Source organism: Barbus barbus, assembly GCF_936440315.1.
Source record: "Barbus barbus genome assembly, chromosome: 32".
Taxonomy (NCBI): Eukaryota; Metazoa; Chordata; class Actinopteri; order Cypriniformes; family Cyprinidae; genus Barbus; species Barbus barbus.
Genome location: NC_136760.1, coordinates 13887425 through 14175782, shown reverse-complemented (window position 1 = coordinate 14175782; position 288358 = coordinate 13887425). Strand labels below are relative to the sequence as shown.

Genomic DNA, 288358 nt, shown 5'->3' with positions numbered 1-288358 from the left:
TATGATGAATTGCTCGCGAGCTGAAATCCAAATCAGGCGTCTTAGCAAGGGCATTAGCGCAGGTGAATGGGAACGGCCTTTGTTAATGCAGTGCACTGTAGCCTCGTTGTCGCAGTGGATAATTATGCTAGTGGCAGACCACTCTTTGCCCCACAGAAGGGCTGCGACGACTAAAGGATATAGCTCAAATAATGCTGAGGACATTAGAGGCTGAGGTAGATTTAGCAGCTGGGGAGGGCAATGTAGATGCGAACCAGCGGCCTTGATAAAAACCTCTGAAACCGACGGAGGGTGCGGCGTCGGTAAATAATTGGATGTCGACTGGGGAAGAAATCAGGTTATTGTAAAAGAAGGATAAGCCGTTGCACTGTTTGAGAAAGGATATCCATAAGCTGAGCTCGTTGCAGCATGAGTCAGTTAGAGCTATTTGATCCTCAAGTGCGTGGGCGGATGATGCGACAAAAAGGAGATGGGAGATGAAGGGATGATGCGCATCGCAAAATTTAAATGCCCGAGAATGGATAGCAGTTCGCGTTTAGAACAGCTTGGGTTGGCTAAGAGAGCGGATGCTACTAGAATCGTCCTGTCGATTTTCTCTTTCGGTAGAGAAGCCTGGAATTTGTGTGAATCCAAATTGATACCTAAAAATTCGATTGAAGTGCTAGGGCCCGCAGTTTTATCTTGGGCGAGGGGGATCCCGAGCTCTGAAAAAACCATTTGGGTTGTCAGAAGATGCGCGACTGGGATGGATTCGGGGGGTGAGATGATTAGAAAATCGTCTAAGAGATGTACTAGATAAGGTACGTCGTAATTGTTGGTGAGGATCCAACAGATAGCTTCTGACAACATGTCGAAAATGTTGGGGCTGCTTCTGCAGCCGAAAGTGAGGCGGACGGAAAAGTAAAATTTTTCCTGCCATCGGATGCCGAATAAATGCCAAAAGTCTGAGTGGATGGGCATTACTTTAAAGGCAGAGGTGATGTCGACTTTGGCCAGCCAAGCGCCACGACCCGCAATTTTGATCAGGGTAATGGCTTAGTCAATGTCGTGGTAGTGGAGGGAAAATTCTTAGAGCGGAATGAGGCTGTTAATGCTCGGGAACGGGGAATTATGTGGTGATGATAAATCAATTATGAGGCGTTTTTTACCTGAAAATTTTCTGGTAGCTATGCCGATGGGGCTAACTCGGAAAATGTTGAAGGGGGGAGCGGAAAAGGGGCCGATCATGAAGTTTGCGTCTATTTCTTTTTTGATTAGGATATCGACGGTTTCGGGTTCGGTGAGAGCGGACTGGAGATTGGGGCAGATGAGGCTTTGGGTGGGGAGATTTCCGACGCCGGGGTGGAAACCGTGTGAGAGACCTGATATGACATAATCAAAGAAATATGGGTCGGGGTGATGGAGCAGTTCTGTGGATAAATGAGAAACATTTACAGGAGTCAATAAATATTTTTTTGTATTTTTATTTGCAGCTTTTTTCACTGGACAAATCAAGCGGGCGTGAGCACCACCACAAAAATCACAAACGTGCATAAACCGGCAGCGCTGTCTTGAGCATCTACCCGTATTAAAACTGATGCAGACCTGGCTGTCGGAGGAAAATGGGCGGTGGCGAAGTAGAGGAGATGGGTTGGCTGGGACGTTTGGAAAGCTTGGCACATAGCTGGTAGATTTGGGCTGGGATGGTTCTGGGCAGGGGGGAATGGATGGGTTGATGAAGGGGCATAAGGTGGTGGAGTGGGAAATGGATCGGCAGACAGCGCATGTGATGTTACGGCAGCCTAAAAATATTCTGTTGTGAAGTTCGGTGTCCAGGGCTCCCCAGTAAGGGGCTTGGTTCCACTGGGCCACGCGAATGGCGCATTTGGCTGCAAAGAGTTTGTGGTATGTATAGAAATGGGAGCCTCCGTATGATAAATGCGAGTTCGGCGACTATTGCGAGATAGTCGCCGAGCTCGCGTCTTCTGTGGGGAAATTCAGTGCAAATAACTTCTGTGTAGCGGTTGAAAGCGATCGTGAATTCTGTGAATGATAATATGCGTGACGGGTTGTTGGCTGTGTTCTTTAAGGTGACCGAAAATTCGCCGCGGTCAATTTGGCGATCGGCGGATGGAGGTGAAATTGGTACCTGACAATATCTGTGTCCTGATGGAGTTGGCTACGGGGGCTGGTTCCAGTGCGAGCGCGTTTGGCGGGATGGGTAGGGGTGTGGCTGAAGAAAGTGAGAATGAGCCTCGGGCGGAGGAAAGGGGAAAGGTGGCCGGCGGGGCAGCTAGCGGAGGCATGCTCGCGCTTGGGTAATCTCGGTGAGCAGAGGAAAGGGAGGGGAAGAGAGGGGGGATGGCGGGCGCCGGGCTTGCGCCGATTGCGGAGGCATGCTCACGCTGTACGTGCGTGGTGGGGCTGTTAGCCATGGGTAGGGGAGGGGGTTGGGAGTGGGGTAGGGCCGGGGCTTTGGGTGGCTCATCGCCGCTAGCCGGAGGCGGCCCCGTGTTGCAGCCGTGGGCTGGAACGTGATGTCCTGCGGAGCGCTGGTGCAGAGGACAGCAGCTGGTGATGCAGGAGGATCCGTCGTTTCATAGGATTCCTCATTTGCAAACAGTTCCATCTCTGACATGATTTCTTCGATTGAGTGTGCCAATGCTGGAAGACAAGAGATAATGACGGTAAGACTGCTTGGTTATTTATAGGGATTCTCTCTCGTGCTGATTGGATAGGTGGTGTAATTGCTGATGATGAATTGGCCGTGTTAATTATCTGCGCGTGCTCCTCCCGAAATTTGTTAATAAAACATCACTTATAGTTCGCTAGGTTGTAAATTAATATATTGTGTACACGGATTCAGGCATTGGTAAGCACAGTGGCTCACTATACACTGGTGACTATTTCCGTCCTCGTTGTAGAACATCACTACTGACATTTATGCACAACAGTAAAACTGATATATTTTTTTATGTTATTTACAGCACATTATGATAAACACTTTGTTACATGTACGTGCAAGATTTCAGTTATAAATAAATTGGAAATGTTTGATAGATTGGACATTACCTGTCTAGTGATGTATGTTTTTGCTGAAATATTATATAGGTTTGTGTTTTAAAAGCTATCACGTGTCATTTTGTAGCGAATTATCTTAAGTTTTGAGCTTCAGAACTTCCTATAAGGGATTTTCAGTGCTCTGTAAAAATTGTGATTGAGAAAGCCCTTAACCACTGACTACTGATCACACTCACCTGTTTGTGACTTTATAGTTAGTAAAACTGAAGACATTGATTAAGCCCAAAGTATACTTCATTTTATACGCGTACGCAAGGGACAGCACGTGCCGCGAATTTCGTCATCAGAACTGTAGGCACACCACCCGATTTTTATAACTGTGTGTAGTGAATGTGACATACATAATTCACCTTTGTTATTAAGCGTAGTTCTACATACTGTTGATTATAAACTCAGCACTTTGTTCTTAGTGTGTTATTCATTACTACAGGGATCGCGGTCCCTTTAAATGGCGTGGTGACGTGGACGCGGTTGAGCGTCATGTTCTTTCTTCTGTGTGGTACCTAAAAATAAATGACACACGCATTCGTGTGCTCAAAGTGAGAAGTTGCCCCTTGCGATTTATTGCAATTCCCACACTGGTGACCCCGACATTAGTCTGCTGGACGTACCCAGAGACACGACACGACCATGACCGCGAACGCTGTCACCCTTAAACTCCCCGAATTCTGGGAATCGTCGGCATCGGCATGGTTCGCCCAGACTGAAGCGCAGTTCGCGTTGCGTGAGATCACCGCGGATACAACAAAATTCTACTATGTTGTGTCAGCTCTCGGAAATTCAACGGCATCCAGAGTGGTGAGCCTTTTAACAAATCCTCCAGCAACTAACAAGTATACAGTGCTCAAGGCCCACCTGTTAAAAACGTTTGAACTGTCGGACGCTGAGAGAGCCAGCAGGCTTTTTTCACTTCATGGACTGGGTGACAGCAAACCGTCCGAGCTCATGGACCGTATGCTGGATCTTCTGGGTGAGCACAGACCAGATTTTCTATTCATCCAGCTTTTCCTGCGTCAGCTGCCTTCTCAAGTGCGAGCTGCATTGGCCAACACCACAATCACTGACTGTCGGAGCCTGGCTGAAGAGGCTGATAAATTTTTCCTGGCGAGTCAGGAACATTGTGCGGCCGCGTTTTTTCCCGCGCACGTCGCTATGGCGACGCGGGACGACTCCACACTCGTTGCTGCAACCACTTCTCGTCGGCAGCAGCCTTCTGGCCCCCAACAGCCTTCGGGTTTGTGTTTCTACCATGCAAAGTTTGGAACCAAGGCTACCAAATGCCGTTCACCATGCAGTTTCGGCGGTTCGGGAAATGTCAGGGCCGGCGCTCAGCAGTGGCCATGAGCGTCGGCCGCATAGGCAGGCTGCTTTTCATCCGCGACAGCATCTCCGGACGCCGTTTTCTGTGCGACACGGGGGCACAAAGGAGCGTCCTGCCTGCATCCCGTTTGGACATGGCGACCGACAGCCACGGCCCCCCTATGGAAGCTGCCAATGGTAGCCCCATCCGCACATATGGAACGAGGTATGTCGAATTGTGTTTCGGAGGACAGCAGTTCGGCTGGGATTTTGTTACAGCAAAGGTCGCCGTCCCCCTCCTCGGCGCTGATTTTTTATGCGCACATGGACTGTTGGTGGATGTAAAGAACCGCCGTCTGGTTGACGCCGTCACGTTTTGTTCTTATATGTGCAGCCTCAGCGAGTCCGACCCCATACGACTGTCTAGCATGCTCTCAACGTCCGATGATTTCCACCGTCTGCTTGCCATGTTCCCAGCCCTCACTCAGCCCACTTTTTCGACATCTACCGTGAAGCATGGTGTGGAGCACCATCTCGCCACTACTGGTCCTCCTGTTTTCGCTCGAGCTCGGCGCCTCGACCCAACCAAGCTTACCGTGGCAAAGGCTGAGTTTGCCAACATGGAACGCCTGGGCATAGTACGCCGATCCGACAGCCCGTGGGCATCACCCCTCCACATCGTCCCCAAACCTGGCGGCGGCTGGCGCCCGTGTGGTGACTACCGGCGGCTTAATGAGGCAACGGCACCTGACAGATACCCTGTCCCAAACATACAGGACTTTTCAGCACACCTGGCTGGCAAGGTGATTTTTTCCAAGGTGGATCTCGTCCGGGGATATCATCAGGTGCCGGTACACCCACTGGACATTCCTAAAACGGCAGTAATTACGCCGTTTGGTCTATTTGAGTTTCTGCGTATGCCGTTCGGCCTGAAAAACGCTGCCCAATCTTTTCAGCGCCTTATGGACTCTGTCTTGCGGGAGCTGCCTTTCCTTTTTGTGTACTTGGATGACATCCTGGTAGCGAGCATGTCCAAGTCTCAGCACCTGGTGCACCTTCGGACACTTTTTGAGCGGCTTAGCCAACACGGATTAATTGTCAACCCCGCCAAGTGCCAGTTCGGTCTCTCCACTATTGACTTCTTAGGACACAGAGTCACTAAGGATGGGGCAGTCCCTCTCCCATCAAAGGTGGAGGCAGTCACACAGTTCCCACGCCCGCTCACTGTCAAATCCCTGCAGGAATTCCTCGGCATGGTGAATTTTTACCACCGCTTCATCCCTCGTGCCGCTCAGCTCATGCTGCCCTTGCACGAGGCTTTGAAAGGTAAACCCAAGCACGCTGTGGACTGGACTGAGAGCAGAGTCGAGGCTTTTGCTGCCACTAAGGCAGCCCTAGCGAATGCCACCATGCTGGCGCATCCTTCTCCTGCAGCCCCTATCGGCATCACCTCGGACGCCTCGGACTACGCTGTCGGTGCTGTCTACGAGCAGTGGGTAGGCGGGGCCTGGCAGCCGCTGGCTTTCTTTAGCCGTCAGCTGCGCCCCTGTGAGCGGAAGTACAGCACTTTCGACCGGGAGCTGCTGGCTCTCTACCTCGCCATCAGACACTTTCGTTCCCTGCTGGAAGGCCGACACTTCACTGCTTTTGTGGACCACAAGCCGCTGACTTTTGCCATGGCCAAAGTGGCTGAGCCGTGGTCCGCCCGCCAACAGCGGCATCTGTCCTACATTTCCGAGTTCACCACGGACTTGCAGCACGTTGCCGGTAAGAACAACCGCGTGGCGGACTGCCTATCATGGGCTGTGGCAGGGGCAGTCCATCTGGGTTTGGATTACAACCGCATGGCGGCGACTCAGACCACAGACCCGGATGTTCAACTCCTGAGGACCTCGACTACAGGGCTGCAGATCGAGAACGTGGTTTTTGGCGACGCCGGCGCCACGCTCCTGTGTGACGTCTCCACAGGTAGTCCTCGGCCGGTTGTTCCCTCGGGATGGAGACGACAAGTTTTTGATGCCATCCATGGTCTCTCCCACCCAGGTTCGAAAGTGTCACAGAGACTGGTTGCGGCGAAGTTTGTTTGGCACGGCCTCAAGAAGGACGTTAGGGACTGGGCTAACACCTGTGTTGAGTGCCAACGGGCCAAAGTCCACCGCCACACTAAAGCTCCCTTAGAGTTGTTCCCTGTGCCTGAGAGGCGTTTTGACCATGTAAACGTGGACCTGGTTGGTCCTCTGCCTTCCTCTCACGGTTTCACATATCTGTTAACCATGGTTGACAGGACTACCCGCTGGCCTGAGGTTGTGCCGCTGACGTCAGTGGCATCCGTCGAAATGACACGGGCATTTATTGGCACCTGGGTTGCCCGTTTCGGCACCCCTTCGGACATATCCTCTGACTGAGGCGCGCAGTTTACGTCTGAGCTATGGAATGCCGTCGCACGAAGCCTCGGAGTGAAACTCCATCGCACAACCGCATATCAACGGACTCTGTGAACGTTTTCATAGGTCGATGAAGGCTGCCCTGCGTGCCAGCCTCAAAGACGGTAACTGGGTCGACAAGCTCCCATGGGTGATGCTGGGCATCAGGACTGCACCAAAGGAGGATCTTCAGTCCTCATCCTCGGAGCTGGTTTATGGGCAGCCGCTGCGGGTCCCAGGGGATTTTGTCCCTGGCATTACGGTTCCCTGGTCTGCTTCTCTCCAGCGCTCTGCTCTACTGGACAATGCGAGGCTTTTCGCACCTGTCCCTACTTCCCGTCATGGCCTCCCTCAGTCACACATCCCCGCTGGGCTTCAGGCGGCTGGTTATGTTTTCATTCACCACGACGCCCACACCCGCCCTACGAGGGCCCATTTCGGGTTTTGGAGACAGGGGACAAACATTTTGTGGTGGACAGGGGCGGCAAACCGGAGCGATTCACCATTGACCGCCTTAAACCGGCTCACTTGGACGTGGCTAGGCCCATTGACCTGGCTCAGCCCCCACCACGCGGACGACCTCCTGCTCTGCGCCCCCCCCCCCTTGCCCCCCTTACTCCCAAGCCATCTCCACTCCATGCCCCACACACGTGTAATGACGGGACTCCGCCTGCAGTGGGGTCTCCTCGACCTCCGGAACAGCGCAGCCGTTGTGGCCGACTGATACGACCACCTCCCCGTTGACTGTTTTTTTTTCTTTCTTTTTTTCTCTTCTGATATGGTGAATTCTGGGGGGACGTGTGTAGTGAATGTGACATACATAATTCACCTTTGTTATTAAGCGTAGTTCTACATACTGTTGATTATAAACTCAGCACTTTGTTCTTAGTGTGTTATTCATTACTACAGGGATCGCGGTCCCTTTAAATGGCGTGGTGACGTGGACGCGGTTGAGCGTCATGTTCTTTCTTCTGTGTGGTACCTAAAAATAAATGACACACGCATTCGTGTGCTCAAAGTGAGAAGTTGCCCCTTGCGATTTATTGCAATTTCCACATGTGCTTACTTTGTACGCACAGGTGGCAAATGCGCATTGAAGTTATTTTTCAGTAATCAGTTTTTTCCACAAGGTGGCAACACTGTCCCGGCCCGTTGTTTCACAGTAGAAAACAAACCTAATGAGACGGAACAACAAAATAGCGGAGACTGCAACAACAACAGACAGCCGCATTGACAAGCGCTTGTGAGCGAGAGGGTATGAGACAGCTCAGCTTTAGTTTAAAAGAGTTCAAAAATATTTGTTATCGGTCATAACTTAGGGAAAAATAGAGCTGACACAAGACATGGATGAAGCTTTCTAGAGGGCATGTGTCGACCGCCCGCGTTCGCGCACAACTGGAGTATATGTTGAAAGACTACGTGTTTGAGTGTAAAATAGTGTATGCGTACAAAATGGAAGTATACTTTGGGATTTAGTTTGTTCATGTGCACTGCACTAGGTTGGAGCAAAACTCTGCATGTAAGTGGACCTCGAGAGACAATGTCGAGATCTCCTGCAATATGTTCTGAACATGACAATTCAGAGAGGCAGGATGACTTCTAGATTGATGACTTACAACACTGGTTTCCAGTCCTGGGCATGGAGGAGGACCAACTTTCTGCAGAATTTCTGGTGACCCTTGATCAGCTGCTCAGGTCTGCTTAATTGGGGTTGGAGCTAAACTCTTAAAAGAGAAAGACGACAACCAATAGTATGATATTAAAAAGTTATAAAGTTCAAATATTTGATTCATAAATAGGCACAACATCTGAAAATGCACAAAGATGAGAAGAAAGCCATGTGTTTTATGAGAACTTTCAACCCACTGAAAAATAAGAAGCAATATTAAGTCACAGATGCATTTTTATTTATTCTTGTTATTCTTATTATTATTCTTGAAATAAGTTACAATTACCTTGTTGTTTATCAATGAAAAAGTGCTTGCCCCCTAAAGCTAATAACCGGTTGGGCCACCCTTAGCAGCAGCAACTGCAATCAAGCGTTTGCGATAACTTGCAATGAGTCTGTTACAGCGCTGTGGAGGAGTTTTGGCCCACTCATCTTGGCAGAATTGTTGTAATTCAGCCACATTGCAGGGTTTTCGAGCATGAACCGCCTTTTTAAGGTCATGCCACAGTATCTCAATAGGATTCAGGTCAGGACTTTGACTAGGCCACTCCAAAGTCTTCATTTTGTTTTTCTTCAGCCATTCAGAGGTGGATTTGCTGGTGTGTTTTGGATCATTGTCCTGCTGCAGAACCCAAGTTCGCTTCAGCTTGAGGTCACGAACAGATGGACGGGCATTGTCCTTCAGGGTTTTTTGGTAGACAGCTGAATTCATGGTTCCATTTATCACAGCAAGTCTTCCAGGTCCTGAAGCAGCAAAACAGCCCCAGACCATCACACTACCACCACCATATTTGACAGTAGGTATGATGGTCTTTTGGTGTTGCTGAGCTCACCGGTGCGTTCCTTCTTTTTAAGAATGTTCCAAACAGTTGTTTTGGCCACGCCTAATGTTTTTGCTATCTCTCTGATGGGTTTGTTTTGTTTTTTCAGCCTAATGATGGCTTGCTTCACTGATAGTGACAGCTCTTTGGATCTCATCTTGACAGTTGACAGCAACAGATTCCAAATGCAAATAGCACACTTGAAATTAACTCTGGACCTTTTATCTGCTCATTGTAATTGGGATAATGAGGGAATAACACACACCTGGCCATGGAACAGCTGAGAAGCCAATTGTCTGTACCTGACTGTATGTTTTAAATTATGTTTTCACACCACTGTATACCTTACATTTCACACACACACACACACACACACACACACACACATAGGCTTATATATATATATATATATATATATATATATTCATAAATATTTTTAAAGACAATAATTCAATGATTAATCAAATCATTTTTTTAATAAATTTAAAAATAATTTATTTAAAAATATATAGTTTTTAAATATGCACAAAATATTTTAGGAAAGATAATTCTGTATATTTAGTTTTGAATAAATGCTATTAAAGAAAATGAAATGTCCTCATTTAGTAAATGTGTGTATGTGAGTCTGTATTACTGCTCCACACCTCCATTAAAGTCAAACAGACAGTACACAGGAAGAATTGTGGACACAAACACACACTAATCTCTCTCTTTCTCTTTGTCACCTCTGTCTATGTTACTAACCAAATGTAGAGATAAAAAAGATGTATTTTCTGTCATGAGCACATGTAGTCCCCCAGATGTCATCTACCCATCCACAATGATTCATATATATTTTCAGATTAACAAACAGCTGTCTTTAAATCAATGCTGCTTAGCAGTTAGTGGTAGCATCTAAATTAACTGGCTTTGTTATTGATTAAATTAATGGTTTCTAGGGCTGAATCGATATTAGGTCATCAAATCAGTCCAGTCAGTTGTTTTGCATTTTTAAAGTAGTTTTGCAGGTATGATATTTACAGCACATTTAAAAGAGCTACTAACAGAATATGAAAACATATTATAAAATTAATAGTTTTGTGTAGAAAATCTGATTGCATTAGTCATGTTCAAAGCCGTTGCAATAAACAGCCCCAGTTGGAGGCTAATGAGCTATATTTTTTGGCAGAAGAATCATTCATTATGAATAAATGTAATTATCTATTGAACATTTGTGTCTTTTATCATATCGCTGTTGCCACCGTTTATAAAAGCAATAAGCCACTCGATGCCACTTCACAATCATGTGTTACATATGAATAAAAAAATTACTACATTTGCCTTAATTGCCTTTGCAACTGGTAATATTTTTGAACAGGGGAAAAAGAAGAAAAATAATTTCTTCTTCACACACCTCAAAACTAACACATAGTGTTCCAATCCACCAAGAAGCACTGATGAACAGACTTAAATAACAGGCCTGCTGTCAAAATGTCAGCACTCTAACACTCATTCACATCATACTGACATGTCAGCTCCAACCTACAGCGTGACTAATAAGAAAAGTAATAATGATTTGCTAATCATATCAGACACCAGAAGAACATTGCTTGAGTAAGGCCGATAGGAAGGCAAATGATGTGATTTGAACGTCACCGTCTTGCAAGCACATTTATTTGACAATATTCAACAGTGACGCAAAAAAAATAGCCAACATATTTGTTACTTTACCTACATCACAAAGCAATGCCTGATCTAAATGCACTGCAGTTGTGCAGTTTGTCCCCCACTCAATAAGCTCATTGCATTTTAATGGTCACAGAGATTATTTTTCTCAGCTGTTTCAATGGCTGTCTTATTGTGTTCTGCTGTTATTAATAATAAAACTGTCATACTTGACAAATATTGTTTTTATCACTGGCTACATGACTTCATTAGACATGTTTGATGCAATTTCCCACATTTTCCTGTCAATAGCATTTACATTTACATTTTACATTTAGTCATTTAGCAGATGTTTTTATCCAAAGCGACTTACGAATGAGGACAATGGAAGCAATCAAAATCAACAAAAGAGCAATGATATGTAAGTGCTATAACAAGTCTCAGTTAGTTTAACTCAGTATACGCACCCCAGTAGTTAGATTTGTGACTTGGACACCTCATCTCTCCAAGATACCTTGAAGGATCTATCTTATAGGTAAGACTCAAACCACTGGAGTGCGGTTCCTGAGATGCCCTTTACCAATAGGGTTGACAGGAGGATCTGGTGGTTAACCGTGTCAAAAGCAGCAGACAGATCTAGCTAAATAAGTATTGAAGATTTGGAATCCGCTCTTGCCAGTCTTAGGGCTTCAACAACTGAGAGCAAGGCAGTCTCAGTTGAATGATCACTTCTGAAACCAGACTGGTTGCTGCAACCAGAGGTTGTTCTGTGTGAGAAAGGCAGAGACTTGGTTGAGCATTTATGTTATTAAAAGCAGCGTTCACTGCAGCAACATGGGGGACTAAGGTAAAATCTTATGAAAAGATTTAAATTGTGCACTGTAAGAAAAAAAAAAACATAGAAAAATGGAAAAGGTACTAGTAATTTGCTCCAAAGACATATTTCCATTTTCAAAACACAGGTGAAACGCCTGTATTAATGCATTGTTTTTACAGAAATTTCTTAGAGTGCAAGAACAAGTCTATGCTCAAAAATAAAAAAAATTAAGTTTCAACTTATTGTCACAGAATGGCCCGTCTCCAGCGTCATCGCAATCACTTTCACCTGCACCTTGTAATTCATCACACGCACCTGCACCTCATCACGTCATCAAGGAACACATAAAAGCACACACACCTCAGCCACTAGTGTGGTCCGATCTCGTTGATGCAACGTGGACCTCCCGATCGTCTTCCAGACCTGTTGAGTATAACCGCTGAAATTCCGTACCTCTTTGTGCTTACCTCCTGTGCTCCTCTCCGTTGTCCTCCCGTCTCTAGATCGTCCAACACTGTGGCTGATTCCTCCAGTCCTCCTGTGCATCTCGTTGTCTCTGCTCCTCGCTCCTGCGAACAAACGAAGCCACAGTCAGCCTCACACCTAAGATCTCACCGAACTCTCAAGACCTGCACTACCAGACCAGCTCCACTAATCTTCTGCACAATTCCTGTCAATAAAGTCACTGTGTTAACACTTACTTCTGTGTCCGGCAGCATATGTAACAGAAGATCAGACCAAAACAGAAGAGATGGAAGAGTTAGCACTCTTCAGGGACCCCTCAACTACGCACAGGCTTTCGTGCCGCTCGCCATCGCCAGCTCCTTAGATGGTGACACGCTCAAGACGCTGTTCCGGCTTGGGATCAGGTGCCATCAACCTCTGGAGCTCCCAGACACCACCGATCTCGTTTGGCAGGAGGCTGTAATGCAGTGTCTGGAGAGTCTCTGATCCCAGGTCGGAACCCAGTCCACGGCGATGAAGCTTCCGCCGCCCGAGACGTCGAAAGAGATGCTGCCACCCGCGATGACCTATAGGTGCCCACGAGCCCGGAAATGGGTTTCCAACAGCGCTGACCTGGGGGCGAAAATATTAGATCCATCTGTAACATCAGTCAGGTCAGCGCTGAATTTTTCCCCGTCGTCCAAACCCTTCGCCTGAGAGTATGTCCAGCTCTCCTTCGTCTCCGCTGGTTCTGTCCAGCTCAACGTCTCCCGAGTGCCCTAGAGAATTCACGCTTCCCGAACCCCGAGAATCCAGTTCTCAAGCCGCGGCCAGGAGTGCCGATCCCGAATCCAGTTCACAGACCACGGCCAGGAGTGCCGATCCCGAATACAGTTCCCAGACCACGGCCAGGAGTGCCGATCCCGAATCCAGTTCTCAAGTCTCGGCCTGGAGTGCCGATCCCGAATCCAGTTCCCAGACCACGGCCGGGAGTGCCGATCCTGAACCTCGAGAATCCAGTTCTCAAACCACGGCCAGGAGTGCCGATCCCGAGAACCCAGTTCCCAGACCACGGCCAGGAGTGCCGATCCCGAATTCCGAGAATCCAGCTCTCCAGAGCCCCTGCTGGTCCCGTCCAACTCTTCGGCGTCTCCGCTGGTTCCGCCCAGCTCTCCTTCGTCTCCACTGGCTCCATCCAGCTCTGCGCCTCCCGAGCGCCCTCAAGGGTCCGCGCTGCAAGAGTGCCCTCCTGCATTTCCGCTGGTCCCGTCCAGCTCTCCTTCGTCTCCGCTGGTTCTGTCCAGCTCCGCGCCTCCCGTGCGCCCTCAAATGTCCGCGCTGCAAGAGCGCCCCCAAGAGTCCGCTCCTCCAGAGCTCCTAGAGGGGAACATCCCAAAAAAGATTTTGGGGGGGGGCCATATAGTCTCTGCCTGTGTGGCCGGGCCAAGGGCCAAGGCCACTGAGCTCCCTGATTCACCTTGGGCTCCCAAAAACATAATACCGCCATGGCCATCCAAGTTTCCTGATCCGCCATGGCCTCTCGTATCTCCTGATCCGCCATGGCTCCCCAAGTCCCCAGTCTCGCCATGGCCTCCCGAGTCTCCAGTCCCGCCATGGTTTCCCGAGTCTCCAGTCCCGCCATGGCCTCCCGTGTCGCTTGATCCGCCATGGCCTCCCGAGTCTCCAGTCCCGCCATGGCCTCCCGAGTCTCCAGTCCCGCCATGGCCTCCTGTGTCTCCTGATCCGCCATGGCCTCCCGAAGTCTCTGGTTCCGCCCTGGATGCCTCCCCAGTGTCCTACTCCTCCACCGACATCCAGGGTGCCCCCCCCCTCCCCGGTATTTGGTTACGGTGTGGGACGCGCCTTCTGGGAGGGGGAGGTAGTCACAGAATGGCCCATCTCCAGCGTCACCGTAATCATTTTCACCTGCACCTTGTAATTGATCACACGCACCTGCACCTCATCACCGTCATCAAGGAACACATAAAAGCACACACCTCAGCCACTAGTGTGGTCCGATTTCGTTGATGCAACGTGGACCTCCCGATCGTCTTCCAGACCTGTTGAGTATAACCTAAATTCCGTACCTGTTTGTGCTTACCTCTTGTGCTCCTCTCCGTTGTCCTCCCGTCTCTAGATCGTCCAACACTGTCTGATTCCTCTAGTCCTCCCGTGCATCTCGTTGTCTCTGCTCCTCGCTCCTGCGAACAAACGAAGCCACAGTCAGCCTCACACCTAAGATCTCGCCGAACTCTCAAGACCTGCACTCACCTCCTATCACCAGCTCCACTAATCTTCTGCACGATTCCTGTCAATAAAGTCACTGTGTTAACACTTACCTCTGTGTCTGGCAGCATATGTAACAATTAACATTAATTTTTATGATGGTAATTTATAAATCTAAAGATATACAACTGTTTATTGTTAATTATCTTATTCATAACTAAATTAGTGTTCAAATATACATGACATTAAAATATGCATAAATTAACATTAACAAAAAAATTAATGCTGTAAATATTTATTTTTAGTTCATGATACTTAATGTAAATTTAACTTTATTACTCATTAAAAAAAGATAAATCGAAAATGAGTTTTGCTGAAAGATTTTTTTTTTTATTAAAACACTTGAATTCTATAAATAGAAAAACCTTCACAAAATAATTTATCTGCACTAGATTTTGAGAAGCTTTATGATAGTAAACTCTCTATTTGCAGTTTATTGCAAGATATTGACAATTTGATTTTAAATGTTAGTGTCAGAAATGTGATTTACCTGAACTACAAACAATTTCACGGGCAAAATGACAGGCTGGCATCTTGTCTCATATCAATTTCTGTTGCAGAAATTGATCTAAAATGTAATTTTGTGAAGAAAATTACAGTCTGTATTGCCAGTGCTACAAGACAGTGTTGTAACTTTGGTCATAGTGCAGTAACTGACAAAGTGTTTCTAAAATAACACAAACATCTGCAACATATTCTTGTCTGTAATATGAATATTGTATTGTTAGTTATGTACTATGTTGCTTAGAGTGTTGTTAAAGTGTTGTTAAAGAATTTTAACAACTAAAGTGCATCTAATGTGAAAAAATAAAATAAACTTTATTTTAAACTTAAAAATTTTTCACCATATTTGGGTGTGTTTTTAAAAAAATTATCATTTCAGTTTTGAACAGAATGAAATGTTGTATTTTAAATCTTAGCTCTCAGTAGCAAACATAAAAAGGAAACTGTCTAGAATTACACAGAGTTTGACAATGCAAATCTCATTCCTAATATGCAAAGTATGTTATTGATTTAGTGAAGCATTATAATTAAGGTCTACATGAATAACAGTCAGACTGAGGGACAATTAATCAAGATGAACACAATGATAAACCAATGGAGTATTCATAGAAACCATATAACAAGATTTTTTTTCCATATCTCCATATCAGTAAAGGGATAGTGAATGAAAATTATGAAAATTCTGGCATCGTTCAAGTTGCTCCAAACCTGTATGAGTTTCTTTTTTTTCTGACATTTTGAAGAATGCTGGTAACCAAACCTACTATATGGAAGTCAATGGCTGCAGTCAACTTTTTGGTTTCCAACATTCTTCAAAATATCTCTTTTAATGTGGCACAAGTATTCAAACTACACAAGATTTATGACCTCAAACTAACCTTCAAAAAAAATTTTTTTATTATTTTGATGCAGTTTTCAGATGCAAGTTGTACATTTCCAAAACTCTTACTACTCAAATGTTACAACTGATCATCCAAAATACACTTTTTAAAAATATTTTAGCATGTTTTCAGTTATGTTAGTATAGGCTACAATACACAAATTCAAAAAGTATCCATTTCACTACACAAAATAAGTGTTCATTCAACATTTCAGTCATAGTAACTGCCTTTCATAATATTATTACTATTCAAACATTTTATTTATTTTCTCGTTCATTGTTTAATGCAAACTGCTCTTATGTTTCTTTATTCACTTTGGGTATTTTTACATGCAAAGTGTACATTTTCAAAACATTTAGTATAAAATCTAAACTGATCAAATCAATTAGTTCAATTTTTTCATTCAATTTGTTCAAATCAAAAACCTGATCTCATGCTTTCAGTTGTAAATATTTCCTTTCCATATATATAATATTTAAATTAGTGCTGTCAAACGATTAATCGCGATTAATCACATCCAAAATAAAAGTTTTTGTTTACACAATATATGTATGTGTACCGTGTTTATTTATTATGTATATATAAATACAAACACATGCATGTATATATTAAATACATTTATATATAATATAAAATATAATTATATAAATTTATAAAAAATATTAACATGTAAATGTTTTCAAAATATATACTCTATGTGTGTATTTATATATACATAATAAATAAACACAGTACATACTGTATACATATATTGTGTAAACAAAAACTTTTATTTTGGATGCGATAACAGCACTAATTTAAAAACACAAGATCATTTTAATATGCAATATGTACCATTATAATTCAGTAGCAAATACTGCAAGATGTGTGTTTCAAATCACGTTTGTTGCTAAATTAAAGTTCTTACAGCACACAAGCTACAGTTGTCATAAAAAAATGACAAAATTCCTAAAGTTTGTAACCGTATCTGTCCAGTGCCAATGCAATTCTTGTAGCTACAACTGTAACTAAAGTATGAAAATGTACATTCTTGTGAAAACAAGACATTTTGAATGGGAGTGAATGATGTATGATGCATTATGAATGATAAAATAGAGAGTTCATACTTGCTATGACATAAACAGCATAACTGACTATACCGAGGTTGAACATGCATGCAAAATTGTCCCTCAAAAATAAGGCAAATGTGTTATGCATCTTTATGTATCACAGTGTCAAAAACCTAATTAAATTTCAAGCAGTGTAGGAGTATCATTCAGTTTGAACCAGGACTCTAAATAGAAGCACAATACTGCGGTCAAGAGGGTCATGTGAAATTAAATGGAATCAGTTGTTTCTGCTGTGATTTCCTGTTGAGTTATCAGGTTTCATCTCTGCAGACGCAGGTCTCATTCCCCAGACTAGTGACCTCAAATCATAAACCAACAGCACTGTCCATGCACTGACAGTTTCAAGATTATTTGTGGTTTGAGTAGCCATCCTCTCTATTTTTCATTCACCACCTGCTTCTTTCACATTTTATTCTTCAAAGGTTCCATTTGAAAGCGCCACAAATTTGGATTAGATTGGCGAGATGGCACACGGTAATACCTTTAGTGGTGAGTCATTTATTGTGTTTATCATCCTGGCAAGCTGTGCTGCGCTGAGCTACTGCAAATGTTGGGAGTTAGAGGAGACTCACTGACATGAGTAATCTTCCGGCTTGAAACATCTGCGTTCTCTAGAATAACACCAGAGTGCAAACTGAGAGCTGACTGGGGTTGGTTGGAAGGCCAGAGAGACAACATTGTCTGGATCTGTTTTTGATACATTTTTCATTTAATGGAGACAACAGTGTGACATCTTCACCCACGTCTCCTGATAATCACCACAGGGTTCTATTCACAGCACACTCAAATTGTCCAGATGTGCGACCGTCTCAAGAATCAATACAGTGATTGATTGAACTGACAGTCTGTAGGCTCCGAGGCAATTGAGGTAAAAATTGGAAGTTCAAATTGAACATTAGCAGTGGGATTTCTAGGATGTCGTGTTTCATAGTTGTATTTTGGTTCCTTAGAGGCTAAGTTTATGCAACTGGCCCATGGTGTGTTCATTTAACTAATTGTTTTACATAATAGCCTAATAATAATCATCATCATTATTGTATTATTAACTACTATTAGTAGTAGTAGGAGTAACCTAGTAGTAGTATTGTTATTAAACAAATCTAAATCAAAACATTTTACAAATTTTTAAAAAACAATATAAAAATACGTGTTGATTGTATAATTGTTATGCTTTTTAAAATGTATAAATCTTTATTTCTATATATATTTGTAACAAAAACAGATCGTCTTTTATATTAGTAGGACGCGGTTCGGAGGGAAGGCGTTTATTTTGAAAAATAAGCCTTTTGGGGGACTTTTACAAATGTACAGTTTCTGACTTCCTGCTATTTTGCTGTTGTCAGTTTCCCTAGTGTTTATCAACAGATGCCGAAGGTGTTATTCAGACGGATTATTATAATTAGACTTCTATGAGGTAAAATAACATATTCTATAATTATAGGTAAACAAGAGGTTTTATTTTATCATGCAACATGTGTAAACGCAATGGCTAGCTGTACGTATATATACATAAACAATAACAAACCCCCGTGTATTAATTTTCACTTTTTCATGGTTTTGGCGTTTATTTATCAGCAAATGATGTGCTCTAGATCTAGTGTCGTTTGTGTAGCTGATGTATTTATTGATTCATGGAGCTTGCTCTCGTTTCTCAATGATTTCAGCTTCTGATTTCATCTGAAGTCATGAGTGAATTCAGGATTCATCATGATGTTAATGAACTTCTCGGGCTTCTTAATGTCCGAGGAGGAGATGGTGCTGAGGTTTATATTGATTTACTGCAGAAGAACAGGACTGCTTATGTGACCACTACAGTATCTGCACACAGTTCTAAGGTGAATGTGAATTATGTGTTTCATCTTTTGCATGCATTGTGAATGCAGGAGCCTAATTTATCATGTCTTGCAGGTCAAAATGGCAGAACACTCCAAAACTCCTGAAGACTTCTTGAGGAAATATGACGAATTGAAGTCAAAGAATGTACGCAACCTCGATCCACTGGTGTATCTGCTTTCCAAACTCACTGAGGATAAAGAGGTAGGTTTAACGAAACTCATTATTCACATAATTACCCCCCTAAACTCATGCATTTGTCAGTGTCTTAATTTTTTCCTTTTGCTTGTGTTCTTCAGACTTTGAAGTTCCTGCAGCAGAATGCAAAGGAGAGATCAGAAATGTCTGCAAATGCAGCATCCAGCACCACCACGTCGTACAGCGTTCCTGCAACCAGCAGCAAAATGTCCATGCAAGACCTGGAGGAATTGCGGAAAAAGCTGGGAAATGTCACGGCCAGCTCCAATGTGCCTCAGGTAGCATGAGGAAACAAAGTGATATTAATCTCTTTATTTAATAGGGAGAGTGCACATTGATCAACATCGATATGAAATACAAAATTTAAATATTTATAGCAACATAACTAATTTACATCCATAGTCCCTAGGCAGTTAGTACAAACAAAGACAACTAGTGACAGTATACCAATTACAAATACATCATACTCAAAGGGAAAAGCACAAAAGTGATCACAGGTCTGGTTTGCCTTAAGCAACTGTTAAAAATGAATCTTAAAATGTAGGGAACACCCTTGTTGTGAGTGGAATGCTATTACAATATTTACTTCCCTTTATGCACAGCATTGTTTGTCCCAATGTGGTGTGCCAATGTGATGACTAAAAGTGATGCCACTGTTAGTCCTCAGTTTAATTTAGTAATTGAAAGGGATAGGGAAAACCCAAGCAAAACCTAAAAAAAAGCATTTTTTTCTTTTTACATTTTATAAAATTATATTTTTTCAGAATATTACAATCATCAAAATGATTTTTTTTTGTGTGTGTGGACTTCTTCCAATGCTTAGAATAGATCATGCCTTCATGCTAGATAATCAATAAATGAATCAATAAAATGAGTATGTAAATTTTAATGAGTTTTAATGATTATACGATTAAATTGAATAATAAAATTATTATATAAGAATGAATAATAAATTAATAGAAAGGAAAGTAAAACAGCATAACACAAATGTATGGTTGCTTTCTTGAAGCAACACACACATGATGCTACAAAGAATCCTTAGATCCTTCAGTGCCTTTCACAAGACTTCCATGCATTTCGTCTTCAGAAAGATCTTTCTTCCTCCCCGTATTTGCATGAGAACTGTGACTTGCCTAATAATGAAGAACAACCTCTCTAAGTAGGTTTTTCATTTACCTAAGAAGACCTGGCAAAATATATAACAAACCCATCTGATATTGATAATAGTAATCTGAAAAGATATGAAAAACAAGCAAACACATTCTTTGGGGGGAAAAAAATCTAGAATCTGAATGTTTATTTTACCGAAATCCTACTAAAATGTCACTTGCAAAATAATTTGTAACACAGTGTACACTGTTGTTTTTTTGCATTCATTAAAGGGATAGTTCACCCAAAAATGAAAATTCTGTCATTTACTCACCCTCAAGTAATTCCAAACTACAGGAAGTTTGTAACCAGGCTGTTTTGGGGCACCATTGACTTCCAAAGATTTTTTTTTTCCTACTATGGAAGTCAATGGTGCCCCAAAACAGCCTGGTTACAAACTTTTTTCAAAATATCTTCCTTTGTGTTCAGCACAAGGTTTGGAACAGGTTTGGAACTACTTGAGAGTGAGTAAATGATGACAGAAATTAAATTTTTAGGTGAACTATCTCTTTAATAAACATGATTCAGTAAGCCAATTCTGAATTCTGTATATTGCATGAGTTTACGATGATTTCATTTTCCCTTACAGTCTTCTGAGGTCATCCGTAAAATGCTGAGAGACCGACATAACAAGAAGAACCTAACTCAGCCGAACCCTGTATTTCCCAACTGGGTGTATGACCGGCCTGCACTGATTGGGGATTTCATCACTAGCCCCACCCCAGTGGGAGATCCTGTGGTGGCTATTGGTATGTGACATGGCTTTCCAAAATCAGAGCGTTTGATGAGTAGGGAATTGTCACAGAGGTAAAGCAAGTTATTTAATTTGATGAGAGGTGATGAAGAAACACCAATACTTTGTGTCATGTGCATTAAGTAGATTTGCATGGACAAATAATTTATATTAAACACTGTAAAATTACATAAAAAATCAAATTGGTCAGTTTTGATTTGATGGTGACTTTAACGTGTATTTACAGGTACAATGCCGCTGGCTGCACAGGAACAAGCTCTGGTGGAGGACCTGCTGTATGTGCTGATTGGTGTGGATGGGAGAGACATCACAGCTCAGCCTGTGCTCGGTAGACAGAGCCGCTCCTTCATAGTTGATCCTTCTCTTGACATGTCCATCAAAGAGCTGGTCAGCCGGATATTACCAGTCGCATCTTTTTACTCCACTATCACACGGTCAGTGAACAATATGTTTAGTATTAATATTAGTCACGTGTTTACATTATCAAAGTTTGAAATTAAGATTTTAACTCACCAGCCACTTTGGATTCTAAAATCTTTAAGTTTTAGTTCAACCTTTCAGAATTTCAGAGATAATCCAGATTATCAAAATCACATTTTATATATCTGTTTTATTACTTGTTTGCGGATACCGTAAAAATAAAATTAAACAACAACAAACAATTATAATTACGGAAGCATTTTTCCATATGTGACCCTGGAACACAAAACCAGTCTTAAGTCGCTGGGGTATATTTATAGCAATAACCAAAAATACATTGTATGGGTCAAAATTATCCATTTTTCTTTTATGCCAGAAATCATTAGGATATTAAGTAAAGATCATGTTCCATGAAGATAGTTTGTAAATTTCCTACCGTAAGTACATTAAAATTAAATTTTTGATTAGTAATATTCATTGCTAAGAACTTCGTTAGACAACTTTAAAGATGATTTTCTCAATATTTATATTTTTTTGCACCCTCAGATTCCAGATTTTCAAATAGTTGTATTTCTGCCAAATATTGTCCTAACAAACCGTACATCAATGGAAAACTTATTTATTCAGCTTTCAGGTGATGTATGAATCTCAATTTCGGTTTTGTGGACCAGGGTCACATATACGGAAATTAAGTTAAAATGCTTAATGTTTAACAGACTGAAGATGAGTGGAGCTTTTAGCTAGTGTATGTACACGCATACAAATAAGCAATGTGTAGCCTGCCAAATTGGCTAATGATTTGATATGTGTAACCTGCCGCGGTCGATTTTTCACCTGCATCTGGTGGTTCGGCGGTGTTAATTCCTGATTGCAGTATTAAATCAGTTTTGTTAATAATGTCAGAGGGCTTTTATAAAAGGGGTCATACGATGCGATTTCAAGTTTTGCTCTGTATTTGGAGTGTTATAAGCTGTTCGTGCATATATAAGATCCGTAAAATTGCAAAGACTAAAGTCTCAAACCCAAAGAGACTTTTACTTTCACTGTGGTATTGTTGTCGCCACCGTCATTTCGTGGAGACGCTGTGTGTTTTTGAATATGGTAAGGGGTGTAACATTTCCATCACATGCTTGAGGTATTCGGCCAATCACAACGCACTGGATAGCTGGCCAATCAGAGGACACCTCGTATTTCAGAACGATGAGATTTGTAAAAATCTACGCGTTTCAGAAAAGTAGGGCAGAGAGGAGCAACAATAATGTACAGTATGCAAAAAAAAGTGTTTTATGAACTTTAAACCGCGTAAACACATTGCATTATACCAAATACATAAAATAACGTTATTTTTATCATCATCATATGACTCCTTCAAATAATTTTATGAAAAGCATTGATATTTCATGTTCAAATTTGGCATGGCTTGCTCACGTCATCTGAGACTCATATAAACTACTTGCAATTAATTTGCATATTCCATGTCCAGCTTCACAGAAGAAAAGTCCTCGTTTGAGTACGGTCAGGTGAATCATGCCTTGACTGCAGCCATGAGGACTCTGATGAAGGAATATATCATCCTGGTGACACAGCTGGAGCATCTCCACAGACAGGGCACGCTCTCTCTGCAGAAGCTCTGGTTCTACATACAGCCCACCATGCGCACCATGGAAATCCTGGCCTCCATCGGTAAAGCTCTCAACACATGTGGTTTCTGTTAAAAGAATAGCACTTAGTATTTTAGAAGTGTCAACAGGAGTAATAAGTTAATTTTTACAGTTTTTGCAGGAAAACAAATATACAAGTCAAAGTATATTTTTCATGATCATTGATAGCTAGTTTTTAATTCTTTACCTTTATTAGTTACAAATTGGCTTTACAAAGCCTTATCTGAAAGTTTAATTAAGATTTTAAAGTTTCACTGATGGTTACACAGATGTAATATTAAAAGCTTCTAGATAGATATCTAGGCATTGATGGCATGATTTAAGATTTTGTTTAGGGTTTATCATGATTTAGCAGGTTTTGACCATGTTTTGTCACATTGTTAGCTGGTTGCTAATGTCTCCAGCATGTTTTAATGTGACTCTAGCAAATATCATTTATTATTAACACGTTTTTGCACAATGTTAGGATGAATTAGCATGTTACTAAAACTAAAATGTTTTGGAATGTTGCAAAATTGTTAACATGTTTCTGTCATGTTTTAGCATGGTGGCAGCATGTTTTAGGAAGTTTCTAACAGGTTGTAGAATGTTTTAATGTTGTTACTTAGCATACTGTAGTACATTAACATTTTAACGTTGTTGCTAGTTTGATTCAGCATGTTGCTAGTATGATTTATCATGGTGTTAGCATATTTCTAGCATGTTTTAATGCAATGCTGGCATGTTTCTAGCATGTTTTACTGTTGACACAGAGTCAGCGCCAAAGCAAACATTTGTATTTCTAAAAGGGGCCTTGGTAGAAATCCTGTTTCGGGGGGTTCACTTCAACCGCATGTAGTGCCAACACTGTTGACATGCTCATGCTAATGCACTTTCTCCTTGGTCTCTTTCATGTAGCCACTTCTGTTGACAAGGGTGAGTGTATGGGCGGCTCGACCCTCAGCCTGCTTCACGATCGTACCTTCAATTACACCGGAGACAGCCAGGCTCAAGAGCTTTGCCTCTATCTGACCAAAGCAGCCAGCGTCCCCTACTTTGAAATACTTGAGAAGTGGGTCTATAGGGGCATCATTAAAGACCCATACAGGTAGAATGTGACTCCAGACCCATTGAGCCATTCGGTATCCTCTTGTGAATGTTTTTTAAATTAAATTTAAGCCTTTGTTAATAATATATTTTGCTTTTCAGTATGAATTACTCTTAAACATATTATATACATAAGATATTGAGTATTTCCAGAAACAGAGTAATTTGTATTTAATTTATATTTCGTTATATATATATATATATATATATATACACACACATCAGTTATCAGTTAGATTTTTCATATCAGTTAGATTTTTAATATTTTTAACAAAGTTTCTTATGCTTATCAAGGCTGCTCCAGTCTTCAGTGTCACATGATCCTTCAGAAATCATTCTAGTATGCTGATTTATAATCAGTGTTGGAAACAGTTGAGCTGCGCAATATGTTTTGGGACCTGTGATAATTTGTTTAGGATTTTTGGATAAATGAAAAGTTAAAAAGAACTGTGTTTATTCAAAATATAATTTTTTTGTTACAACATACACTACTATTCAAAAGTTTGGGGACAGTACATTTTTTCTTTCTTTTACTTTTTTAAAGAAATTAATACTTTTATTTTATTATTATATTGTTAAATGGATAAAAAGTGATAGTAAAAACTAGTATTAATGGCTGATGAAAATTCTGCACTGCATCACAGAAATGAATTAAATTTTAAAGTATGTTAAAATACGAAACCAATATTAGAAATTGCAACATTGCAATATTTCACTGTTTTTTTTTTTCTGTATTTTTTATCATATAAATACAGCCTTGATGAGCTTAAGAGACGTTAAAAAAAACTATATATATATTATAATTAATTGTGATTAATCAGCTTTAATCGCCTTTTTGGTAACTTCATGCCTTAACTGACGGCATAACTACGACATTGCATGCACGTAGTTTTTTTCTCTGTATGATATGAAATGATATAGGCTACAGCGCGCACCGGCACCTTTGTGCGTGTATTTGAAGAGTGCGCGCTACGAGCACAGTATCTTTTACGCGCTTGTTTGACTCGCGTCTGGCGTGGAGGCGACGTATAGAGCACGTGTCTGAAACTTCTCCCGTTTCATGTGGTCATAAAGACATTCTGCATCTAAATAAACGCAATCCTTTGCAAGAAAAAAGGAGACAGAGGCAGCAGTTGCGAATGGGGTGGCCAACCCTAGCCCCGCCCCTACGTTAATTGCATTAAATATTTTTAACGCGTTAATCTGAAAATAATTAATAGCATGCGTTAACGCGCTAATTTTGACACCACTAATATATATATATATATATATATATATATATATATATATATATATATATATATATATATATATATATATATATATATATATATGGTCACACACACATACATATATATGTGTGTGTGTGCGTGTGTATGTATATGTATGCGTGTATGTGTATATACAGTGAGGTCAATAAGTATTTGATCACCCTGTGATTTTGCAAGTTCTCTTACTTGGAAATCATGGAGGGGTCTACAATTTTCAGCATAGGTGCATTTCCACTGTGAGAGACAGAATCTAAAAATAAAAATCCGGAAATCACATTGTATGATTTTTTAACAATTTATTTGTGAATTACTGTGTCAAATAAGTATTTGATCACTGGAGTCAAAAAAATTTTATATTTGGTACAGAAGCCTTTGTTAACAATTACAGAGGTCAAACGGTTCCTGTAGTTCTTCACCAGGTTTGCACACCCTGCAGGAGGGATTTTGGCCCACTCCTCCATACAGATCTTCTCTAGATCTGTCAGGTTTCGGGGCTGTTGCTGAGCAACACTGAGTTTCAGCTCCCTCCAAAGATTTTCTATTGGATTTAGGTCTGGAGACTGGCTAGGCCACTCCAGAACCTTGATATGCTTCTTATGGAGCCACTCCTTGGTTTTCCTGGCTGTGTGCTTTGGGTCATTGTCATGTTGGAAGACCCAGCCATGACCCATCTTTAATGCTCTGACTGAGGGAAGGAGGTTTTTGCCCAATATGTCACAATACATGGCCCCGTTCATCCTCTCCTTAATACAGTGCAGTCGTCCTGTCCCCTGTGCAGAAAAACACCCCCAGAGCATGATGCTTCCAGCCCCATGCTTCACTGTAGGTATGGTATTATTGGGATGATACTCATCATTCTTCTTCCTCCAAACACGGCGAATGGAGTTAAGATCAAAAAGTTCTACTTTGGTCTCATCTGACCACAGGACTTTCTCCCATGACTCCTCTGGATCATCCAGATGGTCCCTGGCAAACTTCAGACGGGCCTGGACATGGGCTGACTTAAGCAGGGGAACCTTCCGTGCGATGCAAGATTTTAAACCATGACGTCTTAGTGTATTACTGATAGTAGCCTTGGAAACGATGGTCCCAGCTCTCTTCACGGCATTGACCAGCTCCTCCCGTGTAGTTCTGGGCTGATTCTTCACCATTCTTAGCATCATTGATACCCCACGAGGAGAGATCTTCCGTGGGGCCCCAGTCCGAGGGACATTGACAGTCATCATTAGCCTCTTCCATTTTCTGACAATTGCTCCAACAGTTGTTCTTTTTTCACCAAGCTGCTTCGCAATTGCCCCGTAGCCCTTTCCAGCTTTGTGAAGGTCTACAATTTTGCCTCTTGTGTCTTTTGACAGCTCTTTGGTTTTGCCCATGTTGCTACTTAGACTTTGGCTGATTGTGGGGTGCACAGGTATATATATATATATATATATATATATATATATATATATATATATATATATATATATATATATATATATATATATATATATAACATACATTACCGATGACTTAATGTATGATGACAGTAGGAGAATGAATTTGGAAGGGTAGATCTTGCCTACCAATATTCAAGAAAATGTCACCAGATTCATTGGGAAGTGCTTCAGATTGCATCAGGACAATGACCCAAAACACCCTGCCAGTTCAGTCAAGGAATTTATAAGGAGAAATGGAAAGTCTTAGATTGCCCAAGTCAATCTCCAGATTTAAATCCGATTGAACATGAATTTCACCAGCTGAAGAGGAGAGTAAAGGCAGAAACTCCCCAAAACAAGCAACAATTGGAATTGGCTGCATTAAAGGCTGGGAAAAGTATTTCAAAGGATGAGACCGAGAGTCTGTTGATGTCTATGGGTCACAGACTCACTGCTGTGATTGTGCGCAAGGGATCTGCAACTAAATAATAGCTTTTAATCTTTTATATCTGCCTTTTGTTCAACTGTCCCAATACTTATGCTCACATCAATGAGTGGGATGAACTCTAAAAGTGCTGTTCTTTTTATTTGGTAAAACATGTATGTTTTGAAATGGCTAATAATAAAATATGATATTCTGTAGTTTTGTCTCATATTCAGCTTTTAATCATATTTGCAAATGTCTCGACTCCACAGCCAACAGAGCAATTTTGTCTTTACTGTTCCAATACTTTTGGAGGGGACTGTATACACTTTAAGCTTTAATTTAAGGGGATGACCAAAAATATAACATGCTTAGGAATTACAACCATTTTTATACACACTCCACCCCATTTTCAGGGGCTCAAATGTAATTGGAGAAATAAATATAATCTTAAATAAAATGTTCATTTTTATATATTTTGTTGAGAATCCTTTGCAGGCAATGACTGTTTTAATTCTGGAACTCATGGACATCACCAGACACTGGGTTTCCTGCTTTATGCTGCTTTGCCAGGCCTTTACTGCAGCTGACTTCAGTTTTTGTTTGTTTGTGGGTCTTTCTGCCTTTAGTTTTGTTTTCAGCAAGTGAAATGCATGCCCAATCGAGTTGAAATCAGGAGATTGACTTGGCCATTGCAGAATATTCTTTCTTACCTTCAAAAACTCTGGGTTGCTTTTGCTGTATGTTTTGGGTAATTGTCCATTCGTACTATGAAGCGCTGCCCATATAACAAAGTATTGAGATGAACTTTTGTTATTGACCAAATACTTATTTTCCACGATAATTTGCAAATAAATTCTTTAAAAATCAGACGATGTGATTTCCTGGATTCTTTCCCCCCCATTCGGTCTCTCATAGTTGAAGTGTACCTATGATGAAAATTACAGGCCTCTCTCATCTTTTTAAGTGGGAGAACTTGCACAATTGGTGGCTGACTAAATACTTTTTTGCCCAACTGTAGATGTATTTGTGTGTGTGTAAAATTCTTCATCAAGTAATGTTTTTTTTAAATAGTGAATTCATGGTTGAGGAGCATGAGCTGCAAAAAGAGAAGATCCAAGAGGATTATAATGACAAATACTGGGATCAGAGATACACTATCGTCCAGCACAGGATCCCATCATTCCTTCAAAAAATGGCAGATAAGATATTAAACACAGGTGAGATATTTTCATTTATGAAACATTAGCTCAGGTTCAGAATCTAATTATTAGACAACATTTTAGGCATCAATAGAAGGCAGCTGTCAATGGTAAAAATGTTCAAATTCTAATGATTAAAATGCCAGCTGGAAAGAGTGTCTAAATGCTTAATTTTCATAACCAGTCCTAACTTCTCTCTCATTTCAGGCAAGTATTTGAATGTTGTGCGAGAGTGCGGGCGTGATGTAACCTGTCCAGATGCCAAAGAGGTTCTCTACACGCTTAAAGAGAGAGCGTATGTGGAGCAGATCGAAAAAGCATATTACTACGCCAGTAAGGTTCTGCTTGATTTCCTGATGGAGGAAAAGGAGCTTGTTTCACGCCTGAGGTAAAACTTGAAGGTTTGAAATTGTATTTTCTGGCAGTGTTTCCTACAGTCATGTCAAATCAAGTCAAGCGTTTTTAACAATACACACTTTTTAAATGTATTTAGACCCTAGTGAACAGGAAATCAAAAGTCAGCTTTCCCAAAAGATTTTGTTATTAGGAACAAATAAATGTTAAAATAAAGGCCTAATTACCAATAGCGTAGTGCAGAGGTGCCAAATACATAACATAACATGGTACACAACACATAACATGGTAACCATTCTGGACTCAATGAGAATGCGGAATACTTTTTTCTTAACAGCCGTTTGAGCATTCTTCATTTGTAGCACATTTAAACTAAGCATTTGAAAACTCACAATGTTTCAGACACCAATACTTTAATGATTCAGAAAAGATGAATCACTGTCTGGCCAACTGAGATTTCCATCTGGAGATAAAGGTTAGGATCATGACTTCTTGTTAGTACTGCAGCAGGCCATGGGTGTTTATTTGAACTTTTTGCATCATTTTCTCACCCTCATGTCATTCCAAATGCAAGACATTCATTTATGTTCAAAACATAATCAAAATTCCATGTAATCAAAATTTGACAATTTTCAAGGATTGTAAAGACATAGTATACATAGTCCATATGAATCGAATGAGTTAATCCAAATTAACTCATTATAAGGGGCAGTCGTGGCCTAATGGATAGAGAGTTGGACTTGTAACCTGAAGGTCGTGGGTTCGAGTCTCAGGTCTGGCAGGGATTGTAGGTGGGTGAGTGAATAACCAACACTCTCTCCACCCTCAATATCACGATTAAGGTGAGATGGGTTAAACTTGGATGGGTTAAATGCAGAGCACAAATTCCGAGTATGGGTCACCATACTTGGCCACACACCACTTCCCTTTCCCTTTTTCCCTTTCCCCCCTTCCCAAATCTTCTGAAGAGACACGATTACTTTATATGATGAACAGATTTAAAGGCTCACCCAGTCACGTTTGTAATAAATAAAATCATAGTTAAGATATGTTAATTTGAGATTCTAACATGCTTCTAACTTCAAACTTGTTACTGCCTAAAAGGTTTCTATTCATAATATTGATCATCTTGTCTGAAACACGCATTGAGCACTGTTGAAAATGATCCAAAACAGTTAATAAATATGTCTAAATAAATGTGTAAACTAAAAATCTAAATAAATGTGTTAGTGGATTTTGATGAAAGAGGACAACGGGGAATGGACTCTTTCACTTTAGGGAAGCGTATGGATTATAAACTTGTATTTTGGCCAGAAGCAAGTATTTAAAGTTAAAACGCCTTAATAATGGATTTGTTTTAAACAAACATAGATCTTCACTTTACAAGACATTAATTGCATTAATTGACGGTAGTCGTGTGTATTACTGTGATGTTTTATCAGCTGTTTGGACTATTATTCTGACAGCATTCATTCACTGCAGAGGATGAAATGCTAAATTGTTAGTCACTCTGGATAAAAGCATCTGCCAAATTAATAACTATAAATGTAAATTTCTCCAAATCCGTTCCGATGAAGAAACTAAATCATCTATACATTTGATGACCCGAGGTTAAGTAATTTTTTTGCAAATTTTCATTTTTGGGTGAACTATTCCTTTAATTTAGACAATTATTTGCATAAACATTGATCAACATGAATAAACCACACATATTCTGGTGTAGCTGCATCACAGTGTCATCTGTTTCCAAAACCCAAAGTATAACCCTAAAGATTATTTGGTATTTTCAATATGTCAATATCACCTCATTTCTTACATTTTATGGTACAGGTCAATCAAACATTACTTCTTGATGGATAAAGGAGACTTTTTCGTGCATTTTATGGACCTGACGGAGGAAGAACTGAAGAAGCCAGTTGATGATATCATTCCTCCACGGCTGGAGGCTCTGCTGGAGCTGGCCCTGAGAATGAGCACTGCCAACACAGACCCCTTTAAAGATGATTTAAAGGTCAAATGCTCGTGTCTTCTCAACAATTACTTTAACAGTTGCACTTTGTATTATGTAGAGAATTTTTGTGTATTCTGCATAAGTCTAGATTGAGCAATTGCTTTTGTAGTAGAAATCCAAATGAAAAACAAACTGTTGTTCAGTTTCATCTTTTGCCTAAAGACAGGTAATTTTACACCGATACACCAGTTATTCTGCACTTACAGCGTGCCCTAATCAGAAGTGATGTGATAAGATTTCAGCAAAAAGCAATTTGTCTGTCCACTCTGGATGTTATAAGGGGAGATGACATGATAAGAAGCTAGGGCTGCACAATTGCGTGAAATAATAAGATGGATATTATAATAAGAAGTTTCATGAAGCATGTTTTTTTTTTTTGAAAATGAAAATGGAAATTTTGTATGTGAAAATGGCTACAGTCACCCATCTAAATGGTTGTATCATTTGGAAGGTGGCTAAGAGCCTTCTTAAGGAATGGAAAATTCTGTGCAGCTCAAAAACAGGCAACAGGTCATCACTGAAATTGCTTTATTTAACATTATTATCCTTTTCACAGATTGACCTGATGCCCCATGATGTCATCACCCAGCTGTTGCGTGTCCTCGCTATAGACACCAAGCAAGAGAAAGCCATCATTAATGCAGAGCCCACAGAAGTGTCACTTAGCGGCCTGGAGGCTTTCTCTTTCGACTACATCGTCAAGTGGCCACTTTCTCTCATAATCAACCGGTACACAGCTTTTCTGTATGACAGTATAGCTTTTATTTCAAGCAGCTTGTAACTATAGCCCCGTGCTTCTTAAAGAAATGGTTTTGTTGTCATTTAACTGACCTTCATTCGTGTTGTTCCAACCCTGTATTCCATGCACTTAAGGTGCAGTTACATTTAGTGTTGTTTGATGAATTTTCAGCGAGAGATGTCATTTAAATAGGAATCCATCCTTTTGAAAATGTTGCACATTATACACTGCATGATCGAAAATGTTGCACATGACACCACTATTGGAAATGTCACACATTACGCTATTGGAATTGTTGCACATTACGTTATTTGAAATGATGCACATTACACACTACGCAATTGGAAATGTCCCACATTACATTGTTGGAAATGTCGGACATTACGCACTGCGTTACTGGAAATGTTGATCGTTATATGCAATGCTATAGGAAATATCGCACGCTACAAACTTTGTAATTGGAAATGTCACGTAACACTACGATATTGGAAATGTTGCATGTTACACACAGCTCTACTGGACTTTACAGACTTTGTTATTGGAAATATCACACTTTACACACTACACTACTATTGGAAATTTTCCTCGTTACATGCTACGCTATTGGAAATGTTGCACGTTACAGACTTTGTTATTGGAAATGTCGCACTTTACACACTACACTAATGGAAATGTTGCATGTTACAGACTTTATTTTTGTAAATGTTGCACGTTACACACTACATTTTTGGAAATGTCGCACGTTACACACTGCATTATTGGAAATGTCACACATTTCCAAATGTCATTCAAATGTCGTTAAACGCAGAAATGAACTACTCCTTTAACACAAAGTTCTGTTGTACAGAAAAGCCCTGACAAGATACCAGATGCTCTTCAGGCACATGTTCTACTGCAAGCATGTAGAGAGGCTGCTCTGTAATGTGTGGATCAGCAATAAAGCAGCTAAGCAATATTCACTGCACTCTGCTAAATGGTGAGACTAAATATGTATTTTGACCTTGGATTGTGTATCTTCAAGTGAACATCTTTTAAGTAGCTCTTGCATATTGTAGGTTTGCTGCTGCTTTTGCATTAAGACAACGGATGCTCAACTTTGTGCAGAACATTCAGTACTACATGATGTTTGAGGTTAATGAGCCCACATGGCACATCATGGAGAACAACCTTAAATCTGTAAGTCAATGAAATAAAAAATCTGCTTTATTCTTAATAATTAATGCTCATGACTTCAAAACAAGCAGTTAATTTTATATAATATATTTAATCGGATTTAAGTCCGATTTATCTTGTTTCTTTCTGGCTTAACAACTTGTTACAAGCATAACATTTCCACGTACATGTATCCAGTGATTTTACCAGTTAATAAGTGAATTTACCTAATTATATTTACCTAATACTTAATTTGATTGTCTTTTTTTAGGCTTCCAACATTGATGATGTGCTGTGCCATCACACCAGCTTTCTGGATAACTGTCTGAAGGACTGTATGCTCACCAACCCTGAGCTGCTCCGCATCTTCTCCAAGCTCATGTCTGTCTGTGTTATGTTCACCAACTGCATGCAGGTAAAAATACAGACATTGAGAAAAACAATTTTCAATTGCTTTTTTTTAGGGTCGGTATGAATTTTTTTTTAAATGTTTTGAGGTCTCTTATGATCACTTAGGATGCATTTATTTGCTCAAAAATACAGCAAAAACAGTAATATTGTAAACCACGTTCTATTTGAATGTAATTTATTCCTGTGACGGTAAAGCTACATTTTCAGCATTCATTACTCCAGTCTTCAGTGTCACATGATCCTTCAGAAATCATTCTAATATGTTAATGTGCTGCTCAAGAAGTATTTATTATTATCAATGCTGAAAACAGTTGTTATATTTTGTTAATTCTTTGAATACAAAGTTCAAAAGAACAGCATTCATTTGAAATAAAAATATGAATGTCTTTTAATTTCTTTTTTTTTTTTACTTAAGTTTAATGCATCCTAGATATATATATATATATCTATCTCTTTCAAACTTTACTGGCCCCAAACAGTAGTGTAAAGTATATACTGTGTGTGTGTGTGTATATATATATATATATATATATATATATAACATTTTTATATATTTTTTTTATATTTAATTACGTTACCAGTCAAAAGTTTTTGAACAATAAGATTTATGTTTTTTTTAAAGAATTCTCTTCTGAATTCTGAAACAGAATTCTGCTCACTTAGCCTGAAATTATTTGATCCAAAGTACAGCAAAAACAGTACAAATTTGAAATATGTTTATTATTTAAAATAAGTGTTTTCTATTTTAACGTATTTTAAAATGTAATTTATTCCAAATTGTGATTTCAAAGCTGATTTTTTTAGCATCATGACTTCAGTCACATGATCCTTCAGAAATCATTCTAATATTCTGATTTCCTCCTCAAAAAAACATTTATTATTCTTACTATTGTTAAACAGCGGAGTAGATTTTTTTTCAGGTTTCTTTGATAAATAGAATTTTCAGAAAGAAAGAACAGCATTTATCTGAAATAGAAATCTTTTGTAACATTATAAATGTCTTTATCAACACTTTTGATCAATTTAAAGCATGCTACTTGCTAAATAAGTATTTTATATACTTGCTAAATAAAAGTATTTTATAATTTCTATAATTTCTCCCAAAACAAAAATTATATTGACTATAAGCTTTTGAATGGTATAATGTTACAAAAGCTTTTTATTTCATATAAATCCTGATCTTTGGATCTTTCTATTCATCAAAGAATCCTGAAAAAATGCCCCTACAATGGGTTGTGAAAGGTTCATATTTTGGTTTGGGAGTCCCCAACAACAGGTTGGCATGCATGCACTTTCATTTTTTTATAATATACATTTATTTTTACCTTATTTCCTCAACGACTCCCAAACGATTCGCTTAATGATTCATTTTTCCAAACCCCTCCTTTGGTGATTGGTCGATTTGTGGCAAAGAATGAATTTGCATTTTCGTTCAGACCAACAAGTGGGTGGACAATATGCTAATGTTTTATGTTGACTTCAATATGAAAGGATTGGGATTTGTTTTAAAAATGACTCGTTACAATGATTCAGAGTCGACTCTTTCTTTTGAGAGAAAATAACTTTATAAACTTTCAGATTAAAAGGAGATTAAAACAGATTAAAAATGTTTTCATTCACTGTGTTCCACACTGCATGAAAGGTCATTTTCAAAAATCCATAATAGGGGCACTTTAAATATTGATAATAAAACATGTTTCTTGAAATGCAAATCAGCATATTAGAATTATTTCTGAAGGATCATGTGACACTGAAGACAGGAGTAATGATGATGAAAATTTAGCTTTAAATCACAGGAATAAATTACGTTTGACAATATATTCAAATAGAAAGCAGGTATTTTAAATAGTCATGCTCATACTGGAGTGTTTATTTTATTGTTTTGCAGCGGTTCACTCATAGCATGATGATAGACAGTGAGATGAAGCGCCTGACTCTCGAGCACGGCACTATGGAGGGCTCTTCAGCCTCGGCTGAGCGGACAGAAGAGGCAGAGAAAAAAAGACTGGCCTCTAAAGTGAGTCATTGGCATTGAATCAATTATTTTACAATAACAAAACTAAAGAGGCACTTTAAAAACAGGCTGTGTAATCGCTGTCACCATAATACAAAAAACACTAATTATATCTTTATAATTAATAAGAATCACATTATATCTCATCTCTTTGTCTTGATCCCAGTTCCTAGCTGAGCACGTGGATGCCCTAAAGTCTGACTCTGGGTTTGAGGCGACCATCAGCAAGTTTGACAGTAACTTCAGCACATTATTGCTGGAACTTTTGGATAAGCTCAGCATTTACAGCACCAATGACTGTGAACACAGGATGATCAACATCATCTACAGGCGAGTTGTGAAAAGAACCTTTGATTATAATTTCCCTCAGTGCATTTATTAGTGCTTACTGACTTAACCTGGCCTGAGCATTAACAATAGAAATGTGTAGCGCAAACCTTTGAAAATTCGTACATTTGAAAAGCTTATACAACCCTCATTAAAATTCAGTCTGCTCAAAGGTGCTGCGAATAATCAGGTTTCTTTTTATAGGCTGGACTTCAATGGCTTCTACACAGAGAGATTGGAGAGAATGGCCATTGAGAGAAGCCAGAAAACTGCTGCATAGCATCATCCATTATAAAATTCAGTTGTTTTTAAAGTGTTCAGTGTGCTGATTTGTATCTCTCTCTCTCTTTTTTTTTTTAAATATGTAGTAATATTACATCGTGCTGTAACATAAAGCACTTAAAGTCTTGTTTGATCATTTTCTCCTCTCTGTTGGAAATGTATTTAATGGTCTTGTACAAATTTAATGAATTCCACCTAACTAAAAAATCTGATATAATAAAGTAAAAATGTAGCTTTGTTCACTGTTCTGTATTCTTATTCGAAACACAACTGTATTACTTTCACAAACTTATTTTCAATGACAAGAGAAGGAGCGCTAATCCTTGGCCATCTTCAGGAATCGGCTAAAAACACATTTCTTCCATCTTTATTTGACCCTCGAACTCTAGCACTCTCTATTCTAATTCTATTCTTTCAAAAAACAAAAAACTTGTCCTTTTTAGACTTGCACTCATTTACTGCTTTTTTTTCTTTAGAAAAAAAAACTAACACTTTTTTTATATTCCATTTGTTTTCTTTTTATTATACAATGAACAAAAGAAAAAAAGGCCTTTAACACTAGCTTGCTCTATTCTTTTTCTATTCTATCTGTTTTCTTTTATTTATTATATGTGACCCTGGAGCACAAAAGCAGTCTTAAGTCGCTGGGGTATATTTGTAGCAATAGCCAAAAATACATTGTATGGGTCAAAATTATCCATTTTTCTTTTACACCAAAAATCATTAGGACATTAAGTAAAGATCATGTTCCGTGAAGATATTTTGTAAATTTCTTACCGTAAATATATCAAAGCTTCATTTTTGATAAGTAAAATCATTGCTAATAACTTCATTTGGACAACTTTAAAGGCGATTTTCTCAATAATTAGATTTTTTTTCCACCCTCAGATTCCAGATTTTTAAATAGTTGTATATTGGCCAAATATTGTCCTATCCTAACATCAATGGAGATCTTATTTATTCAGCTTTCAGATGATGTATAAATCTCAATTTTGAAAAATTGACACTTAAGACTTTAGAAAAGAAAGTTTTTGTGGTCCAGGGTCACATAAAAAAAAAAAAAAAAAAAAAAAAAACTTGCCACGTGTACTGCGTTAAGTCTCGTCTTTGGTTAAGCTAACTGAGACTTGTTATAGCACTTGCTCTTTTGTTGATTTTGGTTGCTTCCATTGTCCTCATTTGTAAGTTGGTTTGGATAAAAGTGTCTGCTAAATGTAATGTAATGCGCTCATGGTATTTACATGCTTTATCCAATAAATATTCACATCTGTTTTTGCTCCACTAACAAAAACCGTTCCAAATGAAGCCAAAGATGCCCATCAACAGCTGCATGTAGTGGTGTTTAATTCCTCACCCCAGTTAAAAAATTAATCTGTGGCCAGATACATAAATCTAGATTATCAGTGCCCTAAATGGGACTAGACATCACAATTTAGGCTGTCAGCTATATAAAGAAATACAGGTAGAATAGTCAACATGTACAGTGGTGGCCAAAATTATTTATTGGAACACTAGTATTTTCACCAGTTAAAAATGGTTTTAAGCAATTACTTCTGTTTTGCTGTAGTGTGTCAGCAGGAAATATCAGTTTACATTTCCAAACATTCCGATTGCCAACAACCTATTCAATTTATGTTGAACAACCTTTGAACAAATTGGTTAAAATGAGTTACAGATTTGAAGTCTTTCAAGCAAAACAAGCGGAGTGATACAAACAGTGTGAAGTACTCTGGCCTTTCCGACTCTGCTCGGCCAATCAAATTCAAGGACCAGAAGCCTTGTTCAGAAGCCTCACTCGGACTGTAAGCCCAAATCCGATTTTTGTGCAAATCCGATTGAAATCCGATCATATTTACACAGTCTGAATGGCACTACATGAAATCCGATGTGTGCAAATCTGTTTCGAATGACATCGTATGTGGTTTGGAATCCTTTTCTGGAAATCTGTTTCGTTCTGAACGACCGGTAAAATCGGATTTAGCGTAGCTTTTTGGCCTCGTTCAGACTGTCAGCCCAAATCCGATTTTTGTGCAAACCGATTGAAATCCGATCATATTTAGATGAACGGCAACGAACTACATGAAATCCGATTTGTGCAAATCCGTTTCAAGCTACAGTCGTATGTGGTTTGGAATCCTATTCAAATCGCATTTCTGGAAATCCGAATTAGCCTGGACGGTCAGATCGGATTTAGCATAGCATTTTCACATCCTCACATCACGTAAAACGTAAATACGTCAGACGTTTTTGCAGAAAACATGCTGAACATCTCTGCAGAAACAAGCTTGTGTCATTGCGAACTGTAAATCAAGCGGAAAAAGACAATATACTGCTCTTTGAGTGTTGAAACCAGCGGAGATGGCAGCACGGAATAAAGTCTCATATTCCAGCTTCCTGCGTTTCTGATGCTACCTCATAAAACAAAATCCATAATAATAATCCAGCGCGACGGCAACATGTTGTCATGTCGTAAGACAACATCAGGGGCCTGTACCATGATGGTAGATGAACAAATTCACAGTAATAGGATAGGTTTTGAGTTGACAAAACCAAACCACTCTAATCTGGCTTTGTTGGTACCATGAAGGTGATCATCAACTTTCTCTGTCAACTCAGGCTTGATCCCGAGTTAATGGAGCGTGTGCACATGAATGTGTGACATCAGCGGCGAACAGCCAATCACAACACAGAGCAAGTGTGATTCACTTCTCGCGAGAGAGCCAGCGAGATTCAAAACGCTTTTGTTAAAGGTTAAGAGATTAAAGAATATGAGGAATTTAAACACATTTCCACTGAAGTACTTGTCCATAAAAGAGGACAAATAAAGGAAATTATCTTGCTCTATCAGTGCAGTCAGAAGTGAATCTTGTGAAGTTAGTTTATATAGTTGATAAAATATAGTGATAGAGACTCAAACATGTAAGGTCATCCTGTATGAAGACATTTTTAAAGTGTTATCTGTTGATTCTACCACTTACTTACATTACCTATGATCTGTATATATTAATATTCATTTAAAATAGATGCTTTATAATAATTGTTAAACTAAAAATGCTTGTGTGTAATGGAGTAATAATAATATAAATCATATGTAAATTGTAATTATCATTAAAGACAATTAGACAATTTTGCTGTATTTTTTATTTATTTGTTTATTTAAGGTACTTCATAGTGACCTTTAATTTGTAGGAAGAGAAACTGGAGGAGTTAGTTTTTTTGTGTGTCAGACATGTGTCACTTTGCTCACATCTGATTGGTCCAATTTCAGTTTGAGATCTCTATCCCAGAACATAACCTGCCCCAGAGCAGGGGGCTGTTCCATAAACCAAGATTAGAGTATAAGCCAGGCTTATTTCGGTTAGTCAGGCTTATTTTTGGTAGATATACCCCCGGTTTCACAGACAAGGCTTAAACCTAGTCCTAGACTAAAATGTAAATCTGAGCTGTTTCGACTGAAAGAAACTTGCACTGACTGATCTTAAAACATGTCAGTGTCTTTGTTTTATCTTAAGATGCACACCAGTAATGTTTTTTTCTAAGGCATGTTTATAAAAATTACTTAAATGTCCTAATTGAACTATGGCCTAATCCTGGTTTAGGCTAAGCCCTGTCTATGAAACCAGGCCTCGGTTTCCTAAATCAAACTTAAAAAAGTTCAAACTCAGTTACCCCGGCAACTTATGCTGGCAAACTAACCTGGTCCGGAGCAGGCTAACTGTCAGGCTAAGCTGAGCTCCTCTAACACTGACCAATAGGAACGCATCCATATTACCATTGACTCTCTCACATACAGTCAGTTTAATTTATTATCGGTCCAAAAATAAAAGTATACAGAAAATACACCTTAAATAATCAAATAGGCTACAACCAACTGTATTTAATGTATTGTGCCCAAAATGTAGGCGAATGACATTTTAACATGGTTGCTACTTGTGCATGCAGTTGATCAGAAGTTTCTAGCCATGCAGCCTTTCTCTCTGAATTTATGACAGCTGTACCTTTTATGGTTATTAGAACATTAAAACATTACAATCTAAAATGGCTCTTTAAAGCATTAAAGCATAAAAACACAATCAAAAGTTAAAATCACTTAATTAAAAATTTTAATTTATAATAGAAATCAGAGTACATTTTAACTGATAAGAGGAACACACATTTAACTCATTTGAGCTAGTGATTAACAGTTGCTGCTATCATAAAATACACTTATATGTAGTAAAATTCTATGTGTCACATTTAATGTCCAACAACAAATATTTTAGCAGAATGTATATTTTATTCAGAATTCTTGCGCTAGTATTCTATTCTGCTCTGTCTGTGTAGCGCGCATGCGCGCCGCATATGGCAAGCCGTTTTAGCATTAAATACTCTTTGCCATACTAGTCATAATTCAGTTTTGATTAGTCATAATTCCAATTCCAGATATCTATTCTGCAATTTTGACTCGTCGTAATTGCAATCAAGATATCTACAATGTGATTGTGACTAGTCATAATATGCATTGAAGATATCTACAATGTTAATTTGACTAGTCGTAATATACATTAGAGATATCTATATTGCTTTTATGACTAGTCATATTCTTCCATTAACTTCCATTGGAAAATATTTTCAGATATCTACAAATGAGTTTTGACTAGTAGAAATTGTAATTAAAGATATCTATAAATGAATTTTCACTAGGCAGAATTGTAATTAGAGATATCTCTAATTACAATTTTACTAGTGACAATTAAATTAGAGATATCTCTAACTGAGTTGCCACTAGTGCAAATTATAATTCAAGATATCTCTAACTGGGTTTTTACTAGTCATAATCCAATTGGAGATATCTTTCATTCGTCATTTTTAAAGATATCCACAAATACATTTGTAGATATCTGTAAATAATTTACTACTAGTCGAATTACAGTTGTAGATATCTTGAATTGGATTTTTGACTAGGCAAAACTTGATTAGAGATATCTTGAATTGGAATTCTTCCTAGTCAAAACTTATTTAAAGATATCTGCAATTTAATTATGGATATCTCAATCAGATTTTCGACTAGGAGGATCTTTCTTTGGAGATATCCGCATTCAGCTTTGTGACTAGGAAGAATCTGAATGTAGATATCTAGAATTAACATTCTGACTAGTCATAATTATTTAATAGATATCTTAATTGTGTACACAAACCACCCCTTTGCTAAGCCCCGCCTTAACCATGGTCTTCGACGAGCGCGCCAAAATCTCAGAACGGCCTGACCTGGTTTTCAGGTAATTAAATAATTCCTGTAGGTTAACACTGTAATTGTAACTGCATTATTTGCAAATCATTTACAACAATGCGTTCATTGCGTTGTAAATGAACAGCTTGTAAGGTAATATATATTATTACTATATAGTTGTCAGAGATAGCGCCGGAATTTATATTATATTTAGCCCCCTAATAATTTACGTTTATGTTTTTCATTTTGTCGTAATGTTGATTTAATTCATAAATTGCAATGTCAAGTAAGGGATAATGTACAGGCAGCCGGTAGTTATCGCGAAATAAGCCCCGTCAGTGTGATCAGGACCCGACGAAATATCTTCAAATATAATTGCAACTAGTCGAAACGGAATTAGAGATATCTCTAATTACATTTGCGGATATATGACGCGTCTTTTAAAGATATCTATAACATCATTACAGATATCTTAAATTGAGTTTTGACTAGTCAAAATATGTTTACAGATATCTCAAATCCGATTTCTTACTAGTGCAATTATATTTGCAGATATCTCTAATTGTCATTCTGACTAGTCAAATTATAATTATCACTCGTCAAAATACAATTTTTCCTATCTGTAAATATATTTATGGATAGTCTGAACGAAGGTTTAAATGCTAAAACGGCTTGCCATACGCCGCAGCGCTCGTTCTCTCGCATAAGCCTCGCCCACTCCTGACAGCTAAATGGATATATTTGCATGGCTTTCTGACATTTACAGATGTAAAAAATATACCTGTGACGTATCAGTTATGCACTGAGGAAAACACAATGTTTCAAATGCGTTAAACAGCACAAATATTCGCTGTTTGCTATGGTGGATCGATTTGATCCATGATCGACATTAAGGGCTGCTTCAGAATAAGCGTGTACGTCACATTATCCTGACTCACTGAACCTGGATAGCATTAGTCAGACTCAGATTGCATGAACTTGAATTGTCGTTTATGGAACCGCTTTAGTCCCGATTGACTTGTTAGGTTATTTCAAGTCAGGTTTTGGACTTTAATCCCCGCTTTTCTTAGCGTCTTTTATGGAACAGCCCCCTGGTTAGTTTGCCAGCATAAGTTGCCGGGGTAACTGAGTTTGAACTTTTTTAAGTTTGATTTATGAAACCGAATCTACCAAAAATAAGCCTGACTAACCGAAATAAACCTGGCTTATACTCTAATCTTGGTTTATGGAACAGCCCCCAGGTTAGCTGTTCAGTGTAAGTTACTATGGCAATAAACGCATCTAAAAGCCAAGCCACTTTCATGGTACCTAAAACCCAGGATTGGTGCAAACTAAACTGAAACTTACCTGGCTAGCCAGCTAAACCGGCTTCATGGTACAGGCCCCTGGTGCCTGTTTCATAAAACAAGTTTACCAAATAAACCAGGCTTATTTCAGTTATTCTGACTTATTTTGAACCAAATCAACTGACAATAAGTCAGACTAACTTAAACCTGAACTTAAACCTAACCTAATCTTGTTTTATGAAACAGGCTAGTTTCCCAGCATAAGTTGCCACAGTGACTGAGCTTGAGCTATGGTAAATTTGCAACAGTAAAGTTCCAACAGCAACAGGCCATACAATCCTCCCAAAGAGCGCAGACTCCAATTATTAAATCATCATTACAGACGACACCCCTAAATCATTTAAAATATGCCATTATTTGTTCAGCACAGCACTCTTTGTGAGTCACGCGATGCACTGCTAGGTGGCGCTTGTGCCTCAGCTCTTAAACTTTAAAATGTGATCAGTAACTGGTGCATTTGGCTCAGCATGCATGGAATAATCTCAAATAAAATAATAAATGATTAATAAAATGTATCATTTAAAATACTGTTGAGAATCACATCCGTAAATACAAGTGAACTGACCTCATAGGTAGTCCACAATTGTGTCACTGAAGTAAGTCCACACCCTTCACAAACTCCCAAAAGGATGAGGGCACTGCAATGAGCAGAGCACACATTTCCACATACAGAGACACATCGCTATGGAAGTGCACTAAATGAGAACTTGTCTTCTGTCATGTTGCGCGTGGCAGTCGAATCTGCGGCGGGTCTGCCCAAAAAGAAATTAGGCAGTCCAGACCCCATCGCATCTGTGGTGTTTAAAGGTAACAACTCCTCATGTGTTTCCTATTAGCCATTAGACTGCAGAATAACAGCACCGACTATTAGTTTTGTTAATTTGATGGATTTCTAATCATTCTAGACGAAAAGAAGAAAACCAAATCCGTTAGCAGTGAATTGAACCCAGTGTGGAATGAGGTCTGTTGAGTTTTTAATACACTTGAACGCTAATTACAGATGAATGGAATCAAGTTCGCTGTGTGTGTAAACTGCCAATGCACATACTGTTTATTTAATGAGATTCTTGCATATTATTCTTCTGCATAGCGCATTTCTTCAGTGGCTGTGAGAGTTTGTGAAGTTTTCAATAATGTTTTCCCCTTTAGACGCTTGAGTTTGATTTAAAAGGTGTTCCTCTTGATTCTTCCTCCAACATTGAAGTGATTGTGAAAGACCACGAGACTCTTGGCAAGGACAAGTAAGTGTTTTTAAACGCTCATTTGGATGGGTTAAATGCAGAGCACGAATTCCGAGTATGGGTCACCATACTTGGCTGAATGTCACTTCACATTTGAGTCATTCTCATTATTAACCAGTGTAAGACAAACAGTGTGATGTTGAACTTTTGCTTCCACCCTAATCAAATACAAGTTGTGTGACTAGAGAAGTTCAAGGCATATAGGACTTAAGAGTTTTGAACTTCTGTATTTAAGAGGTGCATTCTTGCCAGAAGTCATTTAAATGCAGACAGAATTAAATACAGTTTTGCATCAGTTCATACTCTTGGTTGATTGACTGATTCATTGATTCACATCTGTCTTGATACATTTTAAGGGTAATAGTAAAGCATGTTATTCTTGGTTCAACACTGTAATACCCTGCAGCTCACACACACCCTCACAACCGTGTTCAGACCTGCTCTACAATGCCATGAGGGGTGAGATGGAGGCGTTTGGTTCACAGTTCTGGATGAATAATTGATTATTTACTGGTCTGAAATGCAATTCAATTGAAATACATAGAGGGGTCTTAGAGGGCTTTATCATCATGCCATAAATTTCATGCTTTTCCAGTTATTCCAGTTTTTTTTTCTCTCTATGAGAACAGGAAATCCAATGGGTGAACACAAAGAGGCACATAACTCCTGCTGAAATTTACATTGATGCAATTACATGCAAATTGTCTCGTTGACTTGTCACGTGGCTGTTTTAGGGTCTATCAAAAATGCACTTTTCTGAAGAAAACCACTCCTTCATACTTATTTTAAATACTTTAATCAATTAATGTAGTCATTCCTGATTTAAATATTTACATTATGTGCAATAACATGTCCAAACCCAAAAAATATAGTCCGATGTTACACTTAAAGGAACACTCCACTTTTTTGGAAATAGGCTCATTTTACACCTCCCTTAGAGTTAAACAGTTGAGTTTTACCATTTTTGAATCCATTCAGCCAATCTCTGGGTCTGGCAGTAGCACTTTTAGCTTAGCTTAGCATGCTTCATTGAATCGGATTAGACCATTAGCATCTCGCTCAAAAATGACCAAAGAGTTTCGATAACTTTCCTATTTAAAGCTTGACTCTTCTGTAGTTACCAAGACCGACGGAAAATGAAAAGTTGTGATTTTCTAGGCCGATATGGCTAGGAACTACACTCTCGTTCCAGCGTAATAATCAAGGAAATTTGCTGGCGTACCATGGGTGCAGCAGGTGCAATGATATGATGCAGCGCCTGAAAGTAGTCCCCAGCTATATCATAACTAGTTACCTAGCTGGGGACTACTTTTAGGCGCTGCATCATATCATATCAAAAAGTGGAGTGTTCCTTTAAGGGTAGTTCATAATTCACCCAAAGGATAGTTCACCCAAAAATGAAAATTCTGTATGTTTTACTCACCCTGAAGTTGTTCCAAACCTGTATGAGTTACTTTCTTTTGCTGAACATGAGAAGATATTTTGAAAAATGTTGGAAATCAGACAGTTGCTTGTAGTATTTCCCCCCCATACTACGGAAGTCTGTGTTGGGCTGTGACAACAATTCCTTATCTCTTAAGAACACCATTATACTGATTTATTTTTACTGTTTACCTGTTACTGTGTCGAAAGCGCACTAGTTATGTTGTTGTACAATAGCATGTAAGTAGTTAATATGGGGTAATTAGAGTAAAAACACGCAGATATTGTCTATATGAGTGGGATTTAAAGTGCCTCCTAGTATTAGTGTTTACTGACTCTGAAATGGCCGGTCTAGCATCTTTCCAGATGAAATCACAATATTTTGAGCAGCACATATGTAATAATCCTAATTGTTTTACAAACCTGATAGACAGCATTGTTTTGGTATTATTTATATACTATTATCGTTTTCATATTTGATCATTTTCGATTTTTCATTTGAATTTTATTATGAGTGTTTGGTTTTTATCTTATATTACTATCTAGGTTTAATGTTTTAATTTCAAGTTTAGTTTAGATTTGATTTATTTCCATTTAGTCATTTTAGTAAATTGCAAAGGTTTGTCATCTAATATTTGTATTTTATTTAAATTTTTCTTTATTTTAATAAAATAGTTAGTTCATGATATAGGTTATGACTGTCTAAGAATGTAGTCCCTGGATGTTGAGAAGATGCTGATCCAACAACAGGCTTGGCAAAATGTTGTGGGCATATTTATTTTGGAACAAAAGTAGCATTGTTGCATTTCAAATCAATTCTGTTTGAGAGTCTGGTAAATGAAGAGCATCACGGCACTGATCTAATCCTACGACTGCTTCCCGTAAGGCCAGAATTGTAGCAAACAGCACATTTAGAGTTTAATTCTCAGTGAAATACTTTAGTGTTTGTGCTAAAGTACAGGGAGGCTAAGATGTTTAAAGAACATTTGTCTGTTTGATCAATGCTACCGTGAGGTTAGTAAATATTAATCATGCTTGGAATCACCTCAGGTTAAGGATCTTAGAAGTAACATTCCATAAAGGAAATGGAATGAGTCAAAATGTTGGAGGGTGTGGTTACCTTTGTCTTATATATTTGCTTTGGCATGTTTGTTTGAAACTTGGCTCATCAGGTTTTGAATATTAGGTTGGAGTCTATGCTGGGAATTTTGCGCAATGCAAATGTTGTTTTTATTGTCATAGGATGCTATGATAAGGTTTTTGGGAGGAAAGTTTTATCAGATTTCTCATTCATTAAACGTTGGCTTCATTGTAATTTGAACGTTTCAGAGGAAATGTTAATTTAAGAGCATGCTTTCCCTGAAAAAAACCTTAGCCGTAAGCGTTAAATGGATAGTTCACCCAAAAATGATTTTTTTTTGTCATTTACTCATCCTTCACATGTTCCTGTATGACTGTCTTTCCTTTCTTCTGTTGAAAACAAGATATTTTGAAGAATGCTAGTTGACTTCCATAGTAATTTTTTTTTTTCTCCATGCTATGCAAGTCAATGGCTTCAAGTCAGATTTATACAGGTTTGGAAGAACTTGAAGGTGAGTAAATGATGACAGAATTTTTATTTATTTTTTGGCAAACAATCCCTTTGAATTCTTATTTAAAAGCTCTTACATTAAAATGTCAATAACCACAAGTAGAGCAAATGTATTTGTAATTTTTTTTTAAAGCCAATTACATGAATGTTGCATGGAATTAAATACAGTAGATTGCTACAAGGTACAAGGCAAAATTAATTTAGGTGTAAATTCTTCATTAAACAATTCTTGCGTAAATTAACGCTACAGATAAAAACATTTGCTTTTCATGCACTGGTACAGTTTGAGATTTTGGGCTTTTTGGCTTTACGTAATGTGAAGAAAACGTCCGAACCACTTTATTGCACTTATCTATTTGCGTCAGTAGATTTCCATTACAATGCATATCTTTAAAAGCCGCTTTCTCAAAATGCATTTTCCAGTGAGCCAGAAATCTCCATTTCCGTAGCACGTACACAGACCAAACTTTGATTTTTATCTACATTCTGAAGGTTTTTACAGAGGGATTTGTTTAGTACTTTCCTAACCTTATCCTAACTATTAAAAACAAATCCATTTATGTGAATTTTTGCAAAGAATTAGACTTTTTAAAAAAGTGAATGGTTTTATGAATGTTATACACCGCTGTTTGTTTCATGAACGCAGCTCTGGTCTAATGTTTGTGGACGCACCCTTGTCATTATTGTGAAATATCACAACAACCCTCTAATCAAATGTGTAGAACTAACAGGTCTATGTTTTCAGAAGGTAAATGCTGACTGTCTCGTCATTTGTGGTGTTAGGATTAATAATCCTGGATGCTAACCCACTAAGTACTAAGTGTCCTGTTCACAGTATTAAGCTACATGGCATTATTTACTTTTGGAGGAGATCTCTCTTGTGACCTTACAGAGTTAGATCACACAAAGATCTTTTCTCCCATGGAAACATTCATACATTGTGATGTTTGCCATTGCTTTTTATTAGCATTTAATGGACTGACAGAACAAGCTATTAACTTCACTTCCTCAGTCGGATAGATTTCAGATTTTTTTCTTTAGATATATAATGGATGGCAGTAGTTGAAAAAAATAAAAAAGAGATTGGGGATGTCTTCCAAAAAATGAAGTTGTTTATTAGTTTTTTAATTCATGGATGATTAATAATAAGACCAGGAACATGAATTATGAAAATAAATAGGGTCAGACATGGTGCACTTTTCCCTGACTGTTTTTAAATACAAATGAAAAGTTCACACAGGAGCATTTGAAAGATTATATGAGACAGATGTGATGTTTTACTGAAACATGATACAGTTAGCTTGCTTAATTTTCCACAGGACTTTTTAATTATATGCATTTGTTTTGTTTTAGGTTAATTGGCTCTGCAAATGTCTCTTTAAAAGACCTTGCCAGTAGCCAAGTTAAGTCTCTCCCAGTGAAAAACTTGGCTCTAGTGGATGAAAATGGCAAGAGTATAGGAGTGAGTGTTGTTTTTTTTTATCTTGACACAGAAAATATATTTAATATATATTGTTATATTTGAAACATATTTTGTTATAAGCAGGTACACTTGTAATCTGCACTCGCAGAACTCGTTTACACTAAATGAAAACCTTTGCATGCTCTTTTATTAAATGCTTTTTCCAGTTTGTAAAAATACTTTCAACTACCAAGAAGTAATATTGTTAGCTTTATTTAAAACGGTTGATACAGTTTATTGCGCAGCAGACTTTACAGGCTTAATTGACTGTTTAATTTTAGTTTAGTCATCACATATACCTGAGAAGCATGTTTACATAGTCATCCAAAATAAATATCTGATCACCTAATTTGGTGATGAGCTTTGAATTGATAGCATCAATGTCAATATCTCCACATTGGTCACCTGTCGGTATTTATGTAGTCTGTTTGACATTATTATGAGATAATTAGCGGCATCCTTTTGTAGGCAACCATCAGCATGACGATTGGCTACGAGCCACCTGCCGGTGCTGTGACAAACCCACAGGATCAACAAGATGGTGGAAACACAGGTTAGCTGAGTTTGGTTCAATGTTTGATCTTGCACAGTTTTACACAGATGATATGCTTGATGGTGTGAAAATAAAGTGTAAAAATTAAATTCATGGTTAATACAAGACTCTGTGAAACTATTTTGCTTTAAAGATTTTGGCTTTAATTGCACGTTTGCCATATTGGTTATGTCTGACTAACCCATGATGTTCTGCATTATGAATAATTTTTTCGTTGATCAGCGGGGGGTGAAGAGGGAGATGTCACTGATGGTGGGGGACAGGGTGCAGTCACATCTCCTGGTGAGCCTGGCCAGAAAATTCAGTCTAGGACCAGAAAACGCCATAGTTTGGCTAATAAACCTCAGGACTTTCAGGTATGGGATTGTCCTGCAGTCATTAAAAGCAGTATGGTTTCTATTTTAAATGCTGACTGTTTATGCTTATTAGTAATTTTAAAATGCCATTTCTGTCAAAGATCCGTGTGCGGGTGATTGAGGGACGTCAGTTGCCTGGAAATAACATCAAACCTGTGGTCAAGGTGCATGTGTGTGGAGAGACACACAGGACTAGAATCCGGAAAGGAAATAACCCATACTTTGATGAGGTATACAGTTGAAGATTTCATTTATAAAAAAAAAAAATTAAACTTCACTTTTTGGTGAACTTTGTCACTTAACACTATATGTATCACTCTTTACAGATATTCTTTTTTAACGTCAACATGTTGCCCTCTGAACTGTTTGATGAGGTTGTAAGCTTCCGGGTAAGAAAGAAGCTGTTGCTGGTCACCAAAACTTAAAATCTAATGTAGTGAATGAGTTGCTGATGATGATGCTATTCTTCTTTTTTGCAGGTGTATAACTCTAATTCTTTCAGAGCAGACTGTCTCATGGGTGAATTCAAGGTAATTCAGTGAAACAGTCCAAAGTGTTTATTTTTTGTACAAGACCCACTCTGTAATTCAAAATGAACTTGTGAATGTATTTCGTTTTCTAGCTCGATATTGGTTACATCTATGATGAACCAGGTAATTTTCTGATAATCACAAAATATTCATCACATTTTATCTGAAGTTGAATTGATCACAAAAGTTTTTTTTTCATCCCAGCTCACTGTATTATGAAGAAATGGATTCTCCTGAATGACCCAGATGACTCGAGCTCAGGAGCGAAGGGATATCTCAAAGTTAGCATGTTTGTGCTTGGAGCGGGTGATGAACCGCCGGTACGTCCCCTGAACATAACATCTTTACAATATAGATTGACAAATACGGTATTTGTCTTTTAGATGTTTGTTTTTTTTTTTATTAAAAGGTGCTCAAAGCCATTCTTTTCTTATTTTTAATATGCAATAGCTCACACTTAAAATACTTCTTAAGCAACAAAACACTGCTCTCTCATTCATTTTGAAAAAAAAAAAATCATGCTATACAAACTGTATTAACTGATCCCACTGGTTAATGTCTATTTGGCAGATGGAGAGGAAGGAGCAGGACAATGACAAAGATGATGTGGAGAGTAACTTGCTGCTGCCTGCTGGTGTCAACCTTCGATGGGTTACTCTCAAACTCAAAGTGTTTCGGGCTGAGGACATCCCCCAGAGTATTACAATGCATATGTTTTCCAGAGCAGCACAGCAGACAATCTTTTTTGGGGTCATATGATTTGGTGTCTATTGTAGTATTAAGTCCAGGAAATGGCAACATTAGGGATGCTGAGCTGGCAAATTGGGTCACTTCCTGATCTCTCAAGGTGGCACTGCACTAGCTGACATAAAACCATTCCCTGCCATTAACTGTTGAGTCGCTATGGCTGTTAATGCTCCTGTACTGAGAAATTTGAGAATCAGGAAAATGATTTGTCTCTCTATGTAAATTAAGCTAATGACTGAAAAAATCAGAAGGCAGCTGGTATTCTATGTTCATGACCATTTTGACTAGCAGATGTAGTTGAAAATATTTAAGTTAAAGGAATAGTTCTCCTAAAAGTGAACATTTACTGAAAAGTTACTTGCCCTCCAAGATATATATGAGTTTAGAGAGATATTAATTTTGCATTACACCACTTGCCCACCAATGGATCCTCTGGTGCCACCAGAATGAGAGACCAATCAGCTGATAAAATCAACACCGTAATCCACATGACTCCACTCCATCAATTAACATTGTAAAGTTTGTCAGAAAAAAATGAATCCATTAAGACATTTCAAATCATCACTTCTGGCCAAAATACCAAATCATAATCCATAATATTCTTCCAGTATAAAAAAAAAAAGTCTATCCTCATCAAAATCCACTGACATTTGTTTAGCATTGTTTTACTTTACATATTTCTCCACTGAGTCGTGTGGATTACTTGTGACATTGTTATCAGCTGTTTGGAATCTCATTCTGAAGGCACCCATTCACTGCAGAGGATCCATTGGTGAGCATGTGATGTAATAATAAATGTAACAAATTTCTCCAAATCTGTTGTGATGAAAAAACAAACATCTTGCATGGCTGAATACATTTTTAGCAATTTTTGAATGAACTATTTAAGTAACTTATCTAAGTAAATTTAAATAAAAGTAACATTTAGTAGAAAGGTTGTATTTAGTAAGTTGTTCTAGATTCTTTTCCCAGTCTGTGAAAAAATGAACTTTAAAATGACAGTTGTAGTAACACTGCAATTGTTTTTTTTTTAGTGGACGATTCCATCACCCAGACTTTAAAAGAGGCATTTGGAGGTCAAGAAAACAAGAAAAATCTAGTGGATCCGTTTGTTGAAGCCTGGTTTGCTGGCAAAAAGGTACAGCCCTCCCAGAAATACACACTTATTGCTTCTGACTTTTGTCTTAACTAATTATGTCTTTTAGCTCTGTACACAAATAATTGAGAAAACCGCAAACCCAGAGTGGAACCAACAGCTCAACCTACATGTCAAGGTAATTGGCTGGATTGGGAAAGATTTGTTTCTGCACTTTATAATGTGTCAGTCCTTTGAAGTTTCTCATTGGTGTCACTTGTTTTACAGTTCCCGTCCATGTGTGAAAGAATCAAGCTGACTGTATTTGACTGGTGAGTATCAGAGTCTAGTGGTAAGGTTGGGTGGCCACAGTGGATATGAACTTTTGAAATCTGTTTTGAGAGAATTCCGTGTTATTAGTTTTGAAATGTGAGCTGGGAGTTGAAGTTTGGTCAGTGTTTTGAGCTGGGAGGACGAAGGCAGGCAGTATGAGTCATAGCAGTGCCGTCCCACCCTCTCCCACAATGCATTCTTCCCCATAAACCAGACTACAGCTGCTCAGGGAACAGTGGAAAAACTGAGACGGCACCTAGCTAGACGGATTCTATGACACTGCAACATTTAAGCTGACTCCCTCTCTTTCTCAGGGATCGCCTCAGTGGGAATGATGCCATAGGCACCACATATCTGGATCTGACCAAAATAGCATCCTCTGGTGGTGAAATTGAAGGTATAAAATACAGTATACCCAAATAATTTTCATGTCAAACTTTTTATCTTTTAAATGCAGGGTCATGATCTTTTGAGATTGTGCTATGAATTTCAAAACATTTTTGTTTGTTTTCTTTGTGGTAGAGGATCATCCAGGAGATGAGTTTTCAGCATATAAAGGTTGAATATCTGCACGGATTCCAGATCTGCAATCCCTTGTGTCTAAACACACAATATATGCATTTAAAAAAACACTAGTTAACATGCAGTTCTTTTAAGTTTCACTAAACACATTCTCTCAAACCAACCATCTTTATTGGTCTGTAAGAATTTGGTACCCAAGGGTTTGCAGTTACTTTAAGCTTATTATGAACGCCCGCCTACGCTCTTTGAATCGGCATAAGCACAGAGCACTTATGTTATTTTTGGCATGCTATGCATGTTGCACACCAAGTAATGAAATAATGCAATTCACAATAATCACCTCAATAAATAAAATGGCATGGGATAAATATGCATCTCGCTTGCATTACCGGTCAAAACTTTGGAGGAATAAAACAATTTAATTTTTTTTTAAAGCTGTCTTAGTGACCATAAGAAACTTATTTTAAAAATGTTAAACTTTTTATTTTTTTGACCGGTAGTATATATCTTGTTATTGTGAAAATATTTCATCGTGTTGTGCTGACATCCATCAATATCATTGTTTAACCATGTACTCATGAAATCATAGCATGAGTTTAATAATGGTTTATATAATGAACTTTGTGCACATTTAAAATCACTTCAAATTTATAATACTAATCAAAATACTAATTTAAGGAGCTCTGCATTTGGGATGCTTTAACAAATGCCACTCTAACATCTATCCATCTATTATCATGTCACTAGAAACATTTTTATTGATTGTGTTTTTCACAGGAGAGACTGGGAATTCTGAGATGGGCTTCCTGCCTACTTTTGGCCCTTGCTATATTAACCTGTATGGCAGCCCGAGAGAGATCTCAGGCTTATCTGACCCCTATGAAGACCTTAATTTAGGCAAGGCAAGTGCAAATGATGAATTTGATATATTTCCATTTCAGCAAAAATTATATTTCAAGTAGGCTGAAAGATTTGTATATATTTACAGGTTGAAGGGGCGGCTTACAGAGGGAGAATTCTTGTTGAACTCTCCACTAATCTTGATGGGAAGGCGGACAAGTCTGTGGAAGAAATACCAAGCGATGATCTCTTAGTAGTTCAGGTGAGGCTCTTTGTTGAGTTTCCATACAAAGTAGTTTTTCCACTTGACACCTTTATTTACGCTTTGCTCCTTTCTTTGAATAGAAATACCAGCGCAGAAGGAAGTATTGTCTGTGTGCAGTGTTTCACAGTGCAACTATGATCCAAGAACCAGGGGAGCCCATTCAGTTTGAGGTTAGCATTGGCAACTATGGCAACAAGATGGACCTAACATGCAAACCTCTGGCTTCGACCACGCAATACAGCTGTGCTGTTTTTGATGGTGATGCACATTTTGAAGTATTTAGTGTCTAATAAAGAGATTGAGTAAATGAAAATAGGATCTGTGGTGTTAAGTTTTCTGTTTGGTTCTTCCAGGTAATAATTACTACTACCTGCCCTGGGCCGACACTAAGCCTGTGATTGCCATCACATCCTTTTGGGAGGATATCAGTCACCGGTTAGACTCGCTGAACATCATTCTGTATATATCTAACCGTTTGGTAAGTGAATGTTTCTAGCAGTACACACTCTCTGTTTACATCACACACCAGTGGTTCTCAACTTGTGTGAATATAATTTATTCTTTGTGCATGAAACCTTTTAATACGATTCCTCCTTTTGCAGCAAACAAACCTCAGTGCGTTAAAATCTGCAGTACAGTCCAAAGCTACAGATGCAAGGATAGTAGAAATCTGGCTGAAGCTCATCAATCAGTTAATGGAAGATATCAGCAGGTAATATCTACTTTAGATCCTCTTAGATCAACATTCATCAGGATTTTTGTCATGCATGTTTTAACTAATACAAACTCCTGTGTCTTAGTTTCAGAATTCCTGACCTAGAGGGGAAGCCCAATCTCACAGCCCTGGATATTCAGCAAAAGAAGTTACGGGACGGTGCTTTGGAGAACATCATGAAGGGAGCAAAACACTTGTTTGAGGAAGCCACAGATGTTAATAAGTGCTTGAGCGTCATTGAAGGCTGGCTGGACAAAGTCAAGCAACTCGCTGAGGAGGTATTTTTTTTTTATCTTGTGTAGGATTGGAGCTACAATTAGGAATACACAAAGGTTTTTTTACTGATTGTTACTAGTAAGGCAATTATGAATATACCAAAACTGGATATTTAGTTTTGTATGCTTATTTTTAAATTTAAGTGTGCAGTCTAGTGCTCACTTAGCACAGTTAATCTTTAGAAACGAATAATTTAATAACAGTATAAATTTTTCATACTGTACATTATAATGTTGTGACTTAAAAATTGCTTATTTTAATTTTTATTGTTTTGTGGTGTTTGTTTAGACAAATTAGTATATAATTTTACTAATCAGCTATTTATCAGTTAGCATCCATGAAATTAGTGATAAGTTTATTGGTATCAAACAGAATTGTATTGATGCATTCCCAAACACTACATACTCTGATTCAGTTGTTTCTGTAGAAATGTTGAGTTTCAATGGACTTTATCTATCTAAAAAGTAAAATGTACTGATTATTTCAAATTAGTGCTGTCAAATGATTAATCGCATCCAAAATAAGTTTTTGTTTACATAAAATGTGTGCATATTTATGTATATATAAATACACATACAGCATTGATTTAGAAAATATAGATTTTTTTGTATTCTTTCGATTGTCAGACACTAGTACTAGATTCAAATGAGCTCATTCTTTTTGGTCAGACTAATAGAATTTGACTGTTAAACATCATTTGTATCAACATTAATCTCAGAGCATCTTTTTCAAAGGCTCAGAACAGCATGCCTGATGTGATTATCTGGATGTTGAGAGGAGAGAAGAGGGTAGCATACAGTCGCATCCCAGCCCATGAAGTGCTCTATTCATCTTACAGTGAGCAGGCATGTGGTCAATACTGCGGGAAGACCCAGACTGTCTTTATGAAGGTATTCAAACAGATGACATAAAACATGTTTTAAGTTCGTTTTAACTTTTTTGCTTCATGAAAAGTAACCCGTGGTTCCTGTTTCCAAACAGTATCCCATGGACAACAAAAAAGGTTTGAAAATTCCCGTCCAGTTACGTATGAATATGTGGCTTGGGCTGGCAACAGAAGAGAAGAAGTTCAATCATTATGCAGAGGGAATTTTCAATGTATTTGCAGAACTGGTAAATATAGTTTTTATTTATGCCTTTAGGTCTGGAGAGAAGCAGTCTTGAGTTAGGAGCTAAATTTGAAACCATTGTCTCTCACAGTATGAGAACCAGGCTCAGGTTCTAGGGAAATGGGGCACCACCGGTCTGCTGAATCGTAGCAAGTTTTCTGATGTCACAGGCAAAGTGAAGCTGAAGCAGGAGTATTTTTTGCCCCCGGTTGGCTGGGAGTGGGAAGGTGACTGGGGTGTTGATCCAGAGAAAACGTGAGTTGTTACCCACCCTCAACACAAACATTTGGAAATAGTTGGCACATTTCCAGGCAGGCATCATTATTGCTGTTTATCATAATTAGGTATAGACATTTGAACAAATTGGCAACACTAAATGTTAAACCAAAGGCCAAATATTTAGTGCAATATACATTTTAACCCTATTGCATTAAAACAAATTTTATTCATCTTTCACATTGCAGGATCAATTTTGACCTGGAGAAACATGAGCTTATGAAAGTCGTTATATATATATATATATATATATATATATATATATATATATATATATATATATATATATATATATATATAATTAATTTTTTTTTTTTTTTTTTTTTTTTTACTTAAACATTGTATCTGTGAGTGATTGTGCAAAAATTTCAACGTTTTGAATGTTACCATGTGGAGCTATGTTATTATATTTACCCCCTTTTTATTAATTGTAAAATTTGACATTTAAAATAATTAAATTTACGATCTACAGAAAAACCACTGTGATGCAAGACAAAAATGTTTTTTCAGTATTTATGAGATTTTATTTTAATATATTATACGAAATTTATAAGATTATATAAACTGAGAATTACCAGTATTTCATTGGATTGAAATTTTAATTCTTTTGACTTTGTAACCACATGCTGCTCAAAAACAGTGCAATGTTTTGAAACGTACATAGTTTTTTTCTAACAAAACAAGAAGTATAACTTCTATAATGTTTCAAACAAAATATATTCATTTTACTGGCATAAACTTTCACTTTTTGGATGAAAAAGACCAATGCTTTATCAATAGTTGGCAGCAGAGTGTGGACTTCAGCACTTTCAAACTCTTTTCCTATTCAAAATTAGATTATTTGGTCCTTGAACTTTTGTTTAACACCCCTTTGGGTTGTAGTTCACTAGATGAAGATTATTTGTTATGCCAGCATCTCTTTGTATTATCTTTGTGTGTGCATATTCAAGTTTAGAACAAAATTCAGGCTTAGATTTGTGTGAGATACTGGAAGTTTGAAAAAAAAAAAATAGTTTGATACAAATCTAAATGTAAAAATGCAAACAAACCAAAAATATTTTCAAGTGTAAAGCCACAGTCCACTTCTGAGTCAAAACTGGCCTGAATGTGGAAGGTGTAACAGTTTAGTTTAAATGGTTATATCCCTTAAATTATTTTTAAACATTAGAAAAAAGTAAATGTGTATTTTGATGGTCTTAATCCATGTGCAGTTTTTTTTTTTAAAATGAAAAATTTTTAAATGCTGCTTCCAGGTCAAAACTGACCCAAATGTGATAGGAGGGTTAATTTAATTGAACAGCTATTCATGTGTCTGTTCAGCCCGACAAAAACATTTGCATTTTATGGAGACGTGTTCTAATTTCTTTAAAACTGGTCAACCGGTAAGATTTGCAGTTTTGGTCATGCTTTATAATGGTGGCAAGTTTTGCCTTGACGAACACCACTCATATTTTCTTCAGAAACAGTTAGTCTAGTCAATAAATAATTTATTTCTTGGGTGGATGGGTAGTCTGCTGACAGAGGCTGATGCAGGACACACGGAGTTTGTGGATGAGGTCTATGAGAACGAGACTCGATTACCAGGAGGAGAATGGAATCATGCGGCAGAGCCTTACACTGATGTGGTAAAAGCACCTGCCAGATGTCTAATCAAGCCATTCGTTCATTTATTTGTGTTTTCTATTTAAACAGCCTCTACGGCACTAGTACATCTAGATCTTAGTGAAATCAAGAAAGAATGGTTTATAGTACCTCTCAAAAATAGTGTTATTCTCCATTTATTATCATTTATTTACAGAATGGAGAAAAGGTTCAGGGCCCTACAGAGATTGAATGCCCACCTGGATGGAAGTGGGAGGATAATTGGACTTTTGATGGCAACCGAGCAGTCGATGAAAAGGGTGAGCCTGCCATTGTTATTTTACAAATCTTGCCATGTGTTCTTAACAGTTGAGCTGCTTTTAAAAACATTTTCATAAAAAATATTTAATTTAAAAAGAATTTACAATTTACTCGTATGCCTGTTATTCCAAACATGTATAACTGAATTTCTTCTGTGGAGCAGAAAAGATAAAGTTTAGTTGAATGTTCACTGCTTTTTTTGAATAAAGGAAAATGTACAGTGACCAGAGGCCTTGAAAATGGCGGAAAAACACTATAAAGTCACCAAGTAGACCATATGACGTACCATATGCAATATTTCAAGTCTTCTGAAGTCTTTCATTAGCTTTATTTAAGAAACAGACTGGCACTTAATTTGAGAATTTATTTACAATAAATATTACATATTCACACTAGTGCACAATACACACGTCATGAAAGTATGAAACTTTAGATGACAGGCTATTAGGTCCTTTACTTGCAATCTCTTAGCAATCACAAGATGGGACAAATTGATTGGCCTCTGCTGATTCTACAACCAATTAGCTTGCTTGCTTGCTCAACATTTAAATAGTCTTGTTCAAGTGTTAACTAACCTGAACCTGCATCATAGGTTCATCATAGTTCCTCCGAAACCCTCCACCTCCTCCAGATCCACCTGTCTAGATTTGCTCTTGGATTTATGTATACCTATTCATGTAGAATCAGTATATCTTACATGCTCACACAAGCGTGTCTTCATATGTTTGCACTAGCAAGTCCATACTGTAATGATTAAAACTTTAGTTCATCCAATTGAAATATTTGGGCTGTGTAGAGTTATATGATGCTTGTTTGTAAATTTAGGTTGGGAATATGGCATCACTATTCCACCTGATGATAAGCCTAAATCCTGGGTGGCAACTGAGAAGATGTACCATGTTCATCGTCGCAGAAGAATGATCCGACCTCGCAAAAGGATTCCTGGTGCCAAAATGGCTGCTGATGCAAGTGTATATTGTGCATTTTAAAAGATTTTCAAAGTTAATTAGGGTCATATGTTAGATTGTGCTTTTGTAACGTGTATTTCCTAACTGTTTGACATGAAGAAGAAGGATATAGGAGATGCAGAGGGATGGGAATACTCCTCACTCATTGGCTGGAAGTTCCACAGGCAGCAGCGATCATCTGACACGTTTCGTCGGCGGCGCTGGAGGAGGAAGATGACACCTGCTGATCGGGTTGGAGCCTCGGCTATTTTCAAACTGGAAGGAGCTCTGGTTAGCATCAAAGCTGACTTTTTTTTTTTTTTTTTTTTTTTTTTTTTTTTTAAATACTGTTTTGTTTTTTTTTTTTTTTTTTTTTTTTGTTTAGCCATATAATGAGCTCTTCACGCCTGATTTGCTTGACAGGGAGTTGACATGGATTCTAAAGGTGATGAAAAAGGCACTAAAGCGGAAGCTTCCGTTAAGCAGTTTGGAGCCAACACACCGACTGTATCATGCACATTTGACCGTGAGTTCATTAGGAACAGAGATTTCATAAACACTTTTTCATTTTTTTATTTCAGAGTATCTATTTTATTAACGTTGAGCCTGATTTTTCTTGCAGAATCCAATGCATACCACTTGAGAGTCTATGTTTACCAGGCCAGAAACCTTACTGCTCTGGACAAAGACAGCTTCTCAGGTGTTATAGCAGTTTTGATATTGCTAATATAGTATGTCTTTTAAATATCTGTAAAAGTGACCAAGCTTTTATTATAACTAAAATGTTATTGGTTTGAATTGTAGATCCATATGTCCATGTGTCGTTCTTGCATCACAGCCAAACAACAGAGACAATCCGAAGTACCTTGAACCCGACATGGGATCAGACTCTTATTTTTAAAAATGTGGAAATCGGTGGCAATCCCCAGTCTCTCGCCCAGAATCCACCCATCGTGGTTATGGAAATCTTTGACAGTGATCAAGTGGTTAGTCTGATTTCGGTAACACAAGTTTAGGGACCAATTCTCTCTATTAACTAGTTATTACTAGCATATTGGCTGTTAATTGGTACCTTTAAAAGCACATATTAATGCTTTATTCTGCATGACTATATTTTAGATCCTCTAAACTTAACATCTACCCAACTAACTATTAATAAGCAGCAAATTAGGAGTTTAAGAAGGCAAAAGTTGCAGTTAATAGTTATTAGTGAGAATTGGAAGAACCAATCATTAAAGGCGAGAACCTGACTTTATGCTGCCACTATATTTCACTTATTTGACAATATCAGCTTCACAGGTGGTCTCAGGATCCATATTAAATTTAAAGAAATAGTTTGATCATAAACTTTATACATTTTTGAAGAACTAATAAAAAATTAATAGATATTGACTTGTATACAACAAACAACATAACATTAAACTGATGTTTTTCTCAAGTTTATTGATATATCAGACAAATACTAACTACTGTGTGTATATTCTTGTCCTTTAGTATGCAAGTGTCCCCACAGCCTGAATGATTTGCATTTTGTCAATCCTGGTAGGGTAAAGATGAAATGCTTGGCAGAAGTACATGTGTACCCATGGTAAAGTTGACTTCAGGCATGGATGCATCTCCTAAACTCCTCTGGGAGCCTGTAGCGCACAAAAATGGTCCTGCTGGGGAGATTCTGGTGGCTGCAGAGCTCATTCTGAAGACCAAGGTGTGGTTCTTAATAGAATTTACGTCTATTTAACCAAATTAATGGCTGCTTTGTGATTCAAATAGAATTCTTCTTGATGATTCTTTTGTTGCCTACTCTAGGGAAATGACAATGAACTTCCTCTTATTCCCCCCAAACGAGGAGAGAAACTCTATATGGTTCCTCAAGGGGTACGACCTGTGGTGCAACTAACTGCCATAGAGGTCAGTTCCAACCCTGGGTGTTTTCTCATTGTTTGGACTTGTTTTAAAAGGCTCAAATCATGCAGAATTAAAATGTCCATTAATCATTTAATTAGTCTTTTGAGACAATGTACAATTAAAACTTAATCTCCAGTCCAAAAAGACAATCTATTAAAATAAAACTCTCACACACAATCACCTGTATTCACACTAGGAAGTCATATTTGTCCCAACCCAACAGTAAACCCACAACTTGTGTGTAGAAAAGTAGTGTAGTGTATTTTAAATTTCTGTTGTTTTGTTGGATGCAGGTTCTAGCATGGGGATTGCGTAACATGAAGACGTATCAGCTGGCTCCTGTGACGTCACCCAGTCTGGTGGTGGAGTGTGGAGGAGAGAGAGTTCAGACAGCTGTTATCAAAAACATGAAGAAGTGCCCTAATTTTCCAGGAAATGTCCTCTTATTGAAAGTGGTGAGCATCCATATCTACCTGTAGAAAAAAGGTGCAGTCATGCTTTAAATGCTGCTATTTTGCTGTGAAATGAAATGACATTCATATTTAAATATGGTGCAAACTGTTTTTCTTAGGCCATAGAATATGTCTTCAGCATCTTGTTTTCTGTCTTTAGCTTCTACCCAAAGAAGAGATGTATTCTCCCCCTATAGTCCTGAAAGTCATCGACCACAGACCCTTTGGACGGAAACCTGTGGTGGGTCAGTGCACCATCAATTCCCTGGAAGAGTTTCGATGTGACCCTTATGCCACAGTTGCAGAAGTGGCCATGTCTTCAAATGGTACATTCCCTTTTACAAAGCTGTTTACTGATTTATTAGTTTTTTTCTTAATTGCAAACCAATGTATAAGTAAACATTATATTGGTATTCCCTAAACATTCTGGTTTTAGTTTGTTGTTATAAACATTGGCAATTAATTCAAACAAAAAATTGTTTTGAAGATAACTTCAGCCTTATGTGTGCTATACATTTTGTTTGTAAGCTTCATTTTTTTTGTAATTGCATGCTAGATTATGGCTGATCTTTATTTATTTTATTTGCATACACAGTTGTGATTAATTTTGACATCCCTCTAAGGGCCAGATTTACTAACATCTTGCACCAGCACAAACCATCTTTTGGTGCTAAAATAGTACTGTCAGGATTTACTAAAGACGCACACTGAAGAGTCAGCGCTGAAAAGGCGTGGACACAGCTATTTTTGCATCTGACCTTATTGAATATGCATTTGTACGAGTTTCCCTTTCAGACACGAAATATATGCGAGGAGAGAATTAAAATGAATCCCACAATGCGATTTACTAACATTTGCACTCGTCACATTACTGGTATTTGTGGCATTATTTAACGCCCAAAAAAAGCATGTCTTAAACTATTTTGCACTAGAAATGGCTGCATTTGTTGTTGCTAAGAGGAGGCACTGCAGAGAGCGCGTGGTGGAAGGGAGAGGATTTTTTTCCAGATGTATTAATTTATTTGGAATGCCAGAAGAACACATTATCCAAATCCAAACACATCCTTATGCTAATTTGCATTGCGCTTGGTAGATTGCGTTGGTCATTATGGAAATGAGATTTTGCATCTGTGTTCTTTCATTTGCGCTTTGTCAGTAAATCACCTGCAAAAATTTCCACGACCATCACTCTATTTTGGAATTGTGCTATCGCACTAATTTGCCCTGTTTAGTAAATCGGGCCATAAATATTTAAGCATGTACTGTCACCTTAACTTGATTCTGGAGCACATTGAATTTGCAAAATACAAATTTGAAAGAATATTTATTAGCATTCCCTTTTCCTGCAGTGGCTTTGATGGCAGCTTCTCCTAGAGACCTCCATGTAAACATAGATGATGGCAGACAGCAACTTCTAGAAGCTCAGGTACTGCTACCAAGTCGCTTGATTTTGTAGATTTAGGAACTTAAGTCTCAACTTGCGAGAGAACTCTTTGTAATGGACTCTGCTACACACATCTGTATGAATTTGCTTCTATTTTCAACTTTGTGAATTTCAGTATTTTTATGGCATCTCAGCTGCTGTTGACAAAATGGCCACTGCTAGTCACATTCAAGTATGTATAGAAATAAGGCACTTTAATCAATTGTGTACTCGTGTAAACAGTTAAAAGTATAAAGTGTGTCGTTTCTGAATTGGTGCTAGTGGTACCAAACTATAGCCAGCATGTTTATTTCCAATCCTGTCAGGCTGATCAAAAAACATTTTTCTGTTTGGTGGCACTTAAATTCAGTGGTGGTCAGTAACGAAGTAGCTTTACTTCGTTGCTGTACTTAAGGACATTTTTAAAGAATCTGTACTTTACTGGAGTAGTTTTATTTTGAGTAACTTTTACTTCTACATTCCAAAGCATAAGATCGTACTTTTTACTTCACTACATTTCATAAAACACATCGTTACTCCTTAAAATATATCACGAGCTCCGAGACACAGAAGTATGGGATGATATTAGACTCAAAATGATTAATAGATGCACGCACAATTATCCATGTACTGCATAAATTTTATGCATGTATCTTACTAACTACGAACAAATGTCTTTCAATTTGAGTCTGTGGAATTCAGGATTAAATGATTGTGCAGCGATTTTAACAAATACAGATATGTTTGTGTATAAAAATTTTGTGATCTGCATTAATATATCATAAATTGCTCATGCAAAAAGGAATCCGTGCATTTGTGGATCAGGTGACACACGTGCATGTATTGACATCTTGTTTGCATTAATCTTGTTCGGTTCATTTGGATTTTGAGACTTCATTTTCGCAGTTTGCAGCATTTCACGACGCCCACACACACAACTACCAATGAACAAAGCCCAGTGCAATTCATTAACGTGTACACGTTTTGAAAAATTCGCAAATGTGCATCACTACACTGAAACAAATGCTTTTCAGCCAGTGTCTGCAGAGTTTAGAATTACATCAATGTGCAGCATTTTATACAAATATAGACTTATTTTTTAATACAAATGTTATAGTTTGTATTAAACTATCATAATTTGTGCATGCAGCGATTTAAAATGTGCATTTGTGGATCAGGCGACGCACGTGCATTCATTCACATCTCTTCTGAGTCGATTCTATTTGATTCATTTAACTTTCATTCCGCCCGTTTAGCCTTGCCCAATCCACACACACACAGCTCGCGATCCACACGCAGCTGAGCCTAAGAACATCAGCGACCACTAGATGGCACTAGCCCCAGTAAGTAGCATTTTTAGAGATTTGCTGTTTACACTAAGTGAAAATAGCCATTCTATACATGCTGTAAAAGTAGCAGATATTTGCAATAAGTGTAAATAGTAATTAGACGATATTTATAGGCTACTTATAAACAAATGGCGAATTAACATTGTCAACTTCATCTTTGTAGACGATACTGACTCCGAAAACAGTTTAGTAATAAGTAGGCCTAAATAAAATGTGTTCTAGCTATTTTTCCCTAAACATTCATTGTTAATGTTTATGTAAGTTAATGTAATAGTTTAATTAATTGAATATAAACGTGCAATTACTAATGGCTTAAATGAGCAACTATAATAGCCCTTTAATGATAATAACAATAATAATAATACAAGGAAGGAATAACTGACAACGTGCCGTTGAATTACAGAAAAAAAAAAACACAAAGGTACCATCAGGACGTTCTTGTTTGGCTAAATATGAGCTATTCTGTGTCCTAAGACTAGTTAAATTAGAACAAGTTCAATAAAACATTTTTATTATATTTCTACGGGCAGAGTAGAATAGCCAAACCAAAAAGAAACAAAGAAAACATAATGTAACATTCATAAAAGTGTACACAATGGAATGAGCACAGGTGACTGGGGCTAGTGCCATCTAGTGATGTTCTTAGGCTCAGCTGCGTGTGGATCGCGAGCTGTGTGTGTGTGGATTGGGCAAGGCTAAACGGGCGGAATGAAAGTCTCAAAATTAAATGAATCAAATAGAATCGACTCAGAAGAGATGTGAATGAATGCACGTGCGTCGCCTGATCCACAAATGCACATTTTAATCGCTGCATGCACAAATTATGATAGTTTTTTGTATTAAAAAATAAGTCTCTATTTGTACAAAATGCTGCACATTGATGTAATTCTAAACTCTGCAGACACTGGCTGAAAAGCATTTGTTTCAGTGTAGTGATGCACATTTGCGAATTTTTCAAATCGTGTACACGTTAATGAATTGCACTGGGCTTTGTTCATTGGTAGTTGTGTGTGTGGGCGTCGTGAAATGCTGCAAACTGCGAAAATGAAGTCTCAAAATCCAAATGAACCGAACAAGATTAATGCAAACAAGATGTCAATACATGCACGTGTGTCACCTGATCCACAAATGCACGGATTCCTTTTTGCATGAGCAATTTATGATATATTAATGCAGATCACAAAATGTTTATACACAAACATCTGTATTTGTTAAAATCGTTCCACAATCATTTAATCCTGAATTCCACAGACTCAAATTGAAAGACATTTGTTCGTAGTTAGTAAGATACATGCATAAAATTTATGCAGTACATGGATAATTGTGCGTGCATCTATTAATCATTTTGAGTCTAATATCATCCCATACAGAAGCGGTGTCTGATTCATGAACAAACGGATTCTTTTAAATGAACCTGTTAAATCGGTTCGCAAATCGCAACAAACGATTCATTCACGAATTGGAATGATCCGATTGCAGCTGTTCTCGAGTCGACAACTCACTGATTCAAACGATCCGTTTAGAGCGAGTCTCCAGTGAACTGAACTCACAAGTAAGAACCGGGAGATCTTGTGAGCGAAAAGTAAGTTACTAATGTCGAATTTTAGGATTAATTATTGTAACTGAAAATCATATTTAGGTCAAATCTGCTGTAAAGGGTGATCTATATAAACCCACTGAAATGCTTGAATGCAAACCGATCAATGACAGTGTCTCTGTTTTAGGTCAAAAAATGAAACATTTAAATAAAATAACTGATGCACGTTCATATTCCCCGCTGCTGTAAAGTTAGCAGTTTTATTAAAATATGATGTTTTATATTGTTTAGATCAACTAGCCGAGTAGACAGATATGAATGTTTATTCATAACCATACTGAAAATAAGTAAATATTGTTAGCTGATGCTAACTGTCTAGCTAACAAGCTTGCTGGTGCTAAATTGAGGAAATGTTTAGATATAAGGTCCAAATATTTTTATTCAGCCACCTAGATAGATACATCTGAGGGAAAAAGAAAGGATGTGATGTTCAGAACATGGCAACTAACGTTACAGTAATTATCAAAGTGTGAAGTGATGCCCTCTGGGGGCATTTGGCCAGGGGTGTTTTTACACCAGACAAGGTTTGAGAAGAAAAAAAAATCATTATGAAAATATAATTATATTTTCCTTAAAATGTTCTTCCTAATTTCAGCCTAATTCTCATGTCTCGTATATCTGTGACATTCTGCAAAACAACAAGCTTTAAAACACTTTTTTCTTACTGGTGAAAATTAGATTGTAATGAACCTGAGAGAAAACTGATCTGACAATGTAAGCTTCACAGAGAACATTACTACATCACTCTCATCAACATAGGCCATATCAACAACAAAATATATCTCTTGACTCCATATAGTTGTTATTTTGGGAAAATCCCAGGTATTTTGAGCAACAGGATTATAAAAATATGCGCTAATATAAAATTAAGTAGTCTATATAAAATTGCAAATAAATCTATCTATCAGTACTTTTTTACTTAAGTACATAAATGTAGTACTTTTGTACTTTCACTCGAGTAAAATTGAAAAAGCAGTACTTTTACTTTTACTGGAGTAATATTTTATAGTACGTATCTGTACTTTTACTCAAGTACTTGATTTGTGTACTTCGTCCACCACTGCTTAAATTACACACTTCATCACTTTAGACTGTAGCCCAAATTGAGGCTGATTAAGTAAATCTTCACCTTCTGTAGTTACAAACGGGTTAAATTGGGGTAGTATCCAATCAATCTGTTGTTCTCAAAATAAGTCTCTTTTCACATTATAGTGATTTGTACAGCTGACTTGCTCTATAAGGAATCACACTCCCTTGTGTGTGCACTTAATCTGGAGAAAAGGATCATGTTCATTTTTATCAGTATACAAGGCTTTTTAAAAATGTGTATTAAATGTACATTCAGAAATTGAAATGCTAATAAAAATGTCAGGTTCCTTTTTAACAGATTTAACATGGATTTAGTCTTTTAATGATGATTGTGGTCTGTTATACTGATGAAAATAAAACTGAAAAGTTACAAATATGAGATGTAAGAGCATTTTCAAGCCTAATATTACCAGTTATTAATTAATGTTTTGTGTGTGTGTGTGTGTGTGTGTGCACTTCCTGGTTTCAACAGCGTGAGAAGGTGAGTTCTGTGGTAATATTCTGCACACTTTCGTTGGTTTTAAATCATTTATCATCATATCTGTATTTTAGCTGTCATGAGGATGAAACTATCCATTTTGTCACTACAGGAGAAAGAGACTGTTGATTGGTGGAGCAAGTTTTATGCTTCTGTTGGACAGAGTGAGAAATGCCGCCCATACCTTGACAAAGGTTATGACACATTGGAGGTGTGAATTCTGTCGATAATAACATTGCAGATATACATATTTATTTAATATTAAATAAATACCTTAAATCTAGAAATAACAATTGTAATGTTACTACATAAAGAATTTCTCACCCAAAAAGTAAAAGTCCTTCCAATCCCACATGACTTTGTTTCAGTCCTGCATTGTTATTGCATGGAGAGAAAAACAAACAAAAAACAAGACTGGTTTTGTGGTCCAGGGTGGCATTAAGTCGCTGGGGTATATTTGTAGCAATAGCCAAAAATACATTGTATGGGTCAAAATTATCTATTTTTCTTTTATGCCAAAAATCATTAGGATATTAAGTAAAGATCATGTTCCATGAAGATATTTTGTACATTTCCTACCGTAAATATATTCAAACTTAATTTTTGATTAGTAATATGCGTGGCTAAGAGTTTCATTTGGACCGATTTAAAGGCAATTTTCTCAGTATTTTGATTTTGCCAAATATTGTCTATCCTAACAAACCATACATCAATGGAAAGCTTATTTATTCAGCTTTCAGATGCTGTTTAAATCTCAATTTTTAAAAATTGACCCTTATGACTGGTTTTGTGGTCCAGGGTCACATATGTACTTGAGTAAATTATGACAATTTTATTGTTGGGTGAACTTTCACTTCACTACTTATACTTATTTAACGTATTGATGAATTTTAATCCACAAAGATTTGTTGTATGGTTTAGTATTTGTAGTGAGGTTCTCTTCTGTTGGTTTTCATAGGTATATGACCATGAGCTGGAAAGTGTAAAAGAGTTCATGGGTCTTACTGATTTCTGCAGCACCTTCAAATTGCAGCGTGGTAAAAATGAAAGTGACGATGATGACCCTGCTGTAGTTGGAGAATTCAAGGTAAGATGTCTTATTAATTTGCTTTAAGAATAAATTTAATGCTGATTGAGTCACACCTTATGTATATTCTGTTTGTGGTTGTTAAATGATTTTGTGTTTAATTGATTGTTTTCAGGGCTCCTTTAAGGTGTACCCATTGCCAGATGACCCAGGGGTGCCCCCTCCACCACAACAGTTCAGAGAGCTGCCCGACAGTGTCTCTCAGGAGTGTGTGGTCAGGCTCTATGTGGTTCAAGCCATCGACCTGCAACCCAAAGACAACAATGGCAAAGTACTTTCTTTCATTCAGCATTTGAGAGAACCTCACGACTAATTTTGAGTTTCAGGTTTTCAGTTTGTCGAATTCCTTTTTAGTAAAATGAAAAAGTAAAGCTGCTTTTCTTTTTTCAGTGTGACCCATATGTCAAAATCTCTTTGGGGAAAAAGTCTATTGATGACAGGGACAACTATGTACCATACACGCTTAACCCAGTGTTTGGAAGGTAATGCCATAATTTTTTTTTTTTTTTTGAGAGTTCAGCTTGTATTCAGACAGTCGAAGAAGAATGTGAACTAAGTTTTTTTTGTCTCTCAACAGAATGTTTGAACTGACATGCTTCCTCCCACAAGACAAAGACCTGAAAATTGCCATCTATGACTTTGATTTGCTCAGCCGTGATGAGAAAGTTGGGGAGACGGTGATTGACTTGGAGAACCGTCTTCTTTCTCGTTTTGCTTCCTACTGTGGTTTAGCCCAGACATACTGCATGTGAGACCCATGCTACACTTGAATGCAAACTTAGTATCTTTGAGAACAACAGCAGAGACGTTGATTAATGGTATTATTTATTTAATAGTTCCGGACCAAACCAGTGGCGTGATCAACTCCATCCATCTAAGATTCTTGGACGGCTTGCCCGATGGAAAGGATTTAGTCCACCCAGGAGCGAAGACAATGGAGACACGCTATCCTTTGGTGGCCGATTGTACAGCCTCTCTGACTTTGGTAATTTTCAGAGCTTTTTGTTCTTTTCAACATCATTATGGTGGCTTGACAAACTGTATTGTGGTATATACTCCAAACTGGGTAAAGACCTTCAACCTGTTCTGATTCATGCATCTTCATATGTCTTGTCGAATTGATTGGATGTTGTCCTATAGCACCTGTATATGTCCTATAAAAATACTAAAATCTGTTGTCTAATGGTGAAACTTCTTGACTTTTAAAAACTGTTTGAAACTTTGTCAAGTGATAATTCAAAGTTGTCTAGTATATATGTATACATTTTAGAAGCAAACAAGAAAATTCATGAACACCTGGGTCCTCCAAGTGAACGGATCGCTCTGCACGTCCTCAGAACTCAAGGCCTGGTTCCAGAGCATGTTGAAACCAGGACTCTTTACAGCAGCTTCCAACCGAATCTCCCACAGGTGTGATGCTACTCACAGGCCGGTTCTTCCTGTGATATACTACACAAACCCTATTTTGTTAGTCAAAATACTGCTTTATTATCTGTGTGATTGACTAGTCTTTGTGTTATAGGGAAAACTCCAGATGTGGGTAGACATTTTTCCAAAAAGTCTTGGGCCTCCTGGACCTCCTTTTGAGATATCTCCACGCAAAGCAAAAAAGTGAGAAGAAATTGGTGCTTTCAGTTATGCTTTTATGTTGATAGCAGGCGATAGACTCACGTTCATTCTTTCTATCAGGCATTTTCTGCGCGTCATTGTTTGGAACACGTCTGACGTAGTTTTGGATGAAACCAGCATTACTAACGAAAATATGAGTGACATCTATGTAAAAGGGTATGTAAAAATGTAGTCTCTTAAGGCAAAACCATTAGTCGATTTTTTTTGAGATTGTTACTTCCATACCATGTCTTTTTTCAGACTAGTGGCAAGAAAACAACCTTTTTATATATTTATATATATTTATTTATTTCATTTAGCTAACGCTTTTATCCAAAGCGACTTACAATTGCTATATATGTCAGAGGTCGCACGCCTCTGGAGTAACTAGGGGTTAAGTGTCTTGCTCAGGGACACATTGGTGTCTCACAGTGGATTTGAACCCGGGTCTCTCACACCAAAGGCATGTGTCTTATCCACTGCGCCATCACCACCCCACATATATATAATTTTATTTTTATTTCACACTTTTCATAACACTTAGTACAGGGACCAATTCTCACTATTAACTGGTTGCTTATTAGCATGTATATTATTAACATATTGAATTAGAAAGCACATTTTCCATGACCATATTCTACATTCCTAATCCTACACAATACCTAAACTTAACAACTACCTTACTAACTATTAATAAGCAGCAAAATAGGAGATTGAGGCAAAAATCATAGTTAATGGTTTGTTAATAGGGAGAATTTGACCTTAAAATAAAGTGTGACCCAATTTTTTGGAATCTATTTGCATCTGTAGATTTGAATAACAGTACATATATTTTAAAGGCCATTTACTCTAAATGTTTCTCAGTAGCACTTACATACACCAAACTTTATAGTTTTATTTCCATCTCTATTCTGAAGGTTTTTACAGAGGAGTTTGTTCACATATCATTTGCCGGATTTATATGGCATTTTATTCCTAAAAACCTGAAAACTATTTTTTCTAGCTGTTGACAGAATTTATGTGATAAAAACAGAGATCCAAAATTACCTCTGTAAAAACCTCTTTAGAAAATCTAAAGTCAACAAAATGAAAAGAATTTTGAATCTAGAAAACCTGTGATTAATAGATATCACCACATTTCCCTGATTGATTAGTTACGTTTTTCCACTGTTCACCTGTGGAGTCTTGCCTTAATGTGTAATATTTGTCGTAATTCATGCATTTATGGCTTTGATTAGTTGGATGCCAGGTATGGAAGAAGATAAGCAAAAAACAGACGTCCATTACCGATCTTTGGATGGCGATGGCAATTTCAACTGGAGATTTGTCTTTGGATTTGAATACTTGCCTGCAGAGCAGCTGTGTCTTGTATCTAAAAAGGTAACGCGGTTTGGTTGTGCTTAATTTTATTATGAAGAGCACTTGGAAGTACTAAAATATTCATTCTTTTCTGTTAAAAAGGAACATTTCTGGAGCCTTGACAAATCAGAGTTTAGAATCCCCCCCAAGCTGATTGTTCAAATATGGGATAATGACAAATTCTCTCTGGACGATTACCTAGGTGAGACGTGTGTATGCAGATCTTGGAAATTTTGTAGTTGTGTTCATATTTTTGGGTTTGTGTATTAATCTCACTTACGTTACAGGTGCTATTGAACTTGATCTGCACCACCTCATCAACCCTTCCAAATCACCGGAGAAATGTAGCCTTAGCATGGTCCCGGATGGAACCACACCTCCAAAGTCAGACCAGTTGAAGTCTCTCTTTGACCAGAAGTCAGTTAGAGGATGGTGGCCATGCTACATGGATAAAGATGGGAAGAGGGAACTCGGTGTAAGTACAGCTTTTTTTTAATGTATTTCTTTGTGCAGTATGACATTTCATTGTTCATGATACAATCAGATGGATATAATCAAACCTTCTCTACATTACGTGTCACTTGCAAATGCGTGATATTTTGGTAAAATGGGTTGTTAATGTCATTTCATCTTGACATTTTTTTTCTAAAACCTTGATTAATTGTGGCTTGTTTATATGTTGGTCTCAGGGAAAGGTTGACTTGACTTTGGAGATTGTGAATGAGAAGGAAGCGGATGAGAGGCCTGCTGGAAAAGGCAGAGATGAGCCAAATATGAATCCAAAACTGGAGCTTCCCAAGTAATTGATTTCTTACATTGTGTTTTTCCTGTTCTGTGTGTGAATAGATCATCACAAGATTTGTTTCTCTTTTCAACTTCTCAGGCGACCTGAAACCTCATTCTTTTGGTTCACAAATCCATGCAAGACGTGCAAGTTCATAGTGTGGCGAAGATTTAAGTGGCTGTTCATTGGCCTGGTTGTGCTAATCTTAGTGCTGTTATTCATTGGGATCTTGTTGTATTCATTACCGGTAAGGACACATTTTATCAGTCCTGTTGAGACTTTACACTTGATGTAATGTCTACAATGCTAATTAATTTATTGTTTTTTTTTTTTCAGAACTACATTTCCATGAAAATCGTCAAACCCTTCAATTAACTTCAGGAGGAGTTCAACTTTGTCATTTTATGTAGTTGGCATGATCTAAGTTTCACTCAGTTAAACAATTAACAGGTTAATTTTCTTAATGACATAGACACCATCAATACAGTGTTCATTTTGTTGCGTTTTTTCATGTGGTTTAAGTATTTACCTTTAATCACTTTTTGCACCAATATTAAATTTAACTATGAATTTGCACTTTTTGGTTCAGGTTTCACTGATATTTAGAAAGATTTGTGCACGTGAAGTGTTTTCTATTGTGAAAAAATATATTTTATTGTATTATAACCTCTGATCATTTTAAAGCTGATTGATAAAAAAGATAAATTGTTAAATAAAGATGTTAATGTTTGTATAAATTGTGTCTGTGTGTTAGTAGGAACTTCAGTTATACTTTGTCATTTTCAACATCATAAAATGTTCAGTCATATTCAGTTTATATTTATCCATGATAAACTGCCGCAAACATCAATGGTTTATCAAATGTTTATCAATGGTTGTTTTTTTTTTTAATGAGTTTTTTTTTTTTGTATAACCACATTGTATAACCACATATAACTGTATCAAAGTCAGAAATGAACCCCTTGATGTAGTAGCAAGATCATACAAGCAAGAGTGCTGTTTTCCCTGACATTTCTATTAGAAATGCAATATTAATTTTATAAAACAATTCAATAAACAAGAAGTTAATATTGAAATAAAACTACAGCCTTAATCTCATGTACACACGCGCATATATATATATACATATACAGGTGTTGGTCATAAAATTGGAATATCATGAAAAAGTTGATTTATTTCAGTAATACCATTCAAAAAGTGAAACTTGTATATTAGATTCATTCATTACACACAGACTGATATATTTAAAATGTTTATTTCCTTTGATTTTGATGATTATAACTAACAACTAATGAAAGTCCCAAATTCAGTATCTCAGAAAATTAGAATATCAATTAAGACCAATGCAAAAAAAAAAAGATTTTTTAGAAATGTTGGTCAACTGAAAAGTATGAACATGAAAAGTATGAGATTGTACAGCACTCAATATTTAGTTGGGGCTCCTTTGGCCTGGATTACTGCAGCGATGCGGCGTGGCATGGAGTCGATCAGTCTCTGGCACTGCTCAGGTGTTATGAGAGCCCATGTTGCTCTGATAGTGGCCTTCAGCTCTTCTGAATTGTTGGGTCTGGCTTATTGCATCTTCCTCTTCACAATACCCCATAGGTTTTCTATGGGGTTAAGGTCAGGCGAGTTTGCTGGCCAATCATGGATACCATGGTCCTTAAACCAGGTACTGGTAGCTTTGGCAGTGTGTGCAGGTGCCAAGTCCTGTTGGAAAATAAAATCTGCATCTCCATAAAGTTGGTCAGCAGCAGGAAGCGTGAAATGCTCTAAAACTTCCTGGTAGACGGCTGCGTTGACTTTGGACCTCAGAAAACACAATGGACCAACACCAGCAGATGACATGGCACCCCAAACCATCAATGACTGTGGAAACTTTACACTGGACCTCAAGCAACGTGGTTTATGTGCCTCCCCTCTCTTCCTCCAGACTCTGGGACCTTGATTTCCAAAGGAAATGCAAAATTTACTTTCATCAGAGAACATAACTTTGGACCACTCAGCAGCAGTCCAGTCCTTTTTGTCTTTAGCCCAGGCAAGACGCTTCTGACGCTGTCTCTTGTTCAAGAGTGGCTTGACATAAGGAGTGCGACAGCTGAAACCCATGTCTTGCATACGTCTGTGCGTGGTGGTTCTTGAAGCACTGACTCCAGCTGCAGTCCACTCTTTGTGAATCTCCCCCACATTTTTGAATGGGTTTTGTTTCACAATCCTCTCCAGGGTGCGGTTATCCCTATTGCTTGTACACTTTTTTCTACCACATCTTGTCCTTCCCTTCGCCTCTCTATTAATGTGCTTGGACACAGAGCTCTGTGAACAGCCAGCCTCTTTAGCAATGACCTTTTGTGTCTTGCCCTCCTTGTGCAAGGTGTCAATGGTCGTCTTTTGGACAACTGTCAAGTCAGCAGTCTTCCCCATGATTGTGTAGCCTGCAGAACTAGACTGAGAGACCATTTGAACTACATTACAGAGGACAAATGATTGGTCTGATGTGTAAGATCATCGGAGCGGCGTGCGATCCAAATCACGATTGTACGGGAGATACCAAACGTGAAACAAAGCTCAAGAACGAAATGAAAATTGTAAGAAGCCTGAAATATCCATGGCCTGAGTTGACGAGCATGTTTATCACCAGCAGAGAGCCAGTCTCTGTAATTGCCAGAAAAATTCTGGATGTGATGTCTGAATGTGAGGATGAGATGGACATTAACGAGGTTCTCTGTTTGTGTACATCTGTAACAGATCTATGTGTGTTGCTGGCATCCAAAAATTGTGATTCTATGGCATGTGAAATTGTTGCATCGCTGGCTGATTTTATATTAGAGCATGTTGGTCTGCAGAGATTTTCTTTTCTGGCTAGACCGCCTGTAATGTTGTTACTCCTGTTTGTTCGTAAAGGCAATTTGATCATTTTCTTCACTACTTCAATGTATGAATGTATATTCAACAATATATTGTTGAAATAAAAGGCTGACTCACTTAACTCGTTATTCTGTTCTCTGAGTTCATAAAAATGTCTTTGTTTTAAAACATTTAAATGTAACGATTTAGCAGAAGCTTTTATTTACATTTACATTTATGCATTTAGCAGACGCTTTTATCCACAACGACTTACATTGCATTCAAATTACAGTTTTTTACATTTTATCAGCTCTTTTTGTTAAGATTATCTTTTATCCGAAGTGACTTACAAATGAGGAAAGTATTGAGGGCTAAGCAATGTGACGAGTCCTGGATAGTCTAACGCGACACAGATGGCAAGTTTTTGTTTGTTTGTTTTTTGTTTGTTATCAATTTAATTGATAACAAACAAACAGGTAGACAGAATAGAACGTACGAGCATAGACGGAAAGTAATTAATAAGAAACGATCTTAAATGATTTAAAAAATGGCACCGTCGTGTATATAAAAAAGTAGGATAATATAACGTAAATGTCTTGAATGAAGACGAGGTTTAAAGCAATATTTTATTAAATCAACCATATTCACAGAAATATTGGCTTATGTAAACAAAAAGCAGCAAAAAAACTAGGAAACAAAGTGTATAACGCCATAAGCGTTAGGCTAACAATTACAATTAGGTGGGAAAATAAGATAAGAATGGTGAAACTGGGGTAAACAAATTCAAACTGAGGCCTGTTTGAGTAACACTCGTCCGTCACAGATTTTCACCGTTTAAATGCACCAAAAAAAAACTACCCAAACCCTGTAACTCTATCATAATTATTTAAAAATACATATAAGCTTCATGCCTGACACTTTTGTAACCGATTAAAAACTAGTATTTAAGCTAAACATACAATGAAGGCTCATGCATGAAACTGTAACCACAACCATCGTCAACTTAAATGAACAAAAAGACAGTAATCAACAATACGCGTTCACACAGTTAACTTTATTTAAATGTCTCACTGATATAAAATGACCCTGAGTTGTTAGAAAATAAATGTATAGCCTACTGATATCACTGCAAGAAGATATTTTGATTAAAGGTTAGAGGGTCAAAAAGTATTGTTCATAATAAGATCCATGATCCATAACTTTAATTTCACGATGGTTAAACTTTAACTTCTATACCAAAGATAATGTTAAGATGCTAAGTACAGTTAAAGACTTTTAGTGGCAATTCCATATTAAAATATTTCAAATAAATTGAAAATGCGATGAACACAATATATTCAACACTATATACATCAACAATATTTTTAATGTGTTTCAAAATAAGCTTATACCTTTTAAACCTATGACACAATTTGAATAAAAGAGTCTTAGAGGCAAGGGAAAATTTAATCCAATAGCTGTTTATTAAATAATTAACAGCTAGCAAGGAACACAGAGGTAGTAACATGGAAACAGAAGCAAGGACTCAATAAATTACAATATTATTGCGCAATAGAGTATATGCCACAGAGGTTTGCTATAACACATGGTTCTAGTCAAAAATATATATATATATTGATGCGTCAGGATTAAACACTTACTGATCATTCAGCAATGCTTAAAATAAATTAAATTCAAGTTAGACAGCTTGTCTATTGTCGAGAAAATGGTGTGTAACACAGGTACGTCACTCTGCTCAAAATATAGCCTCGTTTTGCAGCATTTGAAGGGGTTGTCCTCCTGAATAGGCCAGTCACTATCATACTCATAGTCAGACTCGTCGCTGCTTTGAGACAAAAAGTTTGTTTCAGCGTCCTTGCCGTGTTTATTTACCAATATAGGGTAATTTTCCCCGCTGGAAACAGTACTAGATTTTCCACCAAAATTAAATTCTCTCCAAATTTGATTGCAGAAGTATGCCCAGTCTATGGCAGTCAAAAGCAGATAGTCCCATTCGGATGTATATTCTTTGTAAGATTCCAAAACGTAGAGTTTTACAATCTGCAACTCTTTGTCAAACGCAAATATTTCCACACGATTATAAGACACTGGGAAATCTTTTTTCACAAAATCATCATCTTTACTGAGAACCTTTTTTTAGACTCTTCCCATGATTTTTACTTGGGGCTAAAGTCAGCTCCTCTCTCATTTCAACAGAACTTCTTGGCGGTGTTACACACATCATTCTTCTAGATGTTTCAGGACTGTTTGGAACAGCGGCAGCCATTGTAACAAGAGAATGCAGAATGCCTTCTGCAGATAACTATGTGCCACCTAAACCTTATTTAAATACCAAATTGTGAATATAGGACTCCAAAGGTGTGAAACAAACGAGGATGTGACAGCTTCAAAAGTCATAAAACATCAGATGCTTTGACACGTTCAGCGAGATTGTTATCTCTTAAATTACCTCAAGTTTTTTTTCTTGAAGGCAACTTTTAAAAAATTCTATAACCTTTACAAAAGTGTGGAACATCATAGTTCTCAAATGTGTTTGCATTCCATCTAACAAATATGACAGAAGTGGAGAAGCACTGTCCTAACCCTCCACCAAACATACACGCATTGTAGATGATTACGTACACTAGAGATGTTGCTTTGTTTGAGTCAAAGAAGATGGCTATAGTAACTGATAACATTCTTTTAATGTTTAATGTCGTTGTGTTGAAAAAGATTCTGTGGACAAACACCTCAGGGAAAATAATTTGAAATGGAGGTTTTTCAAAATAATAAAAAGTTCAGTCAAATGTTTAATTTTCTTAAATGAAAAATTTGTATTATGCAACGTTAAGAGGTATGTGCTCATCATGCTCTTTTCCCCATGCGAGAATTAGCATGAATTTACGGAGGGGTCTTAAAACAAATGCAGCCAAACAAATTTGTTTTTGTGAATTGTGTCATCTGCTATCTGAACAAAATGACTAAACTAGTGGAGTAATAAAAATATAATTTACAAATCCACATTTAAAATTGTTTACGAAACAGATTTCTGAATTCTCTATGCCTTATAAACATTTCTATTCTTGCTATACTCTCTTTCTTAGTGATTTGGTCTCTTGAATGTACAAAAGGTTATAAATTAAATTTATCTATACTCTTTACAAGAGCGTGGAAACTTTAACATGCTCAAATTTAAAAGAATGTATAGCTTTCATTGCAATAGTTTGATTAGTTTAGGTTGTAATTGTTTTAAGGGTAAAACAGCAAGACTGAATTTTCGTGTTGATGCTTCATGTGATCCCACTTTGTGAAGTTGCACTAAAAGAAATATCTCAAAGAGAAAGACTGTTACTAAATTTCTTAATTTTCATTTATTCCTATTATGATGACAGCTCACAAGGAGGAGTCTTCACCTAAAAACATATACAGTCCAACAAACAACTGTGAACGGCCATCCGAAATCTTGATAATGTCTGTCAAAAATATTGTGATTTTTAGATGAAAAAATCTGTTGGCATGCAAAAATACTCACAAATGTTTTAGCACGGCTATTTACACATAGTATGAGAACTGTATACTGTGTCACTTGCCATAGAATTCATTACCAGTTTATTAGGGTCAAAAGAAAATGATGATAATAGTTGAAACATCCTTAGCTTGAACATCTCTTTCATGTTGAAAATCCCAGATTCTGGTGCTTTTAATCTTTTAGTAAATCATTTAAAATGACATGATATCTACAAATAGTCAGAATGTATAAAACTACTTGGTTGGCATGAAGCTTAATCTGGATCAAAGCAAAGTTTTGTGTTCTAGGTATAAAAATGTACACCAATAAATGAACATTAGAAAACAACATGCAATACTTGTGATTGTCAAACACCTCGGCTAAATAATTTGAAACAGATCTGTCAAATGAGAAATGTTCACTCCGAAGCGTAGATAGACAGCGTGCCTTGCTTTAGTGACACGCAATGTGTTTAACCTTTTAAACATGTTTAAAACTTGTGGTTGTAATTATTTTACTGAGAAGTATCGAAGATACTCTCGCCCCTCCTTCTCAGTTAGGCCCAAACATTAGATGGGTGGATGGTAGTGGTTTGAATAAATTACATGGCTCTTTGTCTTCAGTTTTTAACAATAGCCTATCAGCTTGTACTGACTCTACACAGTGCTGTGTCAGGATGCATGCATACAAATGTTTTAGAAAGACCCAAACTTAAAACCTTTTCAGAAGGATATAAACAGTGTGATGGGTAATGGTCTTTGTGAATGCTTTGATTTTTTTGTCTTAGCCATTAAGATTTAGCCCATAGATCAGGTAGAAACGTGTTTGGAGGTCAAACATGACACCCTTATTCTACCATCACTGGAAGGTAGACAGCCATTAACATAAGAGACATTAACATACAGTCTATAGATCAGACCATGGTGAGGTGTCGACATAAACACTGTTGTACAGACCCAGAAAGTCAGGAAGGAGACAGATGAAGAAAGGATGATTTTAGACTAGAAGATTTTAGACTAGTTAGGACATTCATGTGAAAAGTTTAGATAATGACTAATTTCCCAATAAGTTTGATACTCCTAGTCAGGGTAACACATGGCAATCCAAATATGCAACAACACCCCACAGATAGGAGGGCTAAGCATACAAGTATGGGAACAACTTAATTCACAGACTGCATGGATCTCACTTTAACTCATGCAGGTTCTCTTAGAACTTTGTTTTATTTCTCAAACTATTTTGTTTCTTCATATGTCTGTCACAGAATGGCCCGTCTCCAGCGTCATCGCAATCACTTTCACCTGCACCTTGTAATTGCTCACACGCACCTGCACCTCATCACCATCATCAAGATACACATAAAAGCACACACCTCAGCCACTATGGATGTTGTGTGATCAATGTGGTGTGATCTCGTTGATGCAACGTGGACCTCCCGATCGTCTTCCAGACCTGTTGAGTATAACCTCTGAAATGCCGTACCTGTTTGTGCTTACCTCCTGTGCTCCTCTCCGTTGTCCTCCTGTCTCTAGATCGTCCAACACTGTGGCTGATTCCTCCAGTCCTCCCGTGCATCTCGTTGTCTCTGCTCCTCGCTCCTGTGACCAAACGAAGCCACAGTCAGCCTCACGCCTAAGATCTTTCCGAACTCTCAAGACCTGCACTCACCTCCTATCACCAGCTCCACTAATCTCTTGCACGATTACTGTCAATAAAGTCACTGTGTTAACACTTACCTCTGTGTCCGGCAGCATATGTAACAGAAGATCGCACCAACACCGAATAATGGACTGCATTTACCAATCTCTCGAGGATGAACTGCTCCAGATGTCTCAGGACGGCCGCCCCATTGAAGATTATGTAGAGGATTTCCTCTGGCTCTCTCATTATGTACCGTGGACGGATGGGACATTAAAGACTGTCTTCTGGGGCTGTCTGGATAACTACCTGTTCCTCCGAGCGCCACCTGCCACTACCCCGGGTTCCCTACAGCAATACCTGGATTATGTACTTCGCCTCATGGGTTCATCATTTATTGTAGAGGATGTTCCTGCAGTCCAGCCACCACCCGCGGCGATGAAGATTCCGCCGCCCGCAACATGAGAATCCAGTTCCCAGGCTACGGCCAGGAGTGCTGATCCCAAACCCCAAGAATCCAGTTCTCAAGTCACGGCCAGGAGTGCCGATCTCAAATCCCGAGAATTCAGTTCTCTAGCCACGGCCAGAAGTGCCGATCCCGAACCCCGAGAATCCAGTTCTCAAGCCACGGCCAGGAGCGCCGATCCCGAACCCCAAGAATCCAATTCTCAGCCCACGGCCAGGAGTGCCGATCCCGAACCCCGAGAGTCCAGTTCTCAAACCATGGCCAGGAGTGCCGATCCCGAACCCCGAAAATCCAGTTCTCAGACCCCGGCCAGGAATGCCGATCCCGATCCCCGAGAGTCCGCGCTGTCCAAGCGCCCCTGAGAGTCCGTGCTGTCCAAGCGCCCCCGAGAGTCCGCGTTTCAAGAGCGCCCTCCCGCGTCTCCGCTGGTCCCGTCCAGCTCTCCCTCGTCTCCGCTGGTCCCGTCCAGCTCCGCGCCTCCCGAGCGCCCTCAAGTGTCCGCGCCTCCCGAGCGCCCTCAAGTGTCCGCGCTGCAAGAGCGCCCTCCTGCGTCTCCGCTGGTCCCGTCCAGCTCTCCTTCATCTCTGCTGGTTCAGTACTGCTCCGCGCCTTCCGTGCACCCTCAAATGTCCGCTCCTCCAGAGCGCCCCCAAGAGTCCGCTCCTCCAGAGCGCCCCCAAGTGTCCGCTCCTCCAGAGCCTCCCACAGGGCCCGCTCCTCCTGAGCCTCCCACAGGGCCCGCTCCTCCTGAGCCTCCCACAGGGCCCGCTCCTCCTGAGCCTCCCACAGGGCCCGCTCCTCCTGAGCCTCCAACAGGGCCCGCTCCGCCTGAGCGTCCCACAGGGAACTTCCCCAAGAAATGTTTTTGGGGGGGCTATATAGCCACGGTCCGGGTGGCCAGGCCAAAGGCCAAGGCCACAGACCTCTCCGATACGCCCTGGCCATCCAAGCTCCCTGATCCGCCATGGCCATCCAAGCTCTCTGATCCGCCATGGCCTCCCGAGTCTCCAGTCCCGCCATGGCCTCCCGAGTCTCCAGTCCCGCCATGGCCTCCCGAGTCTCCTGATCCGCCATGGCCTCCCCAGTGTCCTACTCCTCCACCAACATCCAGGGCGCCCCCCTCCCTCCCCGGTATTTGGTTACGGCGCGGGACGCGCCTTCCGGGAGGGGGAGGTAATGTCACAGAATGGCCCGTCTCCAGCGTCATCGCAATCACTTTCACCTGCACCTTGTAATTGATCACACGCACCTGCACCTCATCACGGTCATCAAGATACACTTAAAAGCACACCTCAGCCACTAGTGTTGTGCGATCTCGTTGATGCAACGTGGACCCGATCGTCTTCCAGACCTGTTGAGTATAACCTCTGAAATTCCGTACCTGTTTGTGCTTCCCTCCTGTGCTCCTCTCCGTTGTCCTCCTGTCTCTAGATCGTCCAATACTGTGGCTGATTCCTCCAGTCCTCCCGTGCATCTTGTTGTCTCTGCTCCTCGCTCCTGCGACCAAACGAAGCCACAGTCAGCCTCACGCCTAAGATCTTGCCGAACTCTCAAGACCTGCACTCACCTCCTATCACCAGCTCCACTAATCTCTTGCATGATTCCTGTCAATAAAGTCACTGTGTTAACACTTACCTCTGTGTCCGGCAGCATATGTAACAATGTTTCCACGAATGGAAAATGTACTGTATCTCTTAGGGTCTAAAAAACATGTCCGGGCATATCACTTTTTTTCAGACGCATGGATGGATTAAATAGTTGCTAACTTGGATAAGTTTGCCATTTTAATCTATTGAGCACCCTTTGATAGCAATAGGGAGAAATGTTTGGAAAAGTTTTTCATCACAAAAGAACTCAATGGTTCTCAGCTCATTCATTCTTGTTCTTATTCAAAGGTGTGAAACAACCCGAACGTTTGGCAGAACAACCCATCCGAGATCGTTGTGACACTTCATAACACATGGTAAAACAAAATGGGCGACTCATATCCTGATCACAAAATGGTCACTGCCATAAACAGGAGGTCAGAGGTTTCAGTTTGACACCTGGTGTCATAAACCTCAAGAAACAAACATCAGGAAACAGGAACAGGAGGTCAGAGGTACCAGTTTGACAACTGGTGTCATAAACCTCAAGAAACAGGAACAGGAGGTCAAAGGTGTCAACCTCAGGTCATAAATCAATTTATTTTGACATAAGGTCCCTCATTTTTTCCTATGATATTCAAATTTTATGACCAGCACCTGTGTCTGTGTGTATATATATATATATATATATATATATATATATATACATGTACTGTGCAAAAGTCTTAGGCCACAAGTATTTTCACCAACAAAAAATAGTTTGAAATCAGTTATTTCTATCTTTCTCTGTAATGTGTCAGCAGGAAATATCAGTTTACATTTCCAAACATTATTTTTGCTATTAATTGTAATAATCCAGTGAGTTTTTTTGCTTGCACAAGGAGTCTGACAACAGCCAGTGCTCCACACTGAGATGTGATCTGATCATCATCCAGTCTGTCTGAATGACATGAAGAAACAGAACAAACTGAGACCGACTAAATCCAGAAGAACTGTAGCAACATCTCCAAGATGCTTCAGGAAACCTCCCTGCAAAGCTACACTACTGTGAAAAGTTTTAGGCACTTGGGTAAAAATGCTGTAAAGTGAGCATGCTTTCAGAAATAATGCCATAAATAGATTTTATTTATCAATTAACTTCTATTAACTAAATTAAACCAACATTTGGTGTGAGCACACTATGCATTTAGAACAGCTTTTGTCCCATGTGCACTTGTGCATAGTTTTTCAGGTAGCTTTGCAGGTAGGTCTCTTGAAGCATCTTGGAGACGTTGCTACAGTTCTTCTAGATAAAATAAAAACAACAATGGTGTCAGTTTGTAGTGATTTAGCTTACTTAAAAGCACAAAATATTTCGCAATGACAAAGTACATATCTATATTAAAGTTTATTCTGCTGACAATAATAATAAAAAACTATTTAATTCAATATTTTGTTGTTTTTATAACCATTAGGTGTCACTATGTACATTTAGTCATATCAGGAATGATTATCAATAACAGTTTAGTTTGTCATACAAATATAACATAATTCGAATATATATTGTAAAATCAATATACACGGTCTATTAGTTTATTAAATTGCATTAACTATTTTTTTAAACTGTCTACCACTAGAAGCTAAATCTGGACCTTCGTGGTCATCCTGCAGTGTTTTTTTTCTTTCTCACAATGATTATAACATTTAGCTAAATATAAATAATAAATGATAAAGTGTAGGTAAATAAATTAATGACCGGTAAATTGATGTCTTTTTGTATAAATGTATAAGTTACTAACTAGGTTCTGCCCAAAGCATTCTTTCTCTCCTTTATTAAATTTAATTTAAGAACGTTTTAATTGTTTTTAATACACTTTAAAAATGATTTTTCAAAGTTGTAAATAAAATAAAATTTATTTTTAAAAAGTATATCATTACATATATTACAATAAACTAATTATTATTAATAAATAACACTGACGCTCTATCAAAAAGATGTTTAGTAATAATAAGTGATTATAAATTAATTTATAATGAGGTAAACTTGGCGGATATGGCGTCATTTCTCAAGTGCGTGACGTGATCTTTAAATAGCCACCTGAGGCGTGATTAGAGAAACGGTTGAACACCGTTAGCGCTGCTGAATGATATTCTTATTATTATATCATTACTGAACTGCAGTTTATTTCTTTGTGTTTGATTTTAGAGTAAAAGCGCGACGTTTAAGCTCAGGTAAGTTACTTTTATCTTCTGCTGAGTCAATTGCGACAGGTGTTGTGTCAATATTTACCTGGAAGTTTGTTCTTGGTGGGTTTAATTGTTTTTCATTTAACTTAGTTCGTTCTGTAGTAACATGAGGCTTCAGAATATCAGTTTGTGAAATGCTGTCTTAGTACATTTAGTGTTGAGTTATACACTGTCTAAATGTGTGTGTGTGTGTGTGTGTGTATATATATATGTGTATATAACGTTATGTGTATTTGTATATGTGTATATATGTATATATGTGTATATATGTATGTATATGTAACGTTAGATATCATCAGTGTTTGTGTTTCGCGGCGGTAGGCCGCTGCTGTTTCTCATTGGTTCATTCAGCTGTTTTCTGTGGATGATGCGATGATGAGACATGGCCACATATGGATTATAATGGCTTAACGGTGATTGTGGTGCTGTTTCGTGTGTTGAAGGCTGATATTTTGAAGGTGGAGGGCACCAGACCCGTTTAAGTGAGTCTCGTGGTTTTCTATGTAAAGCGAAGACGCTGCTAAACCTGTTTAAGCGATCATTTACAACATTAATGCTCGGTTGGCTGCACAGTTGCTTTAAGTGTACAGTTGTATTTCTCTTATTAGTATGTAAAATGTATCCACACTGCATAGTGAAAACCGTATGCTTATTGCAATCTCACAGCGACTGGCAGTGAATTTGTGTGAGATATATACACACCCTCCTCTCTACACAAAAGCTAAGCATGCTGACTGCTGTATTGTTTGTTCATGCTAACAACACAGGGGGGCATGAGTAGTTCAGCGTATTTTTCATGGTCTTTGCAGGTATTATTAAAATTATACAGTGGGGTAGGCTTGCCTTTTTTTGTTGTTTCAGTGCAATTACTTGGCTTGTCTGCTAGAATAAGACTCCTTTTGACGTTAGATCAGTATTTATGTAGCACTGTCGTTTGAGGAGCATTGTTTTCCTTTTCATTATCTCGTTTTATTTAGTATTAGAATATAAGAACAGATTTTATTATCTGTCATTTTATATTCTGTTTAGGTTTTGAGACTGCATTCTTTAGTACATTGTTTGTTAAATGTAATTTGATGCATGAGTCCAACATTTACTGTTATCTTGGTGTATGATGATGATGATGATTGGCTCTTCTTGAAACAACAACAATCAGTGTACTCATGTGAAAGTGTCCGGTCAAACCTACTGCATCACACAAAGGACAAGTTTGCTGATTTCTCAACCAGATTTGTGTTGTTACCATGTCAGTAGTATGTAGATGAACAGTGTGAACTCTTTCTCCAAGCTTCCTGTCCTACACCCAGATCTACCCATTATTTGTCCGCTGCATGACCCACAATATCATCCTTTTACAACTCCGGGGATTTTGTTCTGCCCTGTGAAATTACGGTTGTTGAAATTTCCCCACCTCTGTGGCAAAAGGGTATGCCAAGACCCCTTTTCTCTTATTTTGCTCGTGTCATGCAAAAAAGAAAATGCCAGGAATGAATTAATGGCCTCTTGGTTTGCAAGGATGCTCTGAAATCCTCCTGGACTTCCTCTTGGAGCATCATTGCAGTTCTTTCAAAAAAATAAATAAATATTGCTTTGGCTAATCAGTGTCATGTTGACCTCTATATACATCTCTTCTATGCACTTCTAAAAAGTTGAAATGAAGAAAATATTAGAATTGATCATGTATGTTGACCAGATTGCTGCCATCTGGTGTAAAAAGATAAATAGCATGACTTCATATGAAGTCAAAATCATACAAAATAATGTCCGCTGTGCACGAATTACAGATTTTATGCTTAGAAAATATACATTTGAATATTAATGTAGACTTCCAACTACTTCTTTGGTTTGGTGTTAGTGTGTGTGTGTATATGTATATGTGTGTATATATATATATATATATATATATATATATATATATATATATATATATATATATATATATATATATATATATTAGTCAGACTTGCATTCATTTCTCTATAGGTTTTACCCGATACGTATCGGTTCCATTTAGTTCTGAAGATATGAGTTTTCCGACATCACATGATGTCCGTTTTCTTCCCCCAGATTGTATAGGCCTATCTAAAAAAAAAAAAAAAGTCACCAACTTCTAACAGTTTAAGGCCCCGTTTACACTAGTGCGTTTTTCGTTTTAAAACCGCATTTTAGAATGAAAACGATCAACGTTTACACTGGTGTTTCTGCTGCACTTCAGAAACGATCTGTTTACACGACACAACCGAAAACGCATGTCACATGACCATTCATACAGGTACAACCATAGATGCGTATAGGTAGATTCCCTATTATTTAGAAGGCGGACGTGTCTATGTGCTTGGAGCGGTCAAATGAGGAATCTGCCTATACATATCTATGAGTACAACAATGAGCATGATGTTATTGTTTACACGGTCATCAAGGATACGCAGAGCAAATGTGGGCAGCCACGCCATCGTTTTCAAAAGTCTCAGTTTTCGTCCGTTTAGACTGAAAAGCAACCCCGGAGTTTTCAATCTAAAACGGGGTCTGCAGCATTTTCAAAAGTCTCTGTTTTTGACCTCCATTGCTTGCAGTATGTTTGTGTGAAAAGATGTTGCCATGTACACCAGCAGGACAGAATGATCAGAACTTTAGGACTGACCCATATAATCCTGACTCTTTGATTTGGAATGAGCAGTCAGTAAAGACAGAGATGGTACGTAAAACACAGTGCCATTAGTCAGCTTGATTATAGCTAGTGGCCAAATGTCACCACAGATAGTGCTGTCAAACGATTAATCGTGATTAATCGCATCCGAAATAAAAGCTTTTGTTTAATGTGTGTGTGTACTGTGTATATTTATTGTGTATATATAAATACACACATGCATGTATATATTTAAGAAAAATGTTACGATTATATATTAAATATATTTTTGTATGATATAATTGATATGAATATAAATATATACATGTAAATATTTTCAAAATATATGCTGTATGTGTGTCTTTATACATAATAAATATGCGCAGTACACACACGATATGTAAACAAACTTATTTTGGATGCGATTAATCTTTTGACAGCACTAACCCAATGATACACCACCACAAACTCTTCACCCCTCCCCATCATTAAATCGGTAAAAAAAAAAAAACATCCACACACGGAGTACTATGCACTGAAATTTTTATTTCTATGCACTTTCAATGTTCATTGCACTAGTTTTTATATATCTTAATGTGTAGCTTATTCATATCCATTTGTAATTATTTTCATAGTTTTTGCTCATAGTGTACATGCATTTACTGTACAATCCATCTGTATAGTATGTTCATATCACCATAAATACTGATAGTATTTAAAAATTTGTAAATTATGTCCATAGTACTACTGCCTTATCTGTATATTCTGTACATATGTAAGATATATTGTAGGCACTGACTGTATATCCTGTACCTCTGCTTATTGCACTTCTGGTTAGATGCTAACTGCATTTCGTTGTCCTATACCTTACATGTGCAATGACAAAGTTGAATCTAATCTAATCTAATGATTTGACGTTATTTTATGCATGAAATGGCATCACTAAAATTCTATTTGTAACATTTTATTTTTACAAATGAAAAGCTATTTTTAAGGTAATATCTGGAAATTACAGCTATAATTTAAATCTGACTAAATGGGATTATAAACCACACTTTTTTTTTACAGTTTAAAAAAAAAGTCTGTTATGCTGCATGATATTGCAAACTGTTTAGCATTCATTAATTTCGTATAATTAACACACTGGTATGCAGTGTAAATAGTTTTACTGTTACTGCACTTTGATATTCTTCTAGATACATAGGCTACTGAATTGTCTCGTACATTCAGAGCTCATTTTCAAGAAATTCAGTTAATTTTCAAAGATTATCACAATTGGTGATAATTGCCAAACCAAAAAACTTAATTCAGAAGATTCTGCAATTATAAACATTCAGAAATTCAAGTATTAGTAGTATAAATGAGGCAAAAAAATTATCCATTAACTAACCCAAAACAGACACACTGACCCTCGATCAGCAGAACATTATTGTTCACTCCTGCATGTTACTGCAAAGTGTAAACCATGATGCGTCTCAGCTAATCACATGTGATTGGATCAGCAGAGATTTAATACAGGCTGAATACTGGGCATCACGCTGAATTCCTTCTATTTATTTATTTTTGCGCTTTTACAGATGCAATTCATCCCATGTTCAAAGTACAGTGAAGCGCCTTTAAAATGGATTGATGGCAATAGAGATCCTGAGGATAATGAGGGAGGGACAGGGAGCATTTAGTGGCTCACATGTCACGTATACAGGAGCTGTACACAGGAAGTAGAGCAAGCCTTCTTAATTCGCTTGATCCCTCCAGAGCTCCTTGTGCCTGTAGGAGCGTGAGTGTGCAGTAATGTGATTGTTCCATGGGATGACCAGTGACGACACATGGGATATGGAGAGCTGGGGCTGGACGGTGCTGTGTGTATTACACCTGTTTGTTTTTTTCTGTGTTTAAGTGTATTGCAGGAAGCCTTAGCTTTAATGCTAGTGCTGTTCTTGGTATCGATTTAAGGCTGGAACTTTAACAGCCGTAAGCTGACGTTAATTATACATTGTCAGGTTACTGTTTAGCATGTGTTCTGCTCAGCAGCTGCTGTCTGAATGTCCTTTGTCACACTGTCAGACCTCAAGCAAGCAAAATGGCTCCAAAGTTCACAGATGTGAATGCTGGGATTATTCCTAGAGAGATGGCAGTTGTTACGGTCCTTGAACCATTGGCTTGAGTTTGGAAATGGTGGCTGGGCGCAGTTAGTGGAAAATGACCAGACCCGTTTTCATTTTTACTGGATGGCTTAGATTTTTTTTTTTTTTTTTTTTTTTGTGGGTTGAGTGTTTAAGATTGGAGTTTGTTTTCTTTGTTGTGGAGGTTTAATGTGTGCAAAATTCTCCACTTGGTCTTTGCTTAGTTTTTTTTTTTTTCTTTTTTTTTTTTCTGACCCATGGTGGCACATTCTAAGGCAAACATCACTATATTCATGTTATTAATACTAGTGGTTCTACGAGCCCCTAAATGGTGAACTACCAGGTGATCTACTTCTTTTTTTTTTTTTTTTTTTTTTTTTTTTTTTTTTTGGCAGTTTAAAGATTAATGTGTTGGCTGATGAAGTGGTTAACAGACGCTCTCCCTTTTGTCTGTTTCCAAAGCTACACAAAGCGTATAATGCAGGCATTTTTAAACCAGGGTCTGACTTTAAAAATGTTTTCCGTTTATAGCAATTCACTCTTTTCACGTAAAATACTTGGCTGAAGTTTGAAAAATATTGAAATAAAATCACTTTTAAAAATATGATTTTACTGATATACTGATTTGCACGTGAAATTGGGCTTTTAAGAGGAGTGAACGTGCACTGCTGGAAGGGGGCACAATAATGGTTTTATCTCCTATTGTATTTTCATAATCATTTGAGGCTGAAATCGAAGCTGTAATTCAATTAATTGTACAGCCGTAAGTTTTATTTTGATATTTTTACATTAATGATTTTATTATTGGCTTCAACCCACAAACCCCATTTTGGGAAATTACAGAATAATCCAATGATTTGAGAGATTTACCAGATTTGGCCCTTGCCTTAAGACATTGTTCAGTTATTTTATTTCTAGACGTTTGTTAGAGAAAATAAGTGTGTGAAGTTTGTGCATATCTCAGCGACGTTTGGTGGCATTGTCTATAATAATAATAATAAGCTGTAGCTACATTTAACTGCTCCAAAAGCACTAATGTTACTTCCTTGCCACTGAGAAATGTAGCTTTACAATTGCAAAACAATTTTATTGACGTTGCGGTGAAATAAGTTTGCGTGTGCATACAGGGAGCAGAAAAAAAACTTGCTTTCCATTTAATATAAGGTAATTTGTCATTAATATAAGGTAATTTGTCATTTTTATCATGTAGTCAGTCATTTTTGTTTGCTTGGTGTTTGTGGTTTCTGGTGTCTTTTACTGTTATAGGGTGTAAATGGATGTTTGAAATAATTTGCTCAATTGATATGTAACTAATGAAGTTGACAGACCTGCAACTGCATAGCTGTGTTTACATAGTCAGCCAATCAGGATCATTAGTATTAATTGTTGCTTTTTGTCTGTCTCCATCAGTTCCAGCTACTCCTCTTCAGCACAAGACTTTGAGAGGGAGCTCAGGATTGGGCCCGTCTACGAGTCACCCAGGATGTCCAGACGCAGTCTCCGTCTGCACACCAACACAAGTCACTATGGAGACGACAGTCTACTTGACTCGTCTCTTCACCACAGCATCTCCTTCAGCCGTGACCAGTGAGTGCAGTCTGTCCATGAAAATAAGCATGGATTATTTAGCAAAAATTATGTAAGAATTAGGCTGTTAGTGCCATATTATAATGCATTTTCTTTTCAGGAATTTTAGTTTGGCCTTTAATGTTGGTGTTAAGGAACAGACAAAATAAAGTGTAGAAGATGCAAAGAAAAGCTACAATTTAAGTTCCTTTTGTTTTATATGATTCCAGTGGCCAAGTAACTGAAATCTAATGCAGTTGCAGAATTAGCCACACACGGATGCAGCTACTTTGTGTCCACTAGAGGTCCTCTTGCTGGCATTATTAAAGGGGTCCTGTTATGTCTTTTTCACTAAGTCTAGATTTGGTTTTTGGCTACATAAATACAGACATACAACAATGAAGTAAAACACTATAAACCTATACACAATTAACCTACTGACAGATTTTGACTATATAAATATAATATAAATGTTAACCTATACATAAACTAAAAAATACAAACTATGCGAATGCTTCACACAATACTATACAGGTGCATCTCAGAAAATTAGAATATGGTGAATATTTTCGACTGTTTCTCATCTTTCTGTTGAAAATATACCATAGATTCCATATGGGGTTCAGGTCAGGCATGTTGGCTGGCCAATTAAGCATTAAGCACAATAATATCATGGTCGGCAAACCATAAAGCTTGTCAGCAGATGGAAGCATAAAGTGCTCAAATCTCCTGGTAGATGGCTGCATTGACTTTGGACTTGATAAAACACAATGGACCAACACCAGCAGACGTCACGGCACCCCAAATCATCACTGACTGTGGAAACTTCACACTGGACTTCTAGCAGCTTGGCTTCTGTGCCTCTCCAGTCTTCCTCCAGATTTCATACCTTGATTTCCAAATGAAAGCAAAATTTACTTTTATCTAAAAAGAGGGCTTTGGACCACTGAGCAACAGTCCAGTTCTTTTTCTCCGTAGCCCTGGTAAGATGCTTCTGACGATGTTTCTGTTTCAGAAGTGGCTTGGTAGCCCTTTTCCTGAAGACGTCTGAGCGTGGTGACTCTTGATGTGACTCCAGCTTCAATCCACTCCTTGTGGAGCTCTCCCAAGTGTTTGAATCTGCTTTGCTTGACAGTATTCTCAAGCTTGCGGTCATCCCTGTTGCTTGTGCACATTTTCCTACCCAATTTCTTCCTTCCAGTCAACTTTGCATTTAATATTCTTTGATACAGCTTTCCTTGAACAGCCACCCCTTTCAGTAATGACCCTCTGTGACTTGCCCTCTTTGTGGAGGGTGTCAATGATCATTATCTGGACCATTGCCAAGTCAGCAGTGTTCCACATTATTGTGGTTTCAAAGAACAAGAGATACCCAGAATTTATACTGTATGGATGGTCATTTATTGAAACTCAAATGTAAATATTCGGTATAAAATATTTGTGACTTTCATTAGCTGTAAGCTCCAATCATTAAAATTAAAACAAAAAAAACTTTTGAAATTTACATGTAATCAATGTAAAATATATGAAAGTGTCACTTCTTGAAAAAAATTACTTTTTCACCATATTGTATATTTCTGAGATGCACCTGTACATGTGCAAAGAGAAACATCGTAAGTCAAGCAGCCAGCTGAGGAACAGTACAAGATGATTTGTAGTGCATGAGCATGTAAACATGCATATATTAATGAGTATTTTTTGTGGCATTATGTACACACAGCAGTGTGTGAAAGTGTCTAAATGAATGTTCACTCAACGTGAATGTTCTATGCAACATCTCTCTTCCCAGTCTGTCTCAGGTGACCTGTTTGGTTCCTGTTTCAATAAGGCCCCTCCTTACTTTCCAAAATATGAAATCTACTCTGATTGGTTAGCTGGCCCAGTATGTTGTGATTGAAGTTTAATCTGCTCACCTTTAAATATTAACAATGGTGTCAATTTGGTCATTTGTTGTAGTTCTTGGAGTGTTTTTTGTTAAAGAGAATATCTCCCTTTTGGAGTGGACTTGGATCCTTTTACACTCAAAAAGCCACCTTACACAGTTGAAAAAGAATAGGACCACATTCTTCAAAATCTTCGGTGTTCAGCAAAAAGAAACAAACAGTTTTGAAACAACTTGAGGGCGAGTAAATGACAACATTCATTTTCAAGTGAATTATCCCTTTAAACGTAAAGGGATAATTCACTTGAAAATGAATGTTGTCATTTACTCGCCCTCAAGTTGTTTCAAAACTGTTTGTTTCTTTTTGCTGGACACTGAAGATATTTTGAAGAATGTGGCTAACCAGTTTCTGGTTCTCATTGACTTCTATAGTATGGAAAAAAAAAAATACTATGGAAGTCAGTGTGGACCAACAGCTGTTTGATTACCCACATTTTTTTAAAAATCTCTTGAATTTGTGTTCAAGATTGGGAAAAGTTATGTAGTGTATTTCAACTTTGTCACTTTTTAGCTTCAGTGCATTAACAATATTATCTAAATGGAAGGAGGTATCAAGAAAGTAAAGCCATCAATATGTTGGTTCTGTTTTCCGTCCTCTCTCTTCTCTTATTCTGTCTCTTTGTCTTGCAGAATACTGAAGAGCAGAAGAGCTCATCAATCTGTTTCAGGGACACCACAGATTGTTCAAACTCCGAGGTCTGCCTCAACGTCAATCCTGCAGGCTCATAACAGCACACTGAACAGCTGTGCACCCAGCAATGCCTCTCTGCTGTCCTCTTTCTTAGATGAGTCCTCCATACAGCAACACACCCTAGTCGACAGCTTCTGGGGTCAGTGACTTTCATGATCGCTATGATATGATACTCTGAGTTGAAATAAGATTGATTGGACAGCTGAAGCATTGATTTTTATAATTTTATTTATTTTTAATATTAGGTTTGGATGAAGACTGCGAAATTAAGGGTAAGTGTTTTATTTATTTATTTATTTATTTTAGTTTGGATAAAGACTGCAATATTAAGGGTTTTTTTTGTTAGGTTTTTTTGGGTGGCTGTATTTACTTTTTATTGTATTTTTATTTCAGACCAGACAATCATTGCACACCACAGCACAGTGGAGGCTAAAACACAGACCTCTACAGCACAGAATGGCTACATCTGCAAAGACTCCTCCAATGCCTCTCCATCCAAGAACAACAGTTCCCTTCATGATGCTACTGGGCATCAGGCGTCTTTTACAGAGATACCCAGCACAGCCTCCTTTCCAAACACTACGTTGTACTGCAGGGACAAGAATCGCAAATACAAGCCAGGTGAGACAGTTTGATAATGCACTATAAAGCTGCTGTTAATGTCAAACACCTTACATGATGTGGTCAGGTCTTCAGAAATGGCCTTTGAGTCCTTCAGTTCATTGGATGCTGAGTATTATTGAAGGGAAAGTGACTTCATTGTGTCTGCAGGTGTGCTGGGGATGTTGTCTGAGACGTGCCTGCGTAACGGAAAGAGAATTGCTGCATTTGTAGTGTACATATGCACACTACTGATGCAGATGGCTCTGCTCAAAGGTATCAGCCTTGATTAGTCTGTCGTTCACCTCTCCAGGCTGTGGGGTTCCTCACTAAATGGTTTATGGCTGTTTAAAATGTGTATATATAAAATCTATATATAGCCTGGATAATTATGTTTGGATGGACTTGGATTTTAGAACTTAGACCTGTACAGATCTGCACACTGCATGCATGCAAAGCAGCCTGCTGGGTAAAGATGTTCTCCACAACCACCGTCACTCACTCTGTCTCTGTTCAGTCTTTCCTGACCACTCTTATCACTTCAGATATCTTTGATCATCAGATCTTATGATTTAATATCAGCCCATGTCTCTCCAGGCCTGCTGTTATCAGTGTTGCAGTGGTTTGTGCGAGTGTGTAAGGGAATCGCTCGCTCTACAGCCACTGTGCTGAAGGCACTGCAGTCTGTGCAGCAGAAGAGAGCAACCAATGGCTGTGCTAACGGAGGTATCACTTTCTCTCAGACCCTCTGGTGCCTAGATATTATGTCCACTTATTAACCAAACTACTGTTCACACTGTACAAACAGCCAGAAACAGGCAACTGCTTATTCTTAAAGAACTCGTTACGCTCATGTCGTCACACTCAAAGTCATTTCAAGAGAAAGTCATTCATTTTGAAGCTATTTTGTTGTAGGTTTTATAGAAATGTTAGTTCTTAACTAGACTCTTGATTGGTGACCGACACATTTGTTCACAGCAAATAGTTATTAAAGAAATTGTGAATTGGTGGACTGGGGCTCATTTGACACTAGAAAACTACTTAAAATATTTGGCCGCCTCCAAATTTCCAGTTGAATAATCTGGCCCTCAAAACAAATGTAGTTAAGGAGCCCTGATGTAAACAGCCCCCTTCTGGTATGCTTGCAGGCATCATACAAAAGATATCTGGTTTGCCGGCGTTCCGTCGTCTTGAAATTGAAGTTGCAATAACGGATATAACTGTTCGTAAACCAGGTTAGTAAGTGGGTTTTTATCACAGTGGTCTTATATCAAGTATAATTTTAAAATCACCCTAAAGGTGAAGTGCATCTTCTGTGACACTTGCAGAATTGAATGCAACTTCCAAAACCCCACGGAGCCCATTTTATTATTATTTTATGGCACCATATGGGTGTTCACAAGTGACCATTGGTAAAAATGACCATCATTCTTCCTCTGTACTTGGTAAGCAAAATATATACAGCACTATCGATGAATAGGATACAAAGTGGGCCTGAAAATGATTTATGTATAATCAAAGTACATTTCACAACAATTAATTGACAGACATCGCATGCTTTATAACTACTTGCTTTCCACGGCATGTCTATTTTAATGGTAAATAATAGTTTAGTTAATTTTATAGTATATATATATATATATATATATGTGTATGAGAACATTATATTATATATAGGAACTCTCTTTAGCTGCAGATCTGTTTCTGGTTGAGGAACCCGTGACAAACTTTATTTTTTATTTTTTTCCCCCCCCTCGCTTTAGGTTTTGCATTTGAGCACCTGTCTCTTCTTTCTGTCTTTTGTAAATTTAGTCCCTTAGTGGAAGTGTCTCTCAGAAGTGGCAAATCTAACTCATCTTTGGCTATCCCATCACACCTGAACAGTCATTTCAGATGTACCCTTCTCACCCTCTTTTTTTTTTTTTTTTTTTTTTTTTTTTTTTTTTTTTTTTTTAACAGGCTACTTTAGTCTCTTCCATGGTGTTTGACCTCCTACCTATAACTTACAACTTTTTTGCCCTTCCAGATGTTTCTTCGAGGGCATGGTTACGCTGTGAATAAACAAATGCGCCTGTCCACCATGAGCACTGCCTTGGTTACATGCAAATCTCACTTGTGAAGTCTGTCTATGCAGAGCTGGTATTGGAGGAATGAAGAAGACTGGTACAGAACTGCAAAGGATTCTTGGCTTTATCTGATGTTTGTTTGTTCTGTTTTTCATTATAGGTAATGAGAAATACTACAGCAGTATGAGTGTTAAAGAGGTAGCGCTGCAAAAGGAACGACCAAAGATCAGCGGTGTACTGTGTAAGTACACATTTTTCACTTTCGGATATTTTTCCACCAAATCATTAGGTGTTCATATTTAAAGTTGTGTACTGTAAGGAACAAGGCACACAGGGTTGGAATGACGTGGGTCAGTAAATAAATTTTTTTTTTGGTCAGTTACAGTTTTAACTGTGCCAGTTAATCATGCTGTCTTTTTAGATGCCTTTCCTTTAGTTAAACTCTAATGTAGTGCATATTTCCATTTGAGAATGCATTTGTAAACACACAAATCATAATTGTAATCAATACATCAAATTGCCTATGCATTTTGCATGAGCAGTGCTATTTTTATGCCACTGTCGGCCACTTACGTGGTTACAAATAAGATCGCTAATTGATTTATTGGCCAGTGTTAGGGATTTGATTTTCACTGCAGGGAATATATCAGTGTAGATGTGTATATACAAATTAAACGGCCGTCTAAAAAAAACTGACTGACTAGTTTGAGTGCAACCATTAGAAGGAAGCTGCTTAGGTCACTTGGTATTGTAGTTGCATACCCTGATGCATAATAGCAGAATGATTAATAAATGATTGCTCTAGTAGATGTGAAGTGCAGGCTCAGTGTTTGCACACTTCTGCATACAGCATCTGTTTAAAAATGTCTATGTTGGTGGTGGCTATCATGACCTATATTAAAAGCACAACAAATGCTGAAGGAGTAGAACTTTAACACAGTTTAACACATCATTTTCAACCGTACACTGATTCTGACAGGTGATGACTGCAAAAGGAAGCATAATTTTGCAACGGACACTCATTCTTCCCAGGAAGAGAAGCCTGTAGAGACCTTATGGTCGCTCATAGTTTCTACAGGTTATATAATCATCTTTCTTGCCCTCAGTCTTGGTCATTCCAAGAGCTTATGGTTTGGGAATAGTTGACAAGCTAGTTAATGTTGCTGTGAGCTCTTTCCCTGCATTGATGGTTTCCAGGTTGTGGTCAGGGCAGTTTTCTCCCCGGCAGGTGTGGGTTTGTTTCTGTGACGAGCTTTCAGACAACCTTGCATGGCTTTTCTCTTTGTTTAGTTTTCTGTGGCACTGATGCTCTGATTCCATTTGGGAATCTCTTTCCTTTTCACGTGTAGTTATAACTCTAAGCATCTTTTCTTGTCATGCATCCAATTTATTCAGGCATATTCAATACATTCAGGCAACAGTCCTGTTAGAGCTCTTGTTTACAGTTACAATGTGGTCCTGAGATTTCAAAAGAGCACCCACTGCATATTGAAAATTTTGAACAATTACAACATTGTAGTAAACTGAAGAGAGATTCAGTATGCTGCACTAGTGAAATCAGTAATCAAATGTAAGCAAATTAGTGACAATGGCCTAGTTTTTTTGTTTTGTTTTTTTCTTGTTCAGAATGTTGTCAGATTTACTTCCATTGAAGCACAAGTTGTTTTTTAGCATCGTTTTTATAACATCACTTTTTTTCTCACATCATGCCACCCTCTGTCTGATCCTTAGATGGCATGATTCAAGATTTTTATTTGTCACACACACAATTATACAGGGTATAACCAGCAGTGAAATGTAGGTCAGGTCCACTCCAAGGACAGTGCAATTATAAAGAATACAAATATTAAGAAAAGGAAAAGTAGAAAAAATAAGAGGAATAAAATAAAGATGAAAAAAATATAAATATAAATGTGCAGATGAGTATGTTGTTGACTTGGATAATAATAAGAGGAATGTGCAAAAAGTTGCCCAGGGTATTTAAATAGCAGCAATATGAGGTAGAGAAAAATTATGAATATCTATTGATATGGTGATATTTACATGGAGTCAAGAGATGTTATGATACAGAGTTAGAGTTTAGGCTACGGAAGCGCTTACCAGATGGCAGCAATGTGAATAGATGGTTACCAGGGTGATTTGAGTCCTTGATGATTTTGACAGCTCTGTTTTTGCAGCATTTGAGGTAGATGTCCTGCAGAGAGGGGAGAGCAGACCCTGAGATGCGCTCAGCTAAGCGCACAACTCTCTGTAGTGCTTTGCAGTCCTGATTGGAGCTGTTTCCATACCACACTGAGATGCACTGAGTCAATACACTTTCTATGGTCCCTGAATAGAAAGTTTTCAGGATTGCTGGTGAGACCCTGAATTTCCTCAGCTGTCGCAGATGGTACAGTCTTTGCCTGGCTTTCTTAACCTGTGTTTGGATGTGTGTAGTCCAAGTCAGGTTCTCGGAGATGTTTACACCGAGGTACTTGAAGCTGCTCACCCTCTCCACTGGGGTCCCACTGATCATAAGAGGACAGCAGAACGGGCCTGTTTACTTCTAAGACAATTATGTAAACATTCTCTTTTCATGTGAAATGAGAAATACTGCATTGCTGCTCTCATCTCCAAAGGAGTTTTAAACTCCTTCGTCCCTATATTCCAGCCTCTGTTTCAGAACAAGGCATTTTAGCCGTTTATTTGCATAGTGCAACTTTTCTCAAAAGGTCAAGGAAAATTTGATTCATCGATCTGATTCCTCAATTTGATAACATGAGCCCTTTTTAAAGCAAAGGCTGGGCATACAAAATTACAGAAATGTGGAGTTTATTAAATTCATTTATCACCTTTTCACTCAGACCACTTTTACATAAAGTGTTGAATAGTTTTCACTAGTAATTTCATGACCTCTAGACCTTACTGTGTTTTTTTTTTTTTTTTTATCCATTTAAATTTTAGGAGGCCCATTTTGTTTTTAATTTCAGGATGAATGCTACAAGATGAAAAATGTGCAATTTGTCAGCTTTTTGCAAATCTCTTGTATGTGACCCCTCGCTGTACACCCTAACCCTGCTCTTGTGCCCTAAAGAGTATGCGCTAATCAACACTTCAGTGTTTTTTTTTTTTTTTTTTTTTTTTTTTTTTTTTGTCTTTCTCTTTACTCATGCTGTACTCTGTATATTTCCAGGGAAGACAACCTCAGGAAGCTTCTTGTGGCTTGTTGATTTCTTTGCAAAGTGAGTGGTGCTCTCTTTTCCAATTCTTTCTGTACCTATCTGTGTCTAATGCACATCCAGGGTGGTTATATAACAATTAATTCATTGTTAACTTTGAAGTAATTTCAACTGAAATCTTCACCATGATAGAAGCCTTACCCTGTGTTTCTCAACTTTGATTAAATGACTACTAATTAAATATGAGAACTTGCAATCAGACTCATTGTTTTGATTTAATTTCATTGTTTTGCATTTACTCTTACTTACTGCAAATTGACCATTATGTAACTCTGATCTATATCTTCTGGCATGTGCCCGATCTCATTTGGTGCTTTTTGAGAATCACTTACTGTTGCTTTGAACAGAACTGAAAAATATTTAAGTCTTTTAATCGCACTGAATGGTCACATCACTATAAATACTATATAGCTAGATCTAAGATCTGTAGGATCAATTGTATCATTGTTTTGTACCGGCCAGCCCAAAAACTTGCTATTTTGTTTTATGTTGCTATTTGTTAAGGCACAAAGGCATTATTGATATACAGTACAACTTTAAAATGTGTGTAGTTAAATGTGCTGTACAAATAAATTTGACTTAATAAACAGACTGTCCATAAACCTTAATTGGTTTATTTTTTTCATTGGAGCAGTGGCCAAAACACTGCTAGTGTGTTAAAGTATAATGTCACATGCAAAATTTAACCAATCCTCGTCCTCTTTCAGGTGTCTCCCTATGCTCTCTCAAGTCCTATTTCTTGTACCTTTCCTTCTGTTTCTTGGTAAGCTTGCTGTTCATGAGTGATTTATAGATCTAAATGTAAATAAGCTCCTGCATCCTCATGCGTTTCTTCTGTGCTCTTCCTGAAAGCTCTGTGCTACTGGGGGCCGTCCGGACTGTTAGCCATGCTGCCTTCTGCTAATGTGATGGTGTGGAGAGACTCCTCCTACGTCACCCCTCCATCCACCTCCATGGGCGACTCGGAGGAGAAACAAACTGCCTCTGACACACACACTCGGGTTGTATTTACCTTTAGAATTTTACTAGTGTATTGGAACCTGCTGAATTAGCTTTCTTTCTACCAATACCAAAATATTAAGTTGACTGTCTGTTATTATGTCTTCGTCTTCACAGAGGCCCTCAGTTCTGTCGTTGTCATCAGTAGAGGCAGAGAGGTTGATGCGTTTAGAGGACAACTTGTCTCAGCTGTGGGATCGAGTAACGGGGGGTTTGCTCAGGCAGGAGGAGCAGCACACTGAAGTGCTCAGTCTGTATAACACACTGCGCTTGGAGCTCCACACAGAGAGACTCACAGACAGAGAGAGTCTAGGAAAGTGGATTGGAGACCTGCTGGAGGAGCGATTCAGCCTGCTGAAAGGCGAGGTGCAGAAAGAGGCAAAGTACACGCAGCAGGTGATAACATCACATAATGTCGGTCACTAAAGATCTAAGCCATTATAATGGAATATTGTAATGGTCTTGATTTGACTTTATCCCTAGTAGTTAATTAGTAAATGCTTGTCATTTAAGGCGGATATTGTGTATGTTGAGTCACTGACAGAAATTGAGATTAACATTTTAAAATATGGACCAAGGAATATTGGGGGCTCTGGTTGTTTTATTCCCAGTTTAACAGACTTGTTTATTGTCAGTTATATATTATGTAATATCTTGATGAACAATCTTCAATTCTGTCACTGTCTGCAGCATCAGGAAAAGCATGCAGAAGAGAGTCAGTCAGAGAACACTCGACTCGCTGAAGCTGAGGCTCTCCTTCAGACATTGGCACGCAAAACTGAGGTGTGACACTCAGATTATACAAGGAACACACAAGATGCTTTATTATCAGCATGCAGAATTGTTTGTAGCGGAAGGCTCTAAACCACTGATGTGAATTATCTTTGGGCCAGAGTCTGCGCATGACTTTTGATTCAGCAACCTGTGCAAATTCAGCTGTATGACTGACTTGTTTAATTTAGGAGTTGCAGAGAAAACAAGAGCCTGCTTTTAGAAAGATTCCTGAGGCTGAGGCGCCTTCCTCTGATCCTCACAGGTCGTTATCATATTAAATCTTGTTTGAACAGTCAACAGTGTTGTCTCAATCATTAAAGTAATATTCAAGGTACTTCATGTAAACTGGTGTAGTAATGTATGCGTGTTCCTCTTCAGTGAGGAGGCTGAGAGCAGCTCCAGTGAGGATTTGCTGGCAGAGGTGAGGCGGCTAGAGGAGACTTTGGAGCGCATCAGAGATGATGTGCAGGGGCTGATGGGATGCAGAAAAAAGTGTGAGCAGCTGGAGTCCCTTTCAGTCTCCGTAAGTGCTCTGTTGCATTTCAGTTCATCATCTGTAGTTTTTGCAGTGTTTAATTTTCATACCTGGCATTTTAACATCCTTATCTAGCCTTATAAACATTTTGATCATTTGTAACCTGGAAGAAATCAATTTCTAAAAAAAATTAGAGATTGTAATAGTCTTGCCACATTTTCAGTTATAACCATACAAGTAACTTTTTTTTTTTTTGGCATTCAGGTACATTCTAACACCTTGCGTGACTTATTAACCCCTTAATTGTGGCTTAGCACATGATTAATGTAAATTACAAAACAATTTAACTGAACTTTGCTCTAAGCTGTAGCATATGATTAGACTAAATAGTTCTAAATAGTTAATTTCTAAAAAATAAAAAAATAAACATTTCATTCTGCTGCCAGTTATTGATGAACCATAGCTTAAAGTTATCTTTTTCATGAGTTTATGCAAGTAAAATGTTTTGTACGAAGACTTTCTAGAGTAATATTTGTTTTGTTAAAGGAATATGTAGGTTTCACAAATTTGGACTTGCTTTTAAGCAGTTCGGTGTTAAATTTCTTTCTTTTTAATTGGTACTTGTAATTCTCATGTGATTTTTATTTCATGTACTTGTAATCAAAATTTCTTATAAATATTGATAGTTTTTTTTTTCTTGCATCACACTGGTTGTTATAGCTCAAGTATTTGAAATGTCAAAAAATATTTCATTTTATTAACAAAAAGTGTAATTAAAGTGGTAATATGACAAACAAAGAAATGGTAATATTCCAGTCATTGAAATGTTTGCACATTCACTTAGTAATGAGAAGTTCTTAATCCGATACAATATTGTTTTATAAGCTTATGTACCTCCAGGTGAAAAACCAGCTTGAATGTGTAAATGCTCTCCTGTGGCAACAGTCCTGATGCATCCACATATAAATGTTTTAAATGAGATGACTACTAAACAGGACTTGAATATTCCAAAAGCCAGATTTTTTTTTACCATCTGTTTGAAAGTCTCCTCACTTCTGGATCTGCTCTTGCAGGTATCCGAGCAGGTGGAGAAGGAAATCAGGTCTCTGTTTTATGGCAGTGACAAAGCAGAAGAACTGGAGCTTCCTGAATCTCTCCTGCAGTGGCTCTCTGATCACTTTGTGAGCACCACTGAACTGCAGGCTTCACTCAGCGCTCTGGAGAGCAGCATTCTGGGTAACCTGTCCCTTCAGGTAGAGGAAGGCCAGCGACCTTCTAAAGAGACGATCACCCAAACTGTACGACAAGCCACAGGGGAGGCAGGCCTTTCTGAGGAAGTAAGCTATTGAGAACTCCGAGCATTTTAAGAAATGAATAACTCTCTATATTTAGATATGTAATGCTACTTATGTGTTTTTTGTTTTTTCTCTCCACAGCATGTACAGTTGATTGTCAACAATGCGATGAAGCTCTATTCAGAAGACCGCACTGGTCTGGTGGACTATGCATTGGAATCTGGAGGTATAGTAATAATCTTATCTCTGTGGCTCTAGTTTAAGTTATTTTTACAGTTTTTATTTATTTTTAATTTTTTTTGTTTAGCTGTAGGAATGTAAAACACAGAATTAGGGATTGCATGCATTCTAGCAATATGTGTTGACAGTGCTCGGTAGATTACTTTGGAATCAGTAACAGACTACTATTCATAAGTACATGACAACTTGTATTTAGTAGCGTGATCCACTTACACATTTTATGTGATATAATCAGACTACTTTTTGATCATTTTTAAAACACGTTTTATACAGTGTCCGAGAGAGCTCAACACCTGCAAATTAAGAAAACAATTTCAATTTGACAACACACGCACTGCAAATGCTCACAACACAACCACAGTTGGCCAGGCAGGGGCCACTTGGGCTTTTAGGGGACACTTCTAAAATTGAACTGTAAAAAGCAGCGCTATTAAAAATGTGTATGTCCAATGAATGCAAATTTGAATGTGTTTCTTTGTGTCTGTAGGAGGCAGTATCATAAGCACACGTTGTTCAGAGTCCTTTTACACCAAAACTGCACTGCTGAGTCTGTTTAGCCTCCCACTGTGGTACTTCTCCCAGTCACCACGTGTAGTCATACAGGTTTGAGAACTTTCACAATTCTGATTTTCATTCATGTACATTTATTTTTAAAGTCTCCATTGCTTTAATGGTAATTTCTCCCCTTTCTTTTTCTTCATTTGGCCCTCCAGCCAGATGTGCATCCTGGGAACTGCTGGGCATTTAAAGGATCACAAGGTTATCTGGTGATTGGGTTGTCAATGAAGATTGTGCCTACAGCCTTTTCTCTAGATCATGTGCCCAAATCCCTGTCGCCCACCGGCAACATCAGCAGCGCCCCACGAGAGTTCAATGTATATGTGAGTACACATGGAATTTTTTTTTAGAATTTCATAGAGATTGCTCCCTCAAAGAGCAGTTTCTAGAAAATTAAATATTGTAGAGTGGCACAAAAGTCAGTGTTCGGTGCCACATGTTCCTTCAGTAATGATGCTGAAAATTCAGATTTGTCACCACAGGAATTTTTTTTTAACTCCTGATATTTTGAGGTTTTCCAGGTATCTAATATTTAACTTGGGGTCAAAGTTATACTTTTTTTATTTTTTTTTTTATTTATTTTTTTTTTTCCTCTCTGTCCTATTAAAGGGTCTTGATGATGAGCAGCAGGAAGAGGGGCAGTTGCTTGGACAGTTTGTTTATGATGAAGATGGAGATGCTCTTCAGACTTTCTTTGTATCTGTAAGTATCACACAAGCACAGTTTTCCTGTGTATTGTGATTTTTCTATTGTTTAATGCATTTAATCACACTGTAGCTGCATGAAAATCAAGATGTAACTGACTGATAGCTTCTTGTGAATGGTTTTGTTGTTCATGTTATAAATAAAGTCAATACAGGGGGGAAAAAAAGGAGTCAATATGGAAGTTGTAATTGCCATCAACCAGCAGTAGCTAACAGGGTCATGCTAGCCAGTAAATATTTATTTGTAATCATTGATTGATTGCCTAATCTTGTACTTCTGTCTCGGTCTTCCTCAAGGAGGAGGTCCCGAGAGGTTTTCAGATCATTGAGATGAAAGTGCTGTCTAACTGGGGTCATCCTGAATACACCTGTGTGTACCGTTTCCGGGTTCACGGGAAGCTTGTTGAAGAACTTGCAAGCAGTTAAGACTTTATGAACCCCTGACAATATCACTCATGCACTGGAAAAGGAATTGAGCTCTTGAGAATAATGTGCTATGAGTTACACAGTTGGGCCTGAGATGACCTGAGGGCTTTGCATGCTGGTACATGTACTGTTAGGCCTGAGGGCCAGATTCAGCACTTGCACTCTTCTGAAGCATCACACTGTTTCCACTGTCAGTCATCAGGGTTATGCTTATTGTTATGCTTATTTTCCATTGTTATTATTATATACTTTTTATCATTATTATACCCTATTTGGCAGAATTGTCACCAGCAAAAAATGCATTGACAAATTTCTGAACTACAAACAAACCACTGAAGAATGTATTTTAGACTAAATGTATATGTTGTAAAAAGTTCCTCAGTTTTGTGCTTTTTTGTTTTCTTTGTTTTTGCTAGCTAATATGTGCCCTATTTAAGAATGGCTAGATCGCTATTTATTTTTGTGTATTTAAGTTGATATAAGTGACATTGGATTGTGTATTTTTGTAAATGCTTTTCATGATCTTTATGCAGAGGATTTTGTAATTGCCATGTCTTCATAGGTTGGCTTTTCAAATAAAAATCTAATTTTTTTTTTAATTATTTTAAAGAAGGATTGGATGTTTATTATTGTGGATATTATTCTGCAGTGCACAAACTGTTTCCCCAAAATACATTGTTTAAATTGGAGTGTATTACACATGGTGTATGACATTACAGTAAAAATGAAACCATACACCACAATTTAAATTATTTCAACGCGTTAAGAATTTTGATTCATTCGCACACAGTAATGAGGTAATACTGACAGCCCTAATTTATGCGTTGTATGCAAGTATTCTGCTATACTGTTGTAAAGATCTTCTTGATAAACATTACAAGCTCAAAGCCTATATGAGCCATAAGACATGTATGCAAACTTGTTTATATATATATAAATTCTCTGAATGCTCAAACTATTTTTTTTTTAAACAGTTTTCTTCTGACAATACTATCATATCAGACTTTACAGGGTTAAAAAGTGTGACAGTACTTCATTTAAAACTATTTAAACTTTTTATAATTATTATGCCTTTAGTTTTAATTAACTCACATTTAAAATATGAAAAATTTGATATAAGCAAGACTTTAAAGTTTTCATAACTTGTTTAAATGGTGTGTTTTATAGACATAGAACCGCGCCAGTCCATCAGGAGGCAGCAGGGAGTGTTTATTGTGTTTGTGAGTGAGAATTGATGAAAAAACTCAAAAGCCCAAAATGTAAAAAATCTTGTGGACCTGACAACATTCTGGGTGAAATGCTGAAACACAGCACACCTGAGCTTCAGACAGCTGTGCTCAAATTATTCAATCTTGTACTTAGTTCAGGCTGTTTTCCTGACATCTGGAGCCAGGGACTTATTACCCCTATTCACAAGAGTGGAGACAAATTGGACCCTAATAATTTCAGAGGCATTTGTGTGAGCAGTAATTTGGGGAAGTTATTTAGCAGTCTTTTAAACAATAGAATAGTAAACTTCCTTAACGAACACAGTGATTCCTTAACGAATCCTAGCCAGATTGGTTTTCTTCCTAATTATAGAACTACTGACCACATTTACGCCCTACACACCCTAATCAATAAACACGGAAAACAGACTAAACACGGAAAAATATTTGCATGCTTTGTCGATTTAAAAAAAGCATTTGATTCTATTTGGCACGATGGATTATATTACAAACTTTTACAAAGTGGTGTAGGGGGTAAAGTTTATGACATTATTGAATCAATGTATTCAAGCAACAAATGTGCAAAACGAATTGGCAACAAACATACAGAATTCTTCTCCCAGAAGAGAGGAGTACGGCAGAGTCCAACACTGTTCAACATTTACACAAAATTCACAAACATCATAAAGAACTTTACAGCCATGAATGAAGAGGAACAAATAAAGATAATACTAGGAGAGGGACAGACAGCAGCACTGGCTGCGAGATACATGTGGATGTGCCACAGCCTGAGAGACAGCAGGTGAACGTGTGTGTGTAATGTGTGTATTATGTCTGACCTAAGTGTTTCCCTACTGTCCACCACAGTGACCCTCAGCCTGTGTGTGTTTATATGTTAAACACTGTGGTATGAACCAGTTGCACTGTTTATTTAAGTTTATATTGTTATAATATTTTTATTCTGTTATTTTGATATTTTCATTGTTATTATATTTCAAGCTTTGGCAATATTGTATTTTTTACAGTCATGCCAATAAAGCAATATTGAATTGAATAGAGAGTGTGAGTGTTCAGACCGGGATCTGAGATTTTTGGGTGGTGGCTGTTTGTTTTACTGGAACAGCAGCAAATGCTCTGGAATGCGTTCACACAGCTAACTTTACTCAGTCGAGTTTGAGCGAAATTCCACATTTCCTTTCAACTTCTATCGACTATTCTATTTTGAGGACGGGATATCTCGGTCAGAGCAGCTTTTATCGATTAATTCACAGAGAGCTAACGGGGTAGCGTGCTAAGTGAACACAGATGCAGGCCATAAAGTGTGTGGTCGTCGGGGACGGGTGAGTTTATCCTCGTGTTCAGGATTGTAATTGTTTTGGAATAAAGTTGTACACGTCTCAGTCCTCTCTTAGTTTGCTCTGTAGAGTTTAGATAACTTGTTTTATTTTTGAAACTTTGTAGCTCACAGATGTTTTAAAATCGCTTATTTCACACACATCACTCGTTAAATCTGTGTTTTCAACTTTTATTTATTTTGCAGCAGCGAAAATAGCTTATGGCTTTAAACTTTAAAGGTGGATATTTGTATACTGGAACAACGTGCCTTTTTCTGGGGTTTTCCGTGTAAACTAAAGCCTTACTGAGTTTCCTTTACATGTTTCACCATACAAATGCAGTCTAAACATATGAGTAGTGTTGCACTGATCAGTCAGCCAAACCTACTTTTATAATTCACATGAGTAACACCGGCTGTTATGATGTTTATACACTGTTATGTTTGTTTAAGACAAGTATATGCCCTGCTAAGTATAAGAGATGACATCAGTTATATAAGACATGGTCAGGTCTGTTATTGGATGTATTGTATGAATGATTTGAGGTGTTGTTTTTTTCAGGGCTGTGGGAAAAACATGCCTTCTGATCAGCTACACCACCAATGCTTTTCCCGGGGAATACATCCCTACTGTGTAAGCAAACCTTACTCTAACCCAGTTCAGCCGAAGAGCAGACAATTTACTATTGTGAATATTCATTCTAGAACAAGCCTATCTATTTGCCCAATTTAAAACACAGTATCACATTAAACAGTCAGTTGTCAGAATAGCCATTACACTTTAAACGAGGTCAACTTTAAAACACTGCATAATCTTCACTGTTTATTAAATATACATTGATTTTTATTAAAGCTACTGAAGTTTTTCAGAAAAGAGCAGTGTGATTTGTCTCTTGTTTTATCAACATTAATGACACAGACAGTTGCACGTATTTGTATTAGGGTTTAAGACTGAATGCATGGATGTATAAAATATTTTAACTAAGTATTAACAATATTTAAGCAGTGTGGAGTTACAATCTAATGCGATTCTAACCAGATCAAAATAAAAACTACTGGTATCAGCAAATACTCAAAGCTGCTGTATCATTATTGTAATCAGACATGGAAACAGTGGCATTGAGCTATTCCTAATTATTTAATTAAATATTATAAACATTTTTATGTTGTTTTGGACCCCGTGACTTTCATTATATTAACAGGAGCAGTTAAAACATTCTTTTTTGCAGAAGAAAAAAAAAGTCATACAGGTTTGGAACAAGTTTTTTATTAATTTTTTTTATAGCAAACTGGCCCTTTAAAGTCAACATGACATCAAAACTAACCCTACTTTAAAAACCGGTATTCCTGGTCTTGTGCCAGTTTCATCTGTGCATGTTATTCAAAGTAAAAAAAAAACTTATCTTTAATCCTTCATCAGAATAAAATAAATAGCTTCACCTCGAAAACAACTATTTTTTTTCACTTGGTTCATGCATCCCTCTTTCTTTTAAACCCCTTCCTTTCATCTTACGCCATTCTGGTAGTCACTCTCCAACAGCTAAAATGAATTTGTCCCATTGCATAACCTGTTTAACTTACAATAGGTAGCAAGTTGCATTTCACATTCATTTTAATAGTCATGTCTTATCTCTGAACTGTATACTGTCTTTCATTTAGATTTGATAATTATTCTGCTAATGTGATGGTCGATGGAAAGCCGGTGAACCTGGGACTGTGGGATACAGCAGGGCAGGAGGATTACGACAGACTTCGACCGCTCTCCTACCCTCAGACGGTACAATCATAATAATAGGGCTAAAACAGATGTATAGTAATCTTTTATTTATATATATATATATATATATATATACACACACACACACACACACACACACACACATATATATACATACATACATACAGTCAGGTCCATAAATATTGGGACATCGACACAATTCTAACATTTTTGGCTCTATACACCACCACAATGGATTTCAAATGAAACGAACAAGATGTGCTTTAACTGCAGACTGTCAGCTTTAATTTGAGGGTATTTACATCCAAATCAGGTGAACGGTGTAGGAATTACAACAGTTTGCATATGTGCCTCCCACTTGTTAAGGGACCAAAAGTAATGGGACAGAATAATAATCATAAATCAAACTTTCACTTTTTAATACTTGGTTGCAAATCCTTTGCAGTCAATTACAGCCTGAAGTCTGGAACGCATAGACATCACCAGAAGCTGGGTTTCATCCCTGGTGATGCTCTGCCAGGCCTCTACTGCAACCGTCTTCAGTTCCTGCTTGTTCTTGGGGCATTTTCCCTTCAGTTTTGTCTTCAGCAAGTGAAATGCATGCTCTATCGGATTCAGGTCAGGTAATTGACTTGGTCATTGCATAAGTCCACTTCTTTCCCTTCAAAAACTCTTTGGTTGCTTTTGCAGTATGCTTTGGGTCATTGTCCATCTGCACTGTGAAGCGCCGTCCAGTGAGTTCTGAAGCATTTGGCTGAATATGAGCAGATAATATTGCCCGAAACACTTCAGAATTCATCCTGCTGCTTTTGTCAGCAGTCACATCATCAATAAATACAAGAGAACCAGTTCTACTGGCAGCCATACATGCCCACGCCATGACACTACCACCACCATGCTTCACTGATGAGGTGGTATGCTTAGGATCATGAGCAGTTCCTTTCCTTCTCCATACTCTTCTCTTCCCATCACTCTGGTACAAGTTGATCTTGGTCTCATCTGTCCATAGGATGTTGTTCCAGAACTGTGATGGTTTTTTTAGATGTCGTTTGGCAAACTCTAATCTGGCCTTCCTGTTTTTGAGGCTCACCAATGGTTACATCTTGTGGTGAACCCTCTGTATTCACTCTGGTGAAGTCTTCTCTTGATTGTTGACTTTGACACACATACACCTACCTCCTGGAGAGTGTTCTTGATCTGACCAACTGTTGTGAAGGGTGTTTTCTTCACCAGGGAAAGAATTCTTCGGTCATCCACCACAGTTGTTTTCCGTTGTCTTCCGGGTCTTTTGGTGTTGCTGAGCTCACCGGTGCGTTCCTTCTTTTTAAGAATGTTCCAAACAGTTGTTTTGGCCACGCCTAATGTTTTTGCTATCTCTCTGATGGGTTTGTTTTGTTTTTTCAGCCTAATGATGGCTTGCTTCACTGATAGTGACCGCTCTTTTATTTTTGACAGTTGACAGAAACAGATTCCAAATGCAAATAGCACACTTGAAATGAACTCTGGACCTTTTATCTGCTCATTGTAATTGGGATAATGAGGGAATAACACACACCTGGCCATGGAACAGCTGAGAAGCCAATTGTCCCATTACTTTTGGTCCCTTAACAAGTGGGAGGCACATATGCAAACTGTTGTAATTCCTACACCGTTCACCTGATTTGGATGTAAATACCCTCAAATTAAAGCTGACAGTCTGCAGTTAAAGCACATCTTGTTCGTTTCATTTGAAATCCATTATGGTGGTGTATAGAGCCAAAAATGTTAGAATTGTGTCGATGTCCCAATATTTATGGACCTGACTGTATGTATGTATATACAGGTCCTTTTCAAAAAATTAGCATATTGTGATAAAGTTCATTATTTTCTGTAATGTACTGATAAACATTCAGATAGACTTTCATATATTTTAGATTCATTACAACACAACTGAAGTAGTTCAAGCCTTTTATTGTTTTAATATTGATGATTTTGGCATACAGCTCATGAAAACCCAAAATTCCTATCTCAAAAAATTAGCATATTTCATCCGACCAATAAAAGAAAAGTGTTTTTAATACAAAAAAAAGTCAACCTTCAAATAATTATGTTCAGTTATGCACTCAATACTTGGTCGGGAATCCTTTTGCAGAAATGACTGCTTCAATGCGGCGTGGCATGGAGGCAATCAGCCTGTGGCACTGCTGAGGTGTTATGGAGGCCCAGGATGCTTCGATAGCGGCCTTAAGCTCATCCAGAGTGTTGGGTCTTGCGTCTCTCAACTTTCTCTTCACAATATCCCACAGATTCTCTATGGGGTTCAGGTCAGGAGAGTTGGCAGGCCAATTGAGCACAGTAATACCATGGTCAGTAAACCATTTACCAGTGGTTTTGGCACTGTGAGCAGGTGCCAGGTCGTGCTGAAAAATGAAATCTTCATCTCCATAAAGCTTTTCAGCAGATGGAAGCATGAAGTGCTCCAAAATCTCCTGATAGCTAGCTGCATTGACCCTGCCCTTGATAAAACACAGTGGACCAACACCAGCATCACTGACTGTGGGTACTTGACACTGGACTTCAGGCATTTTGGCATTTCCCTCTCCCCAGTCTTCCTCCAGACTCTGGCACCTTGATTTCCGAATGACATGCAAAATTTGCTTTCATCCGAAAAAAGTACTTTGGACCACTGAGCAACAGTCCAGTGCTGCTTCTCTGTTCAAAAGTGGCTTGACCTGGGGAATGCGGCACCTGTAGCCCATTTCCTGCACACGCCTGTACACGGTGGCTCTGGATGTTTCTACTCCAGACTCAGTCCACTGCTTCCGCAGGTCCCCCAAGGTCTGGAATCGGTCCTTCTCCACAATCTTCCTCAGGGTCCGGTCACCTCTTCTCGTTGTGCTGCGTTTTCTGCCACACTTTTTCCTTCCCACAGACTTCCCACTGAGGTGCCTTGATACAGCACTCTGGGAACAGCCTATTCGTTCAGAAATTTCTTTCTGTGTCTTACCCTCTTGCTTGAGGGTGTCAATGATGGCCTTCTGGACAGCAGTCAGGTCGGCAGTCTTACCCATGATTGCGGTTTTGAGTAATGAACCAGGCTGGGAGTTTTTAAAAGCCTCAGGAATCTTTTGCAGGTGTTTAGAGTTAATTAGTTGATTCAGATGATTAGGTTAATAGCTCGTTTAGAGAACCTTTTCATGATATGCTAATTTTTTGAGATAGGAATTTTGGGTTTTCATGAGCTGTATGCCAAAATCATCAATATTAAAACAATAAAAGGCTTGAACTACTTCAGTTGTGTGTAATGAATCTAAAATATATGAAAGTCTAATGTTTATCAGTACATTACAGAAAATAATGAACTTTATCACAATATGCTATTTTTTTGAAAAGGACCTGTATATATATAGAGATGTATATAGAGATATATATATAGAGATATATATATATATAGATATATATATATATATATATAGAGATATATATATATAGAGATATATATATATATATAGAGATATATATATATATAGAGATATATATATATAGAGATATATATATATATATATATATATATATATATATATATATATATATATAGAGATATATATATATATATATATATAGAGATATATATATATATATATATAGAGATATATATATATATATATATATATAGAGATATATATATATATATATATAGAGATATATATATATATATATATATATATATATAGATAGAGATATATATATATATAGAGAGATATATATATATATATATAGAGAGATATATATATATATATATATATATATAGATATAGAGATAGATAGATAGATAGATATATATATATGATTACATATGTATTTGAGTTTCAGTGCCATATGGATAATATTTGAGGGAGTTTTGACACTTCACCTTAATGAGTCATGAGACCAGGGGTGTATTCCAGAAAGCAGGTTATGTGACATACCCAGGTAAGTTTGAGGATAAGCGAGCGGATAACCTCAGCTTTCGGTTCCAAAATCGGAGGTTACTTTTAGGGTATGTAAGTAACCATAGTAACTTGCTCTCTGAGGATAACCTGCTCCAGAGCAGGTTATGTTCCAGGGTTAGTTCACTTCAGTGCTATCAGTGCATGCGTGACATACTGAGCTGCCTTCAGTGGGCCTGACAGATAGCGCACAACATTATATAATATTAGATTATATAATATAGCCTTATATATATATATATATATATATGTGTGTGTGTGTGTGGTGTCAAAATTAGCGCGTTAACGCATGCTATTAATTATTTTCAGATTAACGCGTTAAAAATATTTAATGCAATTAATGTAGGGGCGGGGCTAGGTTTGGCCACCCCATTCGCAACTGCTGCCTCTGTCTCTTTTTTTTCTTGCAAAGGATTGCGTTTATTTAGATGCAGAATGTCTTTATGACCACATGAAACGGGTGAAGTTTCAGACACGTGCTCTATACGTCGCCTCCACGCCAGACGCGAGTCAAACAAGCGCGTAAAAGATACTGTGCTCGTAGCGCGCACTCTTCAAATACACGCACAAAGGTGCCGGTGCGCGCTGTAGCCTATATCATTTCAGATCATACAGAGAAAGAAACTACGTGCATGCAATGTCATAGTTATGCCGTCAGTTAAGGCATGAAGTTACCAAAAAGGCGATTAAAGCTGCCTTAAACTGTGTGCATGCATGCAATATGTTATATATGCGTCACATTTAAGTACATGTCTCTGAAATGGTTTTAAAAACTGTCCTGAGGCACCCCAGTACTGTCTCCCTCATCTAAAATACCCAATTCAACTCATCCGCTCATTAGTTGAGACTTTCAGACCTGAAGTGAGTCAGAAAATGTAAAGAGATTTGTGAGAAAATAAGATGCATGTCAGATCCCCATCACCTTCAGCAGCAGCAGCTTTTAAAGCAATAGCAGGCAAATAAATTAATAACCAGCTGCTGTGATGTCTATTAATCCAAGAACAAAAGAAAAAAGAGCAAATCAATAACTTTTATAGTTTTAAGGGGTTCATCTATATTTAATTTAGAATTTAGTGTTTGGTAAGTATTCATTTTCTGTGTATTTCTGCTGAAGGGCACAGCTAGCTAAATATGTCATTTATTATGAGTTCATGTGAAGATTGTTTTAAGTTCACTTAAATTAGACGTTAAGTCTAATAAATGTTAAAATTGATAGCTCTCAATTATACTGTAATGCTGAATGGCTACAGTCAATGGTTAAATATTCAGGGGGCAAACTTTTTTTATATAGAGACATCAGTAGTATTGATATCAGTGATGCTGGCCTTCAATCATAAAAAAGATACAATTAAAGAAATATTAAAAATATACTGTCTTTATGTTGTTTGTACAGTGTACATTTGAAGATTGTTTATTTAAAAACTTGAATGTTCGGTGGGGTTAAGCGTGATTAATCACAATTAATTTTAGAAAAACGTGTGATTAATTAGTTAATTTTTTTAATCGATTGACAGCACTAATGTATATATATATATATATATATATATATATATATATATATATATATATATATATATATATATATATATATATATATATATATAGCGCTAGTATAAGTAATAAATAAGGTAATATATTATTCTAATATGGTTATTTTATTTATTTTATAACAGTTCTGTATAATATAATCTGTATAAATTATAAAACACTATGACAAGGTAATGTTTCATTTATTATATTATATATACTTATTACATTTTATATTATCATCTCACACATGGATTGACATTTTCTATAATGTATTTCTATAATAAAAATACATATCTGATATGACTTAATATATAATTAGCATCAAACTAAAAATATAAGTCATTCTCAAGGATTGAAGATTAAACGGGGAAGAAAAATGATTACATAACCATCAATTAGGTGACGATATGCACTAAGCATGTAAACGACCATTGAACAAAAGAAGAAGAAAGAAACAGCATGGTGTGCTTTTTCTTAGCGTCCGTTTCCATAGTGACTCGTCGATTCGTCGCTCTGTTGAGAATGTCTTGAGTCTTAACCAGGAACATACTCTGGGTTGAATGAACTTACTCCTGGACGCGTTTTTGGAACCACATACCTCGAGTAAGCAAGGTTTGGGGTTAATCAACCCAAAGTTCAGGGTTTAACTGAAGGTAAGTTAACCGTGTTTTCTGGAATACACCCCAGGAAGGATCTCAAAACTAGTTTGATGACTTATGTTCTGGAAACGTAATAAACACTACGCCTTAACACAGTAAAATGATTAAAAATAGCCCATGTCCTGATTCCTGGTAGGCTAAAGGGATTTCTCATATGTTGCTCAGAGCATTAATGGCAGCTCTGTGTTGTCGTCGTCTCTCTTGCAAAGGCTGTGCGAGTGAATGGCTCAATTGTTTGCCGATGTCGTTCAGGCACAAACCTCACTTTGTTTTTGTTGCTCTGTTTCACTTGGGGAAACAAATGGAGTCAATTTACAGTTCGTTAATTCAACAGCCTAGTCAATGCTGTGCAGATAACAAAATAATTCTGAAAGAAATGAGCTGAACGTTAGCATGAAATGAGGATTTTGTCTGATTTTTATTTTTTTTCTCCCTTTTCTTATAGGATGTGTTCTTGATTTGTTTCTCTCTTGTTAGTCCAGCATCGTTCGAGAACGTCCGTGCGAAGGTAAGCAAGCACTCAAATATTTTGGGGTTTAAGTCAATATAGGCTATATTTATAAATGTTTCTCGCCATGAAAATAGTCAGAGAAGCTGGCATGGCAAATAAACAAAGTAAGTCAATGTATGCGACTTCCGAAATGATCACAGTGAATTGAAAAGAGGAAGAGGCACTAAGAATGGTCTGTATGGCTTGACTGATTGAGCAAATGTGGTTTCAAAGCCTTAAAATGGCATGTTGATGCAGCTGTAATAAAGCAGATGAAAGGTCTTTTTAATCTTCTTTGTCTGCAAAATATCCAGTGACATCCATTTCAAAGGATCAAGTGGCATTTGCCATTAGTCACTGCTGGGTGCGGGAGATTGTGGTGTTGTTTATCCACAGGTAAAACATAGGCTATCTTTGGAAATGGCACAGTAACATGCTATTAGTATTTGAGTATAGAGTAGCCTACGTATACTGTGCACAGTGTGCCAGTTTTCTCCATGCATAGAATGATTTTGCATTCAATAGAAGCTCAATATGTCTGTTTTGATTTCTTTAACAGTGGTATCCAGAGGTCAGATATCATTGTCCCAACACTCCGATAATTCTGGTTGGGACTAAGCTTGACCTGAGAGACGACAAGGACACTATAGAAAAGTTGAAAGAGAAGAAACTCACATCCATCACCTACCCTCAAGGTCTCGCTATGGTCAAAGAAATAGGTCAGCACTTCAATATTAATACACTGGTGTTTAAATGCATTTTATTATTGCCTTTACACATATGTGTGTATGTTCAGGATGGGCTAACAGTATCAATTTTAATCTACCTTCATTTTGATGAACCGCTCAAAATTGATTCTTAAAAGCTGCAGATCCAAAATCAGTTTTTGAGCTAGTACATAACCAGCCAGTGTTCAAAACTATCACCTTACCTAAGCCCGATTCACAAGGGTAATCTTATAATAATGTTTTCTAATTTGAGTAGTACTGGTAGGTTTTCGTTGGAAATTCGAGCATGCCGTCGCATCATTATGTCATGTCTTGTAAACATAAAGAAGTTGTCCCGGCTAGTAGAGATTATATGGCATGCAAGTATGCTGCAAGTGGAGAATTGTTTATAGCCTTTTCTCACAGCAGCTGGAATAATTAAATTTATCATTTTGTTGGTGGATTGTAATCCAAAAAGGATTATGTGTTTATGAAACACATGTAAGTGATTAGATTAGATTTCAGTTTTAAATGTGCATCTGATTACAGATAGCCTACGTGGGATTACACAATTTTGTATTTTAAAGAGAACCAGTTCTAAGGAAGAATAATATTTAAGTATTTAAAATAAAATTTAAGAACAAGGTTTAACAATAATAATAATTTGCACGGTTTGATGTTATGAGCTAACCGATCGTTAGATTTAAGCACCATTGGTAGCGCGATTTAATTGTAATGCCTTTTTCCTTTAGTTGGTCAGAACAAAAGTGGCAGACTTGTTACTTGTTCAGATGACAGTATCCGGTGAAAATTTGGGTCATACTTCCAAGACATAGGCTAGAATCTGTGATTCCTAAGTACAGTATCCACACCAGTGCGGTGACAGTCACACATCGAAACATTAGATTCATCCACGCTGAGGAGCCGTGCCGATGCACAACTCGCGTAAAGAAAATAATTCCACAAAAAACTGCTATTGCAGGTTTCAAACAGAGATAGCAACAAGGAGGCTAAACTTGCGGACTGCAGCTTTAAATTCCTAAATCTTTTTTTTTTTTTTTTTTTGGTCAATGCTGTTTTGTTGAAACGTGACTAAAACATCACTAAACATCATTTGTAGTGTGACTGCTATCCAATACTTGTTACTTTTGATATTAAGTCTCTGCTTTAAATTAATTTTTTTTCAGCATGAAATTCAAACAATAAAAACAGTTTTGGTGCTTTTTAATGTAACATGGCATTTTGCTGTAGCGCCTCAGTTCAAGCCTATTTACTACTAGTTGTAGCACAACATCAACACTTACTGAACGGTTTCATGTCCCAAGTACTCACTCAATCTTTTAATTGTGGAAAGACGTCATAACGGATAAAAAAAATTACCTCAGCAAAGCCATTTAATGTTCAGAGCTTGATAGTTTGAGAGAAGCATTTTGTTAAATAAATGGCCTATATTACATGTTCATTATTTTCTACATTATATTATAGTTTTACCTGTTAATGTCTCTTTGAATTTTTGAAAAGTCGTGAAAACAATTATAGCCATCATTTAAAGATTCAATTTCATCTTAATTTCAACGATGAATTGGTGTAAAAACATCCTTAAAGTTGATCATTTATGTGAAGTTTAAATCTTTGAGTGTTGATTTATTAAATCCATTTGATTAATTTTTAAAGTCCGCGTGAACCGGAAGTTTGCGACCGTTTTTACTTCCATATTGTGGCGTACTTCCGAGAGAAACAGAATATTGAATGAGGAAAATAGAGGGCATGGCTTGTTTTTTCTACTGCGAATTGATAGGATGTAGTAAAGTAGGCGTTTCATTCAGAAATTAACTGACCGTTGGAGGGGCGTGGTTAAGGATGTCTCGCTCATGCGCAAGCCGTCAAACTGATGTCATCAGAGAAGCCTTTCATTTTAGAGGGGAGGAGCATTTTCAGATTTTGTTTAAAGATTGCCAAGAAAAACAATTTTTTTCAGCAGATTAACTTGCACGGATTAATTGTTAACATCAAGACTAGCAATGTGCGATAGTAAAGTCCATTTTGATTTCATGGCGACTTTAATTTCTTATTCATATTTAAACAAGAAGCTGAAAAGTTGGTTTTCAGCCAAATGCAAACTTATTTTCATGCATCAGTTTAAACCATCCATCCATCATTTCATCCAAAAGTGTACTGTAAGGAATATTTAGTGCAAGAAATGCAATGGAAGTGTACCAGCCTTTTTTTAAAGTGTGGATCCACTTTAAGTACTCTTGTATTCACTACAGGAGCTGTGAAGTACCTGGAATGCTCAGCCTTAACACAACGCGGCCTTAAGATGGTGTTCGATGAAGCCATCCGTGCGGTCCTGTGTCCTCCCCCAGTCAAGAAAGGAAAAAGGAGGTGTTTTGTCCTCTGAACTGACTGTACTCACAGCACCAGCTGCAATCTGAGCTCACCTGAGAGCAGAACAATGGAGACTGGAGGATGGGAAATGTGTGTTGTGGAAGAAGAAAGAGTCTGCAGTGTATGCGTACAGATATTTCTCCCTCTTGCATTGTATTTAGAATTGTGCCACTAACTAGCTGTTAAAGGTCCCATGACATGCTGTTTTTTGGATGCTTTTATATAGGCCTAAGTGGTCCCTAGTACTGTATCTGAAGCCTCGTTCCCGAAATTCAGCCTTGGTGCAGAATTTCAGCCACTACGAGCCAGTCCCAAAATGAGCTTTCCTTAGGACGAGCCATTTCTGTGTCTGTAGCTTTAAATGCTAATGAGGAGGAGACAGCCGGGGCAAGGTGGAGGGTGGGTGTGTGTCCTGCAGCTTGCGGCCACGGTACCATGCGCTAATGTTGACAGTGGATGTATCGCAATGGCTCGTAGACACGCAGGATGGAGAAGCACGAGATGAAGAAGTTGCAACTCAGCGGCTACAGCAGGACGTCTCCGAATGGTTAGTTTTAAATATTGTGTCTGGATATGGTCAGTGTTTCCCACACATAGACTTTACCTGGGCGGACCGCAACAATATCCACCGCCCGCTGCCATCAGCTCCCGCGTCTCACACACACGAGCGCGACTTTAGAACAATATTTAGTAACTTTCAGACACTTTATTCCCATAACGGATACATACTAACAAACCTAGCGACTTAAAAACAAAAAAACCTTATCATTCAGTTGGAAGATGTCTCCAGTACTGCCCCGCGAGCGCGAGGTCTGATGCAGTGTCTCCTCTCTCGGCGTCTGTTCTGAGCAGCGAGCGGCAGAGAAGCAACGCTTTCAGTTTGCCTTAAAGCAGCAGACTGACTGTTTGGACTTTTAAATATGAACATAATTTGTCTGTTAATATGCGCAGTTTATTACTCAGAGGCAAAACAGTGCTTAGCTCGTTTGCAAGCCATGATGTCACTCGCTCGCCTCGCACGGTCGTAGCTCATTTTCTCATGGGCGGGCAAAGCAGAGAAAGGGGAGGTAACCTTTCCCCGTATGACGACATAAGGGGAAGATTCCAGATCGGGCCATCTGAGCTTTCATTTTCTCAAAGGCGAAGCAGGATACCCAGGGCTCGGTTTACACCTATCGCCCTTTCTAGTCACTGGGGGACCATAGTCAGGCTATGGGAACTCATATTAATGTTAAAAAACCTCATCTGTAAGAGACCGAGATTGCAGTAATATTGAAGGAACTATTTTACAAGAGGACAGCTGAAGTAAACACTTAATTTTTTTGGTTCCTGTGTTAAGGTTTCCATGCTAATGCTAGAGAGTTTATTTTGTTTAACTGTATAAGAAACAAACCTAGTTAAAATGCATATAACAACTTTGTTTTGTCAGCATATAGCATATCTTCACTACTGTATCTAAATATTCAGAAGGGCAGATCTCTTGTTTATTCTCTCTCTGTATTTTAGTCAGTCTTTTGGAGGTGTCTGACAGTGTTTTATCCATTTTACAGTCCCAGTATTGTATTTGGACTACAGATCTACCAGTGCCTAGTATCAGACCAGGGTTTCATTGCTGAGCATATCGGATGTTTCTGTACTGTACCTCAACCTCAACACTATGGCATGGGGTTCATATTCTAGAAAGATCCCTTTTAAGACTGTGCTATATGTATAAACAGTTTGTTGTAAGGGTACAGACATTAAGTATTACACTTCTAATTGGACTTCAGACATAGTTCAAGATTAAATGGTTGGAATTTGCCACATGGAATTTTTAATTTTGACACATCTGTAATTTTTTAAAACATTTAAAATGCTTTATTCATGCTTTTGTCTTCACTAAAGCTACAATGCATTAACATTTGTCTGAAAATAGAAACCAAATATAAAAACATTTGTCTTTGTCCTTTGTTTTCCATGTACACTTTATGGACAAATGTATTGGGACACCCTTCTAATGAACAGGTTTGACTACTTGAGTAATTTCCATGAGTACAAATCTTAATGTTTAAGCATATAATGATATTCTAGGAAATTGTGCGCTTCTAACCGTATAGCAACAATTTGGACAGGACCCTTTTCTATTCTAACATGACAGTGCCTCTGTGTATAAGACACGGTTCAAAAAGACATGATTGATTCAGTCAGTGTGGAAGAACTTGACTGGTCTGCAGAAAGCCAAGTCCTGATCCCAGCTGAACACCTCTGGTGTTTATTTAAATGCAGACCTTGAGCCAAAAAATCATCACCAAACACCAACTTGTACATATGGGTACAGTCATTTTAGACACTTCCAAACCCATTGCAATAGAAATTGAAATACAATTTTTAAATACATGAATTGTTTCCATCTTTGTTGCCACAGTTTTGGAAGTGCCTTTTTCTTTTCTAAAGAAGGGGGCGTCCCAATACTTTTGTAGTGTATGTACAAGTCATTGGTGTTTGGTGAGGTTAGGACACAGTATAGAGTGCTGCACTGATGTGTTTTAGTAGACCAACCATAATCCAGTGGGGTTTTTCTATTGGCTTTTGGATTATTGCAGAAAATAGGTTGTCCCCAACAACCTCTTGTTAGCAACTGCTGTTACACTTTATTTTAAGGTGTCCTTAGTATACATTTAAGTACTGAGCAATATTAATTAACTACATGCACATACTATATGATTAGGGTTATTGAGCTATAGAAAAAAAGTTATTACTAATGTATTTTATGTTGTGGAATAAAACGTGAAATATCTTGAGCTTGTGTTAACTGCATGCAGACCTCATTTCAGGCATTTAACAGAAGATCCATTTAAAATAAACCCATCGACTTTGGGGCAACAGAACCAGAAGTGCTAAAATGCAAACTCCTTTCTAGGTTTTTGACAACAAAAATGCATCATCCCTGCAGCACTCAATGATGCTACGATACGTGTAAAAAAGTAGTGTTGCTTTTTTTTCAGACTAAAAGGACTTTACTGGTTAATGTTTTAACTGTAAATTGTGAGAGCAGTTTTTTTTTCTCATAATCATTGATCAGGATAAAGACGACACCACCGTGGCAGACAAGACAATTGTGAAATCAGCAGAGGAAGCTGTGCTGGCTGGTTCTTCAGTGTTCACTGTTCCACTTCTCCAGCACAAGTTTGGCTGAGACAGCATCTTGTATCCCCATTCCTGCATTTAAAAATTCAAAATATCCAGCTAGTCACAAGAGCTTTGTTTCCACTGACACTGAAAAATTGATCAGTCCAGGACTAATGAGTGCTTTCTAAAAAACATCAGGAAATAACAACACTGAAAAAATTCCACATGACATTCCCAAATTTTCATTACAACTGGCTGAAGATCAGCAGGGGTCTTTAAAGCTTGCATAATAAAAGTTATACATATAAATAGTTCCTTTTTGTCTCTTTAGAGGACTGAAATGCAAACATCAAGCTTTTTAAAGCACATTCTGCTACTATGACTTTCTATCGGTGGTAAGAATGCTTTCTCCCCACTTTTTTATCTTCAGTACATATTGTTCTTGATTTTTGGATCACAGCTGTGGAAAAACAAGTTACCCAGTGACTTGAATACCGTAGTCTTCTCACGCTGAGCAGGAAAGGATCCATTTATAACTTCTGAGTAAATATATTTATATATATATATATATATATATATATTAATATAAACATGTAAGTGTAAATATTTTCAAAATATATACTGTATGTGTGTGTATTTATATAATAAATAAACTAAGTACACATACATATATTATGGAAACAATAACTTTTATTTTGGATGCGATTAATCGTCTATATCAGTAAACTATCGTGCTATTTGGAGATTTGGATTTATTCATACCCATTGTGTTGTTGTATAGGGACCACAGATCTCACAGGCTGGATTATTTCTGAACTGTCCCATTTAGAAAACTTTCCCATGACAGACTCCAGTAGTTTTTGCACCTGTCTGTCGGTCTTGCTATCAAAGACTTATCTGTTTATTGTGGACTTTAGTTTCTCAGTCACATGGTTCACTGGAGTCAAATGAGCAGTTTCCTTCTCTTTGCGTCTAAATAAACTCTTCATACAAAACTACAAAAAATATAAATAATTTGGAAACGTGGGCTTAAATGGTGAAGGCATGACAATTACACACCGTCTTATTAAATGTGCACAAATCTACATTTTACAAAAATAAACAAAACGTTACACCTTTTATTTATATTTCTCATATTTTTTATAATTAGCAGCTCACTGGCTGGCAATTGTCATGTAAGATCTTTAACAATATATATGAACAATGTAAATGTAATGTAAAAATAGAAAAAATATATATATTTGCTCTGTTGCTTGAATGTTTTTGAACTGATTATCTTGGCAGTAAGATTAAATGTCTCATGCTTGTTGACTTTCATTTCAGATCTGCAGCTGTTACATGGAAAAAAATACAAGTACTACATATACCAGTATTAAATTTATATACCCAATTTTTCCATGCACAATATTCCCAAACCATTCTTCTCTCTTTTTCCCCAAATGAATAAGTTAACCTTAAATCTCTTAATATTACATATATACTTATAATGAACTGCATAGTTTACTAAACACTTAAAATGCATGATTTGGTTTCATTTGTGTACATTTGACAGTATTTATTGTAGTATTAAATTTACTTTACTGAGGAAAAAAGGTGCAATTTTTTCACTTTGCATTAGGTAACAACAGAAAAATGACTGAATGTTTCATTCCATTTTAAAACTCTCAATGTATTAATGTTAGATATGCTGTATATGTACATCTATCAAGCACAAAGAACCCACACAAATCATCATTTGATTTTAACCGAACTTTATTTTGGCTGTCAATTGCTGAGGAACACACTCAACATTGTTCGATTCTAACAAAAAGGGGAAAAATCCTTAGGGATTGCACAAAAAGAACTGAGAAAACCTGAAAACAAAAGTGTAAAAAGTCTGAGCTCAAACTAGGAGTCTTTCAATAGCCATCTGCACAGACTGAATCTGAGGTTTCAGCTGCGATCCCTCTTTGATGGTGACTGATGTGGCAACGACAGGTCTTGACACTCCGCATGCACGTCCGAGAGCTTGTTTAGAGCGCACAAACACATACGGCACGTTCTTATCCTCACACAGCAGCGGCAGGTGCAGGATGATCTCCAGAGGTTCAGCATCAGCCGCCATCACAATGAACTCAGAAATCCCACGGTTAAGCGTTTTGGTGGCTGTGGAAGACATTGAAAATCAGAGCTAGCAAAAGCGACATTTACAGTATGTAGATAATTAATCTGAAAAATTAATTTTGGTAATTGAAGCTGTGCCTTGTCTTTGTTCCCCATTCTCAACCACACAGCTTGAAAGAACAAGTTCTAAACGGGTAATATACCGCTGGGTTTTTAATAAATTTGTCTATGCAGTAGAAATGCTATTTTAATATGTGCTACATGACTAGAGAAAAAGGGCTGTGGCTAAAAAAGGTAAGTAAACTTCAACACCCACAATGCACCTGGCATAAAGACAGAAGATCTGTCATTTTAATAAAGCTGTAAAAATTCTTCAGAATGTTTTACGTCATCCAGTGGACTTTTGCTGATAAAAAACCAACAAGGATATCTTGATGCAGGTAACATGAAGAAACTATTTTCATTTACTTATACAGTCGACATTGTAACAATACAAAGCTGGTTGAAAATCAGAGAACTTACCCTTTAAAAATAAGAAAATGTTACACAATTTTATACAGAGATACAAAATTAAAGACTTATAAATAACCCATAAAAAAACATTACATCAACCAATAATTTTTGCATTTCCACCTTCTGAGGCTAGTGGGTAACACTTCTGTTAATTAAGCAGGAGCTCTTTACTTGGTTTTTTGATAGTTTGTGTAAAGACTAGCATACTAATGTAGTGATATAACAGGTAAGGATTGTTATGCTCTTAATGGGCATATGTTCATCAAGCTGAGGTACTTCACCTTCATTGGCCCCTTTTCTCAACTGTTTGTAGTTGGACGCCTGCTGCACCAGGTCCAGGATGGTTTTGGACAGCGTGGCGTCTGCCAGAGGATAGGCTTTCGGATTCACTTCAGCTTCAGTCTGTGTAAAGAAGGAGGACAGCCAAAAGAGCAAAGCGTTATCAGCAAGACCCTCAACCACATAAAATTAACCAAACGACTCTGATTATCTGTAATGTCTGATAACACGGGTTTTTGATCTACAACTGAAATGCTTTCAAAACAAACCAGAAACCTATTCAAATAAGACCCAATGTATAAATACCTTTATAATTCCGGCTGGTAAAATTAAAATAGCTAACGTTACACGTTGAATGTATGTTAGTGAAGCAACATCCTAAACTAGTAACGTTAAGCAGTCCCACGCGTGATACTCACCATTGTGTTTGTTGTGACTAACTTATAAACACACGGGTCCTCTCGGCAAGAGCTTCACGGAGGACAGTACTATTCAACTAAACAGAAAATGTATAGAGTTTAGAAAATAAACTAAAGAAATCGCTCTAAAGACCAGCGAAGCTTTGGGCTCTTCACTGCTACACGTGTTTGTAGTCGATACACTGCGCATGCGCACATTCAACCCACTTCCGGTATTATTTTTTTCATCTTTATTAAAATAATTAAATTGAATCTTAAAGACATTCTTTATTTGGTGTTAAATATCACGAAGAATATTGAAGAAATTTATAGAATAAAATATTTTATTGAAAAAATTTACTATTTCATTAAGAGTAGTGTAGTACGCTGCGAAACAAAAATTAAAATTACGCTTTGTTTTGTTTTAATAAAATATATTGTCCTAATTCATCACCGGTGTTCGCTTTGCGTTTACATGGTGTGAATTAAAATGTAATTAAAATTTAAACCACTAATTTTGAATAATTTCAACGTGGTATGTAAACGCTACGCAGACTCCGAGTCGCCATGTGGCAGTGTGCACTTGTGCTTTATATCAGTTTCCACAAAGAGAAGCAGGGAGCGAAGGATTTTGTGTAGGACATCCTTAGGTCAGTCATATTGCGGTGGTCCGTCTGAAGAAGAGAGAGAAGATGAGGGGAATAAGCCAGTTATCGGTGAGAACTTGGTTAACGGGGTTAAAGATGACTAGTAGAGGTTCTGTGTGTTATTGTGAGTGCTCTCTAGATAGAACAGATGCTGGCCTTGTTCTCATACAACCAAGCTAGATTAGAGATACTGTTGACAGTTCAGCTCTGTGTATGTCATTTCATTACCTTCATCGTTTCATCCATGCTTTGAATGCAGTTATGTAGAGCAGTCTTTATGTCACAGCACCTTTCCTAACATTTAAAAGGGTTAGGAAAAGGGTAAGGGTATATGGTTTGTTGTATAAAGGTTGTGAAATAATAATGGCCATAAATATGTCCGAATATTATTTGGGAAATATTTAGTTTTACATAAAGTTTTTCATACTTATTATAGTAATTTATTTACTCATTTAATTTTTTTCTTCCTTATTTTAATGCAATTTTTGTATTTATTTAAAATATGGTTATGCTGTTTTTCTCGAAACATTTCCATTGACTCCTAGGACACCAGTTTGAAAACTTCTGACTTGTCTGTTTTGACTGTTCCCTTAAAGCATATATCATTTTTATAACTTGTCATTGTTTGCTAGTTAACCATCAATTGTGATTTGACAGCACTTTCAGGTTGGAAAAGCAGGAAGAATGACAGAATTTAGAGTATTCAGCATAATATAAAGAGAGAAATGTTTACAGATTATTATATTACTGAATATTTATCCTTGTATTAGTTGTCATACAGTGCATTACAGTCATGGCCAAAAATATCGGCACCCTTGGTAAATATGATCAAAGAAGGCTGTGAAAATGAATTAATCTGCATTGTTAATCCTTTTGATCTGTTATTTAAAAAAAATCACAAAATCTAACCTATCATTGGATAATAAGAATTTAAAATGGGGGGAAATATCATTATGAAATAAATGTTTTTCTCTGATACAGATTGGCGACAATTAATGGCACCGTTTTATTCAATACTTTTTGAAACCTCCATTTGTCAGTTTAACAGCTCTAAATCTTCTCCTATAATGCCTGATGAGGTTAGAGAACACCTGACAAGAGACCATTCCTTCATCCAGAATCTCTCCAGACCCTTCAAATTCCCAGCTCCATGATGCTGCTTCTTCTCTTCAGTTCACCTCACTCATTTTCTACAGGGTTCAGGTCAGAGGACTGGAATGGCCAGCAGAAGCTTGGTTTTGTGCCCAGTGGCCCATTTTGTGTTGTTTTTGAGGTTTGTGTTTGGATTATTGTACTGTTGAAAGACCAAAACATGGCCCGTTATAAGATTTCTAATAGAATCAGTCACTTATTGATTTTTTATCTGTTGATATTTGATAGAATCCATGATGCCATGTGTCTAAACAAGATGTCCAGGACCTCCAGCAGAAATATAGGCACACAACATCAAAAATACAGCAGTATATTTCATTGTACACATGTGGGGTACCTTTTATCCCTGTGTTCACCAAACCCATCTTGAGTATTTGCTGCTAAAAAGCTAATTTTTTTTGTTTCATCTGACCATAGAAGCCAGTCCCATTTGAAGTTCCAGACGTGTCTGATAACTGAATATGGTGGAGTTTGTTTTTGGATTAGCTAGGAGAATTTTTCTTGAAACCCTCCCAAACAACATGTGGTGATGTAGGTGCTGTTTGACCATTTTTTTAAAGGTTTTCTGACCCCGAGACTCAACTATTTTCTTCTATTCTCCAGCTGTGGTCCTTGGAGAGTCTTTAGCCGCTCAAACTCTCCTTATCACTGTGCATTAGGACGATATAGACACACGTCCTCTTCCAGGCAGTTTCGTAACATTTTATGTTGATTGGAAACTCTTAATTATTGTCCTGATGGTGGAAATGGGGATTTTCACTGCTCTAGCTCTTTTCTTAAAGCCACTTCACTAATTTGTGAAGCTCAATTAAATTTAGCTGCACAACAGAAATATATTCTTTGGTTTTTCTCATTGTGATGGATGATTAAGGGAATTTGGGCTTTGTTTTCCCTCCCATTTATATTTCTGTGAAACAGGAAGCCATGGCTGGATAATTTCATGTTCATAATCACCCTGGAGTGCTCAAAATTGTGAATATGAATGGGAATATACTTCAGAGACATTTTACTCATAAGAATTTCTAGGGGTGCCAATAATTGTGTCCAACGTGTGTTTGAGAAAAACATTTATTTCATAATGAGATTTCCCCCCATTTTAAACTCTTATTACCCAATGAAAGGTTAGATTTTTGTGAAATTTTTAAATAAAAGATCAAGAGTATTAACAATGCAGATTAATTTTCACAGCCTTCTTTGATCATATTTACCAAGGGTGCTGATATTTTTGGCCATGACTGTAAATCTTGTTGCCCTTTTTGGTTTTATAGCTATTTTTTTTGATGACCTGCAACTACACTACCTGTGAAAAGTTCATAAACTTGTCTGAATTAAATTTAATTTATAGGATTATGCTAAAATGATTGTAATAGTCATATTTTTATGATTGTAATAGTCCTAACTTTATTGAATCAAATATTCAATAAAGTTACACATTTTATTAGTCACATAATCATACTCAGTACAACGTTTGGTGAAATGCTTTTTACGGATCTCCTTACATAGAATAGATTAAACATGGGGTATAAAGATTATAGAAAAATACATCTATTATTTGAACATAAATAAAAAAAGAGCATAAACAAGAACATAATATTAAAAATAACATCCAAATATTTTTATGCCGTGCAGAAAATTTTAATTATATATGTGCAAATATAATATAATTATTTTAAAAATCTAGCCTATTTAAAAAAAAAAGATTAAAACAGAGTTAGAGTTTCTGGTTTTCACCACTGAACAGTGTCCATGTTGTAATATCTGTGTGTGATCCATTTCTTTTGTGTTTTCTATATACATTTTTATATAGAATTTTTTTTTATTAAATGAAACCATGACTTTATACATCTTTGAATGTTTTATAATGTATTTTTTGTGTCATGATGGCTTCAATCTCAATGCACATGAAAAAAAGGGCCTGTGGCTCTCTCATTTACTCTCTTGTTTGTGTCAAAGGTAGGATTATAATTTAGTAGTGTTCCATGCCTCGCTCTTCCTCTCTTTATGCTGCTCTTTTTGGACACTCTTTATCTTCAGAGGCGTGATGTCTTTTCTGATTTTCAGAGGAGGCTTTATGCAGCCCAGGCTGCCTATAAGGTGGATGTTGCGGCAGCCGTGGAACCAGTAAAGTTTCTGCCGCAGGAAGTGCAGGTCAGTAGATGATGATTTGTCTCTCTTCACAGAGGCGTTTCTATGCGGCCACTCAAAGGGACCAGCCCTTGACTGTGCCTCTGCCGGGCATCAAGGTCTCGGCAGGTGCCCCTCACATGTACCAGGATGTTCATGTATGTGTGGGTGCTGGGGAGGGTCTCTGCTCTCATATTAGAGACTGTTCACTAATTACGATTTCAGTTTAATTTTACCACGTCCCACAGGATGGAGAATTAAAATTTGTACTGCAATGACAGGGGAAGATTTTCATTAGTTTGTGATTATGTTTTCATGGACATTTTAATAAGCAAATCCAAAAACTGCCTTGACACTATTTAACATAGTTTAGTAAAAATATATTTTACTAAACTATGTTAAATAGTGTCAAGGCAGTTTTTGGATTTGCTTATTAAAATGTCCATGAAATCAGCACATTGTTTTTTTTTTCTTTCATGGTGAGGATTAAGTGACATTTTTAATTAATGAATTATTAACTGAATAAATATTGTAAATTGTATGTGAATTAAATCTCTCTAAGCAGTATTTTTCCAACCATTGTTTGCAACAGATTTTTCTAGGAACAGCCCAACTGTTGTGTGTATTATCAAATATTTATGGTTTCAAACCTGTAAAAAATGAAATGCATTATTAAAATATAAATCACATTTAAGTATTTAGGAATTTTCTTGATATTTAGACAAATTAATGTTTATTTTGTGTTTATAAAGGAACTTTGTATTAAAATGCTAATATCTGCTGATACTGCAAAGCATGCTGTGATTGAATTACAATTTAATCAAATTCAGCGGCCTGCAATCAGTGTCGAAATATTACAATATTATGTGCCTATTTTATACAACTGGGTGCATTTTTTAAATGAACTCACAAATGCACCAAAATATAACACACACAATTAATTGTCTTTGTATCTTTAATTGTATTTTATATAATCTTTTATAATGGTCAAAAAGTCTGCTAGTATGTCTTATAGATATATAAAAATATATAATTTAAAAATAATGTATTTTTTAAGCATTGCATCGATGCATTATATCATTAGTCACTTCAATATAACAAAACAATGAAATTAGTAGCCTGTACAAATTGAAGGATGTAATTACATTCATTCTTTTTTTTTTTTTTTGTCTCTTCCAGGTGACAGAATTGCCTAGCGGGTTAGTGATTGCTTCCTTGGAAAACTATTCTCCTGCTTCTCGGATTGGTGTGCTCATCAGGGCCGGAAGCCGGTATGAGACGATCGACAACCTCGGTGTCACACACTTGCTTCGTCAGGCTGCCAGTCTGGTATATATCCATCATGACTCTGTGTTTGACCGCTGTATTGTTTTTGTGCAGCATTCACTTCTCTATACTTCTGATTCCAGACAACCAAGGGAGCGTCTGCATTCAAGATCTGCCGCGGCGTTGAAGCTGTAGGGGGAAGCTTAAGGTCAGTTTATTATTGTCACTGAACAGCTTCTTCTAAACATCTGTTATCTATAATATGTAAGGTATGTGACATAATACAGTGGTTTTCAGCTGCTTTTGCATCAGGACCCAAGTTTACCTTTAGTTTTTTTGACTTTTTGCTGCTCAGAACCACAACAGAACTGCCACCCACTTTTGATTTGCAACCCACCCGTTAAGAACCACTGGCTTAATATATATATATATATAGTGCATTATTGTACACACATCTGTTATGTGAATAAATATTTATAGTATATTTTTACATGCAGTGTGTCAAGCTCCAGGGAAACCATGGCATACACTGTAGACTGCCTGAGAGATCATATGTGAGTAGAACACAGGATTAGTTTGTATGATCTTTTCTTCTACTGGAAACAAATATGTTGTCTGTCTGTCTTCTTACAGTGACACTGTTATGGAGTATCTGATCAATGTGACCACTGCACCGGAGTTTCGGTCATGGGAAGTGTCAGACCTCACTGCCAGGGTGAAACTGGATAAGGAACTTGCCAAGCAGACTCCTCAGATTGGTATGCAGTGTTTAACCCTCTGGCAGTCATTTTAGACCAAAAGCAAATTTTTTTGGCCTTATTAGAATGGTACAAAACTTGACTTTTAGGTCCCTTGATGTATGAACATACAAAAAATTGTGGACATGAATAGAAAAACACAAAAATACAGAGCTATTTTTGGGTACATTCTACAAGTCAGCCTTAATTAAAGTGCCCCTATTATGCCTTTTCGAATATTACCTTTCATGCAGTGTGTCATGTAGCAGTATGTGAACATGAAAGTTGTGAAGCCAAAAGTGCACGATATATAAAGTTATTGTCTTTTTAAAAAAAAGAGTCGGCTCGCAATCGCCTAAACGAGTCGTTAGGAATTTCGAATCTTATTTTGTACCGGCTGTACGTCACAAAGTAACTCATTTGCATAATGTCCGCCCATGGCTGTCATTCGCGCTGTACGCGGTAGACCAATCACAGCAGTGAGGGCTCACGGAAAGGAGGGGTTTAGAGAGACTGATTCTTCGAACTGCTTCGCACGAGTAGTTTAAGAATCATTTAGAAATGAGGTAAAATTAAAGCTATTTTTTGAGAAAACTAAAGTGTTTTTTGACCTTGGATGCATGCAAACCTGTTTTAGGAGACTCATAAAACAATATTAGCAACCTTAAAAATGGCATAATAGGGGCACTTTAAAAAATCTTCAAAAATGTCTTAATGTAAAATATCTAAATGTAAAACCTAAAAATAAATGAATATTTAAATATGAATTAAGCACTATATTTATTGAAAATGTTAAGTATTTTTTAAGTATTTGAATTATTTTATATAGAAATAACTAGTGCATAATTTAGATGTGAGTATTGTCTACTACCATGAAAATCCCTTCAAAATGCTATATATAGATAGATAGATATAAAATATAACATTCATTTCTTTAAAAAATGTCTTGGTCTCTTTTGACTGCCAAGTATCACACGTTTGGCCCCAGAGGGTTCATTTTGATAAAAAACTGTTTGTTACTTTTACTTTACTTACTTTTTACTTTTGTCATTTAGCAGACGCTTTTGTCCAAAGCGACTTACAAATAAGAAAAAGTAACTAAAACTAAAAAGTTACAACTCTATAAATACTATCTACCCACATATTTAAGAAAATAAAGAAATTAAATAAAATTAACACATGCATATAACAACAACATTTCAATAATAAACATATCAATGAAAAAATTTAATAAAAAGCTACTACTATCCCTTGCCGGTGTCCCTGCCCGGTGGAGTCGCACGGTAGAGTCGATGGTCTTTACACTCTTTGGTCTTCACACTAAGAGGGCTTCACACGACGACTGCCGCGACCGCTGCCGCGGTATAATAACCTTTATTATACCAAACCAACAAATGATCATTTCAATTCAGCTGGACCCACTTTCCTGTTTATCAACTACAAATGGCCAAGCAAGTGCACACACTGACAAGATACACGATACAGTACGAGACCAAACGCGATTTCAGCAACTCTCATCCTAGTAAACAAAATAAGCGTTTCCTAGCAACGGCAAATGCGCTAAACACTGAGTTTGTTAATACAGTAATTTTATCATTTGATTGACTGAGGTTGGTTAGCGGTCAAAATGTCTCTGATTCCTGTTTCCATTCTTCATCTGTTTGTTTGTGCCTCAGGTGTCATTGAGAATTTGCATGCTGCAGCTTATAAGAATGCCCTGTCCAATTCCTTATACTGTCCAGACTACATGCTCGGCCAAATCACCACAGAACAGGTAAGGCAACGTTTTGGAGGGAAAACAAATGGATATGGCTCATTAATGTTTTTTGTATTGTTGTAAAATTAATTTGAATCTTTCATGTAGCATTTGAGTCTTGTCCGAATTATGCGTCATTTCATGTCATAGTAACAATATTAGTGCTGTCAATCGATAAAAAAATTTAATCGCATTAATCACAGTCATGGACTTTGTGTTACAACCGCCTCTCCGTTCTTAAGTTGCCAAGTATACATTCCAAGTATAATACACATTAGTAAAAGGATCTATTTAAATATTTATTTGTCTGTATACACTTTGGGCGGCCGCGCTACATTATAAAAGTAGCCTTAAAAAAACGCAACCCACAGCTCTGTAATTTTTTCTGTTACTGTTTTTTCAAAATAGTCAAAACCGCAACACTGGTTCACTGTACCCTTATCACACAATGATAGATTACCTTCCACGCTGTGATGACGGCAAGAAGTTGGGGTCAAACCTTATCGAACAATTAATTTGCGTTAAAAAATATTGACACGTTAAAACTTTTAGATAAATCGCATGCCTTAGCACGGTAACGTTGACAGCCCTAAACAATATATATCGTGATATAGTTTTCGCTGGAAATTTAATAGATAAATTATTTGGATTTTCATTTATAAATTGATGTTTTATGAAATTAAAGGGGTCATGAACATGAATTGTTTTTTTTTATTTTGTACTGTTCTCTGAGGTCCACTTAAAATGTTATCAAGATTTTTACATCAAAAAACATCATAAATCATATAAATTTAGAAGTAATAATCTATTTTCTGTCCTGTTTTTAACCGCCCTCATCAGAACACACTGAATAATCGTGGCGGATTGTAGACTCGGAAGTAAGCGCCCACTGCTATGATTGGCTAACAGCGTACATTCATTCCTCATAGATGGACGCCGCTGTGATTTAGGTTTAAAACACATACATAACTCAATACATATCAAACGATCTGAGCTGTAAGAAGAGACAAAGCAATAGTGACCACGTAATGAAAACAGTCACTCACACTTGTGTGGTGCGACATTACTATCGGATCCAATATAGTTGGCACAGCATCGTCTTTTAGTTTCAATGGTTTTGAAAATCCTACGTCGAATTGTGCCTTGTTTGCAAACGAATCCACAGTACAATGAAGTGAACAAAGAACCGAGTTCTTACTGACTCGGTCTGGATCTTCATTAAAATACAGTTCACTCTTTCCTAATGTTGGGATCAGAAGGAAGGCAATGCAAAGACAGTTTTTTCCACAACTTGACGCTGCGCAGCTTGTCTTGTTGTCTTCAGAGCCATCTTTATCATTTGGTTTCTGCATAGACCTGCGCATTCGCCTCTCTCGTAAACACTAAGCTACATGTGTGAATCGGGGGGCGGGGCTAAACAGACAGTGATGTCGATCTTCTGCGAAGGCGGTGCTTATCCACACTATTACATCATATAGTAGAACATTCCTTAAACTGTCGTTTTGGCAGACTGCCTTCAGTATAAGCTGTTTTTAGACTAACAACAAAGTTTTGAGTTCTGAAGCTTGCAGGATGTTTTTATAGTACAGTGACCTCTATGTCACAAATCAAGGAAATTTTGGTTTCTTAGTTCATGACCCCTTTAAAAGTCACTTTAGCAGATTTTATCCTTTTATTTGTAACTTCATGAACATTAACCAAACAAAGATTAATCATAACTGAAAAAGTCAAATTTATATAACACATGGACACTCATCTTTAAGGTTTCACATTGTTGTAAAAGAGCTGTAGAATAGTAATGCACGAGATACTACATTGCTTGACAACAGTAAGCAACATGCAAATTACACATGTAAATAACAGTCCTGCACAAATATCACATTGCAAATAAAAGTTACATTTTAATGTTCTCTGTATTATGTCCTTTTACACAGATGCACACCTTTGTTCAGAACAACTTCACAAGTGCAAGAATGGCCCTTGTTGGTCTTGGTATGTTATGAAATTGTTGCCTTATTAAAGGAGAATATTTAATATGGCCCTAAATAGGATATCAAATCAGTCATTTGTACTGTATGCTATTTCGTAGGTGTGGATCATGCCGTGCTTAAGCAGGTTGGGGAGCAATTTCTGAACATCCGCAGTGGAACAGGCACTGTTGGTTCCAAAGCCGTGTACCGTGGAGGTAGAGTGCATCATTAATACTAGAACAGTATTAAAAATACAAAATAAAACACATTACATTTACCTTACATATTCACGGAATGTCTCATTTTCAGGTCGTTACTGTCAGTATATGTAAGGAACTTGTCTATTGCGCTACCGCAGAACCTAGGGAACTGTCTTACTGCCTGCTGCCTACATAGAATACCTTTTAAGGCATTATCCAAACTAAAATGGACCTTTATAAGTGACTATGTTTCTAATCATGCTAATTGGGCAGCAACACCTAACAGTCAAACACACATTGTTTACATAGATTCATTTGGCTGTTGCTTTTAACCAAAGCAGATTGCAGCACACACACACACATATATAGATCTGTAGTTTTCATCGTAGGTACACCTCAACTGTGAGAGACAGAATATAAAAAAATAAAAAAAAATCCAGAAAATCACATTGTATGATTTTTAAATAATTAACTTCCATTTTATTGCATGAAATAAGTATTTGATCACCTACCAACCAGCAAGAATTCTGGCTCTCACAGACTTGTTAGATTGTCTTTAAGAAGACAATCCTCCACTCATTACCTGTATTAATTGCACCTGTTTGAACTCGTTACCTCGGTAACCCCCCCCCCCAATAACCAAAACTAGCAAGTACAACCCCCCCTAATATTTATACCACGGTTAATGGAAACCAAGAATCAGGCTATTTATTAATGATTTGAATCGCGCCTTCGGCGCTTTTAGCCATTCCTATCGCGAAGTTGATGGTAAAATATGCGATATATTTGGATCTATTGAGAAACTGCCACTTTAAAATGCTATGGAGAAAGTCGAACCTTATCTAAAAAAAAAGGCACAAACTAAAAAGACTGATGAAAAGAGGAGAACACACAATATTGCTCCAGCACTAACATAACATTAAAATATTTTTAAACTACTTATGACCACCTTTACTATAATTTATCACGTTTTATTGTAGGCTTATTTATTGTGGTAAATTTTGTCTAACTTGTAGAATTTATAATAGATAATCTGTTAAGGAAATAGATTTTTCCCTAAAGATTTATATTACAACTGTGGCATGTTGTAGCTATTGTTTCTAAAGGTTTCTCATAACTAATGCAATATAGATTAATAAAAAAGTCATTATTGGCCTGGTAATGATTAATAGGCTAGCCTTATTATAACAAATGCTACAGTTAAGAACTATGGTACTTTTTTTTAAGAGCAAGTACAAGTCAGAATCGAGAGCCAATGGGTTCTAATGATGAGTGATGGAAAAACCTGGCCTTCAGATATTCCAGTGATGGCACAGATTAAATCATTAAGAGCCTGATGAACTGTTAAGGAGTAAGAAATAAACAATATCAGGATAAGAAAATGTTAAGTTAGATTGATTTCCCATGGCGTGTTGAATTAGAACATTCTGTCAAACTATAGCCTAAGTGTCTAAATAATATAAAATACATTTATATATCCTATGTAAATAAGTACTTGTTAACTAACCTATTAGTTTATTGCAGTTACGCAATCAACCAACTTTGCATGTGTGGTGGATAGCACAAAATACCATTTTACAAAAATAAACATTTAAGCAAACAAACAAATAAATAAACCGTAAGAGGAAGCATGACCCAGGGTCCACTTCAGCACCCCCCACCCCTCCGAAGCTTCGAATATACTGTGTGGTTTACTACCGAAGCTTCGAAGCTCAAAAAATGGTATTCGGACCGGCCCTAAAGTAGTGTTCCTCACAAAACACGTAAGAGACTTTCCCAAAGATCATCACAGTTGGATGTTAGCATCTTGATGAAAACAATGCAATATTCTGATAACAAAATTAACTTTTGTGGTTGTAGTTCCTATACTTTTGGTTTCGGGTCATATTTGTCTTAAAAGCTGACAAAATTAACTTTTAGCAATATATGCTTTTCCACTTTATAGGCAAACACTTCTGAGGAAACAAAGCAATATTATTATGTACACGACAACAGATATATTATACAATAAAATTCTCCTCTATAATCTCTGTTTCTTTCCTGCTAATATATGTTTCAAGGGGTTTGAAATTTGCTATCAGCTCATTATATTTTGGAATAAGATTATAGTCATTGAACGATTGTTGGAAATCTGGCATGAGTCTGATCCTAAATAAATAAATAATGCATTTAAAAATGTTTAAAGCTAAACTGAATTTTTTTTTTTTTTTGCTTTCTATTTCCGAAGTGCATTTATAGTGTCAGAAGAGGCATGCTCCTAGATAAGTGCTTTGCTTCTGAAACGCTGTGTAATGTTAGTCTCTGGGCTGTGTTCTCCAGGTGAGCTGAGGCATCAGTCTGGAGCAGGACTGGTTCATGCAGTCGTGGCGAGCGAAGGCGCAAGTGCAACTTCAGCTGAGGCCACTGCATTCAGTATACTGCAGCATGTGCTTGGAGCAGGACCTCATATCAAGAGAGGCTCCAACTCTACAAGCAAACTGAGTCAGGCCATCTCAAAGGTCACCGCTCAGCCCTTTGATGTGAGTATCACCTTGTGTGACCTTCATCTTAAAAAAGACTTTATACGATGGACTCTTTGTAAGTGTCTGTCTTGCTTTGTTGCAGGCGTCTGCCTTCAATGCCAACTACACGGATTCTGGTCTGTTTGGAGTTTACACCATCTGCCAGTATAACGCTGCCAAAGATGTACGTGTGATTTATATTACGCTTTAGTTTTAACTTGAATTTATTCTGTGCATGGTGCTAGCAAGGCCAAAGCTGTATGTTGGTTCCCAGGGAACAATTTTTAGTCAGAAATAAGTCATAATCAAAAATAAGGCATAATTAAGCAATAGTTCAGTAAACAATAAATGCATATAGCATTATAATATACCACAATAATACCATTTACTGTTTTGCTCAATCAGAAATAGTTCCAAATGAAGTAAAAAGAGAATAGTGTCTACAAGCATTCATGAATGCGTCAGTGTTTTGGAATTAATGATTCAGTGACTCATTTCATTTGTTTCATACCTGGATGAATTCATATTTTTGAATGAATCCGTAAACTAAATGGTGTCAAGTAACAAATATTACTTGTGGTGTTGCCCATGAGAGTTAAAGATTAATATGTGTTCTTAAAGTGTTCATTTTTGTTTTCAGGTAATCAAAGCAGCAGTCAGTCAAGTGAATGACATTGCACAAGGAAACCTTGGAGCAGCTGAACTCAGCAGAGCTAAGTGAGTTTATTTGCTTGAGACCAAGAGTGTAGTACATTTTTTTAAATATTTTATTCATTGTGTTTTCATGTAATTATTAATGAGCTTTCTTTTTGTCTGAGCAGGAATCAGTTGACGACTGAGTACCTGATGTCTATTGAGAGTTCTGAGGGCTTAATGGAAGCTATTGGTTCACAAGTGTTGGCAGAGGGTACCTACCATTCCCCTGAGGCTGTGACCCAGAAAATCAATGCTGTGTCTTCAGCTGATGTTGTCAATGTAAGCAACTATTGTTTCTTAGGGTAATATAACCCAGTGTAAAGTCTCTAGGAACGTAACATCATATCTTAGGTTCAACCCTCTGTATTGACAACCTGTGACCTGAAGAATAACTTGGAGAAAGAATCATAGTGTACTTTACAAAATGTTTAATATTTTTTGGTCACTACATAATTCCTGTATTACTATTATTTAGAGTTGACTGTACTAGACAGCTATTTTAAAATATATTTTGAAAATAGCAATAATAAGTAGGTATCTATAGTAGTGTATCTGTTATTTTATCTAAATTTAAGGCTTTTTGATTGCATCTCATTTGTTTTTCAGGTTGCAAAACAATTCATGTCTGGCAAAAAGACGATGACCTCCAGTGGACACTTGGTCAACACACCTTTTGTTGATGAAATCTGATGGGCACACATCAGTACTCTCATACATTTTATCTTCAAACAGAGTCTAATTCTTCTTTTCATTATTATGAAATGAGAACGTGTTTACGATATCTTTATTGTTCTTGTCCAAATAAATAAATGAATACAAATAATAAGGTTGTCATCAACTGTTAGTCTTGATATTTGTAATATTATATAAAGTGGAATAATCTGAAAAGAACTCAGCACTGGACCATTTGAAATGTATAGATGTAAATTAATAAAGTATCTTACCAACACCAATAAACATTTATGAAACCAGTTGTGATTTGTGATCCTCTTACAGCTTCTTTTTTAACATCAGTGTATCAGGCTGCACTGAAATTAAATTCAAAATATATGACCCTGGAGCACAAAACCACTCTTATTTGTAGCAATAGCCAAAAATACATTGCATGGATCAAAATGATTGATTTTTCTCCATACAGCCATCCATCTTCTTCCGCTTATCCGGGGCCGGGTCGCGGGGGCAGCAGTCTAAGCAGAGATGCCCAGACTTCCCTGTCCCTAGACACTTCCTCCAGCTCTTCCGGGGGGACACCGAGGCGTTCCCAGGCCAGCCGGGAGACATAGTCTCTCCAGCATGTCCTAGGTCTTCCCCGGGGTCTCCTCCCAGTGGGACGCGCCCGGAACACCTTCCCGGGAAGGCGTCCAGGAGGCATCCGGAACTGATGCCCGAGCCACCTCAGCTGACCCCTCTCAATGTGAAGGAGCAGCGGCTCTACTCTGAGCTCCTCCCGAGTGACCAAGCTTCTCACCCTATCTCTAAGGGATCACCCAGCCACCCTGCGGAGAAAGCTCATTTAGATTGACCGGTAAATCGAGAGCTTCACCTTGCGGCTCAGCTCTTTCTTCACCACGACAGACCGGTACATCGACCGCATTACGGCAGAAGATGCACCGATCCGTCTGTCAATCTCCCGTTCCATCCTTCCCTCACTCGTGAACAAAACCCCAAGATACTTAAACTCCTCCACTTGAGGCAGGAACTCTCCACCAACCTGAAGTGGGCAAACCACCCTTTTCCGACTGAGGACCATGGCCTCGGATTTGGAGGTGCTGATTCTCATCCCAGCCGCTTCACACTCGGCTGCAAACCGTCCCAGTGCCTGCTGAAGGTCCTGGCTTGATGAAGCCAACACGACAACGTCATCTGCAAAAAGTAGAGACGAAATCGTGTGGTCACCAAACCTGACACCCTCCGGCCCCTGGCTGCGCCTAGAAATTCTGTCCATAAAACGCATGAACAGAACCGGCGACAGAGGGCAGCCCTGCCGTCCAACATGCACCGGGAACAAGTCTGACTTACTGCCGGCAATGCGAACCAAGCTCCTGCTTCGGTCATACAGGGACCGGACAGCCCTTAGTAAAGGACCCCGGACCCCATACTCCCGGAGCACCCTCCACAGGCCGCCGCGAGGGACACAGTCGAATGCTTTCTCCAAATCCACAAAACACATGTGGACTGGTTGGGCAAACTCCCATGAACCCTGTAGAGGGTATAGAGCTGGTCCAGTGTTCCACGGCCCGGACGAAAACTACACTGTTCCTCCTGAATCCGAGGTTCTACTATCGGCCGTATTCTCCTCTCCAGTACCCTGGCATAGACTTTCCCAGGGAGGCTGAGAAGTGTGATCCCCCTGTAGTTGGAACACACCCTCCGGTCCCCCTTCTTAAAAAGAGGGACCACCACCCCAGAGGCACTGTCCCCGATCGCCACGCGATGCTGCAGAGGCATGTCAGCCAAGACAGCCCCACAACATCCAGAGACTTGAGGTACTCAGGGCGGATCTCATCCACCCCCGGTGCCCTGCCACCGAGGAGTTTCTTGACTACCTCGGTGACTTCAGCTTGGGTGATGGACGAGTCCACCTCTGAGCCCCCAGCCTCTGCTTCCTCAATGGAAGACGTGACGGCGGGATTGAGGAGATCCTCGAAGTATTCCTTCCACCGTCCAACGATATCCCCAGTCGAGGTCAGCAGCTCCCCACCTCTACTGTAAACAGCGTTGGTTGGGAACTGCTTCCCTCTCCTGAGGCGCCGGACGGTTTGCCAGAATCTCTTCGAGGCCAGCCGATAGTCCTTCTCCATGGCCTCACCGAACTCCTCCCAGGCCCGAGTTTTTGCCTCCACAACCACCCGGGCTGCAGTTCGCTTGGCCTGTCGGTACCCGTCAGCTGCCTCAGGAGCCCCACAAGCCAGCCAGGCCCGATAGGACTCCTTCTTCAGCTTGACGGCATCCCTTACTTCCGGTGTCCACCACCTGGTTCAGGGATTGCCGCCTCGACAGGCACCAGAGACCTTACGGCCACAGCTCCGAGCAGCCGCTTCGACAATGGAGGTGGAGAACATGGTCCTCTCGGACTCAATATCTCCAGCCTCCCTCGGGATCCGGTCGAAGCTCCGCTTTTTCTTTTACGCCAAAAATCATTAGGACATTAAGTACAGATCATGTTCCATGAAGATATTTTGTAAATTTCTTACTGTAAATATATCAAAAGTTTAAAGGCGATTTTCTCAATATTTAGATTTTTTTGCACCCTCAGATTCCAGAATTTCAAATAGTTGTATCTCGGCCAAATATTATCCTATCTTAACAAATCATACATCAATGGAAAGCTTATTTATTCCGTTTTCAGATTATGTATACATTTCAATTTCGAAAAATTTACCCTTAAGATTGGTTTTGTGGTCCAGGATCACGTATAGGTGCATCTCAGAAAATTAGAATATGGTGAAAAAGTTAATTTTGTCTTGTAACTTATTTCAAAAAGTGAAACTTTCATATATATTTTAGATTCATTACATGTAAAACATTTCAAAAGTTTTTTGTTTTAATTTTGATGATTAGAGCTTACAGCTCATGAAAGTCAAAAATCCAGTATCTCAAAATATTAGAATATTTACATTTGAGTTTCAATAAATGACCATCCATACAGTATAAATTCTGGGTATCTCTTGTTCTTTGAAACCACAATAATGTGGAACACTGCTGACTTGGCAATGGTCCAGAAGACGATCACAGACACCCTCCACAAAGAGGGCAAAGAGGGTCATTACTGAAAGGGGTGGCTGTTCAATGAATGCTATATCAAAGAATATTAAATGCAAAGTTGACTGGAAGGAAGAAATTGGGTAGGAAAATGTGCACAAGCAACATGGATGACTGCAAGCTTGAGAATACTGTCAAGCAAAGCAGATTCAAACACTTGGGAGAGCTCCACAAGGAGTGGATTGAAGCTGGAGTCACATCAAGAGTCACCACGCTCAGACGTCTTCAGGAAAAGGGCTACCAAGCCACTTCTGAAACAGAAACATCGTCAGAAGCATCTTACCAGGGCTACGGAGAAAAAGAACTGGACTGTTGCTCAGTGGTCCAAAGCCCTCTTTTCAGATAAAAGTAAATTTTGCTAATCATTTGGAAATCAAGGTCTGGAGGAAGACTGGAGAGGCACAGAAGCCAAGCTGTTTGAAGTCCAGTGTGAATTAAGTTTCCACAGTCAGCGATGATTTGGGGTGCCGAGACGTCTGCTGGTGTTCGTCCATTGTGTTTTATCAAGTCCAGAGTCCAATGCAGCCGTCTACCAGGAGATTTTAGAGCACTTCCATCTGCTGACAAGCTTTATGGACATGCTGATTTGCTTTTCCAGCAGGACTTTAGCACCTGCCCACAGTACCAAAACCACTTCCAAGTGGTTTATTGACCATGATATTATTGTGCTTGATTGGCCAGCCAACATGCCTGACCTGAACCCCATATGGAATCTATGGTATATTTTCTAGAGAAAGATGAGAAACAGTCGATCCATCAATCCAGACGAGCTGAAGGCTCAATAGTGCCTCAGCAGAGCCACAGGCTGATCGCTTCAATGCCACACCGCACTGATGCTGGAGTTTGTGCTAAAGCAGCCCTGACAAAGTATTGAGTGCATAAATGAACATACTTTAAACAACTTGAACTTTTCTGCTTTGCAAATCCTTTTTTTGATTGATCTTAGGAAATATTATAATATTTTGAGAGACTGGATTTTGACTTTCATGAGCTGTAAGCTCTAATCATCAAAATTAAAATAAAAACTTTTGAAATGTTTTACTTTACATGCAATGAATCTAAAATAAAGTTTAACTTTTTGAAATAATTTACAAGAAATAAATAACTTTTTCACCATATTCTAATTTTCTGAGATGCACCTGTATTACCTTTTTGAAATCTCAATAGAAACTAATGGTAAACAGACTAGTGGTGTTCTACTGCTTTGTCTTTGCAAGAAACAGGCTTCAAACAACCATGAAAACGTACCTGTCTGTGTGTGTGTGTGTGTGTGTGTGTATACATATATGTATATATATATATATATATATATATATATATAAGGCAATGTATTGGTGCAGCTTACTGGTTACTGGTTTAAACTTGGCCCTTTTGGGTCAGCACACCTTAATACTGTAACTTCAACAATTGATTGCCAATTAAGTTTAGAATACAATGAACCAATTAGAACACAATTTAGGTCAGATAGTTTACAAATAGCTATTTGTGGCTGTGGATATTTTGATGAAACGAAAAAAAAAATCTATGTAGAAACTGTTTATGTAATAAAATATATTTTCGTAGTTTGTGTTGTCCCTTATCAGTGCAAAATTATCACAAATTAAAAAGGATTCATGCCAATATTGTCCAAAACCCCACTTTTCTAGGGCGTTTCCAAACTTTTGGAGGGCAGTGTATAAGAAGAGTTTATTTGCAAAAACAGATAACTCCAATTATTTTCTAATTCATTTTCAAAAATCATGTTTTTTATATTATCAGGTTTTTATTGTTTTATTGTGTTAGTTGGCTGGGGTTTTTTAGCGGTTTTTTTTTAACCTAGTCAAAAAACCAACAAAAAAACCTAACTGCAGTTTCATTGAGATTAATTGGAATGCACAATGAAAAAACATGATTTTTAAGAATTGTTATCTGAAGAGTTATCTGTTTTTGCAAATGAACCCTTCATATATATATATATATATATATATATATATATATATATATATATAGTGGCAAAAAGTCAAGAATTTATTGATTATATATGTATTGCATTCTATAATATCCTTAAACTATTTTTTTTTTTTTTGCTTGAAAAAAAAATGCTTAAACTATTTAGAAGAAACTATTTTGTTCAGTGACGTCTCCAGTGAGATCGCAGAGTTGTGAAAAGCAGGTTGGTGACGTCATGTGTTGCGTCATCTTCTCCGTTATTCCTTTCGAAGAGAAAACATCTCGCGAGCAGGGCTGTATTTTGAAAGCTTCGCGGACGCTGTTTTACGGTGTATTAGTTCAAATTGAAACGCGGACGAACACAACACAAGGAGGACAGCTGTGGTGATCGATGCAGCGCGACATTTGCCAGAATATCCGACACTGACGCGAGACTCGTGCGCTGTGTGTTATGATATCCATAAATCAAGAGGGGAGATCCAGCACAGTAACACATCGCAATACTTGGGATTTTCCTCACAGCCGTGCTCAAGTATGGGCTCACCTTTCGGGCTGTTGTTAGTGGAGGGGTAATGTTTGATAATGGGATGATGTTCAATGCTGAATGTCACACTGCTGGTGTTTAATCCCTCAACTGACATCCAGATGTTATCTTCTAGAACTGCGTGAAGAGCATCTCCATGAGGTTCTCTCTGAAACGAGGGCGTGAAAGCCTCCATCTCATACAATCACAAACATCTAACAGCCCTAAACTCATGTAGTTCACAGACTGAGGTATGAAAATGGATAAACTCACCATTATTTCAGGATGTCTCTTTCTCGCGGCAGATATCTTCGCAATTGCAAGCGTTGCAAATCCAGACTGGATCAATACAGGCGGTCAAGAGGGTAAGAGGCTTCATGTTCAGCCAAATACCATGCAACTCTTTATGTAGAGTGTCTGCATGTGCAATGTTTTTGGAACTATCAAGCATAAAAGGCAAAAATACTAAGCAATTCATCTGGCTCTAATGTATTTATTTATGCATTAAACAAGCATTTCATGCTGTAGCTGGACACAATGTATTCAAACAAGATAATATATTTTTCTTTCTCTATACAACAGTTTATAGGTAGAACATATAAATATATAAAAGCAGTAGTTGATAAAAACCAGTGATTAAATGTTTTGCATTAGTGAGATGTGCAGAAGAAGGCTTTTAAGCTAAATGTGTTGTTGATTACTCAGTGTGTTTGTTGCTGTATTTAATGAAGTCTGTTGGGAATTGCCTTCCACAGAGATGAGATCATCCAGCAGTTAATTAGTTGGAAAATTGTTCTGCTATGTAAAAGTGGGAATAATATTGATTGAATGTTGTTGCTGCAGATTATCTTATGGATCCCCATATTTTCCACTCAACTTTAATGCTCCAAAAAAAAAAAAATCCTTTAAATTAGTCTGACTTTTAGCACAATTTGGGCCCCAGCAGGCTCTGCATATGTTAGTTTTGTTAAAGAAGATCCCCTCCTAAACAAATGTGACACAAAACAGCTGTTTATTTTTTTTTTGCCCCAAAGAGATGTAGCAGAGAACAAAAAGCTCTCTCAATGCTGAAAACAACACAATGTTACTGGAAGAACACTTGAGTTACTCCACAATATAACAGATAAAAACTACCCTCCCACCAGTCCATCCATTCCTCTATCTATCTATCTGTCTATCTGTCTGTCTGTCTGTCTGTATATCTGTCTGTCTGTCTGTCTGTCTGATTCTGATTGGTCATTTGCAAAATTTTCATAAAATGTTTCTCGTAATGATGGTAAAGTACATGTCACTGTCCCTTTGTCATATAACTCCAGGTCTCTTTCTTTTCCTGTAATAAAATAATTCATATCAATATTTCATGTCCTTAGAATGTCTTATCCTTAGAATTGTTTGTATTGTATTCTGTGTGTATGTATATACACCTGCAGCACTCTCCAATAATTTCTCATTTTCCTAAATCCCCCATCTGACTGGAAGAGGTGGAGGTACTGCTCTGCTTATCTCTAATGATTGGAAATGTAATCCTTTACTGCAGGGGTAGGCAACGTCGGTCCTGGAGTGCCGCTGTCCTGTAGAGTTTAGCTCCAACCCTAATCAAACACACCTGAACAATCTAATCAAGGTCTTCAGAATTACTAGGGATATAGGCAGGTGAGGTTTTTTTCAGGGTTGGAGCTAGAAACGGTGTGGGGCAAATCAAAAAGGCAGCGGCTATTTGCACTAAGTGCAAATAGCTATAGATCTGTATACTACTGCAAATAGCGGCAAATTATCTGCACCTCAGTATTGTAGTATGCAACAGTATGCAATAACGTATTGAGTGTAAATTATAGTTTTAATTCAAATTATTAAATGGATGCCACTTTATTGGGATAATAAAGCCCTCCATACACCTACACTAACCCTACCTGATACTTTTTGAACTTTTTGATTATTCCCTTTATTTTTATTGAAAATAAATGCCTTTCTAATGTGATATGAGATTTGAAAAGGGAGAAAAAAAGTTCGGCAAAAGGTGGGCTCGAACTCTGGTCGATCGCGTCAAAAAGTATGCACCTTACCATCTGCGCCACTGAAACGGATACTGAATTAACCCAATCACATGTTAGTGGGCGGAGTTAGTGTAAATAGCCTTTGCCAACAAGGCGGGCTATTTGCACTTAGTGTAAATAGACACTCCGAATCAAAAAATCCTGCTGACCTTAATGTGTTTCGGTCACTCCTCTCTTCCTTCTCTGCTAATGTCTCCACTGCTAAAAGGACTTTCTATCACAACAAAATAAAAAATTCATCTAACCCTCGCATGCTCTTTGAAACATTTTCCTCCCTGTAATTCAGAAATATGGCTTTTCATATCACTGCTATGCTGATGACACTCAAATCTACCTCTCATTCCATCCTGATGATCCGACGATAGCTGCTCGCATCTCAGCTTGTCTAGCAGACATTTCTTGCTGGATGAAGGACCATCACCTTAAACTCAACCTTGCCAAGACAGAACTGCTTGTGGTCCCAGCAAACCCATAGTTTCATCACAACTTCACCATCCAGTTAGGCACATCAACCATAACTCCTTCAAAAACAGCCAGACACCTTGGAGTTATGATTGATTGATCAGCTGACTTTCTCAGACCACATTGCTAAAACTGCCTGGTCCTGCAGATTTGGACTATTGCAATGCTCTCTTGGCAAGTCTTCCAGCCAGTTCTGTCAAACCTTTACAATTACAATGAATGCGGCAGCAAGATTAATTAGAACGCATGTTCAAGTTCAAATTCAAGGCACTAATGTTTGACTACAGAACCACCACTGGTTCAGCACCCTTTTACCTAAATTCACTATGTGTCCTCTAGAAGCTTGTGTTCTGCAAGTGAACGTCGCTTTATTGTGCCATCCCAAAAAGGCACAAAATCTTTCAAAGACTTTTTCATTAAATGTTCCCTCCTGGTGGAATGACCTGCCCAACTCAATCCGAGCAGCTGAGTCCTTAGCAATTTTCAAGAAACCGCTAAAAACACATCTCTTCCATCCTTATTTGACCCTGTAACTCTAGCACGCTCTATTCTAATTCTATTTTATGTATTTGTTTTCTTTTTTTATAAAAAAAAAAACATGACCCTTTAAGACTTGAACTCTTTGTTTTCTAACTGCTTGTTTTCTATAAAAAAAAGACCTCTAAGGATTCTCTATTCTTTTTCTGTTCTATGTATTTGTGTCATTCATTTTGTCATTATATAATTAACAAACAAACAAAAAGCGCTTGCTACATGTACCGCTACATGCACTTGATTATTAATGCTCTTTTGCTGATTTTGATTGCTTTCATTGTCCTCATTTGTAAGTTGCTTTGGATAAAAGAATCTGCTAAATTACTAAATTTAAGTGTATGTATGTATGTGTACACACACACACTTGCAATAGCAAATATATACACTCTTTTTGCACAATATTTACTCAGAATTATCCACAAAAAAAGCAATATATTGCACTGACAAGGCCGGTGGTAGATTCTGATCCAAGTGGGTACATGAGATAAAATCATAGCTGTGCTTTACGGCTTCACTCTAAAGATGTGTATAGGGAAAGAACAGGATATCCTGCAGAGTGACTTTCAAAGTTTCCCACGGTAAAGCTGGATTTGGCAGTTTTTTCAACTAATTACTCACATTTTACAAAATGTTGGTGTCCAGCAGACTTCCATTCCATTACAGAAAGATACTGACATTAGATTTACATTAATCATTTTTGTAGCTCAATTAAAGCTTAACCCTATGAAGTGAACTGTATCATTTGATACACACATTTTTAAGGCCTCTAAATAATCATGATCAAAACTTTGCTGAAGAACATGTTGAACACAATCTACTGCATGCCCTCAGTTGTCTGATTGATGGTTTATACTTTTTTAGCTCGTAAAAGGTCTTTTAAAAGGCCTCTTAGTAAGACATATTATTGGGAGATTTAGAGTGACAACTGATCTTAATATGCATTTTATGTAACCAGCCTGCTATCCTGCTATTAAGATCTCATTTATTTACATTTTACTTATTTTTCTGATTATTACTGCATATGCCAGGCTTTACATAGGGTAAAGTTACTCTGATATTTAGTGACTGTTTGAGATGTATGGTTAAATTAAATGAAACTTTGACAAATGTTACAGGCTAGGTCTTTCATTATACATTTAATTGTGGAATCCGGAATATTATTGGAGGAGACTCTTTATTTTTTATGTTCTTTTGTTTTCTTCATGTTCTTGTCCATGTTTCAGGAAGGAATTCACATTGATCATGATCCTTTTTTTTTTTTTTGTATTTTACTGTTTGTGTTGGTGTAGCTTTATAGTTAAAAAACCCCAGCAAGGATTAATATCATCATTATGCCCTTTTGTAAAGTATTTGAAGGGGTAGTTCACCCAAAAATTTTAATTCTGTGATCATTTTGTCACCTTCATTTAATTCCGCGCGCACAAAAAATAAAGAGATTTTGAAGAATGTTGGTGACCAGACAGTTTCGGTTCCTGTTGACGTCCATTGTATTTTTTGTCCATACAATGGAAGTCAATAGAAACCGAAATGGTTTAGTTACCAACATTTTTCAAATGCTGTGTTCCACAGAAAAAAAGAGGTTCACACTGGCATGGAATTATGAGAGGTTGAGTAAATGATGGCAGAATTTTTATTTTGAGAGAACTACCATTAAAGGAACATTACATTCAAAAATGAAAATTGTCATTATTTACTCGTCCTATATCATTCCTGTATGCTCTTTTATCATTTTAGCCCTAGTTGTGTTATGTGGTGTTAAATGAGGACTTGTTTTTGCAGTTTATAGTCATGACACACTATCCTGTATTTTGCACATAGGCGCTCTGACTGTGGGTCTAGTCAAGCAATGCCAGACCATCCATGGTCGAACCAGGGTATGTATCTCTCCAAGCCTTCCTCCAGAATGGATCACTACCCTGTTCTTCATCATCTTAGGCATCATCTCGCTCTCGATCACATGTGGCCTGCTTGTGATCTCACACTGGAGGCGAGAGGCTACAAAATATGCCCGCTGGATCGCCTTCATGGGAAGTATGTTACCTAAAGGAAATTTGATATGCACAAATAATTCTGTTTAGTGGTTTAAACAACTTTGTGTTATTTTGTTTGTTTTTTTGTAGTGGTCCTCTTCTGCATGGCCGCTCTCATATTTCCAGTTGGATTTCATATCAATCAAGTCGGAGGACAACCTTACAAATTACCCAATAATACTGTGGTTGGGTCCTCATATGTACTGTTTGTTTTATCAATATTTTTTACAATAGTTGGACTTCTTTTTGCGGGTAAAGTCTGTCTGCCTGGCTGACAAATCCTCTGGTTTTCAATTTTTTTTAAGCTACATATTTGACTTTTTCAATGCCAGTGTGGTTTAAATGATGACCAAAAAAATGAAAATAAATAATAATAATAATAATAAAAATACAAACACTTCAAAGGGATGACTCATTGACACAAAGGGCATTTTTGCAGATGATTGTGGTCAATAAAAGATTTACATAAGCAATAATGTACAGTCAGAAAGTCATTATCATTAAATAATTCATCCTTGCATTGCCCTGGGTGGGGGGGTGGGGGGGGGGGGGGGGGGGGGGGGTTATTTAGCGGTAATGACTGGCGGACTGTACAATATCCCACTTATGACATGGCAACTCACCAAATAAATAAAAATTTGGTCATATAACAATGATTTGTTTAAATTATTGTATAACATTTTAACTGTACTGTATATTATCTTAGAAATAGTTCACTTAAAAATGAAAATGTACTCTCTCTTATCCAATATGTAGATGAGTTTGTTTCATTCTCGAAACATTCGCTCACCAATGGATCCTCTGCAGTGAATGGATGCCATCAGAATGAGCGTCCAAACAGCTGATAAAAACATTACAATAATCCACAAGTATTCCCCACAACTCCAGTCCATCAATTAACATCATGTGGAATGAAAAGCAGTGTGTTTGATAGAAACAAATCCCTTATTAATTTCAAACCGTTGCTTCTGACTAAAATACAGGTTCTCTATACATAATATTGCCTTTCTCCAGTTTTACTATTGAAGGGGAATTACTGTTAAACCGCATAGAGAGACCAAATGTTTCTGGGAATTCTGGGAAAGTCGATTTAAGGTTTTTCACTGTAAATTATGCAATAACTTGTTCTTTACACTCCCCCTACATTAAATGTAAGTACAGTTATTTAACGTGTATATAGTATGGAAACTTACTGTTAACCAACTGGTTTTTACTGTTAAAATCACAATCATTTGTACAGTGTGGAATCATTCATATAGTTATATTTTAGCTTACATGCTCAATTTAATGTTACATTTAACCTTTATTACTCAGACCTTCTTTAGAATCAGCCAAAGAAGTCTTCATCTTTAGCCACCATTATGTTTTGGAAGTATCCTATGCCATAAGGACCTGCATGAAATATAGCCTATTAGTTCATTATCAGCACAGCTTTACTGTATTCAGAGTATCGCTGAATCTAAAACTCCTATACAATTCTTGCCCTTAAGGCAACCAGGCATAAATTGTGGTCTCCATAGTAGGGACAATTTTCTAGTGGTCTTAGATGATTCTTGAAAGCCTATTCCCATTAGCGCCTTTTAAATGATCTAATTTTCCTCAGGTTATCCCCTGGCATAGTGGCATTAAGTTGAAATAAGCCATCCACATAATACCATTGCTGGAGATCAGGCATAGAGGAGCTCATATTTTTGAGCGCAACTCGCAACTCACATTTTATGTTGTATGTTAAACTGCTTTAAATTACCCCCCCCACACACACACACACATAAATCTACACCCCACTCACCATAATGACAAAGCAAAAACCGGATTTATCACAACTTTGCAAATTTATTAAAAAAGGAAATACTGAAAAAATGACATTGCACAAGTCTTCATACCCTTAATTCAAAACTTAGTTAAAGCACTTTGGTAACAATTACAGCCTCAGGTCTTTTTGGGTATGATGCACCAAGCTTTTCATTATGGATGTCTCTGTATTTAGCTGCATTCAGCTTTCCGTCTTCTCTGATCTCTTTCTCAATCCCTCCCTTGAAAGACACCCCCACTGTATGATGCTGCCCCCACCATGCTTCATCGTTGGAATGGTATTATGCAGGTGATAACTAAAAAAAAAAAAAAAAGTTGAGCAAACTTAAAATTTTAAGGCAACCAGCTTTTTGCAGATTTTTTAGTTCTTTGTTGACTAAAACTGAAAAAGTTGAGAAAACTGAAAAATCTGCTGAAGTTTGTTGCCTTCAAATTTTAAGTTGGCGCAACTTTTTTTTTTACAGTGCCAGACATGAATAAGGTTCATCAGACCAGAGAATTTTTTTTTTTCATAGTCAGAGTTATCTGGGTGTATTTTTATAAATTCCAATCAGAGTTTCATGTATCTTTTCTGAGGAGAAGCTTGAGTTTAGTCACTTTGCCATCAAGCCCAGATTGGTGGAGTGTTGCAGTGATGTTTTTCCTTCTGTAAGATTCTCCCATCTCCATATAAGATCATGGAGCTCAACCAGAGTGACCATCAGTGTCTTGATCACCTCTCTAACCAAGACCCTTCTCCTTCGATCGCTCAGTTTGGCCAGGAGGCTAGATCTAGGAAGAGTCCTGATTGTTTCAAACTTCATCCATTAAGGACTATGGAGGCCAAATGCTCCTGTGTACCTTCAACACAGCAGAATCTTTTTTGTAGTCTTCCCCAGATCTGTCTCAACACTATCCTGTCTAGATCTGCAGGCCAGTCCTTTGACCTCATGGCTTAGTTTTTGCTCTGACATCCATTTCAGCTGTTCACAGGTGTGTGTGCCTTTCTAAATCATGTCCAATCAACTGAATTTGCCACAGGTTAACTCCAGTCGGAGTAGAAACATCTCAAAGACAAGCCAGTGAAACTGGAATGCTCCTGATCTAAATTTGAAGTGTCAAACAAAGGTATAAAGACTTGTCATTTTTTCAGTGTTTCCTTTTTAATAAATTTGCAAAGTTACGATAAATCGGTTTTTGCTTTGTCGTTATGATGAGTGGGGTATAGATTTATGTGGGAAAAAAGTAATTTAAAGCAGTTTAACATAAGAACGCAACATAACAAAATGTGAGAAAATGACAGGGTATGAAGACTTTCTATAGGCACTGTATTATTCTCCATCTTTTTCTTGATTATTTCAAATAAGAGTCTACGACCTTATTTTTATCATCTCCTGCTCTTCAATCTCCTGAATTTCAGTTCATCAAATTAAACACTGATAGACTTTCAAACCCACAAAAAATTAAACAAATATAAAACATGACAGACAAGCAGGCAGACAGACAGAAGTGTGAAGTAGCACAAGAGAAACGCGGAGAGCCAATACCAGTCTCATCCAATTAGGTAAAAAAAAAAAAAAAACTTATGGGACATTCTTCATGCAATCCTGATCAGCCAGCTCTACCCTTGTTTCTATCCATGTTATTTATCTAATAGCAAAAACACACAACCTGACTGTCTAACCACTAAGTTCGGGGATCCCCTGTCTGAATGCGAGAGCTTGAGAGTCTAGGTTTGTGATCCACATTAGCAGATCAAACCTCTGCTTAGTTTCTGCCCCACTTTTAATGGAATAAGACCTCAATACACCTGTCCTTTACCAGTGTACCTTTCCCAGAGGCGTACCGCACATCCTGCGGCCCACAGGAAAGAACGAGGTGCCCCCCGCACCCCCTGACAGCCGTGATGTCTTGTATGAAAATTTATTGTGCACCTGCTGCATACTACTGAGGAGGGACGTGCAGAGAGTTCCTCCGGGGCAGGGGCTCAAATGTAAAAACAAAAAGGGGGCATTGCCCTATAATTGCACCTATGTACATTGGGAGGTAAATACTTCACGTAAAACTTTGCACATTGCATTAATATTCTGGGCTCTTCTGCAGAGTTTGATCTTTATGTATAAGCCGTGTTAAGTGAAATGTGAGAAAAATTTTTTTATTGATTTTCCCTGGTTGTTGTTTTTCGTGTGCTTTTCCACTCAACTGCACTACCTTTGTGCTCGTGTCTCGCTTATTTTGCAGTGTCTCCAGCATGACATGACTTTCTGAAAATGCGGGCACTCAGGACAAAAGAAGTTTAAAGTGAAGACCAGGAGTCAAATTTTGCAGTTCGTTCAGTTGACAGAGAGTTTACAGAGCACTCCACACTTATAAAGGCCAGAGAAAATGAGTAAGAGGATCCAGCCTTGAACTAACTTAAGAGTAGAAACTTGTACTTATAGTCATATGGATTGATAGATCATGCCTGAATGAATGAATGAATGAATGAATGAATGAATGAATAAATAAAATGAAGAATGTAAAACAACACAAATGTATGGTTGTTCTCTTGAAGTGATGCACACACACACACACACACACACACACACACAGGTTGCTACAAAGAATCCTTAGATCCTTCAGGATGATCAGTTTACATCACTTCTACAGGTTCTGATATGTTAGCAGTACAGATTATTCTAGCAACATCCAAACATGGTGCTGTTTTCTCCACATAAATTATTTAAAGACAGTATCTTGGCAACACTAAGTTTCGTTTGTAAGCAAGTATTGAAAGGGTCATAGGTGAGTCATTAATCATCTCATCTGGGCAGCTGTTGATTCTCCTGGAGACTGCTCCTTCGGCATGGTCACATGACTATCATATTCTTAAACAACCCCTGCAAATACACCATTAGATAAAACAATATCTTTTCCCATCAAGGTTGAACTGCAGCACATTACTGGAACAGATCAATATAGAGCACAGAGCACTGATACAAACTTCTACACATGCTTTACTGTCATGGCTTAACATCAACTAATGGTGCTACAAATGCTAAGCGTACATATGGGTTAGTGATAAATGTGCAGCATGGTGACCTTTATGGCCTTAGGCACAGTTGGTCTTTACATGTTTCATACAGCTATCATGAGAACAACAGAATAAATAATCAGGAACAATGTTCAAGAAAAAAAAAAGAACAAAGTTCAAACTAACAACTGTCTTTATATAAAATATAACATTTAATTATATAATTAATCAGATTTATTCTATGGAAGCCGGGCTAAATGAGTGAACGCTGTTAACTACTGCATTCCTGACATAGGTCAGACCTTCAGTCAACTCTAAGATACCAAATACAGACGTTGCCTGTAACAAAATACCAGAATATATATAGTAGTTTAAGAAGACTATGATTAGTTATTCATAATATTACAAAAAGGGGAGTGGATTGGAAATCCACCCCTTCACTATCCACCTTATTTTTTAACATGGAAGTAAGCCATGTTCTGTGAATGTGCAAGACAACGTGCAGTAAACGGTAAGACGATTTGCACTACAAACCAGTGTGTTCATAATACAAATAATACATTAAAATAATTGTAAGACACCAATTTGCAATATCAAGCAGCAGAACGAGCTGTTTTGTACAGCTAAAAACAGCTGGAAGCGAATGGCACCAGAAGCCAGACCCATAAAATTTACAAATGGCCATGGGAAAAATAATGTGGATACATTAATAAAATATAGCTGCAAGCAGCAATTTCGGGGCCAAGCCCTTTATGACTGTTTTTCGCATGCTTGGACATTAGAATTTTTCATTAGGAACTTTTTGTAATTTACATTGGTTCAGCACTTCCTTCACACTGAATTTAATTTATCACTCATATAGCCTTTTGCATTACACAGTATATGCTGCTCATTGACTGTGGTTTGTTTAAGTTTATAGAGACTTTAGCTGTTGAAGGTAGAACTTAAGCAACTGGCTCCAAGTGACACAACATTACTTGCAATTTTATAAAGTTGCAGTCTGGGCATCCCAACAGGGATTCGAACCTACAACCTGAAAGGGTCAGGGCCATTGGCTTAGCAGAGTGTGCCACTCGTTCTTTAGCATTTTAACCAGCGTAACACGCAAAGTAAAGTTAATTGTAAGGCAGCTTATCGTTAATTCGATAGCTGAAGAGTCACATTAAACAGAATGGTAATTGTTTAGCCTGTAACTTGGTAGAATGCGAAGATTACTAGTATAAGTCAACACAAACAGACACGGTCAACTTCCGTAAAATTCTGGCCAGGACGTGTTCCGTATAAATGGCACATATGGCTACCCTAACTAATAAGCACACTAATTTGATTTACCGTTTACTGAAATTTGTTAAGGGGGTCAGGTCACACATCAGATGTGAAGCGCTGAACTGAAGTCTCGCACAGACACAAATCTTTCTTTCCAAGAAAACTGAATTTAAACCCAGAATATATTTAAATAAATTAGGTTAAATATTTCAAGAGGTTACCAACGGGTATGTTTAAGGTTAAACCCAAAGTATACTTCACTGTTTACGTGTAAGTGAGGAACAGCGTACAGTGCGCATGATGTGAATTTTGTCATCAGAATAGTGCGCGCACCACCCGATTTTTGTAACCGTGCGTACTTTGTAGCACAGGTCACACATGCACATTGAATCATTTTTGCAGTAATCAGTTGCTCCACAAGGTGGCAACACTGTCCCGGGCTGTTGTTTCACAGTAGAAAATTCAACTAAAGAGACAGAGCAACAACAACAAAATAGCAGAAACTGCAACAACAACAGGTGTTCATTGATAAGTGCTTGTGAGAAAAAGTGAGCAGATAGTGGAAAAGAAGCTTTCTAGAGCGCATGTGTCGGCTGCCTACGTTCGCGCACGCTATCAAATGGAGTAGGCTATACTTTGAAAGGCTTGCGCATTCGACTGTACGCATACGCTAGCGTACGTGTAAAAATACTGATGTATACTTTGGGCTTTCGTAGTTGGTTAGGACAATAATTAAGTGTATATAATTAAACAACTACATAATTCCTTAAAAATAAAGTGTATACCTTTTTTTCCATAGACTGTAAAAAAAACTTTTTAACTTTAAAAAAAAAAAAAAGAAAAAAAAGAAGCTTTCTTCTGATTAGCGCCGCCATGATGGATTCTAACTTCCGTTTGGGTGCTCTCCTGTTCCGGTCTATGTAGAAAATTTGAAATTTAGAATTTTGAAAAAGGGGTGAAAAAATAAATAATATATATTATATATATCGACTGAATTAATTAAACTGAAACTTTTTCAGTGTAGATAATATAAAAATAATGTGTGCTCTTGTGATGAAACTATATGGCTCGATGTGCTTTTTAAAATCATTTTCATTGGTATAACGTTATCGGCTCGGAAAATACGTTAATTGGACTACAAACACCAGAAACCGGAAATTGTAAAGCATCGTTCCAGTCGGATGAGACTTCCGCGTTCAGGAAAAAGGTGGATAATCGAAAATACTTTGGCAGCGGTGGGATTCGAACCCACGCCATCGAAATGACTGGAGCTTTAATTTTGTTGCTCAAGTAACATACCACGTGACTTACAATGAACAAAAGCAGTTTGATACAAATGTTATTAAACAGGACAAGTTCACTCTAAACAATCTCAGCTCAATCATTGGTTTATTTATTTATTTGACATACACTGCAAGTGTCATACGTTTCATAAATCCGAATCGCTAGAAACAACCGTCTCGGAACAACTGTAAGCGTCACATTTGATGACGCTGACACTAGCAATAAAATGAATAATAAAAACACGAAAACATCCGGTTTGCAGGCTACTAGAGCAGGTCTGTTCTTTATCACAGAGGCTACGTGCAGCGAGTGCTCACCAGTGTGGAGTCCTGCCCTGCCTCCAGAACACGTGACTCTACTATGGCCAAGGGACATCTCATGAATATTAATTACGTAACGTGACGTTTACCTAATGGAATCACTTGATTTGATTTCGGAAGGCTGGGCTTATAAATATTAATTTACAAGATATGTTATTACGAATAAATTAATATTCATGAGCCGTGCCCTCGCTTTAGTAGACTTCGTGAAATCGATAACAACATGAGCTCCCCCATAAAAGGCCTGATTGAATATGGCTTTCTTTGAATAACAATTTGACGTCTTATCCTTTATGCAAATCTGTTTTGTGTATTTTCAATATTATATTTGTTTACTTTTATATATTCAGATATTATTCAGACCTAATATTTCTCTTAAATGGAATGAACTGTAAGTACATGAATGTGTGTTTGATAACGCCCACTAGAGGGCTGAATATGCAGCTTTGAGGTTGTGCTGACTTATGCGAGGTTGGAGGAATCAACACAAGGAAGGGAACATTTGCTCGCAGGCCAGGACACGTAGTACGCATTTCTGCAGAGGCACAGTAAACCTGTCACTGTCCAGTGAGCTCGAGACAGAGACACAGCTTCCGTTCAAACGCGCGATACATTGTTGCATTGCCTTCCTTTTATAGAAAGGGTGTGAATGAAGATAAGAGAGAGTATCAGTTCTCTATGTCTCCTGTTTTCGTTATGTTTTCATTCTAGCAGCGTTATTCATTCATAAGGTATGTGACATGCACTTTTGATTATTCTTTCTTGTGGTCTGTACTTGCTTTTTGTTTTGAGTTATCATGCAACAAATTACATTAAATAAATGTAAATTTCATTTTAAAAGAATGACGTTGTAGCTTGAATGTATTGAAGTAAAATTATTTTGTCATCGCAACTGATGTTTAAAGTATATTTGGCACAGCAGCTGTTTGACGGGACAATGGAATGCATGAACAGGAACAGGTTTATCTCTTCACATGTTCTTGATCATTCGTTCTCAGTTCGTCTAAAACAAAATCTGTTTGCATTTTTTTTTTCTTACAATGCATCTGCTGATGTAGCAGCATTTGACACTTATTCTCATGTGCTTGTTTGTAGTTTTGGTGCACAACAAAGTGGGGCATTATGGCTGAGGAGGAGCTCATGTTTGATATGGAGGAGGTAGGAAGTCCTCGGGATGGATGTGTTAAGAGTAGAGTGGCTTTCCAAGATTCGAATGCAAGTGATGATGAAGAAGAAGATGATGAAGATGATCTCCGTATCTGCCCCATCACTGACGACCTCATAAGCCCAACCAAAGGCTTCTTTGACTACCCAAAGGACGTCGTTCGCAACCAGCAGCTTTCGAGTTCATTGCCCAAAAGCTCCTTCACATACAGAGTGAGTCTTTCCCCAGTTACTCTACACTTTACTGTAAGCAGTAATACGAGGTTGTGCAATGTGCTAGATTTTGAATATAGTCAGATGTCCAATACAGCACGACTTCGAGTGCCTTATTGCTTTTATAAAACTGTTACTACATAATAAGAAATATTAAGGGCACAAACTTTCATTCAAACGTTAGAGTATTATGCAGCTACATTAAGTAGCCTCTTCCTAGATAAATATAGTCCCTAGCATATAAACAAATGTTATTTTGGACCACTATTTGTACTACTTCTGTAGTATACAGCATGTTTATTGTGTGCAGTATCAGAATTTTATGAGTATATGGCAATTGCATAACATTTTAGCAAAAACGTGCAGAATACAGCAACTGTATGCCACAATGCAATAGTGGTGAATGCTTCTGACACAACTTACATAGACATGTATAATAGCTGTTTTTATTTTTAAATTACCCATTATTAATATAGTCATGTGGCAACAATACTAGTGATTGAATCATTCATCATTGTATAATGCACAATGTTTGACATGCTATTTCATACTATTACAATAGCTACATTTAATGTCCTAGATACATACATTATGTATTTTAGCATGACTGTGATGCTGTAATGCTGTATTTTTATCCAGAACTGGAACTATCCATTTCATGATCGTATTTTGATGGTAATCTAAGCACGTCCTTATCTTGTTCATGTCCACTTAGACAGTGACCTCTCTGTATTGGTAAAAAAGATTGCCTTTACCACAGAGAACTATTGAATAAATGGTTTTCTTAACCACAAAGCTTTTTGTGTTGTTACCAGAAGAAGCAGTCAACTAATAGTATGCAAAAATTGTTTTCCTCCATCTCTGTGACACTCACTTCCATATATGGAGCTCTCTCTCGAGCTCTCATGATATGACTTGCTTAACCTCATGTTCTGTAAATCTTACTGTAAATAAGGCAAATGTTTTTACTAATATTTTTGTGTTTAAACAAGTGGGTTTGTCTATTCCTCCATTTTAGAACGAAAATGAAACTGAGCAGGATGGGCACTCTGTCAGGTTTGGCTCTTTAACTGAAAAAGGCCGGGTATGTTTAATATAAGTTTCAATTTCTGCCCTTCACCTTTACTTTTTCTTTCCCAGATTTTATTAATCCATCTTACCCTGTGTCATTGTGGCATCTAGCCTGCAGTGCATGCTCTTTTCATATTTCTCCTATCACCTTATTTTCCCTTTCACTCCTTCTGCATTTGCTCACTGTAAAAAGAACCAAGAACCATCTGTTAGGGATGCATAGAATGTATGTATAAATAATATTTCATATGTTATGGTTAATATGATGACTAATATTGTAAATACAGTACAGCTTACTTTTTATTTTCTAAATGTATGTTAAAAATGTATCTGTGTATTTGTATTTAATTTTTTAAGAACTTTTATAATGTGTAGCAGAGAAGATGCTACTTTTTAGTGCTCATTTAATCTAGCATAGTAAAAGACTTCTATATTTCAATAGAAAAAAATATCAACTTAAAATATCAGAATGTTGCTATTTAAAAACACAAATAGTGTTCATGCCTAATGTCAATATACTGTAGGTGTTATAATTTTTAAATTTTTAATTGTTGTTTATATATATGCTTATATAGATATCATGAGTTAATATACAGATGCCTATGGCTTGTAAAAGCCTATGTCAAGCTGTCTTGTGACACATGGGTAATGTTTCCGTACTTCAGGGGTTCCCTGTAAAGAGGAGCCCAGATTTTCCTAGTGTCTGACGTATATATTTGTACTCACTGTCTCACTGACCTTTCGAAAGGAAATAAATAATTTTTTGAATGTACTTGGCCACAGGATCTACGTTTAGTGGTTATTTTGAGATCTCATGTCAGGTCTGCTGCAGTCAGGTTTACTTCACTGATGACACTTGGATCACGAGGAGACTTTTACTACAGTATAGTAGTACAGTAAGCTAGACCTCTTACAGCTTTTATTCAGAATTTGCAAAGCACAAAGTTCTGGAAATAACCCAGCCTGGTGTTTGCTCTTGACTAATGTTTAGCAGGATCACAGAACGGCAACTGTAGTACCTGTACCACAGGAACGGGAATCAAGGAATGTAACAATTCATGTTCCAATTTTGATTTCTAAAGGAAACAGGATGTCTTGATAATCATTTTCTGATGGTATTTTGTAATTTTTTTTAAAACTGAGATCCCTAACCTGATGTCTACTGAACATTTTCAGCATTGATTCAGACTTTTCTTTGTCCTTTTATTCCTCTGTTATTCTAGCATACCTCTTTTCCTTCAGAACCGTCCTTCTTTTCCCAACCATAGTTTTGTGCTTGAACACTGCCCTAAAATATAGGGTGGATCGCCCAATTCAGTTTGTCAACCCATACAAACAGATGTGAACGTTTTTCAAACAACTTCAATTTCTCTTGCGCAGGCAACTTGGAAGCATGCTATTGAGATAGCCAAAGCCATGCCAGATCCTTGGGCTGAGTTCCATCTGGAGGAAATCGAGACGGAGCATTGCACTCGATACAGGTGAGTGAATATGAGGCTTTTAAAATGGTTAACCTACTGTTCAAGTAATGAAGGTTTGAATCCAGCAGGAGGCAACACATGAGCAGTGATGGAGAAGCTAATTTGAATCTTTAGAGAGCCAAGCTACAAGCTAGTCCAAGCTATTCTTTTGGAAAAGTAGTGTAAATAACTACACTATAACCTACCTACCTACAGCTCCACCAATACTACTTAAAATACAATACTACTTTATATGATGAACAGATTAAATTTAGCCATTTATTCATGTATAAACTTTGTTCAATGCATATACAAGAAGCATCAAATATGGTAAACAGAAGCTCAACTGTACTTGCTTGATGTGCGAGAAGAAACCTCACTGGTCAGGGCTCCAAACTGCGACTAAAATGGTCGCATTTGCGACCAAAAATATTAATTTGCGAGTGAAGTTTTTGCTGAGGTCGCCACTGGCGACTATATATAATTTGCATGAAAGGACTTTTTTCCCGATTGTTTTGCGCTCACATCTTTTGTTATGTTCACGTATTAAACTTACATAAGACGATGCGCATCAAAGTTTTACTGGAAAAGAGTTTCAAACAGTCCTCGTCTCTGCCGAACACAGTCTGCTGAACGCAGTGAGAGAGACCTGAAAGGGCCTGTTTACACCTGCTCACTTCATGCATTTTCTCTGATCGGATATCTATATGATTTGTTAAAACGTTTCCCCATTTACACTTGGCCACATAAATGTGTCTTCGCAAAACGGATATAAATCCGTTCTTCAATTCCCGCTTCATATGCAAATATAACGGAGTTCACGTCAATGAAAGCAATGGATAATTTTATTAATTATCAGCTAATTTCAATATCAAGAGAGCGCGCGTCATCAGCACTGGAAAGATAGGCTAGTCTCGCTACTTTTAATGAAGAAGATTGTGTGTTGAGAGTCTGCGGCTTACTTTCAGGTTCATTCAGTTTGCGCGTCGCTTGCTGAAGAAATACTCCGCTACTCATCCGCGGTGATGCTTGTTGCATTGCGCTGTCATATCTGACTATAACACGCCATATAGCCTATAAAACGCTCTCACACGTCTATTATTTTAATATTATGGGAGGAGTAAAATTACCATGTGGTTTCAACAACCAGATGCATTTACACTTGTCCGGTCGATCTTCTTATCGAGATCTTAGTCTATATGCTGTGTTCTGTTAATGCTTCCTGTTATTTGAAGCGCACTTGGCATCCAGTAATCGCAAAAAGCTTTGTGCTGTCTTACTTTTTAATAAACAAAGTATCAGCTTTAAAATGCTACGAAATTCAAATGATGCGGTTTGGGTGCTCTTTAATGCGGACCACAAGCGCACACTTTATAATAATATAAACACCAGTACCCCGCGTCCACACGGTCCGTGTATGCGTCCGGATCGCGCGAGCGGAGAGTATCGCACTTAATGCTCAGGCGCGATCTCTTTAGCACCTCAGTTAAAGCAGCAAGTGAACCCATTATATATTTCGATTTACTACTATAGTATGAAATGAACATGATCAAAAGGTAGGCAATAAGAAAGCCTATAGTACAACTTACTGAAATGTTTTATGTAAAAGCTGTGTTTCAGTGTTTCAAACTGAGGAAATGTATAAAGCTTGTAAACATTGCATTGTAATACATTTACCTCAGAATAACCACTCAGTGTCCATAAACTCATCAGTCAGCTAGAAAAATAACTATAAAGAGGAGCGTTTTGCTATATTCATGCGCTGTTGCATATTAATATTTTTACTTATTCTGTTGTACATGATTCAACTCCTCCAATAAAATTGCATTTTACTAATGAAGAAAAACAGACTGAATGTGTGGAAGACGTGACAACATTTATAGGATGCACTGCACTCAGTTGCCAAGTGATGCTTATGGTCCATGATATTGGTACAGATTCTGTGTAACGAACAATTCTTTGTGACTGTACATTTCAAGTTGTAAAAGACATTTAATTCACACTTTAAGTGAACCTTAGTCCCCCGGTCGACCTGATCATCTACAAGATGGATTAAAATGCTGATAAAGCCTAGAAAAGATAAGACATAAACACATGACAAAATGATTGAAATGTTAAAATAGGGGGGAAAAATAAAATGATAATAATAAAATAAACCACTTTTATTCTGTGGCACCTAAAAAAATAATTTGGCGCCTAAGTTTTTCTTTTATAGGAGCCAATGGCTCCTTACTTGATTTTTTTGTCTGGAGCCCTGCTGGTTCTTACTTAGGCTCAAACATGCAAGAACAAACCCCATTGGTTCTCGCACGTCAAGCAAGCACTTTTGTTCATCTTCGTTCATGTTTCAAAGATGAACAAAAGTCTTATGGGTTTGGATTAGAGCAGCTTGAGTGTGAGTAGCCTAATTGATAACAGAATTTCATTTTTGGATGTATTATCTAATTAAATGAACAACCACTTTTGAATAAATTAACAAAGAAACACAAGATCCACCAAAAACTTGGATGTCACTGCACTGCTTTGAAAACACCCGAGCTACTCTCTTGTTACTGAAAAATGTAAAATATGTAGCATCGCTACTTTAAATTAGTGAGTCCCCAGCACTGCACATGAGATTGACCCTTGTGACCTATCATCACTGAATCGCTTTTTAAGTCTAAATCAATCTCAGATGATTTCAGAACATGTCATCACATGTTAAATTTGAGACACTTTAAGTATAATGTCAGATGGATACTAACACAAGTGGCCGACTCGTAGTTTCAAGACTCTAATTTTAAACATTTGTAACTTCACACCTCTAAAATATCCCTTGAATTGCAGCCAATATCTGTGTGTGTGCCATTAAACAACTGTGTCTGATGGGTTGGTATACATGGCACACAGTGTTCTGAGCAATGGGGGAAAAAAACCCCAGAGCACTTACTTGTGTAAATATTGGGCGTTTTCTTTAAGGACTGTGCCTATTGTGCAGTATTTACTCTTTTAACTCTTTCATTAACTGTCCCAATGAGGACCAACAATCAATTATGTATATTTTCTACGAATATTATCATCATAATGTAGAAGATACATGTTTTAAGGGTAAAATGCATTTACATTTGTTATGTTTACATCTCCATGTTGCCACATAGTTTGAAACTGTTTCCAATTGCCGTAGTTTGATAACTACTTCTGAGAATGAAAGGGAATAGAAAGCTATATTTAAAGTGACTGAAGTGTAAACGTGTGTTCTTGCTCTTTAGATACAATGCGGTTACTGGTGAATGGGCAAAAGATGACATATTTATCAAGGTTTCCTCTCAGGTATTTTGGCACTATAATACACTTGTTTTCTGTGATAGTAACACCCAAATAAATGTGTTAATACTGATTATTTATGTATTTTTTAATTAATTAATTTATATTTCTTTCACAGCCATTTGGAAAAGGAGCCATGAGGGAATGCTATAGATCGTAAGTCAAGCCAGCTTAAACATATATCTAGACTAGATAAATATTAATGAGAATTAATATTTAATGTTTATTAATGGTTATTAAGCAAAATTGTACAATTTCTTGTCAGTGTAGTCAAGTTTTTTCAGTTTTCCTTCACCTTTTTGTAGTTCATAATTAGTTTTATTAAAAGTCAAAAACTGCACTTTATGTTGTAACTAAAATGTTGTGTAGAATGGGTTTACTTAGGACAGGGGTCTGCAACCTTCAACGTCAAAAGATGGCCCATTTTCCACGGAATAAAATTCACGTGGAGCCACAAAATGTTTGATGCCCAAATAAAGATGACACAGCATATAGCCAACCCTCTACAAAGCGAATAAATCACTCGCATATGCGACTAATCTTCACTCTGGGCGACTAAATGATGGCTAATAAATTCTCAGATTTTACTCGCCAGTGTGTGAGTTGGAGGCTAAGTATTAGTTTAGCACAGATATATTTTCACTCTCTGACCACTCTGACTGAGCGCTTCAGAGTTTCGCTCTCCATCAAGTGATCTGTGCTATTTTTCTGATAATCTGAATGCATGCGCAGCGCACCTGTATTTGAGGTACCATAAACTCTAGTGTATAACTCGCCGTAGCTTTGGTGAGAGCAGAGAGAGCAAGAGAGAGTATTACTGTACATACATGCAAAATTGACGCGCTACATGTAAACGATATTCTTTGTTGTATTTTCGTGTCAAAATAACGGAGTTCCTTTGGATTTTTTCAGTTTTTAAGAACTGCCGGGATTTCTGGTAGTGGGCGGAAATAAAGCGCAAACGTCCCTGTTTTGATTTCAGCGAATCAGTTCTAGCGAACGCACACAACCTGATTAATATTCATGAATACAGCTGCTCGTTAATCCTTAGTGCGTTTTATACTGTTCTTATTAGCAGAATTCGTATTATTATTATCGTTTCATCAGTATTATTGTTAGTTTTTCCCCATTTTTTTTTAACAGAAACACTGAATGACCAAAAAAGCACCACCAGTCCTAAACTCAGTTAAAATGCCTATGCATTCATGCATAGTTAGGCTACTAAGTTTTAATTCTAATTACTAAAGTTCTATCATTAAATAATACTTGATTATCATAATGTCATATTATAATGCTTGACTGACTGATGTTAAGAGTGTACTTTCAGATATTTAATAAGCTGTACCATTTTACAAACATCAGTAGGCTATATATATATATATAATAGGCCTAGTCTGGCGAGTAAACTAAAAAATGTACTAGCCAATGGCGATTCAATTGCCAATGTGTCCGTAGAGGGTTGATAGCTAAAGTTTTATATTCAGTTATGTTACAGGGCAGGGGAGTAGCAGTCATTTCAGAAGTGAGGGGGACAGAAATGTCAAATGTAGTAATAATAATAATAATTATAATATTTATGTATGTATGTATAATTGACAAAAAAATGATTATCTCTTACTTTTAATTTGGTAAGAAATAAAATACACTGCTGGACAATAACCAATAATTTGTCTTCTATAATATTTTTGATAAATATTTTACTAATGAAAATTTTATGGTTATGATTGTACAATCAGTATATATACTACAAACACTTTTCCATTTTTATCACAGAATAAGGCAGAAAATATATTTTATAGCTTCTGTAATTAATGCTGTCAATTACAACTGTATCATTCATATTTATTACCTGGAGAAGACTTGAAAAACACACAAACCATATCGTCTTCACGTTTCATCCGTTAAGTTTTATGCTTGTTATTCAGCTTAGCTACAGCTATTGCAGGGATGCCTGTCAAAAGTTATTATTACTTCTCATATGAGTCCGTTTTGGACTTTCTGCTCGAGAGCAGCCTTTGGCTTCAAGTATGAATAAAACGTACAGCGCGTGAGGACGTTCAGCGCTACGTGATGATCACATCGCTTTGGATATGAATAAAACGTATCCAAAATGACGTGACTATCTTTTCTCTTTTAATTTAATCTAGATTTATTCACATTGGCCCTTGAAAACCTCTACTTTAACACACTTGACCGAGAAAAAGTGCAGGGGAAGAGTTTAGGTTGTATTAAAAGTCGGGGGGACACCTCCCCCGCGTATTGTTCACCCATGCTACAGGGAGCCACAGCAGAGGGATGAAAGAGCCGCATGCAGCTCGGGAGCCGCGGGTTGCCGACCCCTGACTTAGGACATTACTGACACTGCTTAACACATCTTTTACTTCTGAAGTTATATTCACCACATTGACCAGCCTATCAACATTGTATTAAAAATATTTGTTGTACTTTATGGAATATAAATCCCTTTTAGTTGGTACGTTCCTTTCTTAGTGGTATATCTTTCATTATTCAAGTAATAATTTTACTTCTCTCATCTTGTTTTGAAATGGTTTTTTGTTGATCTGTAGCTTTCTATTCCCTTTCGTTCACAGGAAGAAGTTGTCAAACTTTTCCCACAGAAGCAACTGGAAATCGGCCTCAAACTATGTGGCTAAGAGATACATGGAGACCGTGGACAGAAATGTTTACTTTGAGGATGTGAGGTTACAAATGGAGGCTAAATTATGGGGCGAGGAGTTCAATCGCCACAGGCCTCCTAAACAGGTACTTCTTTGGTGGATGTTGCTTGTTCATAAAACATTGACAATTTTGGTGTAAACTAGGTTTGACCACTCAAACCTGGTTCGAACAATCACACCAAGTTATGAATTATGTACTTATTTAATGTATCCCATCATTATTAGGTTGACATCATGCAGATGTGTGTTGTGGAAATGACTGGTCGCCCTGGGAGCCCTTTATTTCACCTGGAACACTACATTGAGGGGAAGTACACAAAGTACAACTCCAACTCTGGTTTTGTGAGGGACGACAACATACGGCTTACACCCCAGGTGTATTGTCAAAGATGTAACAAATCTGAATCTGTTGTCCCAGTCAGATGATGTTTGATTATTTATTGGCAATTGTGTTTTTTATGGCTTTAGGCATTCAGTCATTTCACATTTGAGCGCTCTGGACACCAGCTGATAGTGGTGGACATTCAGGGTGTTGGGGACCTTTACACAGACCCTCAGATCCACACTGAGAAGGGGACTGACTTTGGAGATGGCAACCTAGGTATTTATCAACATCCTGTATTCTTTTTCTCCTTGGAAACTTGAAGAATTTTTGATTTGGCTTAAAGTTGACTAATGTATGCATGAGGAACATTTGTAATGATTGTCTGTGTGCTTGTGTTTCAGGTGTGCGTGGCATGGCTCTTTTCTTCCACTCTCACCTGTGTAATAAGATCTGTAGGAGTATGGGCCTCACTCGTTTTGATCTGTCCCCTTCTGAATCTGCACAACTGAACTACACCAACAAATTGCTGGTTTGTATTGGATAATCAAAAAACATGGTAGGATGGCCTGGGGCTAGTGTGAGAGATTTGGGTCAGTTGATGGAGCTGCTAAATAGGGACATTGCTATATTTATATAGAGTGCAGCAGAGATGACGTATTTTTGTAGGCCAACCCGGAAGTTAGCATCACCCTGGTTTCCTAGAGAAAAACTACTAATATATATATATATGTTGTAGAATAAAAGATTAAAATATCTTGAGCTTGTGTCAACCACAGATCGTATTTCAGCCATTTACCTAAAAACCCATTCAAAAAACCATTTGCCTTCAGGACGTAGGAACTGGAAGTGCTAAAATTCTAACTCGTTTCTGGGATTTGGCCTACAAAAATATGTCATCCTGCAGCACATCTATTGCCGATATATTGATGCACCATTTTTCCATGGTTAACAACAAAAAAAAAAGCTATACTGAAATTATACTGAATATTGCTTGCAATGGTTTGATTTCTGCAGGTTTTCTAAATAAATTATTTTTTCTAAGCAGCAGTCAGCTCAGACTGTCCTCCGTGGATGTGAAGAGCATTGTGGTTCGCCCAGGGTCCGAACGACCTCTCTCGGCCACATGCCTGTGCTCCTCTCCCGGCTCTCTGAGACTTCCTTGGTTGATGAAAGCAGTGACACAGACACGGTTCCATGTTCTCCACTTAGTATGGGCATCTCTGCAGGCCGATCACCCATGGGTAATTCTGGACTTACCCAGTACTATGTGTGAATGCACCCGAGTGGCCCACCAAAGTAATATCAAACCCCCTTTAAGGCCAAGTCAGATCATGAGCAGTACATCAATGGTATCATTCATTTTGGTATCATAGCAGATCGAGTTAATGTTATTGATACAGTTATCTATCTCCTCCTCCACATACTGTCTATGGTAATATCAATGTGCTACAGTTTCCCCCTACTTAAGAGAACAGGCAAAACAATGAATGAATCTTTTTAGGGTCTATCAGCTGTTAGGATGTTGCAACCATCTGGAAAGTCCCTCCACTTGTTGTCAGCTGGCCGAGAACTGAAGTGGGCCTTTGACTGGCTGGTTGTGACGTTACTAAAATGATCAGTTCTTTTCATTGGGAAAACAACGATAAATATTCAATGCATTTGGCTATTTTTAGACAGAATGTTCTCTGTACTTTCAAAATGCTTAAAGGTTTGTGTGTTGTTTGACACTTATAAAGCAAAAATCACAAACCATGTTTTGTATTTTGATACCAATATGGATAACCGAAAACTGTTGTAAAAATAATGGTTGCTCTGTTTACAGCAGTGTGACTTATCTAAATTTAAATTTCCTCATAGAAAGGTAACTATGGTGTTAAGGGTTTGTTTTCCCTAATGCTTAATTATGTTCCTGCCTAGAGGATGGTATCTATGGCTTACTTCATGAATGTTAATTAGCTGGTGTTGAAGTTCCTTGGTAATCTCAGCCAGTGTGCACCAACCTTTTATTATTTTGATTATTATTATAAATACACACATTTCCAACTTACATGTATATGGCTGTATACCGGATTATATACTTGTTTGAAATATGAAAACTGTCATGTTGCTTTGTATCAGATATTGGTATCAATGTCTTTAAGACATTTTTTTTTTTTTCAATTCATATGGACCAACCTTGATATATTTTATTTGTGAATTTTATCCTCACTCCTGTCAGCAGTCAGGATATTCTAGCTGAAAAGGAAAGTTTGTTCTTATATGTCAGGTTCATACAAATTTCACACTGTATTTTTGTTTTTGGAGCACTGAACATTAATTTTATTCAAGTCACCACTACTATGTCTTTCTATCTATGTGTGTTTACAGGCTGGTCATTCATGAATGAAATGAATGAGGCACATCGAGCTAATGGAGATCACAAGGTCAGTTTATGAAGAAGAATATAAATCCACCATTAAGAGTGACATAAAATTCAGTGAAGTTTTGTGGAAACTTATTTAAGTTGATTTTAGCATCAATTCTAATTTGTATTGTGAACTGTAATTGCATTCGCAGGACTCAGAGAATGGAGGAGACAGTGGTTGCCCCAGCGAGAAACGCAGTGAAGGAGACTTAGTTGAACATCACAGTCAGGTACAGATTATAAAATGGCTAGACAATGCAAATTAAAAATCTTACAAAAAAGTATATTAAACGATGTTTATATTATATATTAATCACAACATTATTTGTATCTGGCATAAAAACAGTGAAAGTTTTTGATGATTGAGCCATTTCTTTGAGGGTGTCAACATTAAATCCAAACAAAATTAAATCTGAACATTTTAAACTAAACTAAGAATTTACAACTGTTGTATTTAAATAAGAAATTGAAATTAGAATCTATTCTTGCTTGTTTTCTTTGTTGCTCCCCAGGCAAAGTTTCCTTTCTGTTAGGGTGCATTATAAACTTCTTGTTGTTGTGTGCTGTGCTTAAATGCACCATGAAATGTAGCAGTAATCATTTTTGGGCTGAGATATGAGATATGTGATGGTAGGTTTTCACATCATCGTTTAGGGACGTCCCTTCTACAACAGACATTACTCAGAATCGGACGAGGACAGTGTTCGTCGGGTAACTACGAAACCATTGATAAACTCACTAAATCTAATCATGATAGTCACCCATCACCCACTGATTCCTAATCTGTTTTCTTCTCATAGATCATTAATTTAGAGTGGTGCCATCCTGTGATCCACCTGCTATCTAAACCTCTAAACGTTTTCATCTCATTCTTCTTTCATCTAAACTCTAACCTTTATTTCATCCACATCCACCTTTATCCTCTAACCAGTGGCAAGCTCTGCTTTCCCATACTGTAAATCCATATGCAGGGTTCCCACAGTCATTGAAAACCTGTTAATGTTCCTAGTCATCATGAATGACTAGAGAAGTCATGGAAGTCCTTTAGTCAAAATGTGTTGGAACCCCGCATGTGATTTCCTGCATGCATTGCTTTTTTGTGCAGCAATTTTTGAAGTATTTATTTCTGTGGTTTTCCTCACAGATGTTAGTTCTACTGCTTCTCGTAGAAACGTTTGATATTTAAAAGAAAAAAACAAGAGAGCAGTTATATGTATAAACACAGGTTTTCAAATGACAAACTGTTTTCATTGACAATAAAAGAACAATTCACTGATCAGCTATCTGCTGTATTTGATAGCACAACAGACCAATATTGTAAGCTATATACCAACTATATGCATAGCTTGGTCTTGGCCAAAAAAGTAAAAATGTTTTTAAAAAAAAGCATGGACATATAAATAAAAAAGTATTGACATAAGAGTTGATTTTTGGACATGGGACAAGTCAGTGATGTTGTAATTTTTGCCTATTTTGGTGTTTAATGATATACTTTTTTGTTGTATATCTCAGCTGACAGAAGAAAAATGGAGTTTTTACCATTCATCTCGCTCCCACATACACAGACCTTCCTGTGTGGCAATGGAAGTAGAGAGACTTAACACTATGCTTCTCGAAAGGAAAATTGGTAAATCCATCCTAGGCAAGGTAAGAAATTGTGCCATGTGTTTTATAAACCTGTTCTTGAAACTGACAAATATCATTGTATTATCATCCATTATTCCTTGGTTAAGCCAACCAAAAATTAAAAAACTGTCATTGTTTACTGACCCTCATGTCATTTCAAACCCACAAGATGTCTTCGAAACACAAATTAGGATATTTTAAAATTGAGAGGTTACTGTCCCTCCAATCAGAGTCCATGCAACCAAAACTTTGAAGATCCAAAAAGATCTCAAAAGGGGGTGTAAAACTAATCCACATGAATCAAGCAGTTTATTCTAAGTCTTCTGAAGAGATTTTCGCTTTATATGATGTAATTTATATGATGTAATTTAACACAGAAGCTCAAATGTGCTTTTCACATGCTAGAATATACATTTAAGCTTCCATGTTTACCATATTTGATGTGCTCTATGTATGTGTCTCATCATTGTTTATGATAGTTAATGAAAGTTAACCTAAATTAAATCTGTTCATCATATAAAGTGATTGTATCTCTTCACAAGGCTTGGATTAAACCGCTCGATTCATTTTTGGATTAGTTTTACAACACATTTATGACCTCTTGGATCCCCAAAATTTTGGTTGCGCAAACTTGCAATAGAGGGACAGAAACCTCTCAGGTTTCTTCATTTGAGATTTAAAGATGAACAAAACGGGTTTTGAACGACGATGAGGGTAAGCAGATCAAGAGAAAATTTTCATTTTCGTGTGAACTTTTCCTTTAAGGTACATCTAGCCATGGTTCGCTACCACGAGGGCGGGCGCTTCTGTGAGAAGGATGCACCATGGGACCAGATTTCTGCAATGTACCATTTGGAAAGGGCTGCTATGTGCGGGGAGCTTGAGGCTATAGTTGCCCTTGGCCAGTGTTACCTTCAGCTGCCACATCACATTCTACCAGAGATCGAATTAGAGGTGCTTTCTTTTCCTAATTATCTTGTTGTGTTTCCTAATGATCTGGTTTTGGTGGTCCTGCTTATGCTTCCTCTGTCATGTCTGTGTTGTTTCATCTCAGGCATCTGAGCAAAACAGCAAGAAGGGTTTTTGCTTTCTGCTGAAGGCCGCTGAGGCAGGAGACCGGCCGAGTATGATTCTAGTAGCCCGAGCATTTGACACTGGTTTCAACCTCCCTTCTGATAGGTGAGAAACGCATTGATACATTTTTTGTCTTTTTGGACCAAGATGTGTTTAGAGCTGAAACGTTTTATTTTGGAATTTTAAAATGCAGGGTTATGGACTGGAAACACGCCGTGCACTGGTATGACTCTGCCTTAAAGATGACAGACTATGACGAAGGTGGAGAGTTTGATGGGATAAAGGATGAGCCGCGCTACCTTCTGTTGGCACGATTGGCTGAGATGTACCAGGAGGGAGGCCACAACCTGGATGCAGACCCCCAAAGAGCAGGTGAGTGTATCTCATGCTCAGGGACACCATGAGCATTTTTGTCATCAGAATAGTATGCGCACCACCCGATTGTTTTGTAACCGTGCTTACTTTGTTGCACAGGTCGCACATGCGCATTAAATTGGTTTTGCATGAAACAGTTGTACCACAAGGTGGCAACTCTGTCCTGGGCCGTTGTGCCAAAGTAGAAAACGAAACTAAAGAGACTGAACAACAACAACAAAATAGCAGAGACTGCAAAAATAAAAGATGCACGGATTGACAAGCGCTTGTGAGGGAGTAGGTATGAGACAGCTCAGCTTTGCTTTAAAAGAGTTAAAAAATATTTGTTATTGGTCATAACTTACAGGGAAAAATAGAGCAGACATTTAGCATGGATTAAGTTTTCTATAGCGCATGTGTCAACCGCCTGCTTTCACACACAACATCAAATGAAGTATACTTTGAAAGGTTACGTGTTCAATAAAGTATACTTGGAGCTTTACAGTAGACCCCCCTCCCAACCCAAATGAAAATATCACTAGGCCATTAGTCGATACATATAGATTTTAATTAATGCATATGTATGAATAAATTCAAGTTGTAACGTTTCCTAGTCTTGGTTGACTAAATTATTATAATTTTTCATTTAATTGCTGGGGTGCCAGACAGGGTCACTGTCATTTAGTCAAACCAACCTTGTCAAGTCAGTCAAGAAACTTACAAAGGCCTATGTATCTAAATAGCCACATACCACATAGATATGAGTTAGGAAATTCATAAACCTTCAAAAAAACAAAAAACACATCAACATAGAGAGAAAACAACTGAACACAAATCACCTTTCAATTTTCAAATCAGTATATTCAAGGTTCAAAGTGCCAAAGATCAAACCACAATTAGAACACAGAAAAGGAGAGCAATCAGTTCATTAGAAGTGTCCACAATATAAGTCGTATAATCCAGCTAAGAGAAACAGATCAGTTCAAACAGATCACCCAGTCAATTCAGTTTCTGATAATCCAGCAGCATGAACTCTCAATAGAAAAGGGGCCCAACAGAAAACGGGTAATAATAATAATAGTCAGTCACCAGTCAACAGTATCCACCGCTGCTGTAATTACTCACAACCTCATTTTCTTGAAAGTCCGGTTCGAGTCCGCGACTCGGTAACTCTTTGAGCGTTACGATTGAGTTTTCCGACTCCCGCTCCATCCGTCCCGGTCAGAATACACCTTGCTTGACGGCATCCTTGCAGCGTTTAAACAACAATCCGCGTGACACACAGCAACATGTGATGAAGTGATGAATAATCCAGGCAGTGAGAAGTTATTAGATCGCTATGAATCGCCGACGGACTTAACTTTCAACGCGGGTAAAACAACAGAAACGCCGCGCGAGTCTTCAGAAAGAGCTCCGTGAGCTACTGCTTGCCACTTGGCCACTGCCATCTTGCCAAACGGACGTCATCACCTAATAAAGGTATATCAGAAGGCTGGACTCGCCGTGTAACCAATCAAATGACAGGAACTACATAAATATATATTATCCTTTAATGCTGCGTGCATTTAAAGTTAATTAATTTTACATAAACGATGAAAATTAATGATACTTAGTACTCACTATGAACATTTTACTGAAGAAGAAAGACATCATAGAATAATAATTCCATAAGAACTGAATCGATACCATACTATTTATTCCTGTGATGATATCGTCACACTCCCCTCTCCTTAAGAAAAGCCGACCCTTAGGCAAAGGCGTTAAATCAGTGGCCCAAAATCTCTTTCTCAGTAAATCCAAGGAACTCTTCCTCATCACTATCTTCTTTAAAGAGTTCTTGTAATCGACGTTTTTGTAACAACTCAAGTTCCTGTGCAGAAGGGAAACAGGGTCTAAGCTTGGAGACATGGACTACCCTTAAATCCTCTCCTGAGTCCTCCAGGACAATTTCATAGTTCAGAGGTCCCAGCTTCTGGACTATCCTGTAAGGTCCTTGCCATTTTGGAGCAAGTTTCGCAGAAAAAAACTTCTCTGCTTTGGAATAAGGGTGAGCACGCATCCAAACTCTATCCTTTTCCTTAAACACAATTTCTCTCCGATTCTTGTCATAATTCCGTTTTTGACGTTGACGAGCTGTATGTAATCTTTTCTCCACATACTCCTTCATGTGATGTAATTCTGTCACTTTGTCATAACAGGAATCATCAGGACAAATATCACGTGGTTGCAGTAACACATCCATAGGACCTCTAAGGGAGCGGTTGAAATTTAACTCAGCTGGAGTTACTCCTGTGGATTCATGGACAGCAGAATTAAGAGCAAACCTAAACTCTGGAAGAAACTTGTCCCAATGTTTATGATTATCACTGACGTATGAGGCCACCATGGTTTTAAGTGTACGATTTATTCTTTCAGTGCGATTTGTCTGTGGGTGGTATGCAGTTGTCATTTTGTGCCCGATGTTCCATGATGTACAAAGTTCCTGAAACACAGAAGATACAAACTGAGGTCCTCGATCAGACAAGATGTAATCTGGAACCCCCCAACGAGTGAGTATTTCTCTGATAAGAACCTGCGAGACAATTTCAGCTGTAGCTTTACGCAAGCTAAAAAGTTCCACCCATCGAGAATAGTAGTCCACAAAAACCAACAGAAAGACATTCCCTGAAGAACTCCTGGGAAACGGACCCATTAAATCTACTCCAAGTAACTCCCATGGCCGTTGTACAATGGTTTGTTGCAGAAAGCCAGGCGGTTTACGGCATTCTGGTTTATAAAGCTGGCAAATATGACAATTCTGCACAAATTCTTTGACATTTTGATTTAAATTTGGCCAGTACACCAAAGCTTGAAGTCTCTTGCAGGTTTTAAACTGGCCCAAATGACCAGCAAGAGGGTCTTCATGAAGAGACTGGAGTAGTTGAGATCGAAGAGCCTTTGGTATATACACTTGGTACACAATTTTGTGTGAAAATTGGACAACTCTGTAAACCTTGTCCTCTAGTATGGTAAATTTTGTAGAGGAATTAACAGTGACTTCCCCGGACTCCACTATTTGTTCATACAAATGTTGAATGTCTGAGTCTGTCTGTTGTCCTTTCCAGATGTCATAATCTGTAATAGGCAGGGGCAGGTGCTCGGTTTTCTCCGATTTGGACTTCAGGGACAAAACCGTGGAACAAGTTAGTACTCCTGACTCCTCAATGTCCAAAGGAGCTCTAGACAGAGCATCAGGGACTGTATTGTACTTCCCCTTCCGATACTCCACTGTGAAACTGAATTCTTGGAGTCGAAGTGCCCACCGGATTAAACGAGTGTTAGGCTTCTGAGTTTTGAAGATCCACATCAAGGAAGAGTGATCAGTAACAACAATAAAAAACTTTCCTTCCAGATAGTACCTCCATTTCTCAAGAGCCCATACAACAGCCAAACATTCCTGCTCCGTGGTGGTATAATTTCTTTCTGCCTGATTCAAGGTTCGACTGGCATATGCAAGGACTTCTTCTGTACCCAGCCCAGTTTGCTGAACCAGGACTGCTCCCAAGCCTACCTCGCTTGCATCGGTATAAACAACAAAAGGCAAATTCCAATTAGGATGGCCAAGCACAGGTGACGACACCAAAAGCTGTTTAAGGGTGTTGAAGGAAGCTTGACATTGAGAAGTCCATAGGAATTTAGCACCTTTCCTTTTTAAGGCATTCAAAGGTTCTGCCACCTGAGAAAAATGAGGTACAAACCGGTGATACCAACCGGCCATGCCTAAAAATCGCTGGACTTCTTTGATGTTCTTTGGCACAGGAAATTCTTGAACAGCTCTTGTTTTTTCAGGATCTGCCTGGATTCCTTCAGCAGACACTGTGTGACCAAGAAACTTCAGAGATGTCCGAAAGAAGTGCGTTTTCTTCATGTTAACGGTCAGATGGGCCTCTTTCAATTTATCCATAACAGCCTGGATGTCCATAAAGTGCTGTTCCACTGATGGAGAATAAATTATTATATCGTCCAAGTAAACAAAACAATTTTTCCTTTGCAACTCTCCTAGGACTTTCTCCATCAACCTTTGAAAGGTTGCTGGTGCATTTTTAAGGCCAAAAGCCATGACCTTAAAATGAAATAGCCCTTGCTTGCAAATGAAGGCAGTTTTATCTTGACTATCCTTCTCCATCTGAACCTGCCAGTATCCACTGTTGAGGTCCAGAGTGGAAAACACAACAGCACCATTTAAAGACTCCAGAATTTCTTGGATAGTTGGTAATGGATAAGCATCTGACTGACACACTGAATTTAACTTTCGATAATCCACACAGAAACGATAACCACCAGTTTTCTTGGGAATCAGGACCACAGGAGAGGCCCAAGCTGAAGAAGAAGACTCAATAACATCAGCATCTATCATCTCATCGATGAGCTGCTTTATAACCTTCTGTTTGGTTGGAGAAACACGATATGGTTTTTGCTTTATGGGTATATCTTGTGTAACATAAACCTGGTGGGTTAAGACACTTGTCTTTCCAAGGACATCTGTGCAGACATCTGAATTCTGCTGAAGTTGTCTTAAAAAACGTTCCTTTCCTCTTTCATCAAGCCAGGTGTTTTGACATGCCACATGCAAAAGATCTGATTCTTCCTTTATAATAGCAGGGGGAAGAGCAGAAAAAAGAGCTAGAGGAAAGGAATTATGCCAATCATGAACAAAAACATTCTTCAAAAAAGAATATTTCTGATCAGACTGAAACCAGTAGACATTATTCCTTATATCCATTTGCAGACCACTAAAGAAAAGAAAATCCAAACCCAGTACAACAGGAAAGGCCAGCATCTGAGAGGCCAGAATAACCACAGGTAAAGTTACAGTTAATGTTTGTACTACAAATTGAACTTCGCCCCATCCTAATGGCTGTCTGGCTCCTCCATCAGCCAAATAAATAGGACCCTCTGTCCAGGGTTTGAGTTGGTGAATGTGATACCCCATAGTTAACCACAATTTCTCATTTAATAAGGTATATGAAGATCCAGTATCGACCAAAGCATGACCTTTCCACAAATCAATACCTACAGGTACAATCAACTGTTGAGGGAGAGATGATGAGAAGGGATGAGTAGGTGAGTACACAGACTCCCTATGACTGACAGTGCTGACAGTAGGATGATTTCCAGAGTTACTTTTAACAGAATTTGAACTTTGCTGTCCTTTATAATTTTTATTTTTACCAGAACCAATCTGGGAACATGAAGCTGGAGAATGAGAGCCTTTACACCGCCAACAGAAGGGATTTTTAGAAACATCTAGTGCTGGAACTACCAACGGGGGACTCAGTTGAGCAGAAGCAGGATTACTTGCTCTAGATTTCCAAGGTTTTTTCCGTTGTTCATATTGTAGCTGGTTTTCCTTGTCCTTTTCCAGTTGTTGCCCCAGACGGACTAAACCATCTACAGTAGTAACCCCGTTACTGCGAAGTTGACTGGCCAGCTGAGGATTAATGTTCTTCAAAATTAACTTTATGACTTCATCCTCAGCAATTTGTGGCTTCCAGCGTTTACAGAGAGCTCGATACATGTAAGCAAAATCTCTTATACTCTCACCTTCTTGCTGTACACGTGTTCTTACTCTCTCCGCTAACTCATCCTCATAGTCTTCGGACAAGAAAGCAGCAAGAAACTTGGATTCAAACTCCAACCAAGTAGTTGTTTCAAGTCGAGCAACATCCCACCAGTCTCTAGCAGTTCCATGGAGCACATTCCTAAATGTTGCTATTAATTCTTCATCGGAGAGTGGATGGAGAGCCATGAAATCATAACATTTCTCCAGAAAAATCAGAGGATCATCACAATCTTCTAGACGACCAAAGCATGGAAACTGGATTTTAATGGGCTGTTTTCCCAGAAAACGTCCTCTCCCTTCCACAGTAGTGGCAGCAAATTCATTGCCCAGATTACTCTCAGAATCACCTGATCCATATTGTAATGTAGAATGAAGTCGCTGCAACCTGGGATTCACCACTGGAAGGTCTACAACATTAGAAGACGGGGAGAGAATTGTTTGCACGGAAGCATTTGCTTTCATGGAATTCTGCTGCGATGATTTAAAAACTTCCATATCCAGAGTTAATTGTTGAAGATGTTGCGTACACTGATGCAATTCTATCTGTAAAGTTTCATTGGTACTTGGCCCAGCAATAAAGGTGTTCATTTGATGAGTACATTGATCAGTTGTTTTTTGAATTAGATCCAACGTAGCGGCCATTGGTTCCATAACAGCATTGAAATCCTTCAATACCTCTGAATGGTGATTTTTTAATCGCCAATGCAACAAGTTATTGAACTCCTTCCGGAAATATTCAAACTGATTACCCATTAGCTGTTTCATTTCAGTTAGTTGTTTCTCAAATGCAACATTCATATTCACAGTGAAAGAGTCTACAACCTGCTTCAACTCTCCCATTTCTGTTAAAAATGTGTCCTTCAAATTCTGATATTGTGAATGGTTCATTTCACTCAATTGCTGAAGCGTCAGAGTGTCTCGAAACCCAGTCTCTCCCAATGTGGGTTGCAAAATTGGAGATAATGGGGGTCTAATATCAAAGCTTCCTGTTAAATCCATATCCAGCAAGGTATCATGAGTTGAATAAACCTGAAATTCTGGTGAGTTGGGTACACATGTTTGAATCTCCTCTTGATCAGAAGCCATCAAGTCCATAAGATCCTCTTTCAAGGCTTTATTAGTGGCCTGATTGCCATTTCCCTCCAATTCATGACATGACTCACTTAGAAGGTCAGCCATTTTCTAAAGGACTGTTACAACAGTTCAATTGCGTTTTTGTTTTTTTAAAAATGAAGTGAAAGTTCCAAAGGGTCCCGTCTGGGGTGCCATTTTTTATGTAACGTTTCCTAGTCTTGGTTGACTAAATTATTATAATTTTTCATTTAATTGCTGGGGTGCCAGACAGGGTCACTGTCATTTAGTCAAACCAACCTTGTCAAGTCAGTCAAGAAACTTACAAAGGCCTATGTATCTAAATAGCCACATACCACATAGATATGAGTTAGGAAATTCATAAACCTTCAAAAAAACAAAAAACACATCAACATAGAGAGAAAACAACTGAACACAAATCACCTTTCAATTTTCAAATCAGTATATTCAAGGTTCAAAGTGCCAAAGATCAAACCACAATTAGAACACAGAAAAGGAGAGCAATCAGTTCATTAGAAGTGTCCACAATATAAGTCGTATAATCCAGCTAAGAGAAACAGATCAGTTCAAACAGATCACCCAGTCAATTCAGTTTCTGATAATCCAGCAGCATGAACTCTCAATAGAAAAGGGGCCCAACAGAAAACGGGTAATAATAATAATAGTCAGTCACCAGTCAACAGTATCCACCGCTGCTGTAATTACTCACAACCTCATTTTCTTGAAAGTCCGGTTCGAGTCCGCGACTCGGTAACTCTTTGAGCGTTACGATTGAGTTTTCCGACTCCCGCTCCATCCGTCCCGGTCAGAATACACCTTGCTTGACGGCATCCTTGCAGCGTTTAAACAACAATCCGCGTGACACACAGCAACATGTGATGAAGTGATGAATAATCCAGGCAGTGAGAAGTTATTAGATCGCTATGAATCGCCGACGGACTTAACTTTCAACGCGGGTAAAACAACAGAAACGCCGCGCGAGTCTTCAGAAAGAGCTCCGTGAGCTACTGCTTGCCACTTGGCCACTGCCATCTTGCCAAACGGACGTCATCACCTAATAAAGGTATATCAGAAGGCTGGACTCGCCGTGTAACCAATCAAATGACAGGAACTACATAAATATATATTATCCTTTAATGCTGCGTGCATTTAAAGTTAATTAATTTTACATAAACGATGAAAATTAATGATACTTAGTACTCACTATGAACATTTTACTGAAGAAGAAAGACATCATAGAATAATAATTCCATAAGAACTGAATCGATACCATACTATTTATTCCTGTGATGATATCGTCACAAAGTGACATTACTTTAGAAAAGTAACGGGATTGTTTTTTTATTTTAAAAGTCCATGATAACATCAGTAAAATCCAATTTTTGCCTAGACTTTAGTTTTTGTTTGTTTGTTTTTAACCAAGGCCAGTATTGAGAATCATTTGAGAATATGTGTCGAAATATTCTGTTCATGCCATCACTTGCAATAGCATCTATGAATGTGCAATAGGATATATCAGCTGTAACCACAGTGACAGTGACTAAAAAACTGTCATATTACATTTGAAACAAAAAAATTCATCTTCCAAATTAACTGACAGCTTCAATACCTGAGTGAGAGCAGAGTATTTAAGTTGCACGCAGACCACAAAACTCATGGAAACTGCTCCGATGGAAGACAGTTACTGGACCTTCAGATGACAAGGTTTCTGTCCATGCCTTTGTAAGTTATAAACCCCGCATTCAGCAAACAGTGTCTCTCTCAAACTTGTACAGTCAGGTTCCATTCACACAGCAGGGCTTCACCGAAATGCGATTGTTAGTCCTGAAAGTTTATGGGTGAGTTTAGTTATAGAATGCTGTTGTCACTGCTGTAAACTGTAAAAATTATTTAAAAATATAATTTGTTGTGCAGTCAGTAGGCCCCTGGGCTTCTTCTCATGGAAGCATCCTGCTCATTCTTCTGCAGAACTTCAGAATTAACTTTGGAAAGTGTTACAACAATACAATATAATGTTAAGATTGTGCCGTTATTCTGCTGACCAAAAATATTAGATTGAGTCTCCACACCAAGATTTTTTAATGCAGTGTTTTTTTTACCAGCTCCGCTCAGAGGAGATCCATTTTCTCTGGTATTCAAAACTGTCTTATCAGCCTGAGAGTTTGACAGAGGAAGCTGTGAAATAGCAGAGAGCAGGAGACGAAGTGATGCTTTAAAAAAAATGAGTGGAGTTTATTGAATAATTTTAGTTGCGTATGTTTTAATGCTTTGGCTTTGCCCTGTACTTTATCTGTCCAGAACAAATAAGTAAGTGTTATTATACCAAAGCAAAAGCAATGGAAATTTACTGCTTCATAACATTTTCCTGTGACTTTTAATATAAATAGTGTAATAAAAGCTTAAAAGAAAAAATAAAACAGCAGAGATGTACAGTTTGGTCATTATTTTCTTGAAATGACACACAAGTTACTATAGGGATACTCATATAATTAAAATAGGCAGTTTTGGTTTCTAAATGTGACCTGAATTTGTTGTAACATTTTAATTTGGAAATGAATGCATGTGTGAGTTATGATGTCTTTAAATTTTGTAGGTGATCTTTTCACTGAGGCTGCTGATGCTGCTATGGAGGCCATGAAGGGCAGACTGGCCAATCAGTACTACATGAAAGCAGAGGAAGCATGGTCTATGATGGAAGAATAAAAGTGCTGGTGTGCAAAAAAAGCATGAGCACGGTTCCTATTGTGCACCCAGCCCCTGTTTACATGCAGTTTTCAATGCCTTATATTTTTCTTGGGTCCCTTTGACCTAAGAGAAATAATGTTGATATTGGATCAGTTTTCTAATGAATGTGACAAGGGCATACTCTGATTCCAGATCAGTGATATACTGAGGTGCTAAATACACACACTCTCCTCTTTAATCTTTTAATCCTGGTTAATCTTTCAATAAGAACAGTTGCACAGTGTCTGCAGCCTGCTCAGGTTGCTTCATGGGAATACAGCCATTACCTCTCAATAATTTCTTTCTCTTGTTTCTAAAAGAACAACTGGATTTTTCTTTAATAAACGTGTTGTGACTGTTAAAAATGGCATTACTGATGATTGATGTTACTTCTGTATATTTAATATGCTAGGGTTGTTAGATCAGATGTCTAAGAATATTAAGCATCAATAGCTATTGTTGTGTTTTAACCTGTTCTGTTTTGACTGTCAAAAAACTTTCATAATTCATAATAATCAAGGAGTGCAGAAGTGAGTGTGATCATTTTTGCTGGTCATTTTCAAATGTGAAGAATAAAAAAAATAAAATCATTTAAAAAAATTCAGTCTCATTACACATTGTTCAGACAGAATTAAGTTGTCTTTTAGTTTACTGTATACCGAGACGCCACTGAACATAAATTAATGCTAAGAAAGAATAAATTATTTAAGATGGAATTTTAGGCATGGCAAGGACATTCAGCGACACTATAATAATAATCTTTATTTAATATAGCGTCTTTAAATGTTACATCTCAAAGCACTTTACATAAATAAAACAACAAAATACACCATATAAATCACGTAATAGATCACAAAAGAGGAGAAGTGCATTCAGAACACATTAAAATAATATAAAAAATCAAGTAAAAGCTACAAGAAATAAGTTTTAAGGCGAGATTTAAAAATGTTAAGAGATTTTGCTTGCCTTATTAGGTAAGGACTTCCATAGTTTTGGAGCTATAAAGAAAAAGCCCTAGCGCCCATGGACCTTAAACGGGTTGACAGAACATTTATAAATGAACATAAATCAGTATCAGGTGAACGAAGCTATGACAAATACTGAGGTGCCAGACCATGCACAGCCTTGTAAGTAAGCATCAGAATTTTTAAATCAACCCTAAACCTAACAGGAACCCAAATGCAAGGACTCCAAGATGGGAGTGATATGATCTCTTATCCTAGTTCTAGTTAGGATTCTAGCAGCCAAATTTTACATGACCTGCAATTTGTTCAGGGTAGCTCTAGCTTTATGCTGAATAGTGTTGTGATACTTCCTTCAAAAATATGATGTATGGCTATAACAATAATTAATAGACTGATCATCAATATGATGATTGTTTTAATATAGGATGTCTGAGTCTTTGGTGCTTTCCAATGGATGAATTTGAGTGATCATTGGGTGACTTCCAAGGACACCTGCATCCAGTGGGAGTAAATTATTAGAAAAATTGTTCAAACTAGCAGGATTCCACTATTAGAAAGTACACCAGGAGGCGGCTGTCATCTCGGCTTTATTGCTGTGTTCAATAAATTGACATCTGGAACTCTTTTTGAGCTTTATTGACAAATTTGAGACCATTGTTTGTTCCACGACAATAGCACAGAATTAAACGCTGAAATAATTACAGTAATTTAAGTGTATGATCAAATATAAATTATGATAATGTCACAAAATAAACCCCTTTAGTTTGTGTAAGATTGTATAAGATTCTGATCACCCTGTTTGGAGTTTATTTTAGAATAATGCCAGCATAATATGTGCAACATGTTTAATAGATGGTTGTAGTAGTATTTATTGTCCCTTATTATTGATTTTATCAGTATTCATTCATTGCCTCTTTTTAATTTCAGATACAGGGGCAAAAGAAGTTAGAAACATCAAGTTAGATTTTTTGTTTTTTACAAATCTGAAGGTGGCATATTAGATCAATAAATATAAGTGTCTTATGTGACTATGCATTACATAACCTACAGGACCTACTTGCTAAATTCTGCCCTAAGAATTAATGTTGGAGTAAAATTAGGTACAGAGTCAATTACAAAATATTAGCCTATAGCTAACTGTACATAAAAAAAGCCTTTAACCTTTTGTTAGTATCATAAACGCCTAGGTTTAGGAATAATATTGCTTATTACAATAGGATCAATACAGATGCTTGCCTTTTCTGTATAATATTTTTAATTAATGTAACGTATTATATATTAATTTATCCATGTTTATGCTCTTTACTGTACACTGGTAAATAATTTGATCTATTATATATTTTACTCCCGTTGTACACAACAATATTGGGTTTGTTGTCAATTATACAATAATTACAAATAAAATTAAGGGAACCTAAGTATTGTATTATAATATACACTACAATAAGACACTTTAAGTGATTTTGTGTGGTCATAATCAGCTTCACTAGTTTTTCACAGCACTGCTTCCGCCGGATAGTATCTAGTTTAAAAGAGCGATTGCACATTTAACGTGATTTAATTGGCCACCTTTTCTGTCGCGCTACGTCAACACTAAATCCTATTGGCTATGAAAAGTAGCAAGTATACTACTGGCCAATCAGAAGCCTTCGCGCGGAATTTTGAATGTTTTTCAAACAATGGAAGTTATCCGTTTTATATTCCTCCGCAGATTGACAAAGAAAGTAGTTCTTCATTTATATAATGCATTACACGCTAAATTAACATTTGAACAAGGCTCCAATTAGCTGGCTTCATTTATTATGCGATAGGCTATTATATTATATTTCAGTAAATAACTAGTAGTTGTTTTGATTTTTTGCGGAGGGATATATGCCGTCAGTCAAGATGGACACAGTAGTGTGCTGATGTTTGATGGTAGTTTGAGTTAACGGCAGGAGTGACCGGGACTGTAATCTTAATGCTGGATTAAGCTGGTTTTAAAAGCCAGGGTTTGACATCGATGGAATATATTTTATCATTTTGATATACGTAACCTCAGGTAAATCCTCGATTATTTTCCTTTCAAGGATACAAAGGAACTGCTCAAATATATTATTGACACACTGTGCTATCGACAGATGCGTAAGTTAGCGCTAGTTACATTAACAAAACGGTAACATTATTTTCATTTAGTGTGGTCACAAATATCTTTAGCAATATTTGAGTCCACTCGGTCACTCAAACTAGTAAATGTGAGCTTTTTTACCTGTCATGTAACGTTATTGTTTTAAATACCTTTGGCCATGTGCTGATCTCGTGTCTTCAATTATGAATGAGAACGCAAAATTTGTTGCAATTATGCATTAATACAGAATATTAATACATTGTTCTTTGTATAGTATATTATATTTAACATCAAGGGTGATATTCGAGTAAGATTTCCATTAAATGTTACGGTAAAATATTGCATTTCCGTCGATGAAGATTCACAGCAGTCACGAGGTTGTAATTTTTGTGTGTTTTGTGTGTTTGCTAATCAAGGTAAGTTGTTTTGAAATGCCTTTGCTTGGGAAGATCGTGGTGATCAAGAGAAATGGAGGAGATGGCACTGAATTTCCCCTCACAGCGTCCTGTCTGTTCGGAAGGTCAGTGACACTCTTTAGAATCATGGCTATTAAGGTTTTTACTTAAAATACTGCCAAGTAGTGAGTTGCATGGAAAGAAAACATAAAAATATGACTAACTTACTATAGCACATACACACAGGCACTGCAAGTAAAATTGAAGTGCATTTGCTTGAAAACTTTAACATTTTGTTACAAGTATCTTCTTAATTGCAATTGATACAAAGAACTGTAATGTTTGGGACATGCGCTGTTTTTCTCGTTTGATGCCAGGCGGGCTTTTCACTGTTAAATTTGACGCAGGTAACCACTCCAGCCAATCAGAATAAGTTACTCTAAATGACATGCATTCATGCTCAGTGTATAGATCGTGAGACGGAGTATAACTCCTATATGTGTCTGTTTATTAAAATTACAGCTATGCAAAATAACCTATGCGTTGTCTCAGTTTTTGTCAATGTTGGCTGGATGAGAAAATTGACTTACTATAAATATTTTTCACTTTTTTTATGCATATTTTTGACAAACAGGCGATTTTGCAGCACCAGATGTCAATGAAACTACTATCACAAAATCGTACACAACAATATTGTGCTTGTTAATGCAAATTAAACGCTTTAATTTTACAGGACAATAAAGTGTTAAGATGCATATCAGTGAAACTACACCTAGCACAAACACTTAAAGAAACACTGATGTCTTTTTTTGTTTTTAGCATATTCATTTTGATAGAATACGACTTTCAGACAATGTTTAAACATTTTGTCTGTTGATGTATTGATATGAGTGAAGAAAAATGAATTGTGACATTAAGTGTGCATGTTTTAGTGTGTATAATTTAAAAAAAGAAATCTTGAACAACCAATTATTAATGTACACTTGAGTGAGTAATGGTGTATATTTGAGTAATGTGTAGTGAAGCTAGAATGACCCAATAAATGTGAGAGAAATTCATGTCTTTGTCTTACACCACATCATGTTTCATATTTGGCAGTAAGGAAAATGGGCAAAGGAATTTTAATGTGGACTCTTTTTACTGCTTTAGGAAGCTGGACTGTGATATTCGGATTCAGCTGCCACAGGTGTCTAAAGAGCATTGTAAAATTGAGCTGAATGAGAACAAGGAGGTAATTATATTGTGGTGTTAAACTAAGTTTTAATTTGTCTTGTTTTCAAAAACAATTTCTTTCCACAAATGAACACATGACATGCTAATTATTTATTGACTTGTCTCTTTTAAGCTTATTTTGACCAATTTGAGCTCTGTGAACCCCACATGTATTAACGGACAAGTTCTTAATCAATCAGAACGTTTAAAGCATGGTGATGTCATCACAATCATTGATCGTTCTTTCAGGTGAGTCAGATGTTTATTGCTATTATTTTAATGCTGGAAAAAAAACTTTCTTGGACAATCCTTGTTTGGTAGAATTAGTTTTATGTGGTTTATTCTTGTCAAAATGTCAGGTTTGAGTATCCACCTCCTAAGACACCGAAGAAGACGACACTGTCCACACCTGGAAAAGACAAAGCGGTTCAGGTATGTGCTTTATGCGAGACAGATGATGGGTATTTTTTTATCATTTATTTCTTTGTTGAATTTTGGTTCTTTTTTTCCTATAGGCTTTACAAGAGCAGCAGGAAAAAGGCACACCTGTTCCTGTGGAAAAGAGGAAGTCAGAGCATTCATTTGGTTAGTGATCATGAGATTTGAGGCTTTGTTCTCTGTTTCTGTTGTAGTAGAATAATAGTAGTAATTGTTTTATTGACCAGTATTTATTTCATTTCATTGATTGTCATGTGTACTGTATATACAGATACTTGTTTAAAAGATGGGTCAAATTTGCCACCATCTGTGGAACAAACTGTTGAGACTGAACCAGAAGGCGGCAAACTTAAAAAGGACAGTATGTCACCTTTTTGTGAGCTGTACCAAATGGTCAAACAGGACCTTGTTGCAAAATCACCATGGAAATCTGAGCTACCAAAAACACCTCTTGCAAGACCTCAGGCTGGTCACGTGAATGTTCTTGCTGCAGATGTTAAAAGTAGTCCGATACCAGTCTCAACCCCATCTACCAAGAAGCGAAGATCCTCAAAATCCAATTCTGAAGATATGACTGGACCAGCTATCCCTCAGAGCTCATTGAATGCAAATGTTGAAGAAAAACCCACTGACGATATGCCATTTGTAGGGTCCAGTACCCCCTCATTGACGGAGGAAAATGTAACTCCTGTCTCCCAGAAGAAGGAAACACCCTTGAAAACACCAAGGGTGTTCAGTGCTGGTGGGGTAGTCCAGCATATTCTCTTAGAGCCACAGCCTGAAGAGAAAACTCCTAAATCCCCAAAAGGAAGGCGAAGTGGTGGATCACAGAATCAGAGCCTTGCTCAAATACCTTCAGACCAGCCTCAGACTCCAGGCTCTGAGGATAAAAACACTGAAGTGAAAATGTCACCAAGAACATCTCCAAGAGCAAATGCTGGCAAAAGGTTTCAAGTCCAAGATGTTCTACCTGAAATTACAGCTACCACGTCAGCTTCCAAGAAGCAAGGTGAGATGGCTTGTTTTTCTCCTTATGAAGGAATTTGTCGCATGCAATTTTCATGCGCATCTCCTCAGTAAAGCCGGTTCTGTGATTAGTAGTAAATCTCCATAACGTGCTTTCAGATGGAGTGGCATTTAATACACAGCGTAGTTCACTGACAAGCTATGCAATATCGAGACGATTTGTCTGCGATTATGAATGTGGTTTTGTGTAGCTTTTCAGTGAACTACGGCTCTGTGTATTAAATGCTGCTCCATCTGAAAGCACGTGATGGAGATGTATTACTAATCACAGAACCGGCTTTACTGAGGAGATGCACATGACAATCGCATGCGATTAATTGCACTCCCCTAATTTGTAACACATTAGAAGTGTTTGCATTCTGAATCCACCATTTGTCATTTAGGAAAATGTTGCAAATATATGTGCATATTTAAGTCATATTCATTATACTTTTGTTTTGTCTTACAGATGACACTTCGGTTAATGAGCTATGTGACGGTAATGAATCGCAGAATGAAGTAACCGTTCCAAAATCAAAGAAAAAACGAGTGTCCTTTGGTGGTCAGTTAAGCCCAGAGCTATTTGATAAACGCCTGCCTCCAAATTCCCCCCTTCGCCGTGGGGCAACTCCACGACGCAGCTTGGGTCTTTTCCAAAATCCCCAATCTCTTCTACGACGAGCATCCACCATTGGTCTTATGGTAATGCATAAAACAGCTTTTTTAAGTCTATTAAATCTTCAGAACTTCTGAAGGCTTTTAATCAAGGAAGGGTTTTTCTCCCTTATTTTTTTTTAGGCTCTTCGATTTGCAGAATCATTTCCAGAGGGTCAAAAAAGTTCTCCAAAGAGAGCTTCACCCAAACAGACAGCATCTCCAGCGAAGACTCTGTCACCTGGCAAAAAGTCACCAGGTACCAAGGCTAAAACTCCATCACCTGCCAAAAGGTCACCGAGCACCAAGGCTAAAACTCCATCACCTAAACCTCAAAAGTCACCATCTGGTTCAAACAAGGCACCAACACCATCCTCTACTCCTGCTACACCCAGGACACCTGCATCTACTAAGAGAGCTTCAACTTCAGCGATTGAGGCTGTGGGTGACATGTCTTTAACTGAGACACCTAGGGTGCAGGGGCGGTTTTCAGTCTCTCGTATCAGTACTCCATCACCTGTCCAGGACCAGGGGGACAAACCTAAACCTCAGTCAACCATTGCAGAAGATGTGCCCCAGAAATGTGTAACACCAAAGATACCTTTAAGGAGGAAGAGCATGAAGTCTTCTGCAAGAAAAACACCCAAAAGTTCAATTAAAAGTGCACTTGATGTCATGCGTTCAAGACGCAGTGGAGCATCACGTGCTAATCTAAAAGGTGAAACACTTAAATTGGTTATGGCAGTTCTTTCCTTTTAAGAATACAAAATTTTTCATCAGTTTAAATATTTTACTTTTTTTCCCCCTTTGTTTTAAGTGTTGACCTCTTGGGCTGATATTGTGAAGTTTGGTCAGATCAAACTTCAAACGGAAGTTACAGCTAAGAAAAAAACTACGAAGAGCAGTATAGTGAAGAAAACTGCAGTGCCAAAACCCAAGGTAAAATACAAAAGATTACCAGTCTCAAAATAAAGGTTTTTGTTCTGATTAATTGTGCAAATTTCTGTTAATGTTGTTATTCAATGAATGGATCATTAATTTGTGAATATTACAAATTGCATTTAACTGTTGGTTACCTATACAGACACCTGCACGGAGGCTGAAAGATGATGTCAGCACTGGGCATGCAGCATCTCCTGTCACCATTTTTGTTGGCAAAGCTCATGTGAGGATGAACCAGTCTGTTGGTGCTGCACCTAAATTAGTGCCAAACATAGCATTATTCAAGAAGGACATGAAAATGGATGAGGACTTGACAGGTTTGTTCAGTGTTTTCTTCAATGCATGCAATTAATGTTTGATGAAATTGTTGGTTCAAGTTTTATGTATAATGTTAGGTGTTGCAGAGATTTTCAAAACACCAGCCAACACCAGGTCTAAGAGTAGAGTTCCTGTGAATAATGAATGTCCAGAGATTCCTGTGGATGAGATTTCAGTGATGAAAACACCAGAAGAATCAGGTAAATGTTTCAGATTTGTGTCATAAATGATCTACAGTATTATATTTGATATAACTGATTTCATGCCCTTGTTTTTCATTTCCCACACAGGTGAAATGATGGTGTCACCATTAAGTGTGGTCCCCACTGCCAAACGTAGTGTCTACAACAATGAAGCAGTGACACGACTTCTTCTGGACAACCAGGATGGTAGTTTGTCAGAAGACGGAGGTCTTTCTCAGCTCCCTGACAACTCAAATGAGGCAAGTTGCCATGATGTCATTCCAGAGGTCGAGGCCCCATCTGATGTACAAACGGAGGAAGTGGAGGCTGGCCCTGAAGCACTAGTCAAAACCCCAAAACAGAAAGCAGCACCATCCTTGTGCCTCACTGGAGTCAAGCGACTCATGAAGACACCCAAACAGAAGGCCGAACCAATTGAGGACTTAAGAGGAAAGCTGCTCAAGACCCCCAAAGAATGTAAACCTTCCCAGGATGAAAGTCTAGAAGGTGTTAAGGAACTCTTAAAGACTCCCAAATACAGGGGAGCTCCAGTAGAAGACATGGTTGGAGTGAAAAGAGTGATGCAGACCCCAAAAGAGAAGAGCAATCCTGTACTCTGCGCAGCTGGTCTTCAGAGGCTTATGAGAACACCCAAAGAAAAGGCTGAGCAGTACGAAGAACTGACTGGTGTGAAAGAACTGATGAAAACAACCATAATAAAGGAAGCTATAGTGGAGAATCGGTTGGGGCTAAAACGATTGGGGAAGACACCTAAGCAGAAGAGAAATCAAGTTGAAGAGGACCTAACTGGTGTTCAACAGCTGATGAAGACCCCTAAACGCAAAGGAGAGCCAGTTGAAGATCAAATGGTTGTACAAAGGCTGATGCAGACTCCCAAAGAGAAAGTTGAACCTGTAGAGGACTTCTCTGGTTTGAAGCAGTTAATGCAGACTCCCAAGCAAAAAAGAGTTCCTATCAGCAATCAGTTTGGAATCAGTGACCTGATGAAGACTCCTCGAATTAAAGAAGCAATGGCACAGGATTCAACTGGGCTTAAAGAAATTGAACCAGAGAATAGCTCTTCCCTGACAACAGAAAGTAGAGTGACTGAGCCTACTGAGGTAACACCCACACCATGTTTTCTCTGTAGATAATTTAGCTGTTGTAGATATGTAAAGCTTCTTTGGATAGATGCTTTAACACATTAAACATTCTGTAATGGTTGAGTTAACTTTCTTTTTTGTTTTAAAAGTAACTGGGAGTTGTTTTTATTTCCTTCAAATTTAATTAAACCTTGTATTTAATTTTTAGATACAAGAACCAGTGGAAAGTGGCTCTGCATTCATGCCAGTTGAAGGTGAGTTAAATCTGGGTTTGTTCTCATCGTGTTTGACAGTTAACTAATTAGATTACTAAATGAAGTTGTCTCGACTTGTAGGTTTGGATGAGGAATGTGACAATGTCTGCCCAGCTGAAACCATGGAGACTGAAGTTGTAAATTTTGTGGATCTCCAGTGCACAGCTAAAGCAGTTGAATCTAATCAGAGTGATCAAGAGATTGAGACCATAATTCCCCAGGACAGACACCCTGACCAGAATGAAGAGTCAGTTTCAGTTGAAGCTATTGATGTCTTTTCCTCTGCGGCAGATGAGGAAACCCAGGCGCAGTCTGAAGAAACTGTATGTGTATCTGATAATACCAACGCAACAGTTGAAGCTACCCCAACATCATCCACTGCTGAGCAAGTGGAGCTAATCAAGTCTCCACCTGCCAAGAAAATTCAGCGTGGCAGTCGAGGAAGAGTAGCACAGAAATCCAAAAATGAAATGGCCAAAGCACCTGCTGTGTTGTCATTAATTGAAGAGGAAAATATGAGTAGTCCAATTCCTGCTAGCCCTATTAGGGGAAGGAGAGGGAAGAAACTTCTTGAAGTTCCAGAAAAGACCGCCAGCCCAGTTAGAAAATCAGCCCGTGGTAGTGTTCCCAAGCACAGTTTTGTGGAAGAAGAGGCAAAGAACACTGAGGCTTCCCAAGTACTTGTAGAGTCCAAAAATACGGAGATACCAGACAGCTTGCCTGTCGTTACCAAAACCAGGAAAGGAAGGAAAGCTAAACAAGATGATGCTGATGCTGCAGTTGTGCCCACTGTTGATGCAAATACTGTTGACCCACAGTGTACTGATGCCAATGAAGAGCAGGTCCAAGCTGCTGTTGTGAAAACTGGAAGGAGAAAGAAGATGGATAAAATAGAAAGCCAGCCTTCGGAAAAACTTGAACAGAAAACGACTGAAATTGTTTGTGAGGAAAATGCTGTTGCACCAGAGGATGTCAAGTTGCAGACTTCACTAGGTACTGAGACTGTCTCTGCAACTAGAGCTAGGAGGGGAAGGCCAGCAAAGCAGGAACGCTTGAAAACCGAGCCAACCCCTGCTTTGGAAAGCGAAATTACAAGTACTCATGCTGTTGTAGTGGCTGAGAAGCCCCTGACACCTGTAGCAAAGTCAGGGCGAGGAAGGAAAGGTAAAAAAGAAAGTGTCAAGGACCAACTCGTGGAAGATGATGTCACTGTTTCCAAAGCTGAGGCAGATGTTGACCATAAAGAGGAGCCTCAAACACCTGTGGTCAAGTCTGGCAGAGGAAGAAAGGCCAAACAGCAGAAACCACAAATAGCTGGAGAGGTTGTTGACCAACCTGCTGTAGATACCAGCGCACATTTACCTGTGACTGAAGAACACACTGAAACCATGGTAAAATCTGTGAGGGGGAGTAGGAAGACAAAGCAGTCAAAGGTGACAGTTTCAGTTGAGGATGAGGAGAACATTGTCAGCCCGGTTGAACAAGCAGAGACCCCTGTTGTGAAATCTGGTCGAAAAAGGGCCGTTATTGCAAAGGAACCCGAAATGGTGGCAGACGTTTCTGTCAAAAGAGGTCGCCGTGCTGCTGCAGACCCTGCACCACCAGTCGCTGTGGTGTCTAGCCGCGCACGTAAAGCAGTTGCCAAGGCAGAGTCTGAGGTTACAGAGGATGTGACTTTATCAGAAGAGCCAGTTAAGCCTGTTAAACATACCAGGAGAACAGCAAAAGAACCTGAATCAAAGAAAGAAGAAAATACCATGACACAAGCAGATTCTGATTTTGTTGCTGTTGAGAAAACAACAGTTGTTGCATTGGAAAAAGTGAAAAGAGGAATCCGTGGCAAAAAACAGAAGGATTCAACTAAGGACATCCCTAAAAACCCAATCAAAGAATCTGCTACAGCTGAGGAAGCTAATGAAATTAAATCCTCAAAAACGGTTAACTGGAGCCCAGATTTGGTTGTCTGTAAAAATATTGAAACTTCTACAGATGTAAAAGAACTACACATGAAGAAATCCAAAAGATTAGGCAAATTACCAGCTGAGACAACCTCCACAGAATCAAATCAATCAGCTGATCTACCACCCAGAGGCCGCAGAGGGAGGGGAGCGAAAAAAGAAGAATCTCACGTTGAAGACTCTCAAGAAGCAGCTCAGGTAAATGTCAAGTCATTGAGAAGAGGAAAGGCAGTGGCTCCCTCTGTGCCCAAATCAGAGCCCACTGATAGCAAGACATCAACTCCCCTCAAAAGGAAAAGGAATGAGTTGATTGAGGTAACCGATGAGTCTGTAAATAAGGAACCTTTGCCAAAGAGAAGAGGAAGAGTAGCTAACAGTGCTGAAGTTGCAGCAGAGGTCCCCAGGAAAGAGAAAACATCTGAAGCTGAACCAGAAAAGGCTGAGCCTACTCCCAAGAAAACTGGTAATAGAGCTGCAAGAGGACAGAAAAGGACAGCTCAGGAACCAGATCCAGTTCCTGCTAAGGCTCAAGAGTCTGTTTTAGGTAAGCATAATGTAAATGCTGTCCTCAGTGTATTCCTGAAGGGTTCAAGAACTTTACATTGGGGTTTAGTAAGAAGTGGGTGTTCAGTGAACCTGATTGTGCAACTAGGGACTATAAAGTAGTTTGTTCAGGATTGTGCATAAGGTTCTTTTCAGATGTAGCCATTCTTTCAGTGAATTTTTGTCACAGCAGTCTGGTTATAGCCTTCAAATATTGTACCAAATAGTTTTCTGTCATGAGCTCACATAGTTTGATGATTAAACCAATAATGCTATTGGGTTTGATGCGTGCCTTGGCTGTATAGAGTTTAGACCTGTGCTTTATGTACATGAATGTGTGATAATGATTAGTTTTTCTGCTTTGCATTTGTTGTTTACGCTGTGCTGTACTATTCACCTGTTGAGAGTGTAATGCTAACGTTTTATGTTCACACAGGAACCACCACTCGAAAAGGAAGGAGTGTGAAAAAGGTAGAGGAAGTAGATGTCCCTACAGAGGCAGCTCCTGTCAGACGCACCAGGAGGAAGTAAAGCACTGATCTTACAGAGTGGTCTTAATTATCTATTGTCATCTCTAAAAAAAAAAAAGTTTAGTTTTGTTTGTAATATTTCATTGTGCCTTTTTCTATATTTTTTTTCAGTGTAATTTTAGCTGCTTTTATCTTACTGTGTACACTTATCAGTTATGTTTGTTCTCTTAAACTCAGAGTAAAGGGGCATTGAGACATGCAGACATTTTAGAATTTTTTTAATTCTATTTTTGAACTGTTAACTGAGCTCAAAAACATTTATCTTCTATATTCCCTTCCTTCATGTTTTTATATATTTTTTTAAAGAATAAAGTGAGGGGTGCAAAAACCAGGCTTAATCGGTCACAATTCTTAATAAACCCAAGAGTGTGTAATATGCTGTAGTAGGTAGTGTACATGTGACATGCTTGAAAGTTTTCATTAAAAAGATTTGTCACCTCATGTTGGATTGACTTTTATTTTCTTCTAAGTTTTTATTAAATCAATCTCTATCACTTCAAGATGTTGAGACCATTAGTTGTGGCACACTGTTAGTGGTGTATATCCACTACATTTGCAGCAGTTAAATTACCATGGTATATTGTATAAATCATGGTAATGAACACTACAATAACTAATGTACAACCACAAAAATGATCTGTTTTACGTTGTGTTCTGTGTATTATCATGTTGATGTACAAATCTGAATAAGATGTATAATATCAGTTCAAAGATGGCCCAAACTTGTTTTTTTTTGTTAATTTTCTGCTCTGAACAGCAAGAGAGCAAACCTATGACATAAAATGTTGTTTACAAGTCATTTACAAAACACCAAGATGTCAGTGGAAGATAAAAAAAAAAACAATCATATTAAAACACAATGAACCTGTTGTAGTGCCATGGTGCTGAATGGTTGCTATATAAATTAGCCATGGTATTTGCATGGCACTCCAAAGTGTTGTGGTATAAAGGTTAAGATGCCCCTTCCACCTTTAATTTTTCTCTACTGAATGTAATCTAAACAGATTTATTGATTGGCATATATATATATATATATGGATATATATATATCTTTATTAATCCTTACTTAACATCTGAATATTTTTTTGACTTATTCTGTCAGACCAGTTTTGAGGTTAAATGATCTTTTATAGTCATTGGATAATCAGATATTTTTGTAATCTGTGCATTTACGTTATGTTGAATAATAATAGGTTGTACATATATTGTGGACACAGTAATTCATTTAGATATGTATAGTAACGAATGTTTGTCATTTTAAAGCGAAAAGTTAAAGTGAAACCACTGGGTTAGGTGCAAAATTGGCACTAAATCCTAAAAGTATGTTTATTGCATACAGTCTCCGCCTCACCAGCAGGTGGCAGCACGGCGCTCGAACGGAGGCGTTGACGTAATCAGATTTCCGTTAAAAAGCGCTCGCGGAAATATTTGAAATCTAGTCGGAGAATCGACGGAAGAATATCCTGGTAAGTTATAGCGGAGTGTATATATATATATATCCCACTGTAGTATGCTTTATACCCAAGTATGACCTTATACAAGGTATATAACTTATATATTTGGTATCCTGATATACATTTCTGCTTTTATAACCCGAGAATCGTTCTCCAGCTGAAGTTTATATCGGATGTATTGTTTGGTGCAAAATTCTAATTTATTTCTTTACTAACAGAAATAATTCGTTCGTTGTTCAATTAACACAATTTAATGATTTTTGTAACATTTGTCACCTGTTTATGTCTCGAGAGTTTTAGATTATTATTGGCGCCTCTCTCTCTCTCTCTCTCTCTCTCTCTCTCTCTCTCTCTCAAGATTCAAATAGCTTTATTGGCATGGTGAAACAAATCTTTACATTGCCAAAGCTTTAATAACACTATACAATAAATAAAATAATAATGAAAAAATAAAAATAATATATATTTTTTTTTTATAGAAGTGCCTCTAGGCATATAGTGAGTGTGTTGGTAGTTCTTCTGTCCCGCTGGAGGTTTTTTCGTCGTGACAGGACCTCACATACCTGGCGGCCAGGTTTGAGCTTGCTGGGCTTTCTCCTTTGTCCATATTTGGTTTCTGAAGGATGTCTTTGTGGTGAGTTGTGAAATGGGGATAGAAAGTGTCCCTAATTTGTGCATATTTAGGGCAGGATGTCAGGAAGTGCAGTTCTGTTTCCACTTCATTTCCTGTGCAGTGGGGACACAGCCGGTCTTCTTTTGGTAGCCAGGTCTGTCTGTGTCTGCCGGTCTCTATATGGTGAGATTGTGTTGACTGAGTCTGTACATGCTCAGGACTTTTCTCAGTTTAGGGTCACTCACTGTACTCTGGTATCCTGCCAATTCATATTCTCTATTTAGGGCCAAATAGCATTCCAATTTACTTTGTAGGTGAAGATGAGTAATCAGAAGGTTTCTGCTGCACGGTTGGATAGACTCTATGTATCACGTAATATGAAGAATAGAGTTTTAAATTCAATTATTTTTCCCACTTCAATATCTGATCATAAATTTGTTACTATGGAGTGTACTTTTATTAAAAAGAATGCATAAAAGTCATTATTGGCATTTTAATGCTAAATTATTAGAAGATAAGTATTTTTGTGAGAATTTTAAGCTCTTTTGGGAGTCCTGGAAGAGTGAGAAAAATGGCTATGAAAACTGTATTCAATGGTGGGAGATAGGGAGGGTACAAATAAGGAATTTTTGTCAACAATATGTATCTCATTCTTCGTTTTGTATAAAACGGTTATTGGAATGTCTTGAAAAAGAAATTATTGGCGTTGAGCAAAGTATGATTGCAAATGACTCGGTAAACCTTAAAGTTCTGTGGACTGAAAAGACTAACCTGCTGAGCTCAATTTTGAATGAAAGTGTTAAAGGAGCTCTTGTGAGGAGTCGGTTTTTAACAGTAAGAGACATGGAGGCTCTTTTCTTTTTTTCTTTTTTTTTCTTTTTTAACTTGAACGTAAAAAAGAACAAGAGAAATTGATGTATTGTTTAAAAGACTGTAACGGTCGAGACACTTCTGATCAAGCAGAGATGCGTAACATTGCAGTGGATTTTTATTCCAGTCTATATGCTTCTGAAAAACTGGATGAACAATGTAGGAATGAACTGTTGAATGACCTTCCGGTTTTAACTTCAAAGCACAAAATTCTTTTAGAGACTGAATTTGCCTATGAAGAAGTCACGGCTACTGTTATGGGACTCTCTGTAGGTCGTGCACCTGGAATAGATGGACTGTCTGCCGAATTTAAGGCTTTCTGGCCTGTCCTTGGACATGATTACTTTGAAGTTCTTCAAAAAAGTATTATTGAAAAAATCCTTCCTAAGAGCTTTCAGCATGCAGTTTTAACGCTGCTCCCTAAGAAGGGGGATGTAACACTCATAAAGAACTGGAGACCTGTGGCAGTGTTGTGCTCAGATTACAAAATAATTTCTAAATGTTTGGCTAACAGATTAAACAATGTATTACATGTAATCATACATAAAGATCAGTCTTACTGTATAAAAGATAGATCTATTGTAGATAATCTGCATTTAGTAAGAGACTTGTATGATTATGCTTTTGATAATAAGATTGAAATGGGGTTTTTAACACTGGATCAAGAGAAGGCTTTTGATCGGGTGGATCATATTTTTCTCCTTGATGCTTTAAAGGCCTTTGGTTTTGGTGATAATTTTATTTCAATGATAAGGTTATTGTACACTGAAGCCACATGTATGATAAAAATGGCTGGTGGCCTAAGTACTCCTGTGAAAGTTCAAAGGGGAATTAGACAGGGCTGTCCCCTTTCGGGTCAGCTTTATAGTATAATTATTGAACCTTTGTTATGTAAACTAAGGAAAGAACTAGCAGGTTTACAAATTAATTCTTTTAACTCCCAGCAATCTGTTAAATTATCTGCATATGCGGATGATGTTACAGTTTTAATCAGAGGAGAGGATGATGTTGAAGTGGTAAAGAATGCACTAGGGTGTTATGGAAAAGCATCATCAGCCAAAGTTAACTGGTGTAAAAGTGATGCTGTGTGGTGTGGCCAAGTTGTTAAAAGTCCAGCACTTCCTGGAAGTTTACAATGGGTAAGGGCAGGTTTTAAATATCTGGGAGTTTTTTGGGGGACAAATGAATACAGAAAGCAAAACTGGGAGGGCCTGCTGGAGAAAGTACGTGCGCGGGTGTCTCATTGGAAATGGTTGCTGCCCCAGCTGTCCTACAGGGGAAGGGTGCTGATATGTAATAACCTCGTAGCCTCCTCCCTTTGGCACAGGATGATGATCCTTGAACCTCCAGAAGACCTTGTGAGACAAATTCAGAGATGTCTGGTGGATTTTTTCTGGTCGGGCCAGCATTGGTTAAAGGCACCAGTGCTGTATCTGCACAGACAGGAAGGAGGACAAGGCCTAGTGGATATCATATCCAGAGTAAAGACTTTCAGACTTCAAGTGGCTCAGAGACTGCTCTACGGGAAGGATATGAGCTGGGCCGGGATAGCATGTACCTTATTGAGGAAAGCAGGCAACATGCGACTAGATCGCCATCTGTTCCTGATGGAGATAAACAAGTTGGATCTTGCAGGACTAACATCCTTTTATAGATCACTTTTTAAAGCATGGACACTTTTCAAGTTTTCCCGGGAGTTGAACAATGCTCAAAGTTTATGGCAGAGAGAAGAACCATTGTTATTTAACTGAATTTGGATATTTTTAAAAATATATCACTTAGGAGAAGACTATGGGCTGCAAAAATCACAAAAATAGGATATTTGATACCTGAAGGTGAATGGTTATCACCTGAAATTTTTGCTGAAAAACTGGGCATGAGCTCAATTCGGGTGGCAAAGAACTTTTTGTCTCAGATAGCTCAGTTTTTGCCACAGAGTTATAGACGTTCTTTAGAAACTTATAATGGAGAGATGGACACACTTGTTTTTCTAGAATTGGAAATTACATCTGAAATTGAAAACTGGGAAGAAACTGAGGGTGGACTATTATCTTTTAAGACACCTCAGTTGGGAGTTTTCAGCAATACAGGAAAAAAATCACTGTATATATTGTGTGTCAAGAAACTACATCTTCATGCTCTCACAAACATAAAGGAGTCTAAATGGCAAGAGGTGTTTGGATCAGGTGCTTCCCCCAAGGGCAGCTGGAGGACCTTGTACAAACCTCCTATTGAAAAAAGAACTGGAGATCTTCAGTGGAGGTTAGTGCATGGTATAATGGCTACTAACAGATACAGAGCACGTCTTGATCCGCAGGTGAGGGAGGGATGCCCTTTCGTGGTATACAAGAAACTGTTTGTCATTTATTTTTAAATTGTGCTAGATTGCAACTGTTGTTTCCTACAATAGATAAGTGGTGTCAGAACCTGGGAGAAGTTTTCTCACCTATGCGTTTTATATATGGGCCTAGATATAAAAAAAATAAAAAGGAGTGTCATGTTTTATGGAATTTTTTGGAATTTGGGCAAGTTAAGTTGGCCATTTGGTTGTCACGCAAAGAAAAATTGTTAGGTAACGAGTCTTCTGAAGTTGATTTAGTCCTCAGGGGTTTAATAAGATCTCGATTTAAAAATTGAGTACACATATTACAAATTGGTTAATGATCTTGAAACTTTTAAATATAAATGGGGTGTAAATCAATGTGTTTGATGTCGACTGTAATGGAAATTTGAATTTTTTTTTTTTTTTTTTTTCTTGTGATAATGTGGTGTTCTGAATTATGGCACTAAATTACCTTTTATGTTTTTCTGTGGTAAAACATTTTAGTCTTTTGGTATTAAAGTGTTTTTAAAGTAAAAAAAGTCTCTCTCTCTGTCTGTCTCTCTCTGTCTCTGTCTCTCTCTCTCTCTCTCTCTCTCACTCACTGTCTCTCTTTCTCTCTCTCCCACTCACTCACTCACTCACTCTCTCTCAATTCAATTCAATTCAGTATTGCTTTATTGGCATTACTGTAAAAAATACAATCTTGCCAAAGCTTGAAATATAATAACAATGAAAATAACAGAATAAAAACATTATAACAATATAAACTTAAACATTTTAACAAATAAGAACTTGTGTGAACATTTCATACCAGTGTTTAACATATAAACACACACAGGCTGAGGGTAACTGTGATGGACAGTAGGGAAATACACTGAGGTCAGACATAATACACACATTACACATACACACACGTTCACCTGCTGTCTCTCAGGCTGTGGCACATCCACATGTATCTCGCAGCCAGTGCTGCTGTCTGTCCCTCTCCTAGTATTATCTTTATTTTGTTCCTCTTCATTCATGGCTGTAAAGTTCTTTATGATGTTTGTGAATTTGTTGATGTATACGTGTCTGATTGATTTAAATTGGTAACCGTGAAGTAGGAAGTGTGTCTCTGTCTCGATCTCTCCTGTCTCACAGTGAACACACACTCTTTGCTCTCTGGGTAACCAGCTCTTTCTGTGTCTGCCGGTCTCGATGGCTAGTCTGTGCTCACTGAGCCTGTACTTGGTCAGGATCTGTCTCTGCTTTGTGTCTCTTAACATTCTGGAGATATTCTTCTAATTCATATTTTAATTTTATAGTTCGATAGAGTTGTAATTTACTTTGTGTTTTGGTTTCTTGATGCCAATGTTCCAGATATATATCTTTAGATTGTTTGATAATTTGATTTATTTTGATGTTTGGGTGAGAAGCAGTGCTGGTCTGAGACTGGTTAGTGTTAGTAGAGTTAGTCGGGTTAGTAAGTCTCAGAACCAGCTGACTGAGTGGACTCTTTTCAGGGTCCAGTTCTTGGGTTTGTAGTGCTTTAAAATGTAGCAATTCTGTGGGACTTGATTTTAGATGCATCCAGAATTTGAGCAATCTCTTTTTTGTATATTTATAATCAATGAGAAACGACCTAATTCTGCCCTACATGCATTATTGGGTGTTCTCCTTTGTAATTTTAGAAACCTTTTGCAGAATTCTGTGTGTAGGGCTTCTGTTGGATGCCTGTCCCATCTAGTGTAGCTCTGATCACTGAGTGGACCCCAAACCTCACTTCCATACAGCGCTATGGGCTGAATCGCACTATCAAAGATTTTACACCAAATTGGAAGCGGCATTTCAATATTTCGGAATTTTTTTTCTTGATTGCGTATAGAGCTCTTCGAGCTTTATCTTTGAGAGCATTCACTGCCATACATAAACTCCCTGATGCAGTGATGATCAGGCCGAGGTAAGTGTACTGCATCGTGTGTTCTAGGGCGGCGCTGCCTAGACTGAACTGGTATCGGTGTTCTCTCTGTGTGTGTGTGTGTGTGTGTGTGTGTGTGTTTATTGCTGATTTCATTAGTAACAAGTAATTCATTGGTTATTCAATTAAAACAATTGGCGTTATTGCCGTTTATTTCTCTCTCTCTGTGTGTGTGTGTTCATTGCTTATTTTCCATACGTGTAAACAAGCTACACGTTTATATTGCTAACATATTAGGCACATAGTATAATTACAGTATAGTTTTGCTTTAGAAAAATGTCAAGTATTTAATGAATCTGCATGCTTTTTTCACATTCACGCTATATACGTTAATATACGTTAAAGCTCTCTTGAATCTTATCAATATAATAAGGTAATAATGTAATCTGTCCTACCTTAGGTGAAGAAGGTGTTTATAAAGGTCAAAATGAGTCGGCGACCCAGCGGCAAATATCCTGAGATGCCCATGCGTGTGACAGACCGCAGGATGAGTCTGCTCAACGCCACCCCTCAAAAGTACAACCCATCTATTTTTTTCTATTATATGACGAGAGTGTTTGAGTACACATTGATGTGGTTCTGTTTTCAGCAGGATACACGTGTTATTTTATATATAACACATCGACTTTGATTTCATTACAGTAAGGATAATGTCTTTGGTAAGCTGAACATACCTAAACCTCATTCTACCACATCTGAGAGACGAACAAGCTTTTTTGGGAAGTGAGTCTGACAGTGAAAGTTAAACAAATGTTGCATGATCATGATTTTTTTTTTTTTTTTTGTCATTGTGCATTGTAATTCTTAATGATGCAATACGGTCTTTTCTTACACCTTAATTAGTTAATCATGTAGCATGTCTTCACTTCTCTCTACCTCACCACAGAGGCCTTGGGCCAGGTGGCCAGAGGAACAGCATGTTTGGGGCCTACGGGGGCCCAGAGAAGCTGAAGGACCCAAGACCCCTACATGACAAGGCTTTTGTCCAACAGTGTATCAAGCAGCTTTGTGAAGTATGGTATTATGTGTACATTAAAATAATATTGCAGGGTTCAGTACAGCACAAAAATAATTTTAATTTGGCTAGGGCTGTGCAATTAATCAAATTAGATTATCATGCGCATCTCGTCAGTAAAGCCAGTTTCTTGATTAGCAGAAATTCACTATCACCTGCTTGCAGATGGAGCGGCAATTACTACGCAGAGCCGTAGTTCACTGACAAGCTGGGCAATATCGCGTTCATAATTGAAGGCAATTCGTCTGCGATTTAACACGATATTGCCTATCTTGTCAATGAACTACGGCTCGGTGTAGTACCGTAACTGCCGCTCCATCTGAAAGCAGGTGATGGCGATTTTCTGCTAATCAAGAAACGTCTCGGTTACGTATGTAACCCTCGTTCCCTGAAGAAGGGAACGGAGACGTCACGTCGGTGACCGACGAATTGGGATCTCGCTTAGAGAGACCAATCCCCTACGAGAGTATCTAAACAAGCCAATGGATATTGGCATGCGATTATTGCATCCAGCTGCCGCTAATCACAGCGTGAGTATAAGTAGGCAGCGCATATTCAGGTTTTCGCTGAAGAGCCGAGCCGGTGACCCGGCCGCTCAGCGGTGGTACAGCAGCCGTGGCGACGGGACGTGACGTCTCCGTTCCCTTCTTCAGGGAACGAGGGTTACATACGTAACCGAGACGTTCCCTATCAGTCGGTCACTCCGAGTCACGTCGGTGACCGACGAATTGGGATCCCTACCAAAGGGCCACGGGTACTGCCCCTTCCAGTGTCCTGTGGAAGCCTCCTGAGCCCCTATTTTTTTGGCGCAGGTCAGGGCTACCACAGAAGACCAACTACTGTTGCCATGGCACTACCCACTCCGTAAGACTGGATAACACTGGGAAAACGTACCCGTTCCAGTTGGAACCGGACGCTACGGAAGCTCGCCCTTCCCGCAGGAGGTTCGGAGCAATTACGCATATGATCAACCTTAGGCGCATATGGAGAATTAGAGGAAATTGTACCTCATGGAGATTGGCAGAAGACCTGCCGGGGAAACACGGGCTCTCAGGCTATACCGTGGACTATACACATATGGGGTCCAAAAGGCCTTTCGTATGGAACCCAGCCCTCTACCGGTTCTCGTGGATTCAGCGAGTGAGGGCCTGGCGTCAGATGCTCCGCCACATCTGACTGCCAAGGGGACGGAGGAACTCGACAGGGTCTACAGTACGGACTCTCTGGAGCAGTTTTAGCAAGCCGACCCGAAAACGGAACCTCTCAGTGCTTCTACCCGTTTGAGGTGAGAACACAGGAGGAAACCGGTTCCACACGAAGGCTATAGAACCTAGCGAACGTGTTAGGGGTCGCCCAGCCCGCAGCTCTACAAATATCTGCCAGCGAGGCGCCACGAGCCAACGCCCAGGAGGATGCAACAGCTCTAGTAGAGTGAGCTCTCAACCTGAACGGGCAGGGCACACCCTGTACCTGATAAGCCAGGGTGATGGCGTCCACTATCCAGTGGGCCATCCTCTGCTTGGAGACGGCCTTCCCCTTCTGCCGGCCTCCGTGACAGACAAAGAGCTGGTCTGAGGTCCTGAAGCTTTGTGTCCTGTCAACGTAGCATCTTAGCGCTCGGATGGGACAAAGCAAAGCAAGGGCTGGGTCTGCCTCCTCCGAGGGCAGCGCTTGCAGGCTCACCACCTGGTCCCTGAAGGGAGTAGTGGGAACCTTGGGCACGTAGCCAGGCCGGGGCCTCAGGATTACCTGGGAGTCAGCCGGCCCGAACTCTAGGCACGAATCGTCGACCGAAAATGCGTGCAGGTCCCCTACCCTCTTGATGGAGGCCAATGCAAGCAGGAGCAGAGTCTTCATTGAAAGAAACTGCAGCTCAACTGACTGCAAAGGCTCAGATGGGGCCTGCTGTAGTGCTTTGAGCACTAGAGACAGGTCCCAAGAGGGTATAGAGGGGGGCCGTGGAGGATTTAACCTTCTTGCCCCCCTAAGGAACCTGATGACCAAGTCATGCTTACCTACCGACTTCCCTTCCACGGGGTCATGGTTGGCAGCAATCGCAGCCACATAGACTTTAAGGGTGGAGGGAGACAGCCTTCGCTCCAACCCCTGCTGCAAAAAGGAAAGCACGACTCTGATCGGGCACTTTCGGGGGTTTTCTCGGTGAGAAGAACACCACTCGACGAACAGGTTCCATTTCAAGGCGTAGGCCTGTCTCGTGGACGGCGCTCTAGCCGAAGTGATGGTGTCAACTACCCCTTGGGGTAGGTCACCTAGAACCTCCGCGTCCGGTCCAGGGACCAGACATGTAGCTTCCAGAGGTCTGGACGCGGGTGCCATAGGGTGCACCGTCTCTGAGTCAGTAGATCCTTCCTCAGAGGAATCTGCCAAGGAGGGGCTGTCACGAGGAGCATTAGTTCTGAGAACCAAGTCCGAGTGGGCCAGTACGGCGCCACGAGCAGGACCTGCTCCTCGTCCTCCCTGATCTTGCATATTGTTTGTGCGAGAAGGCTCACTGGGGGAAACGCATACTTGCGAAGGCCCCGCGGCCAGCTGTGTGCCAGTGCATCCGTGCCGAGTGTTCCCTCGGTCAGGGAGTAAAACATCTGGCAATGAGAGGTTTCTAGAGACGCAAACAGGTCTACCTGAGCGGGTCCGAAACGTCTCCAAATCAGCTGGACCGTCTGGGGATGGAGTCTCCACTCTCCGGGGAGCGCAGCTCGTGACAGCTCGTCGGCTGCCCGGTTGAGCAAGCCCGGAATATAAATGGCACGAAGCGACCTCAGATGCTTCTGACTCCAGAGGAGGAGGTGGCGGGCGAGTTGCGACATGCGACGGGAGCGCAGACCACCTTGTCGGTTAATGTACGCAACGGTCGCAGTGTTGTCCGTGCGGACCAGTACGTGTTTGCCTCGTAACCGCTTTCTGAGGCGGATCAAGGCCAGACGTACCGCTAGCAACTCTAGGCAATTGATGTGCCAGTGCAGTTGGGGGCCCGTCCAAACCCCCGACACCGCAAGCCCGTCGAACGTGGCACCCCAGCCGGTGGTGGAGGCATCCGTGAAAATCACAGCATGCCTGGAGACCTGTTCCAGGGGCACTCCTGCCCGCAGAAACGAAAGGTCTGACCACGGGGTGAGGGTTCGGCGGGAGGCCGGTGTGACTTGGACCCGGTGAGTGCCGCGCTGCCACGCCCACCTCGGGACTCGGCCATGGAACCAGTGTTGAAGCGGCCTCATATGAAGCAGCCCCAGCGGCGTGACTGCCGCTGCAGCCGCCATATGCCCCAGGAGCCTCTGAAATTGTTTCAGTGGGGCCGCTGTCCTGCTCTTGAACGCATTCAAGCAGTTCAACACCGACTGAGCACGTTCCTGCGTGAGGCGTGCTGTCTGACTGACCGAATCCAACTCCATACCGAGAAAAGAGATCCTCTGCGTCGGGGAGAGTTTGCTCTTTTCCCAGTTGACCCGAAGGCCCAACTGGCTGAGGTGTGAGAGCACCAAATCCCTGTGTTCGCACAACTGGTCCTGAGACTGAGCCAGTATGAGCCAGTCGTCGAGGTAGTTGAGAATACGAATGCCCTGTTCTCTCATGGGAACTAGGGCTGCCTCCGCAACTTTCGTGAAGACACGGGGCGACAGGGACAGCCCGAAGGGCAGGACCTTCTACTGATATGCCCGTCCTTCGAACGCAAACCGCAGGAATGGCCTGTGGCGCGGAAGGATCGACACATGGAAGTACGCGTCCTTCAGGTCGATCGCTGCAAACCAATCTCGGGGACGGACGCACCCGAAGATGCGTTTCAGCGTGAGCATCTTGAACGGAAGCTTGTGAAGAGCCCGGTTCAAGAGACGCAGATCCAAGATCGGTCTCAACCCACCGCCTTTCTTGGGTACAATGAAGTAGGGGCTTTAAAACCCCGACCTCATATCGGCTGGAGGGACCGGCTCTATCGCACCCTTCGCCAGTAGGACTGCGATCTCTGCGCGCAAGACAGGAGCATCTAACGCTTTCGCTGAAGTGAAGTGGACGGCCCTGAACTTGGGAGGACGCCGGGCGAACTGAATCGCATAGCCGAGTCTGATGGTCTGGTGGAGCCAACGAGACAGACTGGGAAGCCCTAACCAGGCCCCCAGAAACTGTACAAGTGGCACCAGCGGAACCACTGACGTACCCGCGGCGGGGCAGCGAGGAGAAACGCAGGGACCGTGCTCGGGCGTCTCTTTGCCGGTCCGAAGCAGGGTCAGCGTGTGTGGAACACCAACCTGCGTTTTGGCAGAGGGTGCGTGGGTAGTACGGTTGACCGCACTCCCGAACCGCCCACAGCTGCTCACTGGCGAGAGAGGTGGGATAGTGTGGATCAAGACTGACTCGTCCACAACTCCCCGTCCCCTCGGGGGACCCAGAGATAGAGGAAACTGCTCTTTTGTCGAGTTTTTGGGTGCCACTGACCGAGAGGTCAGTGGCGGGGAAAAAAGAAACAAGATTCTCCGCCCGGCCCTCCTCCGGGGGAGGGAGTGGTGCGATCACCATCTCCCGAAGAGCATCCCCCCCCATCTCTGGGTCGCCCGTCTCAGGGCCGCTTGCTCTTACGCTTGCCACCAGGTTTGGCGGGGGCCTGGACGGGCGGGGCGGCTGCCCTGCGGCCGGCTCCACGGCGCTGCTTTGCTGCGCGGGAGCGGGGGCGGCGGCAGGTGGCCGCCCTCGGCGACTAGCAGGCTGAGGCGCTGCCACCGGCGGCCGCGTGGAGGCAGCAGCTGCACGCCGGGGCAGGATGTGCCTGATGGCCTCAGTCTGTCTCTGTGCAGCGGAGAACTGCTGGGCAAAGTTCTCCACTGTGTCGCCGAAAAGGCCGGCCTGGGACACAGGGGCGTTCAAGAACTGTCTCTTTTCGCATCCCTCATGTCCGCCAGACACAGCCAGAGATGGCGCTCCTGGACCACCATAGTGGACATCGCACGGCCCAGAGACCGCGCCGTAACCTTCGTCGCCCGTAGCGCGAGGTCCGTGGCGGTACGAAGTTCTCTGAGAACTTCTGGGTCGTGACCACCCTCGTGCAGGTCTCTCAGTGCCTTAGCCTGATGAACCTGCAACAACGCCATAGCGTGTAAGGCGGAAGCAGCTTCACCACAAGCCGTATACGCACTGCCGGTCAGGGCCGACGAGTGCCTACAGGCCTGGGAAGGGAGCAACGGAACCCCACGCCAAGTGGTAGCAGTAGTCGGACACAATTGCATCGCAACTGACCGCTCCACCGGCGGGATGCCCGTATACCCCCGCGCTACCCCACCATCAAGGGTGGTGAGGGAGGACGAACCACCAGACCGGTTTCGGGCAGTGAAAGGTGCCTTCCATGATCTAGTGAGCTCATCATGCACCTCCGGGAAGAAAGGCACCAGGGTGGGGCCCTGAGAACCAGCGCGAGCCACCCCGAGAAACCAATCGTCCAACCTAGAGGGTTCGGGACGCGGTGGAGGATTCCACTCGAGCCCGACCCTTTCGGCGGCCCGGGCAAGCATAGCCACCATCTGTGGATCCGAATCCGGAACCGCTGACCGCCTAGAGGGTGGCAACGGTGCCGAATCATCATCTCCAGAGAGGTCAGACTCACCCTCCGACGCAGCGATTGACATCTGGTCACCGAGGGGAGCACCAAAGGATACAGCTGGTACTCCATGAGAGGGTCCAGCATGCTCCCTTGGCAGCTCCACAGGCTGCGAAGTGCCGGTGGCAGGAAGGACCCCCCCCTGAGGGGAATTCCTCACTGTCACCGTTAGACCAGTCCGGCCACTGTCAGAGGTAGTGGTCCCCCGGCTGCCGCCAGGAGGAGCCCTAGATCTAGGAAACGGAGCCTGGTCCGCAACTCCGCGACGGTCATCCTCCCGCAGTGAGAGCATGACTCGTCCACGAAAGCTGCCTCAGCGTGATCAAAGCCCAGACACGAGAGGCAACGATCGTGACCATCACCCGGCGCCAGGTAACGACCGCATCCAGAAACGCACGGGTGGAAAGGCATCTTGAAAAAGACGCGTCTTTAAAAAGACGTTCCACCCGTGAATGCTCTTTTAGAGAAAAGCACTCTTTTAGTGTGCTGAAGCGCACAGGGGAGATGGCCGCTTGCAACACGATCAGAGGGTAGTGCAATCCGATGTGTGCAACCCACTCGACAGAAGGAGACCACCGCCGCTGACGCGCCGTCACACCAACACACTGACTTGCAGACACCTATGCAGAGTTGGTCAGGAGCAGAACGAAGAACGCTCGGCTCCGAAGCGAAAAGCTGAATATGCGCTGCACCCGCTGCCTACTTATACTCACGCTGTGATTAGCGGCAGCTGGATGCAATAATCGCATGCCAATATCCATTGGCTTGTTTAGATACCCTCGTAGGGGATTGGTCTCTCTAAGCGAGATCCCAATTCGTCGGTCACCGACGTGACTCAGAGTGACCGACTGATAGGGAACTGGCTTTACTGACGAGATGCGCATGATGATTGAATTCGATTAATTGCACAGCCCTAAATTTGGCCTTTTTACTGGATGTGAATAGGCCAAATTTAGCTTGAAATTTGAAAGTTTCAAATTTATTGAAGCACTTATCCACCTTATTCTTCAACGTGGAAGTAAGCCTGTGGGCGAAACTTCTAGTTCGTTAGCCGCTATAGGGAAATAATGAGAAGAATAATGTATAGTAAATGGTAAAACTGTACTATAAACACTGGAAGCCATTCCCATAAAAATGACAAATGGTCTCTCCCACTCTTACAACAAGGTGGATAAATTCAGTAAATAAAATAAACTATTGACAAAAAAACAACAAAATGACTAAAGATTTTATTTTTATATTTTAGTAAAACAAAGTCAAAATATTAACAGCAACTGTAATAGCATATTAATGCTATTAAAGTTAAGTTTCACAGCCAGGGCTTTCACCATAAATGGATTTTTAAACATAGTAAGCATAAATTGCTCTGGTTATTTTCAGCTCTAAATGTATAAATTTCATCAGTTAGAAAATTCCTTTATTACGCAGTCAAAGAACTCCTGCAATCATGAGCAGCAAGAAAAATCAAAAATGAATTGTAACCAGGGGTTTGGCCCGATGAGTATATTTTCTTGTTATTTCTAGTTCCTGATGGAGAGAGGCTTTCCAGGCAGCGTCACAGTGAAGTCTCTCCAATCTCCATCCACAAAAGAGTTTTTAAAGATATTCGAATTCATCTACACTTTACTGGAACCATCCTTTCAGATGCCCACTGCCAAAGTGGAGGAGGAGATCCCAAGAATGCTCAAAGATCTGGGGTAATGACAATATGAAAAACAAAGAACAACAATACTAATTCATTAGTACATGCTGTATGAATCAGTTAAAATATAGTAGTAATCTGTCTTAATCACTAAGATATGGTTATGGTTTCATTTCAGATACCCGTTTGTGCTCTCAAAAAGCTCCATGTACTCCATTGGTGCTCCTCACACCTGGCCTCAGGCTCTTGGAGCTCTTATCTGGCTCATCGACACAGTCAAGGTGACTCTTCTCCAGACCTTTAACAGGGTTATGTGATCAATAATCTGAATAAAACTTATGATATAAGGGAAACCTTTTAACTAATTCTGACCAGTCAGTGTCACTATTGCTCATACTTGGGGTTAAGGGTTCGTTCAAATCTTTATCACACTGTCTACACGGGGCGGAACCGTTTGAGGCTCTCTACACTGGATGTGTCAAAGCAAATGTTCATATTTGTACACTAAATTAAAAAGTTTTGGGTTGAGATTTTTTGGTTTTGAAAGGTCACTTATATTATTTATAATATTAATAGTCATAATACTAATAGTAATAATAGACACTTATTAAAAGTATTAAGTGTTATAAGTAATGATTGTTTGGAGAATAGAAAGTTAAAATGAGCAGAATTTCTTAGAAATGCAAATATTTTGATAATTAAAAATGTTTTTACTGTCACTTTTACTCAATTTAATGAGTCCTTGCTGAAAAGTGTGAATTTAAAAGGAGATTTTTTTTTTCTTTTTTTAAATGAAAGCGTATGTCCGAAATAAAACAGGCTTCCATTTACTGTCAGCTACTCATCCAGTGTAGACAGCTTTGGTTGATTTTAAAATAGGTTCTAACCGCTTTTGACATGGAGTGGGCTCTTTTGTCTTGGGCCAGTAAGCAACCAGTTACATGCAACAGGAAACGTTGTAGCATTGCCTGACATGTAGATTTGGTCTCTGCAGCTCTTCGGTGATATGAGAGGGCAGAGCCAGCTGTTCTCTGACTTCTCAGATGAACCGTGTGATCTAGAAGAAGGGGCCGATTACAACAAGGTATCTGCGACAAAGTCAGCATTGACTGTTTCAGCAGTCATTTTGTAGATTTTGCTTCCCTGAACTGTAGACCTCACACATTTGCCAAATTTGTGTGTATGTGCTGTTAACTCTAGCTGTTGATGGAGTACTGCTCTGACACCTACAACAAGTTCATGCAGGGAGCAGATACATTTGATGAGGAGGATGAAGACTATCTTAATAAACTAAGTAAGTCATGTTGCAGTGCGACTGTCAAACACTGCGCTTTTTTGGATGGGGATGGGGGGGGGGGGGGGGGGGGGGTTTGACCTTTTGAACAACTTCTTAAATTAAAGGGATAGTTCAAACACAATCATATTTTTAAGAATGTGGGTAACTAAACATTTGCTAGTAGCCATTGACTTCCATAGTATCGAGGGGAAAAAATACTATGGAAGTCAGTCGGATCCCGCAGCTGTTTGGCTGCCAGTATTCTTCAAAATATCATCTCAGCAGCAGAAGAAAGAAGCTAATACATGTGAGGAATTTTTGGGTGGACTAACCTTAAAAACCTCTTATGTACCGAATTTTTTTTTTTAATTTTAAAGAGTTAAAGTATTTTCTAACTGCATGTTATAGATCTCATTGAACTCAAATTATCCATGCATGGGTTTTTTTTTTTTTACTTGTAAAGTTTTTAATAATGTTAAAAATAGACCTTAGTTCCTGTGGTGATGTATACAGGGCGTCTCCAATCATTTTCCGCAAACTTGCTTATCTCGCTCCTTTTTGAGTGCTTCACCCACCCACGTCTCAAAATCCAATCAACGACCGATGTGATAAGTCGTCACCCTGTATTTTTTTTTTCTTTTTTGATGATCTGATACTCCTGGATGTGTCACGTTGCTTTTCTACAGCATTCATAAACCTCGTATTTGGCAACTAAAACCAAAAATAATGAAAAACTTACCTTAAACCTTATTTTACCTTAATTTACACTTTTAATAACCCCAATCTTACAAAATATATTTTTGACTAATGCAAAATAGTTATATGGCTAATACATTTTCTGAATTCTCTCAGAGAAGCTGTACAATGTGGATGAGGCGCTGTTACAGTCCCAGCAGGAGAAACATGCAATGCTGATGGAGCATATGGAGATGCTTGAAAGAGAAAGCCAAACTGTGAGTCTGTACATGTTTCCTTGTCATTTCTAATGAGGATTACTACTTGCTAGATTCTACTAATTTTAAAATGATAGTCAGTCAACCCTGTGAATTACACACTCTGGGCTTCTCTCAGACACCAAATGCCAAAAATGTATGATATGATCCCAGATATAACAAAGAAAATGTTTATGTATTGTGAGTACTAGGGTAGATGTGACCTAGGACATTTAAGGTCTTACATGTACGGAGAACGGAGTTTTCACTAATGTGGGGACTTTGTGTATGTTTACAGGATCGTTTAGTAGGGAAGAGGACCGAGAAGCTCAGGTTACAGGCTGATCTGCAGAAGCTGCAGAACTATCGCTGTACTCTGGAGGCTCATAAAACTGGACTGGAGAATAAAGCTGCTGGCCTAGCTGAGGAGCTCGAGGCTGCTGGTGAGAGAGATTACAAGATTCAGATACAAATGCTTTGAATACAATTTGCTTAATTTCCCTGTTCTATGTACAGAGATGCAGCTGGAGGGTCTGAAGCAGGAGAGGACGAGGCTGCAGCACATCCTGGAGAATCAGAAGTTCACTCCAGCTGATATAGAGCGTATTAACAGAGAGCGGAATGAACTGCAGCAGACCATTCAAAGCCTAAACCAGAGTCAAGAGGAGGCGGAGCAGCTGGTGTGGAACGAGGAGGTCAACCTGTCCAAAACCAAAGAGAAGGTCAGGGATTTCCACATGTCCCAGCCAGTTGATCTGAAATCGCATACTGTCTGAATAGTTTTCATAATTTGTATAAGTACTGCCTTCGTGACCTTTTAAAAAAAAAAAAGTTCTATATTATGAATGTGTGCATTACAATTGAGATATGGACGTAGTACCATAATGTCATGTGATGTCAACTCCTTTCTGTGGCCTCTTTGGAAAATCTGAGATTTGTTGTTTAATCTAGCATAATGAGACATTTATAAGCAATTTTTTTTTTTTTAAAAAGGATGATAATTTTTTGATTGTGAACAAATTATCTAAAGGATCTTCAGTGCAGCGTAATGGTTAAGAGGAAGTTGCAATGCATCTGACAAGTGACCAACCACAGTTTTTTACTTGTGTACATAAATCTGAAAAAAATAATAAACCAGCAGAAACTATAACAGAATAAATTAGTGCCTCAAGAAAATGAAGCAGAATATTTTGCAGTATCAAATGGTGAATGTCTTTCAAAGATGTGATGACAATTGCTCTGTTTCTATTAATAAGGAGTTTCGTAAAGCCAGCCAATTAGATTCAAGCTTTTGTGTTTTCTGTGCTGAATACATTATTCAGTCAGTTCGATCCATCTAGCTTTTAAGATGCAGGCTAACACATGTAAACATTAGAATTTTTCTCATTTTGTTGCAGGTGGAGTTGAAGGTTGCGGAGTATAATAAACTGGGTCGTAAGCTGAAGCTCATCCCGCAGTCAGCAGAGAACGCCTGCGGTCATGACTTTGAGATCAGAGCAGATTACAGCGCCACAACCATCACACAGTACAAGACACAGATACAGGTACCGTCGCTACAGCTGTCCGTCAAAGAGGCTTCTTTTTTGTAACTATCAAGGACTTTAATTAATTTCTCTGACTTGTCTTACTCTGGTAGAACCCTCTGAAGAACATGATGGTAGATGTGGAGGATGAACACAGCAGACTCACAAATGTGAATTTGAGTTTGGAAGAGAGTGTTGAACAGGTGTGAGACTTTTATTCCACTCATTTTTGCCAAACAATTGTGAATTATAAGAGTTGAATTTACGGTGTTCAGATTGTAAAACGTTGTAGTGCATATCACCATTCCAACTGTTGATTAGGTGAAGTCCAACATCTTTGATAAGGAGACTGACATCAAGCATCTAAAGGAACAGATTCGCAGAGTCGACCAACAGCTTGAGCATGACATGCAGGTACAATGCATTTAGCATTTCAGATTTTAAACCTGCTAAAAATATATCGGCTTGTATGTTAATTGAATTCATGGGCTTTGTTTATTGACACATTTGAAATTGTCACTCGGCACATGTGATTGAATTAGTTATGCTGTGTGTAGGAAATGGCTCAAGAGGAGGAGAAGTGGGCAGCTGAGGTGGACTCTGCTGAAACCCACAAGAAGCGTTTGGAAAAGAACGTGATGCAGGGATTTGAGGAAGCCGAGGAGGAACTCAAAGCTGCCCAACAACAGTGAGCATCCACTTTATTCTTAATGCGTCACCTGTTAATTATTTTTTATTTTATTTTTTTTACATCTGAACTTCTCCATCAGGTATCACGTGGTCGTGCAGGAGACTAATGAGGAGAACCGCATGGTTTCCAAGAATCTGACTGATGTCCTCAATTCTGCAGCAAACCACCTGTGTGCAGTTGAAGTATGTGATGGTTTTGCTCGCAATTACCAGAAACCTCTTTACTTTATATGTGCTACTTGAGCTGAAAGATTTTGAACACCGAGATCTATCAACACTGCCTGCGACATTTTAGTAACTTTTAAATAAATGTAGTCTTGCTACACTTTCTGATTTAAAGCAGTCAGAATGTGACTTGTAGCCAAAATTAACAAAAATTCTTTACATAACCTCCCATTCTTGTCTGAAATGTTCACTTTTTTTATACTGGTGTAGAATTTGCCTGTAAACAAAAACATCTTTGTTTTTTAGAAACACTGCAATGAGCAGCTAAAACGGTTTGGTAAGCTGAAGGAAGTCATTCATGAAGATGAGGCTGACATGAAAGAGCTAATGGATCTAGTGGAAAACTTCAAGAAGGAAGTGAACTGTGTTTAACACCTGATAGCTTGAATTTGTAAATAGTTTTACCGTTAGAGTTGTTTTTGTTTTGTGTGCCCCCCCCCCCCCCATATGAGTTGAAGATATTGTCTTTTGGAGACAGAATCATACTTGTGTATTTACTTGTTTGTTTACTAAAAATAAATGTTTTTGCAGATCAAAATGTGATGTTTATTGTAAAAGTCTGCTTATCTTACATAGATTAGTATGGGATCAGACTATATTAAAATGGCATTAGTTTTACTTCCTCTTTGTGAAATAATACATTTAAAAAAATTATTTTGACTTATATTTGCTGGAAAACTTTAGAGAGCAAGTTAATGATTAAACACTATGGCCTGGTTTCACAGCCCGGGCATAGACTAAGCCAGGATTAGGCCATTGTTCAATTAGGAAATTTAAGTAATTTTTATTAAAATGCCTTAGAAAAAAACATTACTGGTGTGCATCTTGAGACAAAACAAAGGCACTGATATATTTTATGATCAGTCAGTGCAAGTTTCTTTCTTTTTTAGTCTGGAACTAGGCTTAAGCCTTGTCTGTGAAACCGGGGGAAGGACTCTTACTATATACCAAACCAAAATCAGATATAATTGTCCTTGTGAAATTATGCATTTGTGAAAAGGCATATGTTGTATTTGTACATTCTCTAGAATCTAATTGTGTAACAAATTTGCCCTCGCTGTTGGTTGGATACCACATGTCACATTTCAGTGCATTTAGCTGGTCTTTGATGTCCATGTGGACCAGAGACGATACTACTGTTGGGCTGTTACCAATGAAATGAAATCAGTATCAACAAAATCCATGCTTGCACTGCAGAAGTGGCATTAAGATGCAGTTACATGCACTGTTTTATGTAGATATGGGGTGGTATGTCTTTTCTGAAACCATTTTCTTTAATGCTTCCAAACTCATTGTTGATGCTATGATCCTGTCATATATTCTTGGAAAACTTAAGTCTTTACCTCACTCAGCACGTGAATGGCAAAGTTATGGGGTGAAGTGACTTACTTCCAAGTATGGTGACCCATACTCAGAATTCATGCTCTGCATTTAACCCATCCAACATGCGCACACACACTGTGAACACACACCCGGAGCAGTGGGCAGTCATTTATGCTGCGGCGCCGGGGGAGCAGTTGGGGGTTCGGTGCCTTGCTCAAGGGCACCTCAGTCGTGGTATTGAGGGTGGAGAGAGCGCTGGACATTCACACCCCCCACCTACAATCCCTGCCAGCCCGAGACTCGAACCTGCAACCTTTAGATTACAAGTCCGACTCTCTAACCATTAGGCCACGACTTCCCCTTAAAGAGTATTCTTACAGACTACCCTTCCTTATCACAGTACAGCTAAATATTGCAAACTGACATATTATAATACATTTTAAAATCCTCCTTTTGGATTAAAATGTATTTGTATTCAACGTATTTATTTTCTAGATGATAAATGGACTAAGTCTACAGTCACTATGAAACACGTCCTGAAATGTCATATAATAAAATGCAATACAATACAGTGTAGCACATAGTACAGTTTGAAAGTCTAGTTTAGTAGCATATTTTTCTGGTTAGTAAGCTTATTTTTTGTTGTTTTATTTTTCTTTTCTCTCTCACTGTATACAGCAAATGTATACACATTTTCACAAATTACTTAGATTATCTGGCAACCCAACCTGCTGAAAGGCGGAACTGAAATTTCCCGCTCAGTGTTTCTGCCGGAAGCTTTGAAGGGACGGACGCAGAGGAACATCATGGAGGGAGACTTGAGTTGTTTCATGTAGCAGCGACTCTGACGCATTTAGTGGGAATTATCAGTACAGCCTCTCAATGGAGCTCGATAAAGACATCCAGACAACGCAAAAAGGGTTTCACTGCAACCTCTGCGTCGTTAATATTCCCAACAGTAAGTTATAATAAACTAAAACATCAGCGGTTAACACAAGGGAGACATGTTCCTGCACTTTGCAAACCTGCTATAATTCAAGGATTATATAAAAAAAGTACTTGCATTTACATGTTAGGGCACTTTTCGTCAAAAAGTAGTTTTGTAGCACATTCCATGGTAATACCACGGCATTTTGAAGTAAATACTATGAGTGTTTTAGGTAACAATTCATGAGCATGATATATATTCCAAAGTTGGGTGGCATGATCCTCTCATAACGTTACTGTACCAGTTTTTTGTAATTTGCTTAATGTACTCCATCAATTTAATTTTGCATTCAACTGAAGTGTTTCTTTTCAGAGCCAAGCCTGGAAGACCATGTTAAAGGAAAGAAACACCAACATCTCCTTCGGCTCAGATCTCAGCGTAAAGCACAGGAGCAGAACAGTGTGTTTGTGAGCGGCTTTAAACCAGACACGTCTCAAACCGATCTGAAGGAGTATTTCACACAGTTTGGGCCGGTGTCAGATGTGATCATGGACAAGCAGAAGGTGCATATACACACTGTCTTTACTCTGTGGTATAGTTCTCCTGTGGTCATAATTTCATCGTTTTCTTTCTTACATCTGCATTTGAGAACATATGTAACATTTGCCAACCCTGTTAACATTAATCCTGAGTTATAGGGTTCATTTACTTTACTTATTTGAGTAAAAGGAGATGTAATGATATCTGTTGTTCTGTGTAGGGTGTCTATGCTATAGTTGAGTTCTCCGAGTCCCAGAACGCTCAGGCAGCTCTGGCACAACTACAGCATCAGCTCAATGGACTGAAACTTCGTGTCAAGCCCAGAGAGGGGAAAGAGTTTAAACTGGCCAGCAGGGGGAAAGAAGACTCCAAAACCCCCCGGATCAGCCTGGACAAACTCAACTACGAGCTCTGCAAGACTTCATCTGTAAGAATGTTTCACATCCAGGCAGCACAAAGAAAAGTGTGTTTGCTTTATTAGTAGTTTTTTCAAATTTTGTTTTAAATGTTCTTTTTGTGTCTAAAAGGTAAATGAGCAGATGCTGAAGGTGGTGGAGAGGTTTGAGTTGAAAGACAATGAGAAGAAAGGGAGAGATCTTCTAGTTCAGCTGCTACAAGAAGTCTTCACAGAGTTCTTTCCAGGTTCTCTCTCAACTAAAACATGAACAAGACAAGAGTGCATAAAATAAACATTCACCTGTCTATTTTCTAAATGCATGTTATAGAACTTGTGAACAATTCATCTGTCCATTTGTTTCTTTTTTGCAAAAATGAAATCCAGTAAACAACTTAAGCATAGAACCAAATCCTGCCCTACATTTGAGAGAGATTTGTCGCTCTGTTTCTTCACAATTTTAGTCAGTGCAACAGTAACCACACTTTTTTTCTGCAGCATTGGTTTTTAATATTTTTTCCTATTTGTTTTTTTCTCGTGATTTTAAAAAAAGCCCCTGTGTCATGTCACAGATTGCCAAATTGTGCCCTTTGGATCCTCTGTGAATACTTTTGGGATTCACTCCTGTGACCTTGATCTGTTCCTCGACCTTGAGAACACCAAAGTTTTTCAAGCTCGTGCCAAGTCTTCTGAAGCGGTGTGTTAGCAGCCCTATCACTGGGCGACTGTGACCTCAAACATCAAGTAATCAAGCTATTTACGTCTGTCAATCTGTAAAATCTCAAAAACTGCCAATTTTCATCAGACAGGAGAGAATCAGTCTGAGGATTGCCGTTCTGAAGACACCATTTTGTCCGACATGGACCTGTCCACTGCCACTCCTGCTGAAGTCTTGGAGCTGGTTGCAGTCATTTTGAGGAAGTGCGTTCCAGGCGTGCACAAAGTCCAGACCCTCAGCACTGCTCGACTTCCTGTAGTTAAGTTCAGTCATCGAGAGCTCAACCTCCACGGTGACATCACCATCAACAACAGGTTGAAAACAGCTGTTTTTGGCCACTTAGTGAAATAAAATAAAAACTTGTGAGTATAGCACCCATTGGATAATCTGTTTATAATAATATTTTCCTTTCTGCACCAGACTGGCAGTAAGAAACACTCGATTTCTGCAGTTGTGTTCGGGCATCGACTCCAGACTTCGACCCTTAGTCTACACCATCCGTTTATGGGCCAAGCAGAAACAATTAGCGGGTAATAAAGTTGTGCATGATGACAATTAATTATGAACATCACATAAAAAGACTACATTTTTAGTGTTTTGCCACATATGAGTGCATATATTTAGGGCTGCTAAGTTTTTTTATCAGCATATTAATAGTTGTGTTCATTTGTAATGCAAAAAATAATTCTTGAATGTAAAGTGATGTGGTTATAGTGCAGTAATAAATCATCAAATATAATGTTCTTAATAAAATTATTCAGAAATGCAGAACCACCATGATGTATGCTTTGAACTGTACTTTTACAATTTAAATAATTTATTAGATTGTTTATATTACGGAGTTGTGTCAGACTCGATCTAGGGGGTAAAAATGTATCAAAATACAAAAATTTTAATGATGTAATACCAAGCTTTGCTTGTTTTTAGCAAAATATAACTTTTAACTCAACATTCTTTTGATTTTGGGGTAATATGTATGACCTGGGCATTTCTTGACAGTTTGGGTACAATTCACATGTACAGTTTTCTCAGGTTAACCTTATACATTTTTAATATTATAGGGAACCTTTCTGGCCCTGGACCGTTGTTGAACAATTACGCTCTTACACTGCTGGTGATCTTCTACCTTCAGAATCGAGACCCTCCTGTGTTTCCCTCTGTGAACCAGCTAAAGAACATGGCCTGTGCGTTGACCAGGACTGCTCTTCATTTAACTTCCTTAATCATTTGTTTTCTCTGTATTTTATGACTTATTACATATGTAGCAGGATGTCAGACTTAACCGTTTCTGTCATGAGAGCCTGAAGATGCATATTAATAATGGTTTTTGTTTGTGCAGGTGAGGAAGAAGAGTGTATTATTGAGGAATGGGATTGTACATTTCCTAGTCAGCCATTTAGTGTACCGCCCAGTAAAAACACTGAAGATCTCTGTAAGTATAACATATGCTTTACATTATCAGTTAACATGTTTACATTCACTTTCTTAAGCTGGTTACCAGTTAACTGCATAGGTCATTAATGGCTTCAGCACAGCTAGATTTTAACCCAATTTCATTCGGCATGTAAACCGTTAACTGCCTTTCTGTCAGTTTATAGACCTTAGTACAGGTGCATAATTTTCTAAACCCGCAACCTTCAAAAATGTTTTATGGATCAATAGAACACACTGTACTTCTGTCCCTCACATCCTTGACGCTTAATTTGTCAAAAAATAGATATAACACTACCCTGACTAAAATTTATTGAAGTGCACATCTATCTATATATTCACATCCAGCAAGAATTATGTTTCACGATAGAAGAGGAGACGATAAACTGCACACTGTGTTCTCATGCAGCAGATGGAGAAGTTCTACAGTCGAAAACTCATCGCTGTATCTGTAGAAACTGCAACATAGAAGTTTAGTGCTTTAACATAGCAACTTGGACAACTAACAGATGGAATACTCCGAGTTAGATAATCATTGTTTTGATGTCACAGATGTTTTTTTTAACCCGTTTAGTAAATATCAGTCTACTGACGTGCATGTAAACATCCTCAGTATCTCATTTGCTTTTTTACAAACCCACAAGTGTGCTCCCTACCTAGATATTATCATAGGTGTCCTCTAACACAAAAGCTGTAACAAACAGCAGGCAGCAGCAAAATTTAGGTAGTTTGATGTTACCATGTGATCAAAATCAAAGACAGCATTGCATGTATCCTCTGTGGAGAAGTTTCCTTATTTCCTCTGGCATTGCCCTTTTGCCTTTTATCTAAATGGTAATATTCACTCACCGGCCACTTTATTAGGTACACCTTGCTAGTACCGGGTTGTGCGTTCAGAGATGGTATTCTGCATAGCTTGGTTGTAACCAGTGGTTATTTGAGTTATTGTTGCCTTTCTATCATCTCTAACCAGTCTGCCCATTCTCCTCTGACATCAACAAGGCATTTTCGTCCACACAACTGCCGCTCACTGGATATTTTCTCTTTTTTGGACCATTCTCTGTAAACCTTAGAGATGGTTGTGAAAATCCCAGTAGATCAGCAGTTTTTGAAATACTCAGACCAAAAAAAGTCACTTAAATCCCCTTTCTTTCCCATTCTGATGCTTGGTTTGAACCTCAGCAAGTTGTCTTCACCATATCTAGATGCCTAAATGCATTGAGTTGCTGCCATGTGATTGGCTGATTAGCAATTTGTGTTATCAAGCAATTGAACAGGTGTACCTAATAAAATGGCCGCTGAGTGTATAATTGATATACTCCATATATAATTTACTCAAATATAGATAAATATATGGTTACACTTTATTTTAAGGTCCGGTTCTCGCTATTAACAAACCATTTTTGCCTCAATATCTTAATTTGCTGCTTATATTTAGTAAGTAGTTAAGTTTAAGTATTGGGTAGGATTAGGGATGAAGAATAAAGTCATGCAAAACTTTATAATCAGATTTTAAAGCACATCTCTATTTTGTAAAGATGATTGTTTATTAAATTTTTTTATAAATATTGTACATCCCTATTGTGTACTGCTAAGAGGAACTTGTTTTTGAGTGCTCAAATCACTTGAACGTGCTGCTCTTCATACAGACATCAGTAGACTGTGCCTATGATGTAAATTACATCACAAACTGTCTGCTGGAGATGTACTGTTTAATCGTGTTATTCTCCCTGTAACTTTCCCCATCTCATTTCCCTCAGGCACTTTGCTTTTTGGATTGTTCACTTTCTACTCAAAGTTTGATTTCTCTGCATCAGTGGTGTCTCTGCGCGACAGCCGTGTATTGCCTATTACAGATTTCCTCCAAAGTGATGAGGAAGCTGTAAACACCTCAGAGGCCTCTGGTCCCAAATCAAAGCGTTCCTCTGCCCCCAAACTAGGGCCTATGAATGTCCTGGATCCGTTTGAGCTAAACCACAATGTGGCAGGGAACCTCAATGAACGAACACAAAAGAACTTCAAGCGAGAATGCTGTGAGGCTGAGAAGTACTGCCGCAGTTTGCAGTATCAGCACAAATCAACCAAGGGCAAATCCTGGGGCCTTATGCGGCTCTTTGTGCTGCCGAATGAAGCCGGACCCCGTTCACAGGTCGACACTGAGAAGATTATGGAGGTCAGCATCCCCTTCAAGGCAGCCGTTCTCCCAGAACCCTTGCGTGCCCAACTAGTGTTGGCCGGCAAGGGTTTTAGGGGTCTTTGGTTTGCAAAGGTCTGCTCTGCTGTGCACATGGTGTTTCATGAAGTTTTAAAATGTTCACCTTTAGAGGAAACTCAAACTACAGCTGTTTGTCAAAATCTGGATAAAGCAAACAGAGATGGAAATGAAATGGAGGTTAATAATAACCAAAGTGTAGAAGATTCTGGTCTACAAGCCAAAGGTGAAAATGGTAAGAAGAGACCCCTTACAGTGGAGATGGAGGGTCTGTCGACCTCCACTGTTATACAAGCTAAAAGACAGAAGCTAGATGCTGATATGGAGCGCCCAGAGCCGGTCCACTGGATTTGGACTCAAAGCAACCGTGTTTGGGCAGGCCGACGGAAAGTGCGAAGAGATCTCTTGAAGACTAGTGATGAGACTTCCAAACCTGAAGGAGGCTGTGTTGACATTGAGAGCAGGGTGACTCAGAGGATTATGGAGAAAGAGGAGAAACTGCAAGATTTGTTGGAATTCAAAGTGGATGCAGAACTTGTCGGTGGTAATGAAAGCACAGAGGTTGTCCTCCGTTTTCACCCCACCCACAATACCGCAGACGTCTTTCAAGACCTCTTTCATTTTCTGGAGTCCTTTCTGCCTAAGATGGCAGAAACGATTCTAGGGAGTGCAGGGTCTTTTGTTTAAAATTTAATTTGTGTGAAATCTATATAAAATACAACTTTCAGCACTCAGAGGTTTACCCTTCTGAGGAAAAAGCAAAATTTTTGTGAATGTTTTGAGCATATTACATATTTTGTTTATAGAATGGTCTGAGTTCTAATTTATTTCCTGTATGAATTGGGTTTTTGTTTGCCTCTCCATAATGTAAATATAATGAATGTGAAAGCTCATATTAAAGTTTGAACTGAAACTTTGATCCATCAACACCTGGGCTTTGGCTTTCTTTATTAAATGGATGGTTATGATTTTAAAATCTGATTTGATGTGCTGCAATTTATGTCTTGTAAACAATCTGAAATTTGCATGCTTTTGTTGAATATATATTTGTTTAATACTCCAAATACTGGCCATAGCCTACAGTTGCTTTTATGAACTATATACATGTATCTTGGTGGAACAATTTTATACACTTCTGTTATAAATTGTAAATTGTATAAATTTAGAAGTGAATTAAGGTTCTACTAAAACTTGATTTCCATATAAATATATCATAAAGCTGATATGACTGTTATATCAAAATGGTTAGTTAGTGTGGTATCTACTTTACCTAATTAATGCTATAATTAAGCAATGTTATCATTTATTTTTCTTGATATAATGAACAGGAAATAAAGACCTAAATTAGAGCCAATTGAGGGCCATTGATCAGTAAGTGATTGACAGTTGGTTTACAAAAAGTTGTCAGCTTTTTGAAATTCATTTTGACTTTTTTTTTTGATATTCATTTTGCTTGCACTTTCAGCGTTCCTCTGAAACCTTCCACCTTCCCTAGCTCCACCTCTATAGATATGCTACAGGGTCATTTTATATGCTATTTATCCATTACCATACTAAAATCTTCCGAGAGTTGTCATGATAGAACTGATTTGATGATGTCCAAAAAGGTCATTTCCTGGATGATGAATAACTTAATTACAAAATACTATCAGGGTAGACCGTGAAATGGAGGACACAGAAAATATATAAAAACAGGTTTTGTTGAAGAAATGGAACACTTAATGACCAATTTTTCATGTTAGAATTGGCAAATATGTCTTAAAATGCTCTCTTAGCAGTGATAGTGTGAGAAGAAAAATGGGTTACACTTTATAGTGTAATTATACCTTTAAGTACTGAGTATTAATTAACTACATGCACTTACTTTATGGTTAGGATAAGGGTTTGGTTTAGGGTTGCTTGCATGTAATTATGCATAATTTATTGTTATTATAATAGTAATGTAACATTACGCGTGTTACCGAAAAATGTGGCTAATATGATTTCAATCTTAAAACATGTGAGTTCAATAGTCTTTCAGTATAAGACATGATGGTGACATGAAAACGCACGTGTGGTATAACAGAAATGACTCACCTGTTGTAAAATCAATAACACACCTCATGTGGTCTTTCCCCTTAATTACTTTTTGCAGCTTCCTTTCCATGTTAATATTCATGTCCTGTTCTACCCATCTGCTGCATATGGTGGACGTTATGGCCGTAAGATAAGCTTAGAATGGAAGAGCTGGGAGTGCTGTGGAATGAGAATTCAGAGGCGTGTGCAGAGATAAATGACTGTAATTACACAATGAGGCATGCTGCTTCATTACAGCTGCTGTATATGACACTGGAGGATTAGTCACAAATGAACAGCACACATGGTGCCTTATTTTATGCAATCTGATGTGCATGCAAAAGTAATTAAGACATAATGGAGGAGGTAACAAGCCTTACATGAGCAGTTTTTTTTTCATTCATATTATTGGAAAAGAGTTTGTGGGAAATTTAGGAAAGATTAACAAAAATTTGCTGGTATTGAGCATATGTATGCATTCTGCATTTATACGTTGCATTACAGATGACGTCATGGGTGACTTCTGTGAATTGAAAGACTGGCTTTAGTTGTTGAATCAGAGGGACCATTTATGAAGAAGATTATCAGTGTTTTAAATAAACAGATTAAGTAAAATGTATGGCGTATAGACTAGACACATCCTGTATCTCTTTAGACATTAATGCTTGTGTGTAGCATCCTGCACAAGTACATATTGTATGGTGACCTGTGATATTCTTACATTTATTGCTTTATTAAAATAAGTAATTATATTCACTAAATACAACCCGAATTCCAGATAAGTTGACGTTTTTTAAAATTTGAATAAAATGAAAACTAAAAGACTTTCAGATCACATGAGCCAAAATTTTATTCACAATAGAATATAGATAAAATAACAAATGTTTAAACAGAAATGTTACACTTTTATCCACTAAATTAGCTAATTTCAAATGTGATGCCTGCTACAGGTCTCAAAATAGTTGGCACGGGGGCAACAAAGGGATGAAAATGCAAGAAACTTTGAAAAAATTCAGCTGGTAGAACATCTAGAAACTAATTAAGTCAATTGACATCATGTCTGTAACATGATTAGCTATAAAAGGGTTGTCTTAGAGAGGCAGAGTCTCTCAGAAGTAAAGTTGGGCAGAGGCTCTCCAACCAGAGTGCGTAAAAAGATTGTGGAATACTTTAAAAACAATGTTCCTCAGCGTCAAATTGCAAAGGTTTTGCAAATCTCATCATCTGCAGTACATAACATCATCAAAAGATTCAGAGAATCTGGAGAAATCGCTGTGCGTGAGGGACAAGGCTGAAGACCTTTGTTGGATGCCCGTGGTCTTCGGGCCCTCAGACGACTCTGCATCACTCATCGGCATGATTATATCATTCACATTACTAAATGGGCCTAGGAATACTTCCAGAAACCACTGTCGGTAAACACAATCTGCCGTGCCATCTGCAGATGTCAACTAAAGCTCTAGCATGCAAAAAGGAAGCCATATGTGAACATTGTCCAGAAGCGCCGTCGTGTCCTGTGGGCCAAGACTCATTTAAAATGGACTGTTTCAAAGTGGAAAAGTGTTCTATGGTCAGATGAGTCCAAATTTGACATTTTAGTTGGAAATCACGGATGCCGTGTCCTCCGGGCTAAAGAGGAGGGAGACCTGATGGTAAGCCAGCATCTCTGATGGTATGGGGGTGCATAAGTGCATACGGTATGAGCAGCTTGCATGTTCTGGAAGGCATTATGAATGCTGAAAGGTGTATATAAAGGTTTTAGAGCAACATATACTCCCCTCCAGATGACGGGAAGGCCTTGTGTATTTCAGCAGGACAATGCAAAATCACATACTGCAGCTATTACAACAGCATGGCTTCGTAGTAGAAGAGTCCGGGTGCTGAATTGGCCTGCCTGCAGTCCAGATCTTTCACCTATAGAGAACATTTGGCACATCATTAAACGAAAAATACGTTAAAGACGACCACAAACTCTTCAGCAGCTGGAAACCTATATCAGGCAAGAATGGGACCAAATTCCAAGACCATAACTCCAGAAACTCATAACCTCGATGCCAAGACGTCTTCAAACTGTTTTGAAAAGAAGAGGAGATGCTATACAATGGTAAACATGCCCCCGTCCCAACTATTTTGAGACCTGTAGCAGACATCAAATTTGAAATGAGCTCATTTTGTTCATAAAATTGTAAAATTTCTCAGTTTAAACATTCGTTATGTTATATATTTTCTATTGTGAATAAAATATTGGCTCATGTGATTTGAAACTCTGTTAGTTTTCATTTTATTCAAATTTAAAAAAACGTCCCAACATTTCCAGAATTCAGGTTGTATTAAACATTTACATTACTATGGAAATATATTCAAAGTTATTTAAAATACTGAGTGTTTAATTTTTTTGTGTAGACTTTTATCTGTCTTTTTTGAGACAAATTGATTATCAAATTTTTTCTGATTTATAAAAAATAAATTGCATTTATCCAAAGCGACGTACAAATGAGAAGCAATCAGACCATTGAGAGAGCAGCAGCATACAAGTGCCATGACAAGTCTCAGTTAGTCTAGCACAGTGCACGTAGCTAGTTATTTATTTATTTATTTTTTCAATAGAATAGGTAAGTGTTAGTATTAGTTGGTCGGGTGCTGGGCGAAAAAGATGTCTTTTAGATAATTTTTGAAAACAGCTGTTCGAATCGAGATCGGGAGGTCATTCCACCAGCTGGGCTCAGTCCAGGAAAAGGTCTGTGAGAGAGATTTGATACCTCTTTGGGATGGCACCACAAGGCGTCGTTCACTTGCAAGACAAAACACTTACAAACTGCTGTTAATATAAATAAATTTATAAGAAGCAATAAATTTATAAGACTGCTTCTTATAAATATATTAAGTTAAGAGTTGGATTGTATGCTAAATAAACCCTAAAGATTGACAAAACCTTGTAATGATTTAAAAATAAAGCAAATAAAAATTCCTTTGGTAAATTTGAAATTAATTTGTTATATATTAGAATATTTCATAGGCAGTGTATCATGACATAATGAATCGATTTGGACCTGTTTAATTATATTTAGTTGTATAGGATGTGTTAACATTTTAAATAAGTATTAATGAGACTTAATTTCTCACATATACGATGCTCAAATCGGGACGATCAAATTTTTCTACATTATTTTTTTAGTAGAATGTCAGGATATTTTTGGTGTTTAAAAATGTCTCATTCATAGTAAAATAAAGTGTCAATGGAAGTATTAGAAACATTTTTTTAGAAATATTCTTAGTAATGATTATGTATGTAATCTTGCCTCAACAAGAGAAAACAGGAAGAGAATATGAAAATTTAGTCTCAAACATTTTCTTATGCCAAAACTTACACACCTAGTGAGATTGCATTTATCTTAACGTATTTTAATGTTGAATAGTGGAGACATTTCCTCCTCATAATTATTTAATGGCAAGAACTTATTGATCCTGGACCAGTCACAAAAACACATTTAACCTGTAAATCTTTAACGGCACATCAGCTGGTATTTATTTGGAGGTCGACTCTCTTGGGAAATTAGTTGTGTTGCATCGTGAGTCATAAGAGGATATATCATTTATAGTATGCAGTTGAGTCAGTAGACAACAGATTTGTTGTTAACTGTTGTTTATCTACCAGTGGGAGCATTAAGAAATGTCATGTCAATAAAACAGCTACACAATAGTGAGCATTTGGAAGTGTGAAGAGGACATTTATTTACCATTTTACTGCGAGTAAAATCTAATTTACAAAATAAATAAAAAATAATATATATATATATATATATACATTTGTTTTGTTTCTTTCCTTATTTATGCTCATTATATTTCACTGAGGTATATAGTGTAAATAATGTAATGTAAAAAATTATTTAATTGAACCTATTGTTTTATTTATTTAAAACTTTTATTTACAGTAAAATGTGATTTTACTCTCTATTTGTCTCTGCACTTTTTGTTCAAAAAGTATTTCCACCTTTGAAAAAAAATAATGGTTCAAACAAGCTCAAATAGCTCTGTTATTGCAAAAATAAATAAATAAACATAGAACATAGACCAAATAAACAGACCATTATTAGACATAAAAAAGGCACTTTCTTATTTTCTTGCACTGTGAAAATTTTGCATTTTAGTGTTAGTATGAAGGTTAATAACTATAAATAACTATTTGATAGACTGTAACCACATTTTTAATTATTAAAAATGTTTAAAACTCAGTCCCTGGAAAAACACATTTGTTCACTGCTAATCTAAATATATGAATGGCTCTGTCCTATACTGTGGTCCCTTGATGGTGGTTACGGCCTATGTAGTGTAGAAGTTAAGAGTTCAGCAGTAACCTTTTCAAAATAAATTATAATAAAACTTCCCGAGAATGGAGTCTATTATTGGTACTTTAATAAAGAGGAATTCAAATCAATGCAGGACTAAAATACTTCTAATGGGTTTATAAAGTTTCATCATTAAAACAGTATCAATTTTCACTATGGCCTTCATCATTTTAGCATGTTTAGCAGCCTATATGACAACAGTAGCCACTCACTGAAGTCTATGTAATGTTTCACATTTCTGAAATGTCCATTAAAGTCATTCAAAGCTGGAAATGTTCCCACTCCCCTCTAATGTCTTATTCTTAGACATCATGCTATCAGTCTTATACTTTGTGTCTCTCAGGTCGTCTCTCTCTGAACTGAATCAGCTCATGCAAACATGCTAGGCTGCTACCAAAGCACTCTGCTCACATTAGCGAGGCCATAACGCATGATAAGACTGATAATAATTCCACGTTTTCCTCTGATTCCCTGTAACATCATCCCTGAGACAGGAGGACAGCCATAAATGCAGGAAGTTTCAGTATTTTGTGCACGTAAGTGGAAGACGCACGGTAGCGAAGTTAAAACAATGAACGACTGCACCTTTTCATAAATGGCCATAAACGGCTTTTTACTCTAGAGTTCTTCTCTTCGGCTCCTTTCTGTCTGAGAGATGGCAGTGAACCTCTCTTGCCTCTGTCTCTGTGTGTGTGTCTGTTTGCCATGTGTCTTTTGTGTTTCTCACACAAACATAGCCTTAACCAAACATGACTTAATACATGTTCACTTTACAAAGATTTTAACACAGCTGAACAAATCAATATGTTTTTAACTGACATATTCATTTTTATTGATTTTACACAAGCGTGTTGTAAATTTTACAGAGAAGGTAAAGGTTTGAACACACTTGACACTTCACTGAATGTATGTTTCCCATAAGCATTCGAAAGGCACGCACACACATATATGTACATTCATTCATTCCCTCTTTAAAATATGTATATCAGTTCCATACAACTGTGACAATGTTGCAATTTTGTGATAGAAATAGGGGTTATAATTTAAAAATCAGCACCTAAAAACAGATTTGTTCATAATGCGAATATTGGTGTGGTCGTGACTTATATTGTAATCCCTCACTGGTTAACTGGTTATTATGGCCCTGGTAGTTTGGATCTGACATGGGAAAATATGATTTTCAGTAGTAACTTTTTAAAAAGAAATGACAATGCCATTTCCTCAGAATGGAATCTATTATACAATACTAATTTATTAATATACAGTGCCTTATTTTATCAGCATTTTCCATTTTTTCACATATCAAATAATACATGTAGATTTAATTATTGAAGTTCATAAAACTGCATAAAATTAGAAAGCAATAAGAAAATGTTCAAATAGTGTATTCATTATAGTGTAGCATTTCAGGACAGTACAGATGCTTCATCACAGCTTATGTCAGTTACCCTTAAAAAGCACTAATTAGACATATGGTGTATACTGTCTTTACATGAATATGCAACTAAACTATTTAATCAAACATAAAATTAGACATATGCTTCATTTTATGTTTTAAAGACAAAAGAGTCACAAAAGTTACCACAAAAGGAAAAGATGCAACTCACACTCTATTATTGTCTACTTATGAATAATGTAAATAATAAAGCAATACACTTTTTTTTCTGCCATGTGAAACATTTCACTTCCTTAATGTTGTTTTCCTGTTCTAATATGTTTATTCTGTCTGTATTCTGTGTACCACTCCTCTTCCCCAAATATAGTTTTATGAGTCTTCATATAATTTCATTTTACACCAAGTGGAATTATTACACACAATCCCACTAAAACCTAAAATCAATTCAATTGCATGCTCCATAGTAAAAAGGTGTTCCTATTATTGATCAGAATATATAACACCATACATTTTCATATGAAAGTATCTACATTCAACATGCAGAGCCCTCTCTGATTAAAAAGTGTATTTTGTTGAGATGAGCTGAGCTGCGTCACAGGACATTATTCACTGTCTGGTATTTGTAGAGTTATCATAGCTTAAACACCCTTCCAATGACTTTGTGCTTGTATTATCTGCCATGGCTTTTTCAGTGTTTATTCAGACTGATAGGCTGAAGTGTGAGCATCAGTATCTACTGTGTGTTGTTTCTCCTCATTGACTTTTATGGTTGCACAAGTTGAGCGACCAGGAGCGAGCGACTCCAGCCACAGAGACAATCCTCAGTATTTTACTACAGAAGCCTCAGTAAATGTTCCTGTAAACTGTATGCGTAATATACACAGAGAAATGAGCGATTTGTACCAGCAGATGAGTTATGTGTAAGAACTCATCTGCTGGTGCAAATTTCTCATTTCTCTATGTATATTACGCATACAGTTTACAGGAACAAATTACAGTTTTCTTGATAAAGAAAATGTCCACAAGAAAAACAGCAATGTGCAGAAGACCACTGACATTTATGCAATTTGTAGTCTATTATGTCTTTTATTAGCGGCCAGGACTCGAGGATTTACACTTTAATCAATTCTTGCATTTATGGAAGCTCAGAGAAAAATTGTCCATGTGCCTTTAAATACAACTATACAACCTGATTTCACAGGAAAATGTAACTATTTTATGAGTTGCCATTTTCATATGAATCCATTTGATGTGAATTGTGCAAATATGTGATTTTAGGTCAAAAAAAGTAAGCATGAAGGTCCACCCATAGCCTAAACATCAGTGGGGTGTAAGCAGATTGTACAAAAACATATGAATTGGCCACCAATTCACCAAAATGTTAATTAGTTACGCAGTGCCATGAGGTTGTATTGAACTATTATTCCACCTGCTACATGAATGTGTTGAAGAAAGATCTAATATCTAATAAGTTAGAAGACTGATTACTCAGTTGTTGAGTTATTAGTAGACTTAATTAATTCAAGAATTAAGGAAGTTGGAGATTTAACAAAAAAAATAGGAATTTTAGGTGCTGTCCATGAAGAATGCGCATTCATATGTATATGATAATTAATGGTCTTATAATAAGCAATAAAATGTTGTAGGGATGATGTATTTTCGTAGGCCAAAACTTAAAAAACGAGTAAGCATTTTAGCACTTCTTTAGTTGCATTGTCCTCAAGTCAATGTTTTTTTTTTTTAAGTCAACTGAAATAAGGTAGATATTTTCACATTTTATTATATGGTATAAAATACATCAGTAGTACCCCCTTGTAAATGTTATTCACTTTTTTTTTTTACTAGTCGGTTGCTAACCAGTGCCTAAATGGGACAACAGATGTTGTCAGGGACATTAAACATCATAATGCCAAACTGGTAAACTCCTCTACTGACTGGTCTGCTTTCATAGCCTCCTTATGTTTATAATCTTGTAAACAATTCTTTAGGAAAATGTTTAAAAAAGACTGAAATCATAAGCTTACCAAAAGCTTAATTGTGGTGATGTTAAAGTGGTGTAGTTTGTTTATAGCCTATGTTTAGCTTTTTACTTCTGGCGACATATTTAGGCTTCAAAATTCATGACCTTGTGTTTGTTTACGTGTAAGAATAATATTTTTGCTGGTCATAGCGATTACTGCACTAATCAAAAAGCAAAAAAAAATAAAAATCACTATGGTTTTTTGAAGAGGAAACCAGGGTGATGCTATAATTTCTAGATTGACCTAAAGAAAATATACAATCACTGCAGCAATGTGCTAACATTAGGCTGTTAACTAGGAAAAAAGAAAAGAAATATGTAAACTCCAACCATTTTAGAACAAACATAAGCGTGGCCGTCCTAATCATCTGTGCGGTGTAAGCAGGTTGTAGCCACCGATTCACCAAAATGTAAAATAGTTATAAACTGCCATGAGATTGTGTTGATGTGTCTGTTCCTCCATTCTATTTGCATTATTCTATTTTATTAAATTTCCCAAATTCCCAACAATTACGCTAGAACAGAATTGAATTTTTTGTCAATATTTGTAATTTCAGGGATCTGATAAATAGAGTGGTCTCATTAAAGCACTCGAAGATTAATTCCACTGGCTAGTTAACTGATCCAGATATTGATGAACCACCACCTGCCTTCGTTAGTAATCAATGAGGTAGAATTAACATTTCCAGCTCTCAGTTACCTCCTGATTTTTCTTCTAAATGAATGTCTATCATTTATAGATTTGAGAGAAATTCTTTTCATCAAAAGCCCCATCACCACAGTTGTGCCATAGTGCGACAGGACACGTTCACACACAAAAATCAGGTATTTATCCAAACAAACCGGTATATCACTTCCTCTGTAATACTCGTTTAATGTCTTGGTTCGTGATAATAAGACAATAGTGTACAAAGCTTGAAATTTTACTTCATTTTGTTGGACGCAATCAAACGTTTTACTTTGACTATTTTATTCAATCCAATGCGATTTATAAATCTTATTTGCAATACACATTTTTTCCAGTGGTCACTGTATCGAACTTTTCGAAGTTCTGGATCATTCATCGGACACACCATGACCATAGGCCTAGGCCTACATCTTTCAAATAAATAAGGCCTAATTAATTAATACGGTTACAAAAAGCTCTGGGAATCGTCTTTTTATTTAAAGTGGACGCTATATTTGAAAATTAAGACAGTAAGGTCCTCGAAGAGCCATTTTCATTCACAAACTATAAAACGGTGAATGAAAAAGATCCATAAGCCACCAAGTCTGTTGTTTTTACCTTTGCAGGGTAAGTTTCATTGCAAAGCAATTTGAGAAAATCAAAGCATAATAAAAACACAACAGTGTTTAATAAATAGTTAAATGTATTTCTACTAATAATCAGAATGAGCAAGTATTGAAATTGTACTCTGTTTTGTTTCCATAACAAAAAGCCTACATTATCGTAAAATTCGACTGATGTGTTTCTTAAAACACAGCTAATCCAATCAAAACTATGTATTATAAAAAACCTAGAGTGTTACAGTCCCAAGTGCTTATTGGTTAATATATCATTCCAGTCAAGTAGAAATAAAGTACTGAGACACTGTGTATAACTGCACAGGATACTTTGACAACTATTATCCTTCATGTATACATGTCAGAGGCTATATCCTCTGTCTACTGGGAAAATGTCAATGTTTGAATGAAATTTTGTGTAATTAGTATGTTTATTATGCTCCAACCATGTTATAATATCAATTATAGGCACTTGATGTTATGCTGTATTATGAATATACTTATGCGTGTTGCGCTTAACCAGTGTCCGATTATATTCACGATATTTGCTGAATTATTTAGCAGTTAAATCGACTATACTATGAAAACTTAACAATACTCCGAAAAAAATTGAACCATTTTAAATGCTCATCATCAACTGTTGAGATTTAAAAAATAAAACGGACCACTCTCAGTGCATTCAATTTGAATCCATATTCTACAGCAATCTTGTTAATGTTCAGAGTACCATTGTGATCATAGGGTTGGATGGCTTGTGCCAGTGACTCATTAGTTTATCATTAACAGTCTGGTTCTGTGTAAGTGCTGGGTGGGGTTTGGACTCCCTCTGGCGTCTCACGAGCTATAAAAGCATCTCGGTCTGGTGAGAGAGAAGCAGATCAACACCAACAGCCAACATCAGCTCTACACAATCCTTCTGGACCCGAACATCTACTGCAGAGTAAGTAGCATTCTGCATCTTTCACTCTTTAAAGCAAATAGCCTTTAGTTGATAATGGCATCGGATAGCTCCATAAGAAAGTGCATCTAGTGAACTTGACAAAACTGTTTAGCATTGAGTTTAACATCTATTGAGGCTATCAATAGACCAAGATGAAGCAAATGTTTAATGGTCTATTTGAAATGCATAGACTTTGGCACTCGCCAAAGTCTTTAAACAAACAGGTTTTCTGTTTGTGTGTATCAGATGGCGAGTGCACTGAGATCCTGGACCGTGCCGCTGGCTCTTGTGCTGTGTGTCATAGTGTGCCTCAGCAGCCTGGCTGAAGCTTACCCACCCAAACCAGAACCTCCAGCGGGAGATGTGGGTCCAGACGAATTGGCCAATTACCACACGGCTTTAAGACACTACATCAACCTCATCACACGACAGAGGTGAGGCTAGAATTACCTGTCCATTACCTTTGTATGATTCCATGTGTCAGAGCAAATTGTGTCAGATAAATCAGTATTAAAGGGGTTAACAGCACTGATGATAACGTTAGTTAATAACATAGCCCTGCATCTGGAAAAAATTCAGCAGATTATTTGCTGATGCTAAATTCAAAAATATCAATAAACAGTTTCCGTCATGTACTATACGTTTCAAATTATATTATGTATCAGCTGTAATGCAGTTATTTAAAAAAAACAAATGCAGTCAAATGTTTCAAAAATAAATACTTACAATCAGTTAAGGAAGGGAAGAAATTATGTTAAAATACTTAATTTAATGTCAAAGAACTATACATAAACACAAGTAAATAACAAAAATAAAGCTAATTTCCCCCCACAGAATCTGTAATTTTCTATCACCATTTGGATGTGTAAAACACCTACAGATGTAGCGGAAAAACTTGTCATGTTTGCATTGTTTCTGTCACTGGCAATCATTTTAACCTTGAAATCTGAATTAGGCATTAAATAATGTGAATTATGTAACAAAACATGTAAGAATGGTTTTACAAACAATTTATGCACAAATTTGTTCTGCTCATGTTTATGATTGACGCCCGTTCAGATGATTCTTGAAACATGATTCTCTAGAAAATGGCTAATAGCCCAACAAACATTTTCAGATGATAATGGAGAGTATGATGCTTATATTAATGGCACTATTTCTAGCACATCTCTCTCATATTGATGTAATTTACTGAACCACGGTGTTATGGTTTTTTCTATCCCATTTTCCAGTCACTGGGACATTACTTGAGCTGATATTAGATTTGTTTAAATATGCCTTGCAAAAAGTACTATAGCAGGAACAGTTATGATATTAAATATTAATACCATAGTAAAAAGAAAATAAAAATATTTTATTTCAGCTAGTTGCCAAGGAAACATTCAAGTTGATGTACTAAAATAACTAAAAATACAACTGAAATAAAATTAATTAAATCTATATTTAAATGTTTATAAGCCTTTATTATTTGGAAGCTGCTTTTAGGTAAGCCGTGTTGTGAAAGCCCTAAACAATTCAATTGAATTGCTTTGCATTTAGTTCCAGTGAGCAATGCAAAAAGGAAGCGAATGAACTCAATCTAGTTTACAGTTTAAACAAAACCACTTTTTTTTGTGTTAATGGTTTTACCAAATTGTGCATTGCTATGGTTTTACCCGAACACTCACATGTGTGCAAGGGGTGGGCTGAGTTGCCAGATATCCTTCAACCTGTATGAAGCCCCTCATTATTGTGTTGCGCGTTAAGATAGATTGTTATTAAGTGGGATTAACATGTCTGGTTATGTCTCTGATGATGCACGCTAGAGATGTACCCTGATATTTTCTGCAACGGGTTTAACCTTAAAAGGCCACAATTAAATGACGATCATGTGTTATTTTAGTTCTGTTTCTTGTTGATTTCTTTATATTTGTGAATTGATCTGCAATTATCTGGGAGATCAGGTTCTTTTAGTTAAATCTGGAAGTTGGATTGTAATTCTATTTGGTGCTGTTTGTCCAAGCTAGCATCGCTAATACTATTGCTCATACTTGGAGTAATGGAAATGAGCAAACACTAAGCATGTAACTTGCCACAGACTTGAATCATCTTCTCACTCTTCAGATATGGGAAGCGATCCACCCCTGAGGCCGCTGTGGCTGAACTGCTGTTCGGTGAAGATGAACAGGACATCAGGCCCCGGTGAGCAGTGAGAGAACATGCTGAAATATCTTTGTTTCTGAAGTTTTGTATCATTGCATGTTATATTCAATCACAGAGATACAAATGCACCTGCTAAGTCAGTCGCCGTCAGTCCAGAGATATTCAGACAAACCCCTGGTGGAGATATTAAAATGATTGTTTTTTTGTTTCTGTGCAGTGTGGAAGACTTGTTATGGTAATGTGACTCCTCTCTGTGGCTGGTGCAGTGGCTTTCTTCATCCATCCATCTCTATGATAATAAATAAGTTTACTGAACAGCAGAAACCAGCATGAGCCAAAGCCTCATCAATATGAGGCTCCAAAAACACCTCATGACCTCTATCAGCCTCTTACTTTCTTTCTTTCTTTCTTTCTTTCTTTCTTTCTTTCTTTCTTTCTTTCTCTTTCTCTCTCTTATGAGTTGATTTATGCTTTGTGAAAGACAATTGTAAATAATTTATTATTCAATGACAAAATTTGACAATAATTAAAAATCACTGAATGTTGAACTCTTGATTCCTGTCTTCATTTATACATTTTACATGTTTTTTTTAATACCTCTTCTTAAGAGGTATTAAAAAGAGAGATTGTGTCTGAACTAGTACATCTGTATACCACTAGATGGGGGGAAATCAACAATATTTTTATATTTTAAATATTATATATATATATATATATTCATTATTTCATGAATCACAGTTTGAAACTTTTGTTTTTTATTGTTATATGATAACTAATAAAAATAATATATAAAAATAGCTTTACTGTTCATGTTGCACTGAACCAAAAAAAAAAATCATATTTTATAGGCATTTGTATTTTATGTACGTAAAAATTTCAAATAAAAATATTTTTATTTATCTATTGATTTTCATAGCTATAAATGAAGGCGAAAATACTATCATTAAAAATAGTCCACGACTAAAAATATATTTGGACATATGGTTATATATGTTTCTATTTCAAGAAGCCTACCGCCTCAAGGGTCTACTTTTGGAAAAAGGACCAAACTTGCTGGTGGTTAGAGTTGTTATTAATAGAATAAATATAATTTAATAGTACGTAATGACAGAGACTGCGGTATAAGGTGAGTTGATTTAAAGGTCTGAGTGATTTGAGACTGGGTAGAAGAGGTGATGTGGTGGGGTCCGCAGAGAGGCGTGGAGTGTGTTGCCCCTTTAAGACTCACAGCATCTCAATACAACAAAAGCGCATCGCCCACCGCTTAGAGACGTGATGATGTAAAGCTGTTACACAGATTGTTTAAATCTTTCTTTAATCATCAGGTGATGGGATACTGACTGAGTAGATGATCTAGCTTAAAGTGTTCTGTTCTGATGATATTGCTGTCTATTAGGCTCACTGGTTGCTGTGTTGTCAGGTGCGTTTGCGGTAAATAAGACGTTAATTTATTAATGGTTGGAGAGCAGATGGATTATACGCGTTAATTCAGCGAATTGAGAGTTAATTTCACCCTGTCGGACATCACAGGTGAGTCAAAGACATTCATGACAGCTCGAGCTCATTACACCCCTGTCTGCGAGCGACGAGGCTATACTACAAGTAGTTTGATTTGGACTGAATTTCAGTCTTATTTTATTAATGTCAGTGTTTATATAAGATGCTCACACAAAAAATACCATGCAGGCTTTTCTGGTACCATTATAATATTAGATGTTTTGAAGAAGGCTACTAGAAAATGCAAATTATTCAGTACCATTAAATTATGTGCTTCACTGTACCATACCTTGCATTGCTAAATGTGTTGTTTAGGCTATTTTAAAAGGAAAAGCATGCTATGCTGTGTGCATTGATATAATATATATATATATATATATATATATATATATATATTTGCAGTTAGCTAATTAACAGTTCGGATAATTCACAATGACGTCACCTATTATGAAGACTTTGTCAGATTATTTTTATCATACTGGCTTTATGAGCTTTTATTATATTTGAGCTGTTTTCACTTCATAAGTGGTTAGTAAATTGCAAAAATGCAGCTGTACTGCATAATGCTTAGTCCATAGTTTCTGTTAATGGACATTTATTTAGTGATTATTATTATTATTATATATTTTGTTCCATTTTATTTGATATTTTCTCTAATAGTTGTGAGACTATTACATTTCTGTGTTATTATTTGTTCATTTAATTTAATTTAATTATATGCATTTGTATTGGAGTATATTATAGTTCAGGTATTATAGTTAACTAAAACATAAACATTAAAAAAATAAATAAAAATAAATGATTGCATATATATATATATATATATATATATATATATATATGCAATCATTTATTTTTTTAATGTTTATGTTATGAGATTTTTTTCCTATTTACGTCAGCTAAATGCACTATTTTTTCAGGCTGTTTGAGATAATAGAATGCCTAAAAATCTATACACTGTATGGGAAAATGATGAATGTTACTCAGTAAAATAAAAAATCACCCAGTAGAGCCTATAACCTATTTTGTATTTAATTGTTCTCCAGCTGTAGTGAATCCAAAACACCAAAAATGTTAAGGATGACTCATTTTCATCCAAATATAATTATAAACGCAGGGCTCTATACACTTATATTTTTGAAGGAGCACTTACACAGCACTTACAAATTGCATAAATAATCTTATGAGGCTAATGTATCAAATATAAAATTTGGAATACAGAAATATGAAATGATGAAAAAAATTAGAATGGTACTTTGCCACTAGGTGGCGGCAAGCCACTGCCTTAATGAGTGAGTCAGTCAGTCATTTAATCAATCGATTCGTTCGAAACAGATGATTCATTCAGAAAAAAAGTAAGCAACTGTTTTTATGAATGGGTCAGTGAATCATTTACTCACGCAAATTTATTCAGTAAACACCGCTGTGTGTTGCTGCAGAGCACAACAACATGCTTTGTTTGGAACCATTTCCTTAGCGAAATATGTCTTTTTTTATTATCTTGTTTATTGAATTGTTGCCATGACACGAAAAGTCTGCCATAGACCATGCTAACCCAACATTATAACCGCTCTGTGTGTGTGTGTGTGTGTGTGTCCTAAAGACTGTGCTGCGCAACCGTTAACTGTTAGATGTTCAAAATGTAACGTTAAATCAGACACAATTTAAAACCGAATAAGAAATATAATACTATGATTAAAAGTTACAGATACCTGAAGCTGTTGTATCTTGGCGTTCAAGTGTTGGCTGGGGGTGTTTTACTTCCTTTTTTTTGGAGAATTTTGAAATATCCATTTTATTTTTCAAATAAATTGATCTAGTAAAATACTACACGCCAACAAACCGCCTGGCTCCAAAAGATCTAATTTCATTGGCTGGATCGTACAGATGCTCATCGATGGTTGGCCAGTTTACATGTCAGTCAGAAGCTCTAGACTCAGTGGGCGGTGTTTGTCGGGTGTGAATGACAACGCGTAAATTGACAGACACTGTAGACGTGAGAGTCGAGAGATATTTATTTATTTGTTTATTTATTTATTTAAATTCTAATATAAATTACTTTATTGGGCATGGAAACTCATTGATGGCATAGTAATAAAAACATTCGGGGCTTTACTGAAAACATTCGGGACTCCAGCCCCCTTAGCCCACCCCTAACGCCGCCCTTGTATATATATATATATATATATATATATATATATATATATATATATATATATATAATTGCTTATTTCTTTTTTAATGTTTATGTTTTAGTTAACTATAATTAATAATTAATTCAATTTAAATAAAAATAGCTAAAACTGAAAGTGAAATGAAAATGAATGAAAACTATATAGACATATTTTAAAACAAATACTAACAAAAATGACAAGAACTTTCTATTATTATTTAATTTATTCTTATTATTTTGTTTTATCTTTTATCTGATTGCTAGTTGTAGCTCATCTAACTAGATAGGGCTGTAGTACTCGAGTCCGGTCTCGAGACGTTTTTCTCTCGTCTCGGACTTGTTTTGGACTTGGTCATTGGACTCGCCAAATGTTCTAGTTGGTCTCGAGCGAGTCCAGCTATATATGCTTTTTTTTCTCTCTTTGAAAACAAAACCATTAATCTGGCTCGCTTGTTCGGAAAATGGGTAATGTAATTGGTTTAATTTACAATCCATCTAGAACGGGCATTGCCATTGGTCGCCTGGTAAAGTGCTCAAAGTGTGCGCGCTGCGCAGAGGCATAATTAATTTTTATTTTGGCCACAGACACAATGTTGGCGAGTTGCATAATACAGTTTGGTTTTACAAAGTTCGTTGGAGTTTTCCCTCTCTTCCACCTGACTTTCCTTCGCTTTTATATAGCTTATAAATGCCCGCGCGCAATTTAATTTCACTGCATGTCAGCGCACATGATTAACCGCTTTCTTGTGATGCTCTCTATGCCATTCACACAGAATGTGCTTTTGTGTTGACAAAGATGCGACGCGGGCAGTGAAATAGGAAAAAATGCAAGAAGACGGGAGTTAAACATCTTTTAATAACCAGAGCGCCGCGTTTTTAGAAAGCCGTTTCATGCACGAGACACTGCAAGAGACGCGAGCGCAACAGTCAAACGCGTCCATGTTTACACAGAAAAAAACAATGGAAAAGCAGTGTAATCAAATAAAAAACCTGTGAAGAACTACTACTGTATGTCTGATATTTCATGTTTGCATCAGGGTGACAGGCTGAAAACTGCTGTTCATTGTTTTTACAGAGCATAGTTAATAATAGCACTCTAGGTGTTATACCTTCAGTCATTTTGAATTTGAATTACTTGAGAATTTTTTAAGCATTTTTCTTGTATTATTTCTGAACATATATGCATAAGAAAAGTTTGTACAAGATGTAGTTGTAGTTCATGCATCTTTTCTGCAAAGATATTTAGTGATTTGTTTAACATTTACATCATGATGACAACTTCATGTGTGTGGCGCACTTAGAAATAATTGTCTTTAATTAGAGGTTTAATAAAAAAAAGTTGCTTGAATCATGTTGTAGTTATATTTTCAAGTTGACTAGTTAAAATTGTACAAAATCGAGAATTGGTCAAATATTCTATGAAAATCAATTTTTTATTTTTATTTTTTTGCCACATGGTCCAGCCTAGAAACAAATAAAAAACCTTCCAATTTTTAATTTCTTTAAATTTTCAATCTGTAATTGTCTGTTCTCTAACTGAACTAAATGATTTTTATTTCTACTATTAAAAATGGCCTCAGCTTAACACCTGTAATTCTGTCTATATCCCCCTATCCCCGGGGGACATATATTGCACCTTTATTATATGGCCTAAGGTAAACAGCAAACAAATGCATGTGCGGCCACACACAGACACACAGAGCTGAAGGTGTTTATACTACACAGCCTTGCTTGGGACGGTTACATTGTACTATGCTTTCTTTAGGACAGGGGTCTCAAAACTTGGTCCTGGAGGGCTGGTGTCCTGCAGAATTCAGCTCCAACCCTTATCAAACACACCTGAAACAGCTAATCTAAGCGTACTAGAAACATTCAGGCATTGTTTTGAGGCAAGTTGGAGCTAAACTCTGTAGGACACCGGCCCTCCAGGACTGAGTTTGGACACCCTGCTTTAGAACAAGTAACAAGTTCAAGAATGGGAACATGTTGATTTATTTTTTAGACTTATGTTGCTTGTTCGTTGTAATATTTTCCATTGGCAGCCCAGAATGTGATTGTTACACTTTAATAAAAATGCTGGAAATGTGAAGTTGCACTTCAGTTTATGTGACTTTAGTGAAACTGCTAAACCTAAATTAAATAAACTAGCCTAATTTGATCCTACAGTGTTGCTGCAGATGCTTTTAGATCATTACAAATAATAATGCAAAAAGATTATCTTAGAATAGAAGATATGCTGTCTCTCGTGTCACATAAATTATCAATAGTTAAGTATGTGGTTTTGAAGAAGATGCTTTTATTTTCTTTCTCTGTTTTGACTGTCTCATTTGGACTTGGACTTAACTTGGACTCGAACCTCTTGGACTTGGACTTGACTTGGACTCGAACCTCTTTGGACTCAGTCTTGACTCGGACTCGATAGTCCTGGTTTTGGACTCGTCTTGGACTCGACAAAGGTGGACTTGACTACAGCCCTACTCCTAGATGTCCTATTATGGGTTATTTGAATTAATTATCTGTTCTTTTAACATGTGTTTGCTGGCTTTTGTGTGGGAAAGTCGACACCTCTTCAACTCCCACGTTCATTTCTGTGTCTCATTCATAAACATAAACATGACCTTTCTGCTTCTGTTCCACTCACTGTGTGTTACAGCTTTACCCACGTGTGCAGCTCCAGGGACTGTTTCCATGAAAACCGGTGCTGTATCTGTGCACTCAATAAAAAGAAGTGACATTGTAAGACGTGGTATTTGACCTCAGAAGGTCTAAGATGTTTCATATTTCAGATTCGATTTGAAAACTGAGTTTGGCCGTAAGATAATTTATGGTATGCACGTCTTTGATGGAATATCACTATACTGTGAGACATCAACATGCAATGAAAAGAGGTTTTCTGTCACTCATTTGGCACATTATTGTACACCAGGTGGCATAACAGCTGCCCAATAAAAAAATTAGCTTATTTAATTATCTGTGTAAACACACAAAGTCAAACCATGAACACTTCTGACCACAGTTTGCCCTGAAAACGCTTACTTAATATGGGAAAATATTTTTTTTTTTGTTTTTAAACGCAGCATTAACACATGTTAGACTGCACCCTGTAAACACAGTAGAGCCTAGAAAAAAACAGTCAACCACCCCTTTAATCAAAATCTATGACCTTAAAATTCTAGCTATCCTATAAATGGAATTTCAGGTTGTGTTAAATTATGAATGTAGTAATTTTTTTATAGTAACTTTTTTTTTTTTTTAATTAGAAACTGTACCCCACATCTTTTGCTCAAAAACCATTACTTGGTGTAGATTGTAATGACTATTTAATGCAATCCCTGTTGTTGCCATGGCGAACCGGCACAAAGGAGAAAAGCAAAAAAATAGAAGCAGCGTATGTGAGAGGCGCTTATGGTTGTCTTGGTTACAACCATTCTCCCATGTAAAGTAATGAGAAGCCCAACCTGCGTGAGCTGAAAAGAGCTATTTTTAGCCCAATACCTGTGGGTTTGTGCCTTTTTTGAATGTTGGTTTCTTAGAGTTGTGTTCTTAAACTGAGCTAAAATTGATTGTTAACGGTGTCAAATTTAGTTCATTTTATATAATGCGCGGTCACTACTTTAAGCAAGTTATTTGTAGGTGACCTGTTTTTTTCCGAACATTGGCGGACAGGGGGTCGGTTTGGGTAACCTGTTTGGAACCTTGACTACGTCATGAGACTTAAATCGGATGGTGGAAGGCCGATGTTCAAAAGATTGCTCAGTTCGTTTCTAATGTGACCTTAGAACTTAAGTCTTGCTCTGTGTTAAGAAGCACCAGTAAATGGCAAGTAGCAAATAACACATGAATAACACACTGGAGGTCTTGCATTTTAGATCCTTACCACAGCTTTTTGCTCATATGAATCTTATATGATTACTGTGCATATCTGCTTAATGTTTGTGGTGTTGTAAGGAATGGCACAGAAAATGTCCTCACTACCTGTCAGATATCACTGAAATAGTTATCGTAAAATATCACACCTGCCCCTGTGACTGTAAACAGCAAGAACAAATCTGACTGCAGGCCAACATGTGAGCAGGCAATTAGAGCCTGTAAATCATCTGGAGTGTTTGTGTTTGCTCTTTGAGGGTGGAGCTGTCACTCAACTGACAGCTGTTACTGACAAGTTTACAATAATATATTAATGGTGAAAATGATTAACATGCCTTGTTTTTACTTCTCACATGGGATTACAGGAATATTGGACAATAACATTAAGCTAAAACATTAAGTGAAATCAGCCAAGTGTTATTTTAGTATAATTGAGATACTAGGCTATAGTTTTTAATTAATAATATTTTGAATTATTTAGATTTTTATATTTTCAAATTTCCTTTTAAAGTTTAGTTAATAGTAATGAAGTTAATAGTAAATTGTTGTTTTTGTCATTTTTATTGTTTTAAAATTAAATGTGTATACATAGTTTTTATTCATTATTTTAGTTTTAGTTATTTTGATATTTTAAAATATTTTATATATAAGATATAAGATATTTTACGAGGTGGCAATTTCTTTTGCAATACGTATGATGAGATTTGTACAGAAATGTATGACTTTTGGAAAAAGGTTTCACCACAACCTATCTCTAAACCTTACCATCAGTGGAGATCAAGTAGTTTGTAATGAAAATGAGATTGTAGAAATTCATAGGTTGTTGGCCAAAAGGTAAAATAGTGATGAATCGCCATAAGATTGTGTTGAGTTGTTCCAAAGCAAGTTATTTACGATAATGAATCTAGAACAATAAGACCGGGAATCTCATTTGGTGACACTAATGGCACAGACCTCACCATTTTTGTAGAGCGTTGTTAAGAATGAATAGAACGTTTCTTTATTGAGATGAGGATTGCTTCGGGATGTACCCTGTATTTTGGCTCCTTTCATTGCTTAAAGAAAGAGATGCTTTTCTTGTCCTTCTCTTGTGTTAAGAGATGGTAATTTCGTCTATCACTCCAATGTCTTATCACTCACTTGTCACTAACACACACAGCTGTGCTGATTGCTGGGTTATCTGCCACTGAGGGAAGCCAGTGTCACTACAGACATGTTAGAGGGAGAGAGAGGCTGTAAAGGAGAGATAACACAAGTATATCACTCAGTCTTAAAAAATTAAAATTCACCCAAAAATTAAAATTCTGTCAATTACTCACCCTCATGTTGTTCCAAACCTGTAAAACCTTCATTCATCTTCAGAACACAAATTAAGATATTTTGGATGAAATCCGAGAGCTTTCTGAAACTGCATAGACAGCAATGCAACATCCATGTCCAACCATGTGACCAACCAGTGGTTCAATCGTGATGTTATAAAGCTACGAGAATCATTTTTGTGCACAAAGAAAACAAAAATAGCAACTTTTCACAAGAGCAACACTGTGATTTTGTTTTTGTTTGTCCTGTAAACCAAAGGGACACGTCTTGATTTATGTTTTGATGTTATTATTAATATTACGCCCGGCTCATGGTCTCCAGAAACTTTGTATTACCATATTAGTAGTTCTCCATGCTCAAATGCTGTCATGTTTCTGTGCTTAGGGTTTGGTTTTGACAATAAGCTAAGGAGACTGGTAAAGAGAATTGGAGCATAACACACACACACACACTTACACGATCTGTCTCTCTCTCACGCACATTCAGCTGGGTTATGCAAGTCTTGCTGAGGTGCACAGTCAGAGTTTAGCAACTTCAGTGAGAGTTATATTTAACATACTGTGTGTATAACTCCATTTAAGTGCCATTTAACAGTGTGTGTATCCTGTGCTGCTAAAATAGTGTGGAAGAGTTGCCAAATTTGTCCATGGCGTCACACATTTATTTTCCCACTAGGATACTGTAATGCACAACTTCCTCAAGAGAGAACAAGACATATTTCACTTAACATATTTAAGTGAAAGTCTCAAATAAATGTTTGTTAGCTTACCTGAAATTGGATGGTTTCTGCTTCAAATTATGATTTAAGAGTTATTTGCGTTTCATGTAGAATTTAAAATTATTTTGTCAAAACATATTTATAATTAGATTGAAAATGCTTATAATTAGATTACAGATGTGTTTTTATGTAATTACATTACATAATTACATATTCACATGTTATTTTGACCTAAAATATTTACAAATCCCCCTGACTTTTCAATAATTTAATATTCATGTTTTTCTAATGTCAGTTAATAGCCACACTGACATGCATGTAAAAAAAATAAAAATTCTACACTTTGTGTTGTTGATAATGTATATATATATATATATTTTCTTCTCTTTGTAGTTTTTAAAAAAATAATCCTGTTTAAATCTATGTGATAAACAAGTTACATAAAAAGTAACCTAAAAGTAATCAGAATACATTACCCAAAATGTGTAGATTACCGTAAGGATTATATTCCATTTCTAGTCTGGTTTCTCACCCAGCTAGTTTTCCTATGTTATGTTTTTTCCCTTGCGATTTTTGGTTGGTCTTATTTGAGTATCTTGCCTATTAAAATCTGCATTTTGAACATTCCTCCTTGTTTCCTTCACTGGCCGTGACAAATATGCTACTAACTATAGTTTTCATCGTGTAATTTGTATTCAGTAACAAACTGCAATTTGTAAGTAATCTATCCAGAACTGAATGTGTTGCAGCTCTCTGCAGAGAGGGTGGATTTGGGGTAAATACTTGGGCTGACCATGTGATTTTTACGCAGAAACTCTCTCTCTCTTTCTCTAGTTGGCCTCTGACAGATTTGGTACGTGGACAGACGCTCAAAGGAAACGAAAATGCCAGTAGCATCCGCCAGCTGTGACTCAGGTAAGATGTGTTATCTTAATGATTTTGAACTTAGAGTTTGTTACCAGTCCAAAACCTTGTAAATCTACAAAAAGGTTTTGTGAACTAATGAGGAGGGAAAGTCAGTGACAAACATAACAAGCCAGTCAGTCATTTTTGGCTGAAAGCCCACAATGAACTGAGATTAAATGTTCGTGCTTCACTGAGTATCCACACATCTGCCAAGCTTCAGACCTAGCTTTCACTGAAGAGACACTTGAGTCAATATCATTGTATTTCTCTGGACAGCTACACAAAATGAAATCAATGCATCAATGCAATCAATTCTTTTGTTGAAACAAAGACAAAAACAGAGAGATGATCACGTTCTCCTGTACAGAAACTATTCTGAGAACAGGGAAATTGGTGTTGAGAAGGGATGATGAAAAAGTAACATAAACTAAGAATTTGGAATTTATAGCGGGGTCCAGATATTAAAAAAGTATATAGGTATTCAATGATTTAGATTTTAGATTTTAGAATTTCAGTAACACTTTATTTTAATGTGACCTTGTTACACGTGTTACACGTGCTTAGTATTATAATAACAATAAATTATGCATAATTACATGCATGTAACCCTAACCCAAACACTAATCCTAACCCTAACCATGTAAGTAAATGTAGTTAATTAATATTACTCAGTACTTAAATGTATAATTACACTCTAACAAGGAAAGTGTAACCAGAATTTCTTATCATAATTAAAAGAGTAGTGTGCAAAGCGGGATTGTTTTTTTCTAAACAATGAAAGATGGGAAAGTGTTTTTGCTGCTCAGTTTGTGCCTCTAATGGTTACATGTCACTTTAAAAAAAATTCTGCCATTTAATTACCTCAAAGCACTTTAGAATGGAAAAAATAAAATCACAAATTAAAAAATGATCATTAAAAGGAAGTTTAATTTGTTAACATTAGTTAATGTATTATGTGTAAAGCACTAACAATGAACAATACTTTTACTGAATGTTAATTTATACTAATATATTTTTAAAATTGTATGAATGAACGTTAGTTTATGTATTTTAAACAAGCATGAATTAACAATGAACAACAGTATGTTTATACATAACTTAACCTAGATTAATAAATGCTGTAAAAATTATTTAATTTTTAATTTTTCTGATACCTAATGTGTTGACTAACATTAACAACTTCGAACCATATTGTAAAATGTTATCAAAGATACCCCTGAGTGTATACTTGTAAATCTTTGAGGGTAAATCAGAATCACCGTGAATTGTAAGTCATTTCTCAGACATTACCATCCTTCTGTCATTGTGCATGTTTCTGGTATTAAATGAATGAGCTCTCAGTGCTGACCTGGAGTCATGAGAATACACACATTGTAATCTCTTACACTGCACAGAATCTTGGCTCAGAGCCGATACTTTCAGCTCTGTGATCGCACTGAATGGATTGTGCACACAGAGAGAAAAGAGACCAAAAAAAATTAGGTGAACTTCCCATTTGTGTGAATAATAAATGGTGCAACCTGGAAAACATTACTTTTATTCACATTTTAGTGACCCAAATGTTGAGTTACTTCCTCTGGGGCTGCAGCCATACTGCCTACCTCAGGATGTTTGTTTTGGCCATTTGCTATCTGTCCTCTGATGACTACTCAGGAGGTTTTATAGAATGTAAAATAAGAGAAACAAGGACTTTAGACCTGATATTTGCCAATATTAACATAATTCTGTCATTGGAAGTGCATAGGGGCTAAATTGGCCTCTAAGATAGATTAGGAAACAAGCTAGAGTGGAGGAGAAATGCACAGAAGAGAAAATAAATGTGAGTGAATTTGTTTTAAGTGTGTGGGGTAGATAAGTGCTGATGGAAAAAGTGTTTCAGCAGTTTGGGTGCAGGTTGGCAGCTCATTGTCCAGAGAGGAGCAGAGAGGGTGAAGGTTTTGGAAAGGGACTTCATGCCCCGTTGTGAAGGAACAAGAAGACACTGCTTATTCAGTAACAGTAGTTGGCGAGAGGAAAGAGCCCAATCAACTTTCCACTTAGTGAAGTGACATACTGCCAAGTATGGTGACCCATACTCGGAATTCGTGCTCTGCATTTAACCCATCCAACGTGCACACACACAGCAGTGAACACACACACAGCAGTGAACACACACAGCAGTGAACATACACCCGGAGCAGTGGGCAGCCATTTATGCTGCAGCGCCCGGGGAGCAGTTGGGGGTTCGGTGCCTTGCTCAAGGGCACCTCAGTTGTGGTATTGAGGGTGGCGAGAGCGCTGGACATTCACTTTGCCGGCCCGAGACTCGAACTCGCAACCTTTGGTTTACGAGTCTGACTCTCTAACCATTAGGCCACGACTTCCCAGCTTGTGAGCATTGACCTTCAAGACTTTAGTACATAATCACCCTAAAGACGTGCTGGCTTCCTTCCGATGCGTTTTCTTGACCTGATCGTTTTCCTTGACATTACTGTCATCTAGAATCCTAATTTAGCTCTATATGAACACATCTAGATCTGTCTAAAAGATACAAGCCTCATTTCACCACAGTTGACACTTGTGATAATGAGGTCCGGTTAGCCACAAGTAAACACATTATGACAGCTAACTGAGCATCATACATACAACTCCTTTAGCCAGCTGTTAGAAATGTGCACAAATAGGGACTCCCTAGTTTGTTTTGTTTTGTATTTATTCATTATTAAAAGGTTTATATTTAGAGAGTTTGTTTACAGTGTGTATGTTTACAAAGCACACTGTATAACATTTGCATGAATTGGCATGAATTTAGCGTATTTTGTTGGATTATAGTTCTTGTACTTGCATGATAATTTTTACAGTTTTATTTCTACACTATATTACAATTCAATATAATTAAATAGTTTACTGTGACTTCACATTGAACGGAAACAGGGAATAATTGATGTAGCAGCATTGCGCTGTAGAATCTCAGTGTTTATCTGTGTCTGTATTACAGACATCTCGTGTTTATTTACAGATTAACTGTAATAGTGTGACGTCCACAGTACCATACTGGCGTTTGTGTTTCCAGCATGCATTGCAGCATGAATACAGTCTCTGCCTCTTGGTTTATTTTATTATAGCTGTTTTTGTTGTCACTTTAATAATTTGGGTAACAAGGTATACAGTATTTATCAGTAGTGACCAATGCATACTAATTTATTTATGGAGTTTAAACATTTCAAGTTATATACATTAACTGGTGTTGATATTTTTGCATGCCTGAGCTCATATTAAAAGGTCTCCAGCGATAACAACCACTCATCTCACCACAACAGCACTGCAAGCACTCCATCACTTTAACTGTTTATAAGAGAATATATGTGTCCCTGGACCACAAAACCAGTCTTAAGTCGCTGGGGTATATTTGTAGCAATAGCCAAAAATACATTGTATGGGTCAAAATTATAGATTTTTTTTTATGCCAAAAATCATTAGGACGTTAAATAAAGATCATGTTCCATGAAGATATTTGCTAAATTTCCTACTGTAAATATATAAAAACTTAATTTTTGATTAGTAATATGCATTGCTAAGAACTTCATTTGGACAACAGGCGATTTTCTCAATATTTAGATTTTTTTGCACCCTCAGATTCCAGATTTTCAAATAGATGTATCTTGGCCAAATATTGTCCTATCCTAACAAACCATACACCAATAGAAATGTTTTTACCCTTATGGCTGGTTTTGTGGTTCAGGGTCACATATTACCTTTACTGTAGCTAATGACAAAATAAATGTGCATCATTCAGATTGCCTTGAAGGTACCTCACAAGAAATGTTTCAAATTCAAATTTCATATTGATCTCTCATTGCAGACGTATCTTGGCAGGGTTTGAGCCATTGTTGAGAGCTCATCTGAAACATTTTCTCACGAATAAAACAACAAACACCCAAGAGTCTTAAATAAGTCTCCGCTTTCAATGTAATTTCATAGGAGACATTTAAGGAGATTAGATTTTATAGAGAGCTCTCAAGTGATTCTTCTATTCCTAAGGAGAATTTCCAATTCACTCTTTGTTCACATGAGCCATTTTCTCTTCCTCCTCCTTTTTTTCTCTATTCTGTCTCTCTCTCTTTTGCATTGTCTCCTCTCATTAGGTCTCTGCGTTATGTTGAGCTTTCTTGGTGAGTCTGTCACAGTCTTCAGCAGCTGAGAGGGAGTGATAGGGAGGAGGCTGAAATTTTCTGGCAACCTGTGTGTTTGGAATCTGTGTTGTTAGAGTCAGATAGAAGGATATTAGGAGGCAGAAAGACCAAACTGCCTTTAAACTTACAACAGGAGGGATGAAGAGGGAAGACAAAAATGGGAAGAACGAGGAAGCCTGAGGTGCCACAAGACAGGGAGGCAACAATAAAAAAAAAATGAAAGATCTAGGAAGGGAGGGACATGCGAGAGGAAGAATGAGAGGTGGGGAGGCTTTCTGGAAACCAATGCTGACGTCAAGGAGGTGAAAAAAGTGAACAAACAGAAAAGAGGGAAGGAACGCATGTGAATTAGAGGCAGGAAAAGACGCTTCAGAGAGATTGAACTATGGCTGGTAGTATCTATAACAGAATGTCCCTGGAGGAGATTGGATCGATCAGCTCTCTAGAGGGTCCAGGAGGTAAGACACAGAGATCTTTAGCAGCATGCTGTGATTTGACTAGAGCAAGAGGAACTTCAGTTTTTACTGTGGTTTTGCAGTTAGAACAGTACATGCAACTGGATGGATGAGTTGATAGATATGCCTATTGAGAAGCATCATATTCTCATTGTAGTTGATAACATGGTCAAGAAATACTATTTCTGGTGTTAATTAAAAAAAATTAAAAATGATTGATTATAAATATCGAAAGGTATATTGTGTGGTTTTAACATACAACTGTTAAAATCTAAGACCTTATGAATGCATTAAGAATACACTTAAATATACAGGCTTCATAAAAATTGTCCCCAACATTTTGTTTTACATCCTTCTAGCACATAATGTGTGTGTGCATGTGGAGAGAAGAGACGAGGAGGGGTGCATTGAAAGAGAGGTGATAAACCAGTGTCCAATTAGCTTTGTGCATGAGAGCACATCCTGTGTTTGTTACAGCTGCCTGGAGAGAATGAGTCTGACAACTTCCTTTATTTTCAGATTTCCTCTCTCTCATGGCTCCCTTTCTTTGAGGTTCAAACTACAATCAAGTGAAATACATTGCATCTTTTCACAAAAATGCAGTTTCCTTGACCATAAAGCAGTATTATAGGACTGTCTGCTCAACTTCTATTCCTGTTTCACTTGAGAGGCTGACAATATATAATGACAACATATCTTTCCTGAATACAGTAAGCAGCGTCGGCCTCATGAATAATGCATGATTACATTTAGTCACACACTGACACGCCTGTAGGTCGGCTGTGTATCTTGCAATAATAGCAGGGATGAAATATCCAATCCATGAGCAAGAATGACACATTTATGAGAGACTTTTAAGCTTTTAATATTGTAGGTGTGATGTGTCCTCTGTTTATACAAGCTGTTGAGCATAAGCATAAGCATAGAGAATTATAAAGTGAAGTGACATACTGCCAAGTATGGTGACCCATACTCGGAATTCGTGCTCTGCATTTAACCCATCCAACGTGCACACACACAGCAGTGAACACACACACACAGCAGTGAACACACACACACTGTGAACACACACCCGGAGCAGTGGGCAGCCATGCTGCGGCGCCCGGGGAGCAGTTGGGGGTTCGGTGCCTTGCTCAAGGGCACCTCAGTCGTGGTATTGAGGGTGGAGAGAGCGCTGGACATTCACTCCCCCCACCTACAATCCCTGCCGGCCCGAGACTCGAACCCGCAACCTTTGGATTACGAGTCTGACTCTCTAACCATTAGGCCACGACTTCCCATGGGTGTAATAACAGATTGCGTACTCCTACAGGTGATTTGATGAGTTGTTCTAATGGTGATATGTGATTTCACATTTGCAGAAATGTAATAACATAATTCTGCGTGGAAACCTTGTGTGTGTTTTATTCAGTGGTTACCTCACAACAGTGATAAAATCAGTGTAAGTATGAATGGGGCTTTACATTACATTTATTCATTTAGCACATGCTTTTATGGAATGATTTATAAATGAGAAAAAATAAAAACAAGTAAGGATAGTTGTAATGGTGACTTAAGGCATGTTTACACAGCCAATTTAATGCTGCTTTTTGCCTGCTCAAAATTTTTATAACGATGTAATGCAGCATAAAATCCAGACTAAATTAAGTCTTCAAATCCACAAAGCATACAATTATATTTGCTGTGTAAATGCATTTATGTGTCAGTCCTGTGTCTTGTTTCCCCCCTCCTCTCGTGCCCATATTTGGCCTTCCTGTTCCTGTCCTCGTTTGTCATCATTAGTTCATTTGTCTCCAGCCCTGTTTAATTACTCCCCACCTGTTCCTGGTCTTCCTCGTTGATTTCCTAGTGTTCTTAAGCCCTGTGTCTCCCATGTCCTGTATTGTTCGTCGATACCCCAAGCTCCATGTTCTGGATCTAAATAAACCTGGCTGTTGAAATTCTCCGTGTTTCCTCGCTCCTTGCTCCGAGAACAGCGTGACATTATGCCACCTTGGAGCATTCAATAGTCAAATTTACACTGCAAAGGTGGCACAGAAGTGCTTCTAAAGCTGTGTTTATGTGTCTTTACACAGACTGCTGTTCAGAGGTGACATAAATGCATTACGCTGCAGTTATAACTGTGTACTTTGATGCTAGAGGCTTATGCGAGTCAAAGCAGGCATAATTTTGTCTTGCTTTTATATTTACACTGAATTTTGAGCAGGCACAGAGCAGCATTAACTTATGAAAAGATACCTAAATGCTACTTGAGAAATGCTCCTGTGCCACTTTTGCAGTGTAAAATTGCATTATTGTACAGTTAGAATTCAGATGACTGGATCTACTCATGTTTGCATTACTTTAAATATAATGCAGTATTCTTCAGTCGTTTTGTGTGCTATGAGGTTTATAGGGTAAAAAGGAATTTAGAAGAATGTTGAATACATGCTTCATTTCTTGAGAAAATGAAAATACGAGAGTATAGACTGATAGAGGCAGAGTTTCCCAAAAGCATCATAAGCAGATCATAGAAACAAATGTACAGATCTTCTTTGTTTCCCAAAAGCATTGTAACTTTAAGGTGAAGTATGCAGTTTCTGTGCTAGTAAAAACAGAATTAAAAAAATAAGGCATATTTTCAAACAAACTTTGAAAGATAGATAGGTATTTGTAAATGCAGTTTCAGGGTTTTTCTTTTATTTGGTAAGAATTTTTTAAAGGTAGGCACTGTTATGAGTGAGTGTGTACTGTGTACTGTGTACAGTACCAAATGCACAAACTTAAAGCTAAGAAACGATCAAGATTAAAGCCTGAAAGATTTAAAGATGGTCCATTAAAATCCATGAGGGGTTTGGAAATATGTAATTAGAAATTGGGTTGAGGCATCTTTATGCAAGTAAATGAGAACAGGAAAAAATGTGAGTAATAATTTGGGCTCCAGGGAATGAACAGATTGCAAATAATAGATCACTTGGAGAAATGAGGTGCAGGTTTAAGAGACTTGAGTTTTAATATACTTTGTTGATATGCTGAACACTTTAAGATGTTGAGTTGAATTTTAAATACATATATTTTTCATTTTGAGGGTGGGTACCATAAAAATATATGTGCTATATAGTATGATATTAGTGCATATAAAATGAAAACGATTCTGTACAATTCTTTTTTGTGTTCATTTAGCGGACTTAACTATTATTAAAATAATTATAAATTAAATGTATTAAAGATAATACACTGAAAAAAATGATGAATTGAATTTTTTTATTTTTTTAAGGTAAGTGGTTGTAGACAATTTATTTGAGCTACATTTAAATAAATGTTGTTGAAAATTAGTCAACTAAATTTGTCTATATAAATGTAGCTAAAATAAATGGATTGCAACAACTTACCTTTAATTTTTTTGTAAATTCAATTAATATTTTTTTTCAGTGTACATTTTATTATGAATAAAATAATAATCCAAGCTGTTATTAAAATTGTTTTGATAATTCCTGCAGAGCTTGAATTAGTGTGAGTGTAAGAGTTTAAACAGTTTCAGGAAATTTCTGTTGTACTTCAGTGAAAACGAAGTACTACAGGCTTTCACTGTTTCTAAAGTTGTGGTGGAATGGAAATGAGTCAGTAACCAAACACTCAGCGGTAGTCCTGAGCTGGGAAAATAAACAGTAATGCAGCTCTTACATCAAGATAAGCACTACAGAAATCTCACTTGAATGTGACCAGCAGTGAGCTGCTTCAGTGTGAAACAGACATACAGTGACAGATGCTTGCTGAACATCAGAGCATGTCGCAAAATTAGTCACATATACAGTCGATGCAAAAGATGTTTCAGAATTTGAATCCACCATAGCTTAAAGGTCTCAGGGGTCAGACTCAAAAACATGTCTTTGTGTATCTTTGGTGTGTGCTTTCAGCTGAAATGTCAGTCAGTCCATAATGTGGTGCTATACACCAAAAGTGGTTCCCCTATGATTACGAGCCAAGAACCACTTTTAGTGCTATATAGCACCATTATTTTTTAGAGTGATGGACTAATTTCTTATGTACTGTCATTTGAGTGGGCTGTTCCTCTATGAAAGGATGGATAATGAGTTCATAATGAGTTTGACCCTGCTGCTCAGAGATAGACCAGTTGGATGTGTTTCCATAGAGATATACATTACAAAGCTTCTTGTGGTATTAATTATAGCAAGGAGGTCTATAATACCTGGAGAGAGCTATTCAATAGTGCTTCCATTCATCTCAGTGGTAGTTGCTCAAAATATGCAACCTGCTTGCCACCTCTTAGCTCATGGGCAAAATTTTAATGGGGATTTTAGTTTTAATGTCAACAACAACAAAAAAGTCAGGCATCAGCTGATAAAAAACGTTTATGGCAAAACTCTGTTCACTGCTTTGGATTTTTCTCACATCACTCTCATTTGAAGCAAGATCACAAACTCTTTTGCAAAGACTAATCAGTTGCTATTGTTAAAAGAATACTAATTATGGAAACAATATACTTTACAATGTACTAAAGAGCAATCTGAATGAACTTATTTGAAGTTTTAAACATTTAAATGCATGTTAATTGCAATAATAGTTTATAATAAATGGAACTGATATAAGGGTGAGCCTTAAATAAATATGATAATGGACTTATGAGCAGCCCCGCCCCCAAAAATATAAATAGTATAGAAAACTTTTATTCTGCGTGATACTATAAAAACTAAATTTTTTGCAAAAAAAAAATTTTTTTTTGCAAAATTCAATAATTGTTTTTTTATATTGTTACGGCACTGCAAGCTAATGAATACTGGCTGTATTGTGTTTTTAAAATCTCTTTTTCCCCCTGCCCAATAGTAAAGTGATGTTAGATGTATTAAAAAAATATCAGGTAATTCAATAAAAATGTATTTGCATAGGACTTTTTATGGTAAGTATCATTAAAAGGGATAGTTCACCCAAAAGTGAATTTTAATTCATCAAAATTCCACCAGATATCAAGAGTAAATGACAATATTTTCATTTTTGGGTAAACTATTCCTTTAAGATACTTAGTATACTCTATATTTGATTGTCCTAAAGTAGAACTATTGCAAGTATATTTCAGGTAAACTTTAAATATTTTGTATTTAAAGACCGAAATTATTCAAAGATCATACAGTCCTCACCAATAGTTACATCAAAACGCATTTTAGGCTCAATATTACGAAATGTGCATTGTGCAATAAAGAAATACTCCAAATAAAGTTTAACTGTAATTTTTATATCAGTTTTGAGCGATATGTCGGTAAATATGTCAATAGATTTAGTATGAAATAAATGTATTTTAAATATATTACTTTTTTTACTAGGGACACCTTTTAAATAGTTCTTTGACATTTCTTCATTCGTTGAAATGAGATTTTTTTGATAGTTATGCCTTTAGCAGGTGCTTTTACCCAAAGCAGTATTGCTTTCAAGGTACACTTTTTTTAACGTTCTTGAAAAAGGGAAGAAATAAAAAACTTAGTAGTTATAAAATATGTGCAGGGAGACTGAGGTGTGAATTTCAATCTAATATTTAAAATATTTCAAATAAACCAAGCTAAATCTTAAATGAATTTGATTGCATTGTCATTCAAATAATACCTAACTTTATGTCTAATAAAATAATAATAATTAAAAATGCATATATTAAATTCCTTACAACAAATAATTAAATTAGCCTACTTATGCTTTTATTTACACATTTTTTATTACAAGAAACTGACTTAGGCTCCACCTTTTTATACAAAATTTCACTTTAATTTCTTCTTTAAAAAAATGACGTGTACATCACTGGATTCCTCATAATCTGTTTGCTGTATCCTCCAGCATTGACCAATCCCACAAAACATGAATTGCTCTGTCACACATCATTTTATGTTTCACTGTGTTTGGTTTGCAGTAGACTATGCAACATGTCTGAAAACTGAACAAAGGAAAATAGAGTGAGAACACAAAGGAAACATGAACGTGTTCTGTGTGAGCGATGCGGATTGCTGCAGGGGGAATTTAAGAGAATTACATAGGAGCCACGGGGACTCATGAATCTTTCTAGAAACTTCCTTTCATGAAACTCTTTTTGAGTTTGAGGAGATTCAGTTTTGATGCTTCTCCACTGCTCTGATCTTTTCTCATGTATATTCAAGTGCTTCTCAAATAAGAAAATAATATTTATTTTATCCTTTTTTCTAGCAAATCTTAAATATGTACAAACAAGGACTTCAACGGATAAATAATGAGGACCATTCAAGCAATCCAAAAACATTATTTTAGCAAAATGATTCATGGAAGACTATAGCCTAAATCATCTTCTGTCTCTCTGATCTGCTCTGGAACATGATGTTAGAAGGACTTAAAAGATCATTTGCTTGTTTCGCATTGAAGAGGAAAAACTTTGTCTTTGATCAGTGGGCAAAAGTCGAAAACAATACATTTATTTCCCATTAACATTTCTGTCATTTGAACAGCGTATGGTGGAGTGCTTCTGAAATTATAAAGATGATTATCTCAATGTCATGTTTTATTCATGCATTTTTCGGTTGCCACAATTTCTTGTCTCCAAAAGTCGTTTGAGTGCACGCTCTTAAACTATAGGCCTAACTTTATACACCAATGGAGATCAGTCAGCATAGACTGTCTAATAAACCAATGAAATCAGCTGAGAAATCAGACTGTTTTAATCGCTCATATGGTCTATCACTCTAAAAAATAATGGTGCTATATAGCACTAAAAGTGGTTCTTGGCTCGTAATCATAGGGGGAACCACTTTTGGTGCTATATAGCACCATATCTTAAAAGGTGCTATACACCAAAAGTGGTTCCCCTATGATTACGAGCCAAGAACCACTTTTAGTGCTATATAGCACCATTATTTTTTAGAGTGATGGACTAATTTCTTATGTACTGTCATTTGAGTGGGCTGTTCCTCTATGAAAGGATGGATAAATGTCTTCTTTCTAACATGTGAACCCTTTTGTCTTTTCATCCTCAGCGATGCAAAGTCTTCTAGACACCTTGAGTGACAGCACCAGCTCCACCACAGCCAATGACCTGGACCTCATCTTCCTCAAAGGAATCATGGAGAGTCCAGTGGTGAGTCATTTCAGTGGCTTTCTCAACTTGATCTCCATGTGTCCACATGAGGCTTCTTTAATTATGAGTCTGTCAACAGGACCCTCTTTGTGAAAGTTATATTTGATTCATTAATCGAAATTAGACCCTATGGACCCTTTTTATATTTCCGGGGTTCTCAGAAGTTGTCATAGTTGAGTAAACTTCTACAGCAGTGAGCGAAAAAGAGATATCAAATTTGCTTTCACTACCTCAGCTGTTGTATTAGAAACACTCACACAGCAGCATTAGATAGGCCTAGTTTTCTTTTTGTAAATTAATGATAAGGTAATAAAACACAAAGTATAGTGATAGAAATGTGCATTAATAATAAAAAAAACCTTGTTAGATTTATGATGTTGATAACAAGTCATCATAGTCTGTGTAAAGGCCCCATCCTTGATTCGAGTAAAATAGTTTTAGTTGATGATGGATAAAAAAAAAAAGAAATATTAATGCTCCAGAAAATCTATAGGCATTTCTCCCAACACCTTTACTGTGCTTTTTGGCCACAGGCTGGGATTTGGTGTGTTTTCTAGACTTTTAAAAAATTAATAGCCAAGAAAAGTTGCTTGGATTTGTCGTGGTGGTTTGATTTTTCCTCAAGGTCAATTGTGAAGCATGTTCAGATTGATTTTTGTATTCCACATAAATATGAAATGATGTATTGTTGATGTAGATGTTGATAATGTTGTGTGGGATAAGTTATTTCAAGTAGTTTTAAAAAATATGTAAGATATAGTGGTCTTAAAGATATGGATTTTTTTAACACATAGGCATATCAAATCTGAATTTGCACTATGTATTTTAATAATAATAATAATAATAATAATAAACAACAGTTTATTGCACTGCGTGTTGCAGGGTGTGTTCCTATTATTGCCATGCAAGCATCTCATCATCTGGTATTTTCAGCATTCAGCATTCAGTTTTGGTTCACAAAAATGCAGCGAACTCCATCTCTGTGTATGTTTTGAGTTTTTAATGTATTTTGGAAAGCAATACTGTATGTGTCAGTTACACTCTATTATCACATTCGCATAATTTACAACATTTTTTTGTGGACAGATTATTACAGAATTTCACACAGATTTGTAACAAGAAGCATTTGTTAACCTAAAAGGTTTCCTTGCAGTTTTCTATTAAAATAAAAACTTGAGGGTTTTACTCTTGCAAGTGAAGAAATTAAACCATGCCTATTGTAATTATTATTGTAAAGTAAATTACAATTTGACTATGGTTTAAAGTCAGTTTTGATATTGTTTAAATATTATGCCTTTAATATTTGGCATTTTTTCCTTGTGGCATCAGAAAAGGTATTAAATAAAAGCTAGAAATTCAATTTTTGTGATCACAATAGCGACAGTAACTATATTAAAGTTACCTAAGAGGTCATTAATTAGTAAATAAAAGATTACAACTATCCAATCAAACTTAAAAAGGTATATTTATACTAAGTACAACAAAATATCTTAAATTACATAATCGAGTTAAAAACAGTACAGGGACTCAAATGAGTGTAATGTTTTTATATCTGTTCATTTTCATGAACTGTCCAAATGAAATGAGTCACTAGAATTAATCAGACTTTCCAGAACTGTAAATGAGCGAGGAGAGTGTTTAGGTGAAGACATTTGATTATTCCCTGAGCTCAGTGTTTGGTCACGCGGCACATTGCAAAATAGCTTGTTACTGGATAAGCTAAACTGCTTTGTCACACTACTGAAATATGTACCGTAGTTAATAGCCCAGAAAACATGATGTACTTTAAAAATGTTCACCACAATGGCAAAAATCATTCTGAATTTGATCAGTCCAATCAAATCACCTTCACAGGTTATGTGCTGAAAATTCTGACATTATCTACCCACCCTCATGTTCAAAACTCACTTCTTTCACCCCATAATAACTAAACTTGGAATGTTTTGTGCATGCAGTCCCGTGAGCACTATGAAGAGCCGAAGCTGGAGGCGGTGAGGGACAATAATATGGAGTTAGTGCAGGACATCCTGAGAGATCTCACCACCCTCACACCTCACAGTCAGGCAGCAAATGAGCTCACCTGCATCCTCAAAGAGCCATACTTTCAGGTACAAGCAGAAACAGTCGAGCAAAAAAAATAACGAAATATCTTGAATGGTTTCATTTAGATTTTTGAAGCGGTTTCCTTCAATGCCTGTTTTGTTTTCTGCAGTCCTTACTTGAAACACATGACTCTGTAGCTTCCAAAAGCTATGAGACTCCACCTCCCAGCCCCTGTGCGTTTATGGACCCTGCGCTCAACAACCAGCCTGTGCCTCCCGATGCTGTCAGGATGGTGGGCATCCGCAAAGTGTCTGGAGAGCACTTGGTGAGACCTGAAGTAACATTGCTGTTTGCTGTTATTTGTTTTTATGCTGTTTTTAGACCTGTATGCCATGTGTGATGTGCTATGAAAATAAATTGGATTGAAACTGAATATTTAATTAAGTGAGGCATGAATTTACCTTCATAAAACAGAAATTGTACATTGTAATGTGAGCTGCTTCTGCCACTAACAGAATGAAAGCCTTTTCGCATTTCTTGATTTGAAGCATGGACAACAGCAGTTTTAGACCTATGTAGAGGTACATTGACCAGGGTTATTATCGTTCAAAACAACGTTTTGATAAATGAAACAAAGCTGAAATCAAATATAAATATGAATAGTAGATAAAATACTAAAAGAAAATTAAAAATGCTGCCTTGGCAACTAACTGAAATAAGTTTAAGTTCTAAAATTACTAACCGGAAATAAATAAAAACTAAAACTCAAATAAAAAATTAAAATGAAATAAGGAATAAAATATGAAAATAAAATCTAATTCTAAATATTAATTAAAAATATTAGTAAATAAATAATACTAAAATAATAGTGACAAGGGCAGTAATTGTAAGTATAATAATTCTAAATTACGTTTTATGTATAATACTTTTATGCCTTCTTTTTATTATTAGATAGGACAGTGGAGTGCAGACAGGAAATTATTGGGTGGATAGAGGGGGGCGGGATCAGCAAAGGACCCTGAGACGGGAACTCGGGTCGCCGCGAGCAGTTGTGCTATATGTTGGCGCACTAACCACTAGGCTAAATTAGGAGTTTATTGAGGGAAAAGTCATAGTTAATAGTTAATGTCAGAATGTCCCCAGAATACGTATGACCATATATCATATAAATGTTTCTGAAAATTGTAATTCATATATAATATAATATAATATCATAATAGATTTTTGTGTTCCGATTTGCTCAAACTTCACAATAAATAAATAAAAAATAAAAATAAAACAAAACACACACACTATTGCTTTTCCTGGACTTTCCAAAAGTGGAAAAAGATTGTTTACAGCATTCAGAAAAGAGATGTCAATTTTACGGTCACTTCCTCAGAAGCTCTATTAGAAACACCCTCGCAGCAGCTGACTAGTTGTTTGTAATTTACTGCCAGAGTAAAGTAACACAAAATATAGTTTTATAAATGTAAAGTACATTTTTTTTAAATGAAAATGCCTTATGAAAAACGCTAGATTCACAGAGGAAATGATCACAGTCTGTGAAAAGGTTCCATAGGATATGGAAAAGAAATTACACATTTCATCTTTATATTGAATTAACCATATAATTTTTCACTTTAATTTCTACACTAGTGATTGATAAATATGAATTAGTCTCATTGATTTTTAAAGTTGTTTGAATCACATTCTGTTCTCTTTGCCAGGGCGTGACGTTTCGGGTGGAGGGTGGAGAGCTGGTCATTGCTCGAATCCTGCACGGGGGCATGATAGATCAGCAGGGCCTGCTGCATGTGGGTGACATCATCAAAGAGGTGAACGGAAAAGAGGTGGGGAGTGACCCGAAGGTTCTTCAGAACATGCTGAAAGAGTCCAGCGGCAGCGTGGTCCTCAAAATCCTCCCCAGTTACCAAGAACCACACACACCACGACAGGTGAGCCACATTCAGATCTATTTTTGTTGAGTAGTAAATACTCAACAAAAAATAGTGACGAGTAATTATAAATGTTTGTAGACCTTCAATGAAATCATATCACAGGAGACCAAGACTTCCAAGTGTGAACGACGGTTACTTTACCACTTTTCTATCTTTGGCCGTCAAACAACAACATGACAATCTGAGTCAGCTCACTTGCTGATGTACCTAATGATTTGGAATAAATCAGAAAGCAAGCTTGTATATCAGGTTATTATGTTGAAACACTAAATATAATGGTAGAAGACGAGAAAATACAAGGGAAAATTTACCCAAGTTTCAGGAAGTCAGACAGTCGACTTGTCATAAACAGCCCATGATGGAGCCCATGTGCATTTAGTATACAGATGTTTACCTTAACTAAAATCAAAAATTGTTCTTAAATATTCTTACGATGAAGCATACCGTTATAAAAGAAATCTAAATTTCCAGTTATTTCTGAATGTTGTCTGAATGCTTAAAGGGGTCATATGATATTATTTTAAAGATCATTATTTTTTGTATTTGGTGTAACGGAATATGTTGATATGCTTTAATGTTCAAAAAACACATTATTTTTCAAATACTGTACATTAATGTAGTTCCTCTATGCCCCACCTCTCTCAAAAGCATTGTTTTCTACAAAGCCCCTCCTTCCAATAAGCGCAGTGTGCTCTGATTGGCCAACTGACCCAGTGCATTGTGATTGGCCGAACACCACAAGCACGTGTTGGAAATGTAACGCCCCTTACCATAATCGAGAGCTTCAGCTTTCAAGTTAGTTTTAGCACCAGTTCAAGCCCTAAAGGGGAACAGAGTCGCGTGACAGACACAGTGAGGATGATCATATGTATTTGCAGTACACAGTCAATAGCAAATACTTAAATTAATAACTAAACATACAAACAATCACTGAATCAGAAGCGCCAGATTGTCATAGCAAAGTCGGAACTGACCCTTTTTTTTTAGAAATAGCCTTTGTGCACAGCCAGCCTTGTACTATACTAGGTTCACGAAACTGTCGTCCATAAAATGCGTTGCACAAATTAGAACATTTGGGTTGTGCTGTTCTGTTGTAAACAAATCTTAACAATGATTCCTAAATGCATCTACTTTCGGAAGGCAACTTTAGGGATCTTATCTATGCACGAAGTGCTTGTAACACTCCAAAAAAAAGGAAAACTTGAAATCACATCATATGACCCCTTTAAAATGTCCAGTTTTTAAATGTTTAAAAAGTGTTTTTTCTTGGTAATGTCAACGTTAAAGACAACAGTAAGGTATCATTACATTTTTTAATTTAGCAAATATGGAAATGTTACTTTTGAATGTTCTCTAAATCATCTGAAACTTGTAAGTAGTAATGTTTAAAAAATGTCCGACTGAAATGTTTCAGAAAAACGATCCCAAAACAGTGTATAAATGCATTTGTGCTGACGTTCTGAGAACCGGATAACTTTGAACGAACATTCTATTGGTCTCATGATTTTGAGAGAACGTTGCCAAAGTTCTGAGAACATTTACCGCTAATTGCGTTGGATCTAGTGTGAATCAAATATTAGATCCAATTCTTTTAATTCAGTTCTTCTTAATAAAATAGAACATTGCAAAATCATGGATGTGTTAAATTAATGAAAGTCTTAGTATATGGATACTTAGTATATGAATGCGCCATAACAACACCGCAGAATAGTCAAAAGAATTTACCCCCCCCGATGGACAAAATGGTGGATAACAACAAGACTTGTTGCAGTGATTTGATTGGCTGTTTAGGCTGTCAGTTATTTATCTGTTGTAAGGGGTAGACCCAGATGGATGTTAATACCAGATGTCATTGAACCAAAATGCTCACATGCTGACACAAACATGTGAACACACATGTAACTAGCATCTACTGCAATAACCTTGGTTCAAAATGCCTTTATATCAACATATTTGAGATCAAACTTTGGGCTGCATTGCCAGGTTCGGGCACCTGTCTCTTTGCCAAAGCATGCTGGGAGATTTGGTGCATTATGCCAAAGGCCTTCCTGTTTTTGATGCTGTGCCACCCCACCTATTGAGAAGAGACACTGACAATCTTCAAGTCTGCCCTTTCACATTTTCAGCTGTTATACTGTGGATCTTCCCCGTTTTCTGCTTTTCTGACATCTCCATCTTATTAAATGAGAATCACATGAGTGAAGTTCTGTTTCTCTGACCATATGGTGCCATATTCAGAGTGTCCCATCTGTGCCTGTCTTTATTTGATCCCAAAATAAACGAACAGCTTCCTGTGTCTGCTGCCAATATGGGACTGGAGATCACAGTGTCATGACTCATGTTACTAATGTGATGCATGCTTCTATGATGTGAATATTCATGTTTTTGAGAGCTGCTGTAGGTGTTTGTTCTTGCAGATGGTATTGTTGGCATGTGTTGTGTTGTGTGTGGAGGATGCTTGTTGTTGACTGTCTGAATGATGTAATCCAGGCATATTTTCTGTGTGTTGACGTTCCAGCACCTAGTAGCAACTGCAGGTAACTACAGTTGCCATGACAACAGGATTTTAGGCATTGGAATTACTCTTGAAGGGATAGTTCAACCAAAAATAAAAATCCCATTTTAATTTACTCACCCACATGTTATTTTAAACCTGTGTGAGTTCCTTTATGAAATGCTTGCTGAAAGTCTTCTCCTCCTACATCTTGTTTGGCTAGGTTTTCCCATGTGAAAAAGAAGTGTGCCTAATTATATTGAATGTTTACTTGTAGTGCACTTCAAATCTTCAGATCAAAAAAGTATTTTTTAAATAAATTTTTATTTTTAAAATTTTTAAAAACAAAAAACAAAAACAAAACTCTACCTTTCAGATAATATAATATTAATTAAATAAAAACGTGTATTTAAACTCTTAAGTACACTTGTAAAAAGTGTACTTTGCATATAATGTCAAATTAAAAGTTTTACATTATATTTTAAATCATTTTGTTTTAGTTGTGCTTTACATAAGTGCAATTATTTTGATATGTTGACTAACACACTAAAGCAAATGTAAATACTTGATTATGATTTTAACTGTGGTGTGTTATTTGAAAAATCACATTTAATGTATATTTTATTTACCATAAAGGCTTGTCAGAATATTTAGGCTGTACACTTTACTTTACATAGTACTTCTTTTTCACAAGGGTTAGTATTCAATTTATAATTTATATTAATGTAATATTAATATTAATTTTGACAATATAAGGAATCACTAGATATTGATATGCCCACTTTCATTTATGCGAGACATGCACCACTAAAGTTTTCAACAGGCTGTCAGTATGACACTCTGATTGATGGACATATTCATTAATAAGAACCATGTGTTTCTCTGTCTTTACTCTTTCTCCCTCTTTCCGTCTCTCTGTCTATCTTCAGGCCTTTGTGAAGTGTCACTTTGACTATGACCCCTCTCATGACAACCTGATCCCCTGTAAAGAAGCTGGACTCAAATTCAGCAGTGGAGACATCCTTCAGATCTTCAACCAGGAGGACCCCAACTGGTGGCAGGTGCGCGCACACGTGTGTGTGTGAGTGATCCTTAAGCTCTGTATGGTGGTCTTACCTTGACTCTGGCCTCACCTGCAGGCATGTCATCTGGAAGGAGGCAGTGCAGGCCTGATCCCCAGTCAGCTGCTAGAGGAGAAGAGAAAAGCATTTGTCAAGAGAGATCTGGAGCTCTCTAGCACAGGTAGGACACAGGGCACTAAATATATTCATATACAGTGCCCTCCATAAGTATTGGAACAGTAAAGACAAAATTGCTCTGTTGGCTGTGGAGTCAAGACATTTACGAATATGATTAAAAGCTGAATATGAGACAAAACTACAGAATGTCACATTTTATTATTAGCTGTTTCAACACATAGATGTTTTACCAGCTAAGAAGTTCAGCACTTTTAGAGTTTCATCCCTCTATCTGATGTGAGCATAAGTATTGGAACAGTTGCCTCACAGATCTTTCTAAGTGATCCGCTGTGTCCTGTTGCATTAATTCTTCAGATATTAAAAGCAGGGAATGTGTCGTATCAGTTATATCCATTACTTCTGCATTCTGAATCTTGCATTTGATGATGACACACACAAACCAGGATGAAGATGAGGGAGCTGACTTTGAGAGAAAAGCAAGCAATTTGGATGCTAAAAGAAAAGAGGACTTTAGAAAAGAGTCAATTAGAGCTATAGCAAAAACAAAGGGCATGGAGAAATCAAGAGTTTGGAAACCACCAGCAACCAGCAACAACCTGATCAGCTGAGAAAACAACAGTAGTTGATGACAGACAAATCATAAAAGTTGAAGACAAAGATGAACCTTTATCAAAGTGATGGTAAAGCAAAATGTGGAGAAAAAAAGGGAACTGCAAATGATCCCAAGCATACAGCCTCATCTGTAAAGCATGGTGGAGGTGGTGTCATGGCATGGGTCATAGACTCACTGCTGTGATTGTGTGCAAGGGATCTGCAACTAAATAATAGCTTTTAATCTTTTATATCTGCCTTATGTTCAACTGTCCCAATACTAATGCTCACATCAATGAGTGGGATGAAAGTGTTGTTCTTTTTACTTGGTAAAACATGTATTTGAAACGGCTAATAATAAAATGTGACATTCTGTAGTTTTGTCTCATATTCATCTTTTAATCATATTTGCAAATATCTTGACTCCACAGCCAACAGAGCAATTTTGTCTTTACTGTTTCAATACTTATGGAGGGCACTGTATAATGACTTCTGGTTGGGGTAAAGTAAAAAGTAAAGTAAAGTCGTGACGTATTGTCAAGTATGGTGACCCATACTCGAAATTGGTGCTCTGCGTTTAACCCATCCAAGTGCACACACACAGCAGTGAGTAGTGAACAAATGCACACACACACACACACACACACACACAGCGTGAACACACACCCGGAGCAGTGGGCAGCCATGCTGCAGCGCCCGGGGAGCAGTTGGGGGTTCGGTGCCTTGCTCAAGGGCACCTCAGTCGTGGTATTGAGGGTGGAGAGAGCGCTGTACATTCACTTCCCCCACCTACAATCCCTGCCGGCCCGAGACTCGAACCCGCAACCTTTCAATTACGAGTCCGACTCTCTAACCATTAGGCCACGACATTAGGGTACACAACGTTTTGCTGTAAAATCTTTTTTATAACGAATAACTTTTATATTGTTATTATTAATATGTTTCAAGATAACATTTCCTGGACTGAAGCAACTTAGGTTTACTTTATTATCCACACATCGTAAATTTTTAGAAAAATCATGAGCATCATCTAAAATTTGAGTGTTTATATTTGTCCGTCTCGCAGTCATCATTGTATTGCAGTGCATTATGTTTTGCCCCCACACAATAAAAACTACAGAGCTCTAAAAACTGAAATATCATCTTAATAAGACATATTTTTGAGCAATAGAGAATGACAAATTAAATTTATATGCATTTTATGTAGGTAGTCTGTTACATTGCTATAAAAAAACTAATTGTTTTATATTATAAATCAGAATTTAATCTTTAATATTTTTGACGCATAAATAGCAACATCTGCACCAGATAGCATATTTTACTCAATTTGTGACTGTGAATAAATCTGGGGTGTTTTTCCCTTCTTGAGTATGAGCAATGATATTATACAAAACTTAAAACACATATGCAGACTTTTAAAAAAGATTTTCTTTTATGTTTTGTCTAAAGGTTCATTAAACTGTTCCTTTTTAAAAAAAAAATTCATTTTTTTCTGACAATTATTACAGAGTAGCGCCCCCTGTAGGAATATCAGCATGATTCACGTAATAAAGAAGAACTCTTTGCTGTTAATTATAGGAAAAGGCCATTATTTATTCATCCTCAAATCATTCCAAATCTATATGCTGTTATTTTACTCTGTGAACTTCAGTAATTACATTGGAATGATCTAAAAGATTTCATAAGTATGGCCTGAGGTTAAATGGACAGTGATGTGTTTGTCTCCTGTAGTAGACAGGAGTCATTCTGTGTGTTTATACTACCAGGATGTGTGCTGATGTCCGCAGGGCCTCTGTGTGCAGGGATTGGGGGTAAGAAGAAGAAGAAGATGATGTACTTGACCACCAAGAACGCCGGTAAAGATGGCTGCTGTCCAGTGCGACGGATGCGCATGTGTCGTACTCTTGTTCTCTGTTGTGATTGTTGTTGAAGTCAGTTATCTGAGTTTGTTTCATGCAAAAATGACACTGTTTAAATGTCAGTCATTTGTATAATGTGCTTGTAGCTCCATTTCAGGAGAGGTAGCCTACTTCAGGTTCATAAACTGAAATGTGTTTGTTGACTCAAAGAAAATGAGAAATATAGTACCTTAATAAAAGCCATATTTATCTGACAAGCTGAACTGGAACTGACAAATGATACATTTCGATATAGTGACTAAATCAGACTAACAATAGATGAGATCTTTTCACCATACCAGAGTTCGACCGACATGAGTTGAGGATCTATGAGGAAGTGGCCAAGGTGCCTCCATTCCGCAGGAAGACGCTGGTTCTGATTGGAGCACAGGGTGTGGGCCGCCGCAGCTTGAAAAATAAAATTTTGATGTCGGACCCACACCGTTATGGAACCACCACACCTTGTCAGTGCATATTTATATTTTTATTGAATATTTATGCATTAAATATTAAAATTGGCTTCATGTTGGATGTGATTAAAGTGGGGCCACATTTACTTGTATTATTATATAATATTATTATAATTGTTATCCAATAATTTATGATTAATGCCATAAGAAACAACCAACCAACTCAGAACCATCCAAAAATTACATTTAAATAGTAAAAATGTACTTAATTTGAAAAAAATAAAACTTACATGTGTGTAAATCTGACTATTTACAGTGCTAATGTTAATCGGCCCTTTTTGTCCCTCTGGACAGACACATCTCGTAAACCCAAGGTGGATGAGAAGGAGGGGCAGATGTACCTGTTTATGTCTCGCAGCGAGATGGAAACTGACATCAAATGTGGCCGTTTTCTTGAACACGGGGAATACGACGGAAACCTGTATGGCACCAAGATCGACTCCATTCATGAGGTTGTGGATTCCGGCAAGATTTGCATTCTGGATGTCAATCCGCAGGTACTCTTTTTAAATTTTTCGATATCCTAAAAATTGCATTAATGCCCACTATTTCAGCAGCATTGGTTCCTGAAGTATTTTTGCATTTTATTTTTCCCATAGGGAAGGGTGAATCACAACTTTCAAACACATACAAACTTTGATTTAAAGCAGCAAAGTACTAGAGACCACAAAACCAGTTTTAAGTGTCAATTTAAGTGTCAATTTAAGTGCATTTGGCTGAGATACAACTATTTGAAAATCTGGAATCTGAGGGTGCAAAAAAATCTAAATATTGAGAAAATCTCCTTTAAAGTTGTCCAAATAAAGTTCTTAGAAATGCATATCACTAATCAAAATGAAGTTTTTTTTATATATACGGTAGGAAATTTACTAAATATCTTCATGGAACATGATATTTACTTAATATCCTAATGATTTTTAGCATAAAAGAAAAATCTATGATTTTGACCCATACAATGTATTTTTGGCTATTGCTACAAATATACCCCAGCGACTTAAGACTGATTTTGTGGTCCAGGGTCACATATTATGCTCATTTTAACAAGATGTAATATGGGTCTTGGGTGTCCCCAGAATCTATCTGTGAAGCTTCAGCTCAAAATACCCCACAGATTATTTATTATAACATCTGGAAAATGTCATTTTTGTGGCGTGTCTATAAAAAGAGCTGTTTTGTCGTGTGCTCACGGCGACCCGAGTTCCCATCTCTAGGTCCTTTGCCGATCCCACTCCCCTCTCTCCACCCAATACTTTCCTGTCTGCACTCCACTGTCCTAATAAAAAAGGGCATAAAAAAAGCCCCAAAAAAGAGCTGTTTTGGTGTGTATCACTTTAAATGCAAATGAGCTGCATCCCATCTCCAGAAGAGGGCGTAGTTTATACATCTCTCTGCTTTGCATACTTACAGCAATAAACACAGCCGGTAGAAGCAACATGACTGAGAGCAAGAGAACAGGTGTTTAACCGTGCATATGGGAAGCTAAAGGCACTGAAAGTGGGACAAAACTGCGCAATGTTACAGAGATTGCGCAAGCTAATCTCACATGCACAGCGCTGATCAATTAAAATACTTTGATAACGTATGCACACAAATATGGCTGAAACGCTAAGCACTATAATGACATGAGATTCACAAAGCAGTCTGGAGTGAAATGATTTGCACAGACATACTGTATACACAACGTATTTAGGTAGATTTTGAGGCGCATTACCTTGAAAAAAATAAGTAATCCGCTGCTTCCTCAGTGGCTCAGATGTTGGGAGAAAATTAAGACTCTTATCTTCAGTCTTACATCCAAACACAGAACACTGGGACTGCTTATATATTTTATAACATAGTTGAGAATCATCCTTAAACAAAGTTTAGTATTAAAAAAATCCTGAAACCTGAAAGAGTGTGATTTTAAAAAAAAATAGTTTTTGCCTTTTTGATGTCTATTCATGCCATTTTAATTTTAGAAAACTTGAGTCCTAGTGTCCTCTACAGAGGACATAGAATAAAATATGAATAAAATATAATTTTGCAAAAACAATTTTTTTCTTATGCTCTAAACAATGTTATGACATGAAATAATACTAAATTCATAAAGCTTTTTTTGGGGAGGGGGTCTCAGGAGGATATATATACTCTTTGCGCGCATTCTAGGCTGTCTCAGAACAGAAGTATTCACCTCAGTAAAGAAAGTATTGTGTTTTAAGTCATAATTTGATTTGACTTGATTCAAAATGACTCTCTTGTGTGCTTGTCCTAGATGTACCGGCGCGAACTGCCATGCACTCATATAAATGCACGAATGCGATGACTGGAGATTTTTGCTTAATAATAGATTACATTTTGATTTGTTTCTTGGCAAACTCTACCGTATGCCTTCAGTGCTTTCATACTTGGACTAAGGAAGGAGTTGCATGGGATAATTTCATGTTTGTAAAAAGACTGAAAAGTTTACAATTTATTAAATGGACAAGTGCAAGAATTTTTTTAATCTTCTTTTGTGATCCGAAAAAAAAAGGTAGCCTATTATACACTGGAAAAATTTTTTTAGAGCATAATGGAGCACTATAATCATATTAATGTATGTTTCATTCATAGTGTAAAGAGGCCTTGTGCAGAAACTACAAACATGCCTCGCAAAAGTAATATAACTTACGATGTTCCAGGAATTCGCTAATATGGAGTCCACCTATTGTTGTAACTGGAAAAAAGAATAGAGAAACGCTCTAACTGATCAAACAAAAGGACAACATATACAAAACTGCGACTCTACAGTATAGGCTATGGCTTATCTGTGTTCTTCAAGCCATCTTGGGTATTTTGGAGACAAATAAAACTATTTGAGGTCTTCTGCTGCTGTAGCCCATTCCACTTCTGGAACCCAACTTTTGCACTCTATTTGCAAAATTTGATTGTTCATAGAAATATTCTAGGCTAAATACCATTAATACCTGATGCAGATTATTTGTATTTAGTCTATTGGGGCAATTTTACCACCCCATTTCATTTGTTTCATTGTTCTCTACAGGCACTCAAAGTTCTGCGAACAGCCGAGTTTCTTCCATATGTGGTGTTCATCGAAGCCCCAAACTTTGAGGTTCTGAAAGACATGAACAGATCTGCCATTGAGGCTGGTGTTGTGACTAAACAGATGACGGTAATTTCTTTCTTGATGCCCTCAGAATGATTAGTTCCTTGAATGTTGACTATATTCCTTGAGTCTCTCTCATTTAATCCCTCTCTAGGACTCAGAGCTCAAACGGACAGTGGATGAGAGCGAAAGGATCCAGAGGGCGTACAGTCACTATTTTGACCTGAGCATTGTGAATGACAACCTGGAAGGAGCGTACCGCAGCCTCAGGAGGGCTCTGGACAGACTCAACACAGACCACCAGTGGGTTCCTGTCAGCTGGGTCTTCTGAGATCAGTTGGGTTCTTCGGTCTGCATTTCCCACAGTGGCTAGAAGTCTAGTTAACTGCTGTAATCTATGTGAACTTGCTTGTTCTATAGATTTTTGCACAAAAAACATGACGATACAAAGCTAGTTTATTATTTTGTAAAGAAACGAAGCTGATCTGTATATCTGTATTTGTTTTAAAGGAGTTCTGTACAGTGCTGTACGTTTGTTATTCCTGTGAGAGTAGGGCTGTATATTTGTATAGAAACTGTAGAATATGTTTTAGCACCCTACGTTACAATACAGCTATTCAGAATCATGTTGGATATATCGATGCTATATGATCACGTAGTGTTTTGCAGGGATTGTTTAGTTTTGATGTTTACAAAGCAAGAATTGAAGAGTGTTTTGGCGTGTCATATTCCCGTGCATGTTCGATTCGTTTGCGTTATTTCTTGTAACATTCGTTAGTACAAAATCCATTTCAGTTCAGAAAATGACAGCAGCCATATGTGTCACGATATACGTTATTTGAAATTGATTGGTCTTTATGTATTATATAAAGATTTAAGATGTAAATTTTATCATTCCAATGCAAGAATTCTAAAATTTTTCACTGTGACTGATCAATCGCAGCGTTCTGCAGTCATATATTTTTCTAGAACGATGGTAAACTGTATAATTGACCTTTGCCCAGGAAAGTGATTTTTGACATGGCTGTACTAGTTTCACTGTGTCTCTCGTATCACTCCACAATCTCTTCTCACATAATAAAATATTATCAACTAAAATCAGACATTTATTGTACATTTATTTATTTGTCAAATAGCCAAATTGATATATGGTTCTTAAAGTATTTTTTCCCTCACGCATGTGCACATATAGCTTTTACAAACGTTTTTCAATAGCTTCCAGTAATTATATATGTAATAAAAGTTTTATTAAAATACTAGATGCTTTGTGAAAGACATAAAACGTTTTCCTCTTCTTATTTTATTTTATGATTCCCTTTAGTGTGTGGGACTGCTATGCAACAGTATTAAGACACAAGGACATATTGGTCAGTACTTCACAAAGATCATCATATTCAATTACTGTAACAGAATGCTATTCAGCATACGAATTCAATCCACAATTTAAAGATTGAAGATTCAATATTTTACTGAAACGCATGCAGCACATTTACGTGGGAAAGCAGGGTGCATAGAACTGACCCGGTCTTCCTGAAGATATTTGAAAACACCTTTCAAAACATTCACAATACATGTATTCACATCTCATCTCACTTCAAGAGGTAGCCGAGATATTTTCATGCGGCGATTTAACCCTACAAGTTTGTCTAGAGAAGTTGCATCCAACATTGCGTGTCAATGTTTGGGTATTTTATGCAGTTCAGAAGTTCAAGTTATGATTAACACAAACAAAGCAATAACTAATTGGGTGAAAGCACTGGATGTTTAGTCCTTGGAATAAATAATCTATTAGAAATTCTTCAATTCTACATAATACCTGCTTTAATATGGTGCTACATTTACTATTTTTATTAGCTCTACTTGACACCATTGAAACATGTTACTAAGAGTGTGTATTTAATATATAACAATAATTTTAGGATTTATCTGGTTGCACTTTATTTTGATAGTCAATTTTATGCATTTTACTAACACTAAGTAATTCAGTTATTCAGGATTTAGATACATGGAAATGTGCTTACATTTCAGCCACTCCTCTTCACATGTTCGCAAAAGCAGTAAACTTTTTGTTCTTAAGATAAGATTTATCTCTGACGTTGAAACTGTTATGCTCTTAGACTGTTGAGTAACCGTATGACAGACTTGGGTTCATTTGCTCATTAATATGAAGCAGCATCTTATCTTGTCTGATGTTTAAAGTGCTGAATCATTATTCTGGAAAACCATACCAAGATCCAGGGAAAATCCAAATAGTCCGGCCTATTTGGTAAGAACTTTCAAATACACAAGTCCAGTTATGAGAATAAAAACATGTATTAGTTACACTAGTTATCACACCTACGAAAATATATATTCAGAAGTGTCTATTGTCGATGAATGGATGATTGTGACATCATAGGTAAAGGTGGGCTGTACGGTGGCGGTGGCATGTCAGAAGTGTCAATTTCTGAGTCTGGAGTCACTCGAACATCAGAAATATTTAATTTAAAGCTGGACTGTAAAAAAAAACAAAACAATTAAAAGTATTAGAAGTCTGCTGAAACAGCATTTCAACATACATACAGTGATACATTCTGTAGATAAAACTAGCTGAAGCTGTCCTAAACAGGTCTGTGCAACTCTGACCTGCTGAAAAGTACCCATGACCTGCCATGAATCAGCCAATAGACAAGCAAAGACAAGTTTAACTGTTTAGATAGATAGATGTACCTCTGAATATGACGGTGGTGTACACACTTGTTCATATGGTGGTGGTGGTGTGAACTCAGAATCATCATGAGAGTTTGTCTCATCTTGTTCATCTCTCTCTTCTCTCATATGAATGGGGTTGGGAATCACATAGATATGGTCGCTGTTCGACAGGTCCAGATCTGAGTCAGTGTCTGAGACTTTACTGCAGATTTTACAGCAGTACCTCAGTATGCACAGACTCACAGTCAGAACCAGCAGCGGCGTCAGCCACGTCCTGCACATCATTCAACATTACAACCTTTACTTCAATGTATTATCTACATATCTTAGTGAAAAATAAATACACTTAATATTTGAAATACATTAATGTCATGCTGATTATACTACAAATACATTTACATTTTTATGTGTAATAAAAATACCCTGCAATTGTACTTTTGCTATACTAAACTGGTAGGCCTATACCTAAAGTCTGCTAAATACGAACAACTGATTTTGTGCTTAATGCACTTTAATTGTGTGGAGGTATTGCTGAAGCATATTTGTGCTAAAGTGGAACTATTGCAAGTATACTTTAGGTACACCTGAAATATTTTGCATTTAAAGACAGATATTATTAAAAGATCATACATCTTCATCAATAGTGATATTAAAACACATTTAAGGCTTAATATTAAGAAATGTGCATTGTGCACAAGTTATACTCCAAATAAAGTTTCTTTATCATTTTTATATCAGTAAGTCTCAAGCAACATGTCAGTAATTATGTTAATATATTTGAACTTTACTAAGTATGACATAAATGTATTTTAAATATATTACTTTTTAAAATAGGGTATAGAAAGATGTATGAATATCGTACTTACTGGATATAGTAGAATATATGATCAGCCATTAAAGTGGCCAGGAATCTCTGCAGAGAAAAATTCTATATTAATGTACATCTATAAATGATCAAGACAAGTTACCTTAACTTTGTATAAAATGCAATTAATTGAATTGAATTAATGCTCACTTTTTGTGGACAGAGCTACAAATTTATTAAGAAAATGTTGCTGATATGGAGACTGATTTGAAATCCTCTATAGTGTTTTGAAAGGTTTGTAAGGTTTTTTTTAAATTTCTGAATCAAAATGCATTTAGCAAATTTGTTTGTGGGGCTTAAAGTCAACAGGCAAAGAAAATGTGTATAGAAGATTTTAAAAAAATCTTTAAAAGGCAGAAATTCTTCCAAAAAAAAGAAAAAAAAGAGAAAGAAAAGCTTTTCATTCCTAAAATTAATATCTTAATTTAAAAAGTAAAAAAAAAAAAAAAAAAAAAAAAAAAAAAAGTGTGGTGTAATAACCTTTTAGCGGCCCCCTAAATCAAATCTTTCAATCTTTTTAAATAAAAAATCTTTGTGTGAGGGATCCTGAATTTTAAAAGGCAGCTTTATATTTTAATGTGTGAAGGTCCAATATAGTCCAAAATAAATGCTAAAAATGCTAAAATATTCATATTATATTAGTGCTGTCAAACAATTAATCGCGATTAATCGCATACAAAATAAAAGTTGTTGTTTGCATAATATGTGTGCTCTGTATATTTATTATGTATATATAGACACAAACATACAGTATATATTTTGAAAATAATTACATGTATTTACATGTCTATATTTATATTCATATAATTTATATTATAAATAAATATATTTAATATATAAACAACATATTTTCCTGAAATATATACATGCATGTGCATTTATACATAACTTACTAAATAAACAAACACAGCACACATACATATATGTAAAAAAAAACTTTTCTTTTGGATGCGATTAATCATTTGACAGCACTAATATATACAGTATATATAACATATCAAAATATGTTTTTAAAAAGTGTGTTTTAAACTACATGACTGAATTTGTGACTCTCATGATCTTAAAAACCTTTTTGATCAAAAGGCTTCTATTTTGTTGATGAACAGAAACTGTCCACATGAGAAATGGTTTATAAAATTTACATTTTAATGTAAAAAACAAAATAAATGAGTCGTGGACATCAATGCTGTTTAACAAACATCTTAAATCTACATAATAATGTGCTTTACATAACCTCGAGCAAGTTCCTTACAGCTGAGCTTCTATTTGTTCTAAAGCATTTTTTCCCCTCTGGAACTTATTCATATTAAAACTATGTAGTAAAAGTAAGTACTGCGTTTTCACATTGTAGTATTTAAACGATATACTCACAGTTGTTATGTCATCAGACCCAAAGCAGAGGGAAGTGGAAGTCAAAGTTAGACTGTACGTGCTTTCTAACAGTGACTGGAGCTTCTGTAGAGGACTTTGAGCTGGACACTTTCTGGCAGCCGTCATCCGGGGCTGGGTTTGTAAACACCACGATTTATATCACACACAACTGACAGTGACTTTCAGTTCCACCTCATTTCCAGTGCAGACATTCATTCAAATTTTAATCAACAGAACTAGAATCAAATTAACTACTTTTTTTTTATTTATTTTTTTAAAGCTGGTGTTTTATATAATTATTTTTTTATTTATATTATATCAGAGTTTTAACCCATGGAAAATTGTAATCATGTATCTCTTAAATTGCATAAACTTATAACGCTTATTTCAGTTTAAGTTCTATGGTTAAAGGAGACTTCATTTCCCACAATTCTTTAGTTATTATACAATCAATACATGACCCTGGACCACAAAACTATGTGCAAATTTTTAAAAATTGAGATTTATAGATCATCTGAAAGCTGAATAAATAAGATTTCCATTGATGTATGGTTTGTTAGGATCGGACAATATTTGGCTGAGATACAACTATTTGAAAATCTGGAATCTGAGGGTGCAAAAAAGAAAATCGCCTTTAAAGTTGTCCAGATGAAGTTCTTAGCAATGCACTTATTACTAATAAGAAATTAACTTTTGATATATTTACGGTAAGAAATTTACCAAATATCTTCATGGAACATGATCTTAATATCATAATGATTTTTGTCATAAAAGAAAAATGGATAATTTTGACCCATACAATGTATTTTTGGCTATTGCTACAAATATACCCCAGCGACTTAAGACTGCTTTTGTGCTCCAGGGTCACATATGGCCTCTTTTCTGTTGCTCTATGCGTACATTAAAATGTGTTTTGATATCCGTGTTAATGGTTTACACAATTTTGAGCATAAAACTAGCATTGGACTAATGAAACAATTCAGGCCAATTAAGTGAAGGAGCTCTTTTAAATGTAATGCTGTAAAACAAACTAAATCATGACAAATGCATACTCATAATCATGAAAAGTAGTTACAAAGCTTCCAAAAAAAATGTCTAATTCAGGTAGAGGTTACTTTCAGTTCAGTGATTCTGTGCTTTGTTTCTTGTCCTTTGTCTTAAAATATATTTATGCAGTGGAGGTCTATGTGACAATCTTTGTTAATGTAAGTGCATTTCTATTATTTATTTTTACAAAGTGGAAAGAAAAACAGATCGTTCTAGGTGAGAAACAATTTATTTTGAATACATTTGGTTGACAAAGCAACTTAAAGACTATGCAGATTACTGAGTAATGTTTACTTCCAGAGTTTCTTGATTGACATGTTCTTCTCACTGTCTTTCTGCATCACCTGTAAACATACAATAAATGACCAATTAGATATATCCACTCAAAACAAATATTTTCCTATAATAAAAACTGGTGTGTTTGAATACCATTTGTACAAAGAGCACAATCAAATGTGACCCTGGTCCACAAAATCAGTTATAAGGGTCAATTTTTAGAAATTTAGATTTATGCATGTTCTGAAAGCTGAATAAACAAGTTTTCCTTTGACGTATGGTTTGTTAGGACAATATTTGGTTGAGATACAACTATTTGAATCTCTGGAATCTGAGGGTACAAAAAAAAAAAAAATAAAAAAAAAATAAAAAAAAAACCTTGAGAAGAATCGCCTTTAAAGTTGTCTAAATGAAGTTCTTAGCAATGCATATTACTAATCAAAAATTAAGTTTTGATATATTTACGGTAAGAAAAAAAAAAACTTTACTTAATATCCTAATGATTTTTGGCATAAAAAAAATAGATAATTTTGACCCATACAATGTATTGTTGACTATTTGCTGGTCCAGGGTCACAAATAAGAATGTTTTTAGTACCTTAGCTACTGCCATTTCGAAATCTTCTTGGGTAACATGGACTCTCCTCTCTCTCAGGGCGTACATCCCTGCCTCTGTGCAGACACCCTGTCAGACAAGCACAAATAAAATCAGCTTGTTGAATACGTTGTGTATAGACGCCCATAAATGCCTGGAAATATGCACAGCACTGCGTCATGCCGGTTGAGACTGTGACCTCACCTTGACCTCTGCACCAGACGCTCCTGGCATCAGCTCAGCTATCTTGCGCAGGTTAATACCACGTGTTAGGTTCATCTTCCGGGAGTGGATCTTCAGAATGTCCAAACGGGCCTGAGGAGAACAATATAACGCTATGAGGTTACTGCTTGTATTTATACTAGGGCTGGGCTATATGTCAAAAATATATTATCGATAATCGCCGTAAAAAATATCGCGATATCCGATAATATCGTCTACCCAAGCTCCACCTCCACCACGCACCCCCCCCCCCCCAGCTGAGACAACATTGCCGACATGCACCATAAACACAGTTCAGTTCAGTTTGGTCTTAATTATTGCCACATTAAAGTTTCGTTTTTACTTTTTCATAGTTTGTGTTTAAACTAACAGAAAACATTAGCTTTACTGTTATATTGGTGTTGCTAATAATTTCCATTCTGTTCTTATCAAGTTTGAAAAGAACTTTGTTTTTTGAGGAGAACTGTTGGGGAAAAATAATAGAACCCAATTTTAAGTTCATCATGGTGAAGTTGGACATGATAAATGCATGTTGATGTCATTAATAAATGCCTCCATTCATTCATTAATTTAATATCTTGAATAAAATATGCCTATTTTCCGATGTCTCTCTTTCTTTTTGGCACTGTGTAGACATTTCATGATGGTAAGTATAATGTCCTTGAATACCACAATTGTTGCGTTGTTTTAAAACTTGTAGTCAAGCTACAGTATAACGTAGGCTGTTTGATATTTATCATGTATGACTAAAATCATGCAGGGATTAAAAACGAATTCTGAGCAAAAACGTTGAGGGTTTTTTTTCTTTTCCGGTAGCCTAGTTCAGGGGTCTCTTTTGGCCCGTTTTTAACGAAATAAAAATAACTACTTTTTATTTAGAAGCGGGGTAATTTTTAAATTTCATTTTTGTATTTTAATTTTTATAATTTTTATTTTATTATTCAAAATACAATGCCCACAATATAGTTTTCAGTGTTGGGCTGCCGAAACTCTGAACGCGTGCATGCTGAGATAGGCCTAGAACTATAATGCCTTAATCTGTTTGCAACAAAACTTTATAGTTTTGTTGCAAATGAATTAAGAATTTAAAGTGCTATATCTCAGCTTAATTATACTGTATACACAGTTTAAAAAAATCTGTAAAAATGTGTGTTGTGAAGGAATTATAACCATCATGTTTGTGGTTTTTCATCGTTTAAATAAATATTCAGAAACACATGCAGTGCTACTATTTTTATTTTTTCTGTTTAACTTTTATTAAACTGCAGATCAAAATAGAATAGGTCTATACCCTAAATAAGGATAAATAGGATTGGAACACATCTCCAAAATCGCATACACAGATGCACGTTGCCATTATGGTAGTCAGCGCTGAAAACGACAAATAAAATATAAACCGAGGTTACAAAAGTGATTCAGTCAAGATCAGTGAGGGATTTTCTTTTCTTTTGTTCTTTGATTAACATTAATGACTGGCGGCTGCGGCTGCTGTCAATGCACGGATCCAATGCACCCTTGTATTCTTTCTCAACTCTTTAAGTTCACTTAAGACATAACCGATTGTATTTATGGGATATTTTGATATCAATCTGTGTGTATTTGTCCATTCAAATGTGTAAGAATGCGCGAAAGACAGCTGAGTCCAGTGTTCGTGTATTTAAGAGGCGGCGTGTGTGTGTGTGTATGTGTGTGTATGTGTGTGCGTGTGCGTGCAGCACGGAAAACAGCGCCCGAGTGCAGAAGCGAGTTCTATTTCTTTGTCTTCTTGTAGTTGAATCTTTTGAAATCACAATAAATGCGCATACAGAAATCGAGAAGCAGAATCGAAATTTAATTTTATAACAGGTAATTCGGTTCCTGACCTTCCATCTGATCTGATTTCATAAATTGGAATAGCTTTTCGATTCCCAACCCTCCTACTAAATTATTTAATTCTTGCATGCAAAAAGACCTGTATGGTGACTATGGGGTCATGTAAAATTATAATTTTTTGTGTTTGCAATTTACTAGGTTTATCATTCGTCTTTTTTTTTTCTCGATAATCGCCTTTTACCTGACTGTTGACATCGACATCGCGATACTTACAAGACATTGTCGATATACGATAATATCGTCATATCGCCCAGCCCTAATTTATACTTTCAATAATAGAGGTGTATTTCAGAATCAAGTTGAGGTCCCACTTTATATTAGGTGGCCTTAACTACCAATGACTTACATTTAAATTAATCATTTGATACAATGTACTTATTGTGTACTTACATGTTTTTACATTGTACTTATTTTTTAAAATACCTATATGTAGTTACATCTGTAATTACATTATAATTACTCTGTTGACCCACCCCTTACACCTTAACCCACCCTTAAACCTACCCAAACCACCAAACCTGTCCCCAACCTTACCCGTATCCACCTCAATAGCAGTAAAAGTGTTTTGCAATACAGTAAGTACATAGTACTTATTTTTTGATGTAAGTACATAGTAGTTAAGGCCACCTAATATAAAGTGTGACTCAAGTTGATACTAAATATGTAGCAATTCCAGCCTACCTCTTCATTGGGAGGGGGAAATTCAATCTTCCTGTCAATGCGGCCTGGTCGAAGAAGCGCAGAGTCCAGAATGTCAATACGGTTTGTTGCCATAATAACCTGAGGGGAAAAAAAGAACATATTCAGTAAACTCAAGAATTTCCTTAAAGAAAACTATAAAAATACAGCTGGAGCCAAGCACAGAAATAGTATCAATATAAGTTTGAGTAGTTTTGATTGGTCACAGCACCCCTGGTGGTGATGTTTGCAAAGGCATTTGAATGAACAATGTAACATGGTAACCATACCCTTTGACCAGTTGGTGCAAACAACTTTATATAGTACTAGGGCATGTGATCAGCAGAAGACCAGGTGAAAAAAAGAAACCATGCTTTGTTTTCTCTATTCAGTAGGACTACACAACAAAAATATGAATTATTATCATTATTCATTTTTTTAACTTAAATTCTAAAGACAAAATTTCAGAGCATTTAATAATAATAATAATAATAACTGTAATTAAACCGTTTTTAATTGCTGCTTAATTTCTTAAATTTAAATGATAAATTAAACTATTTTAATAGTAATATAATAACAATAGTAATAATAATTATTACTATTTTTATAGCATTATATTTTAAATGATAAATTAAATATTATAATGATTTTTTCATCTTTGTTGCAAAACAACTTTATATAGTACTAGGGCATGTGATCAGCAGAAGACGAGGGGAAAAAAAGAAACCATGCTTTGTTTTCTCTATTCAGTAATTTGAATAGAGAAATGTTGAACAGAGATTTTATTTTAAGCATTTTAAGAATTCAATAAAAAGCTACCAATTTCTAAAACCAGAGATGAGAGACTTCTAAAGTTAGCATTATCAGCACATAGGGTACAGATGTTTGCTTCTCACCTTGATGTTCTTGGTGGCCTCGAACCCATCCAGCTGGTTGAGGAGCTCCAGCATAGTTCTCTGCACCTCACTGTCTCCTCCTGATCCTCCCTCCAGGCGAGACGAGCCGATGGAGTCTATCTCATCCATGAAGATGATGGAGGGCGCGTGTTCCCTGGCCATGACGAACAGCTCTCGCACCATACGAGCTCCTGGAATAAACACAGAGTCAAACAAGGACAAATCAGAATTATATACAAAAAAAAAAAAGTTTTCAGAGCTTTTTGGAGCTTGACAGCCTCTGGTCAATATATGCTTTTATAATAAGAAAAAGAGCAGCAGGAACATTCTGCTAAACATCTTTTGGGTTCCACGGAAAAAAAAAGCACACCAACCTTCTCCTATGAATTTCTGCACCAGCTCTGATCCAGACACCCTGATGAAGGTACAGTCGGTGTGATGGGCCACGGCTCTGGCTAACAGGGTCTTTCCTGTTCCAGGAGGTCCATACAGCAGCACACCCTGCAGACCGACACATCACAGACTATGAAGCAGATCTGGTAAGCCAACAGACCTACTATTGAAAAGGTAGTACTCTTTTACATGATTGGCCTGATATGAATAAATTATGCCATCACTTGCCTTGGGTTGAGCAATTCCTAGAGCCTCAAACAATTCTGGGTGCTTGACTGGTAGCTCAATCACTTCCTTGATCTCCTTGATCTGTTTGTCCAGCCCTCCGATCATCTCATACGTCGAATCTGGCACTTTTTCAACCATCATCAGCGAGACGAGCGGATCAACTTTGTTTGGCAGGATTTTGTGAAGCGTGTAACTGTCATTTCGAAGTGCTACACGGCAATTTGGAGTTACCTGTTGGAAATGAGGATTCAGTTTACTATCAACAATAATACAAAATATCTGCAATATCAGTAAAAGTTGATTATTTTATTTTATGAGCCACCAGGCAAAAACTGCATTCTCTCCTCAAATTCCGAGGTAACATGTATGACTGTAAAAACTAGGGATGCATGAATTGTAATTTGTGATCAAGATTTTGGCTGCTTATGATCAATTAATAATAATTATTCTATATTTATTTCTTTTAATAATTTTGGCATTGCCATTATCTTGCACAGCGGCTTTCAACCCTGGGGTTGCCAGATGTGAAGATCTTAAATCCCCCAATCAGAGCTTTTCTCCAAAATGGATACATTTTGTTTTACTTTATCTTCTCAACCATACACTGCACTCTTGTTGCACTGAAAAAAATTTATACAATAAAAATAAAACAAAATTACGATATTCTGCTAAAATAAGTCATACAGGCATTTATATATACTTATACAGACAAACACACGCTATTTGCGGTGACTAAATCTGCGAGCAAACCTTCTGAGTGATGAACAGTAATAAATACAAATATGAATCTCAATTACATTGTTTTTCATGAATCTCAACTATATTGTTTCCAATTGTAGTTGCTGAATAAATGCTTATGCAACCTCAAATGTACCACAATACAAAGTCTTTTTGTTTATTTTTAAGAGAAAAATGCTAACATAATTTGTTATTAAATTTTAAAAAACGTAAAAAGAAGTTTCTCAAATCAGAATAATCATAATTAATAGGGCTGTGACGGTGGCAGATTTTTCCCACCGTGGTGGTCCCACTACTGGTGGTGACGCAGAGGCAACGGACCACCGCGGTGACGTGGTTGTCATGGCAACCGTCATAGCCCTAATAATTAATAATTGCGATTATGCTTTTTGATTGCAACAATAAAAAACAATCATGATTATCAGTTTAACCAGCCTTAGTAAAAATCCAAAACAAAATACTTACATCATTTATATCAATGTTCTTATCCACATCCACCACAAACTTTCCTTCAGGATGCACCTAGAAACAAAGTATAAATACAAATGATTGACAAAACTACACTGCAGCATGTCAACACAAATCACGCTCATGTAATAAAGCATGAAATAATGGCTGTCAAACCTTGACCAGCACTTTCTTCTTGTCCATGGCTCTCACCACCTCTCCTACATAAGACCCCTGCTCCTGCAGCAACTGAAGCTCCTCACGCAGGAGGCGCACTGAAGGAAACAGCACAAAACACATCCTGTCATGTCATACTGATGACATTCTTAACATATTCTATTTGGCATATGCATCTGAATACCACAAAGTGACATCTATGAGGAAGTTGGTTAAAAAGGCTTTACCCTTGGCATTTAACTCGTTCCTTTGAGCCTGCAGACGTCTGAGATTTTGGCTTTTATCATTCACTGTCAACTAAGTAAAGAGAAAAGAACATTTAAACATAACATACCCACGTGAAAAAGAAGTGTGCTTAATTGCATTGTATGTTTATTTGCAGAGTACTTCAAATCTTAAAAGTATATTTTTTAATAAAACGCAGTTGCAGAAAATATGAATGAAATAAAAGCCCACTTAAGTGTGTTTAAAGAGATTTTAAAGTATGTTTTAAATCATTGTTTTAATTTATGGTTGTGCTTTAAAGAACTTACATTTTTTGATGTGTTGACTAACATAATAAAGTACATGTAATGTTCTTGATTATAATTTTATTTGATATATCGCTGAAAGGTAATATATTTTAAATGTCCTAAATGGCAGTTTCATCATTACAAACATCCAATTACAATAATATTTAAATGCATGAAATACAAGTTAATAGAAATGACATTGAAGTACATTTTAGTTTATCATAAATGCTTGTCAGTACTTTCAGCAGCACACTTTAACCATATTTTAAAACAATATAATTATGAAATTACATAAAGATATACTTAAGTGAGCCAAACAACAACAAAAAACATACAAGTTCAACGACCCACATTTAATACAAATTTTAAATATAAAATATATATTTTTAAATTAAATTATATTCTTTATATTCTAAATTATATTCACCAGATATTCTTTTAAATTAAATTATTTCCGTAACAAACATAAAAGCAAGATTAAATTGTGCGTCGTGGCTATTTTTACCTGAAGATCCTCAATTTTAGACAGGTAATACTGTCGGAGCCCAGATCCTCCTTTACTGTCCTCAATATCCATCTGTAAAAAAAATATATTATTAACAATAATATTAATAACATAAACAATCGGTTTATTAATAGTCAGTGCCAGGTAAAGTGATTATTCGTGACATATTATTAGAAATGATCAATTTAACATGTTATGGTCAGTAATGAGAGATTTCTCATGTTATACTTATGATCAGAGATGTGATTCTTCTCTAATCAGAAGATATTTTTTATTATTTTGATTTCGCATATTATAACAAAACAATTGTTAAAATTAATATTCATCAAACATATGTTATGTTATAAACAGTTACACCATGATCAGTGTGACACAATGAGACAGCAAACTTGCTTCAATCCGAGCAAACGCGTCTTAAAGTTGGCCATTCTATCTTATATTTCCAAACACTACAATTATAGAAGGCTCCTCGTGTGCAATATGCGATGCTGACTTATAAAACACAGCAAACTGTGCTGTCCATATTTTACGATTTAATAGAAAATATCACTTACTTGCTCGATTCCGTCCAGCGCCATCTTGAACATACAAACTTCCGCCCGTCAGTGGCGCTACTTCCGCTTTGTTTTCCTCGTACTCCGTACTCCAGAGTGCAGTCTGGACGATGGGGCGGGGCGACAATATACCCCCAATTTCATTGGTTTATAACACGGCAAGCCTTATTGGTGTAGACCCGAGCATGCGCATTCCTTTGTGTACAATTTTGTAAAATTGATTTGGACATACTACAGAAATATGTGCTAACTCTAGAATCGTAGGCTTTAATTATTATCTGTTTAGTAACCATAGTAATTTTAGTTAGATGAAGTCATTATTTAAAAATAAACTTTTGATGACAGCACCTCCGGGTTCTTCAGGTTATGCTTCATTCATATTTCCTTGAGGATCGGAAGGCCACGGATCAGCACTAAATTGGGATTTTATACGCAAATGGTGATAATTTACTGTATTTTAGACATGGACAAACACGAATATAATTTGTTATATAACGCGAATATGTTTTAAATTATATGTTTTAAAGCACAACCGTTTTTTTTGTTGTTATTTATAGAGATGAGTTAGCCTATGTTGCTCAATGCGTCACAAACTTGTAGGTTATAAAGTGCAAATAAATATTTTCATGAGAAGCTCAAGGTTTCCTTGTTTATATCTCAATAAAATATTTGAACATATATCGATTATCTTACAGTTTTTTTTAAGTTTCCTATCTTATAGTAAATAAGTGTCAGTGACATCAAATATTAAAAATCCAATAATTTCTGTATCCACACCCTCATTGTGTGTGCGTGTTAATCTGTGTACGGGATGAATTTAGATTCAGTTAACACTCGATCATTGCAGCCACATAGACCTGCGTAAATATCAAATATTAAATAACTCGGCGCTGTGAATCTGTGCAAAAGGTGCGTGAGCACTTTTAATAAAAGACCTTCTCTGTGATTAATGTTTTTATTTATTTATTAAAGACTATATAGCTTCTAAAAATCTAACATCTGTATGCCTAATATAGTACAGTGATTGGTTCTTTTTAAAGGATTGAGCCACAAAACCAGTAATTTAATTTGTGCATATAGTCTATATATAAAAGTATAAATAAAAATGTTGCAGAGAAAATATATGAACATGTATTGTTTATATACGCACTGAAGCACATTAATAATAATATTTGCTGTAGGTCAGATTTAATAACAGCTCTTTTAGTAGAAAAAACATTTAGGCCATATGCAAATAAATAAATAAATGAGTGTGTGTTTCAGCAAGGTTTTTATTCCCATTATGCACACATAAAACCCCAGTTCACGCTGATGGGCTATTTGGTATTATTGTCTTATTTGTCACCGCAGTGTTGTTCTTTAAATTAAAACCATTTGCGGGTTTGTCCTATGTCTTCCTGAACTACAATGAATGAAGTTTGTGCTTATCCATCGATCCTAAAATAAAGAATATAGGCTACATGTAAATATTAATTATACAAAACAGCTAAATCTCGATCATTTTTATCAGCATCCCCAGATAAAACTGCTCAATGTTTAAGTATGTCTGCTTCGTGTACTGTGAAAAGTGCAATAATATATGAGTCAATTTAACGTGCCATTAGGACTATACCATGGCCACGAATTAAGAATTTGTTCTGAAGACTTCATTCGTGAGCCGCTCATATTACACAGCTCTGTTCTGCCCGAATACTCGGAGATGCCGCCACCAAGCGTTTGATAGGAATTTACGAACTAATTCGTCATAAGTAAAAAAAATAAAAATAAAACACATTTGCTAATTGATTAACTAAAATCGCTGTTGTTAGCACTTAATATTTCTGTAGTACAGCCAAACAGCGTAGATCATACATAAAAACATATATAAAAGAATGCTCATGAGCAAACGTCTACACCAATAAGCTCTGCTGTATCATAAGCTAATGAAATTGGGGGTGGGCGGAGCGACACGTGTCGCCCCACCTTAATGTGTCGCCCCGCCCCGTCGTCCAAGGTGCACTCTGGAGCTGTATCCGAAATCGCCCCCTATACCCTCATTCACTATTCCTTACATTAGTCCACTCATATAACGTTAGTTCACTTGGAGTGAATGAAAACGAGTGAGTGAATTCGGACACTGAATGCACCGGAAGAACTGCCGCTTTTGCATAGTTTGCTTCCTGTTAAATAATCATTCGAAATGGGCAGCTCCAATAGTAAGATTGAAGGATTTATCTTGAACTCTGTCATGGAAATTATGTATAAACCCTAATAGTCAATTTACAATTAATTTTGTACCCAATTGTATTCCACTGTATTATGCCGTGGACGAGCGCTTCTAAAATCAATGAATGGAT

The 288358-nt window shown here is 37.6% G+C and overlaps 15 protein-coding genes across 27 annotated transcripts; 12 read left to right on the top strand and 3 right to left on the bottom strand.

The window, feature by feature from the left end:
- Positions 1-18067: 18067 nt before the first annotated feature.
- LOC306852149 (gamma-tubulin complex component 2-like) lies at positions 18068-35904 on the top strand. 2 transcript variants are annotated; one of them, XM_079388812.1, is made up of 18 exons: positions 18068-18371; positions 18622-18792; positions 18866-18994; positions 19090-19266; positions 20727-20886; positions 21118-21325; positions 22795-22994; positions 23870-24059; positions 28246-28391; positions 28581-28761; positions 30558-30738; positions 31295-31467; positions 32325-32453; positions 32533-32653; positions 32901-33044; positions 34929-35057; positions 35221-35384; positions 35586-35904. In XM_079388812.1, the coding sequence occupies exons 2-18, from the start codon at positions 18643-18645 to the stop codon at positions 35659-35661; spliced, it is 2658 nt and encodes an 885-aa protein (XP_079244938.1). In that variant the 5' UTR covers positions 18068-18371; positions 18622-18642; the 3' UTR covers positions 35662-35904. The 2 variants fall into 2 exon arrangements, with proteins under 2 accessions (XP_079244938.1, XP_079244939.1); XM_079388813.1 differs by lacking the exon at positions 18622-18792 and having other exon boundaries at positions 18299-18371.
- A 6969-nt stretch (positions 35905-42873) lies between these two features.
- LOC306852437 (myoferlin-like) lies at positions 42874-72246 on the top strand. Of its 2 annotated transcripts, XM_079389246.1 has the most exons (53): positions 42874-43025; positions 43124-43179; positions 43368-43459; positions 47826-47934; positions 48403-48487; positions 48710-48843; positions 48945-49073; positions 49170-49232; positions 49323-49373; positions 49466-49496; positions 49578-49693; positions 49944-50070; positions 51155-51258; positions 51326-51394; positions 51484-51527; positions 51843-51925; positions 52051-52086; positions 52828-52952; positions 53039-53152; positions 53236-53413; positions 53509-53633; positions 53758-53867; positions 53956-54148; positions 54881-55036; positions 55128-55259; positions 55347-55510; positions 57042-57156; positions 57330-57432; positions 58259-58398; positions 58501-58671; positions 58804-58906; positions 59003-59080; positions 59185-59366; positions 59927-60085; positions 60187-60288; positions 60579-60740; positions 60898-61063; positions 62087-62163; positions 66786-66884; positions 67632-67760; positions 67876-68031; positions 68151-68242; positions 68338-68508; positions 68597-68745; positions 69031-69170; positions 69283-69371; positions 69450-69545; positions 70607-70748; positions 70830-70929; positions 71015-71202; positions 71417-71526; positions 71611-71758; positions 71848-72246. In XM_079389246.1, exons 1-53 carry the CDS (start codon positions 42938-42940, stop codon positions 71884-71886), a joined length of 6120 nt encoding a protein of 2039 aa, XP_079245372.1. In that variant the 5' UTR covers positions 42874-42937; the 3' UTR covers positions 71887-72246. The 2 variants fall into 2 exon arrangements, with proteins under 2 accessions (XP_079245372.1, XP_079245373.1); XM_079389247.1 differs by lacking the exon at positions 52051-52086 and having other exon boundaries at positions 71848-72245.
- An 11357-nt stretch (positions 72247-83603) lies between these two features.
- Positions 83604-104668, top strand: LOC306852074 (SUN domain-containing protein 1-like). 6 transcript variants are annotated; one of them, XM_079388688.1, is made up of 22 exons: positions 83608-83743; positions 89918-90094; positions 92646-92845; positions 92952-92978; positions 93100-93327; positions 93478-93582; positions 93904-94032; positions 94455-94541; positions 95533-95613; positions 98545-98593; positions 99298-99353; positions 99443-99591; positions 99707-99985; positions 100280-100372; positions 100552-100625; positions 100742-100886; positions 101912-102175; positions 102275-102359; positions 102861-102976; positions 103087-103254; positions 103541-103633; positions 103933-104668. In XM_079388688.1, the coding sequence occupies exons 2-22, from the start codon at positions 89991-89993 to the stop codon at positions 104059-104061; spliced, it is 2661 nt and encodes an 886-aa protein (XP_079244814.1). In that variant the 5' UTR covers positions 83608-83743; positions 89918-89990; the 3' UTR covers positions 104062-104668. The 6 variants fall into 6 exon arrangements, with proteins under 6 accessions (XP_079244816.1, XP_079244814.1, XP_079244813.1 ...); XM_079388687.1 differs by lacking the exon at positions 83608-83743 and adding an exon at positions 84121-84240; XM_079388690.1 differs by lacking the exons at positions 93478-93582; positions 93904-94032; positions 94455-94541 and having other exon boundaries at positions 83604-83743.
- A 1672-nt stretch (positions 104669-106340) lies between these two features.
- LOC306852241 (ras-related C3 botulinum toxin substrate 1-like) lies at positions 106341-120859 on the top strand. The gene is made up of 6 exons (XM_079388949.1): positions 106341-106609; positions 107165-107236; positions 108262-108379; positions 114943-115005; positions 115547-115706; positions 117965-120859. The coding sequence occupies exons 1-6, from the start codon at positions 106575-106577 to the stop codon at positions 118093-118095; spliced, it is 579 nt and encodes a 192-aa protein (XP_079245075.1). The 5' UTR covers positions 106341-106574; the 3' UTR covers positions 118096-120859.
- Positions 120860-122553: 1694 nt separating this feature from the next.
- Positions 122554-124709, bottom strand: LOC306852172 (NHP2-like protein 1). Its single transcript, XM_079388843.1, has 3 exons — positions 124505-124709; positions 124088-124208; positions 122554-123335 (listed from the first exon to the last, which is right to left on the bottom strand). The coding sequence occupies exons 1-3, from the start codon at positions 124505-124507 to the stop codon at positions 123073-123075; spliced, it is 387 nt and encodes a 128-aa protein (XP_079244969.1). The 5' UTR covers positions 124508-124709; the 3' UTR covers positions 122554-123072.
- A 348-nt stretch (positions 124710-125057) lies between these two features.
- LOC306852638 (cytochrome b-c1 complex subunit 2, mitochondrial-like) lies at positions 125058-138516 on the top strand. The gene is made up of 14 exons (XM_079389636.1): positions 125058-125199; positions 128344-128430; positions 129586-129735; positions 129816-129880; positions 130170-130226; positions 130306-130430; positions 132086-132183; positions 134100-134157; positions 134255-134350; positions 136655-136854; positions 136940-137020; positions 137477-137553; positions 137658-137811; positions 138139-138516. Exons 1-14 carry the CDS (start codon positions 125176-125178, stop codon positions 138220-138222), a joined length of 1356 nt encoding a protein of 451 aa, XP_079245762.1. The 5' UTR covers positions 125058-125175; the 3' UTR covers positions 138223-138516.
- Positions 138517-143503: 4987 nt separating this feature from the next.
- LOC306852077 (modulator of smoothened protein-like) lies at positions 143504-149125 on the top strand. Its single transcript, XM_079388695.1, has 3 exons — positions 143504-144111; positions 148615-148827; positions 148917-149125. The coding sequence occupies exons 1-3, from the start codon at positions 144000-144002 to the stop codon at positions 149099-149101; spliced, it is 510 nt and encodes a 169-aa protein (XP_079244821.1). The 5' UTR covers positions 143504-143999; the 3' UTR covers positions 149102-149125.
- A 7574-nt stretch (positions 149126-156699) lies between these two features.
- LOC306852031 (eukaryotic elongation factor 2 kinase-like) lies at positions 156700-182183 on the top strand. 2 transcript variants are annotated; one of them, XM_079388622.1, is made up of 19 exons: positions 156751-157231; positions 157596-157877; positions 158896-158961; positions 160329-160429; positions 163657-163717; positions 163830-163867; positions 166303-166474; positions 166615-166764; positions 166858-166990; positions 167116-167243; positions 167760-167955; positions 169082-169137; positions 169271-169348; positions 169773-169829; positions 170631-170765; positions 171510-171698; positions 171799-171923; positions 172012-172190; positions 181460-182183. In XM_079388622.1, the coding sequence occupies exons 2-19, from the start codon at positions 157623-157625 to the stop codon at positions 181567-181569; spliced, it is 2229 nt and encodes a 742-aa protein (XP_079244748.1). In that variant the 5' UTR covers positions 156751-157231; positions 157596-157622; the 3' UTR covers positions 181570-182183. The 2 variants fall into 2 exon arrangements, with proteins under 2 accessions (XP_079244749.1, XP_079244748.1); XM_079388623.1 differs by lacking the exon at positions 169773-169829 and having other exon boundaries at positions 156700-157231.
- A 2069-nt stretch (positions 182184-184252) lies between these two features.
- On the top strand, positions 184253-194636 carry LOC306851954 (uncharacterized protein). Of its 2 annotated transcripts, XM_079388497.1 has the most exons (16): positions 184253-184596; positions 185079-185182; positions 186207-186288; positions 186403-186518; positions 186629-186701; positions 186785-186854; positions 186979-187716; positions 188182-188414; positions 188511-189084; positions 189184-189305; positions 189451-189625; positions 189704-189826; positions 189917-190929; positions 191120-191165; positions 191247-193667; positions 194103-194636. In XM_079388497.1, exons 2-16 carry the CDS (start codon positions 185094-185096, stop codon positions 194195-194197), a joined length of 5970 nt encoding a protein of 1989 aa, XP_079244623.1. In that variant the 5' UTR covers positions 184253-184596; positions 185079-185093; the 3' UTR covers positions 194198-194636. The 2 variants fall into 2 exon arrangements, with proteins under 2 accessions (XP_079244623.1, XP_079244624.1); XM_079388498.1 differs by lacking the exons at positions 185079-185182; positions 186207-186288; positions 186403-186518 and having other exon boundaries at positions 184462-184596.
- Positions 194637-195598: 962 nt separating this feature from the next.
- LOC306852651 (kinetochore protein NDC80 homolog) lies at positions 195599-214853 on the top strand. Its single transcript, XM_079389654.1, has 17 exons — positions 195599-195662; positions 201814-201929; positions 202056-202136; positions 202300-202426; positions 209555-209727; positions 209851-209953; positions 210667-210756; positions 210873-210966; positions 211801-211901; positions 212179-212323; positions 212397-212602; positions 213278-213424; positions 213517-213606; positions 213725-213817; positions 213961-214091; positions 214174-214276; positions 214565-214853. The coding sequence occupies exons 2-17, from the start codon at positions 201841-201843 to the stop codon at positions 214688-214690; spliced, it is 1899 nt and encodes a 632-aa protein (XP_079245780.1). The 5' UTR covers positions 195599-195662; positions 201814-201840; the 3' UTR covers positions 214691-214853.
- Positions 214854-216404: 1551 nt separating this feature from the next.
- LOC306852246 (speckle targeted PIP5K1A-regulated poly(A) polymerase-like) lies at positions 216405-223217 on the top strand. Its single transcript, XM_079388957.1, has 10 exons — positions 216405-216599; positions 216942-217132; positions 217330-217536; positions 217637-217751; positions 218076-218200; positions 218309-218535; positions 218642-218751; positions 219283-219405; positions 219561-219653; positions 221413-223217. The coding sequence occupies exons 1-10, from the start codon at positions 216524-216526 to the stop codon at positions 222549-222551; spliced, it is 2406 nt and encodes an 801-aa protein (XP_079245083.1). The 5' UTR covers positions 216405-216523; the 3' UTR covers positions 222552-223217.
- Positions 223218-234151: 10934 nt separating this feature from the next.
- Positions 234152-236286, top strand: LOC306852079 (peptide Y-like; the record flags this gene model as incomplete). Its single annotated transcript, XM_079388697.1, has 3 exons — positions 234152-234339; positions 236009-236086; positions 236265-236286. The coding sequence occupies 3 exons, from the start codon at positions 234152-234154 to the stop codon at positions 236284-236286; spliced, it is 288 nt and encodes a 95-aa protein (XP_079244823.1).
- Positions 236287-246456: 10170 nt separating this feature from the next.
- On the top strand, positions 246457-273058 carry LOC306852214 (MAGUK p55 subfamily member 2-like). 4 transcript variants are annotated; one of them, XM_079388910.1, is made up of 12 exons: positions 246457-246537; positions 258139-258239; positions 260195-260347; positions 260452-260607; positions 261992-262219; positions 265646-265777; positions 265856-265958; positions 268309-268362; positions 268707-268868; positions 269169-269371; positions 271894-272022; positions 272111-273058. In XM_079388910.1, exons 1-12 carry the CDS (start codon positions 246507-246509, stop codon positions 272285-272287), a joined length of 1629 nt encoding a protein of 542 aa, XP_079245036.1. In that variant the 5' UTR covers positions 246457-246506; the 3' UTR covers positions 272288-273058. The 4 variants fall into 4 exon arrangements, with proteins under 4 accessions (XP_079245036.1, XP_079245035.1, XP_079245034.1 ...); XM_079388909.1 differs by having other exon boundaries at positions 246489-246537; positions 268294-268362; XM_079388908.1 differs by lacking the exon at positions 246457-246537 and adding an exon at positions 250758-251158.
- A 205-nt stretch (positions 273059-273263) lies between these two features.
- Positions 273264-276975, bottom strand: LOC306852126 (uncharacterized protein). Its single transcript, XM_079388781.1, has 4 exons — positions 276884-276975; positions 275514-275560; positions 274666-274921; positions 273264-274451 (listed from the first exon to the last, which is right to left on the bottom strand). The coding sequence occupies exons 2-4, from the start codon at positions 275540-275542 to the stop codon at positions 274320-274322; spliced, it is 417 nt and encodes a 138-aa protein (XP_079244907.1). The 5' UTR covers positions 275543-275560; positions 276884-276975; the 3' UTR covers positions 273264-274319.
- Positions 276976-277873: 898 nt separating this feature from the next.
- Positions 277874-286270, bottom strand: LOC306852157 (26S proteasome regulatory subunit 8). Its single transcript, XM_079388823.1, has 12 exons — positions 286023-286270; positions 285469-285540; positions 284679-284748; positions 284452-284549; positions 284293-284349; positions 283090-283320; positions 282843-282969; positions 282469-282659; positions 281576-281674; positions 279005-279115; positions 278804-278890; positions 277874-278274 (listed from the first exon to the last, which is right to left on the bottom strand). Exons 1-12 carry the CDS (start codon positions 286053-286055, stop codon positions 278221-278223), a joined length of 1230 nt encoding a protein of 409 aa, XP_079244949.1. The 5' UTR covers positions 286056-286270; the 3' UTR covers positions 277874-278220.
- Positions 286271-288358: the final 2088 nt, after the last annotated feature.

Bases quoted from the DNA above. Each gene is read 5' to 3' on its own strand.
- LOC306852214 (XM_079388907.1), top strand. From the start codon at position 251,086: ATGGCTGGTAGTATCTATAACAGAATGTCCCTGGAGGAGATTGGATCG. The intron at 260,608-261,991 runs GTGAGACCTGAA...TCTCTTTGCCAG, and splicing joins AAGTGTCTGGAGAGCACTTG to GGCGTGACGTTTCGGGTGGA. The intron at 268,869-269,168 runs GTCAGTGCATAT...CCCTCTGGACAG, and splicing joins TTATGGAACCACCACACCTT to ACACATCTCGTAAACCCAAG.
- LOC306852638 (XM_079389636.1), top strand. From the start codon at position 125,176: ATGAGGGGAATAAGCCAGTTATCG. The intron at 128,431-129,585 runs GTCAGTAGATGA...TGTCTCTTCCAG, and splicing joins TTCTGCCGCAGGAAGTGCAG to GTGACAGAATTGCCTAGCGG. The intron at 130,227-130,305 runs GTGAGTAGAACA...GTCTTCTTACAG, and splicing joins GACTGCCTGAGAGATCATAT to TGACACTGTTATGGAGTATC.
- LOC306852157 (XM_079388823.1), bottom strand. From the start codon at position 286,055: ATGTTCAAGATGGCGCTGGACGGAATCGAGCAA. The intron at 282,970-283,089 runs GCAAGTGATGGC...GTCGGTCTGCAG, and splicing joins TAGGAATTGCTCAACCCAAG to GGTGTGCTGCTGTATGGACC. The intron at 278,891-279,004 runs GTGAGGTCACAG...CTTGTCTGACAG, and splicing joins CGTCTGGTGCAGAGGTCAAG to GGTGTCTGCACAGAGGCAGG.
- LOC306852074 (XM_079388688.1), top strand. From the start codon at position 89,991: ATGTCCAGACGCAGTCTCCGTCTGCACACCAACACAAGTCACTATGGA. The intron at 95,614-98,544 runs GTAAGTACACAT...GTATATTTCCAG, and splicing joins AAAGATCAGCGGTGTACTGT to GGAAGACAACCTCAGGAAGC. The intron at 98,594-99,297 runs GTGAGTGGTGCT...GTCCTCTTTCAG, and splicing joins CTTGTTGATTTCTTTGCAAA to GTGTCTCCCTATGCTCTCTC.
- LOC306852031 (XM_079388622.1), top strand. From the start codon at position 157,623: ATGGCTGAGGAGGAGCTCATGTTTGATATGGAGGAGGTAGGAAGTCCT. The intron at 163,868-166,302 runs GTAAGTCAAGCC...TTTCGTTCACAG, and splicing joins ATGAGGGAATGCTATAGATC to GAAGAAGTTGTCAAACTTTT. The intron at 170,766-171,509 runs GTAAGAAATTGT...TTTTCCTTTAAG, and splicing joins GTAAATCCATCCTAGGCAAG to GTACATCTAGCCATGGTTCG.
- LOC306852437 (XM_079389246.1), top strand. From the start codon at position 42,938: ATGTTGCGCGTGGCAGTCGAATCTGCGGCGGGTCTGCCCAAAAAGAAA. The intron at 49,074-49,169 runs GTATACAGTTGA...CACTCTTTACAG, and splicing joins ATAACCCATACTTTGATGAG to ATATTCTTTTTTAACGTCAA. The intron at 68,032-68,150 runs GTACTTTCTTTC...TTCTTTTTTCAG, and splicing joins CCAAAGACAACAATGGCAAA to TGTGACCCATATGTCAAAAT.
- LOC306852126 (XM_079388781.1), bottom strand. From the start codon at position 275,542: ATGGCTGATCATATATTCTACTATATCCA. The intron at 274,922-275,513 runs GTAAGTACGATA...AATGATGTGCAG, and splicing joins CATATATTCTACTATATCCA to GACGTGGCTGACGCCGCTGC. The intron at 274,452-274,665 runs GTACATCTATCT...TTTTTTTTACAG, and splicing joins CACCACCGTCATATTCAGAG to TCCAGCTTTAAATTAAATAT.
- LOC306852077 (XM_079388695.1), top strand. From the start codon at position 144,000: ATGAAAATGGATAAACTCACCATTATTTCAGGATGTCTCTTTCTCGCG. The intron at 144,112-148,614 runs GTAAGAGGCTTC...TTTTGCACATAG, and splicing joins CAATACAGGCGGTCAAGAGG to GCGCTCTGACTGTGGGTCTA. The intron at 148,828-148,916 runs GTATGTTACCTA...GTTTTTTTGTAG, and splicing joins CTGGATCGCCTTCATGGGAA to TGGTCCTCTTCTGCATGGCC.
- LOC306852651 (XM_079389654.1), top strand. From the start codon at position 201,841: ATGAGTCGGCGACCCAGCGGCAAATATCCTGAGATGCCCATGCGTGTG. The intron at 210,757-210,872 runs GTATCTGCGACA...TGTTAACTCTAG, and splicing joins AAGGGGCCGATTACAACAAG to CTGTTGATGGAGTACTGCTC. The intron at 212,603-213,277 runs GTCAGGGATTTC...ATTTTGTTGCAG, and splicing joins TGTCCAAAACCAAAGAGAAG to GTGGAGTTGAAGGTTGCGGA.
- LOC306851954 (XM_079388497.1), top strand. From the start codon at position 185,094: ATGCCTTTGCTTGGGAAGATCGTGGTGATCAAGAGAAATGGAGGAGAT. The intron at 185,183-186,206 runs GTCAGTGACACT...TTACTGCTTTAG, and splicing joins GCGTCCTGTCTGTTCGGAAG to GAAGCTGGACTGTGATATTC. The intron at 193,668-194,102 runs GTAAGCATAATG...ATGTTCACACAG, and splicing joins GGCTCAAGAGTCTGTTTTAG to GAACCACCACTCGAAAAGGA.
- LOC306852172 (XM_079388843.1), bottom strand. The intron at 123,336-124,087 runs GTGAAGTACCTC...TGTCTTCCACAG, and splicing joins GAGAAAAGGGGCCAATGAAG to CCACCAAAACGCTTAACCGT.
- LOC306852246 (XM_079388957.1), top strand. From the start codon at position 216,524: ATGGAGCTCGATAAAGACATCCAGACAACGCAAAAAGGGTTTCACTGC. The intron at 217,133-217,329 runs GTGCATATACAC...TGTTCTGTGTAG, and splicing joins TGATCATGGACAAGCAGAAG to GGTGTCTATGCTATAGTTGA. The intron at 218,536-218,641 runs GTTGAAAACAGC...TTTCTGCACCAG, and splicing joins GACATCACCATCAACAACAG to ACTGGCAGTAAGAAACACTC.
- LOC306852241 (XM_079388949.1), top strand. From the start codon at position 106,575: ATGCAGGCCATAAAGTGTGTGGTCGTCGGGGACGG. The intron at 115,006-115,546 runs GTAAGCAAGCAC...TTTCTTTAACAG, and splicing joins TCGAGAACGTCCGTGCGAAG to TGGTATCCAGAGGTCAGATA. The intron at 115,707-117,964 runs GTCAGCACTTCA...TATTCACTACAG, and splicing joins CGCTATGGTCAAAGAAATAG to GAGCTGTGAAGTACCTGGAA.
- LOC306852149 (XM_079388812.1), top strand. From the start codon at position 18,643: ATGAGTGAATTCAGGATTCATCATGATGTTAATGAACTTCTCGGGCTT. The intron at 18,793-18,865 runs GTGAATGTGAAT...CATGTCTTGCAG, and splicing joins TATCTGCACACAGTTCTAAG to GTCAAAATGGCAGAACACTC. The intron at 32,454-32,532 runs GTGAGACTAAAT...TGCATATTGTAG, and splicing joins TCACTGCACTCTGCTAAATG to GTTTGCTGCTGCTTTTGCAT.